At 47.2% G+C, this 277,036-nt stretch overlaps 16 protein-coding genes and 2 long non-coding RNA genes across 39 annotated transcripts in view; 10 read left to right on the forward strand and 8 right to left on the reverse strand.

Annotated features, from left to right (window-relative positions):
- The window catches only part of ZC3H6 (zinc finger CCCH-type containing 6), a 14,723-nt gene extending 14,544 nt beyond the window's left edge, over window positions 1-179 (reverse strand). For all 4 annotated transcript variants that reach the window (XM_064415478.1, XM_064415479.1, XM_064415482.1 and 1 more), the window contains exon 1: window positions 1-179. The gene's annotated coding sequence lies outside the window, so the exon portion shown is untranslated.
- A 2,808-nt stretch (window positions 180-2,987) lies between these two features.
- On the reverse strand, window positions 2,988-8,618 carry FBLN7 (fibulin 7). The gene is made up of 8 exons (XM_064415492.1): window positions 8,127-8,618; window positions 6,779-6,938; window positions 6,518-6,688; window positions 6,074-6,199; window positions 5,853-5,990; window positions 5,353-5,490; window positions 4,214-4,352; window positions 2,988-4,097 (listed from the first exon to the last, which is right to left on the reverse strand). The coding sequence occupies exons 1-8, from the start codon at window positions 8,451-8,453 to the stop codon at window positions 3,725-3,727; spliced, it is 1,572 nt and encodes a 523-aa protein (XP_064271562.1). The 5' UTR covers window positions 8,454-8,618; the 3' UTR covers window positions 2,988-3,724.
- Window positions 8,619-9,309: 691 nt separating this feature from the next.
- MERTK (MER proto-oncogene, tyrosine kinase) lies at window positions 9,310-26,468 on the reverse strand. Of its 3 annotated transcripts, none has more exons than XM_064415484.1 (19): window positions 26,250-26,468; window positions 22,248-22,596; window positions 22,035-22,135; window positions 21,766-21,939; window positions 20,532-20,618; window positions 19,842-19,957; window positions 17,521-17,704; window positions 16,889-17,040; window positions 14,475-14,625; window positions 14,058-14,211; window positions 12,862-12,947; window positions 12,674-12,769; window positions 12,410-12,490; window positions 12,204-12,296; window positions 11,992-12,110; window positions 11,663-11,772; window positions 11,342-11,501; window positions 10,937-11,073; window positions 9,310-9,840 (listed from the first exon to the last, which is right to left on the reverse strand). In XM_064415484.1, exons 1-19 carry the CDS (start codon window positions 26,317-26,319, stop codon window positions 9,366-9,368), a joined length of 2,895 nt encoding a protein of 964 aa, XP_064271554.1. In that variant the 5' UTR covers window positions 26,320-26,468; the 3' UTR covers window positions 9,310-9,365. The 3 variants fall into 3 exon arrangements, with proteins under 3 accessions (XP_064271554.1, XP_064271555.1, XP_064271553.1); XM_064415485.1 differs by having other exon boundaries at window positions 14,058-14,178; window positions 14,475-14,628; XM_064415483.1 differs by having other exon boundaries at window positions 14,475-14,628.
- A 5,093-nt stretch (window positions 26,469-31,561) lies between these two features.
- On the forward strand, window positions 31,562-56,512 carry ANAPC1 (anaphase promoting complex subunit 1). Its single transcript, XM_064415494.1, has 47 exons — window positions 31,562-31,899; window positions 32,656-32,817; window positions 32,945-32,996; window positions 33,541-33,650; window positions 33,811-33,893; window positions 34,707-34,780; window positions 35,008-35,153; window positions 35,794-36,014; window positions 36,589-36,798; window positions 37,082-37,177; window positions 37,426-37,516; window positions 37,606-37,671; window positions 37,824-37,961; window positions 38,293-38,433; window positions 38,658-38,718; window positions 39,007-39,194; window positions 39,629-39,703; window positions 39,828-40,093; window positions 40,304-40,395; window positions 40,691-40,839; window positions 41,774-41,852; window positions 41,931-41,967; window positions 42,061-42,131; window positions 42,242-42,420; window positions 44,326-44,552; window positions 45,631-45,749; window positions 46,162-46,433; window positions 46,941-47,175; window positions 47,937-48,028; window positions 48,168-48,302; window positions 48,421-48,503; window positions 48,616-48,694; window positions 48,969-49,043; window positions 49,567-49,643; window positions 49,833-49,923; window positions 50,017-50,070; window positions 50,334-50,527; window positions 50,745-50,831; window positions 51,222-51,339; window positions 52,094-52,171; window positions 52,495-52,562; window positions 53,500-53,638; window positions 54,177-54,263; window positions 54,687-54,782; window positions 54,936-55,134; window positions 55,600-55,734; window positions 56,231-56,512. Exons 1-47 carry the CDS (start codon window positions 31,687-31,689, stop codon window positions 56,344-56,346), a joined length of 5,856 nt encoding a protein of 1,951 aa, XP_064271564.1. The 5' UTR covers window positions 31,562-31,686; the 3' UTR covers window positions 56,347-56,512.
- A 1,306-nt stretch (window positions 56,513-57,818) lies between these two features.
- LOC135297705 (uncharacterized) lies at window positions 57,819-79,828 on the forward strand. 4 transcript variants are annotated; one of them, XR_010359622.1, is made up of 4 exons: window positions 57,819-58,060; window positions 62,083-62,290; window positions 74,411-75,488; window positions 78,190-79,828. It is a non-coding gene; the product is annotated as an uncharacterized LOC135297705 (long non-coding RNA). The 4 variants fall into 4 exon arrangements; XR_010359623.1 differs by lacking the exon at window positions 78,190-79,828 and having other exon boundaries at window positions 74,411-74,794; window positions 75,120-76,198; XR_010359620.1 differs by lacking the exon at window positions 78,190-79,828 and having other exon boundaries at window positions 74,411-76,198.
- Window positions 69,868-80,702, reverse strand: BCL2L11 (BCL2 like 11). 2 transcript variants are annotated; one of them, XM_064415495.1, is made up of 4 exons: window positions 80,359-80,702; window positions 79,857-80,223; window positions 75,297-75,409; window positions 69,868-73,003 (listed from the first exon to the last, which is right to left on the reverse strand). In XM_064415495.1, exons 2-4 carry the CDS (start codon window positions 80,212-80,214, stop codon window positions 72,914-72,916), a joined length of 561 nt encoding a protein of 186 aa, XP_064271565.1. In that variant the 5' UTR covers window positions 80,215-80,223; window positions 80,359-80,702; the 3' UTR covers window positions 69,868-72,913. The 2 variants fall into 2 exon arrangements, with proteins under 2 accessions (XP_064271565.1, XP_064271566.1); XM_064415496.1 differs by lacking the exon at window positions 80,359-80,702 and having other exon boundaries at window positions 79,857-80,275.
- Window positions 80,703-84,959: 4,257 nt separating this feature from the next.
- BUB1 (BUB1 mitotic checkpoint serine/threonine kinase) lies at window positions 84,960-108,583 on the reverse strand. Its single transcript, XM_064415511.1, has 41 exons — window positions 108,437-108,583; window positions 108,058-108,140; window positions 107,395-107,509; window positions 106,199-106,327; window positions 105,878-105,994; window positions 105,075-105,193; window positions 104,844-104,945; window positions 104,101-104,227; window positions 103,012-103,213; window positions 102,154-102,298; window positions 100,928-101,113; window positions 100,600-100,664; window positions 100,226-100,313; window positions 99,949-100,018; window positions 99,826-99,865; window positions 98,992-99,409; window positions 98,620-98,733; window positions 96,392-96,451; window positions 96,165-96,309; window positions 95,687-95,883; window positions 95,135-95,175; window positions 94,777-94,871; window positions 94,404-94,450; window positions 94,122-94,312; window positions 93,772-93,920; window positions 93,066-93,397; window positions 92,386-92,438; window positions 91,731-91,871; window positions 90,865-90,960; window positions 90,453-90,543; window positions 90,003-90,078; window positions 89,294-89,474; window positions 88,724-88,802; window positions 88,103-88,326; window positions 87,629-87,769; window positions 86,947-87,062; window positions 86,237-86,398; window positions 85,976-86,133; window positions 85,717-85,894; window positions 85,442-85,548; window positions 84,960-85,258 (listed from the first exon to the last, which is right to left on the reverse strand). The coding sequence occupies exons 1-41, from the start codon at window positions 108,455-108,457 to the stop codon at window positions 85,063-85,065; spliced, it is 5,397 nt and encodes a 1,798-aa protein (XP_064271581.1). The 5' UTR covers window positions 108,458-108,583; the 3' UTR covers window positions 84,960-85,062.
- On the forward strand, window positions 108,509-109,566 carry MTLN (mitoregulin). Its single transcript, XM_064415510.1, has one exon. The coding sequence runs from the start codon at window positions 108,579-108,581 to the stop codon at window positions 108,753-108,755; it is 177 nt and encodes a 58-aa protein (XP_064271580.1). The 5' UTR covers window positions 108,509-108,578; the 3' UTR covers window positions 108,756-109,566.
- On the forward strand, window positions 109,247-121,665 carry NPHP1 (nephrocystin 1). Of its 7 annotated transcripts, none has more exons than XM_064415497.1 (21): window positions 109,257-109,388; window positions 110,316-110,380; window positions 111,153-111,213; window positions 111,610-111,746; window positions 112,077-112,272; window positions 112,458-112,559; window positions 113,035-113,126; window positions 113,247-113,286; window positions 113,573-113,657; window positions 114,231-114,325; window positions 114,568-114,696; window positions 115,450-115,524; window positions 115,790-115,900; window positions 116,538-116,618; window positions 116,814-116,896; window positions 117,757-117,833; window positions 118,109-118,208; window positions 118,320-118,432; window positions 119,688-119,761; window positions 119,867-119,911; window positions 121,320-121,665. In XM_064415497.1, exons 1-21 carry the CDS (start codon window positions 109,275-109,277, stop codon window positions 121,596-121,598), a joined length of 2,154 nt encoding a protein of 717 aa, XP_064271567.1. In that variant the 5' UTR covers window positions 109,257-109,274; the 3' UTR covers window positions 121,599-121,665. The 7 variants fall into 7 exon arrangements, with proteins under 7 accessions (XP_064271571.1, XP_064271567.1, XP_064271568.1 ...); XM_064415498.1 differs by having other exon boundaries at window positions 116,541-116,618; XM_064415503.1 differs by lacking the exon at window positions 121,320-121,665 and adding an exon at window positions 120,132-120,263.
- A 149-nt stretch (window positions 121,666-121,814) lies between these two features.
- Window positions 121,815-125,991, forward strand: MALL (mal, T cell differentiation protein like). Of its 2 annotated transcripts, none has more exons than XM_064415508.1 (4): window positions 121,815-123,574; window positions 124,616-124,783; window positions 125,003-125,126; window positions 125,468-125,991. In XM_064415508.1, exons 1-3 carry the CDS (start codon window positions 123,077-123,079, stop codon window positions 125,075-125,077), a joined length of 741 nt encoding a protein of 246 aa, XP_064271578.1. In that variant the 5' UTR covers window positions 121,815-123,076; the 3' UTR covers window positions 125,078-125,126; window positions 125,468-125,991. The 2 variants fall into 2 exon arrangements, with proteins under 2 accessions (XP_064271578.1, XP_064271577.1); XM_064415507.1 differs by having other exon boundaries at window positions 122,314-123,574; window positions 124,998-125,126.
- A 23-nt stretch (window positions 125,992-126,014) lies between these two features.
- Window positions 126,015-136,429, reverse strand: ASB3 (ankyrin repeat and SOCS box containing 3). Of its 2 annotated transcripts, XM_064415505.1 has the most exons (12): window positions 136,289-136,418; window positions 134,940-134,999; window positions 133,938-134,019; window positions 132,637-132,847; window positions 132,176-132,337; window positions 131,337-131,449; window positions 130,846-130,981; window positions 130,470-130,647; window positions 128,963-129,160; window positions 127,956-128,207; window positions 127,095-127,228; window positions 126,015-126,525 (listed from the first exon to the last, which is right to left on the reverse strand). In XM_064415505.1, the coding sequence occupies exons 4-12, from the start codon at window positions 132,839-132,841 to the stop codon at window positions 126,284-126,286; spliced, it is 1,620 nt and encodes a 539-aa protein (XP_064271575.1). In that variant the 5' UTR covers window positions 132,842-132,847; window positions 133,938-134,019; window positions 134,940-134,999; window positions 136,289-136,418; the 3' UTR covers window positions 126,015-126,283. The 2 variants fall into 2 exon arrangements, with proteins under 2 accessions (XP_064271575.1, XP_064271574.1); XM_064415504.1 differs by lacking the exon at window positions 134,940-134,999 and having other exon boundaries at window positions 136,289-136,429.
- CHAC2 (ChaC glutathione specific gamma-glutamylcyclotransferase 2) lies at window positions 133,402-138,132 on the forward strand. The gene is made up of 3 exons (XM_064415509.1): window positions 133,402-133,582; window positions 135,401-135,436; window positions 136,226-138,132. The coding sequence occupies exons 1-3, from the start codon at window positions 133,448-133,450 to the stop codon at window positions 136,607-136,609; spliced, it is 555 nt and encodes a 184-aa protein (XP_064271579.1). The 5' UTR covers window positions 133,402-133,447; the 3' UTR covers window positions 136,610-138,132.
- A 1,176-nt stretch (window positions 138,133-139,308) lies between these two features.
- ERLEC1 (endoplasmic reticulum lectin 1) lies at window positions 139,309-147,798 on the forward strand. Its single transcript, XM_064415506.1, has 14 exons — window positions 139,309-139,623; window positions 140,020-140,124; window positions 140,216-140,296; window positions 140,723-140,800; window positions 141,328-141,391; window positions 142,425-142,465; window positions 144,155-144,378; window positions 145,459-145,588; window positions 145,899-146,060; window positions 146,361-146,420; window positions 146,515-146,639; window positions 147,077-147,154; window positions 147,336-147,411; window positions 147,548-147,798. Exons 1-14 carry the CDS (start codon window positions 139,324-139,326, stop codon window positions 147,617-147,619), a joined length of 1,596 nt encoding a protein of 531 aa, XP_064271576.1. The 5' UTR covers window positions 139,309-139,323; the 3' UTR covers window positions 147,620-147,798.
- A 3,164-nt stretch (window positions 147,799-150,962) lies between these two features.
- Window positions 150,963-156,794, forward strand: LOC135297713 (toll-like receptor 2). The gene is made up of 2 exons (XM_064415512.1): window positions 150,963-151,092; window positions 153,069-156,794. Exon 2 carries the CDS (start codon window positions 153,070-153,072, stop codon window positions 155,692-155,694), a length of 2,625 nt encoding a protein of 874 aa, XP_064271582.1. The 5' UTR covers window positions 150,963-151,092; window position 153,069; the 3' UTR covers window positions 155,695-156,794.
- A 762-nt stretch (window positions 156,795-157,556) lies between these two features.
- On the reverse strand, window positions 157,557-161,331 carry GPR75 (G protein-coupled receptor 75). Its single transcript, XM_064415513.1, has one exon. It carries the CDS (start codon window positions 161,054-161,056, stop codon window positions 159,566-159,568), a length of 1,491 nt encoding a protein of 496 aa, XP_064271583.1. The 5' UTR covers window positions 161,057-161,331; the 3' UTR covers window positions 157,557-159,565.
- A 63-nt stretch (window positions 161,332-161,394) lies between these two features.
- Window positions 161,395-167,817, forward strand: LOC135297716 (uncharacterized). Its single transcript, XR_010359629.1, has 2 exons — window positions 161,395-161,856; window positions 164,296-167,817. It is a non-coding gene; the product is annotated as an uncharacterized LOC135297716 (long non-coding RNA).
- On the reverse strand, window positions 165,914-209,729 carry PSME4 (proteasome activator subunit 4). The gene is made up of 47 exons (XM_064415514.1): window positions 209,477-209,729; window positions 203,562-203,702; window positions 202,954-203,070; window positions 198,560-198,604; window positions 197,736-197,885; window positions 197,020-197,083; window positions 194,757-194,831; window positions 194,517-194,639; window positions 194,015-194,107; window positions 192,808-193,073; window positions 191,151-191,337; window positions 190,428-190,517; window positions 189,417-189,481; window positions 189,166-189,316; window positions 187,946-188,044; window positions 187,528-187,597; window positions 187,046-187,113; window positions 186,342-186,557; window positions 185,052-185,209; window positions 184,348-184,443; window positions 183,722-183,777; window positions 183,305-183,361; window positions 183,061-183,116; window positions 182,880-182,978; window positions 182,731-182,793; window positions 182,481-182,576; window positions 181,993-182,124; window positions 181,240-181,449; window positions 180,972-181,108; window positions 180,689-180,742; window positions 180,037-180,166; window positions 179,354-179,435; window positions 178,892-179,045; window positions 178,248-178,317; window positions 177,680-177,805; window positions 177,190-177,342; window positions 176,675-176,779; window positions 176,120-176,211; window positions 175,609-175,740; window positions 174,812-175,020; window positions 174,601-174,686; window positions 173,760-173,888; window positions 173,030-173,185; window positions 169,890-170,052; window positions 168,957-169,090; window positions 168,035-168,169; window positions 165,914-167,419 (listed from the first exon to the last, which is right to left on the reverse strand). Exons 1-46 carry the CDS (start codon window positions 209,647-209,649, stop codon window positions 168,035-168,037), a joined length of 5,463 nt encoding a protein of 1,820 aa, XP_064271584.1. The 5' UTR covers window positions 209,650-209,729; the 3' UTR covers window positions 165,914-167,419.
- Window positions 209,730-222,077: 12,348 nt separating this feature from the next.
- Window positions 222,078-255,055, forward strand: ACYP2 (acylphosphatase 2). 5 transcript variants are annotated; one of them, XR_010359637.1, is made up of 5 exons: window positions 222,078-222,364; window positions 222,962-222,978; window positions 224,395-224,504; window positions 248,787-248,958; window positions 254,237-255,055. XR_010359637.1 is itself a non-coding variant. In XM_064415543.1 (4 exons), the coding sequence occupies exons 1-4, from the start codon at window positions 222,295-222,297 to the stop codon at window positions 254,349-254,351; spliced, it is 312 nt and encodes a 103-aa protein (XP_064271613.1). In that variant the 5' UTR covers window positions 222,117-222,294; the 3' UTR covers window positions 254,352-254,927. The 5 variants fall into 5 exon arrangements, 4 of the variants coding, with proteins under 4 accessions (XP_064271613.1, XP_064271616.1, XP_064271615.1 ...); XM_064415543.1 differs by lacking the exon at window positions 248,787-248,958 and having other exon boundaries at window positions 222,117-222,364; window positions 254,237-254,927; XM_064415546.1 differs by lacking the exons at window positions 222,078-222,364; window positions 248,787-248,958 and adding an exon at window positions 222,487-222,507 and having other exon boundaries at window positions 254,237-254,927.
- The last annotated feature ends 21,981 nt before the right edge of the window (window positions 255,056-277,036 follow it).

The following is a 277,036-nucleotide window of genomic DNA, read 5'->3' on the forward strand; positions in this document are numbered from 1 at the left end:
TGGTGAGGAGGAGGAGGAGGAGGGAGGTGGAGGAAGGCAGGGCCCCGCCGCTGCCCGCGGTGCGGAGCGGCGGGAGGAGGCGGCGGCGGCGGCGGCGCGCACGGCCGCGCTGGGGGCGGCTCGGTGAGGAGGAGGAGGAGGGCCGGGCCCCTCAGTGAGGAGAGATGATGAAGGTTTGCACTCACGGTTACTTAGTGAGACACTAACGGGCACTCAGCGCCCGGGCCCGGCCGCCCCGCGCGGGCGCTGCGGGGAGGCGGTGGCGGCGGCGGCGGCTCGAGCGGCAGCCCCGGGGCACAGGAGAGCGGGAGGACACACACACGGGGGGAGGGAGGTGCTGCTGGCCGGAGATGGCGGCCCTAATTCTTCCTTACAAACATGGCGCCCGCGCGAGGCACTCGCACAAAATGGCGGCGGCGGCTGAGGGAAGAGAAGGAGGAGGAGGAGAACGGCGGCAGCAGCAGCGGCGGCAGCGGCCCCCGGCGCTTTGCCCGCACACGCTCGCTCAGCGCCCGCGGCCCGCACGCGCCGCCGCCGCCGCCACAGCGTCTTCCGCGCCCGCCGGGGCCGCGATGTCGTCGCGTCCCCTCACGCCGCCGCCGCCGCCCGCCGTGCTCCTCCTCCTCCTCCGCCGCGGCCCTGGGCCCGCCCCCCCCCGCGCCGCCATTGGCCGCGGCTGCGGCGTCTCGCGCGCTCATTGGCTCTCCGCCACGCCCGTCAACCTCGCGGCGACGTCACGCGCGGGCCCCGCCCTCCTCCGCTTCCCCTCGGCCGCCGCCGCCGCCGTGCGCGCGCGAAGGGGGCGGGGCTTCTCCGCGCGCGGCGTCACGTGCCCCGCGCCCGTCACGTGATGGCGGCGTCCCCCCGGGAATGGTGGGGGAAAAAGGGGGGAAAAGGGAGGGAAAGGGGGAAAAGGGCGGCGGCTTCCGCCTGGCGAGAACCGGGACGGGCACCGGGAGCGGGAATGGGCCTCCCCTCCCGCCACTGCGTCATGGCCGCCGCCCCCCTCCCCTCACGCACTGTGGGCAGCGCCCCCTGGCGGCCGGTGTGTGTGAGGGGAAGCGGCCCGCGCGTCATTAATTAGTGACGCTCGTAATTAAACCGAGAGCGTGTGGCCCCGGGGCGGGACAGAAGCGGTCCCTGGAGTCGCCGTCGGGGTCAGGGCGTGACAAAGCCCGCGATAAAGCGGTTCCAAGACAGTCACTTAATAAAAATGTGGTGGGCGAAGGGAAGACGTGTTTGTCAGAGTCACTCCAATGACGTTTAATCAGAACGTTCCCGGGGAAAGTTACATTTTTATCCTGTCCAGGCTGTTTCCCTGCCTCTCGGGGCTTTTCAGGACGCGGAACTCGGCTTTTTCCAGTGCTAGCAACCGAATAAACTTTATAAAAACAAAGCGGAACGCTCGCATGGATTCCCATGGCATTCCGAGTGGGAGGAGCCTCAGCTCCTTAAGGGAAGATTGATCTCCCTTGGGCCTCGCACACCTGAGCAAGGCAAACAGCACTAAAGATCCAAACCATCAGGGAAATCAGGTAAATCCAAGGAAAAGGCTGGAAAACAGCATTCCTACAGGGAACGAGGTGGTGGCGGCTGGGGAGCCTCATTAGGGCTGCTTAGAACTAATTAGCCTAGGACTAATTAGCCCCATCAGCACAGGTGGAGCCCTGGAACTGATGCCCACAGGACTCAGCATCATCTCCTCAAGCCATAGGCAAGGGAAAAAAAAGGGATTTTAAATCTGCATTCGAAGGAAGAATCCTAAAGTTTTGGTTACATATTCTGGGGTGGGAAATAGTGGTTTTGGGACAGCACATCTGGGGCCAGCTGTGCCCACCAAAAAGAAGCAGAAGCATTCCTGCTATTATTTCAGCTCCCAGATATTATTTTCCCAAATGAAAGTTGTATTTCAAGACCAGAAGAGCCTCTCTCTGCGAATTCCAACCTCAGGAAGTCTGAAAGATGCCGGAGCGGCTGCTCTGGGAAGGGGAAAAAAAAAAAATCTCCTTTAGTCAAATGGAATGGCAGCCAGAGGTTGAGAAAGGCAAAGAGCCGAACTTAAACTTTTCCAGGGCTGGAAGGGAGAAACCAGCTCACCCTGGCCTCGGGAATTAGGAAAATGTTGTCAGCTTGGGATGGTGCCGCAAGGAAAAGCCTCCGGAGCGCGGTCCAGGCGCCCGTCTCCAGCTGTGCTATCCGGAGAAAGCAGCAGATGGAAACGATTCTGCCCTGTCAGGAGCTTGTCCTCTCCCAGATTCCTGGTTTTCAGCTCCCAGATTTTGTTATCATCCCACAACAGGGGCACTGCCTGTTGGAGGAGCATGTCCAGCCAGGCTGGGAAGGGGCAGGGAGAGGAGCAGCCGTGCTTCTAGAAAAGCATTTTCTCCTGATTTTTGGGGATATTTTTGAAGCACTCTGGAGTTTTCCCTTCCCTCCCCTAGCACAAGCCTAGGATACATTTTCCTGCCCAGCTCCACGTCCAGCCGGAGCTCCCGCCAATCCAAACATCCTCCATCCGCCGACAACAGCCCTGAATGTCCCTTTTTGTTCTGCTGGAGAGATCCAACCCCTTCCCAGGCTCCTATATCCCCCAAAAATCCAGGAGCTCAGTCCCCCAGAGGAGACAGATCCATCTTGGGAAGTCTCTTTCTCCGGGACAAGGAGTGGGAATGGTTTTAGTGGGTGCAGCTCAGCAGGATGTAAGGGAGTGAGGATTCCCAGGGGAAAGGATGCTCAGGGATGAGGATTCCCAGGGTGAGGATTCCTTGGGGGGAAGGATGCTCCAGGCTGAAAATGCTCAGGGATGAGGATGCTCCAGTGGGAATGAGCCCCCTGGTATCAGCCAGCCTCTCCCAAACAAAACAAAGAAGGAAAATAAAACCATGGATAACGGGTTCTTGCCCTCCCAGACCCCAATTCCCCTTGGACTGCTCCGGGTGAGCATTCCCCCCATCCACACATCCATCAGGTGCTTCACTCCAGTGACATCCTTTACATCATCCTTTAATTGTACTAAATCCAGTGGGATGAGGGAACATGCAGAACATGCACAAGCGGGAGGGTGAATCCCCCTGGGAAAAGCTGCATCCCAGCTCTTCCCAGCATTCCTACGTCAGGATGGAGGCTCTTACTGATGAAGCAGGGAATATTCCCACCTCCACATGCAGCTGAAGCTCTGCTGTGAGGAGAATCCATGGGGGATCCCCATTTGAGAGGTTTAAGGAGCAGGGATAGCCCTGGAATTCCTCCTTTGCCCCGCTTGCCAAGGAGGGCACCCGGGTGGATGTTCATGGAGTGCTCCAGCCCTGATCAATCCCAGGGGATTGAGGCACCAGACCTCGATCCCTACAGGCTGCCAGGGGCATTCTCAGCATCCAAATGGAAGTGTGTTTTTAGGGAGCAGGACTGGGTGCAACAAGGGAGGGGAGCAGGAAAGGCCACGAGCCTCCCTCTTCCCACACACTTGGCTTCACTGCTTCCTGAAGGAAAATATGGGAATTCGAAGGAAAAAAATGGGAATTCAAAGGAAATCAGGGCTGTGGAGCCGGGATGAGGATGGGGCTTCCCACTGCTTGTCCACCTCATTTGGTGGTGTAAATCCACCTAGATACACATAGAAGAAGAACTTTGGGACAGAGGGGAGGGACCGGACATCTACAGAGCAGCTCCAGCCTGGGCTTCCCCTGGGAGCCGTGGGATGCCGAGCAGGGAGCAGGAGCCACGCCTAGAACTCATAAGCCGAGACGAAGAGCGTGATTTTGGAGAGGTGCTTGGCCTGGAAGGCGCGATCCAGGTACTCGGCCATGTCCACGTCCACGTGGACGGTGCGGGGCCCCTGCAGGCTCTGCACCAGCAGCAGCTCCCCGGTGTGCCGGTCCGAGCGCTGCACCACGAAGTGCCCGCGGTTGTTCCCGCCCGCGATGCCGAAGCGGAGGCTGTCGGGGCCCGGCCGGCCGGGAGCCGCCGCCGTGGCCATGCGGAACAGCGGCGCCGGAGTCTGGAGCTTGGAGGGAAGGGGGAGGTAATGGAAGGAGATGGTTTTGGGGGCCTGGTGGCACGAGCGGCTCTCCATGGGGCACGGGTTGCGCTCGCACTGGCTGCAGAAAGGAAAAGCAACGGGAGATTTTTCGGGAACGCGGCCTCCGCGCCCCCCGCCCCGCCGGCATTGGATCCATGGGGATGCCGTGCCGTGGATTTTGTGCCCCGCACTTACAAGGGGGAGGTTTTGACGTAGGAGACGTTGCCGGCGGGCGGGGGACACTGCGGGGTGACGCACTGGAATCCCCCCCCGGTGTTGATGCAGGTGCTCCCGCTCGTGCAGTTGTCCTGGGATAGGGAGCACTCGTCAATATCTGGAAAACAGGGGCGGGAAGCGGGGTCAGGGCCTGGAAGCCTCCAACTGAGCTCACCTTTCCATCAGAAAATAGGCAAAACCGCCTTGAAACAGGTTAAACGCAACCCAAAAAATATGGGAGCATCCTGGAATTCTCTCCCCAAGCTCTGCCCCAGGCCAGCAGGGGTTAAGAGCAGCTCTCTGCCAGCAGGAAGGCAGCTGCTTTTCCAAACTTTCTGCTTGATTGTTTGGAAACACCGTCCCTTTTTATTTACTGAACGCCCATGGGATGCATGGCAGGAGCTGGAATGCAGAGGATTTGCTGGGAGCATTAGTGAGATGCCATGGAATACAGGAAAATCAGGAAGGAATGGGGAAATAGGGATTTTCTCACCCCGAACTGCAGCAATCAACACTTCAGGGCACAAAAAATTCCCTGTTTTACAGGAGGCTTTCAGCAGTTTTGGCCTCCTACCATTCCCACCCACTGCCTTCCACCTGCACCCCAGTTTCCTTGGATTGGGAGAGATGCTGCCACTCTCTGATCTGATAATGGAATTCTGGAAGTTTAACATTACTTTTGGTTCTTCCCAGGATTTCCCTGCTCCAGGAACATGCCCACAGCCACAGTGGGGTCATCTTCAGGGAGCTGCAGACCCAAAGTGTCGCTCCATCATCCAGAGAGGTAAAGGAGAGGGGAGAGGGAAAGGGATAGGAGGAGAGGGAGAGGTGCAGCCATGCCTCCAGAAAAGCATTTTATTTTCATTTTTAGGGATTCTTTTGAAGCCCTCTGGTGGAGTTTTCCCTTCCCCAGCACAACCCTGGGATTCATTTCCCTGCCCAGCTCCACATCCAGCTGGAGCTCCTGCCAATCCAAACATCCTCCATCCGCTGCCATCCTGCAAAGCATCACCCCATCATCCCCCTCCCCTCTACACCAGCCTTTCCCTTGGATATGGAGAAAAAAGTGGGGGAAAATGGCAGAGCACTTGGGACCAAGGGGATTCCAGCCTCCTCACCTTCGCAGCTCTTGCCGTCGCCCAGCAGGACGTATCCGGCGGGGCAGGAGCAGTGGAAGGAGCCGGGAATGTTGACACAGGCGTGGGCACAGAGCCGGGGTCCCCCTTGCTGCTGGTACACCTCGCACTCGTTGAGGTCTGCGGGGATTCACCAAGATCTCCCTCCAGCTTCCTGGGAAAACCCAGGGAGCGGGCCTGAGGTGGGCTGGGAAGGGGCTGACGGCAGATTCCAGGGAATGGGAGCAGCTGTGACCAGCGGTGTCCCGCAGAGGGCGACACTGGGCCCGGTTTGCACTCAGCCATCCATGGCTTGGATCAAGGGGCTGGAGCCTCCCGAGGGAGCTTGGAGCAGCCCCCACTGGAGATATTCCAGGACCAGCACATCCCGCGCTGTGTGCTCTGGGATGGTGGGGCTGAGCCGCTGTGGTCCCTCCCAGTGTGGCTCTGTGAGGGCACCGGGCACCGAGGCAGCCCCGCAGCCCGCCCGTATCCCGGCTCACCCTGGCAGATCCCGTTGGAAGCCGTGCCGCTCATGTGGAAGCCGGGATCGCAGCTGCACTGCTGGGTCTGGGCGATCTGGGCACAGCGGGGCTGCCGGCTGAAGGCCGGGTCGCCCGTCACGCTCCAGGTGGGAGGAGCTGCGGGAAAACGGCGGGATGGGGAGTTGGGATGAGGTCGGGGATGAAATACTCCCGTTTATCCCCCAGCAAGGGGCACCCACCAGTCTGAGCCTGGTACTGGCACGTGGTCCCGGTCCACTGCGGGGGACAGAGGCATCTGAAGTGGTTGAGACCCTCCAGGCACGTCCCGCCATTCTGGCAGGGGCTGCTTGAGCACTCTCTGATCTCTGCGGGAAAAGCAGGCACGCTCCATGTTATCTCCTTTTGGGAAGCAAGGCTCAGGAGTGCTGCACACACCGGGATGCTTTGGTACCCTATGGCACGTCATAGGCAGGATACCATTTCCCCTCATCTTTCCTGCTGAGCTGCTCCAGCTATAATTCCCAGTTTTCCTTAAGACAGAGAAATCCCAAAACCATGGGAGCTGCAGCATCCCTGGAACTTTTTGGAGTAGCTGCGATCCCGCCCCATTTGAGCACCCCGATATCCCCCCATGTTTATATAAATCCACTTTTCCAAAGGATGTTCCAGGGCAGACAGTGTACCTGCACAGCGGGCCTCCTGCCCTGTCCAGCTGCCGTTGGCCTGGCACATCCGTGTGCTGGAGCCCAGGAGCTGGAATCCTGGATCACAGGCGAAGTGAACCTCGTGATCCACCAAATATTTGGTGCCGAACTTCCTCCCATCCGCAGGGGCTTGGAGGGCAGGACAGGCGGCTGCGAGACCATGGAAAGGGGATGAGTTTGGAGGGGGCCCTATCCTTCCAAGCCACCCTATTTCCCTGGAATGCTGTCCCAGGGACTCACCGGGGGGCGGCTCCGGGGCGGCCTTGGCCAGGGAGGCGTGGATGGTGCTCAGGCGGCTCCTCACGGCGCGCAGCCCTTCGGAGAACCGCGTCTCCTGCCCCTTCAGCAGCTGCTGCATCTGCCGGATGGCAGCCAGGAGCTGCTGCCTGCTGAGGCAGCTCTGCGGGAACAGGGATAGGGACAGGGATGGGGACCTCCCTGTGCTGCCACTCCTCCCAGGAGCCAACCTGCTGCCCGTGGGAGGAGGCCAGCGCCGGAGTTCCGCAGCATCCGATGTTCCCTGAGCGCCCTGACTTTGTATTTTTCCCTGCATTTATCCAGATCCAGGAGTTTTTTCCACCTAGGCCTGCGCTCCAGTCAGGGCTGGGATCGCTTTGTGGGAGAGATGCTATAACTCATGTTTCATCCTGCAGGAGCTCCAGCCCTGTCCCACTTCCACATGACAAAAGAAGAGGAAAACAGCTGTCTTGTGAGCTCTGCCGTGGCCAGGAACGCTGGTGGGACTCCTGCCTGCAAACCGATCGCTCCCACGGGACTGACTCATGCCGGAGACGGGCACCGTTATTATGGGATTCCTGCGGAATTGACTTGAAACCGAGGAAAAAGAGCAAAGCCGTTCCCAGAGCTCAGAAATCTGGGGAGCGCAGTGAGCACACAGGGTCTGGGCTGGGGGCTATGGAATTCCGGGAAAGCGAGCGGAGGTGGTGGGCTCTGTCCCACCTGGTCGAAGGGATTTCTTCCCCCCTTTCCACAACTGCACTGTGGAATGATTCCCGTTTCCAAAGAGCTGCTGAGGGTGGAGAGAGGACAAACACAGCAGCCCAAGCAATGCGCTGGTGTCCTCTCCTTCCCCGGGAGCAGGTCCGGGGGTCCCGGGCTGCCGGGGGGATGAGCCGTGCTGTGCTGGCAGCTCTGGAATACCCGAGCCCAGAGGAAGGCAGGCAAAAGCAAATAGATGCTGGCGCGTCGCTGGCTTTAATAAACAGCTCTTTGTTAGGGCTGGGTTTAACTCCGTGAGCCAGCGCGAGCTCCGGCGGGATGCTGAGCCATCGCAAAGCTGGAAAATCCCCCCAAAAAAGCCTCAAAAGGGGCATCCTTTGCTGCCGGTGTGCTCGGGGGCAGCTTCAGGTGTGGGGTGAGGAGGGCGAAAAGAGCCCAAAAGAAGCCGGGCGCGCTTTAAGCGCGGCTCTTGTGCAGTTCGAGCGCGGGTTGGGGCTTTGCCCACCTGTTTGCCGGGGCAGCGGCGCTGCGGGGCTGTCGGGGCTCACGGCAGCGGGCAGCGAGCGGCAAGCGGAGAGGAGCCCCGCGCCCCCCCAAAGCCCCTCCCGGGGTCCCGGTGCCCCCTCACCTGGGCGGCCGGCGCGGCCGGGAGCGGCAGCAGCAGCGGCAGCAGCAGCAGCAGCAGCGGCGGGAGGCGGCCCCGCGCCCCCCGCGGCCCCGCCATGGTGCGGTGCGGCCCCGCCGCTCTCCGGGACCGGCTGCCCCGCGCTCTCCCCGCCCCGCCCGCGCCGCCCCCGCGCTGCCCCGTGCAGGGGACGCGGCGCTTCCCCGCCCCGGCGCCGGGCCGGCCCCGCGCATCCCCCGGGACACCGGCCGGGCTCTGCGGGCATCCATCCCCCGGGACACCGGCCGGGCTCTGCGGGCATCCATCCCCCGGGACACCGGCTGCGGGCATCCATCCCCGGCGGCTGGGCCGCGGGAGGGTGGCTTTTCCCCCCGCAAAGCTGTTTGTGGTGCTGCCGAGAGCGGGCACCGTGCAGGAGCCCCTATCAGCCCCCCCGCGCCGGGCAGGGAAACCTTTTCCCAGCCCTGCGCCCCCTCCCCAGCTCGGTTCCCCGTTTTCCAGCGACTGCACCCCACCTCAGTCACTGCATCCCTTTCCCCAGCCCCAAAATGCCTTCCCCCCACCTCAGTTCGGTCCCCCCATTTCCAGCCCGGTCTCCCCCAAGGAAAGGCAGGAGGTGCTGTGTCTGGTTCTACTTGCTGCTGAGCAGCCCAGCTATGGAAGCAGCAGAATTCCCCCCAAAAGGAGAAGGAGCAGAACGGGAGGGCCAGGCCATGTCTGGGGGGCTCCTGCCCTCCCGGGACCCCCTCAGGCTCCTGTCTCCCTGGTTGCAGCAGGAGCGATGGTTCCTTAGCATGCAGATGGGATGGAAGGAAACCCGTCAGGGAGAAGGGAATGTGGGAGCACCCACTGCTCCCACTGGGGCTCCCATTGCTGTTTTCCATGGGGATCTCTTGCAGTGGGAAATCCCCCAGCACGCTGTAGAGCTGGAGCACTCATCATCCAGGGGAATGCCCATCCCACAAACCTTAACACGTGATGGAAAAGGGGGAAAACACCAGGCCCTGCAAGGCCACCTGCCCCCTCAGCACCATCCACCCCACCCTGCTCTGCTCCTTCTGGAGAAGATGAATAACTACAGCAAAATAATTCCACTGTTAATTCCAAACCCCTGGGACCTCAGCCCAGGAAAAAGCTCCTGGGGAGAGCCAGCCTCCACCAGGAAAACCGTGCAGGAGATAATAAATAAAAGAGACGACTGTTTATTAAAATATTCCCTCTGTGTCCTTGCCGTGGTGCCCCTCACACCATTCCCGGCGGCACTTCCGAGTCCTCCCCGCGGCTCCCGGCACGCGGCCGCTCCGACGCCGGCAAAGTGCTGGCCTGGCTCCATCGGCTCCCCGGCTCCAGGGCCTGGCAGGGAAGCAGTGGCACGTAGGGCTCCTCCACGGGGCCAGCGAGCTGCTCCTCCACAATGTACCTGGCGTCCCACGGCTCGCTGGGATGCACATCCACAGCCACCAGCGCCGCCTCCGCGCCGGGGGAGCCGGGCTCCGACGCCTCCCCGGCGTCCAAATCCGAGTCCGCTTGCGGGAAGCCGGAATCCTGCGTGGAGTCCGGGCTCTGCTCGGGAAGGCCGGTGTTGATGTAGATGATGTCCCCGCATGCCTTGGCGCTGGGCAGGTTTTCCAGCAGCTTCTCCAGCTGGACTTTGAGCTGGGAGAAGGTGGGGCGAGTGGCAGGGTCGGCTCTCCAGCACTCGGACATTATTTCATACCTGGAAATTGGGAGAGGAGTGTGGTTAACAGAGGATTCCAGCATCCCAGAATGGTTTGGTTTGGAAGGGACCTTAAAGCTCATCCAGTCCCACCCTGCTAGCATGGGCAGGGGCACCTTCCACCATCCCAGTAGCTCCCAGCTGTCCTTGAACACTTCCAGGGATGGAGCAGCCACAGATTCTCTGGGCAGCCTGCACTCCTCTGGATTAGGGGAGGTATGAGGACCCAGTTTTCCTCCAAGCTGGGCAAGCCTTGAAATTCCCATTAAATCAAAGTGAAACCAACTCCCTCTGCTCAGGCTGTTTCCCAAGGGCATGGATTTATCAGCCCAAGCTGCTGTTAGAAGTGTGAGAAGTCTCTTCCAGTGCAGCCCTGGGATCTGTTCCCTGGGAACATCCCAGCTCTGTGTGTGGAATGCCCAGTCCTTCCCTTGGCAGGTGCCTGCTCCCAGGCTGGATGTCAGGGAGCCCTGGAAGCTCCCAGCATGTCCCTGCCAGCCTCTCTGCCCTCTAGCAGGCTGGATTCTTAGAAGTTCCTGCTTCCTTCAGGAACAGGCAGTGGAGAGGAGCCTTTTAGGAAATGTACAACTTTGTTTATCCAGTTGGGGTTCAAAGCTCTCAGCCATGGGGGGTTAAATATTTTCAGCTCTAACAGCACTGGAGAAAAACTCAGGAAAGAAGCCTGGGAAAAAAGGCCTTTGCTGAGCTGCTCAGAAATCCAAAGGTTTGTGTATTCTGCATTTTCCCTTTCCAGGGGAACACAGATTTATTGATTTGAGACAAGGAAGGGACCTAGAGGGAGTTTTGTGGAACAAAGAGGAGCATCACCAGCCAGGACCTTTTTGGCCAAAACAAATTTAAAAAAAAAGAAATAAAATATTAAAAAGTCCCATCACTGACTGTTCCTGGTGACCTTGCCAGCCCTACAAACCCATTGCTTCCCCTGAGGACAATTGATGGGATTTTTGCCTGGAGTTCAGCAGATGCTGACACATGCTCTGCTCCAGGATCCAGCTTTCCTTAGGCACGTTGTGCAAACATTAAGGGGTTTGTTCCTAGGAAAATCCATTTTCCCAGCTGGGATCCCAGGACTCACAGCTCATCCAGGCAATCCTCGGGCTTCTTCAGGCGCTGCCCGTGGAAGAGGTACTCGTAGATTTCGTGGTTCTGCACCCCTGGGTACGGCGTCATCCCGCGCGTGGCGATCTCCCACATGGTGACGCCAAATGCCCACTGCCGGCACAAAGGGAAAAGGCCAAGGCTGAAGGGACACTTCCAGGAAGAATGAATGGAATGAACCTTTTCATGGTGAAAGGTCACTGCCTGGCATCCAAGGGACGACAGGCAGAGCTGTGGTGCTCCCAAAACTGGGACGGATGCAAGGGTCCCACTCAAGGAACCGATTGCGCCTGACAGCCTCCTGCACTTCCAGGGAATGACTCCAACAGCAGCATGGAGTGGCTCAGCTCAGGGGACTGTCCCTCCAGGCATGGGGACCTACCACGTCACTCTTGGTGGTGTAGACACGGTCGGCCAGGGACTCGAGGGCGATCCACTTGACCGGCATCTTGGCGATGCGGCCCTGCCGATAGTAATCCCCGCTGTAGATCTTCTTGGAGAGCCCGAAGTCTGCCACGCACACCGTCATGTCATCCCGCAGCCTGGGGGCAGACAGGCATCAGGACAGCCCCAGGGCCACGCACACAAACCCCAGGCTGAGCTCTGGGTCTCAAAACCAAGGGAACTTTTATTGCAAGGAGCAGAGTTGTGCTGTAAATCCACAAGGTTCATCCCGTGGGACGGAGCAGAGGAAAACACTCACATGCAGTTTCGAGCTGCCAAGTCCCTGTGGAGGAAGTTCCGACTGCTCAGGTATTCCATGCCCAGGGCAATGTCCACCATGAACTTCACCAGGGTCTGCAGGGGCACAAACTGGGGAGGAAAGGTGGGAATTACACAGTGTTGATCCAAAAGGCTTCCCTATCCAGGCCTGCCATCTCAACGGATGAGCCCACGGTAGCAGATGAGCTCTCATCCCTCAGACCCTGCCATTCATTGACCCATGAGCCTGCAGGACCTGCAGAGCAAGATTCCCTTGATTCCCTTCCCACCTCAATCCCATGCCACTCCTCTGCTCCTGGAGCTCCCTACCTGGGGGGCCATTTCCAGCCGGGAGCGGAGCAGGAAGCTGTGCAGGTCTCCGTACTTCATGAACGGCAGGATCACCATGGGCTTGGGCACCTGCAGGGAGCTCAGCTCGATGCACACCCCTGGGAAACATGGATAACTCACACAGTGCCCTGGGAAAAGGGATCCAGGTGCACCCAAATCCCAGCTGGAGGGTGGGAAGGGACAGCCCATACCGAGGAGCTTGATGACATTGGGATGGTCAAAGTCCTTCATGCATGCTGCTTCACTGAGAAACTCTTCTATCTCCCTTTGGGAAAAGTTATCCACTGGGAAGCAAAGCGAAAGAAAGAGCTTTAGAACACCAAAATGGTGCCAGGATGCTGTTCCTGAGAGAGGTACTGGGAATGTTGGTATCCAGTGGGGCAGAGAGACAACTTACACTTCATGGTCTTCACAGCCACCTTCTGTGGGGGCCCTTCGGGCTGGCTGAGCCGTCCCTCCATCACGGATCCAAACTCCCCTGCACCACAGGAAAGAGGGAATCCCTTTATCCAAAGCACCAACTTTCAGGACATCACCAGACCCCTAAGATCTGGAATGCTCCAAGATGGCTTGTTCCTCATCAGTGACAGAAGGACAAGCTGGGCTCGTGGAAGGTTCCCTGCCCATGGCAGGAGGCTGGAATGAGAGGAGTTTTACTCACCCTCTCCCAGGACCTTTCCCAGGCTCAGGGCGTTTCTGTCCACGACAACATCCTGCAGCTTCTGCTGCAGCTCCCTGCTGACACCCAGGCTTCCCACTGCAAGAGAGGGGAACAGGAGCTCGGGCACCTCCCACCTGCTGCCATTTCCCCTTCCAGCTCCTTCCAGAGGGATAAAAACATATCCTTACGGGTCAGTTCCACGGCTCTCCGGCAGTAGGACTTCTTGGCTGTGTAGTTCACTGCCAGCTCAGAGTTGTTCCTGCTGAAAGCATTCCTAAGGGAACACAAACACATCTGCTGTGGCTGCTTCAGCTGGATGAAGGAATCAGCATGGCAGGGGCAGGAGCCCAGGGGATGCAGAGGAAAAGGGGAAATACATGTTCTATTTCCTTTTTCCTGGATCAGCACCATCGCCTGCAACGTCTGAGCAAAACAACAGCTCCACAAACACCACTGAACCATCAAGGAGTGAGTCACGGAGCTTTTGGGGAGGAAATAGGATACTCATTTCCTACTCAAGGAGCAGGAATGCTGTTGGAGCCCTGCAGAGTCCAGCTTTGGGACGCAAAACCAGGGCAGGATGCTCCAGAACTGGGAAAGCAGGGAAAGAGTGACAATAACCAGTTAGGAAAGGGATCCTTAGTCGGTACCAGTTTCCAAACTGGGAGCACGGGGCAGTAAAACACCACTTGGGAAGTCACAAGGATGAGTGAGGAGTGTTGGGTTGTTGCAGGAGAAAACAGCCCTTTGTCTGTGTTTTTAAACAATGCTGGGCCATTCAACCCGGGCGTGGGATGAGGCAGGAGGGTTTCTCCAGGACATGGGATATTATGGGATCATAGAATCATGGAGTTGAAAGGAACCCACAAGGATCATCCAGTCCAGCTCCCGGCCCTGCACAGAGACCCCAACAGCCCCACCCAGTGCATCCCTGGGAGCGTTGTCCAAATGCTCCTGGAGCTCTGGCAGCCTTGGAGCTGTGACCATTCCCTGGGGAGCCTGTTCAGTTCCCTCTGGGGGAAGGATCATTTCCTAAAATGCAGCCTAACCTCTCCTGATACAGCTCCAGCCGTTCCCTTGGGTCCAGGTCACCCTCTGGTGACCAGTGACACCCTCTGCTCTCTGATTTCCGTGCCAAAACACCTCCCCCACCAAGTTGCACAAGTTCACTTCCCTTTAAAAATAGGAATAGTGAGCAAAAGGTGAACTGCTGAGCTAAGGAAGGGAGGGGAAGGAAAAACCCACTTAGTCCCTCACCACAGGCATAAAAAATGTCATTTGTGGTAACAACATCAGTCCTGGAGACAGAATCCTTGTTCCCAAATCCAGCATGGGCTGCTGGCCCCCCACCCCTTGGGAGCCACCCTGTTTTCCACCCCCTTACCCATATTTTGTCTCCACGCATCGTTTCTGGATGACCATGGACAAGCAGAGGATGACTCCGACGGCAATTGTCCCGCAGATAAATCCCAGGGCTATGACAAAGGAGTCGGCATTCCCGGAGGCTGGAGTCGAAGAGGGGGCTGAGGTTATTAATCCTAAGAAAATATCCTGTTAATGGAGCCGGTGAAAGAGTCAGCCTGCAGCACCCGGGGCTTGGGGCAGGAATGCCCAGGGGTTTTCAGCAGAGCCCAAAGGATTAGGGAATGAGGAAAAAAGGGAATGAGGAGTGAGGTTTTCCTGCTCCCAAATCAGGATCCTTGGCTGACAGGGAAAGCATCTGAAGGAGTGATGCCAAACCATCAAACCATGGAAAGCACGCCCTGGGCTATTCCCAGCATCCAGCCCTGCACCTCCTTACCACTGGCAGGGATGAAGATCTCCACGGGAATGCTGAAAGGTCCCACTCCCCCCTTGGTGACAGCGGCCACACGGATGGAGCAGGTGGCACTGGTGGCCACCACGGGCAGCACGGCCACGCTGCCGTTCAGCCGGACCTCATTGGAGGCAATCTGCTGGAGAGAGGAAGGCAAGAAAATCCTGGGCTGGGGAAGGCAGGGAAACCTGGGGATTTACTGAGAACTGTCCCCTTGGCAACCTTTGGAGCTGCTTTGCTTTCCCAGCTCAGAGGAAGTGCAGCACCCGGCTATTTAGAGAGAAGAATGGCCCTGTGTGCAAGGGCCGGATGGGATCGGGAACGGAGCTGAGCAGCGCTTCCCGTTCAATCCCAGCATTCCTGGCCCTCTCTGCTTCACAACAGCAGCAGCCAGAGCCAGAAAAGAGGCAGGGAAGGATCTGGCAAGGAAGGGAAAAGCTCTGGTGACATGGATTGTGACCCTCAGCCTTTGTTGTGGCCAGTTTGGAGCCCTGTGAGCCTCAGCACCCACAGATCCATGTGCTCCTGGTGGAATTGTCCAAGTGCTCTGGAAGTAGATCCTAAGCTCAAAAACCACTCCTTCTGTGGCTTTTGGGTGCAGCTAATTATAGTCCCATGTATTTTATATCTATTTTTATGTATATTTTTATGTATTTCCTTGGCTGGTACCATGGCAGGAGGCAGCGTGGCTTGGTAAAAACATTGGAGCCTTTCCCTGCAAATTCCACCCTTTCCTGGTCGTTTCCAGCTGAGAAAGTGCTGCTGCTGCTCCCTGCCGATTTCCAACTGCAAAACAGCTGCCCAGCTGCAGCCAAAACATCTGGCAGGCTGCTGTGCCCAGCGGTGCCTGGCTCCTTCCTGAACATCCCACAAAAAAAGCAGGAGCTGAGAGGGATGAGGACAGAGAATGGAGCTGAGGGGGATCAGTGGGTGAGGAAATGGGGCTGAGGGGGATCAGTGGGAAAGGAGACAGATGAGGAGAGGGATTCAGAGCTTCTCAGAGGGAACCAGTTTCTGTTCCCTGCCCCAAAAAAGCCTCGGAAACAGATGTGAAACACCCAGGCCCTGGGAATGTGTGAGCACCTACTGGCAGTGACAGGAGCTGGGACCTGTTGTCACCTCTGCTCCCACATTCCTGCCTTCCTCCTCCTCCTTGTACCTTTCCCTACCATCAGCCTAAAATTGGGATCTGTCCCTGTCCTAAAGGATCTTCTGTATCATCTGAGGACAGACCCAGATCATGAGCACAAAGCAGGGATGACCTGCCAATTTTAATGGGATTTTATGAGCTTTGTGGTAGTTGAGGAATTTCTTCCTGTCCCAGCTCAGGCAGCCTTGGCTCCAACAAGGACTGCTGGTTAAGGAGGAAAATAAACCAACTTTTGGGAGTTTTCTGGTTGTTGAGAGGCCTGCAGGTGGCCCTGTGACACCAAAATCCAGCTTCTTCCTGACTTTATCCTGCAAAAACTGGTGGTTATTTTGGGGCAGTCCAGATTTAGCCAGTGCAGGGCCACAACACAGGGACTTTATTTCATGGATTCATTCACACAGAATCATTTTGCTTGGAAAAGACCTCTGAGATTATGGATTCCAACCTTAGAAGGAGCTTTTCGAGGAGTCAGAACTCCAGTCTCGTGTCTCAGACTAATGGAAAAATTGAGAACTGGAAAAAATTTCACTCCATAAGCTGGAAAAATGGACAAAAACTAACAAACAACAACAGCAACAATAAATCTCTCAGGGCTTAAAGGGCAAGGCCTGGGTTTGGCCTTTTGCTGGAGAGAGACAGCTCCTGTCAGCACTTTTTTTCCGAGTCACAAGACCATGATTTTGTTTCCCTGGCTTCATTCAGGCTGGATCTATACGGGGGAGCAAAAGGAGAACAGAAAGTGCAGCATCCAACAAAAAAAGGGGATGAGTCACTGTTTCCAGCTGGGGTCACTCTGCCAGCCTGGCACAGAGGAACCCAAACCACAGCTGGATCCATTCCTGCTGTTATCCACAGGCTCTGGATGGGATCTTTTGCCCAGAGCCCAGGCCAACCTTACCCTAGCAAATTCCTGCAGCTGCTTCCCAAATCCTAGAAAAAGCAAGCAGGGTGTGCCAGGTGATTTCATGCCTGAATCACACTCACAGAGAGGCCTTTGGGCCAAAGAGTTCCTCGAGCTCTGAAATTCCATGCTGTGGGTTAAGGAAGGGATAAATCCCATCTGAGTAAGGAACAGATCAAAATCCAAGGAATGCAAGGCCAGGAGTGGTTTGAAGCCCACATGAAAGCCCAAAACAGCAAAGAAACGAGCTCCAAAAGAATCCATGGAAACACCAAAACCCATCTGGACATGCCTGCTGGGAATTTTTCCAGGATTTTAGCCATTCTTCCCCATTTCCTGGTGACTCACCATGCCCTCGGAGTTGTGCCACCTGTACCAGACGTGGTAGCCCTGGAGCTCCCCATGGATCCTCTCCAGGGGTGGCTTCACCCAGTGGATCTCCAGCGAGGAGCTGGATTCATTGAAGGACACCGTGATGTTCAGCGGCGGCGTGGTCGGAGCTGTGGGAATCCATGGGAAAGGAGCTGAGGGAAGCTGGGAGAAGGGGTGCAGAGATGAGGGAATCCATGGGAAAGGAGCTGAGGGAAGCTGGGAGAAGGGGTGCAGAGATGAGGGAATCCATGGGAAAGGAGCTGAGGGAAGCTGGGAGAAGGGGTGCAGAGATGAGGGAATCCATGGGACAGGAGCTGAGGGAAGCTGGGAGAAGGGGTGCAGAGATGAGGGAATCCATGGGACAGGAGCTGAGAGAAGCTGGGAGAAGGGGTGCAGAGATGAGGGAATCCATGGGACAGGAGCTGAGAGAAGCTGGGAGAACGGGTGCAGAGATGAGGGAATCTGATGGAAAATGAGCTGGACTTTGTTGAAAGCCCATGAAAAAGGGTGAAGTTTCCTTTCCCACCCTGAGAGCAACCAGGCCTCTGGAGGCGCCTCTCTTCCAGAGGGATTGAGGCAGGGAAACCCTTCTCAGTGCTCACTCCTACCTCCCTCCGTGGTGCTGGCCGTTATCCAGGGGCTGAATGCCGACCAGCCGACCTCATTCCCGCAGGAAACACGGATGTTGTACTCTTCCATGGGCTCCAGCTGCTGGATGTGATACACGTGGGGAGGCACCGAGGTGTGGAAGGGCTGGAGGGAGACGTTGCCTCTTGGAACAACTTCCTTGGCCTTTAATTGGAAAATCAGTCCACAAACAGGGATTAGTCAGCAACAACCTGCAGGGTGAGATGTTGGAAAACAGGATCCAGAGCCCTGCCTTCCATTTGAACTCTGCAGGGAAAAGGTCCTGCAGGGAAAGCTCATGGCAGGACATTCACAGGGCACAGGGAGAGGGCTCCAGCACCTATGGAGCTGGGAACATTCCAGGGATGTTGGGAAGGAGGGAGGAATGATTTGCTGTTTCTTGTGGCATGGAGAAAAAGGAGCCCTGAATAAAACAACCAGGCAGCACATCCCAAATAAACAAAATAAAGCTCCTTTTTGTGTGGCACATCATTGGAAAACAGGATTTATCTCCATGGGATGTAATGGGACTAATCCCAATCCTTGTCACATGTAGCAGCATGGATGAATTCAACATCCCAAAAGTCCTGCTTTTCACAGAAAGACAAATTTATGGATGTGGAGTCCCCATGGAGCTGCCCACAGAGCCACTGCATCTTTCCAGGAAACATCTCATTTTGTGGGAAGTACAACCTGGATTGGGAAAGAGGGAGGAAAGAGGGAAGAGCGAGAACAAGGACAACCCAACCCACATGCCCAGGGCCATGCACTCCTCTGAAAAACCTCCATCCATGATTTTGGGATGGCAGGACACCTATCCTTGTGCTCAATCAAAAGAGCCCCTCCATGGTATCCCAGGATAGTCTCAGCATCTGTTTTTACAGCCAAAATATAAAGGAACAGCCTTCATCCTCAGGTTTTCATGGAGAAATTCCCAGAAATGCTCCAAGTAGTTCTCTGGAAGACTCTGCAAGCCTGGGGTTGCTGCGGCCATACACCTGTCCTGGTCACACACTTCCTGCCAAGCAGCATTCCCAAAGTCAGGATTTGGAGGGGCAGGTTTCCCTCAGCTCCCCATTCCTTACAAATAATGGGAAGGAGCTGAGGGGTTGCCTGTCTCCTGAAAAAGTCAGGGAATGCCACCTCCATCCCCAAGCTGTCACAAGATGCTCTGAGGGAGGTGAGCAGCAACCAGAGGAACACACACAATGCTTCCAGGACCAGCCTGATCCTCAACTGTCTCCTGAGAATAACCCATCAAATCCATGGATTTTGGAAGGAAATCAGGATGTTTGCCAACTGCAACAGTTGGAATTGGCAGGTGGGCCAGCTGCAGCCCTCGGGAATGAGTCACCGGCTCGATGGGCCCGGGGATTATCCAAGGGGACAGCAGCAAAAGGGCTGAGTCACTGCTGTGTTTTTGCCAGAAACCCTCTCCTGTTTTCCACTTTCAAAAGCTATTTCCTACAGACACACCATGAATGTTAAGTCATAGGAAATTCCTTGGCTCTCCACCCCTCTTCCCAAGCTCCGGCTGGAAGGCAGCAGCAGGACATGGTGCTAATATTAGCCCTGGTACCTTTCTTCCCTGAAATTCCTTTCACTTTTACCTGGCTTCAAAGGTCTCCTCTCCCCACGTGTTATCCTAGCTGGAGTGGAGATTTTCCAGGATGAAAGTCATATCCATGAGACAGCAAGATGGGCTGGGACTGGCAAAGCCAGCCACGTGCAGCAGGTGGAAAATGCCTGCAGGCATTTTCCCATGGAGGTGGCATTCCCGAATTCTCCAGGACACAGGCAATCCCTCAGCTCCTTCCCAGGAGTGGGGAGCTGAGGGAAACCTGCCCCTCTAAACCCTGACTTTGGGAATGCTGCTTGGTCGGGAAGGGTTTGACCAGGTCCATAAAACACATGACAACTTGACTGTGCTGCCCAATGGAAAGGGGTTCCAAGAGAGCCAGAGAGGAGTGACAGGACAAGGGAGAATGACTTTCCACTGCCAGAGGGCAGGGATAGATGGGATATTGGGAAGAAAATGTTCCCTGTGAGGCCGTGGCACAAGCTGCCCAGAGAGGCTGTTGCTGCCCCATTCCTGGAAGTGCCCAAGGCCGGGTTGGAGCAACCTGGGATAGTGGAAGGTGTTAGAAGGGAGCTGGAACTGGATGATCTTTAAGGTCCTTCCACCCCAAACCATTCCAGGATTCCATGAAATCTGTGCAGCTCATGCCAACCACCAACTTCCACCTGCCTCAGAGCATCCGTGTGGGGGAGTCGCAGGGATATGGGAATTCTGGATGCTTACCTGGACACTGCAGTTGTTCAAGGCAGAGAAGGCATCGAAGCCTGGCACCCAGGATATCCTGATTCCATGGGCTGTCCTGTTGAGGACCTGCACACTGACGGGAGCCGATGGAATTCCTGCAGGGAGAAGCCAAGGGCAGTCAGCTGGAAGCCTAAACACAAACCTGGCACGGTGGCTTTTCCCTGGAGCTCCCAGGGCTCAGTGTGTGACCCCACATCCGAATTCTGCGGATGCGCCGGACCACCGGATAGGGAAGCACAAAAATGTCACTTTCAGAACTATTTTGGCCATTTCTATATTTGTGACCACTCTGGGCAGCTCAAAGATCATGACTTATTTTGGGGAACACCTTCCTCACATTGCTGGAGTGGCTCCCATCAGGAATGTCAGCAATTTCCACTGTTTCCTATGGAAAATTCCTATGGAGCACCGCCCTGGTTATGAAGGAAGGAAAGGAGCGATGCAGCCCTTCCGAATCCTGCTTTGAAACTGACAGTTTTGCTTTCAAATTTAGATTTTGGTGCTCCCTCCCCCAACCCGGTGCTGGGATGACCAAACCGGGATGACAAGTTACAACCAGATCCCGCTGGATTTTAATTACAGGATTGAAGCTGGGATCTCCCTCAGCTCGTGCAGGATGAGTGCTGGGATGTGCTGGACACAGCGGGGTAGCAGGGAATGGGAGCTGACCTTTGATGTTGACCTGGCCCGGGCTGGATGCAGTCAGGCCTTTGCTGTTGTGGGCCTCGCAGCTGAACAGCGCCGGCTTGTTGAGTCCTGCCGGGAAAACACAGCTCCATTCCCTGGATATCCCAAAACCATCCCAATCCACCAGCTCCCCACCAGCAAACACTCCAGGTTTCCTTCTTAGCCCGTTTTCACTTCCCTCTGTGACACTTTCCTGCCAGTGCCCAGGGGTGACCCCAGGCTCCAGCTGCCCCACTCCCACACCGGGGACACACGTGTGCCATCCCTGCCGGATCCGGCACGGCGGGGACGGGATGTCCCTGCGGAGGCCTTGCACAAGCTCCTGAGGAAGGGGTTGTTTTCCCTCCAAAAGGGGAAAGGCAGAAAGCAGAAGAGCCCCTGCCACAGCCTGGTCAGATGATTTAGTGCTGGTCAAGGATTGCTCAAATCCCCCAGCTGATGGCAGAGAAGAACCACTGGAAATACCCGAGGGTGGATTCTCCCAGCCCGGGTGAGGTGACCGGGCTTGGGATGCCTGTCCCACACCAAGGTGGACGTGGGGAGTGTTGGCTCATCCCAGCAGTGCCTCAGGGTGCCAGGGCTCCTGGGCCAGGAGAAGCTCTGCTCCAATGACCCAGCCTAGCGGGTGCCAGGCGGATGCGAGGACATCCAAGAGGAATGAGTCACTTCTTCCGGCTTTCACTGCCTTTTAAAGGCTGCCTGCCACTGGATGCCAAGACCGGGCAATTATAGCCCAGCTCTTAATTAACCATCAGCCTCCTCCTCATGAGCAAAGCAAGAAATACCCCATCTTTTCCTCTGCAGCAAAACCAGAGTGGGGGTTTATGGGACACCAAGGGTTTTTCTCCCTGTGTCCCACCAGCTGTCATGGACACACAGTGCAGGGGGCATCCCAAACTCTTCCAGAGACACAAAGTGGTGACCAACACTCCAGCAGCCCAGGAGAGCAGCCAGGTTCCTGTTGGCACAGCCAGAGGCCGGCGGAAAAATCTGCTGCTTGCTCGGGAAAGAGTTGGTTGAGTATCCTGCCTCTTCCAGGGAAGGGATTTCTGGCAGCAGCCAGAGGGGATCAGATGGGGCTTCCTGCCCCAGGACTGTGCATGGCACAGGAACAGCCCCTCCCGGCAGGGAGCAGCTCTGGGACAGCACAAGGCACATTCCCAGCTGTGGTGTCCCACAGCAGGGACACTCCATGGCAGGGACACTCCCAGCTCACCTGGCACAGTCAGGACCGACGGGGAGATGTGGGGTTTCTGGTTGACCTGGATGTTGTTCTGGAACCAGTAGATCTCCACAGGCTCTGGAGGTCCCACAGCCTGGCACGTCAGGTTGAAGGGGCTGTTCCTGGTGACATTCAGCTGCTCGGGCTGACGGATGAAGTGCGGGAGACCTGCACGGACACAGGGAAGCAAAGGATTCCCCATTTCTGGCTCCCAGCTCCTGGTCACTCAGCCAGGACACAACTCCACAGCTGCTCCAGCTCACCTTCTATCTGCACCAGGATGGGGTCAGACACCACCTCCACGCCGGAGATGTTGAGTTTGCAGACGTAGGAGCCGTTATCCGAGCGCTGGGCGCCGAGGATGCTGCCGGACAGAACGGACACCACCTCAGGGCTTGTGGCTTCCCACCTTCCCTGGGAGCCAGCCCTCACGGCACCCCTCATTCCCACCTGCTCCAAAGGCCAGCAGCACTCACCTGAAGGTGGAGGTCATGGACACCTCCTGGTCATCGGGGAATTCAAAGTGGCTGCTGGCGATGCGATCCAGCACGTGCAGCTCCCTCCCGTCCTTCCAGAGGGAAATTCCCGGGGCATCGGCCTGGAGCAGCTCCTGAGGCACTCGGATGGAGCAGTTGAAGGTGACGTCCTTGTGCTCGTTGACGACCACTTGTCCCACCGTGCGGTTGAATCTGAGCTGTCCAACAGAGCTGCCTGGGGGCTCCTCCCTGGTGCTCCGCTGGGGCCACTGCCCGAGCAGGCTCCGCTGGGCACGCCGGGAATGTGCCAACAGGAATGGCCTCACACCTCCTTCCCCGTCAGCATCCTCTGCAAGGGAACACCTGTGGTTTGTCACCACCACCAGCGAGTTTGGGAGACCTCGCAGCAAAACAGCCCCACTGCTTCCAGGAATAATTAAAGGCGGCTCATTTCCATTTCCCAAAATGTTGTCCCAGGATTCTGTACAGGCAGCACCTCTAAAAAAGTCCTTTTTAAAACAAACAGGAGCAGCTCAAGCTAAAGAAAACACTCAGCCACGTTTCTTTGGGAAGGAAAGAGGCAGGAGCTATTCCTGCTGCATTACACCCCCGGGACTGGAATATAAAAGGATCCCTGGGCAGCAGGAATTTGGGACTTTACTCCAGCAAACCCCTTGCGGGGCCTCATCTGAAGCATTTTCAGCTGGGGCAGAGGAAGAGCTCCCGGCTGGAATTTTGCTGATTTTAAGCTCTGCCAGGAGCCTGTCCCTTCCCAGGACAGAGAGAGCGGGACATGCTCTGAGTCAACTTTTGCTAAGTGCCTCCACTCACTGCCTCTCCCAGGAAAAGGGCTGCAGACAGATGAAGAAATGCCTTTGGACAGTGTAGAGGAGCCAGCTGCTGTTCAGGGTTGCTCTCCCAGGGTCTTCTCCCACATTTTTTTCCCAAGGGAAAGCTCTTTTTGAGGACTTCATACCCCCACCTCCAAGTCACCAAATGGCATTTTCCCCCTCCCTGCCAGCACTTCCCACCCAGCCACAGCTGAGATGAAGAGCAGCTCCACTTAAAGCAATTAATTATCTTCCAAAAATGTGTCTATTTTTGAGATCAGATCGAGGGGTTCCACCACGTGGAGGTTGGTTTTCCTGGACCATTTCTGAGCTTCCTGAGGCTTTCCCAGCCATCAGCAATCCCGAGCTGAGTGGTAAATCTCCCTTTCAGCAAGCAAAGGCATTGTGCCAGACAGGAATTTCAACTAAATTAATTCCCTTTTCCAAGGAAGAAAAGCCAAACAACCACTCACAGTTCAAAAGATAAAGAAAGCACAGTTTTTATTGAACCTGTGCTCAGCTGAGTTTGTTTTTGGGCAGGTTTTAGCTCTCAAACATCAAACAACAAGTTTTTGAAGCTACGTCATCACTGTTGTGAGTAACGGGGCACGAGCCTGGTGTGTTTTTCACAGAGCCAAGAAACACAGCCCAATTCTGAGGTTGGATATATCCCTTTGCTAAATCTCTCCCTATTTTTAACCCTCAAGAAACGCTGCTTGAGGACAGAATGCCAGCAGGGTTTTTCAGTCCAGAGGGAAGGGGGAGGCTCTCCCTGCCTCTCCCGCAGCACAATGGGTTTCCCTTTCAGAAAAAAAAAAAAAATAAAAAAAATAAAAAGAGCTACATCTTTTCCAACCTGCGTCCCTGAGCCTCCCAAAGCAACACAAACAGAGCCCATGTGACTGCTGCAAAGCTGCAGGGACAGCCATGGATGTGCAGCCGCCTCTCCACAGCTCCCAAAGGATCTGCCAAATGCAAACAAGCGGCGACCCCAAATTCCCTTCCCTCCCCTGCTCCTCCCGGAGGTCACTCAGGCTGGAGCCGCTCCCTGCCTGGCACAATCCAGGCTCCAACTTCTATTTTCATGCTCCATTTGAAGGGTTCTGGCTCTGGCCAGAGCAGCTCCCCGGGCACAGACCCCTGGTTGGGGAGGACATGGATTTGTGCTGTGTCCTGGGATGGTTTCTGCTTCCCTGGGCTGCTTCAAGCTTAAAGGCAAAGAGCAAGGAGGATCTCAGCCTTGTTTTCACACTAATTAAGTGGGAAGAGGTGTTTGCTGGCCCGGGAATGAAATACTTTCCTCTCTGACTCATGAGAGTACAGGCATTCCTCATCTCCAACGCTGCCTTTGGGTACCCCAGAAGTTTGGGATGGGGATATCCTCACAGCAGTTCGGAAGGGACTCGCCCTGTGTGGCAGGACAGCTCTTGCTTGAGTCCAGAGCAGTTAGGCTGGCTCTAAAACCCCAGGCTAAAGCCAGGGAGTTGCAAGCCTGGCATGCCTGTGTGGGTGCCGGAGCAGCTCCCGTCCTAACCACAGCCAGGCCCGAGGCAAAATCTGGCGTGGAAATCAAACCACTTGCAAGGGCACTGCTGCTCTCCTGGAACACCTGGAACTGCAGCAAAACTCCAGGGCCAACAGAGGCAGATCCTGCTGCACAGGTCCTGTGTGCCCTTCTCCCTGGAGAGAGGAATTTTAGCAGGAAAATCGGGTGGAATACTTCATCAGGAGTGAAGAACAATAAGCACAACCACGAATGAAACAACAAGGTCTTTACTGCAGTCATGATGCATCCAGGTCTGCCAAAACACTGGCTGCATCCCTAGCCCTGGAATTCCCACTGCTGGGAGTAATTCACCTGCTGACAACAGCTTCTGCTCAGGCACTGTTGAGCAGGGGGAATGAGGAGCCCCTGCCTGAGGGGTTTCCAACCTCCCATCCCCTGGGAGCTGTGGTAGACCTGGAAGTGTTTGGTTAACTTTGGACTCAATCATCTTTTCCAAGCCAAACAATTCTATCATTGTAATAAATTCATTTTCCCTGGGGCTACACCTGAATCCAAAGAAACCTTCCTGATTCAAACACCTTTTGTACAAACCAGCCCAGGATTCCTAGTTACATCCACAGAGCTCCCCTCACTGCAGGCTCCTGCTGTGACAATCAGGACTTTAACTCCTCCCTGCCCAAAGTAAACAAACACATTCCTGCCTTCCCTGATAAATTCCATCTGCACAACGACTCCGAGACCCCCCAGCAGCCCTGAGGTCTCCCAGCAGCTCCCAAAGGTCGGACAGCCCCGATCACAGGATTTTTGAAAGTCCAAAAATTACTTTATGTCCTCATTTCTTTCTGCAAATGGAGCTGAAAAGCTACCAAACTGCCTGCACTACAAAGCACCACAAACCGTGGTGATCCCCGAGCATTTTTTCTCAGCATCACTACTTAGCTGGCTCATGATTAATGGCATAAATCCCAGACTGATCTGCCACAATTTGTGGTCCCTGCCTGTCGGGGTGTCCCCGGCAAGCAGAGGCACACCAGGCAGTGAAGCATCGGGGCAGGACCACGCTGCGGAGGCAGAGCTTTGTCCTGGGACAGCCAGACTGCGTCCCAGGAAATTCAAATCACGTCGCAGAAGAGCCAGACCCTGCGTTCCAGAGCAACAAAAACCTGTGTCAAGGGACAGCCAGACCGTGGGTCCGAGGGCAGACCAACCCTGTGTCCCGGGACAGCCAAACCCTGTGTCCCGGGACAGCCAGCTGCTGTGTCCTGGCACAGCCAAACCCTGTGTCCCGGGACAGCCAAACCCTGTGTCCCGGGACAGCCAGCTGCTGTGTCCTGGCACAGCCAAACCGCGTGTCCCGGGACAGCCAAGCCCTGTGTCGCAGGACAGCCAGACTGCGTGTCCCGGGACAGCCAAACGCCGTGTACCAGAGCCGCCAGACCCGCTCCGGGTTGCGATGCGGCCGGAATCCCCTCGGGAGATCCCCGCGCAGCTTTTCCCCGGGACGCACCGGGCGCGCAGTGCCCGCGCTGCCCCCGCCGCAGCCCGGCCCGGAGCAGCACCCCGGGAAACGCGGGGAAAGCGGGGAAAGCGCTCCCCGGAACAGCTCCGCTCGCCGCCCCCGTCCCGGGCCCGTCCCCGGTTCCCTCGGTGCCCCTGCGGACTCACCGGCCGCTCCGCGGGGCGGGCGCAGGGCCGCCAGCAGCGCCCAGAGCAGCGCCCAGCGCCCGCCGCCCATCGCCCGCCGGCACCGCCAGCGCCGCCGCCGCGCTCCGCACCGGCACCGGGACCGGCACCGGGACCGGCACCGGCTCCGCTCCGCACCGGCAGCAGCGCAGGACTGGCAGCGGTCCCGCAGCGGGACGCGCTCCGCTCCGCCGCGCTCGGGGCCGCCGCCGCTCCGCCCCGGCCCGGCCCGGCCCCGGCCCGCCTCCCGCGGGGGAGGGAGCGGGCAGCACCGGCGCTGCCGAGCCCAGAGCGCTCCCCCCGGGGTGCGGGGCCGCCGCTGAGCCCTGTCCCCAAGGCCACACGGGTTTCACACCCCGCCGCGGGGGGGATTCACCATTTCACCGGGCAGCTGTGCCACGGATGGACAGTCCTCTCTGTGAAGGGATTGTCCCAGTGTCCAACCTAAACGTGTCCTGCCACAGCTTGAGGCAGACTCCTCTTGTCCTGTCACTTGTTAGCTGAGGAGCAGAGACCGACTCTCACTTCACTTCCTCTGCCCCATCCCTGGCAAGATGGATGGAGCTTGGAGCAACTCGGGCCAGTGGAAGGTGCCCCTGCCCATGGCAGGGAATGGCATAAGTTTTAAAGTCCTTCCAACCCAAAGCATTCCATGATTCAGACACTTGTAGACAGTGAGAAGGTCCCCCCTGAACCTCCCTGTCTCCAGGCTGAGCCTCCACCCCCAGCTCCCTCAGCTGCTCCTGGTGCTCCAGACCCTTCCCCACCTCCGTTCCCATCTCTGGACACACTCCAGCGCCTCCAAATCTTTCTTTTCACACAGGGTCCAAAATTGCCTCCAGGATCTGAGGTGAGGCCTCAGCAGTGGTCACACAGGGAGGTCACTGCCCTGGTCCTGTGGCCACACCACTGCCATTGGCCTCCTTGGGCACATCTGGGCACATCTGGGCACACCTGGGCACACCTGGGCTTGTGTTCAGCCACTGCACACCTCGGACCTTTCCCACCCTGCAGCGCTCCATGGGGTTGTTGTGACCCAAGCACAGGACCAGTCACTTCACCCTGTGGAATGTCACCCCGTTGCCCTCTGGCCTGTCCAGCCTGGGAATGCTGTGCTGAAGGCACTGCTCCTTCTCCCCTGGCCCACACCAGCAGGACAAGAGGGGACAGGGACAAAACCAAGGAAAAGGGAGACCCAGGTGAAAGCAACATGAGCTGTTAACCCAAGGCAAACTGAACAGAACTCCTGTGGCACGGGAAGGAAACAAGGGAGTTTCTGGATATTCAGACCCTGCCCCAATGTTGGCCTTGCATGGGGACTTTGGGACCAAGAGGTATCAAGGCCATGAGTGTTCCCTCCTGAGTGGGAAGGGACTGGGATTTGGGGAACCAGCATCCTGATGATGTGGCTGAAAGGCACTGGTGTTTCTCTGCATCAGCCTTTCTGCTCCCTGAACCTGTGACACAAGTCACTGCCTGCTGCACTCTTCCCAAAGAATAGAACCATACCTAATCCACTTTGAAGCCTTTTCCATCTGGGAAGAAAAACCTCCTTAAGTTCAGTGAAAAAAACCTCCAACAAATCACTCCCAGACTTCTTTGACTTGCAAAGCTGCTTATTCACTGCGCATTCCCAGGCTTTGGTGACAGGGATTGAATTTTCCTCCCAGCTTCCCACATCTTGAAGCCATCAGCAGCCAAGGAAGGGCTCATGGAGTTGGAGGCCCCGAGGAAAGGGGAGAAGGAAAACTCACGAAAACTGCTGCAAGAAGTTGGAGCATCTTCCATGCAGATCCAGCAGCACTGCTTTTCCTGCAAATGTTGGGCACATTCCCTGTGGATCCAGCAGCAGGAAGCAGGACGAGACCAGGGACAGACATTTGTCCCATGCCTGTCATTTGTGGTCAGCCTTTGCCACACGAGTACACTTTGATCTGGCTGCATTCCTCGCTGCTCCTGCTGGCTTTGCGATTTTTGGGAACAAAGCAATGGAAAAGTCTTTGGACTTTGTGGGCTGCAGAGTGGGAATGGCCCTTTACAGTCGCCCCACTAACACGGGGTGAGGAAGAGAAGCAGTTTGTGCAAAAGAGGAATTAAAAAAATAAACAAGAGCATGCAGGACCATAAAGAGGATTTCAGCAGCTCCCAAAAATCCCCAGATTTGGGTCATTTCTTTGCAGCAGGTTGGGTTCTGCTCCAGTTCCAGAGGGTTTGTTGCACAACCTGACATGAGGAAGAGGCTGGTGCACGGAGAAGGAGGAAAAAATCAGAGGGGAGAAATCAGAGGAGGAGAAGCTCTCAGGTGAGGTTTGTGATAGGAAAGGCCTGGAAGCAGCTGCAGGAGTCGATCTGACCCCTTTGGCTCTTGGATACCTCGCTGCCATCCTCCTTCTCTCACAGCATATGGAATACTGGAGTGGCTTTTTTTTGGAGCAGGTGACAGATTTCCAACCTCAGAGCCCAAACTCAGCCGTTGCTGGGGAGTATTCATACAAACCACTCGTGGTTTTTGGCCCCTGATTTACCAGATCTCCCTGAGCAGCATCCCCTGTCCCACTGCCCAGGGTTGGGAATCAGGGGGCATTTGGCCCTAAGAATACCTCCTGGGGCAGCAGGAGAGGGAAAAAGGCAACTGATGTCAAAGGAAGGAGGGACAACCTTTCCTGGAAACAAAGTCTGCCTGCCTGAGCAGCTAAACCAGCTAAACCAGTTGCTATCCAAGGTTATCCAATCCATACCAGCATGGTGTCCATGTTTTCCTGCTGTGTCCTGCACCAGAGGGAGAGATCCTTATGCTCACACCTTCTCCTGCCTGGGTGGGGAGGTCCCAGAAGATGTCTCTCCACAGGGATCCTCAGCTCTCCCTTGGTGGGATCCCAGAGATGCAGGTGCCTGAGTCTGACCCTTTTTTTGCAGTTTCACTTCAGAGCATCAACTCTGTTTCCTCACCAGAATTTTGGGAGACCTCAGAGTCAACACAACCTTTGGGAAATCAGATTGTTTAGCAGAAGTGGCACTTGGCAATCATACTTGTGGGCTTTTGTCTGCTGAGGGTTTCCCCCCACCCCCTGGCTATTTCTGTGTTTTTATTTTCATTTTGCTAAATCATTCCTTCATTTCTGCTTCCTCTTTGGGCCTATTTTTATTTCGATTTGCAGGGGCTCCTGTTCTTTCAAATGCCAAACTCCTTTGGCAACACGTCCTTAGCTGAGGGCAGCTGGCCTGTTTGTGCTCCGTGCTAAACGCCAGGCACAGGATGCAGCTCCCAAACAATTTGCAGGGGAAAACTGAACATTTTGTGATGCCACTAAAATGCCTTTTTCTTGCAGTGCCTGCTCTGGGCACTGGGACACACTGCGGCTCTCACCGGGCACATCCTGTCCCTTGGCTCAGCTGGTTCTTCCCAGAACAATTTCTCCTGCTCTGCAAATCACTTTGCAAAAGCAAAGGTTGGACAATGGCTTTTCCCACCCTGCTTCTCCTTTCCGAGAAGAGCTTCTGTCCCAACTTAAACCAATGAACCCCAAAGCCCAGTTTCAACTATGTTTTCGATTCATCCACAGCTTCTCCCTTCTTTGATTATTGTGAAATTCACATCTTGAAAATAAATCATTTTCCCTTTCAGTTCCCATCAAGCTACTCCATACAAGTTTTAGAGGATGGTTAGATGGGATATTGGGAAGAAATTCTTCCTTGGGAGGGTGAGGAGGCCCTGGCACAGGCTGTCCAGAAAATCTTTGGCTGTCTCATCCCTGGAAGTGTCCAAGGCCAGGTTGGATGGGGCACAAATCCTATGAGAACAGAAAGGGTTGTAAAGCACTGCAAGAGGCTGCCCAGGGAGGTGGTGGAGTCATCATCCCTGGAATTGTTCAAAAAAACATGTGGATGCGGCACTTGAGGACGTGGTTTAGTGGTGACCATGGTGGTCATGGTTGGACTTGATGATCTGAAAGGTCTTTCCCAAGCTTAACTCCCACCCAGGAGGGAGAGGGGATGGCACAATCTCCCTCCACTCCAGACACAACAGCCCCTCCTGTGTGCCAGAAGCCAGGATTTTAGCTGGGATAAGTCAGCAGAGCCCAGACTCACAGAGATTTATGCTAATCCATGTCACGAGCACGTGGAATGTTGGGAACAGGGTTGTACCCATGCCCAGGGGTGGCTGCAGAAGCCCCATCAGTCCCACAAAGTAGTTTTTAAGCACCATATCAGAGAATTACAGAATCCCAGAATGTTTTGGGTCGTAAGGGACCTTAAAGATAATCCAGAGTCACCCCCTGCCACGGGCAGGGACACCTTCCACTATCCAAGTGTGCTCCAAGCCCTGTCAACTTGGCCTGGAACGCTCCCAGGCATGGGGCATTCTCTGGGCTAATGTCCCTGCCTCAAACGGAGGCAAACAGGGATTGTAGGGAATAAAGGAAAAGGATCCTCGGACCTAAATGCCAGGGAAATGAACAAGATGTGACTGGAGAAGGGGCCATGCAGAAGTAGGGCAGGGCTTTTCTGGAACAAACACCCTTGTTCCAGTTCACAGAGACACAACAACAACAACAAGAGAGTGTCAGCACAGAATTCTTTCTTCCTTTATTTCGGTGCCCCTTCAGACACTGGAAGGGGCTCTAAGATCTCCCTGGAGACTTTTCCAGGTGAACATTCCCAATTCTGATGGAGATTGAGCCTAAGATTGGATACATCTTCACCCCATCTCCTCTCTGAAAAGGAGTTTTGGAAACAAGATTCATTCTGAATCTCCCTTACCCTTTCCTCCCTTTTACATCCCTGACTTCCATCAAAATCACTCTACATGGATTGGGATTGTTCTTTATCCTGGGATGCCGGGATGATTTGGGTGGGAAGGAACCTTAAACATGACCCAGTTCCTTTCCATGGGCTGGAAAACTTTCCACTATCCCAAGTTGCTCCAACCCGGCCTGGAACACATCCAGAGATGGGGCAGCCCCATCTTTTGTGGGCAACTCTTCCAGTTCCTCACCACCCTCACAGGGAAGAATTACTTTCCAACATCCCATCTAAATGCACTCTCCGTCAGTTTAAAGGCAGTCTAGCACAAGCCCAGGCTGCGAGCTGGCCGATCCACGACGGGCCACGGGAGGACAGCAGTCACCAACAGCTGCTCGGCGGCACTGTGGCACCGAATCGGCATTTTGGGGGCACCGAATCGGCATTTTGGGGGCAGCCTCCCCTCAGGATTCCCGCCAGGACACGCCGGGAGCGGCCGCGCTCCCCGCGGGGCCCCGTGAGGGGCGGCCATGGCGGCGCGGGCGCGCGCGGGGCAGGGCGGGAGCGCCAAGATGGCCGCGCCCGCGTGAGGGGCCGCCGGTGCCGCTCCCCGCGCGTCCCGGTGCCCGCGGGAGCCGCCGGAGCGTCCCGGAAATAATGTGGATATCGGGGCCCCATGTCGGACCACTGTGACGAGAGGGCGACGATGATTGCGGCCGGCGACCTGCAGGAGTTCGCGCCGCGGGGCCGCGAGCAGAGCCGGCGGCACCCGAGCGCCCTGAGCCTGCAGCTGCGGCGGCTGCAGCCCGCGCCGGAGCTCTGCTCCTCCGACGGCGCCGCGGGGCTCGTGGGCTCCCTCCGAGAGGTCACCATCCACGACCGGCACCGGGTACGAGCCTCCCCGAGCTGGGGGTCGGGAGGGAAGGGAACTTCGAGCCGATCCAGTTCCCGCCCGCCGCCGTGGGCTGGGGCAGCTTCCAGCAGACCGGGTTGCTCCAAGGCTGGCCTTGACTTCCCGGGATGGGACAGGCTGTGCCAGGGCCTCACCACCCTCCCGGGGAAGAATTCCTTCCCAGTGTGCCATCTAACCCTGCCCTCGGGCTGTAGGAAGCCATTTCCCCGTGTCCTGTCCATCCAAGTCCCACTCCAGCTCTCTTGGAGCCCCTGTAGGCACTGGAAGAGGTTTTAAGGTTTCCTTGGAGGCTTCTCTTCTCCAGGTGAACACCCCCAGCTCTGATGGAGATCCAGCCTAAGACTGGGTCCATCCGTATCCCAGCTCTTCTCTCAGAAGGAGTTTAGGGAGCAGGGGGTTTACTAAATATCAGAACTCTACAAAGGCTCTCCCTTACCCGTTCCTTCCAGGCTTCCATCAAAATAAATCTAAATGGATCCTGGTTGTCCTTTAGTGTGGAATGCCAGGGTTTTTTGGGTTGGAAGGGATCTTATGGATCATCTCATTTCACCCCCTGCCGTGATCAGGAACACCTTCCACTATCCCAGAGTGTTCCAAGCCCCTTGCAACCTGGCCTGGACACTTCCAGGGATGGAGCAGCCACAACTCCTCTGTGCCAGCACCTTGTAACTGGCCAAACTCATCACACCCGTGGCTCTCGTGGCTTTTCCGTGACAAACCTCTGTTCTCCAGGAAAGCTGGCAGCTGAGGAAAGGCATCAGTGATGTTGGCGAGGAGGTGGATTATGATGAGGAGCTGTACGTGGCCAGCAACGTGGTCATCTGGAGCAAGGGCAGCAGAAGCCAAGCGTCCGCCGTGTACAAGGCATTCACCGTGGACAGCCCCGTCCTGCAGGTACAGGAATGTGGGAGAGGGGCACTCAGGGAATCCGCAGAGCCTTCCCAGGCAGGGAGCACGGGAAGGTGATGCTGTGTGGGAGCAGCTCGTTCTGGAGAATTAATGCTGCTGTGTTGGGTTTCAGGCCTTGTGGTGTGACTTCACTGTCCCCCAGGAAAAATCGGAAAAAGCTGATGGTGAGTGTCCTGCTTCTTGTGCTGCTCAGAGCTCAGCTCCCTTGGCTTGGAATCATGGAAATCATGGAATTGTTTAGGTTGGGAAAGCCCTCAGAGACCCCCAAATCCAGCTGTTGCCAAGGCCCCCACAGAACCACATCCCCAAGTGCCACATCCATGTGGCTTTTACAGCCCTGTGCCTGTGTCAGGGCTGGATACTCTTTTGGGGAAGAAATTTTCCCAATATCCACCCTGAATCTCCCCTGGTGCATCTTGGGGCTGTTTCCTCTCATCCTGTCCCTTGTTCCCTGGAAGCAGAGCCTGACCCCCACCTGGCTGCACCTTCCTGTCACAGAGTTGTGCAGAAGGTCTCCCCTGAGCCTGCTTTTCTCCAGGCTCAGCTTTCTCAGCCAGTCCTTGTTTTCCAGCCCCTTCCCTTCTCTGGACACACTCCAGGAGCTCATTAACCACGACTTGAAATGTCAGAATTTCCTTTTTGTGTGTAAGGGCTGTCTGAAACAGAGTGAAACTTCACTGTGTAATTGCTTTGTTCCTTCCTTTCCAGTGTCAGGCAGTGAGGAAATAGTGGAGAAATGTATCTGCATTTTGCAGAATTCCTGCATAAACGTGCACAGCATGGAGGGGAAGGATTACATCGCTGCTCTGCCTTTCCAGGTAACTTCTGCCATGCTTTTTGGACATTTTTATCCACAGTTATGTTCCCCTGCTCTGCATAAAAAGCCTGAGCATCTTATTTTCCTATAAGACCCTCAAACTTCATCAACACAGCACGTGGTTGATTTTTTATCCCACCATAAATCCATATTTTTTATAGGTTGCAAATGTCTGGCCAACCAAATATGGGTTGTTATTTGAGCGCAGCAGTTCTTCCCATGAGGTGCCTCCAAGTCCACCCAGGTATGGAATGAGGAATTTGAGGGGTTTCCTGTTGGATAATCTAATAAGGAATGGAGGAGTTGGAGGGCAGTGGTGAAAGATCCATGTGTTTTTGATAGGAAAAGGTAAAATTGGGTGGAAAAGGAGGAAGTTGTGTTTGGCCCCTCCCTGGAAGTGTTCAAGGCCAGCTTGGATGGGGCTTGGAGCATCCTGGGATAGTGGAAGTGTCCCTGCCCATGGCAGGGGGTGGAATGGGATCATTTTAAGGCCCCTTCATACCCAAACCATTCTGGGATTTTATTGATGTGCCACTTCCAGTCTTTTTATCCCATCCCAGTGACTCTGAGTGGGCACACTCAAAGCTGAGTATTAAAACTATTTGGGAGTGCTAGTCCTGGGAATAGGATCTGGGAAACACCAGTCTGATTCCATCAAGGTTTGTCCTGGGAATTGATTCCAGGCTGTTGTGGACAGCTGGGAGAGTCACTGAGGGATTGTCATCGAGGCGTTTTCTCTCAGCTGCAGGATCCCATTTCCTCTTTGGTGGGAATCCTGTTCCCTGCTGCATGGGGATCCCATTCCCTGTTTGCTGAGGCTCCCTGTGGAAGCCCTCTGTGGATGCCAAAGGAAGCAGCTGGACAATGCACTGATGAGCAGCTTTAATCCACTCTTTTGGGTTTTTCCCTGGGATTCTCTAGTCCTCGGAAGAGCTGGGATTAGGGATAGAGGTCCTGAAAAGTTGAGTCTACTCAGTCAATCCAACCAGCTTTTGGAGATGGAATCTGTGTCCCTGCTGTCACATTCCAGGCTCTGATTTGTCTGGCTTTTCCCTAGGGAGCCTTTGCCGACGATGTTCAGCATGCTGCACCCCTTGGATGAGATCACCCCTCTGGTCTGGAAGTCTGGAGGTACATTGGATGTCACTGGAGTCCCTCAGGGTGGCAGCAAATCCCACTGTGTCCCTGGAGTGTGCCCTGTGTCAAAAAATTCGGGAAGAGTCACTTCCAAGGATGCAGTGAGAGTGGCTGCATGAACAGGGAAGCTGCTCAGGGGAGAAACCCAGATTGTAGAAGGAAGAGAGAGTGGGAAATGCTCATATGAGGCTGATCCTTAGGAGTGCATCCCTGTTTTCCAGGAGTGTTTGGATCGTCCCGGGTGCAGTACGTGGCTGACCACACGCTGAGGATCGTGTTCCTCAGCGCTGAGCCTTCCATTGTGATGACCTACGACACTGTGCAGAGCTTACACACAGTCTGGGCCCTCAGGAGAGTCAAGCCAGAGGTGCACATTCCTGGGGAATAAGGATCCCTGGAAAATTGCTGTGTGCATTTCCGGGGCCTTGTGTGTGTCAGGAATGCCTGGGATTTGGGATTTGTTTCATTTATAAGAGTAAGATGTTTGGTGGGGCTGGTTCTTTTGGTTTTTAAGAATTTTTTTTCCATGGATTTACCTGGAGCAGGGGGATCATGGGGTGGTGGTGGTCATGGATTGTGTTATTAACATTTTATTCCATGCATTGGACCAGAAGCTTAAGAAAAGTGGAAAGTAACTTAGTGCCATGAAAACATTGACAGTGAGGGTTGTGAGGCCCTGGCAGAGTTTCCCAGAGAATCTGTGGCTGCTCCATTCCTGGAAATGTTCCAGGCTGGACAGTGCTTGGAGCAACCTGGGATAAGGGAGGGCGTTCCCATGGCAGAGGGTGGAACTGGCTGGGCATTAAGGTCTCTTCCAACCAAATCCTGTGATTTTCTGAAAACCATTGGAGCAGTTTTTGTGGGAGTAGAATAAGTAGAATAAGAGGGTTGATGGAATTAACTCCGTAGGCTGAGCATGAATTTCTGACATGTAACTGATGGGGAAAACTGTTGGAAAAGCCTCTCCCTGGCTGTCCTTGCCCACATGCCATTGTTTTTCCTCCCAGGAGCAGAGCCTGGTGCTGAAATTCCCAGAGCAGGGGGGCACCCCCCAGCACATGGCCACCAGCAGCTCCCTGACCGCTCATCTCCGGAGCTTCTCCAAAGGAGATTCCCCTGGGGGCTCCCCCTTCCAGAACTACTCATCCATCCACAGCCAGAGCAGATCCAGCTCCTCTCCCAACCTGCAGTCCCGCTCTCCCACCATCTCCAACATGGCTGCTTTGAGGTGAGCACCCACAGCAAATCCCAAAGGATGGGACCTATGGAATAGCATGGACACATTTTGCTCTCTGTCTTTGCATCCAAGGCTCAGGTGCCTCTTGTGTTCCTGAAATTTCCCTTGGAATGCCCTTCCTGTGCCATTATCCCAACTGTACAGGAGGGTGGTGCCTGTGCCAGAGCCAAGGAGGCTGCTCTGTCGTGGATCAAGGAATATCTGAAGGATGTTTGAGTCCCAGGAGTGTTTTGGGCTGGCTTCTGTAAAGAAATTAGAGGGAAGGGCTTGGGAGGGATTTTTGGTGGAAATGAACCATCTGAAATCCTTTTTAAATCTCATCTGTTGGATTTGGACAGAGATGCCTGGAAAATAATTAGAGAATGGTTTTCCTGTGCTAGAAAACAAAAGGAAATCAGCAGTGAGCTGGTTCCTGGTTTAGGGTTTGGTTGGGTTTTAAAGTGGGTGGATGCACTCCCTGAGATTCTCTCTGATTTTGAAGATCCACTTTTTGGCTGCATCAATATCTGATTTTTCCGTGATTTTGAAGATCCCCTTCTCATGCATATCCTGTCTCTGCCTGCAGCCGTTCCCATTCCCCAGCCCTGGGAGTCCATTCCTTCTCTGGAGTGCAGAGGTTCAACTTTTCCAGCAGTGCCCAGTCCCCAAGGAGACCCAGCGTTACCCATTCCCCAAATTCCATTTCCAACGACTCCTTCCTCGTGCCGGAGACGGAGCCGATCGTTCCTGAGCTCTGCATCGACCACCTGTGGACAGAAACAGTCCCAAGCATGAGGTCAGGTGGTTTTCTTGGGATCAGAGTTGGGAAGCAAGAATTTAAAGTGAAATCACAGCTTATTTGAGTGGTTTTTCTGCAATTGGAGCCATCTTGGAGTCTTCATGGACTTGCATTCCCTGTTTTTTTTTGGGAAATGATGCTCCCCAAGTGCCTGGCTCCCTTGAGAGAGCTGAGCACTTGGATCAGTTTTCCCTGGTGTGTTATTCCAGGCTTTCTGAATGGTTTCATGGAGTCTCCAAAGCAAAGCAAGTTCTAACCTGGTCCTTTGTCTCTTTTCCAGAGAGAAGAATTCCCAGGCATCCAAAGTGTTCATTTCCACTGACCTTTGTGGGCAGAAATTCCTGTGCTTTTTGGTGGAATCCCAGCTGCAGCTGAGGTGAGCATTCCTTGGGGACACGTGAACCAGGAGAAGCACTCCAGAAATTCCCAGCTGGAAGTACATCAGAAGCTTTAATTAACTAGAAAAGTAAAAATAAGTTGATTTATTTTGGACAAAGCAGGGAAAAGGAGGAAGGAACCACAAAACCCACAAAAAATTCACTGCACTGTTGGAAGTCTGTGTTTTCTTTCTGTAACAACACCAAGGACAAACCTTTTATGTTTCCTGTTCCCCCTAATCCCTAGGTGTGTGAAATTCCAGGAGAGCAATGATAAATCACAGCTGATCTTTGGATCTGTCACCAATATTCCAGCAAAGGATGCAGCTCCAGTGGAGGTATTGCTACCTGTGGAATGTCCTTGTCATGCAGCTGGTGCCTCCTTAATTAAACCCAAGGAGCTGAATGTGCTGCTTGATTATTCCAGGGAATTGACACACTGCTGGTTCTGGAAGGCAGTGGGAATCTGGTGCTTTATTCTGGAGTGGTTCGGGTAAGCGACACCTTTTCCATCCCTAATTTATGTGCAGTGCTGGAAAGGGAGTTCTGAAGCATCCATGGCATTAGTGGGACAATTAAATAATTTTTGTGGGGGTTGTTTTTAGAGAAAAACTTAACTTTTTGTTTCCCTTTTCCACCAAAAAGGTGGGAAAGGTTTTTATTCCTGGGCTTCCTGCTCCATCCCTGACAATGTCCAACCCAATGCCTCGGCCAAGCACTCCCTTGGATAGTGTCAGTACTCCATCCAAGCCTTTGAACAAGCACCTGGGGCCCCTGGAAGAGGTAACAAATAATGAAATATTCCCTTCTGTTGTAATGATCAGTAGTTTTTTATCTTCTAAGGTGACTTTTGGAGTTGAATCTTTCCTTCTTGATTTGTAAATCCGCTGAATAAACTGTTTAAAGAGGATTTCTGTGGTGCTGCCCTGTTTATTTATTTCTGTTTGCCATAAAACTTCCAAGGCAGGGAAAAGAAAGATTTATATTAATTTCCAAGATTCTTGTTACTACTTCAAACCCAACAATTATAGCTGTTCTTTGCTCAGATCCACTTTAATTCTGAATTCCACTTCAGTTTGAACTCTAAAACGGGCTCATTTTTCCCACTTTCCAGAGTGTGCTTTTGTCACCAGTTCCGGAATTAAGGGATTCTTCCAAGCTCCACGACTCCCCCTACGTTGAGGACTGCACTTTCCAGCAGCTTGGGACTTTCATCCAAGCCCTGAGAGATCCTGTCCACAACAGAGTAACTTTAGTAGGTATTTCCCTGTCGTTTGGAGCAACACTTTTGGTAACAAAGATTATTTCAAAATAATTCAAAGATTTCCAGTGTTTCACATGAATTCCACATCTTAATGTAGCAAAAACCAGGATTTGGGAATATCTTCACCCACTAAGGAGTTCTGAGTTGATAAAAAATTACTCTGCCTGCACTTGATGCATTTCCTGATTTATTTCCACTTTTGTTGAATTTTCCAGGAGCTCAGCAATAACACCATGGTTCGGATCAGTATTCCTGAAATCGCCACCTCGGAGTTAGGTAGGATTCCAAAGCTTTAGGTGGCTTTTGCTTTGCTTGGGGAAGGGCTGAGATGCCAGTTCAGACATGGCTGGTTTCAGTAATGAGCAAAAAAAAGGAGTATTTTTCCTTATTTTTGTTCCAAATTGGAGGATTTGTGCTCAACTCAAGGAAGAGCTGTTAGAGTTTTGTGGCTTGATTTAGAGCTAAAAGCAGGTCCAGCAAGAGGAACCTGTGGAGATTTCCACCACTGATGAAGCAAATCCCAGGAAACCAGAGCTGATGGATGATTTCCTTCTTCTCCAACAGTGAAAAGATGCCTGCAGGGGGTGAAAGCCATCCTGCCCAAGGAAACAGCTGTGCAGATGTTGGTGAAGTGGTACAACGCCTACAACGCCCCGGGAGGGCCCAGCTACCACTCAGAGTGGAATTTGTTTGTCACCTGTCTCATGAACATGATGGGTTACAACACTGAGAGGCTCTGCTGGACACGGAATGTGAGCAAATCCATTCTTCACTTCTGATTTTTAGGCGTGTTTTACTCTGTCTTTATCATGAGATAAATTTACAAAGTGCTTATTATAAAAATAAATGATGAAGATTTGATTCCAGCTCAACACCTAACAATGCTATATTAAATTTGGTTAGTCTCATCCATATTGAATCTATTCTGAGTTTAGACACAGGTCACAACTCAGATTGTTGTTCCCTAAAGAGGATTTTGTATTTCAGCAAATCCAGAAGTACCTCAAACCACATCATGTCCTACTTGGCTTGAGTTCAGATGTTGTGATTCACCTAGGAAACCTTGGTTTCAAAGAAATCACAAAAAACCTTGGCTCATAAGAAATCACAAAGAAATCTCTATTTAATTTTTCTTTTTCTATTTATTTCTTTTACATTTGTTTTCTTTTTCTTTAATTTGTTGCAGCTTGATTTTGAAGGGTCACTCTCTCCAGTCATTGCTCCAAAGAAGGCAAGGCCGTCAGAAACTGGGTCAGATGAGGTAAGAAGTGGTTCCCTCTGTTATATTTGGATTGGTTTTTAGGGAAAAAATTCCTCTGTAACAGTGCTTTGGAATTACCTTTCTGGAAATTATGTTCACCATGGATCCTCTGTCTTTGCTCCAGGACTGGGAATATCTCCTGAGCTCTGACTACCACAGGAATTTCGAGTCTCATCCCATTGCCAAAGCTCTGCGCCTGGACCCTCTGGAAGTTTCAGCTTCCAGGGATGACTTTTCCCAGAGCCTCAGTCTGGATTCCTCCACCCTCCTTTTCTCCCACATTCCTGCCATTTTCTTTGTTCTCCACCTCATCTATGAGGAGCTCAAACTGAACAGTCTGATGGGAGAAGGACTCCGCTCCCTCGTGGTTCTCCTGGTTCAGCTGGCCAGGTATTCCCACTGGAAAATCCTTTATTTTCATGGGATTGCCCAAATTGCAGCAAACTTGCCCTATATTTGAAGGAAAGGAATATTTAAAACCTTTCCTATTTGTTCCATGGCTCCAAATTCTTCCCCAGTTGCAGCAGCTGCCCAAAGGTGGCATCTAGGAGGCTGGGATGGCTTTTTCCCAGTCTGTGACTCCCCTCTCTCTCATTCCAGGGATTTGAAACTGGAAGCTTACATGGATTATTACTACAGGGACTACCCAGCCCTTGTCAAAACCTCCAGGCAGACCTGCATAATTGACCAGGGTGAGTTTAAGCCTTTGACTGTTCTGTGGTACTTGGATATTCCCTTTGTTTTTAACATTCCCCTCATTCTGGAGGATTATCCTCTGGTTATTGCTTTGTGATAACTCAAGGCATCTATTTAAGGGAGAAAATTTTTCATTCCTGTCGTAAAATCCCATCTGACAGGAGGGATCTGTAACATTTTGTGGGGAAATGCTGGATTTTTGTTGTTGAAGGAAATACTGGAGGAATTGGGAATGGTGAGGAATTCTTGTGCCTTTTCCCTGAGCTCACGGTCTTTGCTGTTCATCTTAAGTCCAAACAGGTTTCATGCTCCATCCCTCCTTTTTTTCTGCTGAGCCTCCAAGTATCTTCCAGTGGCTGAGTTCCTGCCTGAAGGGAGAGGGAGTGCAGCCTTACCCCTACTTACCAGGGATCTGTGAGAGGAGCAAACTGGTGGTACTGGTGAGTACTGGGGGACAGGGAATACAGGGAATGTGCCTTGTTCTGTCAGCACTGCCCTGTGGGCAGGCTTTGCTCCAGCTGCTGGATTTCCTGGGAGTGAAACATCCCTAAAGGAGGGTGAAATAACAGAGGGATTCATTTACTGGATGTATTGGAGCTGAGTAGCTTCACCACTTCTTTTTGCAAACTAATAATGGAACTTGGAATTATTTGTATTTTAGGAATGAGAATCCCCCTGTTTTCTCCTTGGGCATCAGTATTTAGTCCTGTGAGTGCTGATGGTATCTCCTGGTCACCATCACTTCCTTACTCATTGATGGGAAAACCATTCCAGCTGGGAGCAGAGGTGTCAAGCCTGAGGTGCCTAAGGAGAAAATCAGGGATTTCTCTGGATCTATTTTCCTCCTCTCTCTGCCTGATCTGCCCTTGCATGGCTCAGAGTTGAAAGATCTTTATAAAGCCCACAAAATCATTTTACCTGGATGTGATTTTTCCCAGAATTTTCAAAATATAGTGGCTGATCCCTTGGATTTTGCTGGCTGGACCCAACAGCTTTTCACTTGGAACCTTTACAAAATATCCAAGATGTGGAGGAGACCAAGTGGAAAATGTATGTGTCCTGCAGGAGAAATGGAATGTCCTGCAGGAGAAACACAAGAAGGATAACTGGGAACACATTTTTGTGTTGGGAAGATATTTATATTTTATCTCTGGAGCAATGAGGGAAAATTCAGTGCATTGTTTCAGGGTGGATTTTTCCCCCCAAAATTTAAAGCTTAAAAGTTTGTTATTGTTCAGTTGTTTCAGTCTCCTTTTCCCCACAATACAGCTGCCCACTTCTGAGGTTGTATTCCAGTTACTTCCTGCCTGTTTTTCTGGGAAGCAAAGGAATATCAGCCCCAAAATGACTTTTTTTGGTGTCTCTCCTCCCCAGAGTGTGGCCCTGTATATCCTCGGGGATGAGAACGCTGTGCTGAACGAAGCCTCCCATTATTTGTACAAGATCACATCAGGTAAGGATGCTTTGACTCCATCCTGGGAGTGCCTCGAGCTTGGAAAACAAGGAATTAACACAGCTTTGTCTTTCCTAGGCCAACGGAAGCAGCAGATGGAGCAGGATGACAATCGGTATGGAAATTTTTTTTTGTGTTGGTTTATTGAGTTTGTGACTTCCTGCTGACTTCTGGATGAGATTTTATTGGTTTCTTCTTAATTTTCCAGGTTCAGTTTCAAATCCAGCACTTCTGTTTCCAGCCTGGCTGAAAAGTTGGTCCTTTGGATGACCAGTGTTGGTAAGAGCAGAACAACATTCCCAAATAACCATGTGTTGGATAACAGGAAGCACTCTTTGTCTGGGTTTGATAACACTTATTTGGGGTTTTTTTCCCTCCTTAATTTTAAGGTTTCACCTTGAGGGATCTGGAATCTCTTCCCTTTGGTGTGGCCCTTCCCATCCGGGATGCCATCTACCAGTGCCGGGAGCAGCCGGCCTCGGACTGGCCGGAAGCCGTTTGCCTCCTCATCGGCCGCCAGGATTTGTCCAAGCAGGCCTGGGAAGGGAGCCTGCAGAAGGGAAAATCCGTGAGTACGGCCACAAAGGGATTTCCAAGTCCCAGTGTCTGGGCAGATCAAGCAGCTTAGGAATTGCCAGCTTAATTCCCAAACTGAGGGCGACAAAATGGAGGATTTATGTGTACAAGGGTTTTTGTGTGAAAAGCAACATCCAGCAGGGATGGATAATCATGGATAGCTGGGAAAACTCAGGAAAAATCACATTTTTAAATTTAGACAAAAGTCTTACCTCCAGAGCTGTTGGATTCCTCCTCCTCCCATTCTTTGGTGCTTTCTCCAGAGGCTCTGCCATCAAGCCATGGCACAAGGAGAAGGAAGTGGGTATTTGTCAGAGGCTCGTTGTGTTGGCATGGCTGGCATCCTCCTTTCCACTAGAAGAGCTGCTTTCCACTGTATTTGGAAATAACACTTGCCACATTTCTCTTTTTTTTTCCCAAAAAAGGTTTTAGTTATTTTATCCTGAGGTAAAATGATTTAAAAAACAGTGTGGTGTTTTTCTCTTCAACATTTTCTTCTGATGGTGGCTATCACCAGCATCCCAAGGAATTGCATCTCACTGAAATGTCCTTTGTTGAAAGCCAAAAATCTTCTTAAAGTTGACATAAAATCCCTTCATGGCTGAAGATTGGAGCCTTTTCCAAAGTCAGGAATTGGAGTTGAAATCTCAAGTCCATCTTGGTCAAGATCCTTTTTTTTGCTGTCTCAGCTTTAGAAGGGATATTAAAGTTATTCCAGTTTTCTGCAACAAAGGCTTTATGACTAATTGCATATCAAAACTGTAATTAATGTGGCAGAAAGGTTAATTAACTCCAGGTCAAACTCCACCTGCCACCACATGAAAAATCCTTTTTGTTGGCTGCTGGTAGAAGCTGTGCCCAACCGAAACCCTCACGAATCATCAAAAATGATGATAAATTTGATTTTATCACTGACTTTATAACAATGCCTCGAATTGATGTGACCTTAAAAGGCCAAAGTGAGCTTCAAACCCCAAATTGTTTGTCATTTCTCAGGAGGGCAGGGTGGAGTTTCCTGTTTCAGAACGGACGCTGCTGCTCTGGGTGGTGCAGTTGTGTGTTGAGATTGAGTGTGGATTTACCAGAAGAAATTGGGTTTCATTCATCAGCTCTTCATTTACTCGCCTTCCTGGGGCCACATGTTCCCAGAGAACCACAGGAAGATCTGTACCCTTTGGGTCCTCTCATCACTTGTGTGATGTGAGCAAACAGGAGAGCAGAGTTTTAGAAAAGCATTTCTTAAATCTTGTATGGGAAAAGGGTTTTCCAAGAGTGCTCCTAAGCTTTGGTGCTTTTCTGGTCATGTGTGGAAGTTCCAAAACCGTTCTGGTGCTGTGATGAATCCCAGGTTTTATGATAGTGAGGAAATTTGGGATTTTCTGCTGTTTGTTTTAATGGGTAATTTGCTTTTCCAAGGTGGCTGTGGAGGGAATCCAAATTGATGTGTGAAAACATCAACACTTTAAATATTAACACAGGTTTGGAGCATAATCTGCAGAACAGCAGCTCTGGTTGGGCTGATCACAAACTGGGATAATCACAAACTTGGCTGATGGAGTAGGCAGGGAAAGGAAAACTTTCCTACAACTGCTCCAAAACAAGGAAAGATTTTGAAATGACAAGAACTTCATCACACGTCACCTCCTCAATGCATTTGAGGTGTCATATCCTCTTGTCTTTAGTTATTTATCCCGTTTGGTTGTGCAAAAGTACTTGATTTCCATCTTTGGAAATCCTTTAGGCCTTTAAATTCCTGTAAGGAGCATAAGAATGCTGTGACCCTCCATCATTGTGTCTGTCCCTTCTGTGTACAGACCCATCATTGTGCGGGGTGAGTTCAGGTGGTGCCTTCCTGACAGTTCCCCCCTTGGAATTGTCTTCTCCCTTTCCCTTGCAGTCCATGGGCACGGTGCTGTCCTCGGATATTCCGTCGGCGGCCGAGTCGGAGGAGGATGAGGATGGCATGAACGACATGAACGAGGAGGTGATGTCCCTGATCTGGAGTGAGGACCTGAGGGTGCAGGAGGTGCGGAGGCTCCTCCAGAGCGCCCGGCCCGTCCGGGTCAACGTGGTGCAGATGCCAGAAGCCAGTGACCACGAGTACATCGAGGAGAAGGAAAACAGGTGAGGAGTCCTGGAAGCATGGAATAGCTTGGCTTGGGTTGGGTTTGGAAGGACCTTAAAGCTCATCTCATTCCAACCTCTGCCATGGCCATGGACACCTTCCACTATCCCAGGTTGCTCCAAACCCCATCCAGTGTGGCCTTGGAAATTTCTCCATTTCCAGCTGTTTCTATTTCCCAGTATTTCGTTCATCTGAAAGGTTGTGGGGATATTTTTGGAGGCTGAAAATCTAATTCTTAAAAAAATCTTAATCCAAGTCTTTGGAGTTCCATGGATCAAAGCTCTGTTGGAGTAGGGGGCTCTTGGGAAGGACAGACAGCACATTGAGGTCAGTTGGGGTTGAAGAGATTTTGTAGCACTTTCTTCTGCCCCAGAAATGTGAATTATAAGCAGGACCTACTCTGTAGAGACCAAACCATTCATGCTATGTCTAAAGCTGGAGAACCCTTTGTGATAGGCTGGTCTTGAGAGAGGGGACCTTGGAATTCCGCAGGAAACATTCACTGTCCCATCCCATTCCTTTGAAACCTGTGTCCAGTGGCCTTGATTATCCCTGCCATGCTTTATTCACTTTTTTGGGGGGTTAAAAACTAAATTAAAAAGCAAACCTGAGAACATCATTACCATGCAACATGTTCTGAGTCTGACCTAGGGAGCTGAGTAATCTAACGAGTTGAGAAAGTGTTTCCAGACTAAATCATAGAGAATTGTGGTCGGCATTCTTGGAAGCACCTTATCACCTCTGTACGTGGGTTATTACTCGGTGTTATCACCACTCATAGCAGGATCCCGCAGGGCAACCACCTTTGCTTGGCTTTCTCCTCTCACCTCACTTCCAGCACGGCTGGGAGTGTCCGTGGAATGGATTTATTGAACCAGCTTTCAGGGAAAAATAGTGCCAGGTTCCAACAGCTAAAAGGTATCTTGGAGGTGAACCTTGTAAAGACCAAAGATTTGGTTCAAAAGGAGAAGGAAGGAGGGAATGAGGGAAAAATGGTTCTGTTCAGTGCCTGTTGTTTGTAGGTTGTTTGTATTTGGGAAAATTTTCCATATGGTTTTGGATTCACCTCCCCACCAGGTTGCTGCAGCTGTGCCAGCGAACCATGGCGCTCCCGGTTGGACGGGGAATGTTCACCCTGTTCTCCTACCATCCTGTGCCAACGGAGCAGCTGCCCATCCCTAAGCTGAACCTCACTGGTACGTTGGAGCTCCTTCCCAGTCTATCCCAGAGTGGGATGGGCTTTCTTCCAGCTGTTACCCATTACAGTAATTTTTATAGCATCTTCTCCACCAAGAATTTCATGGCTCAAGTTTGGGTTTTGTGGGGAAGCAGCTCCTTTGGGCTTTGAATCTGCCACCTAGAATGGTGGAAGATCCTTCTGCAGTGGTCAGGGCCAGTGTTATCAAACACTGAAACCTTTTATTAGGTACAGAAGGAGAGAGAAGTGTAAAAATGGCCTAAACAGTGCTGGGGTCATAGAGGATGGAGATCCTGCAAAGGGCTGTCCTGATATTCCTGAATATTCTTGGATTGGAACTGTTCCCTCACTTGGCACTGGATGAAGAGCTTGGCTTTTCCTGAGTGCCGTTACCCCCTCTCCCCTGGCAGGCCGTGCTCCTCCGAGGAACACCACTGTGGATCTGAACAGTGGGAACATCGATGTGCCCCCCAACATGGCCTGCTGGGCCAGCTTCCACAACGGGGTGGCCGCCGGCCTGAAGATCGCTCCCGCTTCCCAGATCGACTCCGCCTGGATCGTCTACAACAAGCCCAAAATCGCTGAGCTGGCCAACGAGTACGCCGGGTTCCTCATGGCCCTGGGGCTCAACGGGCACCTCACCAAGCTGGCCACCCTCAACATCCACGACTACCTAACAAAGGTGAGGCCTTCCGGCACATCCAAGAGCCAGATCTTGGATAAGATTGGATTCTTTAGGCAAAACAAGGAAGAAGGTTTATTTGAAGTGCTGCTTTGGAAGTTTCCTGGTATGGGAGAATGTCTGAGTTGCTTCATTATGGTCGTGGTGCATGGTTTGGGTTGGAAGGATCCTTTCTCAGTGTGAGGAAGGACTTCTTTCCAAGGAAGTGGTGGAGAACTGGCTGCCCAGGGAGGGCGTGGAGCCTCTGAAGAAAATCCGTTCCAAACCCACTTGGATGCATTCCTGTGTCACCTGCTCTGACTGAGCAGGGGGGATGGACTCCAGAGGTCCCTTCCAATCCTAAATATTCTGGGGTTCTGCAGAACAAGGAACCTCCAATTCCATTCACAGATTTCCAGCAGATCCTTCCACCCTGCACACAGCTCACTGGGATAGGCCACTGGAACACTGGGACAGAGGTTTTCCCATTCCTGCATGTGCCTCACTGCTCCTTGTCCCTTTACCCAGGGCCACGAGATGACGAGTATCGGGCTCCTGCTCGGCGTCTCCGCTGCCAAGCTGGGCACCATGGACATGGCCATCACCCGCCTGCTCAGCATCCACATCCCCGCCCTGCTGCCGCCCACCTCCACGGAGCTGGATGTCCCCCACAACGTCCAGGTGGCTGCCGTGGTCGGGATCGGCCTGGTGTACCAGGGCACTGCCCACAGGCACACTGCCGAGGTGCTGCTGGCTGAGATAGGTGGGTGCCAACGCTGGAAAAACAGGGGGAGGGCTGGGATAGTCACCGTGTGCACCAGGGAGTTGGGAGTTGTAATGTTGGCACCTTCCCACCACGTTTTCTTCCCATTTTTTCTAACCTCATGGTCCCTCTTGGGAGCTTGTGCAGCATAAAAAGGAAAGTAACTGGGTTTAGGAAAATAAACATGGCAGCATCATTACTGTTCCTACTTCTTCCACCTGGAAATTTGGTGTCCTAAATTCCCTGGTTTGGAATTTGAAGGGTTTTTAACCACTAGGCCCTAAGAGCTGATGTGAACAGCAGATTTATGATCTCACTTGTGCTCTCATTGTGAATTCATTTGTAACAGCTTTTCTCCATGTTTACATGGGACTATACTTGGAGACTGTGTGGTTTATTAACAGGGGATAGGATAAATTTTAAGGGTAAAATTGTTGTGTTTCTGGAAATTTCATATGTGCAATCCTTTTTTAGCAGCAGCATTTGGATTGGTTCAGGATCTTAAAGTTATTAAAGTTATATAAAGTTATTCCCATCACATCCTCAGTTAAACTTGGCATTTTCACCATGGCTCTAAACTCCAACCATAACATTTAGGAGGGAGTTGCTGTTTGGGAGTGGATGGATGAACTGCCAGCTCCTTGTCATTCCATTGAGGACTTCCCTAAGGAGGGACAGATAATTTTTTTTCTCCTTTCAGTAGGAATTAAGCAATAAGCTGGAATTTTCAAAGGTGAAATTTGCTGGTTTGGTTTCTGCAGGGCGTCCCCCCGGCCCAGAAATGGAATATTGCACAGACAGAGAGTCCTATTCCCTGGCATCAGGGCTGGCCTTGGGAATGGTGTGCCTTGGGGTAAGTCAGCTGCAATAGGAAGACTCATTATCCATTGGGATGGCATTCCAAGAGCTGTTCCATGCTTGGCTCCCAACTGCCTGTGGGTTTTTCTCCTAGAGGAAGGCACTTCCATGTTTTCCTTCTTTCCATTCCTTAGCATGGCAGTAACCTGATTGGGATGTCAGACCTCAATGTTCCCGAGCAGCTCTACCAGTACATGGTGGGGGGACACAGGAGATTCCAGGCAGGAATGCACAGGGAGAAGCACAAATCTCCCAGTTACCAAATCAAGGTACGTGGTGCCAGTGCTGGCTCATTTAAGTTGGAAGTCTGGGAGGTGTCTCCATGACTTTGGGAGCATCATTCCCTTCCAAGTGAGCCTGTGGGAAGTGTTCTCTGTGTTTTCCCAGGAAGGAGACACCATCAACGTGGATGTGACGTGTCCAGGTGCCACCCTTGCACTTGCCATGATCTACCTGAAGACCAACAACAGGTATTGACCTGGGAATTCCTGCAGGGTTAAACTGCCCCAGTGTTGGCTCTGCTGAGGTTTGGAATTGCTGGAATGTGACCTGGAAACCCTTTCCTTCTGCCATGCCCTGCAGATCCATTGCTGACTGGCTCAAAGCACCAGACACCATGTATCTGCTGGACTTTGTCAAACCAGAATTCCTTTTGTTGAGGGTAAGATTTCCCTTGGGTTCATTGCTCAGTCTATTTAAATGATGTTTAGGAATTCCAGTCCAACATGCCCATCATTCAGAGTCCTTTGCTTCCCAGCCAAACTCACCCCTTCCAACAATTCCTCCTTGTAGTATACCAGCTTCCTTGTCATGGAGACATAATTTAGGGAGAAATAGATGAAAGACACAGTTTATGGGGAATGTTACATTAATTTTTTAGGTATATTTTTATAGCTTTTCGCAGTTCCTTAGATAAATTTTCTCCCTTTTTCCAGACCCTGGCTCGATGCCTGATTTTGTGGGATGACATCCTGCCCAATTCCAAGTGGGTCAACAGCAACGTGCCTCAGGTAGGTGTTTGTTTATGTGTGGTGTGTTTGTTTCTCAATTTTATACCTCCCTGCATTGTTTTCCATGTGGGTATTTCCATAGTCATGTCAGGAGCACAAGGAAATTAGCATTAACATGACAGAGGTGACTGTCCCCTAGGATCCCTGGATTTAGAAGCACTGGGGACTGGAAAGGAGATGTTTGAGGAGAGATGGGATTGTTCCAGACACAAAATTATGTCAGGGAAAGGAAGGGATTAACTTTTCCCTGCATTGCCAGATCCAAGACTGCTGCATGGAGTTGAGCATAAAGAAAAACTTCCCAACAGTGGAATCAGTGATCTTCCAAGATATTTTATGGAATTTTTAAGACCAAATGAGCTCAATACCTATGAGAACTACAAGTTGCATATGGTTTCTGTTGGGGAAAAAACAGCTTTTCCTTCCCTTAGTGTTTGGTGTCATTTATGAACTCTTGATGGCCAGAGTGTCAATTAGTCATCAGTTTTCTCTTGGATTTATTTTCCTTTCCTGCTTTTTACAGATCATAAGAGAGAACATTATCTCTCTTCATGCAACAGAGCTGCCTTCCTCTGAAGACCTGAGCTTGGAAACGCTGGCGTGAGTAACGTCCCAAAAATCTCCTCCTAGGGAATTTTACTGTCCTGTAAAGGAGAGTTTTCTTATATGGGATATCCTCTAAAGGATGAGTCTTCCCTTTTATTTTTAAGGCATGAAGGAGTTTGTGCTGTGTATTCAGATGAGGAGAAGAGGAACATTTAGTCATTTCCTGTTTATGTTGTTCCTTAGGCAAGCTCACGTCTACATCATCGCCGGAGCGTGTTTATCCCTGGGATTTCGCTTTGCTGGGTCAGAAAATCTGGCAGCATTTCAGTGCCTGGTAAGAGGAGGGTTATTTTATTCCATTCACTTCCCAGGGAGCTGTCACTCACCTTTTGGATCCATACTCACTGGGCATTCCTTTTCTTTCTAGTACAAATATGCCACGGATTTCCTGAAGTGCTTGTCGGCTCCGACAGCGTCCATAGTAAGTTTTTCCAAGTAAAAAGATGGTTTTGTGTGACCCTCAGCAAAACCTCAGTGGGAAAAAACCCAGCCCTTTTAATTTCCTGGATTACACATGATATATAGGATGTGGCAGAGCTGCACATCATTGAAGGACTTTGCTGTCTCTCCCTCCTTCTGGGGAATGTGGTTTTCAGGCTCCGGGGTAGAAAGTGGTGGGTCGTCCCACCTGGAATGTGCTGTTGACCATGGAATTGTGATGCAGCCTCTCTGTTGTGCTTGAAGACAGGTCACTATAACCTGGAAACGTGCCTGAGTGTCCTTCTCCTGGCCCTGGCCATGGTGATGGCTGGCTCTGGGAACCTCAAAGTGCTCCAGCTTTGCCGTTTCATGCACAAGAAGACGGGGGGAGAGATGAACTACGGCTTCCACCTGGCTCACCACATGGCTTTGGGGCTCCTCTTCCTGGGAGGAGGAAGGTAATGGGCCTTTTCCAAAGGCAGATCTCAGCCCTTACTTCCATTATCTCCATTTCCCTTTTTTAAATACATGGATGGATAAAGGTGTCTTCTGTTGGCAGAGAAAGGCTTGTCTTTGTGCGCTTTTGGAAATTCCTTTCCTCGTCCCACCAAAGTATTTTGGCCTCCTGTGTTTTTTAGAAGGAAAACTAAAGGACAGTGTTGGTTTTTTCTACAGATATTCCCTGAGCACTTCCAACTCCTCCATTGCTGCTCTTCTCTGTGCTCTGTACCCTCACTTCCCTGTTCACAGCACGGACAATCGGTAAGGCTTTAGTGGGGATCCCATTTCCTTCAGCTGAACCATCCTCTTACAAAGGACAAATGATGGATTTTTACCAAAAATCAATATTTGGAGGTTCTCCATTAAAAAAAAAAGTGGGAAATGGAAGAAGTGACAGATCACAGGTCAGTGAGGAAACACCATCTCTGCTGTACTCTTGTGATGTGGCTGCTCCAGTTTGCTCAGCTGGAATGATTTTTGTGGAAGATCTGTCCATTTATGACCTTTAATTACATTTGTTTCTGCTTCATTAAGCCCTGTTCTGTTAATTAACCAATACCATGGCTACACAAGCTGTATTGGGGTGTGGAGCTGGAACTGGGTGTCTGGGATCCTTCCTAGCCCATGCTGAGCTCCTGGTTCCCACCCCAGGTACCACCTGCAGGCTCTGCGTCACCTGTACGTGCTGGCAGCTGAGCCCAGGCTCCTCACCCCCGTGGACGTGGATACCAACACCCCCTGCTACGCCCTCATAGAGGTCACCTACAAGGTAACGTGGCTGGGAAGCCCTGAGGAGTTGTGGGATGACCAAACATTCGGATTTATCCCGGTTTTCATCGGAGTGGCCTCCAGTCTTGGGTTTGGTTTCAAGCTGTGGTGGAGACGAGGTGAATTCTGCACAAATAAGTGAAGGGTTGGGCTCAACCCAGGCACACCTCAGGTGTGCTTTGGTGGCACCTGGAGAGCAGAAGGGAGGACAGGGAGAGTCACCAGTCTTCAAACAGGCAAGGAAAGGTGTCCTGACTGACCCAGGTTCCTCTCCTTCTTCAGGAGGATTTCCAGAGGCTCAGAGGTGGCTGGAATAATTTGTGGTTTTCCAGGCCTTCTCCTAACTCTGAGATGAGCAACTTGGTGTTTCTCCTTGGTGCTTCCATCAGGGAAGAATCCTTTCTGTGGGATTTATTTTATATGGGAGAAGGGAGATGCTCAGAATTGAGATACTGGAATTTTTAGGGGGAAGAGGTACATCTCTGTGATTCTGGCAAAGAGTTCTCCATGTTCCCATTACAGCTTGCTTCCCAAACCTTCACATTTCAGCCTTGCCCAGCGTTAAGTGTTCATCCATCCATTCATGGAAAATACAGCTTGGGAATTCCATGTTTCCTGACATGACTCCTGTATTTACTTAGGAACAGGACCCCCTGCTTGCTGCCAAGGCAGTTGTTCCCCACGAGATGCCTTTTTCCTTCTTTTTCCCATGGAAATGAGCTTTTCTAACCTGTGGCTCCCGTGATGTTTTGCAGGGCACGCAGTGGTACGGGGAGGCCACCGAGGAGCTGATGGCCCCCACGCTTCTCCCAGAGCTCCACTTACTGAAGCAGGTAGATGAAATCTCTGTTTTAATGGAAAATCACCTGGATTTTATGTCACAAGTCTCAAGACCTGAGATCTGATGGGTTTTGATTCCTTATCCTGACTCTGGATGACATTGTCCCATTATGATTCCAAAGACAATTCTCTGTCTTCTGTCTTGATCAAGATCTTCCAAGATCTGATGCAGCAGGGAATTCCCTGTAGGAGACACAAACCTCCTGCTGAATTTTCTGTGTGGGCAACACTATAAAACAGCCTAGAAAAAAACACAGTAGAAACCTCTTAATTAAATGATTCTTGTTATTTAGTAATAAAATGTTTCTATTGACAGATCAGAGTGAAGGGCCCCCGGTACTGGGAATTATTAATAGATCTAAGCAAGGGACCGACTCATCTCCAGTAAGTGTTTTTTAATGCTCAACTGAATCATGACCTCGTAGTAATCGTATTTCATGGTTTTTATAAACCCTCCCACAGGTCTGGGCTGAAACCTGTGTTTCATCAAGTCACTGTTGTGCATCTGACAGCACTTTAGGGGGGAAGAGAGAAACTGCAGAGTTGGGTTTCACCCATTGAGGTGAATAATTCATGCAAAAAAACAGGGTCGGGGAAAACCTGATAGTAAAACCCACAGAGACTGGCAGTGGGATGGAGGCACCAGAGAGCAGCTACAACTCATGGTTTTGGTTTGGTTTTGAGTGGCGGTGATATCACATTTCCCAGACTGTTGGGGACTGTTACTGCCCTGTGAAATGCTTTTTCTCGTGTCACCCCATGTCACACAGTGCCACCCGCCCTCGTGACACACTCGAAACGTGGGGGGCAGCTGTGGGAACCAGAGATTTTACCGGAACACAGGATCTGGGGTGGGGGGGTGGAAATCATTCTCATCTTTGCACTCCCTGATGAGGGGTGGGAGAAACCAGCTCCATCTTTGCTCACTAATGTGGTGCTTTTAGGTCATTTACTTGCCATTGATCAATCCCAGAATCATTTAGGTTGGAAAAGACCTCCAAGATAATGAGTCAAATCATTGATTGCCCTCTTGTCAAGTGGAAGGATTAAATTAAGCTCAGTCCATTAGTACAGCCTGCTTTGGGTTGGAAGGGATTTAAGGATCACCCAGTGCCATGGGCATGGACACCTTCCACTACCCCAGGTTGCTCCGAGCCCCATCCAGCCTGGCCTTGGACACTTCCAGGGATGGGCCAGCCACAGCTTCTCTGGCAAACCTGTGCCAGGGCCTCCCCACCCTCACAGGGAAGAATTCCTTCCCAATATCCAGCCTGAATTTCCTCCCTTTGAACCGTAAATCAGCCCCGTTGTGCCATTGCAGGTCGATCCTTTCCAAGGGTGGCATCCTGTACGTGAAGCTCCGGGCTGGGCAGCTCTCCTACAAGGAGGATCCCATGGGCTGGCGCAGCCTCCTGGCACAGACCGTCACCCACCACAACTCCGAAGCGCGGGCGTTCAAGGTACTGCTCCCGGGGCGGCTCCTGCCAGGAATGCTGCTGAGGGAGGGAATTCTGGTGGCTCTCACAGGACAGCCACGTGTAGATGCATCTGCTGTGGGCAGACACAAGTGTTGGACACGTCCTGCCCATGAAGTGCTTGATCATGGAATCATTTGGGGTGGAAAAGTTCTCCAGGGTCATGGAGCCCAGCCTTTACATCATTGAATCCAAATTTTAGATCATGGACTCCAACCTTCGGATCATGGAATCGTACTTTTCGATCGAATCCAACCTTTAGATCATGGAGTCCAGCCTTTAGATCATTGAATCAAAATTTTAGATCACTGAGTCCAACCTTTAGAGCATCTAGCCTTTATATTGAGTCCAACTTTTAGATTGTTGAGTCCAACCTTTAGACATGGATTCCAACCTTTGGTGTGGGTTCCAGTTTTCTCCCTTGTGTTCTGGACACTTGGGAAATCAGTTGTTGCTATCTTTGTGCACAATTTCAAAAAGTTCATTTTAGGAATGTGTTTTAATTCCTTTTTTTTTTTTCCAGCCAGAGGCAATTTCCGCTTTCACTTCCGATCCCGCTCTCTTTTCCTTCGCTGATTATTTTTGCAAACCGACTGTGGACATGGGCCAGGTAGGAGGTGTTGGTCTGGGCCAACACTTATTCCATGGATAAAAAGTAGGGAAAACCTGCCTTAAACTGGAGCAGAATTTAGCCCTGCAGTCAACAGGAGCAGGGAATATCCTGCCGGATGTTGTGTAATACAAGGGTGATCCCCTGATTCCTGTTGGTTTGATATTGGAATTTTTTGTCCCATTCCTTGAGGAATGCATTTAACAAAACTAGAGAGCCATGAAGCATTTAGGGAAAGTCACAGAATGGAATTTCTTTTTAAATTATTTAAGGGAGGGCATGAAACCCAGTTTAATTATCACAAGGAAGAAGTCAAGTGGTATCATTAATTATCCCAAATTCTTGTGATTCCACTGCATGGATTAACTTCAGTTGGAGGCAGGAACCTGGAATAAATTTTGCCTGACACCTGTCTTTCCTCAGAAACAGGAAATCCTGGACCTTTTCTCCTCCATCCTTTACGAGTGCGTGACCCAGGAGAATCCGGAGATGCTGCCCACGTACATCGCCATCGACCAGGTAGGAAACTCCTGTTCCTGTTGGAAACAACACTTTTTCCCACATTTTGGGGAGCAATAGTGGCCATTCCCTGTGCTATTCCAGAGGAGTGAGGGCAGAGGTTGAGAAGTCATTTACTTCCTGTTTTATTCCTGCTCCAATTCCCGCTCCCAGGCTGTGAGGAGGCTGGAAAGGCGGGAAATGTCCGAGACCTTTGAGCTGTGGCAGATGAAGCTGGTGCTGGAATTCTTCAGCTCCCGGAGCCACCAGGAGAGGATGAGCAGGAATCCAACCCGAGGGCTCTTCATGAACTCGGAATTCCTGCCGGTGATGAAGTGCACCATAGATAACACCTTGGATCAGTGGCTTCAATGTAAGGAGGAATTTCAGTCCTACCAGTGTTGGAATCCTGAAATGGTTTGGGTTGGAAGGGACCTTAAAGACCATCTCATTCCATCCCCTGTTGCTCACCTGGTTCTTGTTTTGCTGATCCAGGTTGATTTTTGACTCAAAAGTATGGAAAACTGATGAGGGAAGGGAGGGCATTTTCAGTGTGGCGTGGAACATTCCCTGGAGAATTGTTTGCCTGGAGTGATGGGGAGTTTTTAGCAGGGAAGGTGATGTTTCCCAGAGAAAATTCCTTCCTCATGTTGCACAGGGAGGATTTTCCCAGAGCAAAAGCAAATGGTGACCACAGCAGGGTGACCATGGCAGAAGGAAGGAGGTTGGAAAGCAACCTCCCAGCCCACCTTCTGTGGGGAATGGAGGCTTCACCGGGATCCCTCTGTGGAAATCCTGCTTCCCAAATGTCACCAAAGGTATTCCTTGTGCCTTGCAGCTGGAGGGGACGTGTCCCTGCATTCCTACCTGAGCGGGCAGGCTCCAGAGGAATCCCAGCTGAGCATGCTGGCGTGCTTCCTGACTTACCACTCTGTGCCCACACCGGGGCAGCTGGCAGCTGGAGGCCTGGAAGGTGAGTCTGGAACTGGGATTTGGGGAAATCCTGCATCCTTTCACTGGGCAGCTTTTCCTTGCTCTCCAGCAGCCTGGGAATACACCAGTCCTGAGGTTACTAAGGGAAAAGAAAGGCAGCTGGACCTTAATTTTGGGAGCTCTATTCCTTGCTTAGGGCTGGGGCAGAAATGTCACCACATCCATGAGGGACTGGGGGCCTATCCCAGGAATCCTGTTCCAGCCACAAATTCCTGTGTCTGGGCATGGAAGGTTCCAGTTGTCTGTTACACACCTCTCTTCTGGGTGTTCTTTTCCTCTGTGTTCTCCCTCTTCCTGGATTTGGGATCTCTTTTCAAGGAGATTTGAGATCTCTTGTAGAACTTCACTTTCCAACCAGCGCAACACAAACGGATCGACGGGGTGACACCTCCAGAGCTCTCTGAAGCCTTCCCCTCCAATTTTGCACAAAACTTTGCTCGTTTTTACACCCTTTTCCTTTGCTTTGGGTGTTCTAGGGAGCAGGAACTTCTCGGAGCTGCTGCTGAAGCTGAGGAGGCTGCACGTGCCCGTGCGGGCGCTCCTGCGCCTGGCGCCGCTGCTCCTCGGGAACCCCCAGGCCATGGTGCTGTAATCCCACCAAGCTTCCCAAAATCTCCTTCTTTTTGTACCTTCCCAAACAGCAGACTCGCCCCCCAGCTGTGGCAACCACGACCAGGAGTTATTTATAAATTGTTATGAGGAATTTAAAAAAAAGAGCTATAAAAGTGAGGTCATAATAAATTTACTTTTGTAACGAAGGTTTGTTTGCAAATGTGTGGTTTCTGTGGGGAGCTTGGGAAAGACCTTGGCTGGGAATGGTGCTTTTCCTTGGCTGTATAATTCCTTTGCTTGTGGTGGATCTTATTTTCAGACAATGGAATTAATTCCTGGTTTAAACACTTTGTTTTCCCTTCCTCCTTGTGTATCCCCCTGGATGAACTTGGAGCAGGGCTCGTTTCTTGTTGGTTCCAAGCAGAGCAAATCCTTAACTCGTCACCAAACACATGGAATTACTCCATGAAAAGCAGCCAGAGGTTGAGGGATTACTCAGCCAGAGCCAAAGGCTTGGATTCTGATTATTGTGGTTCCAAATTTAATCCCGTTCTGTGGAATTTGTGTTGATTTCTCCCTGTTTTTTCCCAAATCCTCAAGGATTTTGCAAAGGGTGAAATGGAGGGAAGAGGACAACCAGGTGTGGTAAAAAAGAGAGCAAAAGCAGGAAAATTATACAAACCTGATTCTTATAAATGACAAATTTATTGTGTAGTAACAGTTTTTTCCAATTGCTTGGGGTGTCCTGAAGGACTCAGAGCCTGTGCCAAATTCCAACCCTCATCCCTTTTTTTTAAACTGTTCAGAAACTTCTCTAATTTAATAAAAACAGTTTAATTAGTTTAATTAAGCACCACAAGCACCTTCCTTTTGTGGATTCAATGAACCCATGATCCGATGGGAAATCAGAGGAGCCTGGAGGTCTCCTGGGGCAATCCTGGATATTCCTTCCCCTGGAAGGTGGGTGCAGCTCAGGGAAGTTCCTTCTAAACTGAGGAAATGGGAAGCATGAAGTGCTAATTTTCCAGAGGGAATGACAGTGGGCTTTCATGGCATCCTGGGATGGTTTGGGTTGGAAAGGACCTTAAAGACCATGGCCAGGGACACCTTCCTTAAATCCCCATCCAACACTGGCCTCAAACGCTTCCGGGGATGAAGAATTCAATTCCCCCTGACTTTTCCAAGGACAAATACTTTTTTTGCCTCCTCAAGCCTGTACCCCAGCCCCAGAATGAGCCTCTGGGTTTATCTTAGTTGGAAAAAGACCCGAAAATCCAAATGCTGGATTTGGGGTGGAAAGCTGAGGAACCTGGAGGTGTCCTAAATCCTCTTGCTGTCCCGATGGGGTTTGTCCCGCATTCCGAGGGTGACGCTGCCTTGTGGTCGGGCAGGCTGGAACCCGAGGATTCATTCCACCACGAATAAAAACGACGAGCAACACGAAACCGAGCATCTCCAGCAACTCCCTGCCGGGATGCTCCCGGTTTCCGCCGGATGCGGGAAAAGCGCCATTCCCAGCGTTTGGCCAGGGAGGCGACTCCGCGGGCGGGGGTGGGCGCGGGAGGCTCTGGCGAGGAGCTCTGGGGCTTCCTGTTTCCTTCCGCGGCTCGAGCAGAATTTGAAAGCAGCGGCTCCGTGAGCTGGACCAATGATCGGGGCACAGCGCGCCCGGGCCGCCCGCGCCCGTTACCGCGCCGGGCTGCGCCTCCGGCTCCTCCCGGGAACACCGGGAACACCGGGAACCACCGCCCACGGTAAGGCGCTGCTCCCTTCGGCTGCTGCCAGGAATTGCGGGGGAGGGGGGAAAAAAAAAATCCATGGAAACGCGGGCTGCTGCTCGGGGTGCGCGCTTTGCCTCGTCCCGGAGGCGGTGTGGAGCTGGGAGGGATTTAGGGATGCTCCGGGAGCCGCAGGGAGGGAGGCAGCGCTGCGGGGAGGGTGGATGTGGAGGTTCTCCCTGGTCCTGCACCCGGGTAATGCCATTCCCCATCCCTGGAAGCGTCGCAGGCCAGGTTGGACGGGGTTTGGAGCAACCTCGGCGAGGGGAAGGTGGCCCTGCCCATGGCAAGGGGTGGAACGGGATGGGCTGTGTGGAGCATTCCCACCCCAGTCATTCCCTGATAGCGTGACGATGGCACAGCTGGGAACGGGGGCCGGGCTCCGCTGGCGTCATGCCCACCCCCGCAGCGCTCAGTCACCTTTTTGGGGTGTTTTGTGCCGCCCTCTCCCGCTCGTGCTGTGCTCTCCTCTGGGATTTGGGCCGGGAAAGGTGGCAGCGAGTTCCCCTCCTGCCTCTCCCGCTCTCCACCTGCCATCCAGCGCATCCCAAACTGCGGCTCCCTGGGGTGCCTGTGTGTCCCGTGGGATGTCCCGGAGCTCTGCAGGGGCTCAGCAGCCCCGGGCTCCCTCCTTTTCCTGTTCTGGCTCGGCTTTCGCCCTCGGGATCATCCGGCGGCAGCACATTCCCTCTCCAGGGGGGAATTATCCTCATCCTCCTCCTGTAGTCCCGCTGGGCGGCCCCTGGGGTGTCCCGCGGTGGCTGCGGGCAGATCGCGGCTTCTCCATCCCATCCCATCCCATCCCATCCCATCCCATCCCATCCCATCCCATCCCATCCCATCCCATCCCATCCCATCCCATCCCATCCCAAGGATCGCGGTGCCGCCTGCGCTTCCCGGTGCATCATTCCCGGGAATGTCCCACGGCTGCCTGTTCCAGCCCGGCCCCATCGCCGCCCTCCCCACCGAGTTCCCTTTGGGGTTTTTGGCTGGGGCTCGCAACTTTTCGGCAACAGTGACCTCTGTCGGCATCGCCACCGGGCCCGCTGTCACCCGGCTGCATCCCACGCTTCCATGGCAATTCCCAGTCAGGCACAAACGGGACACGGCTGTTTGGGACCGATCCCGCCATTCCAGCTGCCGGGAATCCCACGGCAAAGCACGGCGCCGGGCGGCGGCTGAGAACCGGGCCCCGGTTACCGAAAGGTGTCCCCAGGACAACCCCAGAGCCGGGAACCCGAAAATCCCGGGTTTACTGGGCGGCCAAACCTCCGTGAGTCATGTCAGCCGCGCCGCTGCCGCCGGTGACTAATCCCGGGAGCGCTCGGTGCCCGGGGCTCGGCTCCAGCCCCGGCCCTGCCGCTCTTTGGCACCGCTCGATAACAACACAAAATCCAGGTGAGGATTTTTAAAAATCTCATCTCACAGGAGAGAAGGGATGAGTGGGGGCGGCCAGCTTGGTTTGGGCCTCACCTCGGCTCCTCCGTCCATCCTGTGCACTCTCAGAGAGGCTTTCCCTGCTGGGAAACGCTTCCCAGCGCCTCTGGAGCAGCCCCTTGGAGCAGGGATCAGCAGCTGCAGGTGGCGGCGAATTTTGGGAGGGCTGTGGGGCCGTGGCGGCGGCCGGGGAGTGACTCAGAGGCGCTCTGGGGCTCTGTGGTTTTGCTTTCATGGTTTTGCTGTGACTTAGCAACTTGTTTGTTCGCTCTGCGGGAAGGCAGGTGCCGGCATGCCCGGCAAAGCAGCCGGATCCCGTGGGATTCCAGCCATCCCGAGGGATCCTTCGGGGCGTTGCGCTGCCCAGGTGGATGTGGCTGAACCCCACAGGTGATGCAGGCAGTGGTGTGACATGATTCTTGGGGATCTGAGTCCTGCAGCAGCTCCATCCCACTGGGAATATCCAGCGGGAGCAGTCTCCACCCCTTTCTTTATAGAAGGAAAATGGGATTTTTGGCGATGATTCTGGCATTCCCTAAAGGTCACAGCCGCTCCAGGGGTTTCTGGAGAGTTGGATCTGGAAGCTGGGCTGGCAACTTGGCATTTCCCAGGGAGATGCTGATGACTGCCAGCACATTTTCCTGTTTTGTTGCAATATTGGGGGTGAAAATAAAGGTGGAAAGGGAGCAGGCTGAGTGTTTTCCCACCACAGTGGAAAATACTCCCAATCCTCATGTTCCTCCTTCCCATAGGATGCTCGTGGTGTGATTTCTTCCAGGAAGGGCATTTCCCACCAGCCTGTGCTGTGCTGGGAGGAGCTCCAGGGATGTCGGTGGGAAACATTGGACAAAGAGGAGCATCCATCTCCCAGTTTTTTAGGGAGTGTAGCCAGGCATTTGGTGCCACTGTAGCCAGTGTGGTGCTCTGACACCTCCAGAATTCCACAGTTCCTGGGTTCATTTGGAGGTTTGTGATCCCTGGAGTCTCAGCCAAGGGAGCTGGATGAGAAATGGGTGAAAGGCACAGATGAGGACAAAAAAAGGGATGGTTTTGGGTGGTTTTCCTCCTTCAGCTGAGCCAGGCCATCGCTCATCCCATGTCAGCTCCCTCAGGCTCTGCTGGGTTTTTTTCTGGTGCTGGAAGGGTTAAAGCCACCAGCAGATCCTGAAGACAGGGACTGAGGTTGGAATGCTCAGCTGGACCATGGCATGGCCATGGAGCACTCAGTGCCAAACCCTCTGCATCCGAGCTGCCTCTGTGGTGTCACAAATCCAAGTGTGATTAGCGTGGATTTGGAAAAGGCTCATTAAAGGTTCCCGGAGCTCCCCCTTCCCTCTGTCACCCCCGGGGCTCCCCCTCCCTGCTGTGTCACTGCTCCCAGGGCTGCTCGTGCCCCTGAGTCATCTCCAAACTCCAGCTGGATCCAGGAGCACGGCCCTGCCCTAAGCCGACCGTGGGGCGCGTTGTTTTCCCGAAATGGAACAGAAATGGGAAAACCCATGGAACAGAAGTGGGAAAAACCCAAAGTGGAGACAGCAGCAGGGTGACAGCCACCCCCGTGCTGCAGGAGAGAGGGAAGAGGTCCCTTAGCTGGGAGGGAAAGGGCTTGGAGTGGGGTGAGCATCTCCAGAGCTGTTCCCCGAGGATGGTTTCCATCCCTCACATGCAGCCAGAGCCTTTCCTTGGGAATTTACTGGGATGTCACAGCTTCTTTTATAGGGGAATGGGAGTAAAACATGGCTTTCCAGGCTGGAAGAATATCCAAGGTACCTGAGAGCTTAAGGATGCATTCCCTGGGTGACAGAGCCTCCCGCTCCCATTCTGGGATATCTCATTCCCTTCCCAAGCTCCTCAGCCAACAGTCCCCATGGATTTGGCTCCAGGCCCTGGGAAACGAGACCTTTCCCAGCAAAAGCTCTTTCTGATGAGAAAAAACTCCCTGATCCTTTCCCGATGGGGAAAGTGGGAGAGCCCCTGGGCCATGGGAAAATCTCCTTCCCCACATCCTGGCGGGACGGACGGAGCCTTATAAACCCTCGGCACATCCCGGGCTGGGAGCTGCAGCGAGGAGAGGCCAGGTAGGATGTGGGATGGATTTGGTCTGGTCTGGGATCCATGGAGGGATCCCATGGCAGGGCATCCACGGGAATTGGTGTGTGGGGAATTTGCTCCTGCGCCTGGGAAGCAGGGGGCTCTGAGCGGAGGGAAAGTGAGACTGAAATTAATGGAATTACAGTTTCCCTGGGTGATGGATTTTTATCTTGCTCTGCCTGGACAATTCCTGCAGCCCAGGGAAGGATGCTGGAGCAAAGGTTTCCACTCTCATCCCAACATCCCCTCTGTCATTCCCATTAATCCTCAAAATCTCCCACCCTGCAGCCCAAAGCCCACCGGCATAAACCTGGGAGCAAAAGGGCAGAAATCCCACTCTTCTCCTGCTTCCAGCATTCCCAGTGCTGCTTCCTCCGTAGGTGATTCCCTGCTTCTGGAACTGAAGAAGCAGAAGAGGTTTTTGAAGCAGCATAAACTAAAAAAACCCTTTTTTCCTTATTTTTCCCCAGGGAAACAGCAGAAGCATGGCTGTCCCGCTGGGATTAAGACTGGAAAGGCGGATCTTGTCACCTTCCCAATTATTTAATGGTGGGAAACAACTTCAGTCAGCACTTTGGGATTTTTCCACCCATTCCCATGAAAACATACCCACTCCTGGATGTTCCCTCTCCCCATCTCAGACGCTCTGGAGGATGTGGGGAAGGAGCCGTGGATCCGGTGAGTGCCTCATGGGATGGATAAATATCTCCGTGGGATGGATAAATATCTCTGTGGGAGGGATAAATATCTCCATGGGATGGATAAATGTCTCCATGGGAAGGGCAGGCAATGGCTTCAGGATGAGTTTCGTGGGGTGCAGGCTGCCGAGCTGAGGGGACCAGCCTGGCAATCCCGGGCGCCTGATCCGTGTCCCGCTGCCGGCGCGAGGCTGTGGGTGCCACCAGCACTCCCAGCAGCACCAGCTCGGCTCCTGGGCTGGAAACTGGAGTTTGGGGAGCTGAGCAGTTCCTGGAACTGCAGCCCCACGTCATGGGGGGCTGGGTAATTTGGTGGCAGAGGAGGAAGGGAAAACCCCACGGAGCAGCGCCCGGAGCTCCGGCCAAAAATGAGTCAGCAGTGACTGGGTGGCTGCTGGGGCTGGTTTTACTGGGGCTGCTGGGGCTCTTCTGTGGGTGCTGCTGGTTCTGGCTGTACTGGGCTTGCTGGTGCTGGTTCTGGTTGTACTGGGTTTGTTGGATCTGGCTGTACTGGGTTTGCTGGTTCTGGTTGTACTGGTTCTGCTGGTTCTGGCTGTACTGGGTTTTCTGGTGCTGGTTGTGCTGGTTCTGGCTGCACAGCTGGTACTGGTGGTGCTGGTGTTGATACTGGGATTCCTGGTGCTGCCTTGTTTGGCTGCAGCCTCTCCCAGCTGCTCCTCTCCCTCTCCCTGTGCCCACTCCCAGGGCTGTTGGGCAGCTGCTCTTTTCCCCTGCTGGGAATTCCCAGGAATCCCATACAGGGATTTGTCCATCCCAGCACCCAGGCCAGCCCGGGTCCCTCTGGAGCACATTCCTGTGGTGGTGTGATTCCAAGGGCACCCAGGCTGTGTTTTAGGGATTTGGGGCTTTCCAGATGTTTGGGATTTGTTTTCTTTTGGAAATATTTGCCAAATGTTTGGGACCAAATCCTGGAACGAAGGTGCCCTTCCCAGGCTCTCTGAGTTCTTGCACATTTTTCCATGGCATTAAAATCAGGGAGGGGAATTTAAGGCAGGAAAGGCAATTAAAATCCAGCAGGGCAATTAATTAAAATCCAGCAGCTCCCAACATTCCCCTGCTTTTTATATTAAAATAAATCCTCTATTTGTATATTCATATAAAAATTAAATTTATGTAAATACATTCCTATTTATATGTAAATGTATTTTTCTATATTTATATATTGCATTCAAAGACATTTATTTCTGTTCAAATAAAATTATTAAATATATTCTCACATGTAGACTGTTTGTATGTTTATTGAATAATATGGTGATTAATACATAAAAATATTTGTTTATTAAATAAAGTTGAAAAATATAAAAATATATTTACTAAATTAAATTTGATTACATAGTGTGATAGAATACATAGAATGGATGTAATGTAACAAATATAATGAAAATAATATAATATCATTCATATAATAGTAATGATGTCCTTAATGGTATAAATTAAGCCAAGTGGGGGGTTAATTAAAAAAAAGGTGAAAAAATGATTATTTTTATAATGGGAAAGGATTGGGGATAAATGGAAGCATTGGGAGTAAATGCAAGGATTGGGAATAAATGGAAGCACCCACAGATTTAATGGCTACTGCTGAGAGAATCATGGCAGGTGGGTTTCTTGGTATTGAATGTTCCAGAATAATTCCTAAAGGCAATTCCCAGTCTCTGGAAAAGGCCTGTCTGATTTTCCAGCTGGGTTTCTTGATATTGAATTTTTCAGCTTAAATCTCAGAGGCAAATTCCCAACCCCTGGGGAAACCCTGTACGATTTTCCGTGTGGGACATTTTTAAACCAACTGTTACCATTTTCCTGGGATGAAACCCATTCCCCCTCAAGCATCCACTGAAAAATTATGATGGAGCAAAATCAAATCAGCCACAAATTCCCTTTCTCCCCCCAGTTTTTCCATTCAGCTGCCCAAGGGATGCTCAGGGAGCAGTGTTGGCAGGAGGGCAGCCCAGAAGTGCTGGAAATTTGACTGATAGAATATCCCGAGTTGAAATGGACACACAGGGATTATCCAAGTCCAATTTCTGGTGCTGAACTTCCCAAAAATCTGGTGGTGAATGGAGTGGGAAAAGCCTGGGGATTTTGGGGACTCGCAGTGTTCCACTCTCCCCGCACGAGTCAGAGCAAACGGATTCGTCTCGGTTTTCCTTCTCTGCAAATATTCCCAGTCAGTTTGACCCCGGCAGAGGGAAGTGGATGAGCCAAACCCCAAATTGATCCCCTGTCCCCTCCTTTTGCCACCTTGGGCTCAGGTTTGAGATCAGTGACGTGGGGAAGGAGGGGGGGCGCGGGGGAGCGTTTGACTCGAGACGAAAATAGCGACGTGGAAATTCAGCCCAGCTCAGGGTTTGAAATGAAATCGTTTGAAATGAAAGATTTCGTGCCCCGCTGAGGCTGTCCCAGCCCCGCTCCGTCCTCTGCTCGCTGTGTGGATGGCTCGGGACAGGGAGCAGCATCCCAGGAGGGTTTTGAGGGTGCTTTTGGTCATCGCTTCTCGGCACTAAATAGAGGAAGAATAAGTTTCAAACGAAGCGTGTTTTGTTTTGTCACAGGAAGTGGAGAGAGCTTTGGGAGAGCCCTGAGACACTGACTCGAAATTCTGTATTTTTAAGCCTTTTCCCGGCCCAGCCGATGGCGTGGCTCGGTGTGCTGGAATCCGAGGGGGATTTCCGTGGGGGGAGCGGGGCGCTGGGACCCCCTCCGCCCCATTTCCCCTCAGGGACGAGCTCCGGGGCTGCAGGGCTCTGTGGGCTGGAGGCAGCCCTTCCCGGGGGAGCAGCCGGCCGCTGTTCCCTGCCCGGGGGAGCCCGAAATTGTGCGCGGCGAGCCCCGCGGGCCGGGCTGCGGGCGCCGCCGCCGCTCCGCGATTCCGTTGCCGCCGCTCCCCGGGCGCCGCCGGGCTCGGGCGCCGCCGACAGCCGCAGCCTCGGGAAAAGGAGCCGGGCTTCACCATGCCTCAGTCCTCCCCCGGCCGGGCGGCCCGAGCCGGGCCGCCTCTTGGGCTGAGAAACCCCGAAATTGGTTAACTCCGCGGCGGGAGGGCAGCGCGTCCGGGCGATTCCCGGGAGAGCCGCGGATGCTGCGGCATCGCCCAGCCCGGCCCGGCGGGGCCGCAGCTCCCGCCCTCCCGGGCGGCTGGACCCCCAAAACCCCCTCGGTTTAACCCCTCTGCTCCTCCCGAGCCGCCGCCGCCGCCGGCCGGGATCGCTGCCGCGCCGAGCGTGCCGTGCCCCGCGGTGACGCTGCTTGAATTTCAGCCAGATCGCCGAATTCCCGCTTGCTCCTGCGGTATTAATTTGCTTTTTTGGTTTCGCTATTAATGTTGAAGGGCTGCGAGGTCGGCGGCGTTGGCTTTCGGTGGTAATTCACAGCCCCACTGATTTAATCGACGCTCTGCTGCCAGCACCGGGGCTCAGCCGGGGTGTTTGGGGGTGTTTGGGGGTGTTTGGGATGGGGTGGTGCCCACTGGTGGGGAAAATGCTGGGAAATGCTGTTTGGGATCAGGAAAAATCCAGCGGGTCACGCAGGGCTGAGTTTGGGTTCTCCTGCGAGGGGGAGATGGAATTAATTCCAATTAAACCGAGGGGGTGGGCAGGGGCTGCTGCGGTGTCAGCCAGCACTGCCCCGGGGCTCGTCCCCGCCTCGGGGACACAGATTTGGGCAAAGGCTGGTTTTGGGGTTAAATCTGCCCTTTTTCTCGTTGTGCTGTGGTTCTGCTGTGCCTGTCCTCGCCACTGTACCCTCGTGAAAGGTTGCAAGCAGTTTTGGGAACACGTTGTCTGCCTGAAACATGTCAGAATCGGCCACAAATTGCAGATGAGACTGATAACAAAAGCCAACAACAGAAAATAGGTAGAAAAACAACACGGTGGAGGCTGAGAGACCACTGAAGGGCTTTTTTGTGTGTTTTTTTAACCAGCTCTCTCACGATGGAAGTGAAAACACATGAAAAGAGAAATGTCTTTTGTTCTCCCACTCGAGTTGAGATGCTTCAGCACCAAACCAGGGTTGAACCCCGTGGCTGGAGCTGCTGCCCAGCCCAGGGACTCACAAATCAGCATTTTGGCACCGGTGAGGGTGGTTGGATGTGTTTTGGGGGAGTTTTATGGTGTATTTTTAACCTTCAAAAATGTGCCCTGCAGCACATGGGTAACTCAGCTCATTTTCTCGACCCAGCCTGCTCTACCTGAACGTCTCTGCTCGAATAAATCAGGCTCCAGCTCAGAAATTAGGATGAGGTTTTTGTTTTCGTTCTACTTATTTCGTCTTTGTTTTTATAAATAAATACAAATCACTCAAACTGAAACTCGATGGCTTTGGTGATAATCAAAGAGCAGCCCTGGGGAAATTTTTCTTCATTACCATGTTCTTTCACAGCCCACACTCGGGGTTTCGGGAGGAAAACTTCTTAACCTTTGCAGCAGCAGCACCCGACACTTTTTGAAGTCCCGGCACGCTCAGAGTCGGGGCTCACATCGCGGAGCTGCCTTGCCATCACCTTTATTTCAGGGCCATGTGGAGAGCAGAAATTATCTCAGCCCCCAGCCCTTTCCTCCCCTCAGTTCACCCCTTTTTCCTCCTTCAAAAAACATATTAAAAATAAACCCCAAGGAAATGTTGGACTCCCCCCTTGCAGGGCTTGGGTTTTGTTGTTGTTTTTTCGGTTCTGTGGGGCAGCTCTGTTCTCTACCACCTTTGTACAGCATGTTTTAGTATTTGCAGCTCACTTCCTGTATGAGGTTACCTTGTTTATCATAAAACCCCTATTTTTAAACCCATTTCTGCCAATAAGTCATTTGAATGGTAATAGCAGGCGCGTGTGACTGTCCCCTCTGCCCCTGGCTGACAGGGGGACTCTGGAGGCTCCAGGAGGGACAGGCATTGGAACGTGGGCTGAGGGCATCCCGTGGCTCTTCCCTCAAATCCCAGGGGGATTATTTGTGTGAAAACCACCAGGATTTCTGAAAATCCTGACTTTTTCAGCGTGGGGTCACACGTGGTGCGAGGATGTGGACAGGCAGAGCTGCAGCGCTCACCATCCCTGCCATCCTTAGGGAATGGCCACCGTGCCGTCTTCCAACTTGATTTTCATTAATTACCAGCCAGGAGGACTGTGGGATTGTCAAACCACGGTTGGCTCGGCCCACTCTGCCCATAATTGCAGGGAGAGGAGGTGTGGGTTAATGAAGGGCCCGCGGGGCCGGGAAGCACCGGCTACCTGTGTGTCCTCCTGGGAGAAGGGATGGAGGAGCCTGTCACAAAGCCAGCCAGGAGAAATCCATCAAATCCAGGGAAGAGCAGGCCCTGTATCCCCACAAGGGCTGTGTGGAGCCCCCAGGGCTGCACAGGACCAGCTTTTGTTGGAACAGCAGTGTCTCCATCAGGGGTAACCTCATTGTCTGCCTTTCCTTGGGTTGCAGGATTTAATTTTTCAAAATTCCACAGAAAACAGGTTTGGGATGTCCAGGAAGGGTGGCAGGAAGGTCCCCTTGGGTCCAGCCATCCCTGAGCTTGTCTTACACCCCATAAAAACCCTGCTAGAGCACCTTTAACATCCCTTTACTGCTTTTGGATATCCAGCACTTCCCATCTCTGTCTGCGCCGGCTGTGACCCCAGGAGAGGTCAAGCATCCAAGGAGCTGCCAGAAAGGCAGAAAAGCCGCTGGAAAGAGTGAGCTTTGTTGCAATATGAAAATCAAATGCAAAGCTTGGGGGGTATTTTTAGCTGGTTTAGGCTGCACAGGTGTTTGAAAGGTCAGTGGCGAGTCATTGGAAAAAAAATAAATCTATTTATTTCTGTGTGTGGGGAGAGCCTGGTGTCACTCCCGTGGCTCTGGATGACTGGAATCTCATCCTCAGCTTGGGTTGCTCGGCATTCCTGAGGCCAGCAGGAGTGTGGGAGTGCAGGAATGTCCCAGATTTGTGTGTCCCCAACAGCATGAGCACATGGCAGCCACGAGTGTCCAGCTCTGAGGGACACAGGGAGCTGTGGCTTTTCCCATTAATAAAATCTGGGAGTTTGCTCCTTATCAAGGAATAAAGGCCATTTGTCATCCTTAAAACAATTGCGTGGGGGTTTTTATGAGCTCCTAGAATTTAAGAGCATGGAAAGGGCCTGGCTGGTGATGTGGCTTTGGTGGGCCTGGGCCATGGCCACCGTGGGCTGAATTTGCTGGACCGGTGACCACTCTGGGCTTGGCCGTGGCCACCAGGCCACGACCACCTTGTCTTGGCCTGGAACACCTTGGCCTTGGCCAACCTAAACCGTGACCACCCTGGATTTGGCCATGTCCAGCGTGGGCTGTGGCCAGCCTGAGCCAAGCTGGGCTGGGAACACCCCCAAGGTGGCCGTGAATCCTTTGGAGTTGCCATGGCCAGGCTGGGCTGGGAACACCCCCAAGGTGGCCACGAGTCCCTTGGAGCTGGCCATGGCCAGGCTGGGCTGGGAACACCCCCAAGGTGGCCACGAGTCCCTTGGAGTTGGCCATGGCCAAGCTGGCCCTGGCACGTGCCAAGGGCAGGTCCTGGAGAGGGCGGCGCTTCCCCTCCCGTTGTGTCACCGCGGTCACCGGGCTCAGGCAGGGCACCAGCAGGGTCGTGTCCCAGGTGTGACAACTCACCTGGACACATCCCAAATTCCAACAGGACCGCAGAGGCACCGGGAGAGCAGAGGCAGCAGCTGCCACAGGCTCGGCTGGGCAATTAAACCTTTTTTTTGTGAGCTGAAGAAGCCCCCAAAATAGCACCTGAAACCAATAAACTTCCCTTTCAGGAACTTCTGTAATTTGAAACACACTCAAGAACAAAACAAAAAAAAAAAAAAAAAAAAAAATCCAGAATTTTTTTAGGTTGTTTATCAAGTAGGACTTAGTGGGGTTGTTTTTAAATTCCTTCTCGTGGTGTCTGCTGAGGAATAAGTGGAGGGATAGGAAGGGCCAGAGGGACAAATGGGATGGAGGGTCCAGGCAGAAGGAAGGTGGGATGGAAATTTTTAGGAGCAGATTTTAAACTGCAAAATAAAAACTGCCATGTGAAATAATAAAAGGGAAAAAATAGCGATGTTCCACAACAAAAAATAATGTTAACAAATGCATTAAATAATAAAATAAAAATAAAACAAGACACAAAGCATAAAATAACCCCCTAAATTTCTTCAATGCCAGTGGAAACCAGCAGGGGACAAGAAGTCCATGCAAGGTGCCCATCAGCTGGGCTTAAGCTTTCCTCACAGAAATGTGAGGAAAGGCAAAAAAATTCCAAGGAATCCGCAGATAACTCCCAGCTGGAGCAGCTTTTGGGGTTGGGAATGCTCAAGGCAGCACCTGACAAAGCAAATTCTTACAAGAGCTGCATTTTGGGTGGCCTGAAGCATCTTGGAGCTCCAGGACACCAAAATGGAGAGGGAAACACCAAAAGGGTGAGAGGAACACCAGGTCTGGAGGGAGAATGGGTGAAAAATGGGGAAAACTGGTGATAAAGCAACAAATATCCTCTTCCCGGGAGAACCTCAATCCCCACAAAGAACCAGCACTCAGGACAAATAGTTGAAAGTTTTTATTCATATAAAACTCATATTAAGAACATAAAAGATTCTTAAAAACAAAACCAAAAAACAACCCCCAAAAAACAAGGCTCTTGCAATTATTTACAGCAGTATTGCACAAGTAAAGTGGCAATTACCCTGTCCAAAATTCATCAGTGCAAAACACAAGGAAGGCAGGGAAATTGCAGTCAAAAATGCTACATTAGCTGGGTCCTGCGACATGATTTAGTGATTCACGAGATCCCGTGGGATGGCTGCTCCAGGAAAACCTGGCTGGGGCAATCCCTGGGGGTGGAGGAACCAAATTCCAAATTCCCACTGAATTTCACTAATGCTGAAGTCTTTGATGTGCCTAAATCACTCCTGGGAAGCAGGGACTTAGGCACTTGGAGAAAAATAAGATTAAAATCTTGTTATCCACACCACGATGGCTTTGGAAGGGGATCCAACACTTCTGGCAGGGAGGAAACCGAATCTTCACAGGAACTTAAATAAGCAGGAAATAAATATACAACATTTCTACAAGTTACAGCATTAAACAGTAGAGTGCATTAATTACACAGGGGAAAAAAAAGAAAAAAAAAAAAAAGGACCTACAGTATTTACCAATTCCACTCTAAAAAAGTATAGGAAAAAAACAGGATTTTAAAAAATTTTTTTTAGGTTTTTTTTTTTTAAGTATTTCTAAGCTGTACAAAAGTTACAGGAGAGAAAGGAGAGGGAGTACATTGCACACAGATATTTGGCTCAGATGATGAAAATAATATGGTACTCTACTCTAATAAATATCTGAGTATTTACAGTTTGGTGCAAAAGAGGAAAAGCAAGAACAGGATCAATCTGGTTTCCAAGGAAAACTCTTCATCCTTTTGGTGCAACACAGAGCACAGGCTACACTTAAACACGACCCAGAGCAGGCAGCCAACATGGCTGAAAAGAGCATAAATCCCTATTTTATATCATTCTTCTGTTCTGAGGATTTTTTTGGGGGCTTTTTCTCACTAAACCTCACAACACCACAGGAATCCTATTTTTTGAGGGTTCCTTTTCCTATGATTTTTGGCTGGGAACTCCTCCTGTGGAGAAGGCCCTGGGAGACTTTGCCAATATTTTGAATTGAATTTTTTTCCTTAAAACGAATCTGGTTTTTTGTCTCCATGGGAGGACAGGGTAAAGTGCTCTTTGGTGATTCTTTGGTGTACTCCAAGGGACACATTCTGGGATGCCAAAGGTTGGGAGATCCCAAAGCACCATTTCATCCACCAGCAACGATGGAATTCAACTGGGAGAGAAAAAAAAAAACTCTCACTGGGTCTCCCCCCCTCTGCTGCCAAGTTTTATCCATTTAATTTTCTTTTTACCAGTGGAATTCCATGGAAAATCCCTGGTGGCAGCCTACAGTAGGGCTGGCTGGGGCAGCACAGCCACGGTGAGCCAAAGCCAGAGGTAAATCCCAAGGGATGAGGAGCAGGATCTGCCCTGGCCAAGCTCCCTCGTTATTTGAACCGCTCGCTCTCCACCAGTGCAAAGGTTCCCCCCAAGGGCTCCAAAATGCCCTTCCCAAAACACTCCCTGCTCCTGCAACCGCTGCTCACCTTGCACTTCCAAGGGAAAAAAGGGAATAAAATTGGCAATTGAGGTTAAAACTGCCTCTGTGGTCCCCCAGGAGCAGGAGGGGAGGCCCCGCTCCGACCCGCCAGGCACAGCCGTGCAGAGAGGTCCCACTGGGGTCTGTCCATCATTAATTAACACTAATTATCATCCATGGCACTCAGCAGCTTCTCCCTGTGTGGGAAGAACCGCTCCAAGGGGGGCTTGGGATGGGGTTTTCCTTCTTTTCTTTTCCTATGGTGCTGGTGAGACTGGAAACAACCCCGTAGCTTTTGGGGAGCACCTGCACCAGCCTGAGGGAAGGGGGATGTTTGTGCATAGATATGGGATGGCTGGAGCAGCCAATCCCCCAAAAACATCTGCTGGGAGGCAGCGGGAACACCCACGGATCCATGGCTCCAGAGGGAAGGGGAAAAGCCCTGGGACACAGAGCACCTGGGAATTCTCTCTCTGGGAGGACACAGAGCAGTCAGATCCCCTTGGAATGTCCTGGATAGATCCATGGCGGGCTGGCATCCTTCCATCTTCATCTGGGTGCTCATCCCCATCCAAACACGGAGAGGATCCCAGGAAAACACGATCTTGGAAACCTCTTTTGACAGCCACGACTCACAACAGGTCCTGCTGCCGTCGCCTCCGGCTGCGGTGTCCCGGGAGCTGCTCCCTGCCTCCGGAACGTTTATTGCTGGATTACTCAGTCCCCCACATCTGCTAGCAGACACTACAGAAGCGTTTGCACATGTTTTATAGAAAGAATTTCTTTAAAAAAAGGCAACCTGGTGGCTTGGGGTTTGGTTGGTTGGTTGTGATGGTTTGGACCCTGGAGTTCGACAGCAAAGTCTTGAAATTCAGAGTGGATCAAAAAAAAATAGAGATATCAAAACCCAAAAAATAATAAAAAAAATCAGTCAGCAGGAAATAGGCTGATTTGCATTATGCAAATGAAGTTGGATTTGGGGTAGCATTAGGTATTTACAGGTAAAAGAAGTGCTGATTAAATCCCTCAGCCCTTTTTCCAGCCTTTTTGGGGGCAAACGCCCTGGAGGCAAAGGGAGAGGGGAGGAATCCGAGCCTCTGCAAGGCAAACTCTGAGGGCTCTGCCCACCGGCTGGCTCAGGCTTCCCTCATTCCTGCCATGGGGCTCATGCCACAGAATTCCAGGAACGATGACAAAACATGATTCCACATTTTCGCTGAGACTCTTTTGAGAAAAAAAAAGGCAAAAAAATGAATAAAAAGAGTGGAGAGAAACACCGAGTAAACACCACTCTGCCATAAAACGCCGCGGTCGGAATGGGATGTCCACCCTCATCCTGCCACGTGTCCTGGGGGAGAGGCAGGGTGGGAGCCCCACATCCATCCATGAGTCCGTCCTTCCCGGCCTTTCCCAGAGAGGAGTTCAGTCCTGGTGGCCTGGGATGCGCCGGGCGCTCACTGGAGCCTCCAGATGAGGCGGACGATGTAACGCAGCAGGCGCAAGATCACGACCTGGGGGTTTCCCACCTGGTGATCCAAGAAACCCTGGAAGAGAGGGAGAGGAAAAAAAAAAAAAAAAACAAAAAAAAGAGAAAAACCAAACGAAGCGGTGACTTTCATTCCCAGCATGAAGCCCCCCCATGCCATATAAACACCTGGAAAATATTCCAGAGGCACAAAGCATTTAACATTTTGCAGCCAGCAGAGCTTGGGGCTCATGACAGCAGTCAAGGGATGCCCCCTCTTCCAGGAAAAGCCTGGGACCCATGAGCCTTGTTGGGAAAAGGAGTGGCTGGATGACGAATTGCCCAATTTCCCGGTGTCTGCTCCGAGAAACGGTCCCGGGGGGAGGCCACACCCCTGGGGAACGTGACGGGGAACGCGCCGGGACCGCGCCGGGACCCGTCCGACAGCCCCGACCTGCCCGGCGAGTGCGGCTCTGGCACTGCTGCAGTTCCCCATTTCTCACCTCAGGCTGAAAGGGCAAACCTCAGAGCCAGGCTGGGCCGGCGGGCACGAGCCCTTCCACCCTGCCCTCCGAGCCCAGACAGCTCTGGAGCAGCCAGAACGCTTCCAGAAGGAAAAGGGACCTTTCCGCAAAGTGCCTCCGGGATGATAATTAAACCGTGGCTTAAATGCTCTGAAACCTCCCCAGTTTTGGGCGCAGGGAGTGAGAATTTTTCACATGCTGACTGCACCAGGTACAAAGTGTTTTTAGGGTCACGCATGACGTCCCCTGCTCGTGTCACCTGAGAGGCAGGACGTGTTCTCTGCGTTCCACTCCTCGCCCCGGGCCAGCCCTGGGCTGGAATTGCAGCCACGGCACTGGGAACAACCTCGTGCAAACCTGGGGGATGCTCCCTGCACCTCACCCTGCTGCTGCCTGGAAAACACCCCCACTCCCATCAAATTCACCCCCTTATCCACCACAGGGCTGTAGGGAGCAGCATGATGTGCCCAGAGATTTCCAGCACCAAAGGAGCCAGGATAACTTTGGAAAGACTTTACTCCTCCTCACAAAGTGCTCCAAATTTAAGGCACTGCTCTGGGAGGCAGGGAGGAGATGAGCAGTCCAGCACTGAACAGGCTCTCCAGGGAATGGTCAAAGCCCCAAGGCTGCCAGAGCTCAAGGAATAAGTGGACATGGGGTGGGATTGCTGGAGCTGTGCAGGTCAAGGAGTTTGGATTATCCTTGTGGGTCCCTTCCAGCTCAGGATATTCCATGGCGCTCTGCATTTCTTCCAGATCCTCTGGATCTGCCTGCTGCTACCAGGTACCTCCAGTTTTTGGGACAGCCTGATCCCTCCCTTTCATTGAAAAGATGCCCCTTCATCCCAAAAAGCAGCTACTTTGCATCACAAAGGATCAGCCTGGGTAGGGGAGGTCTGAAGATGCGCATTTTGGATTTTGGATTCTGGATTGGGGTATCAGCTTATCACCATTTTGTTGCAGGTCAGGAATGCCAGGACATTTGGGAAGAGTAGAGCAGGTGGAGGTGATGTGGAAAAAGCAGGATCATAGCAGCCTGACCTCTGTTTTGTGGGAAAGCCAACCCTGGGAGCAGCAAGGAAGTGCTGCAGGAGCTATTTGGGAGCCAAAGAGGATGGATAAGGATCCAGCAGCCAGCATTCCATCACCAACACTGCTCCTGGCCCCTCTTCCCACAGCCAAACCCGAGTGGATGGAGCAGAATCCACAAGCAGGGACATGCTGAGTTGGGAACACTCAGCAGCTCATCCTGGCGAGCCCATCTTGCTTCACCCCCTGGGCTGGGCTGCCTTGGGATTGGGATTCTCTGCAGCATTACTGCATTGACTCGGGTTGCAACACCCCAAGGTGAGCAAGTTCATGGGCTTATAAAAACTCTTTCAAAACAGTCTTTGCAAGAGAAGTAAGTTTGAGGAGCAAATCTCTTCTTTGCAGCAGTTGGGATTTGGGAGCTGGGCTGGGAATCCCACTGAAAGCTTCCCTAAAAGTGAAGGTGCTGGGCAGTGCATCCCCCAAAACCCCCAAACTTTCCCTGCTTTTTTCTTTTTAAAAGTTTTCTCATCACCATCAGGTCCAGGCCCAACCCAACACCTCTACCCCAAAACCCTTGTGCAAACCTGGTGCCCTAAGGCTTCCAGCCCTGATTTCAAGGTTATTTTAAATTTATTTAAAGGTTATTTTTCATTGATTTGAGGCCGCCGCCGCTGCTGATTTGCCTGGTCCAGGCCACCCCCCGCCCGCGCAGCCTTTTCTCATCTGAGTGAGCAAAACGCTCACCGCAGAGAGAGTTTCCAGAAATGATTCAGCCTTTCCCTTTGAGAGAAATGGAAGGTGAAGAGGGGAAAGTTACCCTGCGTGGACAATAGGAGGCATTGAACTCGTCCCCGATGCGCCGCAGCTCTTGCGCGATCCAGATTTCCGGCTGCACCTCTTCGGCTGGAGAGTGGGATTGCCACCGGGAAGCTGCGTGGGATGGAACAGGAGAGTTGGAAACCCAGGAAGAAGAACAAATTGTACAGAATTTACTACATAAAACTCTCTAGTAAGCCATCAACTCCTGCCATCTTATTCCTATTTTTTATTACTATTGTATTTTAACTCTTGAATCCCAGGGGCGCATGTGGGGACTCGCTGTGTACAATGAACAGGTTTTTATTCCTTTATTATTATTACTACTATTAGGCTTTTATTTATTTATTGTAGGCTGTCCTTGGGAGCATCTCCAAGCTTTGGTCCCTCTTAAACAGGGATAAGTGCCAAGATGCCACACTCCAATTTCCTTCCCTTGCCAAACCTCCTCTTCTCCCTTTTTCTCCTTCAGCAGCAACTCCTTCCCTAACCTTAAAAACCCTCTGCCTGGATGTTTTCATCCAATTTTCACATTTCTTCCCCAAATCATCCCCAAGTGCCCAACAAGGAAAACCAATGGGTTTGTCATAGGGAGGAGAAAGCCACAGTTGGATTAATGTGTGGAGAAACCACACTTCCAGCAAATCCAAGTGCTGGCTTGAAAGAGAAAAGAAAGAGTTAATGTGTTTATTATACTGCAGGATACATAATTATTTAGGTCTCCATCTTAAAAAGTTATTAAACAAGCGATAAATCCTCCAAATAGCCAGGGGGAAAAAAAAGAAACAGGACCATGTGTGATACCAGCACCGCCTCATTCCCCTTCCTTAAAGTTCAGGATCCAAGCAGGAACTGCAGCCTTAGGGAATATTAAAAAAAAAAAAAAACAACAAAAAAACCAAACCAAAACAAAAAACTAAAAAAGCATAAATAAAACAACCCCATACAACCAAAAACCCAAAAAGTACCGCACAAAACAAAGCAGTGTTTTGGCACAACAGCTTCAGAGGAATCACAAGGGAATGGGAATAGCTTCCAATCTTCCAAACATTCAAAGGATTAGTAGGGCAGTTAGAAAAAAAAAAAAAAAAAAAGAAATTAAATAAAAGCCTGGCTCCAACCTGATTGGAAAATGCCTCTGCGAGCCAAGGCAGCGCTGCTTGGCCGGAGGATGTGTTTTGTTTTCACGCTGTAGTAGCAGCGCCCGTCTCCTCCCGCCGCTGAATGAACCACGCGCGGCGCTCGCGATCCCCCCGCAGCCAAACGGGATCGGCCGGGGCGGAGCCGCCTTCCCAAATCCCGCCGCCCGGGCGAACACAAACACGCGGCCAGCCGCGGCAGGAAGAGCCGAGCAGCGCCGGGCACGGGAGGAGAACCACGCCAGGGAGCCGCGCTGCTCCCGCTCCATCCTTTCCCCCCTGCTCCAGCCTTTCCCCCCCGGCTCCAGCCTTTCCCCCCCGGCTCCAGCCTTCCCTCCCGCCCCGGCACCGCGCCCACGGCGCTCCCCCGCCGCGGAGGCTCGGGCTGGGCTCGGTGGCTGAGAGCGAAATCGCGCTGAGGTTTTCAGAAAGGACTTTCTGCGGCGCTGCCGAGCGAAAGGGGCCAGTCATAACTGGTCCCCGAAGCAGTCACGGGCGCTTTCGGGGGCGGGGGGACACAGTCATAGCGCGAGCCAGCGAGGGTGACACGGCTGGCCCCGGCACGGCGACAGCGCGGGGGCACCGGCACCGCCGGGAGGCCACGCCCGGCTCCCGCCCGTGGGATGCTCCGGCATGGAACTGGTGCGGTTCCCTCTCGGAAGGGCAAAGAGGCCAAGCCCAAATTGCAACGTCAGCCCCTGGGTTAGGTATCCAACCCCACCCCCCCCCGCGAAGGAAATCTTGGAGAGCTGGGAGAAGACAGCAGCGATTCCAAAACAAGAGCATCAGGATATCAGCAGCAGATTCCCAGCTCAAAGTTTTCCCCTTAAATCTAAGTATCTGCATGTGGAGAAGCTCCTCTGAGAGCAACAGGTTTATACTGCTTCTCTCCTCATGGGAATACACACTGGGATCAAACCAGCACTGGGAAAACCCACATCCAGAGCACCTGCTCCAGCCACATTCCCAAAATCCACATGCAAACAAACACGTGCCTTCAGACCGAAAATCCAATGGAAGGAAGGGGAGACACGAAATACTATGCACAAAGTCACCCAGTGCCTCCAGACAGAGTGAGTTTGTCTTGGGTGACTTACACTCCCAGCTGGGAATTCCCCATCCCTGCCAACCTCCTTCCCCAAAAGCAGGATCAAGCCTCTTCCTCTGCCACAACCAAATCAAGTCACCCTTGCTCCTCTCCTTCCCATCCCCAAAAGCATTGTCCTGGATATGCCAGGCTGCCACTGCAACCCTTGTACCCTTCCATCCCAGAGCATCCCCTTGCTGTTTTTGTCCAATTTCCCAAAAGAAACAGCTCTGGAAGCAGTTGGACATGTCCCCTAAACGGTCAGAAAGGCAGCACAGCCCAAGCATCACTTCCCAAAACCTCCACAGCAACAGCTCCTCCTTACACAACCCAGGGCATTCCCAAGGGCTGCCTCCACCTCTATTTGCCCCTCATCAAAACCTTTGGGGAAGGTTTTGCAAGATTTAGAGAGGGACTTTTGAGGCACAGCATGAGCCTGCCGTGCTGGAGCAGCCTTGGAGCAGTTCCCCACTGCCCATGGGAGAGGCCGGGAGCATCCGTCGCTTTTGCTCGCAGGAAATGCCTGTTTATTGTAATAAAAATAATAATAATTATCATTATTGCTTATGCTTCCGAGAGAAACTCTCCACCTTGCAGCCTCTGCTCACAACAGATAAAATCAGTGGGTAAAAGCACAACAGAAATATCTCCTTTGCTTCCTTCCCCAGGGACTGACCCACTTCCATGTGGAAAACTTCACGGCACGCATCCAGCTGGACACTGCCAGGGCACAGGGATTGAGGAGGAGGTGTGCAGGGCAAAGCCAGGGATATTTCCCAAGGAGAGCTGCATGGGAAGTCACAGCCTGGGAGCTGCAGGCCTGGATGGGGATAAAACAGCTCTGTAGCTCCATGTTCCCAGCTTAATCCGTTCAGGAGTATCCAGGAGTCCCAGTTAAACAGTACTGAGGATTTTCCATTTGCTTATAGTTGTTTAGGATGATGCCCCTAGCAACACTCACAGAGCAAAGGCTCCAATAAAACAGCTGATGAGAGCACAGGAATTTGGGGGGGGGGGGGGGAAATCAGGGAAAACATCAATTTCTCCCCAGATAAAAGAAACCGAAGCCTTGGCTCTCCCGGCAAGGAATTCCGGGAGCATCCCTGCCTGGCCGTGCCAGGGCGAGGTTGTGAAACACGAATTAAGCTGTAATTACTGCAACAGTGTCACAAAATCTTTCCTAAGGGCACGTTACAGCCAGGCCTCCGCAGCCAGCGCCAGGAGGAAGCAAAAACACCACCAGCCAAAAAAGATGGTGTTTAGATGCCAGAAAGCTTGGAGCTGGTGTTTGTTATCCCCCGTGCCCTGGTGGAAGCTGAAAGGTGGGAGTTCAAAGGTTTCCTCCGATTAGAGGGAATTCATCAGGAGAGGGGAATGCTGGACATTCACGCAGCTCCCGCGGGCAGCTTTTCCCTGCTGGAGAGGCTTCACCTGGCAAAGCCACTGGTAAACACGCCCCCGCCCGCCTCCGGGCCGCTTCCCAGCGGGATTTTGGGATGCATGACCCCAGCACCTCTGCCGCTGATCGATGAGAGAGCCGGCAGCGACGCCACGAGCCAGGAGCCACTTGTTTGGCAAAACAGCCTGGGACGAGCGAGCCCGGAGTAGGAAACTGGACTCAACAACTCTGTCCCCTCCTCCCCTGGCAGCAACTGACCGAGCCCGGAAAAGAATAAACATCATAGTAATAAAAACCCCGGCGCTGGACGCGCGGGAGTTCCCCGGCGCTGTGTTTGCCCGCGGGCCCGGCCAGCTTCCACAGATCCCAGAGCGCCGGGAGAGCCTCCCGAAACCCGCGGGGTGGGATGCGGAGGTGCTGCTGCAGGTGCCTGGCATGGCTACCTGTGTTTTCCAACGTTCCAAGGGAATCCCCTCGAGGCAAAGAGCAGGACCCCTCATGCACCCCTCAACACCCCGCTGGCACTGTGCGCTCGCAGCTTCACACACCCCTCCTGTGCATCCACACCTGTGCACAAACCCCGGCCCTTCACACGCCCACGAGAGAGAATCCGTGTTTTCCGCCGTTCTGAGGAAAGCCAAGCCAGGTGAGGAGGGGAGGGCGAGGAAAGCCAAGCCAAGGTGAAGGGTCGGAAAAGCGCTCCTGCACTTTCGACCTGCCCCTGAACTGCGCATTCACCCTCTCACATCTCCCCCGGCACTTCACCCTCACACCTTCACACGCCCCCACAGGAACCGGGTTCTGAGGAAAGCCACGCCAGGTGAGGAGGGGGAGCGAGGGAAGCCACGCCAGGTGAGGAGGGGGAGCGAGGGCAGCCGAGCCCGGCGGGGAGGGAAGGAGGAGAAGGAGGATGGGGAGCCGCGCCCCAGAGCTTACCCATGGCGCTGAGGCAGTGGCTGAGCGCCTGGCAGGGCGGGCTGGGGGTCTGCGTGGCCTTGTCGCAGCCCAGGGGCGCGGGGCTGCGCTCGGCTTCGAACGAGAAGTACCCGCTGGAGGAGCGCGGCAGCAGCGGCGACCTCCGCACGAAGATGAAGAGCGGCGAGCGGGTGGCGAAGGGGCCGGGGCTGGCGGGCGGGCCCCGCGCCGCGGCGGCCGCGGACACCGCGCCGGCCCCGGGCAGGGCGGCGGGAGCGCCGGGGCGCAGCTGCGCGCCCGGGCCCGGCCCCTCCGCCGCCGGCAGCCGCCCGCCCTCGCCGTCGCGTCGCGCCTTCACCTCGGGGGGCTGCTTGGCCATCGGGGCTGCCTGCGGGGAGCGGAGCGCGGTGAGCGGCCGAGCGCGCCCAGGCCGGCCCGGCCCCCGCCCGCCCGCCCCATTGTTCTGCCGAGCGCGCCCCCGCCCCGGCCCGGGCCCCCGCCCCGCGCCCCCGGCCCCGCTCACGGTGCTGCCGCCGCTGGAGCGGCCCCGGCCGCGGCTGCGCTCGGGTGTGCGCGGGAGCGGCCCCGGCCCCGCTCCGCCCCGTGTTTACAGCCCCAGCACCGCCCCGGCCTCCCCCGGCCCGGCGCCGCCCCGGCCTCGGCACCGCCCCGCGCCCGCCCCGGCCCCGGCTCCCGCCCGCGGGGAGAGCCCGGGCTCGGGAACAGCCTTACACACGCTGAGGGACGTGGGCCGGGCTGATAAACACAGCCCGGGGCACGGCACAGCCTTGCACACGTGCACTGCCAGCCTTACACACACACAGACAGCTCCCACAAACACACACCGACACACAGAGCCCCCACAAACACACACACACACAGCCCTCACACACACACACACACACACACACAGCCCTCACAAACACACACACACACATCCCCCACAAACACACACACACAGCCCTCACACACACACAGAGCCCTCACAAACACACACACACACAGCCCTCACAAACACACATACATCCCCCACAAACACACACACACACAGCCCCCACAAACACACACACACACAGAGCCCTCACAAACACACACACACACACACAGCCCCCATAAACACACACACACACCCCCACAGCCCTCACAAACACACACAGCCCCCACAAACACACACACAAACACAGCCCAGAGCGCTGCTTTCTGGTACCTTCACCCTTCCCACCTGCGCCAGGCACTCACACCTCGCACACACAACGCACACCCCCCTACACGCACCCCCCGTGTGCTGTGGGTGCTCCCCTTGCCTGCACACCCCTTACACACCCCTTACACACACCCATGTGCACACACACCTCAGAGCCGGGTGCTTGCTGGTCACACACATTTTACATACACGCATCCCTGCTGCAGGGCACCCCCTGCACCCCACTTACCCACCTGCTGCACCCCTTGCACGCTCGTGTGCACACACACCCGGCACTGGTGCATCCCTCAGCAGCAGCAGCATCTCCAGCCTGTGGAGAGGAAGGGCCATGGAAAGGAAGGAAGGCCATGGAGAGGAAGAAGGACTGTGGGGTGGAAGAAGCCTTATGGAGAGGAAGGACCCGGCTCATCCATCACAGGGGCTGAGTGCTGGAGCAGATTCTGGGGTGGTCACAGATCCCCCATCCCACCCCAGTGTCCCTCACCTCAGCCAGGGATGGTCCCACACACTGCTGGAGCATCCCTGGCTGCTCTGGCTCTGTTCCCACCCCCTTCACTCCAATGGCAGGGGAAGGAAAAGTGTCTGCGGGTGTTCAAGTGGGCAAAAATCATTAGGAAAATTTGCTAGGAAGAAACATTAGGGAAAATTTTGAAGGCAGGACCAGCAGCAGAAGGAAAGGGCTTGAAAGGGCTCAGAAGGTCCGGCTATCACCTTTCCACACCAGAAAAGTGAGGGAGAAACAGCACTGAAGATCAGGCTTGTTTCTCTTTTCCCAGCCCTCCAGCAGTGGTACCCACAGCACAGTGCTGGTGGGGCTCCACAGGGCCCTGCTTCCCTCACACTTCCCTTGGATCCAGGAGCCACCCGAGGCTTTTCCCCTTGGCTGGGGCCTGCAGAGCACCCTGTGCTGGTGGGGCAGAGCGAGGGGGACACTCTGGAGGCACCTGGGCTGCCGGGACACGGGGCCAGCCTGCAGATGTTGAGTCTATTTTCTCCTCCCGGGTCGTTTTCGTTTCTGCGTGGGCGGCTCACGCGAGCAGAAAGGGGATGGGGAACAGCCTGGCCTTTCCAGCACCCAGCCTTGAGCTGGCCCTTCTCCTCCTGCCCTCGGGATTTTGGAGAGCCAGGACAGGCACCAAGTGCATTTTCCCACCGTGAATCACGGCTCCAGCCTCACGGAAGAAATCTGTTTCGACGTTATCCTCGTTCCTCTTGTCGTGAGCCATCTCGGAGGAATTTCCACCGAAGCCCATCCCAAAGGTCCTTCATTTTTGGCACTGTGGGCACAGATTGAGGGAGGGGGAGTAGAAACCTGCCCCTCAACACTGCCTCAGGCCCTGCAGCATCCATCCCCAGCTCCCTGAGAATGCTGTTTGGGAATGCCTCATCCCAGCCCTCCTATGCACCCACCGGCATCCATGTGCAGGCAGCTTTCCCATGTCCCACGTAGAAATGAGAAGGATGGAGGAGGATCCTTCAGCACTCCCACCCAGCCTTCCCTCTGTGCCATCACAGAATCACTTAGGTTGGAAACAACCTCCCAGATCTCAGAGTCCAGTCCAGCAGGCTGTCCCTGCCACTGGGAAGTGGGCAGGGAAGAGGTTGGAGCAAAGATGGGGCCTGGCTGGAGGGAGCAGACTCCTCACAGTGCCCTGAAAACCCCCAGGGAAAACCACCCCCAACCCCTCCTCCCCACCCAGCAGGTGCTCACCAAAGCCATTCTGACCTGAACAAAGCACCAACGGAAAAAAATGACACCTTGCTCTCCCTCTCCTGCAACCATCATGATAAATGTTACTTCACTCATGCTGCCAGATAAAATCAGGTTTGAGCCTCAAGCACGAGGTTTTTTCTGAGCCAGGCTTGGAGCCTGACCTTTACAGAGCTCCCAATTTCAAACACCAACCCAAAATCAAACCCTTTGTCATCAGCGTGGGGGTGCTTGAACAGCAAAGGTTGGATAGAGATAAGAACAGGTGGGTTTTGTTGAAAAAAATGTGTATTTTAATTCAAGAAACTCCCAAACCCTCTCTGGGGGATCTCCACACATCCACAGTGGTGACAGTGGTGTGGGTGTGAATCAAGTGACAAGAATAGTCCTGTTGTGACCTGAGTGGCCCCTGGGCTGGGCAAGGGGATGGCACTTGGATTCCCTGCTGCCACCAGTGAATTGGGACCTGTTAATTTATATTTAAAGTTATTTATTGTTCCTCATGGGGAAAGTGCTGTGGGTGACCCCAAGGAGGGGGACCAGGACTGCTGCTTTACTACTGTGCACCTCACTAATTACTGAGGTGGCTGCAGCTTTCAACAACCTCACACTTTATCCCTGTTAATGCCTTCAAAGCCAAAATTAAGAATTTTGGCCAGGAATTGCAGGGAGGTGGCAGCAGAAAGGGCTTGGCCAGGGCTGAGTGGTGATGGGCCACCACCAGCAAAGGGATGGAGGAGCTGGGACAGAGCCTCAGACCCCGGGGGGGGGTGGGCAGCTCGATGGCAGAGGGTGAAAGATGAGTAAACCTGGGTTTTCTGCAGAAGAAAAGGCAGAGCCACCCACCCACGCGCCAGGAAATCTCTCCTCTCCCGTGTGGGTGGTGGAGGCCCCGAGATGAGTTATCTCTAAAGGGCGACTCTGGGGATACCTCGAGATCTTCAGCGGGGCAGAGCCGGCGCGTGCCGGCGAGGAAATATCACCCTGCCAGCTGGGGCTGGGCTTCACTCCTGGCTCTTTCAGCAGCTTGGTTTAAATCAAGTACAACAGCAGAACCTCCACCCTGCCTCAGCACTGCACTGATCCATTTTTACCCCTCGTGGGATGGTTTTAACCTTTCTCCTCCCTGCTTCTCCTGGGACGGGGGCAGGAGCAGGTGGCTGGGACAGGGGGCTGTTTTTAAGGGTGTTTAATGTAAAATAACAGCATTTATTAAAAGCAAAGCTGCGGCTAAAAGCTCCATCGTGCTCATAATGCTCTGAAAAGTGCTCCTCCACATATCCCTCTGCATTATATGAGGCACTAAAAATATATAATTTACAATATAGATCTAAAAACTTAAGCCTGGCAGAGATTTTGGCCTGGCCAGAGAACAGCTGGCTCCGGCTCAGCTCGTAAAAAAAATGCAACTAAGGGGAGAAAGGGAACAAAAAAAAAAAGCCACCCCAGCATCCAATGTTTATGTTTCCACCAGCCCCGAGGTTACTCCAGCTGATCTGCCTCCTGGTGCAACTCACTCCAGCTGAGTCAGGAACCAGCTGCTTCGGATCAAAGCCCAAGGCTTCTCCACGTGCCACGGGAAGCAGGCTGCTTCCAAGGGGACTCCCAGAGGTTCTGCCATCAGGGCAGGGAGAGGAGCCCCACTGGAGGGAGAACAGTAACCCCTAGGAGATCCAGCACTTCCCAGCTCTTCCTGACCATCCCAGGCTGTACCAGGTGCCCAGGCTCACCATGGTTTTCCAGCTGAACAAGTTAAGCAGAGGAAAAACAGCCCCGAAACAGAAGCAGGAGGAGGGAGAATAGGAAAGGCTGTTGTCTCCCTCCTGTGGGGAGATGCAAAAATCAAATTAATGCCCTCTCCTCCCTGGTGGGGGTTGTGCTGCTGAAATATTCCTTTTAAAGGAACACTTTCTTCCCAAAATTCTGCCATTACAGGCAAACAAGAGACATTTGTCTTCTGAGTTTCCCCTGAGCTTGAATAATGATGTGGGGGGAGGTCAGAACTGGAGGTGCCAAGGGTGGGTTCAGTCCTGTCCAACTTACGTGTGACCTGCAAACCTCCATTTCCTTCATCTTAGAAATTCCTAAGGACAGGCAGAACAGGAAGACCCCAATCCAAGTACACCCATTGCCTCCCAAACCAATTAACAACTCAACTTAGCATATTTTTCCCCAAAAAAAAGCCAAGAAAGATGCAAGCTATCAAAGCTGAAGTCAACCCCAAACCCGTTTATTATTTGAAACCAAGTTATTACAAAAATATTCCACATCCATAAAACCCCAAGTCCTTGGAAACTGGGCAAACTCAGCCCTTATTTCCGTGAGCGTTTGTGCTCGAGCAGCAACACAACAAGTCTGTTCCGAAGGAACTTGATTTCCTTAGCGTAGGACCTGCAAAATAAATCCTTGAGCTTCTGGCGCAGGACTCTGAGGGAAGGCAGGTTGTGGCAGCTGGGAATGTTCAGCAGGCTCTCAAAGAACTCTTTCCACAGCTCAGCGTTGGCAAGCCTGCAAAAAGGGACAAAAAAGCATCAAAAAAAAAAAGCACTAAATTCAGCTGTTAAAATACTCATTTTCACTCTGCTCCCAGTTAGAAAAGTTGTGACAGGACATGACCTCGGAGCAATGTGGTACTAATATGGGTTTCTAGGAAATCTAGGCAAAGATTTGGGGAATATTTTGGACACCCACCTCCTGAAGGTCCCCTCAGGCTTCCAGACCCCGTTGTCATCCTTGAGGCGCATGTAGGTCCCGAAGAGCAGGCAGTACACGGTGGCTGCCACCCCAAAGTAGTCTGTCTAAACCAAAACCACACCAGCTTTGTGTCAAAAACACACCCAGAGCACTAAAAATGAGCTGAAAACACCCCATGGAGAGGGAGAGGCTCTGCAAGAGGCTCCAGCTCTGGTACCAGAGTCCAATTGTTCGGTGTGCGGTGAGCTCTGAGATTCCAGGCCATCCCTTACCTGGTAGTTCCATGGTTTGTTGGTCAGCATTTCCACGCACTGGAATCCAGATGTTTCACACCTGGCAGTGAAGGCTGTTCCCTCAGGGAAGAGCTTCATGTCGATGCTCTGGCCCAGGTCAATGAGGGTCAGGCCATGGCAGAGCCCATCGATGTCACACGTGCTGTTGTCCAGGAACCTTCAACCAGGACAAGAAACACCCCCTCAGTGTCTCCAGGCTCCCATGTGGTGACACCTGGTGACAACAGGAGACACTTGCCTTTCTCCCAGGATGAAATTGTCAGGTTTGATGTCCCCGTGGATGATTTTGCAGCTGTGCAACTCCTCCACCATGTGAAGGATTTTGACAGCGAAGTAGATGACAAGGGCTTGGGGCATCACCTTCTCTGGGAGCTTCTTGTACATGTTGACGGCATTCTGGAAGCCAGAGACACACAGCACGGATTAAGGCACAGCAGATTCCCAAAGGAGGTCAGTCAGGAGGAGGGAATGCTCTGGAGCAGAAGCTGGTGGCACTCACGAGCAGCGTTCCGTAGTTGTGGAGCTCCCCCACCAGAACGCTGCCGTTGGGGAAGAAATGGGCAGAGTAGAAGTGGATGTAGAGGTGGCGCACGCTGGGGCTCAGCCTCTCCACCAGCTGGGTTGCAATGTAGAACTCCCAGGGGTTGGCAGGTTTCTGGACCTGGAAGAAAGAAGGGGATTTTCCTGGAAAAATCTGGGAGCAGTAAAAGCTGGGGTTCCTCTCAGGTTGGGCTTTGTTGTTGGTTTTTAATGGCAGATCAGGCATCTTCCCTCTTGAGCTTATCCCAGAGTGGTTTAGTTTGGGAGGGAACTGAAAGATGATCCAAGTTCCATCTTCCATCCCCTGCCACAGGATACTTTCCACTATCCCAGGTTGCTCCAAGCCCTGTCCATCCTGGTCTTGGACATTTCCAGGGATCCAGGGGCAGCCACAGCTTCTGTGGGCAACCTGTGCCAGGGCCTGCCCACCCTCACAGTAATTAACCTCAGCTGATAAACTCCATGATTAATCCTCTCAAATCTAGGCTTCAATTCCATGCCACAATTCCACACACACCTTGTGAATCCCTGATGCTCCAAAGAAAGCATAAATCCCCTTTCTCTCCTGAAAAAGTTTCACTTCAGGAGTTAAAGAGGGGCTTTAGTTTTTCCTGAAGGACTAAATGTTGGAGAGAAGATCCACAAAAATTGTGGCCCAGCAGCACTGACCTTGAATATCACTTTCTGATTATTCTGAGGGTTACTGGCATCCAGGATGGAAGCTTGATAGACTTGGGCAAAAGCTCCTTCTCCAGCCAAGCAGTCCACGTGGAATGAGCTGGAACCTTTAAAAGATTAACATAAAATCCTGCTTGCCAACTCCACAGAGGAAAAACAGGAGAAAAAAAGAGAAAAGCACCAGCCCATATGAATTATTTAATCCTAGATCAAATCTTTCCCAACAAATCTCTTCCTGCTAGGAACAGGAGAGAGCAGGAGTGCTGGATGTGCCACACACTCGACCCCAGTGTTTCTATTTTTGCCTGACCCCCTGGAAGCAGTCAAATTCCAAAGGCCATGCCCTGAAAAGTAAACACTAATGTTTAAGTCCCACAGGGATGTTGCAATCCCTGTCCTACAGCTTTTGTTGACATGGGCCCGCTGCTGTTCCACACAAAGCTGGAGAGCTGTGGCCCAGTTTACAGGGAGAACTGGGAAAAATGCCTCATCCAAAAGGCTCGTGCTACAAAAGGCAAACAAACCAACCCCAGGCCTAATTCCCAACCTGAGGCTGAGATAATCTGGAGATACACACACACAAGGAAGCTGAATTCCCACGTACTTCCGAGAGGTTCTCCTAGAAAATGCTTCAAGAAATGCTTGGCAGTGATAAGTTTGAAGGAGCTCTTACCCAGTGAGAGCTGAGCCTTCACTTTGATGAATGGAAGGGGAGATTTCCACTCAAAGTAGTTGGCGTAGGTGTGGAGCGGCTTCGGAAGCTCCGACAAGAACTTGCCAATCAATTCCTTGTCCCAAGGGTTCTCAACAAGGACTTCATGGAAAAAAGGGAAGTGTTTAAGCTCTGGGTGTCATTCCAAGGAGGTAACACAAGCTTGGGCTTGAGAGAGCATCACTAATTTAAAGAAAATAATAAATCAAAACCCCCAGGAGGAATAAGGATATGTGAAGTATCTCTTGATTTTGACGCTCCAGCTTTTGCACCTGCCCAGAAATCCAGAGCTTCCCGAAGTGCACTCTGGAGTATCCATGGCAATGTGCAATCCAGGTACAACCCACACTCATCCCTCGCAGGAATCACGGAATTGCTCCCTCCAGTGCACATTCCCTTGGAATGCAGGGAGGAAAACCAGGGAATGCTGTGTACCTGCAGGTCTCCCGCTCCAGGCTGTCCTGTCCTGCCCTGCTCCACAGGGCATCTCCTGGGAAGGTCTATCCACCCCAAGGCAGGAGGAGTGTCCAGTTCTGCTTTGAGCTGTCTGCTCGTGCAGTGGTTGGGAAGCAGCTGCAGCAATTCCCTGGATCCCAGTCCCTTGTTTCAGGGCCTTACCATGAAGCCCTCTCTGTTCCGGGACGTGTTCGAGAGCAGGGCTATGGATTTAAACAAAATATTAGCAATTATTGATAATGTTATAATAGTGTTATATTATTAATCTTCTGCCTTGAGGGTTTGGCACCTTTAGGGAGCAAAAACATGTCAAATGCCACCGTGGCCAATATGGAGGTGAATAAAATGGAGTTTTCTTAAGAAAATTAGATTTGGTCTAGTCATTTTACCCATTCCCTAATAATTCTCAAGTTCACCAAGAGAAGAAAACAGTGGAGTTTTTGGCCAGTTAATTTTTAATTTCCATGGGGCAGAACTTAAATCTTGGAAGGATTTTTGGGGCATGGTCACCAAACCCAGGTCTATTTACCCCCAGAGTGCTGGGCAGAGCCAGGCTGATACAGTGGAAAACCTTGGGAAACTTACATTAGATCAGCATACCTTAACTTCTTGGGCTTTGGCTGCCTGTGCAGTTCTTCAGAGAATTCCAGATTCATTTGGGGCAAGTTTTCCTTACAGGCTGAACAAAGGGAGAGAGAACAAGAGCAAATCAATGTTTATTTCCCCAAAAGCAGGAATATTTGGAGTATTCTCATCCAGCAGCTCTGAAAGCTGCTGCCACGAAAACCAGAACTCAACAAAGCCTCATTTGAAATTTCCAAGTTAAAATAACAGCTGGATTTCTCCAGGGAGCAGATTCCAAGACTTAAAAGGGGCAGAGCAGCATAAAGGTGCTCCCAGATGGGATTCAGCCAATGTTTGGATATTCCCAACCCCTTGGAATGGTTCACAGCAGCAGCTGGACACACAAAGCCTCTCTTGTCTCTCACCACCTCCTCTAATCCCCATTAAAAATCCTTGGAGAGCTTATGAGCTGCTGTTCCACAGGGAATGTGGACTCAGGAGTGGCAGCAGTGGGAGCCACACCTGGGTGGGATTTGGATTTGGGCAGAAATGGAATCATGAGGCACCAAATTCAATGTTTTCCACACACAATATTCCTTATTTTACCTCTGTCCTGCAAAGGGGGGTGGGAAGGAGCTGCCAGGTAATTAAAGGGTGTGGACATGAGCTGGGCAGCTCGGGCAAAATCCCTGGTGTTGTCTGGACTGGGAGCCAGGGCTTTGTTGCTGCAGGGGCCATTCCACACCGTGTAATCATCCCGCAGGAATTCCGTGGTCCCTGTCTCTTCCTAGGCAGGAAAAAAAAATAAATCAAGATTTAAAATGAAAACATCAAAATGATCCTGGAATATAAACAAAATCCCATGTTTCCATAGTTTCAGACTAGATCTGAATGTTGGTAATAGTCAAAGCCACAGCAAAATGCCAGACCACCAGAAATTGCTGTGAGAGCCTGGAAAAGCCAATCCCATGGGATGGGATCTTTTCTATCCAAGTTTTATCCATCTCCTTGGCTATGGAAGCTGCAAGGTGGCTGCTGGAAGATGAAATGTCTCTTCCTCCCCATAACTGATGCCAGCTCCATACATTTGAGTGGTGGAGTTCTCCATCAATTTTATTTCAATCAACAATCAAAAACCAAAGAAATCCTTCATCCAAAAATCAAGAAATGGGAAGAAGTATCCAGCCTTCAGCAGGCATCATTCCTAGGAATATTATGGGACTGGGATAGAGCAGAGGTGAATCCACCCACTCTGGTAACCTTCCTAAGTGCATAACCCACTTCCAAGGCCAATCCCTGCAGGATCACCACTCACTTCTGCTGCACAGTCAGTCAAGGGATGTTCTCCAAAAGTTCTGGGCTCTTCTGGTTTGCTCTTGTGCTGTGGGATCCTGAAAAATGATCCAAAAACTTTAGAACAACTTTTCCCCAGGAGCTTTCCCAGGCACACAGGTCACAAAAAAGGTTGGTTTGTTTTAACTTGAACTTTAAATTTTATTTCAAGAGCCCCATTTGCAGCAACCTGGGGAAGCTGCAGCAGCTCAGAGCTAGACCCAAATTCTGCAGGGAATGAAGCCTCCCAAGCACTGTCCAAACAGGGAAGTTGTGCAATCCCAGAGCAGCAGCTCCTGCTTTTCTCGTGCCACTCCAGGCAGCTGCCACCAGTTGTATCCTGGCAGAGCCACAGCAAAGTCCCATGGAATGGGATCGATTTTTCCATGATTTTTAAGGAGCTGAGCTCAGCTGCTCCTTTTCCCCTCCTTACCTGCCATTCTCCTTCTCCTCCTCATCCTCAAAGATGGCAAATGCAGGAGTGGCAGGGACAACAATCGTGGTTTTCAAACATCCACCAGGCTCTGAGAAGAAAAGATAACCCCGGTTATCTTCACCCAATAAAGATTATTTACACAGCCACATTCTCCCCCCTCTCCAGGCACGTGATGCTCAGGGCTCCATCCAGCTGCACCTGCAGAATTCCCATTCCAATCACCTTTCCTACAAACTCTTGGCAAGAAGATTTTTCCAGCCCAACCCCAGAAGTGAAAGCTCTCTCTGCTCACTCCTGTAAAGCCTCTGGGTTTCAGAGTGGCTCAGCTCTTGCAGCAAGGGCTGGTGGGAGGTGTCAGTGGGAAATAAAGGATGGAATTCCAGGGACTGGGAAAATAAAGAGCACACACCACTTTTTCTGCAAAAGGCTTCAAATTGTTCCTCACTGTCTTCCAGGGGAGATGGCTCAGGCAAGAACGGTGTTTGGAACATATCCATGAGAACACCTAAGAAAGAAATAAAGGAATAACACTCCCATAAAAAGAAATTCTCAGAGGTTCTTCCTTGTGTAGTAGCCAAATCAAATGTTAATGCCAATTAACTCTAACAGCCTTAAATACCAATTAACAATATTCTTATAATTTATCAGCAGTCAATAATCAATTATTCCTCCCTCTTGCATTTAAACACCTCAGACAACCAATCAGACTCAGGAAGGGCCAATTTGGCCAACACACACTTGGTCATGGCCCTTTTTATTCCCTATCCAAGGGGAGATTCCAAGTTTCCTAAGAGAAAATTCTCCTTTAAGTCTCAGACTTTTTGAAAACTTAAATATTTGTAGGACTCATGAATGTCACAGGATCTTTTTGGTTGTTTTTTTTTTTTTTTTCTCTTCTGATTTTTATTCAGCTCAGCATCAGGCAGATCTGATTGTGAACTTCCAAATTAGTGTCTTTAGGTCTTCACATCCCAAACAGGATTCCCTGAAAAGGCAGCTTAGACAACACACTCCCAAAGAAGCCTGGCAGTGATTTATCCAGGAATTGATGGGATGTGGCTGCTGGGATGTTGTTAAAACATCAATTTCCGGTCAGAAGTTTTGGGTCACCCAGATAATCCCAACAGAAAATTAATGATTTAATGTCATTTTCCTCTTTGAATGGTGCACATGCCCACCCCTGAACAGCTCCCTTGGCTACAAAAGGCTCCACTAACATTCCCAGGGAAGATCCCAGGGACTCCAGGGGAAGGAAAACTTCATTCCAGACCTTACCCAAGGCTTCCTTGGTGTGGACTGTGGGTGAGGGCTGCACCTTGAAGGGCGTTGTCGCCCCCACTGCTCCTCCCAGAGAGGTGTTGGGGGTGGCTTGGGAAGCATTTCCATAGGCAAAGGAGGAATTCCCAACTCTGGAGGCTGGAAAACACAAGGGCAAGATCATTCCTGAAGGAGCCTGGGATTGTTTACGAGCATTCCAGCAAAATATTAGTGAGGGAAGTAAACAAAAGGAGCAGCAGCGACGTGGAATTTGGGGGGAGATTTTGGCTTGTTCAGAGATTTGTGTGGCAAGCTCCCAAGGGAGGCTACCCTGGAGGGCAAGAGGAACCTGGGACAGCTGGGTGGCTTCCAGGGAATCCATCTGCAATTCCCAGGAATGCTCTATCCTGACACAGAAAGTGAAGCAGGAGCCAGCGAGGACAAACAGCCATTTCCAGCCATGCTCCAAAAGGAACTGCTGAGAGCATGGGAACAGGGACTGGATCCATGCTCCATGGAAGGGATAGAGAGACCCTGCACAGACATGCAGGGATGGAGGCTGGGAAGGCAGGAAGCTTTGCCAGGGTTGGAACTGGTGTCCACATGCAGTTAATGATTCCCAGCTGGGAACAGCCACACCAATGGCATCAGTCTCCATCCAAGGGTTCCTTACCTTCCTTCACATCCACAGCAGGAGTTAATCCAGCGGATCCTTTGTTAGGGGACCTTCAGAAGAAAGAGTCACAACATTACCTTGGAATAAAGGCTATTTAAATCCCATTTAAATCTCTATTTCAACCAAGTGAGAGGTCCTTTAATAAAGATCACCCTGGAAAGTTTCTCCTACAGCTGCCAATAACCTGGGAGACAGCAGAGAATATTAAAATACATTAAAAGCTCTCCTAGGACACAGTTTGCTTCCAAGGAATTCCAGAATATGAGTGAACAAATGTTCCCACCTTGGCCAAGTCCTCTGAGCCACCCTTGCTTTGCCAGCCTGGGCTTCTCCCTCTGCCCCCCCCATTTTGTGGCCAAGTCCCACAGCAAAAGTGCAGGAGAGAAATACCAGCACTTTTTATCTTTCTCTGGAGAACTTGGAGTGGGATCTGCAGGAGCAAAGCACTTCCTGGTTTTTATTCCAGGCATTACACACCAAATTTCCTCTTACTGCAATTAAACCACAGGATAAAAGGAATTAAACGTGGCCATGAGGACCAAGTTTGATCTAAGTTTAATAAACAGTGGCTTCAGTCAGGTATTTTTTTCCAGAAGGGGAAGAGAGGCTTATTTTTAGCTAATTCTCAGTGTGGACCTGAGGACACAACTGCAGAGGGGGAGCCTGGTCACACTCACAGTTCTCCTGCGCTCCGAGGCAGAGCTGGGTTGGGATGAGCCCGTTCCTGGGCTGGAGCAGCACTGAAGGCAGGGTGCAGCAAACTCTTCTGGAGCTCCCCAAGCTCTGCCCGAGCTCCAGCTGGGTCCTTTGGTGCTTCCCAGGGGGAGGCAGCTGGGATGTGGTTGCCAAGGGGCTTCGCTGGCCGCAGGGTGGGAGCGGTCGCTGGCGGTGCCTGGAATTGGGGCTGCTCAGGCACCAGAGCTTGGCCCTTTGGCACATCCAGCCCTGGAGCAGGTGCCATCCAGCTCCCTGGGGTGTGAGATGTGCTGGGCCTCACAGGTGGGGGCACCTTTAGGGATGAGAAGTGTTCTGTGACACCCAAATTCCCCCCCCAGATGCAGCCATTCCCATTTTCTCTACCAGCTCCACGTGACCAGAATGTAACAGAACCTTTAGGTTCCCCCCCAAATACAGCCATTCCCATTTTTCCTGTTAGTTCCACATGCCCAGAACCCGAGAAAACTTCTAGCTGCATCTCAAACTAGACTGTGGAGAAGCAAAGCCACAGTTCAGGGTGAAACCTTTAAAATCTGGGTGTTGCAAGTTGTGCCAGGTTTCCACGCTGGTATTGCAGCCTCACCCTCCAGAGTGGGTTAAGAACCAACAGCATGGCTGGATTTTGTGGGATAAGCCCAGTTCCTGTCCATCCCAGAACCCACTCACCACCCTCTGGTTTGGCTCAGCTGCTGGTTCCAGTCTGGTTTCCTCCAGGCTCCTGGAGAGCTGGGTGAGCTGGTCCAGCTTCTGCTGCAGGGCTTGGAGCTCCAGCACTGCCGACTCCTTTTTCCTCATGGAGTCTTTCTTCTCCTCCTCTGAGGGTTAAACAGTGAGATTAAATGAGTATTTGTGGTCTGTATGACCACAAACAAGGAGATTAAATGGATGTATGTGGTGCTGATGGCTCACTGTGCCTCCTCAGGAGAGACACCACTAATGTGCCATCAACAAGAGAAGCCCAAGGCATGAGCTTAACCAGGGAACAGCCCTTTGGAGAGCTGGAAAAAGGAGGATACCCAGTGCCTGCTGCTTCCTGAGGAGCTCATATTTCCTGAAGTATCTCTTGGCCCTCAGCTCCTCGAAGGAGAGCTCGGAGCCCTGGCACAGGAGCAGGTTCTTGTCGTACATGGGCACCTGCTCACACCCGGCAGCGCCCGACGGCGGCTTCGGCGCGACCTCGGACTTGGAGATGTAGGTGACGTAGTTCCTGGGAGGGAAGGGCCAGGGTTGGGGGTTCATCCCAGGAGACAGCTGGCTTTCTCACAGTGGGACTTGGAAAGGACCACCCAACCACTTACACTTCTTTTCCAGCAGCACAGGATTGAGAACCAGCAGCTTCTGGAGCCTAAAGCAGGGAAATGAAACACAAAAAAATGAGATTAAGTTAAGATCAAGCAGCACAACTGGCACACAATCTGGCTAATTTGCTAATACTATTCCTGTGATTCTGGGAATGTGTCAGGCCACTGGGTGTGTCCCAGTGCTTCCCAGATGAGATATTCCTATGGAGATGTGATGCTTGCAGCAGGAAAACAGCAGCAATGCCATCTCCATATCAATTATGCATCTCATATCATGAGACACACCAGAACAGTCAGTCTGCCCCATTCAGCCAAGCTCACCAACCCAAACTCTACACAAAACATCTTTCCCAAATAATTCATCATTTACCTGAGTTTTGCAGGGATTAGGACTTGAAGCACCTTTTGGAGGAGCCATTTGATTTGCAGCGTGGGAAGTCTGAAGTGGTTTTACAATAGCAGCGTCTGGGACAGAAAATATAATGTCAGTATTTTCTACTCATTAATGAGTAAAAATTGTTTGCTTCTTTGTGAATTTTGATTAACCTGAAGCACTGGAAAATTAATAAGTTGTTTTGAACACATTGTCCTTAAGAATTTTTCACATAAAGAGGGAAAATAAACTGATTTCTATAGGGAATTTGGTTTTTTCAGTGACAAAACTCACTCATTGAGGTAAAAAATTCATTTAGAGGAGCTACAGATCAAACAGGACTCTTCATCCTCACCTTGCAAAGGAGGATTCCAAGGATCATAACTCTGCAGGGAGCTAAATTGCAAGAAAACCCTCAGTTATTACCATGAAATCACCCGTCCCTCACCCTTCCCCACCTCCCAGCAATCTTAGATTTCCTTGTACAATCATGCCACGAAATGCAACATTGAAAAGAAAGATTTTTACTGTGTATGGACATCTCCACAGCTGCAAAACTAAAAAAGCTTTCAAGAGGCAGCAGGAAAATAGAACTGGGTACTTGTTTTATATTATGTTTTACTTTTAGTTTTTTGCAATTAGCTTCCCAGAAGTAAATGCTTAACTGCAAGACTCAGCTCAAGGATGTGCTTCGCTCTGGGAAATTTTTTTTAATATACATCCCAAAACCCCCAATGAATATTCAACGGCAAAGAAACATGATTAAGTTTAAACCTCCCTTTACCAAAAATAACAACACTGGAAAAAAATTAAAAAAATTTTAAAAACCCCCAAAAATATGCCACCCATGGTTAATTACAAATAATTATGCTAACTGAGGAAGTGAGTAGGAGAGGTGCAGAGTTACCAGTGGAGCTGCTGCAGGTTCTCCCGGGGCTGTGCCTGGTTGAGGAGCCCTTTTTGGAGCACGGCTGCTGCTCCCTGCACGTTTCCCTCCTTGAGCAGCAGCTGAGCCCAGGCCAGGTAGAAATCCGAGCTCTTGGCCCCGATGCCCTGCCCGTGCAGGTACTCCAAGTACTGGCACGGGGAGGAGATGAACTCTGCCTGCGGGTGCACAAAGCCATCAGCACGCGCAGCAACATCGCAGGGAGTTGCAGACAAAATAAAATACATTAGGATTTCTTCATAGGGAAGTATCAGAGAAGTTAAGGCAAATCTCTCCGAGCTAAAAAACCCACACTTTTGCTTTTCTCTGCTCCCCCTGTCCTGCAGAGGACCGGAATTCCCGAGGCCCCCCACTCCTCCCAAAGCTCCCTGCAGTCCCAGAAGTGCGGCATGAGGAAATCGGGATCATTTCATTCCCAGAAAAGAGCAGCTGCACGCACCAGCTTGAGGCAGTAGCCCACGAAGCGCGGGTCCTGCTGGTAGCGCCTGTCGCTCACGAACAGCTCCACCAGCTCCTCCAGGAGCCCGGGCCAGCGGCTCTGCTTCTCTGGCAGCGGGAGGCATCCCTCTGCCCACCGCAGGTACCTGCAACCATTCCGGAGTCAGCTCCGGGACAGGGACGGGACAACCCCAAAGGGGTTTGGGGCAGGCCAGGCCCACGGCTCACCTGTCCCACGGCTCCAGCGGGTCGGGCCCGCGGTAATTCCGGATCTGAGCCTCGTAATTCCTGCAGGGAAAACGCCGGGGCAGGCCGGGATCAGGGAGGGTGGGAAGCGCCCGGGGCCGGCGGAGGCTCTGCCAGCCCCGCGGCGCCGCGTGGCCACGGCAGCCGCACAGCTCCGGGGGCCGGAGCACCCCCCGGTCCCGTTCCCATCCCGCTATCCCGCTCCCATCCCGCTATCCCGCTCCCATCCCGCTATCCCCTCACCGCCGGCACTCCTCCATGCCCAACCGCTCCCGCCGATTCAAACTGGCCGCGCGCGGCCCGCACCGCCTCCCCATTGGCCAGCGCTCGGCCCGCACTGCACCCCCATTGGTCAGCCCTCGGCCCGCACTGCACCCCCATTGGTCCTTGGTTCCATCAATCACGCAGGAAACACCGCCCTCCGTGCAGCTCCCGCCGCGGCCGCTGGGCGGCGCGCGAGGCCGAAGGGACATGAGGGAGAAAAGGAGGAATTGGGAAAGGGAAGGGCCGGGCACGGCCCCGAGGGCGGGGAGCAGCCCCCGGCCCTCTCCCCCTTCCTCATTTCCCACCTCCGAGCCCCGCACGGTATCACGGAGCGGCCGCAACCCTGTGCCATCATTAATTGCGAGATACTCCATGTTTTTTTTCCAAACTGCTGAATTTATTGTGCTGAAGAGCTGCTTCGTTCAGCGCACACCGCTCCAGAGCTGCGTATAAAAGTGCTGCGATACAATTCCAGTTACAAGGAGTAGTTATTCCATAACATACTGCCCACGGCACCGTCCCTGTCCGGGCGCAGCCGGAGACTCCGACTCCTGCCCACATCCCAGAGGTTTATATGAGACTTTACATGAAATAAAGCTCCTTTACAGGACAAAGCTGTTTGTTCCCACCGCGTAAGCCGGGTCCCACGCGTGGGAGCAGCCAGGGAGCACCTGGACAGCCGGGATCAGCCCCATTCCCTGATCCCCCCTCACGCCGCGCTCTCGGAACTCGGGCTCTTGGGAACAGCCGAGGCGGGAGACAAGTTCAGGATCTCCTCAAAGGAAGGGCCTTCGTCCTCCAGGGGTATCTCTGCCTCGAACATGCGCTGGAGCAGAGCGTCCACTGTCCTGTATCCTGGTGGGACAACAAAATGCCCTATAAGCACCAGATGTGCTCCTCTGGATACCCAAAAACAGGCAAGAAAATCCCCCAAAATACACTGCCTGCTGTTCCACCCCATCTACTTTAAGTACTCTGAGCCCTTCTTGAAGGTAAAGCCGTTATTTAGGATTTTAAGCCTTTCTATTCCCACACAAAGAAAAGCTGAAGTACAGCAAGAAAGCCAGGAAAAGGAGGGGAATAGTCACCGAGCCAGGGGACAGGAGGATATTGTCACCCCGTGATCCCAGGCAGCAGGAACGCAGAGCCCAGAGAGGGAGGAGAAAGGAAAACAGGTGTCTTGGCACAGCAGGACCTCGGCCACCAGGGCAGTGTCTCCAGAGGGAGGTCACTGGAGACAAGGAACACAGAAGGGCTGAGGTGGGAGAGGAGGAGATGCTACAGAAGTAAAAACAAACAACAAACATCACACGTCCACAGCTGTCCCAAAGCTTCCAGGTGGGGCTTAGCTGCTTTTACAGCCCCAAGGGAGCAGCAGGGATTGGGAGTTTCCCCAGGAACAGCTGGGAGCCTTGGGCCTGGACACCCTGGAGGCTCACACTTACGTTTGGAGGCAATTTTGAACACCAGCCCTTGGCTCTGTGGCTTGGTTCCACCCTCGAGCTCATGCTCCGCACTCTCCATGTTGTCAAGGAGCTGTTCATGCTGGAGCTCATCCCTGCAGGCAAGGGCCAGGAATCACCCTGGGAAGGGGTCACATCCCACCCTGGGGGCCCGGCAGTGATGGGTTCTCAGTGGGGCAGGACAAGCACCAGCCATGGGGTTGTTTTCCAGCATTTTTCCTGTCCTCTGGGCTGGAATTCCCAGCTGGAAGAGCCATGGGAGGCAGCAAAGCCAACACCAGTGGCCTTCTACTGGCACCTAAGCCAGCAGAGGAGGCAGAACTTCAAGGCAGGGGAAGAGGAATCTCCATTTTTCAGGAAGATGAGCAGAACTTTGTGACAAGGAAGGGGAATGTCAGCTCACAGCTCGACACAGAGGGTGGCTTTCCCTCACCAGGGGTGCCAAACTGGCCACATGCAGCTTGGCTACATTTGGGGGCTTACTCTTGAACTCCCATTCCCAGCTCCTGGATTTTCTGCTCAATGGCAGTTTCCACTTCACTCTTCTCCAGGGAGTACTCCACAAAGAAAGCTTCCAAGATGAAGGACACGAAGATACTGAAAGAAACAACGAGCAGAACTGAGGCAGCATTTCCTCCCTGGCACTGACTGTCCCAGCGTGCCCAGGCTCATTCCCCAGTGCTCCATCCCCTCCAGGCCAGAGCAGCACCCAGTGGGGACAAGAATGCAGCAGATCCCTCCAGACACATCCCACCCAACTCCAGTGGGTGACCCCAGGACCCACCAGCAGTGCCCTGACAGGAGCAGATCCCCTTTTCTGTCTAAAGCAGAGGAACTTAACCCCAAAAAACGTACTTGACAATGATTATCACCATCACAATGTGGAAGGCGATGAAGTAGAGCTTGGCAGGCTGAGCTGTCACGTTGGCAAATCCATTGGCAAAGAGTGGAGTGGGAGTTAAGGGAAAAGAGGAAAGGAGGAGCTGAGGGAGGAAACAGAAACCCAGCAGATTTCCCAAGGATCCAGCTGGGAACGTGCCCCACAAAGGATATCGTGCCACTGGTTGACCACAGTGAGCTCCATGAGGACGATGAAGGACGAGGCAAAGTTGTTGAAGTTGTTCTTGCAGTACTTCCCACGGGCAAATAGGGAATCCTTGAGAGCTGGATTCCCACATTCCAGGGCGTGAGGAGCATTCGAGTTGGCTGGGAAGTACTGGATTTTCCCATGGAATAACTCCATGCCAATGATAGCAAACACACAATACACAACCTGGGAAGAGAAACCCCATCACCTGCTTCTCCAGCAAGCTGCAAGCCCCAGGGCAAGCTCAGCACCCCAGCAGGGTTTCCAGTTTCCACAGGCACAGCAAAGGCCTGGAGGGCAGCACAGACTCCAAGAGCCCCAAGCCACCCAACAGCAATCACCAAGCAGGAATAATTAGCCAAGAACTACAAATACACAGATAGGAAATATTCCCAAATCATAACAGAAGCTCATTTTAGGAAATCATCTGAAATCCATGTTTCTCATTCAGCCTCTTGCCCAAACCATGATTTGATTCCTTATGATGCAAAGCCCAGGCTGCCAGAACACCCCATGGATCCAAGGAGGATGTCCTGATCCAGGAAAAAGCAGGAATGCAGCCCTTTGCTTGCACAATGGCCACGACTCAAACGGATACTTACAGTTCCAAGGGCCTGCCATCCAGGGAATTGCATTTATCCCCTTGGAAACAGCATGAGTGTGAGATTTTTGACACACTTCTGTGAAACTGCAGTGCTTTGAGCCAAGACACCAGGATTTCTTACCAGAGTGAGCCCACCAAAAGTCAGCATGGTCGGGACGATGTTTATCAGGGTGTTCATGATGACCTGGAACCTAGAGAACCCACGCTGGTTATTGTCACACCCCGGCCACCACGTGCTCCCCACGTCCCCAAAGAAAGCCTCCAGGGAGGCTGCAGCCACTGGGCTCATCCCAGGCAGGCTGGGACAGCCTTGGTCAGTGCTGGGCACACAGAGCACCTCCTCTGGCATAGACCAAGCCCTCCCCAAAAACCACCTCCCATCCCACTTTCCTCCTCACCTCTGAATGCTGTCAACAATCCGGATCAGCCTGAGGACTCTCAGGATGAACACAATGTCCAGGATCTGCTGGCTGTTGTACTTCATGGCTGAAAAAAGAACAAACATTTTTATTATGAAAATAAAGCCGGGAAGTGTTTAGATAAAGTTCTTTTATTTGTTATTATGGTGTCCTTGTTAAACACTATAACAGGGAGCTAAAAAAAAAACAACAAAAAAAAAAAAAGAAAAAAGAGGAAGACTGGGTTAGTTCTTAGAAACCCTCCAGAAATTCCTTGTCCTGGTCACAAAGCCTCTCCAGCCTGAGGTGCTGGCAGAAGGCTGGGGAGGACACCAAGATTCCCAAGGCATGCAGGCTGCTCAAGCTGCACTTACTGGACTTGAGGGTGGCATTGAGAATCGTTGCAGTCAGGGCAGCAAAGATGATGAGGGTATCAAACCTGGCACGAGGGAAGGCACTGCTGTTAGATTTTGGGGGACAGGGAGGACAGGAGTGGGGTTTAAACAAGGATGACCCCTGCTCCTCACATGAGGGCCAGGCAGCTCTGGGTCAGCTCAGACTATGGGCACACGGGAGAGCTTTGTCACAACATCCTCTGATTCACCTTAAACACACCCTGGCACAGGAGTTTGGAGCCTTTCAGTCCTTGAGGAGCTGAGCACAGCACTCACCACACTCCACACAAACTTCCAGCCCACTCACCAGTTCCAGAACTGGGTTTTGCCAAAGAACTCCCTGGGTTCATAAGTGTAGACCTTCAGGAGGATCTCGAGGATGTACAGAGCAAGGAACACCCACTCTGCATAGGAAATGTAGGGGCTTTCCTCATCCAGAGCAATGAAGACAGCATTTATCAGGATGATGGCATCATAAGTCCAGACAAAAGCCCTGCAACAACCAAGAGAGATCAGTCTGCAGCTCCCAAGAAGGTCAAAGTCACACAGTTATTTCAGAAGCTCTTTGCCTCCTCTCTCAACAATTCTTTACCCATCAGTTCTCCTCAAAGAATTCTTTACCCAAAGTTCTTCTGAGAATTTTGGGGAGCCACTGAAGAGTTTAGTTTTGCTCTTGAAGTCCAAGACAGAATATGGTTAACAGGTCCAGGGAAATTATTTTCTCCCACCTACTTGGTACTGGTGAGGCCACACTCGGAGGTGCTGGGGTCCCCAGTACCAGGAGGCCTGGACACAGAGCTGGTGCATCAAAGGGTCCCAAAACTGACAGAATGACAGGACAGTGGAATGTGATGTGTTGGGAGAGCTGGGGTCGTCCAGCCTGACAGGGAGAAGGGTCAGGAGCAGCTCCTGTGCATAAATACCTGATGGGAAGGTGCAGGGAAGATGGAGCCAGACTCTTCTCAGTGATATCCAGTGGAAGCACAAGAGGCAAAGGGGCACAAGTTGAAATTCAGGAACTTCCACTTAAAGAAGTTGCTTGGGTTTTTTTTTTTTTAAACCAGGGGCGATCAAGCACTGGAAGGGGTTGCAGAGAGGTTATGGAGCCTCCATCCTTTGGGGATACTCTGGACCCAGCTAGGATAGCCCTGAGTACCCTACTGTGGCTGACCTTGCCTGGAGCAGAGGGTTCCACTAGCCCATCCCTAGATGTTCCTTGCAACCTCAGCTATTTTGGGACCCTGGGAAGGCTCAGAGGCGAAAGAGAGCTCTAGAGAACTCCCAGGGCTGATGAGGCAGCAGGACACAGCTCTGCAGCAGAGTGCTGAGCTAGGAGCAGCTCCAAGTGCAGCACTTTGGTTCTGCATGGCACCACACAAAGCACAGCTTGATGTCAGCAAAACCCAGCTCAGGGAGCCTCACCCACAGCCACAGCTGGTTCCTCCATGCTGCCCAAGGCAGGCAGGAGCAGCAGCAGAGCCCTGAGGGTCTGTCCTCCCCAGCAGCACAGCCCAGGGCCGTGCCAGAGCCCACCTGTGCCTCACGACGCCGCGCAGGAGCCGGCTGGGCGCGGATCCGTACAGGGCGGGCGCCCAGCGCGCCAGGGGGTGCCTGCGGATCCTCAGCGTCACCACCTGAATGTTGAGCAGGTCTGCCAGCTGCACGAAGGACTTCTTGTCTGCAGCAGAGTGCCAGCGTCAGCCCGGTCTCATGGCAAACAAACTCACAAATCCGAGCCCACACGAGTGGCAGCCATCTGGACTCCTCGGTCTCTGCTCCCAGCAAAGCCAATCCCAGAGTGGTGTCCACCACAACAGGCTGAACTTGGAACTCAAGCAGCTTCTCCACCCTGTTCTTTGGGAATTGGCTTGAGCCACGGGCCAACAAGCACCACAAACAGATTCAGAACAACGAAACTGACCCATCTCTCCTGATATTCCTGCTCCCGAGGACTGTGTGAGAAGCCACATTGCATCTGATAACAAGGAAGGCTTTCTACATCCTCTGCTGAGAACAGGAGGTCCCACATCCCATGGAGAGCTTGGCTCGATGCCAAATGGCCATAAAGGGCCACTCAGTGTGTGGGACATGGGCTACAGCACAGGCAGCAAGAACAACCTTTTGGGACTCCAGGAATCTGGAGGGAAACTGGAAGAGGGGCCTGGAGACCCCATTCCTGGGGGTGCTCAAGGAATGACTGGAAATGGCACTCAGTGCTCTGGGCTGGGTGACAAGGTGGGGAACAGGCACAGGCTGGACTATCTTGGAGGTCTTTTTCAACCTCAGTGACTGTGATTCTGAGTCCCTCTGGGGCCATTACAGACCAAAAATCCCAATGCCAAAGCCCTGGAAGGATCAGGGTCCTGGCTCCTCCCCACTCCCAGTGCTCACCTACGAACCCTTTCTGCTCATCATCCGAGATGCGCAGCAGCAGCTCCCGGTGGGAATTGCTGGTGTCAGGAGCCACCAGCTTGACCAGCTGCTTCCACCGGGCTTCCCGAACCACGAACTGCTCTCCCTCCTCTTCCTTCAGGAGGTTGAAGGCCTCGATCATCTTGCGGCGCTTCATGTAGGCGAGTTTACGGATCTCGTTCTAGGGAGAGCGCCGGGAGTCAGGCGGCTCCAGGTGCCCTTCCCCCTTTCTTCAACACATAAACTCATTTTCACAGCACAGACATGCAAAAAGAGACCCAGGGGAATGGCACTGGACACAAAGCACAGCACAGTTAGTGTGTGTGTGGTGGGGTGAGAAATGGTGTCTAACAGGCAGCTGTGGGTTCTCCACACCGAGCTCTGGAAGGATCAACAGATTGCTGGATGCTGGGACAGCACTGAAAAACCGGAAGGAAAGACAAAGGGCAGTGTCAGACAGGAAGGAGGTGACAAAGATCACGGGATCTGCATGGCCACACAAGCAAAGAGGATGTGCCCACACATGCTTCCCATCCACAAGTGAATCCTGCTGAGAGCAGGGGTGGGGATCCTCTTCTGCACATGACTGAGCAGAAGGACATCCAGCACTCTGCTTACTGAGAAATCTCCAACCCCCTCATGGAGCACCCAGGAATTCCCAGCTCTCCTCCTTTGATCCCAAGTCTCCTACCCATTTTGAGTAGAACAAAAATTCTGATTTACTCAGCCCTCCCATTTCCAGTTCCCTTGCTCCCAGAGCACATGCAAAGATGCTGTGCAAAAAACAGTTCCCTGCATGGAGACAGCATTCCTGAGCTAGGACTAAGCCTCCAAGATAATGCAGAATGAGCTTCTTCTCTGTGGGAAACACCATAGAATATTTAATTCAATGCCAACAACAGAACTCCCAACAACCCCATGATATGAGAAGTGGGTCTGTGCTTGGTGTTTGCAGAACACCAAAGGCAAGAAGCTCTTTCCCCTTCTCAAAGCTTTCCAAGGGAAAGACAGAGGCTCCTGACAGAGAACAGCAGGAAGCCACTGGCCAGCAGCCCCTCCAGGCATTACCTTCAGGTGTTTTTTGTAGTTGTTGTAGACCACAGCCAGGAAGAGAGACATGAAGATGTAAGTGTTGACGATGACGAAGGCGATGAAGAACAGGGCGTACCAGGAGCTGAAGTCAAACGCTGGCATCCTAGAGAAGGGCAGAGGGATTGCTGCTTGCCAGACTGACAAAAGTGAATCCATGAGAAAAAAGACTACTATGTGGATTTCCAAGTGCTGTTTTGGACTGCCAGACAAAAGCCAAAAACTGCACTAGTTCAGTTAGAGAACACTTTTCTTCTGCTACGTTTTCATCCTGGCTTGTCAGGCCCCGACTGAAGGGGTGCAGAAGACAGCACAGAGATGAAATCTCCGCCAGTGCAGCCAAATTTAAGAGCAGACATGAGGCAATACCTCAGCCAGATGCTATTTTTTGGCCTCAGAGCCTTGCTGCAGTCACATCTGCTTTTCCACTTGCTCTAGGACGAGCAGCATTTTATTTCTCAGTTTAAATTCCCAGGGTCGCTGCACCATCGCAGTTGTGCTGAAGGTATTTCCAGCACATGGATGACTGAGCCCTTCCTCCCTGTCCTACTCCTGACAGCACCTTCCCAGCCCAAAACACAATGGGAACCCAGAAGAGACAGGGATGAAAAGCCCAACACCCACAGAACTTTAACTCTGCTGTACAAATTAGAGGCTGCACAGAGAGCCCTGAGAGCACTATGAGAGGAAGAGATCTGATCATCCACATGTGACATCCATACATGACATCCGGGCTGTTGGCTGTTGTCACCAGCACGTAGAGGTCAAACACAATCTCCAGGTAGTTTCTGAAGTAGGGCAAGCCTTCTGCTGTCTGGAGATTCCTAGGAGCAAGAGGACAGCCTGGAGTTAAGCACTGGGATCACGTCCCACAACAGGAGCAGTGCTTGCATTCCCTAGGAATTGCTTGGAGCCTGCCCAGAGTATCCCAGGAGCAAAGGAAGTACCCACACCTCTCTCCAAAGAGCTTCAAGGCCATGAGGGAGAACATGAGGAGGCTGAACATGAAGAGCAGGAAGACGTAGGTGATCTCGGGCAGCGTGTTGCGGATGCTGCGGAAGGCCCTCCGGATCTGCGGGGACAAGGGAAGCGTTCAGAGGCAACGTGGCACTCCTTCTTCCCCTCACCATCCCACCTGGATCCCACCTAAACTGGGGTGCAAGAATCCCAGGCCTTTCCTCCTTGTTCTGCAGGGGGGATCCTAGAAGGAAAGACCCCAGCTACAAATCACAGTGAACTCAGGAGCCAAGGGACAGCCCAGGGCACTGCTGAGATGTTCTTGCTGCAGGGAACCAGTCAGGGACAGAAATCCATCACTCCAGGCCACAAAACACAGGCTCTGAGCCCAAATGTTGAGCTGCTCCCTCCCCCAGGCCTCCACATTGCAGTTTATTCATTTGTAAGTCAGGATCAGACCAGTCTTGGGCAGCAGGACAAAGATCTCTCCATGCTGAGAGGAATCAGAGTCCAAGTCTGGACTACAGGATTGACACTTGTTTACTCAGAAGACTTCCAGAAATCAGTAACCTGGTCCCTGACTCAGGGAGAAACACAGTGGTTTTTTTCTGTGGTACTGTTTGAATCCACCCTTTTGCCCACCTCAAATTATTGCTTCAGGCCACTTCTAAAACAAACCTTCCCTCACAGGACCCTGAATTCTGCCATAAAACCTTTCTGCTAAATCCCCTGGATTGTGGAAAACAGCAGGCTGTCTGCACAAACAGGGCCCTGGACATGCCACCAGACCTTTCTTTACCTGGCGACTCTCTGCGAAGTTGATGAGGAAGATGGGCCTCACAATCCTTGACCACCGGATGCTCCTCACCTCATACAGCCTCAGCACCCCATAGATGGCCAGGTCTGTCAGGGACAGCTGTAGGAGAAAGGAGGAAAGCTCCCAGAAGTAATGCTGGGATGTGTCTAGACAGTGAAGAGTTTGTTGATACAGCAGAGGTGCACACATGACAGGTTTGTGAGAGCTGGCTGTTTTAGCCATGGCTTACGTATGCCAGGTCTGGGATCCCAGGAAAGCAACATGAGGGGAAAAAAAACCCCAGCTCCCCCGGGCCCAACTCACCAGGATTGCCACCATGATGCAGATGTTCTTGGTGTCCTTCCAGAACACGTTGTGCAGGGTGACCTTGGCAAAGTGTGTCAGCCGGCCGAGGAACACCAGAAGGCACAACACCTCCAGCACTGACGTGGCCTGCAGGGAGAGCAGGGCTCAGCCAGCACAACCAGGAGCAGCAAAATTCCTTTTTGCACAATAAAAAAACAGGCAGAGCAATATTTTCAGGCTTCCTTTTGCAGAACTCCCTGCCACAGGCAGGTTAAAGCCAGCAAGTCTGTTTGCTTAGGACTCAAGGAGTACATCTTTCACAATCACACTGGTGCAGGACAAATAAAGGCTGCAGAAAAGTCTGGCCTAAAGTAAAATTTGGCTTCTACTTTCATGCATGAGGACTGGACTTGAGTCCCAAAGAAGGCTGGAATTGGTCTCTGAGATGGAGAACAGCAACATGACTTTGTCCACAGTCTCATGGGCCATTGCTGGTGGCCACAATGGCTCCTACAGTCCCTGGCCAGCTCCTGTGCTTTTTGTCCCCATTTCAAACAGATCACAGAATTATAAAGTCACAGAATCATTTGGGTAGAAGTGGACTATACAGATGATCCCATTCCACACCGGCCATGGCATGGACACCTTCCACTATCCCAGGTTGCTCCAAGCCCTGGCCAACCCGGCCTGGAACACTTCCAGGGATGGGGCAGCCACAGCTTCTCTGGGAAACCTGTGCCAGGGTCTTACCACCCTCACAGGGGACAATTTCGTTCCAATATCCCATCTAATCCTGCCCTCTTCCAGTGGGAAGCCATTCCCCCTTGTCCTGGCACTCCAGGCCCTTGGAAACAGTCTTTATCTTTCTTGTCGGCCGTTTCAAGTACTGGAATAGCCAATTAGGTCACTCTGAAGCTTCTCCAGGCTGAACAACCCCAATTCTCTCAGCTTTTCCTCACAGCAGAGCTGTTCCACCCCTCTGATCAACTTGGTGACCTTCTCTGGACTCACTCCAACTTCCCATGTCCTTCCTGTGCTGGGGACCTAGAGCTGGATGCAGGACTCCAGGTGGGGTCTCACCAGAGCAGAGATGAAAGCTGTCCACAAAAACATCACCATCCACTGTCCCCTGACACCTGTGGCAACCACTCTGAAGCAAGAAGCCCTTGCTGGCTGCAGCAGCTGCATTTGCTGCTCCTACACCACAAACTCACCAGGAAGGGGAGCGGATACACAGCAGGATCCTCAAACAGGGCAAGGGACAGGTTGAGGAAGATGAAGAAGTAGGTGGCTGTCCGCATCATCCAGTGGTTATAGAGGTGATAAAGCCTGGGGGAAGAAGGCACAGGCACCATAAATAAAGGCAACAGGGCACATCCCCAGGGCATCACCAAATGTGTCCTGGAAGAACCGCACTTGCTGTCCCAAACAAACATTTTTGCCAGCAAGGAATTTGGCAATTTGCGTCCAAATCAGTCTCAGAGCTGATGGATGCTATACTGCCTTTCAGAGCAGGGTTAAATACCAGAATATTCGTTATAGTAAGCAAAAAATATTTAACTTGGTTCTGCCACTCCAGCACGTTCCACACAGCTGCGGGCTGACCAAGCCTCCCACACTCCTCATTGCCCCAGAGGCTTGGAAGACTTTGTGTTGGTTTTATTTTCTCCCCTCCAGCAAACCACAACTTTTTAAAGTCAATTTCCCATCCTCAGCATACAGATGTGCCGAGCCCCGTTACAAGCATTTCAGCTGAAGTCCAGTTTTTGGCACCCCATCCATCCACCCCTCTTAGCACCCCCGACTTTTCCTGTTGCTGTTTGGTCACGGGTGCTGCTGGCTCCCCACAGGTGTGGCTGGGGTGCATCCCTCCTTACCTGACGGCCTCCGGGGAGGTCTTGAAAGGAATATTCCTGTTGTACTGCGCATCGGAGACAAACGCCGCTGCCAGCAGCAGATCCTGGGGGAAACACAAGACGAAGAGGGAGAAGAGGGAGAAGAGGGAGAAGAGGGAGAAGAGGGAGAAGAGGGAGAAGAGGGAGAAGAGGGAGAAGAGGGAGAAGAGGGAGAAGAGGGAGAAGAGGGAGAAGAGGGAGAAGAGGGAGAAGAGGGAGAAGAGGGAGAAGAGGGAGAAGAGGGAGAAGAGGGAGAAGAGGGAGAAGAGGGAGAAGAGGGAGAAGAGGGAGAAGAGGGAGAAGAGGGAGAAGAGGGAGAAGAGGGAGAAGAGGACGAGGGTGCCGCGGGGCGAGCCGCTACCTGCGCTGCCGCCTCGGCCATGGCGCGGGCGGACGCGGCGCCTCCCCGGCCCCGCCGCCTTTAACGGGGCCGGTCCCGCCCCCGCGGCGGCGGAAGCGGGAGCGGGAGGCGGTGCCGGGCCGGGGCTGGGAGCGGGGCCGGGATGGTGCTGGAGGCGCTGCGGCCGCGGGTGGTGCGCTGGGCGCTGCTGGCCGCCTTCGCCGCCGGGGTGGCCGTGGGCTGGCAGGCGGGCCGGGCGCGCCGCCGCTTCCTGCGCTGGCGGCAGCGCTACCTCCAGCGCCGCCTCGCCGCCGCGCAGGAGAAGCTGGAAGCGGCCTGAGCTCCGGGCTGCCCCCGGGCTGCCCCCGGCTGCGGGCTCCCGGCGGCTCCTGCGGCGGATTCGGCTCCTCCGGACCTGCGGTGGGCGCTGCCTGAGCCGCTGGAAACGCGTGAAGCGCTGCTGGGGAAGGACAGCGTCCCTGGGATAGCGGGGCTGCCGGCTGGACAGCGTCCGTGGAATAGCGGGAAGGACGGCATCCGTGGAATAGCAGGGCTTCTGGAGAAGGACAGCATCCCTGGAATAGCGGGAAGGACAGCATCCGTGGAATAGCAGAGCTTCTGGAGAAGGACAGCATCCCTGGAATAGCAGAGTTTCTGGAGAAGGACAGCATCTATGGAATAGCAGGGCTTCTGGAGAAGAACAGCATCCCTGGAATTGCAGTGTTTCTGGAGGACAGCATGCCTTGAATAGCAGTGCTGCCAGAGAGGACAGCATCCACAGAATTATCAGGACTTCTCTTCTGCCCTTCGCAAAGCAAGATCCCAAGCTGTGTCAGACTAACCGAGCAAAGAGCTGAGGATGTGCAAGCAGCGATCCCCAGCCGGGAATGGACTGCTCAGGGAGGTCCCCGTCCCTGGAGCTGTCCAAGGAACAGCTGGACGTGGCACTCGGTGCTCTGGGCTGGGTGACAGGGTGGGGATCGGTCGTGGGTGGCACTCGGTGGTCTCGGAGGTGTTTTCTAAGCTCAGCGATTCCATGATTCTCGGATTTCCATATTCCAAAAAAGGGCTGTCTGCACTTGTCCAGCTCTAAGCCTGCTGCTCTGCCCTTGCCAGGCGGCGCTGCCAACACAATAAACTAGCAAAAGTCATCGCATGGTGCTCCTAGGTGTTTATTTCTGGAATAAATGTGAAAACGTGCCCTATGGGCACATGCAACAGGTCCCATTATGGGTGTGCATGGGGACAATTAAGTGGTGAAAGCTCTTGCGTTGGCTGGGTGAATGAACAAGTGAAAATAAAGGAGTAAGAATTCCTCCTGTCACTTTGGATGATGAATTGTGAAGGTAGCTGTAGCAAATTCCTTCTTCCCATTGCTAGAGAATGCCGGGAGGAGGAGTGCTGGGGGATTCATTGCAGGCTGCTGGTTTCCAGAGGTATTCTGGAACTCTCAAATCCATGGGGGAGAAAAAGCACTGCCCAGAGCCCCTTAAGGCTTGGTCTTGATCTTGGAGCCCTTTCCCAAAGTTAACAACCAGACTGGGTGGTCTCCAGGGGCTGGGATCACAAAGCGCAGATCGGCACCTCGGGGGTGCGGGGGAGCTTTCGGGCCCGGAGCGCTGCCGCCCCGCCCCGGCCCGTCATCGGGCGGCGCCGCGGCTCTCCCGTTGCCCGGTGACCATGGCGGGGCGGCGGGCGCGGGGGCCGCTGCAGCGGGTGCAGCGCCGGAGCCGGGAGCTGCGGGAGCAGGTACCGGGGAGGTGCCGGGCTTGTACCGGGGCCGGTCCTGGGGATGTACCGGGGAGGTGCCGGGGTTGTACCGGGGCCGGTGCAGGTTGTACCGGGGCTGTACCGGGGCGGGTGTCTCGCTCCGGCGCTGACCGCCCGCTCCCCGTTGCAGGTGGAGGCGCTGCGGGCGGAGAGCGCGGCCGCAGCCCCCGGGCAGCGGGAGCCCCTTCGGCTGAGGTGAGGGCGATCCCGGGCCCCATCCCGAGCCCCGACCCTCGATCCCGGCGCTGCCCTCGGCCTCCGCTCTGCTGCCCTCAGCAGTGGTCCTTCCCTCCATGCCTTTTCTCTCCCAATTGTTCAGCTTTCTCCCTGTTTCCTCCATGCCTTTTCTCTCCCAGTTGTTCAGCTTTCTCCCTGTTTCCTCCATGCCTTTTCTCTCCCAATTGTTCAGCTTTCTCCCTGTTTCCTCCATGCCTTTTCTCTCCCAGTTGTTCAGCTTTCTCCCTGCCCTTCCCTCTCCTGTTTTCCAGGCCGGCTCTTTCCCAGCCCTCTGGTCTGGAGAAGGGAGGACTGAGGGGGGCTCTCACCAATCCACATAAATATCTCCAAGGCAGTGCCAAGGGGATGGTGCCAGGCTCTTTCCGGTGTTCCCAGCAGCAGGATGAGGAGCAATGGCCATAAATTAAAACACAAGAGCCACTTCAACACGAGGGTGGCAGAGAATTGGAAGAGCTGCCAGGGAGGGTGTGGAGTTTCCCTCTCCGGAGACATCCCAAACCCAGCTGGATGCATTCCTGTGTCACCTGCTCTGGGTGATCCTGGGCTGGACTGGATGAGCTCCAGAGATCCATTCCAGTCCTGGCTGTTCTGGGATTCTGTCAAATGCTGCTGCTTGGGCTTGGAATTCTCAGCCTGAAGGGACACACAGCACCTAAAATGACACCTTTCAGGTGTGGTTTGGGTCAGAATTTTAAGAAAATACCATCTGCCTGTCTTGCTTTCAATGCAGATGTACACAGCTGAAGGAATTGGTGGAGGAGAACACAAAAGCTCTCCATGCTTTGAAAAAAGTAAGTATGGAGATTAATTTGTGGTTTTCTCCAAAATTCACCATGGAGAGTGTTTAAAGAAAATCAGCGTTCCATTTTAGATGCCTCAGGACAAGAGCAGTGCCCAGCACTGCACAATCTTTGTTTGTCATCTCTCCAATTTATATTTTTTTATATACTTTTATATCATTTAAAACTGATGCTTTATTTTGCCCAAGTCCCAGGTGAAAACTTAACAGAGAATTTCACCTTGGCAGAGTGAAAGGGTGAGAAAATTGTCACTAAAGAGGGAGTGACAGCAGCCCAGGAAGGGGAAAACTTGTAAGGCATGTCTGGAAAAGTTAATTTATAGAGGGACTTTGATTCTTTGAGCAATTTATTGGGGAACTTTGATTTTTTTGTTGGGTACTCTGTCAGGCTGATGAGCCTGCGCCGGTGGGGAATTACAGCCAGAGGAAGGAAGAAGAAGAAAAGCTGTTGCTAAGACTCTCCCAGCAGCTGCAGAAACTCCTTCTTGTCTTGGATCAGGATAATGTGACAAAGAATTACCCAGGGTGAGTAGCTTAAACATGCAAATGCAACTGTTTTTTTTTAAAGGATGGCTGGAATGGGCCTTGAAAAACCATTATCTCACCCTCTTAATTAGCTGAAAAATAACAGAAGGATAAAAATAGAAGTGCTCAGGAGAGAAGTCATTTATGACTTGCTGGGATTTTCTCAGGGTGCTGGATAATGGCTGGAATATAAGGTTTGGAGGAGTTTCTTCAGGACAGAGAGCAAAACAGAGGAATGAAAATGCTATATCTGAATAATGTCCTTGCAGAGGCATTTCAGAAAGTTTGGTGGGAATGATACTAAAAAATAGTTTGATTTGTTTTGGGTAGGGGTGAGGGACACCAGAAAAGCCCTCATGCAGAAGAGGGAAATGAAGAAGAGGAGGAGAGTGAAGATGAAGAAAGTGAGGAGGAAGACACTGAAGAAGAAGAAGATGAGGAGAAGCTGTTGGATGATCCAAATGTTAGAGAATGTGTTACTGTTGGGAACTTTGATGCCCAGCAGGAAGGAGATCTCACATTTGTGGTAAATATCTCTCTGTAAAGGGTTTTTACTGCAGATCACTCTGAGTTAAGCAGTAACTATAATGAAATCCTGTGCTTTTGGGATTCAGCCAGCAGTGGGATTTGGGGAGAAACTGGAGTTAGGTCCTTTTATCATTTAAATATTTGCTTGGTTTTTTGTCTCTGTCTCTTCCTCCAATGCCAAAGAAAGGTGAAATCCTGCTCATACACGACAAGAAGGAGGATGGCTGGTGGGTAGCTGAAAATTCCAAGGGGGAGAGAGGCCTCGTTCCCAGGACCTACCTTGCGGTGGGTGTGCTCCAACCTCTGTCCCAATCTCACCTCTGCTCTTTTAAATAGATTAATGATCTATAATTAATGATCTGGTCACAATGCCTTGTGTTTTTTGGAAATAAAGCCAGTTATTTGGAAGTAACTCCGTGTTTTTGTCCGTGGGGCTGGAGATATCCATCAAAAGCAGCATTTCTGTGCCTTGTGAAGTTGTGGCAGACAAGTTTCTTGAATATCAAAGTCAGAATCTTTGTCATTCAACTCTGAAGACTCCAAGCTGCTATGGATTGATTTGGGCTTTTAATAATTTATCTGAAATGGGAGTCTATGTAAACAATTTTCTGCATCACAGACAGAAAATCTCCTTTTCTAAACTTATTTAATTTAATTTATTCCAAACTTATATCAATATGGGCTGTGGTTGGAGAGGGCATTTTTAAGAACAGAACTGGGAAGAAATCAAGCCTTTTGCCATTTTAAATGTGAATTCCAGGTTCCTAAGGAAGAGGAAGAAAGCCAGGAGGAGTCAGAAGAACACTTAGAAGTGGTGGATGAAACAGCAGATGGAACTGAAATTAAAAAAAGGTAAATGGAATGTCTCAGATATGATTGTGAAGCTGCTGCTGTTTGGAAACAGAGCAATATTTAGTGGCTAAATTTTTGTTCACGTGAGGATTTGCTATAAATCTTTGTATTTTCTTCCAGAACAGATTCCCACTGGAATGCTGTCCGAGCCATTGCAGAGGTAGGTGCCCCTCTTACAGGGCAGCTTCATTATTTCTGCCATAATCTCCATTATTTTGGAGACAAGCTGTGCCTTTTGACACACACTGTGTCTCATATCAAAGACTATTTTTCTTAATTAACACCTGTGTTTTGGGAGTTTTTGGTAGCAAGAAATGCCACAGAAATGCTTCAGAAGAGGTGACTGATACCTCAAGTTTCTGGTTCTAAACAGAGCTGTAAATTAGGATGAAATTTGCTGTTAAATATCAGGAACAGTAACATCCTTTTCCTTTTTTTTTCACTAGAATGACACTGTGGAGGTGCTGACCACCTCAGGGGCAGTTCCTGCAGGATTCCGCCCATCCATGCTTTTCCAGCTCTTGGAGGAAGGTAGGGATTTCACCTGGCAGGATTCTCAGGTCTCTGTGGTGGCTTTCTCACCCTGGTCACCAGCCTGTTGGTCCCCAATCCATACTGCTTAATTTTAATTAATTGGCTAACTGGCTATATTTGACCCATCAAATAATGTATAAAATACTTTTTTTCCCTTAAATTTTAATTTAGCAATGTGAAATCCTGACAAATTTCCTCACAATTTCAAAGAGTTTCCTCTTTGGAAGTTCATTCCTGTTGATTTTGCAAGAAATGATGATTTTTAAAATTTTATTTAATCTTCCCTTTTTCTCAAAGGTCTTTTCTAGTCTCTTCACCAAATATATTAAGATATCTCATGTTTTGTTAGTATTTCTGTTTAAAGCTGTTCAGTCTCTTTTTAAAATTATTTTGCTTTTGAGATTAAATACTTCAGAACACTCACAAATAGTAAACACTTGTCATGGCAGATAATTCCATAGTTTTGTTTAGTCAAACATTCAACTGGACATGAATTTTGGGTGTTGTCCTTTTTGGCACAATAAAGATCAGTTGAAAAACCAAGAGTTTTTAAATTTACTCTTGTTGTAGGTGAAGAGTTTCGAGCAAGTTACTATTTGCAGCCCAAGCTTACTCCATCCCAGCTGGCTTTCAAAGACTTGGTGTGGAACTCTGAGAGAAATACTGTGAGTGTTGCTGCTAAGGGGGACACAAACTTTATTTGCCTAGTGATGATGTCTTAATTTGCACCATTTCTGGTACAAATATATATAACATCCCTGGGGCAGAGCTAAAGGCTTGTGAAGAAATCCTGCTGCTACCACTGCACTGGGTTTGTGGTTGGGAGAAAAACCTCGGTCCATAAACACAAAATGAGACCACGTGCAGAGGGCCCTGCAGGTTTAATCCTCCTTCTGCTGTATTTCAGATCCATGCTAGGCCCACCAGAGTGTCCCTGATTGTCACTTTGTGCAGCTGCAAGATGATCCCTCTCCCTGGAAGCGGCGTGCGGGTGCTCAGCCGGCACGTCCGGCTCTGCCTCTTCGATGGCAGCCGGGTAAGGAGTCTGTCTGCTTCCCAAAAAAGGATCCTTCAGGTTCTGCTTCTTCTCAGTGTCACTGAGAGACACACACACACCCCCTGCCTCCCAAGCTGCTAAATTTGTGCTCAGATGAGCCTGGTTTGAGCCCGCTCACCCAGAAGAACAGAACTGAACCATGAAACAGGCCAGGCTGCATTGATGGGCACTGGGCATGGCCAGGCAAGCACACTCAGCCCTGCTTCCCACCCTTGGTACTCCACAAGGCACTTGGACCCCTCCCTTTTTCTGCCTTTGGTTTCTGCCCCTCTGCTTTCCTCTGGTGGTGAATCGGGTGCAGCCCCAGAGCAGTGTGAGGTGAGCCAGGGAGCTGCTCCTGACTCAGGGTGACAGTCACACCCCGCCCCTGGGGCTCTGGGCTGTGCTGGGTGGCCCTGGGAGGGGCTGGGGCGGGAGCTCCATTTCTCTGAGTCCCTAATTTCGGGTTCCCCACCTGCCATTGTGCCTCGTGGCTCCTTTGTGTTCCTGGCAATGAGTGTTTCCTGGGATGGGCCTGGGAGCAGCTGGCTCAGGGGCAGATTGCTCCGCGTGCCCTTGATCCTCTGTTCCTTTGTGTGTGTGCAGAGCAGCTTTTTGTGATTATCCAGCAGTTTTCTTCCAGTTGTCTTTGTTGTGTGCAGTGTTGGATCCATCTGGGATAACCCTGCATTTTCTGAAAGGGCTTTCCCTTTCAGAAAGAAAAACTTACCTTAGTTTTTTTCCCCACTTTAGGTGTTGAGTAACATTCACACAGTGAGAGCCACGTGGCTGCCTAAAAATCCTCAAACTTGGACCTTTTCTCCAAGGGTAGGTGACACAGCCCCTGGCTGTTCACAGCTTTTTCCATCAATGTCACTAAAGTGTTCCTTGGTGGCACAGCTGTGCTCCATGGAAAGACAATAAGGGGAGCAAAATTTTGACTGGAATTGGTTCTCTCCTCATTTTTATATGCAGTAGGATTGGGTCTGAGATCTTGTGTTGAGTGAGGGATGTGCTTGATGGCCTTTAAAAGTTAAGATTTTTTGTTTTTTATAGGTACATTAATTTTTTTTCCTCCCTCTCTCTGCATCAGGTGATGGGCATCTTACCCAGCTTGCTTGATGGTGACTGTTTTGTCAGGTCCAGCTCCTTATCTCCAGACATTGGGATCTTGTTTGAGCTTGGCATCACATACAAGTGCAATGTGAGTGTGGGGAGGTGCAGTGGCAATTGCTCCAAGGGCAGGTTTGTAAAGGGAACCAGCTGTTCCCAGTTACAGAATATCCCTCATTAGAGAATGGGATTACCTGGAAGGAGCCTACAGGAAAGATGGAGAGAGACTTTTCACAAGCTCATGTAGTGATAGGACAAGGGGGAATGACTTCCCGCAATCAGAGAGCAGGGATAGGTGGGATATTGGGAAGGAATTCTTCTCTGTGAGGGTGGGAAGGCCCTGGCACAGGTTTCCCAGAGCAGCTGTGGCTGCCCCTGGATCCCTGGAAGTGTCCAAGGCCAGGTTGGATGGGGCTTGGAGCAGCCTGGGATAGTGGAAGATGCCCCATGGCAGGGGGTGGAATGAGATGGTCCTTAAAATCCCTTCCAACCCAAACCATTCTGGGATTCTCTGATGGGAGAATATCCCTAATTAGAGAGTAAAAATCCCTCTGACTCATGGACATGAGTGTCCCTGTACCAGCACTGCAATAACTTGTGCCAAAGATCCCATGCCACAGGATCACAATGGACTAGTTCTCCCTTCACTCCTGCAGTTTTCCATCTCTGTGATTTATTTCAGACTAATGTCCTGTACAGCTGGAAAACTAAAGTTCTAACTGTTTCAGCAGCATGGACAGTGGTTTCCAGCTCCAGTTTACACAGATAGAGCCTGTCCATCTGGGATGTGCTGCTGGAAAGCACAACAGGTAGTAAGACAGTAGGTGGTAAAAACAGAAAAACGACCCTCAGAGAAGGCAGATTGTGAATTTTGAACACACAAGGGTGAAAAAGGAAAAGGGGATAACTACAGCAATTTTCATGTGGTCACTGTTATTAATTGTGGTTCAGTCACTCATTCTGGGTCAGCTGCTGAAATAATTTACATTTCTCTTTTTTTCTAGTCAACAGGTGAAAGAGGAGAGCTGAGCTGTGGCTGGGCCTTTCTGAAGCTTTTCACTTCCAGTGGGATTCCTGTTCCTTCCAAGTGAGTTTGTTGCCTTTTCCTGCTCTCCCTGTATTTACACACAGATTTATGTACATCTGTTTGAGACTGAGGGTAAGGCTCACGTTTCATACTTACACACTGCTGGGGCAGGGAGGATCCAGACCAGTCCTTTGGGATTCTGGCTCTTCTTTGCTGCATTATCCCTTTCCCAGGTGAAAATTGGGAGACTGGTTCCCAAGACCTGGAGTCAGGCAGGAGTTGTTGTGAATGAATCTCTCACTGCTCTTGGAGTGTGAATTATGATTTATGATTAGTGAGTCCAGTCATCTGAAAGAATAATGAAGTGTGTATATTTTTATTTTATTAAATGTAGGAAAACTTTCTGTTTATTGACAGAAATAATTCACTGTAGCTCAGACTTTCAAGTCGTGGTTTTTGCCAAATATTGGTAGACATATATATATCATGTATAGGTATTCTGGATTTATCTGGATTACAGCTAAAAAAAATACCCACAGGACACCTCTACTGTTCTAGAATTCAAAATATCTTCTAAGTCTCATTTTTAAATATTGTTCTACTATTTCAATAAGTAAGCATGGTATTACAGATTAAATTCCATGCTTGTTTCAGCAGTGACTTACTCTTGGCAGAACTGGGGTTACATTATTCTGAAACCAATTTTAAATATGGAAGATTTTAATTGTTGAAGTGATGATTCCTCAAAACCATTGTATTGAAACAATTGCTAAATTCCATACAAGAAAAACATTTGAGCTGTGGAAAAGAAAGAATGTTGTTAATGGCTTTTAAAATTATTGACCTCCCAGTACAATTAAATTCCAAAAATAGTTGAATTTCCAGTATCATATGGGCTTCAAATTTATCTTTATTGGCAGGATGCATGAGCTGGTCCTGAGTGGTGGAACTCCCTATGAGAGAGGCGTTGAGGTTGACCCATCAATATCAAGGAGAGGTGTGGTTTCTTTTCAATCTAATATAAACATAATAATGTGATTAATGCTGCATCTCCTTCACAACAGTCCCCACAGCCTGGTTTGGGTTTGTGTGTTGTATTTTTGCATGTATTTCATTATTTATCTGCTTTTGCCTTGGCTGTGGGGAGCTGGGTGCTACCAGGCTAACTAAACTCGAAAGAGTTCTCAACTCACTGAAGTGCCCATTTTTGTAATATAATTATTACTGTTGTTTCAACCTGACTGTTTGAATCTGGGCTGTCTATTCCTGCAGCAGGCTCAGGGGTTTTTCAGCAGTTTATGAGCCTGAGGAAGCAGCCTGTGCTTCTGGTGAAAGTGAAGTCCCCGAGTGTGCACTCAAAAGACATCCTGAAGTGAGTCCTTGTGCCTTTCACAAAATGAAAAAGTATTCCAGATAGCCTAGGGAAATCTGCAGTGTTTGCAGTAAACACCTCACCTGCTTATGTCCCTTATTTTCCCAACAGTTTTCTCCCTGAAACATTAGTTGGGGGCATGTGCTACATCCACCTCCTGGTGTTTTATCGGCAGATCCTTGGAGATGCCCTCCTGAAGGACAGGATGAGCATGCAAAGCACAGGTGAGCACTGCAGGAAGATCAGGTTCATCCAGGGAATGACTCTTGCCAGGTCTCCCTTTGCTAAGAGATGTTTTTGGCACCCAGGCTAAGTTATCCTCTTTATTTTTAGTTTTTAATTATTATTATTTACTTAATTATTATTTACTGGCAGTAGGGAGAGACAGAAGTTGGAGAATTCTGGATTTAGAACTCAGTGTCTTGCCCTGATTAGTCAACAGAACTAATGATAGTTCATAGCCTTCTCCATTTTAAAACCAACTTGAAATAAGGAAAAGTTACACTTCTTAACTGTACTATGTATGAATTTCTATAGGTGAGAACTACCACACTTACCTGATTTGATCTGCATAATTTAGGACAGTAGATCAGGCTGACAACCTCTCCTGGAGTTAAATTGTATTCCTTTGGATTCAGACTTCAAGGCAAGGCTTTATCCCAGGAGTTGTTCTGGTAGCTGTGCAACTAAAGAAGATTTCTATTATTTCAAAATCCACCATCACTTTAGGAATAGACAACTGAAAATGTCTGTTCTCCTTCAAGAAGTCATCAGTCCTGGCTCTCTTCCCCGAAATGTTTGGGCATTAGTAAATGCTTTGTGTTTACCAAACTTACCATCAGCTTCAAGGTGAAGGGACAAGTGTACATTCAGTGTTTGAAATCACATTATAAAGAAAACACTTCAGCCAAAATCCTGCTCTCTGTCACTTGGAATCTTATCCACAGTCTCATTAGTTAAAATAATCACAGGAGCAGAGTGACTTCTCATGGAAGTGACCCAAAAAGCACTGGGACACCTGTGCAGTGGGATATGTGCTCCACTGGGAAAATTCACTGTGCACTTGGTCCCTGGTTCTCCTAAAATGCCACACCAGGCTGAGGTGGAACCCAAGTGTGTTTATCCATAACATCCAAACTAAGCAGCACAATTGCAGCTGTGTATAAAACAGGCAGGTGCAGAAATGAGGGAAAACACCTCTGGCAGGTAAATCAGGAAGGGCTCGTGTTTGCTGGTGTTCCCAATAAACAGCACTGGGGTTTTGTGTCTCCTCTCCTGGTTTCACTGTCTCTCAGCCACTGAGAACTGGCTGCAGTCAGAACAGGTTTCAGGGAGTTCTCCTACCTTCCCTGCTCTGGAGAACTGTCACAGCTCACTTTCCCTTTGGACTAATCTGACAGGACGGGATGTGCTGAATACCTGGATGTGCCAATACTTTGATTCTTCCTAAGCCTTGAATGTGTTTGTTTTCTGTTTCAGACTTAATCTGTAATCCTGTTCTAGCAACTTTCCCTCAACTCCTGGATCAGCCAGACCTGATGGATGCACTTCGGGTATGTTACCTTGCCAGGATTTCCAGGCAAAAATGGAACTTTTTTTTTTTCCTCTGAAGAAGACAAAGTTCTCCAGCCTTGCTCTGATTTTACATTTCATTTTAGAGTGCCTGGGCAGACAAAGAAAGAACGCTGAAGAGAATTGAGAAGGTAACAAACTACAGGTTTTTCTTTCCATATATTCAGGGTAATTAATTCCACCTAGCTGCTCCCTGCCAGTGCAATTGCTGCATAGCTTTCCCTCTCACCATACATCTGGTTAGAAAATAGAGATATGTAAATGCAGTTCTTAACATTTCTCACCCAGATTTATAACAGTGAACCAGGAACAGGAGGAAAATGAAATTAACTTGTAACTTTTTTATTTCAGTGTTGTTAGGGGGGAACCTGTTAATAAGTTGGTACCCAGAGTGGTTCTCTGACATGATGTGCTTCCACAAGTCAGCTGGTAAAAGCTTTCCATGGAGAGAAAAAGGGGCTGTGTATGCCCACAAAATCATCTTCCCTCCTCCGAACTCTGAGATTCAGTCCTCCCACAATCTGCCTGGGAAAAGGGCCCCTAAATTCCTCAGATCTCCCTACCTAGAGAGTTGTAATCCATGTTTTGGCACAAAGACAGCTGGAGAATTCGCCTGGTTGTCCCTGGGCTCACCCAGACCTTGTCCTCCATCCTGTCCCCTGGACAGAGAGCAGCTGCAGGAACTGAATGAGAAAGCCATTGGCTCTCAAAGCTGGATTTGCTGGAAGCAGCAGTGGGATGTCTCATTCCCTGAGCCTGCTCCTGAACTGATGCACAAGCACGGCTCCCTGTTTACGCAGAGCAAACACGCGCTGAGTCAGAACAGCTTTTTCAGGGCCATTCATCCAAAAGGAGAGCAGATCTGCTCACGGAACTGGCACCTCCCCGGGATCCCAGAACCATCCAGTTCTACCTGACTGGCATGTGCCACTCCCACGGGAGGATTGCTGCCTGCTGAATGCTCACCCCTCGCGTGGTTCCGTGAGGCTGAGCTGTGAAACGCTCCCCGCCAGGCACGGCGCTCCTGCCGCTGGGACTCTCTGGACTTGGATCTTTCCCATGTGTTTGATAATTGACCAGGCTGATCCTTTGTCTCTGGGTTTTCCAGACTGATATTCACAGGTCACACCATGCACCAAGAGTGGGACAGCAGTGCCCAGGGGCAGCATCACCTCTGGTTCCAGGGAGTGGGATTGGAGCCACGCTCCGCCGAGGACAGCAGGGAAATGAGAGGAGTTTGGGTTTCCAGGGCAGGGAGGATGTGGCACTGCTTTTAAGAAATATAAATACCCCACAGCAACGGGCTCTCAGTGCCTGTAGTTTGTGGGAAGGCTGGCAGAGTTCAGGTTTGTGGATAGGCTGGAGGCTTATCCAAGATAACGGATGTGTGTTGAGGAAGGTCAAATCTCTTCCCATTGTTTTTCTGGGAACTGGGAGTGAGTTTTTTGGTTTTTTTTTTCCCGTGTACCATACTTTGGAAAAGTGCTTGGCAACACCACGTGTTTGCGCTGAGGTATTTTCAAACACTCTTCACTGCAGAGAGATCAAGAATTCCTGAAGTCTGCGTTTGTCCTGGTGTACCACGACTCTGTGCTCCCTCTGCTCTGCTCCACATTCCTCCCCAGCTACAGATGGGCTGAGGAAGAGGTGGAATTGTCTCGCTGGAAGGTGATCCATGACTTCCTGAAAAGGAGCCAGGAGAAGGATGGTGCCCTGGAGTACCTGCTGTCATCAGAAAACACCCACAGAGCCTTTGACATCTCAGAGCTGGCCTATGATTTCTTAGGAGAGGTGAGGGAAAACAACCCTGGAGAATGAACAATTCAGGCTCTCTAAGGTTGTGGTAACAATAAAATTAAATTCTTACCAAAGAGATTGTATAGGAGCTGAATTGTAATGGATATTTTAGCACGATTAAGATTTTGAGAGAGATTAAAATTATTTTATTTACCTACTGGAAATTGTATTTTAAATTTTTTTTTTTCAGCATTAAATGAGGTTCTGGTTGCCTGTTACTACCTGCTGTAGCCATGTCAGGTGTCATATTTTGCCAAAGCTGAGGTAGCCCTTTTCTCCTCTCCTGCAGCTTCCAATTAATTTCCAGTGTTGTTTTTATCAGGGTGAACAAAAGACTCTTTGTCCCAGTCCCCCAGCAGCCTGGGAGCAGGGAAGGGAAAGAGCACTGATCTTTAAGAATGCTGCTGAGCAAGGACAGCCAGCTTAGGGGAAGAATCCTCTCTTGTCCAACCAGTGACCAGCAGGTTGCTCTGTTTTTAGACTGTTTGCTGTTCCTCTCCCCCACTCAGGAGAAGGCTGGGTTACTCCCAGGAATGTGCCTGACCCAACACAAATAGCAGCCGGTGGGAATCCTGGGAATGCTGTGTTTCCCCAGGATTATTTCCTCTGCTGACCCCTGAGTGCCTTATGACCACAGGCTCTGTGTGCTGCCCATTCCCAGGGGGAAGTGATTAATCCACTTTCTCTTTAGTGCTGGAGCATCTGGATGCTTCCTGCAGGGTGATGGGGACATTGCCACCGAGTCACACCTGGATTTAAGCCCAGGCCTGGCTCAGATTTGTCTGGCGAGATTTAAAACTAGATTTTTTAAAACCTCCACTGCACGGAGCCAAAAACCAGCTCCACTGGAGTATCTGTAAACTGGAGCCTCCAGAAATACCACAGAACACTTCCCCCAGCCTAGGAAGCGCTCAGAGACATGGATTTGATCTTTGCTCTGTGTTGTGCAAGAGCTTGGCATAGAAGCCGAGTTCCTGGGGCATCACCTGTCTGGCCTAGCAGAGCTGGATAACTCACTGGGACAGTGTCTTCCTCCTGCTGTAGCCCATTGCCCGGGTTAATGGGGTCATTCTGTCCTCTCTGGGCCACCAGGCAGAAGTGTCACCCCCAGCCTTTCAGCCCACCCCTTATCTGGGAGTTCTGGGGCCAGGCAGAGTGCCCTGGATGAGACAGCAAGTGCTGCCCGAATCCAAACTGCATTTGCCAGGAGGCAGAAATTCCTGTAGCTCCCCTGCAAACCTTACTGGGCTCTCGGGAGCACGTTGCCAATGTCTGTAAAATTTACCTGCTAGTTCCACAGAATCACAAGGTTGGAAGAGACCTTCAAGATCATTGACTCCAACCTGTTCCCTGACACCTCAGCTAAACCACGGCACCGAGTGCCACATCCAGTCTTTTTTTAACCACATCCAGGGTTAAAAAAACCATCACCTCCCCGGGCAGACCATTCCAGTACTTTATCACTCTTTCTGAAGGCTGGATGTGCCTGGAGGGTGTGGATGGGTCGGCGGAGCAGAAACCTGAACAGAAAGGGGAGGAGGCAACAACAGTGGAAGCAAAAATATTTCGGGAGTGGAAGCGTGCCAAGAGAACCGTTCGCAGGAAACCTTTCTGTTCGGGCAAGGTGTAGGAAGTTTTTTCCTTCCCCCTGCAGTCAATGGCCTTGCAGTGGCGCTCGGTGGGGCCGGGGTCGCGCTGTGTGCCCCGGCGGCGGGCAGGGGGATGCACAAAGCCCCGCAGCCGCTCTCGGGCGGTGCCAGGGCCGGCCGGGCCGGGGCAGCGGCGCGGTGCCAGCCCGGGCCGGTCCCTGCGCTGACGTCCCGCGGGCGTGTCCCTTAAATCCCGCACGGGAGCGGCGCGGGGCAGGCGAGCGGAGCGGTGCCGGAGCAGGAGAGATGGCCTCGGTGGGTCCCCCCGCAGCCTCCACGCAGCCCGCCCTGCCCTCCGGACCCGCCGTCTTCAAAACCATCCCCTACGCCTTCATCCTGCCCGAGATCGTGAGTATGCCGCGCTCTTCTGCCTCGTGGAACCCGCTCCTAAAATCCCCTGAAACCATCCTGAAGGCATCGTGGCTGGGAAGTGACATCTTGTCTTTGAGCTGAATGCACGAAGTATTCCCGATGGGGTTTTTAGGAGCAGCTTGAGGACAAGGTACACTCGGCTCCATCACAGCCTGTGTGAGGGTCTCGGGCTGCCCTGGGGCTGGGAGAGGCTGAAGAGCTGCTGGCTCATCCAGGGCAGACCAGCAGCTCTCGTTATCATGAAGCAGCTCTCGTTACCTTGCAGAAATGGCTTGAAAATCAAGGGAATTTTCCTCTCTGTATCAAGTCGTTCCAGGGGTTGAAGGCAATTGGGCGCCTGGTAATGTGTGATGACATTCCATGAGTCTTTCAATTGCTTCTGAGTCCAGAGGGCATCCAGTGGGACTGGCCAAGATTGCCCCAATGTACTTTGTCATGGTGCACGGGGCTGGCAACCCACACACCCTGTGCCCGTGGCAGCAGGCTCAGCTCCCTGCTGCAATTCCAGGGATTTTCACCCACCGATCTGGGATGGCACAGGGTGGCATGGGCTCATCCTCATAACCCCGTGGGCTTTTTGTGCTCAGTAAATATTTTGGGTGGATCCAGAGCGAGCAACTCGCTCCAGGCTGGTGCTTGGAGCTGAGAGGAGAATTCCTTGTGCTGTGATTCCAAGCCCCGGAGATTAACAAGCGGGCAGGGCTGGGTTGAGGCAACCGCTCACTTTTCCCAGATAAAAGCACATTTTCTGGCTTCTCCACCAAATCCCTCGGGGTGAGACATTTCCTTGTGTGCAAGGCGGCAGCAAACCCTTCCCTTTCGTGTGAACACTCATTTCCCATGAGTTTTCAGGGAAACCGGTGCCAACTTGCTTGCTTGTTTCCCAGAGCACCGGGATGCTCTGGGAAAGATGCAGGGGTTCCGCTGGCTGCTGCAGCTGGCCCAGGAGGGAACTGGGGAGGAAAAGAGCTTTTCCTCATCCCACACTCATCAGCGGCGCCTGTTTGTCCCCGGCAGGTCTGCGGGACCTGGGTGTGGATCCTCGTCGCTGCTACCTCCGTCTCCTTGCCGCTGCTGCAGGGATGGGTGATGTACGTGTCCCTCACCTCCTGCCTCATCTCACTGCTGCTCCTCTTAAGCTACCTCCTCGGCTTCCACAGGAACAGCGAGAACTGGAAAGTGCTGGTAAGGAGGGGATGGAAGGCGGGCAGATGTTGGCAGCAGCAATGTGGGCGCAGGACCACCACGGCTGGTGACCCACCAACCCTTTCTTCCTTTTACCTCGACTGGAAAGCCCAGGGGAGCTCTGCTGTGAAACCACTGCCTGGGAGGGTTCAGTCCCAGGCCTATCCAGGCACCTGTCCCCCTCTGGGGCACTCACAGGTGCCTTGTTTTGCAGGACAGTTTGTACCACGGCACCACGGCCATTCTGTACATGAGCGCCGCTGTGCTGCAGGCCAACGCCACCATCAACTCTGAGTCCGGCCCCAACGCGCCGCTCAACTACCAGCTCAACAGCGCTGCCTCGGTGAGTGCCGAGCACCCTGCCGGGCTGCAGGACACGCAGGCACCCTGCAAGGGCAGCAGCACGTGCTAAAGCCACAGCAGAGCCACCCCAAGCCGCACAATGCCAGCTGGGCAGAGCTTCAGCTCCTCAGCTCTGTGGGTCGTGCAGCTGGCGTTGGCTTCGCAGGGTCCACCAGCTCATGGACAGCCTGACGTGGCCGGGTGCTGGGAAAAGCTGAGGATTTGCCTCTCCTTTGAGGGTGGAGGGAGCTGTATGCTGGAGGCTTCCCCATGCTGGGAGCACTGGGAGGAGATGGGGTTTGACTCTGCCAGCTGACCCTTCCTCTTCTTCCTCTCGTGCAGTTCTTTGCCTTCCTCACGACCTTCCTGTACATCCTCCACGCCTTCAGCATCTACTACCAGTGATCCTGGCAGCAGCAGATTCACCTTTACAGGACAAGGGCTTTCCAGTGTGAGAGACCCTGCTGTCCTCCCAAGGTGTCTCTGCCCCAGCCCTGTCACTGGGCCTCAGGAACAGCAAGTCTTTTTGCACTTCATCACAGGAGGGATTTTGCTGGCACACGTTGGTGTGCCTGTGGACATTTCCTGCCTTGTCTGGGGGAGGGACTTGCAAGGGGAGGGACTGGGTGCAGGCCCCAAGCCTCCAATACCAACATTCTGCCAAATATTGACAACCATAGGAAGAGAGAAAAAAAAAATCACTGTTCCTTCAGCAAACAACTCCTTTCTTATATAATTTGCCTTTCTCTGGTTCAGCTCCATTCCTCCCCAACACAAGTTCGTAACAATACAAGATTGTGTTCCCTGACTTTCAGATGGTTTCATTTGGTAAATGCTGTAGTTGGAATAAAGTGTCAATGGACAGATTTTGACTACTCTGTAAGCTGTGTTCACTGAAAAAGCTCATTTTACTTCCCAAGAGTTAGAAAAGAAACAGAAAATGTTCACTTACGGAGCTACAACAGATTTCAAACAAGCAAATCATAGAGCCCATAGGAAATTTCTAGATGTAGTACAAAACTACAGTGTGAAAAGAATGATTACACGGGAGGAGAACAGACATTTACAGCAGTTCTCCTCCCGTGTCTCCTGATTCCCATTACAAAACCTGCAGCTGCAGAGTCCGGGCACTGGCACCGCTCTCACGGAGCACCGCTGTCACTGCTGTCCCTCTTCCCTATCCTGGGAAGGACTGGAAGGAGCTCCCTCCTCTCCCTGCTCCAGGCAATCCTGCAGCTCTGGGACACTGTTGGCTCGCAGCACATCCAGGTAGAGCAGGTAGTCCTGGAGGCAGGCTGGCAGTGGCAGCTCCCGGATCACGCGCTCCGAGCGCAGGCGCTCGCTGCCCAGCAGGGACCGGATCTCCAGGCGGCACAGGTGGGACAGGGAAGGAAGGAAGGCTGGAAAATGGAATCCCAAGTCAAACACAGAGCAGTTCTTACCACACCAATATTTCCTTTTTTATTAGTAAATATAAAGAGAGAATTTAATCTCCATTTCCCCAAATAACTCCTGTTTTTTTAAACTCCAAAAACATCCTCATTAACTTCAAACATTCTAAAGGAAGTATTACTAAATTACATTATCACTTGGACAACTTAAAAATTATTACAGACCCTTTTAAAGAAGAATTTTCTTTGAAAGGAATCATTAACAAAGACACCTAAGTGTAGTTTCTCAGTCACATAACACATGACCTGCTTTTCTCAAAGCTGAACTATGAAAAATTCCTGCACAACCAATTGAATCTTTTTGGCTGGTCACATTTTGATTGTGTTTGATTTTTATGGTTTGCATTTAATTACTGTCCAATGCTTACAAAACAGGACAGATGCTTCATTAGAAATACAAATCAAATTAGAAAAGCAAAATATAACTAAGTAATATTGTCATCTTCTCCTAAATCTCCCCATTGGCAGCCTGAAAGCTGGATACATGGAGATATTATTTTCCTGCCTGTATTCCTTACCAAAATGGCTCTTGGAAGTCCAAGTGAACTTCTCCTTGTATTGGGAAAGGTGTTGCTCCACAGTTGGAGGAAGTCTGCTCCAATTCATGAACTCCAGGACAAAATTAAGGACATCCTCACTCATGGAGAAAATCCTGTGTAACAAAGACTTCTCTAAAATACCTTTTAAAAGTATTTGTAGATTACAGAATAAAAGACCAAAAGCATCACATGTGATACACAAGGACAGTGAGATTCATTCAGTCACTGAGCTGCAAACTTGTAGTGTGTTTACTACAGCCTGCAGAAAGTACAAACATTTCATAACTCTAAGTTTAATCCTGCAGCGCCCAGTTACATATAAAACACCACCAAGCTGTTGTTCCTATATGGAAAAACTTCAATAATAACAATAATAATAAAAAACCTGACTGGAATTTTTGCCACATTGTGTTAAACAAAACAGTCTCAAACTGCATCCGTTTCCTCTCCTCCCAGCCTTGGCCCAGCTTCACTTCCCATTTGTTTCCCATCCCTCCTGACCTATTTCTCCCATTGGAATTTCTTCTTACCAGGGCTGTATTGAAATATTGCACGCACAATTTGCAGCTAAATTTGGGGGTTAAGTAGAGATGTTCGATATAAATTTGGGAAGTGATGCTTTATTGCTACCCCAGAGAAAGGCAATTTCCAGTCTGGCTTTCTTCCTAAAGAAAATTGTTTTACTACTTCCAGACATGACGTGTGAATGATTTATTTCAGACTTTCCACAACCCCTCCTGTTCCTGATGGTGGCAACAGATTATCAAGGGCCATCCTGTAGCAGCTTTGCACACTAGCATGAGATGTTTAAGTAAATAAAGACAAGGCTCCCTGCTTTACCAGAACTTGTGCATGAAATTCACGGGGTTGAAGCCAGCCAGCAGCAGGCAGGGCAGCCATTCCTTGTATTCCTTCTGCACCGTGCTGCTGGAGAGGATGAAGTCTGTTAATTCCTCCTCTGAGGGCAGGGAGCAGCCAGACCTCAGGAAGCGCCGGAACAGAGCAAACTTCTTATGGCACAGGCAGTGTGCCAAGTTGATCCCACGCAGGGTGATGCCATATTTCAGAAGGACATCAGTGAACTGATAATACCTGTGAGCAGGAGAAGGAACAGGGAATCCCGTGAGCTTTGCCTCAGAAAGCACCGACCACTTCTTACATGTCTGCAATAAAACATTTCAGAATGCTTTTATTAAAATCCTTTTATCATTACCCACTGCAACAAGGTAATAGGGTAAGGAGTGAGTTGTGACTGGTGTTGCCTTTTAGTGATCAGAGGGCACATTACTCCACAGAAGTGGTGACATGTGTTACCTGCCTCGTTCACAGAGCAGTCACCCGCTCTGCGTCCCTTCCTAAATTATTTTTTATAAAGCAACACCAGGACAAAAAGGGAAAAATGGTGTTCAAGGATTTTTAAAGGCAGCTTCCTAGGAGCAGGCTACAAACTAAATTCACTACTAACAAACCTCGTTAATTTAAATGGCAGCCATAAATAAATTATAAATACGCCATAAATAAATTTCAATCCATGTACAAAGAAATAATTTGTTAAAGTCTGAGAGGATTCAAAAGCTGTTTTTGAAGATGTTCTCCTTAGTGCAGCACATGCGTTACATTCCAGGACTTCACATTAATATTCCCAAGGAAATGGGAATAATGAGGAGTGTCTGCAAAGGGGGAACACACTGGAATTCTGGAAAAATATTAGATAATAGACAGCAGTTGAGGGAAGAAGGTGGGAAGAAACATTGGAAGACTAAGAGAAGAAGGTGGGAAACATTAAAAGTAGTTAATTAAAGCAAACAAGATTATGAATAATTCCAAAATAGAAGAGGTTTGCTTACTGCTTTTGGAAAATCATGCACATGGGGGACCTGCAGCTGAAGTCCAGGCACTCCTGAGCATCTGGGCTGAAGCCCTGCTTGAGCAGCATCTCCAGGCACTCCCCGTCCCCGCCGTAGAGCGCCGAGTACACGGGGCTCACTTTGCCCTCGCCCTTGTCACAGATGCGGTCAGTGACGGGAATCAGCAGCTCCAGAATCCTGCAGGTGTTTAAAACCTCTGTTTTCTGATCTTATTGCAGTGATTAATCTTTAACACACAGCTGTTTTTCCACAGGGTCATTGCAGCTTTGGAAGAAAATTGTGTGTTTTCACTTTTGAATTTGCAGCTTTATAGTTCCATACACAGACCCCTGGCAAATGTTGTGCTTTGGGATGGATTTGGGCTGGAAATAAGTATTTTAAACCAAACCAGGGTCAGCTACTTCCTATTACCCAGCAACTCTTTTTACAGCAACTTAACACCACTGCACATTAAATCCCAACTCCAAGGAAGTTTGGAAGCAAACTGTAAATGTGAGTTGAAAATGAAACTAATTCTTAGTTGTGTGAAACAGAAAAATCATTCTGTTTACAGCTCACACCCCAGGCCACATCACATTAGTGACAAACACCAGTTCCTTTGCTGCTGGAACTTACTGGTGCTGCATAAGAGTTGCCAGTGATGTATCACCATTTATATATTTAAGTGCTGTTCATGTGTGAATCATGGAGTTCCTGAGAGATCCTTCTCCCCAGTGGTCTACTCCCAAAACTTCCTTCCACTCTTGGCTCGCTGCTGTGGAGCTGACTTGTATATCTGAAATTGGGCAAAGCTACAAATGCATCTCTGGAAAGATTAAAGAAACTGTTTTTGTGGCTTTGATTTTTCTGGCTGGTCCAGCTAATTCAATATTTGCATATAATTACTTCTGCTACTTAATATAGAATTCTAATTAGCAGCTGCTCAAGTCATATATAATGTATAACATGGTTATTTGCATTTTTAAATGGAAAAGTAAAATGGCCATGGAGTGAATTGGTATCTGGTTCAGCACCATGGAAAACCCTCTAAATTCATTAGGTTATGGATCAAACCCAGGTTAGACACTGAATTAAAAATCACATATTCATAGAATTGGTGGGGTTGGAAGGGACCTTCAGGGTGATCCAGTTGTAGCCCCAATGGGCAGGGACACTTCCACTACCCCAGGTTGCTCCAAGCCCCTTGCAACCTGGCCTGGAACACTTCCAGGGATGGCACAGCCACAGCTTCTCTTGGCAACCTGTGCCAGGGCCTCCCCACCCTCACAGGGAAGCATTTTTCCCTAATATTTCATCTAAACCTACTCTCTGTCAGTGTGGAAGAAACTACTAAGAGACATTTAAAACACAAAAATAATCAGAACTTCTAAACTACAGACCAGTTTGAACACTCAATTTTCCTCCCTTTTAGTGCTGAACTTCCTCCTTTGGGGATCAGATTTGTGTGACCAGGACCTTCTGTCTGAATGCCTCTGCAACCACCTACTTTGCATGGCCCATCTCAGCTGCTGCATGGATGGGTAACTGCCAGTTATCCTCGTTGCAGTAGAGGTTTGGGTCTGCCCCTGCAGTCAGCAGCAGCTTCACACAATCCAGGTGTCCCTCCTGTGCAGCAATCAGCAGGGGAGTGGCCCTGTCCTTGGCCTGGCAGTTGACGTCTGCACCTGACACAAAACAAAACCAAAGTCGCCTCCATCAGTCATTATCTTTCACAGGATGGCTTCAAATTGAGTATTTTCTCCTCAGCAATAAGGAAATAAAACCCCTAACATTTGAAATTACAATGTGCAGGAGCAGAGCTCCAATTGCATTTAGTGGGAGTTGCTGGGAGTGTGGCCAGGGAAATGGAGGATGGTGGTTACCGTGGGACAGCAGCAGCCTCAGACTCTCCAGCTGGCCATACTGAGCAGCCACAAACAGAGGGGTGATCCCAAAGTCATCACGACAGTCCTTGCTGGCCCCTTTCTCTAGGAGCATCTGCATTATGTCAGTGGAACCCTGAAATCAATGGTTTTATTCTCACCCAGCAGGAAAGCGAGGAAATCACACAACCTGTTTTTCCCCACATGCTCCAGATAGAAACAATAAAGCCCACAATACATCCAATATTCTGAAGATGCACTTAGAAATTAATGGTAAAAGAAATTAGGCAAGTTCAAATTGATCACTCTTGCTCATTTACATGATAAAGTAATTTGTATGTGTTAGAACCATTTAGCCAACATATTTTTAAGTACAAGCTAGGGTAGGTTAGGAAAAATTACCTGACAAAAATGCAGTAATTATTAAATAAATAATTATCCCCCAGAATACACGAGTTACACCAAAAATACATGATGTGCTTGCAGGTTACCTGAAAGGAAGCTTGGTGCAAAGGATTCCATCCAGACCAAGAATGAGAACCTTCAATATTTGCTCCATGCTGGAGCAGGAACTTGACAACCTCTGCGTGTTTATTTTCAACAGCTTCCATACAAAAGTAATAAAAAGAAAAAAAGTCTTATTGAAGAATTTGAAAAAGAAATCATTTAAGTATTGGGGTTTAAAAGCTCAAAAGGTCTCACTGTCAACTTCCTGAAACAATAATCATAATTCCTTTAAACTTGCCCATTATATACTGACTTGCCTTTTATATTTAGATCCCCAAAAGAGTGCTGGGGAATGGAAATTATGCCAAAATTCCCCCAAACTTGGAAAAGACTTGGAATCAAAGGTAACATGGCATTTAATCAGATGATTTAGATTCTGGATTCACTGTAACAGAAGTTTTAAGCATTCAATTAAGTCAAACATAAGTAATAGAAAAAATGCTAAAATAATGGACCTTAATTGCCAAACTAAGAGTGTCAAAAATAAGGTTTTTTACATAAGAATTAGGGATGAATTATAAAAATCAAAAAGGCCTTGAAACAGCCTCATACAAATGTAATCCTGAACCTCTTAATGTTTTTCTGTGCTTGATGCAGAAAACCAGTTTGCTTTCATAATTTTGTTTTGAAACACTGTCAGAAGCAGATTTACCCATAAACAAAAGGTTATTTCCACACCTCTGAGTCTAAAGCCTGGTATTTAGGGCTACAAAAAGATGCAACATGGCAGGCAAGTAGGAAATTCTGGTGAGCTTAAACTCGAAAAAACTTGAGTTTTAACTGGTGAGTTCAAAGTCTGGGACTTGAGGAAAGCTCGTGTCACCTAGGAAGAGTGGGGTGGTGGCAGATTCGGTGGTGACGTTGTCGGGATCAGCCCCAGCTTCCAGGAGAAGCCGGAGACATTCCAGAGAGCCGTGACGGGCCGAGAGGTGCAGAGCACACATCCCTTCAAACGTCCTCGAGTGGATGTAGTCATCGCCTGGAGCTGCAGAGGAGCATAACGAGGGGGAAAAAGGGATATTTGGCAGTGAATTACAAAATACAATCATTTTAAGAAAATAATGGAGTTATTTGAGATACGTGGCCTATGGAACACCCATGAATATGCTGTTATCACCTCAAGGATAACCCATGAATTGCAACGTGTTGACTTCTCTTTACCGCAGTTGGGAAACCACACAGACAATCCCCAAACAAGAATAGGATAAATCTACGTAACTTGTATTTTCTATGACAGGGAAATTTAGCCCAAAACCACACTATTTCCCATTTGGTTTTCCTCACCTGTATCAATGAGCAGCTTCAGGCACTCACTGGAATTGTGCGCTGCCGCTTCGTGGATGGGCAGCCACCTCCTGTTATCCGGGACATCGACGCTGTATCCCCGACTGATCAATTCCCTCAGTATCTCAACGTTTCCTTCTCTGGCCGCAAGGCCCACGGCCGAGCACCGGTCGGAATAGGCTTCCGTGAAATCCATCCCTGGCATGGAACGCTGCATGAGGAAAGGAGTAGAGCAAGAGGGAAAAAAAAAAAAAAAAAAAGAGAGAGACGTGTGTTGGTACAATATAGATATGGGGGGGGGGTTGTTTTATAGATATGAGGATTTGGTTTGGTTTGTAGGGAGATGGTGGCTTGGGGGGCTTAGGGAGAGGTGGTTGAGTGGGGTGGGTTGGGGAAGGTGGTTTGTGGGTTTTGGGGGAGATGGTTGAGGTTTGAGGTGAGGTGGTTGTTTGGAAGGTGTTTTGGGAGGTGTTTGGGTATTTACGGGGAGGTTGAGTTGGAGGAGAGATAGTTGTTTATGGGGTTAAGGGGTGGTTCTTTGTGGGCTCTGAGGGCAGAGGTGGCTGGGGGCTTTGAGGCGAGGTGAGTGTTTGTGGGGACGTCGTTGTTTGCAGGACTGGGGGGCGAGGCAGCTGCTTGGGGGAGGTTCTTTGTGGATTTGGGGGAGGCTCTCCGGGCCGACGAACACCTCCCCGAGAGCCGTGACAGCGCCGGCCCCCCCCGGGCTCCGCGGCCGGAGCGGGGCCGCGGCCGCCGCCTCCGCCCGGGGCCGCCCCGCGGCTCTGCGCAGGCCCCGCCGGGCCGGGCCGCCATGTGGGTGTTCGGCTACGGCTCCCTCATCTGGAAGGTGGATTTCCCCTACCAGGAGAAGCTGGTGGGGCGCGTCCGCGGCTACAGCCGGCGCTTCTGGCAGGGCAGCACCGACCACCGCGGCGTGCCGGGCAAGGTGAGCCGGGGCCGGGGGGAGCGGCCGCGCCGGGCCCGGCTCAGGGCCCTGCCCCCGGCCGGAGCCGCCGCACGGAAACCCGGGGACAGCACAGCGCTTCGGGGAGGGCTCGGAAATGCCGCATTCGTCATTAAATACGGCATTAAATACCCTCGGTGAGGGGCGGGTGTCGGGCTGTGCGCAGGGAGTAGGAACAGACAGAATCACTGATCCAAGTAACGCCCGGCTGCGTTTTAACTTGTTTTACTCTCAGGTGAAAATTCATGGATTAGGAAGTACTTGAAGTTCTAAAATTCTTCACCGCTTGGAAAAGGAAAAAAAAAAAAAAACAGCGAGAAAAAGAAACGAAAATTACCAGTGAGGATTCCCAGTGTCATGTGTTTTTAAGGATAAGGTATAACCTGCACCCAGGTGACTCCACTGTAAACCTGGAGCGGCTTTAAGAGAGAAAAAGCGTCAGGATTATTTTAGAGAACGCATCTTGCTTCGTGGAAGGTTCCATCCAGATGTAAAAAACACTCATTAGAATCTCTAACATCATAAAATAATTTGCACAGAGCTCAAAGAACACAGCTTGAGCCACCACTGACACACAGTAAAGAACAGCAATGAGGAAAAACCAGTTCTTACAAATATACAACAAATCAGATGTTAGCTGTATTTTAAAAATATTTTCAGAGGATTATTCCCAGTAGTACAAACAATAAATAATTCCTCTGATCAATAAGTATTTAGTAATTTGTTTCTTAATGTTTGTTTTGGGTAGTTCCAGGCAAGACAAGGACTCTGCAAGCAATTAAGTAAATATCCTGCCCTTCCTTAGGCAAACAGATCCTTCTTCCACCACACAGCCCACCTGAAGTTCTCCTCAGTACTGCCCTTCATATTAAATCATATTAGATTTAAATTAAATTCTATGAATTTAGGCTACAGTTACAGGCATTCTTAGCAAAGACAAGAAAGTTGATTTCCATCCCCCACAGAATGTCTCCAAAAATCTTCGTGACCCATTGCAAGTGCACAAGTCAGAGAACTATCAGTGACCACGGAAAAAACATTACAAAAGGAACACCAAAGTTATCTTTGGTGTATCATGGGAACAGACTAATTTCTCCTCAGGAAATAGGAGTCATTTAGTGTTCATGTAGCTTTATTGCCTTCTTTTATCAGTCAGATCAGGAATAAATTGCTCATGCTGGGAGAGAACTAGTTTGCTGCCAAAAGCAGCAATTTTAAACTGCAGATGCAGTTCAGCATAGGGTTTTATGTTTTAAAGTTTTATACAACAAACTTCAACTATTTCATTTCCAGTATTTACAAACTGGCTTCTTAGTTTTTCCTACAAGAATTAACTTACTGGGGAAAACAAGCCATTTGGAAGGTATCCTCCCTTCCTCCAGTGAGGCTCCAAGGGCTCCTTGAGGACAGTTTTAAATTAATGAAACTCTTAATAATCACTGTTATTGTATTGTTAATTAATTGTCAGTGTTTTAAATTGCAGTGGAATTTAGTCTGGACAGCACATGTAAAACAAGGACCTCCCAGTTTCAATTCAAACCCTCCCAATTTGTGCCTTTCATTTTTGTGTCACAGGCACTGTCCACCCAGAATTTAACATGTTTATTTTATCTAATGCACATCCAAAGCTACTCCCCAAAAATACTTACACTGGATCTGCACCTTATTGGAATTGTGCTGGATTAGTTCTCTGAGTGTTTCATTCCTGTTCCTTGTTTTTTTCTCATTTTGGTTTGGTTTTGCTCATGATTTAGGGCAAAAGCCTCTGACTGAATGATGATTTTGTCTTTTAAATTTTAGCCTGGAAGAGTTGTGACCCTGGTTGAAGATGCTGAGGTACAGTACTGTTGCACAGCATGTCCTGTTGCATTTCCCCTCATTAATTTTGGCTTTTCTGCAAGCAGATAACTGTCTTATCTTTAGGGAAAAGTTCTCTCAGTGTTTCCCAGAGTTACACCAATGGCTCTTGACTGATTCAAATAATCAATATAAACTGGAAGTAGTTTGGGTCTGTTATTACCACAGGGATATTTTAAGGTATATTCTGGAATAGTCACTTTGGCTATCCTGTTGTGAGATGTAGAATTTGACAGAAAGGTACATCAAACGTACATGATTTGATATCAACAGTGAATGATAAATGTAATTGCTTTAATTCCAGCTTCACAAGGTTTGACCAGGTTGTGAAGGTGTCTCAGCACACCACACCAGTTCAGGTGTGTAACAGGCGTAGGTGACCCTCGGGTCCTTGCCAAACTGTCACTAAACAGAAGGGACCTGGTCAAAATTCCTTCAAATACATTGTTATTTAAATTTGTCATTTTCAGACATAATTTTTATGAGGTCAGGGATAAACTCTGTGTCCTTTTTGCCAGCTCCAGGCTATTTACTATTCCAAATATTAGCAAAACAAGAAATTGCTCTGTTAGGAGATCCTGAGCCTTAGCAGAAAGAGGATGATCAATCTGCGTGATCCGTGTTTTCACTGATAATTGCCTGAATAAAGCAGCCCTTTCACTCTGAGACTCTTACAAACACTGCCAAAAGCAGCAGAAGGGCAGAAAATCAGCTTTGCCTAAATACAATGATTTCTGAGTACCCTTCTGACCAACCCTCCCCGCCCAGGGCTGCGTGTGGGGCGTTGCCTACCGACTCCCAGCTGGGAAGGAAGGAGAAGTGAAGGCCTACCTGGATTTCCGGGAGAAGGGCGGCTACAGGACCACCACGGTGATCTTCTACCCGAAGGACGCGTCGGTGCAGCCCTTCGACGTGCTGCTCTACATCGGCACCCGCGACAACCCCAACTACCTGGGCCCCGCGCCGCTCGAGGACATCGCGCGCCAGATCCTGGGCGCCGCCGGGCCTAGCGGCAGGAACACCGAGTACCTGTTCGAGCTGGCCAACTCCATCAGGAGCCTCGTGCCCGAGGACGTGGACGAGCACCTCTTCTCCCTAGAGACGCTGGTCAAGGAGCTCTTGAGCAAGCACCAGAACCTCAACTGCCTGTGAAGGAACCTCTGAGCAGGCTGGTTCTGGATTCAGAGGAGGGGTTTTGACCGCACTGATGTGTGGCAGTGAGGAATGCTCCTCTGTATTGTGCTGTCCTAATTAGTCCTGCGTATCGTAATTAATGCTGCATTCAGAGTAGGAGTTGGTTACTTAAAACTGCCAAAAGAATTATTTCAGGAGTCGAGAAGGGAGAGCGACAAAAGTCTTCTGAGTTTGAATTTGGTATCTCAGCTTTTCACCCAAAGACTACACCTCAAGACAACCACTTAAACTTCTCTTTATGTTTTATTATTATTTCAGGTTTTAAATAAATCTTTAGAATATTTTTGAGGTCAAAATCAGCATGCAGAGATAAGTTCCCTAGATTTAAGTGATAGTTTGCTCTGATCCCAGACCACAGTGCAGGAATACTTTTAAGTGGTTGGCCTAAATTGTGTAGTAGAACATTTATATCAACATTCAACTCCTGTGAAGTAAAGGTATGCCACTGAATTAGTCATCTCACCCTTTATATGTTAATTTATCCTTAAATGCAGAGGATAAACCATTTTATTGCAAAAGAAATAATTCCTTCCCTTGGCTGCTGATGTCAAGCCCTGAAAACCAAAGCTCTGGGCACCCTGACTCAAACAAGCCATGACCTATCAGTGCCTCGTTTTAATTTTCAATCCTAATACAAACAAGAACCCCAAAATATTAAAATTAACTAAGAGCATGACTTGAAGTCACAACACAGTGAGAAGAGACACTCTCACCTCTGTTACTTCAGCTGCTGCTGTGGCCCCCATCTCTTTGAAAATCCCAGCTGCAAGGACAGATTTTAGTTTCAGGGATTCACCAACAGAAGGTAATTAAGGAAGGAACCCTCTCTGCAGTAACCTTAGGGGTGTGCATGGGCATCCCAAGAGGGTTGGGAAGCCCCCAGTTTAGGCTGGCAGGCTTCCTGATGCAATCCGTCCCAACATGGACTTGTCTTGCTCCTCAAAACTCTATTTTTATTAACTTTTAACCGAGTATATTTTTATATCTTAATATAAAAGGTTGTGTTTCAAACACCACATAACATCCTGTTTTCCCATCCAGGGGATGTGTGTTTAGTAGCAGCCTGCAAGCCTGGATTCTGCATCAGTAATTGCAAAAAAAGTGTGGTTTTCCCCCAAAAAGGTTGACCCTTCCTGTTCTTTACATTTTCCTGGTTTATATTTGTAAATGTAAAAGTGTGCAATGGCACTCTCTGCATTCTTGAACATTCTTTTTAGATTTAAAAATTCTTTCCTCAGAGACTTATCCTGTTCCTTAAAACAGGGCAGGGGATGCTTGTGCTCAGTAAGGATCCAGAACCATCAGGGTGATTTTCCCTTTAAAATGCTAATTATTTAAGTACTGTGATTCTGTGTAGCTGCACACTCTCTATCTTTGTCTCCAAGGCTTTGTTGGTTCATTTGCTTCCTAAATGCATAAAACATTGCAATAATACACGTTCCTGTGTACGACTTCAGTGCAATAAAAACGCATTACAATGACTGGAAATTTCCAGAAATGTTATGTTTAAAGTGTGTCTGTGTGAGGGTGGACATCAAGGTGTGTGTTCATTGCCCCTCGATATAAAATTGCTGTTGTGGCTGAGTGACAGCACACAGGGGCTACTATAAACTGTGGCACATTAGGAATTAATTTATGCATGGGAAATATAAATAGATAATTTGTTTTTGCTCTGTGGGATTAAAGCCACTGCTCTGCTCCCAGCTTTGGTCCCTACCAAAACCCTCCCAGATCTGTTACCTCAAAAATTTTAGACCATGTAGGCTTCATTTTTTTTTTCTGACTGGTTAAATTCAATCTCTATTTATGCAAATAACGATTTTAGATCCGTAGGCTTCACTACACAACCACGCACACAAAGAACTGCTAAACCTGCTCTCAAAAAGTGTCTGGGGAAACAACAGGGACATCCATGACTATTTAGAGAAGGTAATGCCGACAGGAGGGAGAGGGAAATCCACACTTAAGGGCTGGACTCCATCATCTCCAAGGTATTTGCCAACCAGAATAACTCCAAGGTTCTGTAACAAGGGGATTCTCTGTAGCATGGCCAATTAAATTCTCCTTCTTACATCCTTCAGTTTTTTATCTGCTCCATGTTTCCCAAGGATCAGATGGGACTGGCCTAACCTGCTTTGATGGGAAGATTGCTGGCCCCCTTGGGTTGTTCTCAGGTGTACAGATACACACACATATACACACAGGTGTATAGAGAAACACAGAGGAGCCCAGAGAAACACAGAGGAGCCCCTGACACGCTCTTTTACACTCACAACCTCATATCTGTTAGTTATGTTTAACTCTTAGCGTTGCCACTGGTGACCAAAGTTAATTACTCGCATCCCACTCCCCCCCTCCTCTTACTCGCCCCCATTTTACCCCTCGCTCCCTCATTCCCTCATTCACACTCCTCCCTCACACTCATTCCCTCGCTTACACTCCTCATTCAAATTCCTCACTCCCTCACACTTCTTCTCCTCACTTCACTCACTCCACTCACTCACTCCACTCACCTCACTCACCTCACTCACCTCACTCACTCACTCACTCACTCACTCACCTCACTCCCCTCACTCACTCACCTCACTCACCCACCCATCACCCCCACGCGGCCCCTTGGCTCGCTCCGTGCCCGCCCGGCCCCTCACCTGCGGCGGCGAGCGCTGCCCCGGATGCCGGAGCCGGGCGCTGCCCCGGTTGTTGATCGCGGCTGCCGGAAGCCGACGTGGCGGCGGCGCGGCGCGGCCTCGGCGGAGCCGCCGGCCGGCATGAGGGGCTGCGGGCTGCGGCCGCCGAGCCCGGCCCCGGCCCCGCGGAGGGGCTGCGGGCTGCGGCCGCGCTGCCCGGCCCCGGCGCTGCTCTGCGGGCTCCTGGCGGCCGTGGCCGCGGTGGCCGAGGGCGGCCGGGCGCTCCCGCAGCTCAGCGACGACATCCCGTTCAGGGTGAACTGGCCCGGCACGGAGCTCAGCCTGGTCGGTACCGCGCCGGCCGGAGGGGGCCCGGAGCTCCCGCCGCGCAGGGGGCTCGGTGGGGCTGCTCCGCCGGCGCAGGGAGCCCGGCGGCTGGAGAGAATCCCGGGGGATTCTGTGCCGAAAGCGGCGTGGGGTGGAGGGGGATGGCTGGGGCTGGGGGTCTGAAATGGGGGAGCGTGAGGGGGCATGGGGCGGATCGGGGACCTGGCTGGAAGCAGAAGGTCCAAAGCCCAGGCAGCAGCACAATCAGCTCCCAGCCAGCTGAACCTCCAACCCCCATTCTTGTGGTATAATTAAATGCCAGGGAACACTCTGGAGCACCGCTCAGGAATTCGGGGGTGTTCGTATTGAGTAGTGTCCCTGCCTGGCTGATCCGCGGGCTGGTTGTTTTCTCAGCCGACCACCGGTGTGTTGTACAAGGAGGACAATTATATCATCATGACCACTGTGGATAAGGAGAAGTACAAGTGTCTGCTGCCATTGATAGCCAGTGGCAACGAGGTGAGTTCAGGCGAGGTATTCTGTAAATATAAACTGTAGCTGGGTCTTTACTCGGTCAGTTTTAATATCCTGAGATATCCTTCTGTTGCAGGAAGAAGAAAAGGACTATAAAGGTCCTACTCCAGGGGAGCTGCTGGAGCCTCTCTTTAAGCAAAGCAGCTGTTCCTATAGAGTATGTTACTTTTGTCCTGTTCATTAAATGCCAATTAAAAGGTTACAGGCCAGTGCATGTCAAGGTTTTAGGGTAGTAAATGAGATACTGATACAGTCTGAAACAAGGTCTTTACAACCTTATGCCATAATATTGCTGACAAAATTCTGTGTGATTAAAGATGTCAGAATTCAGATAAATGGGTTGCTATGGTAGCAGTTAAAAATACAGATTTTTCTTTTGTTTTTTATTTTTTTTTCCTTTGTTTTATCTGTGTGAGTCAAGGAAATCTTCTCTGGTGTGTTTGTTTGGGCAACACTGAGACCACTCGCTGCTCTCTTGTTTTTGAGGGTGCTCCAGCATTTTTGCTGCAAAAGCCAAATTGGGTGGTTTTGTGGTGTGTAAATATATCTAAAGATAATTTTTGAATTGTATTTTATTTCTAAGATTGAATCTTACTGGACTTACGAGGTCTGCCACGGGAAACACATCCGTCAGTACCACGAGGAGAAGGAAACGGGGCAGGTAGGCTGCTCACAACCCCTTCCCAATGGCACAGTCCTGCAGCAGACTTGAATTGTTGTAATAATTGAGCACAATTCCGTTTTCTTCATGCAGAAAAGCTGCATCTTCATTGTACAGGACATGTTTTATAGCATTATCAGAAGGCACTGTGTCAGATCTTACTGGCTGACATTACACTTAGTTCATTGCTCAGTACATGGTATTTTGTATGTTTGTTAAACTAATGTATTTTTACTTAATTTACATACTTTTTTACTGATTCTTGTGAGACAGATCTCTTGTTATTACAGATTCCATTTATTCTTCACCCTAGAAGTAGATTGTTGTGTTAAAGAACTCTCATTCCCAAAATTATTTCATATTGGAACTTGCAAGCTTTTAGAAGTGACAAACTAGCTTTGGCACTCTAGCAGAGCAAGGCCTGATTTCATAAGGCCTTTCTTTTATAACTTCTTTTATCTGTTTGCAACATTGAATTCCCTGAAAAAAACTTGGAAAGTGGTAACTGATGTTTGTTCTGATTGTAGAAAATAAACATCCAGGAATACTACCTGGGAAATATGATAATGAAGAACTCGCTGTCAGAACCAGGTGTGTTTTAAATTATTTCATTCTGCTGATAATGAATTTTTTGGGTTTTAATTATTCCTGTCGGACCAGTTTGAGAGCCTTTTTTCAGGGAAGCTGGCACAGATCCTCAGAAATATCCAAGTGCCTAGAGTGAGACTTGGGTGGAAATGAGGTCGCTGAGGTCCAGACTCAAGGAGCAGTTTAGAATAGATTTTGGAGCATTTTTTGCCTGCAAATTAGTTCAAAGAAGTCTTCCAAATCCACAGACTAAGTGTTCACTCAGGGTTGATGGAAAGAACAGAAACAGAATGGAAAAACATCACCCAGGCTGGGGTGTTTGTTTCATTCTAGGCTAGTGTGTGAAAGGCAGACAGCTTTGTTTTCCTAGAAGTGATGAACTGGAATGCTGCAGTCTCTTGGGGGGGATTTAGTGCTGTTCATCCCACTTCTGGGTCTCTGGCTGCAGCCCTGAGTTAGGGATCTTGGTCCTGGGAAGAGCCAGGGCCTCAGGACGTGCCTTGTTTGGCCTTTCTGGGTGGGTGGGTGCAGGCTCTGTGCAGAGCACAGAATGTTTGAGTCACCCATTTTGTGGGGCTGGATGTTGAAGCTGGGACCTCAGGTGACCATAGCTGAGGCTGTCAGGCTGTTGTCCCTCTGCCCTTCCTGCTTAGGTGGCAGATTGTGTCCTTTCCCAGCTTCCTGTCTGGCAGCTCCTGCTCCTTCCAAAGCACCTGCCTGTTTCCTGTCCAATTCCCACCCTTCCCAAACAGCTGCAGTGACGTGTTCTGCAGCCCTGCCTTGGTGTCAGGGCTGGATTTGGCCTGTCCTGCCAGCTCCAGGTGGTTTTGTGATGAACTGACGTGTGTTTTGCTCTGTTTGCTGTGGGCCTCAGATCACTGGTTATTTCCTTTCTTTCCTCTTTTGCACCTGCAAGTGGCTCTTGGCAGTGTATAAAGCACCAGCAAATACACAAACCAGAAAAGCTTCTCTGTGAAATTCCTTTTTTTTTTTTTTTCAAGTGCACAAACTTACCTCGTTCTTAATTATTCCCTAGATCATGAAGAGAAGGAAAATTCCAAAGACGGTGCAAAAGAGGCAAGTGAAAACCATCTGTTTTAACTTCTGCCATTAATAGTGGAGGCAATTTATGTATGATCATAGAATCCCAGAATGGTTTGTGTTGGAGGGGACCTCAGAGATATCCAGTGCCACCTGCCATGGGCAGGGACACCTTCCACTATCCCTCATCCAGCCTGGCTTGGACACTTCCAGGGATGGGGCAGCCACAGCTTCTCTGGGAAACCTGTGCCAGGGCCTCCCCACCCTCACAGGGAGGAATTTCTTCCCAATATCCAATTTAATGATAAGGTGATGTAATTAGTCCCCTCCCAAAATGAATATCAAGAAATGGAACTGTTTCTGAGCTGCACTTCTCTTGCTTTTAATTATCAGTGCCAGCTCAGAAAATTTATTTAGTCTTGCTACTCAAATTCCTTACACTTATCAAAGCCCTGCAGCACAAAGTGCCTGAGAGATGGAGCTGACTTTCTGACCCATCCCACAGTACTCTGTGCTTCCCTTTCCCCTTAGAGGACTTCCCCACTGGTTTGGGCCCCAAAACTCAACTCTTGAGCTGCTGATTCTACAGCAGAGCAATGGGAGTACCTGAAGCACTCTGGAGTTTGGAATTAGTGAGAGCAGGTTTGACCTTCTTGCCAGTTCCCCTTGATTTTCATGCTGAAATGAAGTTTTTGTGTCTGTGGCCTTTGGAGTAGCCCAGGGTGGTGGTTGTGTAGTGTTCTCAGCAGTACCCAGGCCTGAGGAGCATTTTGAAAGTCATGTTGGGGCAGAACGGGGCCATTTGTGGTGGCAGTGGTGGCTGTGCCTCTTGGAAAGCCAAGAAAACAAAGTGTCTGCAGTGCAGCTTCTTTTCCTTCAGCTTCAGAGGAAATGAAGTCTTTTATTGCCTTTCTCTTGGGCAGTGTTTATGATGCACTTGCCATGTCAGGATTTCCTGGAATCTCTTATCAGGAAAGGGCATGTTGGTTTTTTAATCTCGTGAGTGTCTTCACTTGTGGTGGAGCAGTGTCTGGGAGGAGTCAGTGGCCTGGGACAGGGTGACGTGGCTGGAAAGCCAGAGCAGGTGAGGGGCAGAAAGGTCCTGCATCCCTGGAGTGTCCTGACCCCAGGAAACACCCCTGTCTTTTAGCACAGACCCCTGTCTGTGCAGCACTGAAAACCTTCAGCAGCTCAAGCAACATGGGTAGAAAAGAGTCAGATTGTGGGTTTGGGCACTTTGGGAAGCCAGGAACTCCATCTCTTCCAGGATAGAGATTTACCACTTTAGGGAATTAATGTCTTAGAGAGGGAGCTGGATGAAACATGAACGAACAAACCTGAAGGCACTAGACTGGAAGGTGTCATAAGTGGGATTTGCATTGTATACACCATTAACTTTGTTAGCCACAGCCACCAGTGCTGTGGGATCCTCTGGATAAGGAGCAGCCTTGGCTGAGAATGCTGAGAGGTGTAGTGCAGGTGCCAGGGTGACTTTGCAGGGTTTTTTGGATTCCTTAGGGCCTGGTGCTGCAGGTGATGAGCCTGGCAGACCCAGTTTGGGTGAGCACCAGGACAGGTCTGGATGTTGCAGGAACACTGAGGAGCCACACAGGGTCTGATGTTAACCTGGTAATGCTGGCTCTGCACACAGGAACAACGTTTTTTGTTTCAGAGCAGTCTCAGGAGCTCTGCTGTGGTTGTGACCTGTTCCTTTCCCTCCCCCAGATCCCCACAAAGAACATCGAAGGGCAGATGACGCCCTACTACCCCGTGGAGCTGGGCAATGGCACTCCCTGCAGCCTGAGGCAGAACCTGCCCAGGTCCAGCACAGTGATGTACATCTGCCACCCCGAGGCCAAGCACGAGATCCTCTCCGTGGCAGAAGTCACCACCTGTGAGTACGAGGTGGTGATCCTGACCCCGCTGCTCTGCAACCACCCCAAGTACAGGTACAGTGCCCAGACACACTAAACAGTGCCCTGAGCACTTCTGTCTCCTCTTCCTTTGTGATTGCTTCATCTCCATGGTATTTGAAGACTGCAGATACCATGTGTGTACACTTCAGAAGTCTATAAAACCAAAAAGTATCTTCTCCAACCATAACCTTGACTTTAGCTCCTCCCAACATGAGGAGCTCTCTAGAAGCCAGTTCCATATGGAGAATTCACAATTTCAGTGTTATTTTCCAAAAACAAAGTGTAGGCTTCTTGTTTCCTCCCCTTTCCTGAACTGTTCCACATATCTGAGGGACCCCCTGAGTCTTTGGACCTTCCAAGGGGTGTAAAGAGAACTGCAAAGGGAATGTGCCATGCAGACAAAGGGGGAGATAATGGACAGGATTCCTGAATTTACACAGATGTTGGAACATGTGAGTATTTAATCAGGGATCTGAAACAGGCCATAAGGCCTGAAGGTAAAATCCTGCATGTTGTAAACACATGGCAGTTGGAGTTACTAAGTGCTAAAAACATTTTCAATGTTTGGTATCCACTGTAAGTTTTCTCACGTGGATGGGTTTGGTCATACTCTGTTATCTGCTGCACTTATCTGTGGCACTGTTACCTGTTTAATGTGTGAGTCTTTTAAGCCTCTGTAGCAGTAGGAAAAAAACATAAAATGAAAGGGAAATTGTTCTGTTGCTTGATAAGGATATTATCTGGAGCTGCTGCCTGCTTCCAAAAGGTTCCTGGCCACCAGCAGGAAACACTGAAAATAAACACACAGGCTCATCATTCCCCCCTTACGTCACCTTGGTAAAAAAGGAAAGGTGGAGGTGGCAGCCTGGGAATGCTGCCCAGTGGCATCACAGGGATCACAACCCAAATTCCAAGTTCAGTGCCCTTTTCTCCTGTTGTGTGTTCCCAAAAGAGCCCTGAGCAGTGCCTCAGCCTCTGGGGCATTCCCTGTACACCTGGCATCTCATCCAGGGATGCACCTGCACCACCTGAGCAGCTGCAGAAGCTCAGAGCACTGAACTGATTCCTGTACTCCAAGGTGTAACAGTGACATGTTCTTACCTTGCTGGGCAGGTTCAGGGCTTCCCCTGTGAATGACATCTTCTGCCAGTCCCTGCCAGGATCCCCACTTAAACCCCACAACCTGGAACAGCTGGAGAAACAGCAGGAGATGCTGAAGATGCCTTTTAGGAGGGTTAAGGAGGTAGGATTTGTTTCATTTACTTTCCATCTTTAAGATACTTTGTAAGATGATGTCAGTCTTTCATTGGTCTTTAAGGTTGTTGAAACCATCTGTAACTCATCCTGTTTGGAAGGAAAACAAAGCAAGTGTGGGCTCCTGATTTAAATTTTTGTAGCCTTTGTAGCCTACAGTTCACAAATGTGTGAAGATTTTGAGTGGAATTTTCTTTCTTTCAGCTAAAATTGCCCAAAACAGCCAACCTGATTCACTGTTCAGTAACTTCATATAGCTTGTAAGACGTAGAGGACTTAATTGTATCCTTTAATTGCAGGAAGAAATGCCTTCAACGAAGGAAGAGAAATTCTCTTCCATCCACAAGCCTGTGGCTGTTGGGAGCCACCAGCTGTTAACGGTGGGGACAACCCACATCTCCAAACTGACCGATGAGCAGCTCATCAAGGAATTCCTCAGTGGGTCCTACTGCTTCCATGGGGTGAGCAGCAAAGCCACCTGGAATAAAGCTATGTGGAGTACATCCTAATTTGTGTACTTGTTTAGTTTTTATCTTTTCTGTTGAAATTCAGTTTATTTGAGCAGTGAAATGAAAGTTGGTAACAGAATTAGCCATGAAATATTTTCATTAACTAACAGATATGGAGTTTTACAGCTGAAACAGCTGGTTTAAGGTCATGGGGGAAAAGATGGGTTTGCTTTGGGGTGTTCTCTTTGTTTTAGGGGTTCTTTAGGGGTTCTGTTTGGTTCTTTTTCACACTGAGATTGTTTCTCTCCCCAGGGCGTTGGCTGGTGGAAATATGAATTCTGCTACGGCAAATACGTCCACCAGTACCACGAGGTGTGTTCAGAGAGTGCTGTTAGTTCCTTTAAGTTCCTGTTAAGAAAATACAATCCTCTGGACATGGTGTAGTGATCAGCTTTTCCTGGTTTAGGATAAGGAAAGTGGCAAGACCTCCGTGGTGGTGGGTACGTGGAGCAAGGAGGAGCACATCGAGTGGTCGAGGAAGAACGCGGCCAGGACCTTCTACCTGCGAGAGGATGGCACCCAGACAGTCAGGTACCAGCCAGGCTCTGCCCTGCTCTCACACCTGGGACACAGGGCCCAGCCCTGTGAAATTTGGGTTATCAGCAGATGAAATAAACTGCCAAGAGCAGCATGTTCACATTTACCCCCCAGTCAACATCACAAATAAGGAATTATCACAAATAAGGAATTCAGTGCTTCGGATGTGGCACAGAATAATCTTTCAATACTGAACAACTCTTTCCCTCTGCAGTAACTGCAATATGTTATATAATAGTATAATAGCTATATAGAACAGTAGTATAGTATAATAATATATACTATAGTATAATAGTATACTTGTTGCTGTTTGTTAGTATATTAAATACTTGATCAATGACAAGGTGCTGGATCGCACCGCTGAACTGACTGCTCTAAAATTGTGTTTGATACTTCCATACAAACTCTTCCATTCTGATCTTTTGTGGCAGGATGGTGTCTCATTTCTATGGAAATGGAGATGTTTGTGACTTGACAGACAAGCCAAGGCAGGTGACTGTGAAATTGAAGTAAGTGGACTTTTACAAAGGGATGTTTTCTGTCTGTTCCCTGGGTCAGAGGGGAAAGCTGCTGCTGTTGTCACAAGGCTCAGAGGCAATATCTGTTAATCAAATGCTGCAGTCAGCAGTGAAATATGTGTTACTGTGTGCTTATTGCCTACCAACCCCCCAATTTCTCCTCTGTTTTCAGATGTAAAGAATCAGACTCCCCTCATGCTGTGACCATTTACATGCTGGAGCCTCATTCTTGCCAATACATCCTTGGGGTATGTACACACGCCCTGAGGTCAGGGCTAGTAGTAGAGCACATCTCCAGGATTGTGTTTAACGTGGTCCCTTTCTCCCAGTGACTGTTCCCAGGTTTCCTGCAGGGCTGAGTTCATGGTTTGGTCTCTGTTGCAGGTGGAGTCTCCAGTCATCTGTAAAATCCTGGATACAGCAGATGAATACGGGCTCCTCTCGGTGCCCAGCTGAGGACAGCAAAGCCCCCAAGGCCAAATGCTGGCATTCCCATGGGAACAGTGTCTGTGAGCTGACAAAGGCCTCACCAGCACAGCTCTCCAAGCTGAGGGACTCGTGAACCACTTTGTGTATAACTATGTGTATATAAGAGCTTATTGATAAACTTTTAATGATTAAAACCTTGTCTTGCACTTCCTGCCTGGCTCGTGTGTGGCACGTTCCCCCCTCGTTGATGCCATTGCTGAGGTGTAAACTCAACTCAGAAAAGGCACAAAAACAACTGAAGCTTCAAGGGAGGAGTTCAGCTGCAAAAGAAGGAAAAGGTGAAGCCAACATTTCCTGCTCAGGAGCCACAGCACCACTCATGGTTTTCCTACTGTTCTGCTTTCTCCCAACACCAGTGCTACCTCACTGTAACTGCTGGGAATTGTATTCTCCTGTCACTGTACCTCACCCCTCTTCAGCTGCTATTTCTGGGCTGCTTCCCAAGACATTCAGTTTATTTGTTTACATTTAAGACTGTCATAGGTACAATTATTTTGCTGAACATCCTTCCTGCCACCAGGTCCAGTTTCCCTGTAGTGTGTCTACCTCACCAAGAACATTTGGGAAGTTTTTATCTGCTGGCACTAGACATTCCTAGAAGTAAATTGGGAGGGACCAGATAAGTTGAAATACTGCTGACAGGAGGATGTGAAGTAGATTTACATTATATTTTTGAAAAAGTTTGTAATGGCCAACACCCAGCAGAGCCTTGAACGTCTGGGGCTGTAGCAACAGTGTCCGGTCGGAGCGGGTTGGTCACTTCCCTGTGGCCACCCCACTTCTCCTTTCTGCAGCCCTTGTGCAAGGCACAGGAATTTCTGACGGCTGCAGGGCAGGAACCTGCCAGCCTCGTGGCAGATGAGTGGGCAAATAATGCCCAAAATATTGCCCTGAGCTGCTGGACTGTTGCAACAGAACCTGTTTTAGTCTCATCGAGCAGAAAACCCAAACAGCAGCAGCAGCAGTGTGATTTGGCATTTAAATTGATTCTCACTGCTTTTGCTCATATCCTGATTTCTCAGACTCAGCGAGGTGGCAGAGGGAGCTGGAAAGGGGGAAGAGTCTTTTACACAGATTATTTCCCCATGGAACACTCTTGTACCCAGATTCCCCCATTCCCAGCCTTCCTGCCTGCCAGAGGCATCAGCAGCCAGCACAGTGCAAGAAAAGATGGAAGCATTTCACTTTCTGCTGCCTGCACAAGGGGCTGGCTGGATCCCCTCGTTATGGCTCTGAGCTGCACAATCCCTTGGGATGGTTTTATATTGGATCAAGGCTGCCCTGATGAAAGGCTGGAGCCACCCAGCTCTGGGCAGCCTGAGGCTGTGCCAGGGAAGGGAACACAACGCAGTCACTCTTCCTGCATGTCCCTCCTTGTGGTGATTAGATCAGAGGGCAAGCCAAGAATAATTATTTCATGGAAGGTCAGAATTCCCCTCGTTGGGGGGAACTCCCTGGAGGAGGGGGAAGCACATCCCTGACTCAGAAGTCACAGCACCTGGTGCCCCCCAGCAGCAGCTTTTGCCATGATGTGACCAAACAGGCTCTCGGCAAATCCTCGACTCAAGGGTTTCCTCGAGGTGTTCCTCAGCCTCCACTTCCCCTTGCACAGGAAGCTCCATGCTCACAGCTATTCCTGCCTGGAATCTGGGCTGCTCCAGCACCCACATCCACATCCAAAAGAAACAAGCTTTGCTCCCCCTCCTCTCCCATCCCCTCCTGACCAACAGCTGGCTTAGATTTGCTCCTTGAGGAGGTAGAGCTGTTTCACACAGACAAGTGCATTTCCAGGTCATAAATACCTGTTATTTTTATCCAGCACCTAAATCCAAGCACACCTTAATGAGAAAAGCTCCTGTGAGGTCTGGCCTCCTAAAAGCTGGTGCTGATCCTCTTTGGATTTGAGCAGCTCCTGTGCAGGTTCAGTTCTCCTCCATTAATATTTCCAGTGCACAAAAAACCTTTCCCTGCAGAGAGAGACAGAACAAGTGGCACATGATCTGTTTTGGGAATTAATTCACTGGTCCTGCTCTTGGCCACATGGTGTGGACCTTCCTTGCTCACTCCAACCTTTCTTGTGTCCTGCTCGTCCCTCAATTCCCAAAATAAGGGGTTGCTTAAAAAAAAATAGACAGGGTGTTGGACAAAACAAATGACAGAATAATTCCAGCATAGAGAGTTGGTGAAATAACTGTGCTAGTACCAAAAAGCTGCCTTTTTAACTCTGTCCCTTCTAACATGATTGAGCCTCTGGGATTTTGGTGGCCCCTGTGCTAGGATGCAGCTGTCCCACCTTCCCAAAGCAAAGCACAGCCCAAGGCTCACGAGCAGCACCGCTGTGCTCAGGAGGAGAATTGTCCATCTACAGGGAGTCACCCCACACTGACAGCAGAAGCAGAATTTTCCCTGAATCCCAACTCATCAATTTCCTGTCCCTTTTATCAAAGCAGGTTGGGATCTGTCTGAAGAAGGGATGACTGTGGGGCAATTCCCAGAACCTGCCGCAGCAGGGAAGTGCCCGGTGAGACCAGACAGACAGCACAAACCACCTTGGGTTTTCCAGCCCCCAGGGCTGGACACAGGGACCTTGGGATGCTGTGAGAGTTTCCAGTCACTGCTGGTTGCAAAAGAGTGGAAAAAACCACAATTGGAAGCAATATAAAGGCAAGCTCTGACCCCAGTGAAAACTCCAGGTAATAATTTAGAGTAAGGTTCTCACCCAGGTGTCCCTGTGGGCATCACCTGACCCCAGGATGTGTGATGGCTTCTCCTCTGACCTCCCTCCCCACTCAAGCTGGTTTTACATTATTTTCCTTGAGGGAGAGGCAAAGGTGAAGTTACAGTTTATGTCATTTCATGGTTATGAGGAGTTTGACTGACTTGGTCATCAGCATGGGCTAACAGCACAAGTAACCTGAATTTCTGAGTTAATGAAGCCAGAGTCAGCTTTGCCTGGATCATTCCTCTGGCTCTGTTCCCCTTAGCAGTGTTGTTTTTGACAGAGCATGACCAGAGCACCAGGGTGTTGCTCCATTCTTTACTCTGCCCTCCCCTGGGAGCAGCACTCCAAGTTCCCTCAGAATTCCTGCTGGATTCTGTTCACCCCATGCCCTCCTCGCTGAACTCGGTTTCTCATTTTTCCCCCACCTGTAATGCTGAGGCAGAAGCAAACCCTCAGAATGACTCTGTGATGCATTAAACGAGCAACTTCCACCTTTTATTTCCGCCTTGGGCAAGGGTTGGGCAACGCCTGAGAGCGGCGAGAAGGGGAAAACTTGGCGGATTTCGCCGGGGAGCATCATCTCCGGCACCTCCTCCTCCTCCTCGCCGGGCAGGGGCAGGGGCCAGGCTGGGCGGTCCCGGGGTGCCCGCTCCGCTCCCAGCTCCACAAAAGGCACCCGGGGCAGCAGACAGGGAGGGAGGAGCGCCCAGGAGAGCAGGTACAGGGGTCACAGGGATGGGAGGGCGGCTGGAAGAGAGGAGAGAGCTCTGCGATAAATTGGCGATGCTTTTCAGACCCCGGGGGTTCCTGCGGGGTGTGGGGTGGGCTGGGGGAACTGCTGGCAGGGGGGGACAGAGCTGGGAAGTCACTGGTGTCCCTTTCCTTCAGTTAAACCTGGTGGGCTGTTGCCACATTTCTCTTCACAGAGAAAAGCAAGGCACAATTCTTCCCAAGAATATTTCTGAGATTCACATTCTCTGAACCTCAGAGAAAGAGAAAACACAGCTCTCATCATTTGCTGTGTTGTGCCAAAGTGGAATGCAATAAGGAGATTGTTTACCCAGAGTGAGGATGTTTTGTTTCCTTGGCCTGTTAGGGCCAAGAGTGTGTGTGTGTGTTGGACTGTCAGCTGCCAGTCACGAGAAGGTCAGGAGATGAGTGCAGTTACGTGCAGAGTGAGTGCTTGGCAGATTCAGTTTAGATGAAATATTTAGTATAATATAATAAAGTAATTAATTAGCCTTCTAATAAGATGGAGTCAGATGCACCATTCTCTCCCCTGCATCGAGGGATGCCCTTGCAGTAATAGTGGGCAGCAAAGGGGACAGTGGTGACACAGGTTACTCACCTGCCTTTGCGGGGAACACCTCGGAGCAGCGGGGTCAGGGACTCGTGACAGAGAGCTGGGACAGCGACATTCCCAGCACTGGGAATGCTGTGGGGCACTGGGGCAGTGACCTGGCCTGGCTGCCTCCCATATCCTGCTCCCAAGAAAATTTACTCCTACAGGTAAGGCCAAACAAATGGTCACTGGTAAATCCAGGGCAGAGCAAAGCTCCAGGGGCTGGGCTCAGATCCGTGGTCACACAATTATGTGGAGCTCCCTGGGGCGTCCTGGGGTGGCAGAGCAGGTTCTGGAGGGGGTCAGACTGACTTGGTTGTTGTGCACTGGGACAGGAGACATAAAACCTGAGTCCCATGGAGCCATGAAGGGCATTTCTAATTGTCTTGGTTTGAAAATACAGGTGTCTGCTAAGGAAGGCAGGAGCCTCTCTTAAAATGGAAAACGCAAACTCCCTTCCTCCAAATTATTCTAATTTTGAAATTAAGGGGCTCTCAGATGAAGATATGGGAGTGGGAATAACAGTTATTAGGAAAAATAAATAATGCAGTAATACAAAACAACACTGACAGAGTCAGAGTAGGATCTGACACCCTGTGGGTCAGGGTGTTGAGGAAGGCATTCCAATTGAAATGGTGGCTGCAGACCTCCTGCAGTGACAGCTGTGCTTCTGTTGGAGCAGGGATCCTGGAGAAGGGTGAAGTTTTCCTCTGAAGATCCAGGGGTGGTGTAGATGGGCCTGGTCTTCCTCTGGGAATGCAGTGGAGAAGAAAGCTGCTCCTCTAGGAATCCAGTGGGAAAGGGCTGCCTATGGTGTTCCAAAGCTCAGATTATATCCAGGTAGGAATGCTTGGCTCCTCCCTCTGGGTGGAGCATCTCCCAATGGGATGATGGAATTTTATCAGCCATGCAGTGACACTCAGTGCCCCATTAACAGAAGAGATCTTCCTGGAGGGAGGGTTGGTTGTGGAAGAGATAAAGAAAAGTGCCCAATGAACAGAGGATAACTGCCCCACCTCTGACAGATGGCAATAGAGCACACAGCCCTGGCCACATCTTGCATTTCCAACATAAGACACAAATTTTGCAGGGGGAGGATGGGAAAGAAAAGAAAGACAAACTCAGACTTTATCTAGCAGGACCTCCAATGAATAGTGCTCTCCTTCAAATCATTCTCTTACACTCTTTCTTTCTCTTTTACTCTGAAGTAAGATGTGTTTTATTTTGCTGGATAAAAGGGATTAATGGATACAACTAATTAAACAATTTCTGGACTTCAAGCAAATTTGGATTATTTTTAAGGGTATTCATTAACATATTATAATGATGGATTTAACATTTCTTTTGTCCAGGATGAGGATCCTTCCTGGCTGCCTTCATTTCTACTTCATTCCTTTCTTACTCAGCCAGGCCCATGGATTCCTAATGTGGAGAACACCTCCACCCTTCCTGGTTCATAATTATTCCTATTCAAATCTCTCCTCTGTCTCAGAAGCACGAGCTCCAAAAACAGCAAGAGCTCTCAATTTCTCACACAATGTCATTGAAAATATTACCAAGGGGGACATGGAAGGATTTGACTGGCTGGAAGTTCTAGACTTTTCCTACAATCGGATCAGGGCTGTTGAGCCTGGAGCATTCCAGAGTCTGCTCAGCCTGGTTTCTGTGGATTTATCATTTAATGATGAGAAGCTGCTTCTGTCAGATCTCCCACCCCACCTGAAGCTCTCACCTGCTGGCAAAACTCCGAGGTCTTTGCAGCTTTCCAGGAATTCTGGCAGATCCTCAGGGGCTGCTCTGGAGCCCTCTGCTCCTGCAGAGGAGCTGTCACGTTCTGGAGTTTTGTCTCTCCTGCAAATCCTCAGCTCCAGGCTCAGGAGAAGCCCAGGGAATCTTCTTCGGAAGGGAGAGAGGAACACAACAGCCCTTCCCACAGCCTCACCTGAGCCCACCCTCTGTGGAACTCCCATCAACGGGACACTCAACCTGTCCCACAGCAACCTCACCCAGGACGAGCTGATGTTAAAACTGGATGAGGATCTCTGCCAAGCCCAGCTGGACAGGATTTTGGAGCTTGACATCAGTCACAACAACGTGGAAATGGATCTTCTGTCACTGTTTGCCCTGTTCTTCCACATGGAAAACACGCTGTCCATCGATGCCAGCTCCAACAAGTTAACCATTAACATCCTGGATGCTCAGTCCTTCTGTGAGTTCCCATCCCACCAGCTTTTGTTCCTAAACATCAGCAACAACCCCATTAACAACCTGGATACGCTGTGCCTCCCTTCCAGCATCAAGGAAATTGATTTGTCCTTCACCAACATCAGCCAAATACCCCCGAATTTTGCTAAAAAATTGCTTAACTTGGAAAAAATGTATGTTCAAGGAAACCACTTCATCTACACAGCGTTCTCAGAAAGTGGGGATACACTTCCAATGTGTGTCCCTCCCCCTGGGACTGTGCACATCAACGCCATCTCCTTTGTCAGGAAACAGGTTGGGACACCCATTGAAAGCCTTCCAGAGAAAGTGAAACACCTGGGAATGTCCAACTGCTCCATTGTGGAGCTGCCGGAGTGGTTTGCTGACACAGTGGAAGAACTGTTATTTCTGGACCTCAGCAGCAACCACATTTCTGTACTTCCCAATTTCCCCCCGTCCCTGCAGCATTTAGACATCAGCAACAACGACATCAAAGTCATCTCCCCCAGTCTGAAATCCCTCTCCAACTTAACAGTATTTAGGATTCAAAATAACAAAATTATGGGTATACACACGGAGTTTTTTCCATCAGCCTTAAAAAAATGTGATCTTAGTAAAAACAAGGTGAAGGTGTTGTCCTTAAGTTCTGCCCTGGAGAAGCTGGAACACCTCAACGTTTCTGGGAACCTGATCACGCGTCTGGAGCCTGCCGGCCGCCTTCCTGCACTGACCAGCCTGGACAGCAGCCACAACCTCATCCCAGAACTGCCCGATGGCTTCGGGGCATCCCTCCCAGGGCTGAAGTACTTTAACCTGTCAGGGAATAAGATCTCCTTTCTGCAGCGTGGCTCTCTCCCAGCTTCTCTGGTCGAGCTGGACATCAGTGACAACGCCATCACCACCATCGTGGAGGCCACGTTCGGCCCGCTGACGAGCCTCAGGCTTCTGACTGCCCAAGGGGAGCATTTTTTCTGTACCTGTGACCTGTACTGGTTCGTGAACATCTACCTCCACGAGCCCCAGCTGGAGATCAGGGGCAGGGGGGCCATGAGGTGCAGCTTCCCCCCGGAGCGGCGGGGCTCCCCGGTGGGCGGCAGCCGCCTGACGCTGCTGCGCTGCTCCCTGGGTGTCCAGCTGGCCGTGACTGCTGCTGCTGCCAGCCTGGCCGTGCTGGCCCTCACCGTCCTCTGCTGGAGACTGGACGGGCCCTGGTACATCAGGATGGGCTGGTACTGGTGCATGGCCAAGAGGAAGCAGTATGAGAAGCGGCCAGAAGACAAACTCTTCGACGCCTTCATCTCATACAGCGAGCACGACGCCGAGTGGACCAAAGAGAACCTGCTGGAAAAGCTGGAAAATGATGGGTTCAGGATATGTTACCATGAGAGGGATTTCAAGCCAGGGCATCCTGTGCTTGGGAACATTTTTTACTGCATAGAGAACAGCCATAAAGTGCTTTTTGTTCTTTCTCCCAGCTTTGTGAACAGCTGCTGGTGCCAGTACGAGCTGTATTTTGCCGAACACCGGGTCCTGAATGAAAATCTGGATTCCCTCATCATGATTGTGCTGGAAGATCTCCCACCCCACAGCATCCCACAGAAATTCAGCAAACTCAGGAAACTGCTGAGAAGGAAAACTTACTTGAAGTGGAGCCTTGAGGAACACAAGCAGAAAATGTTCTGGCATCAGCTAAAAGCTGTCCTAAAAACAACCAACGAGCCGCTCGTGAGAGCGGAGAACGGATCTGCTCTGGAAATGCAGGAGCTGGAATGAGACCCAGGGAACTCTGAGGGCTGTGCCTGGAAAACCTGTGGTCAGATAAAAGCATTTACCTCTTGCAAAGGCTGCTGTGATGCCCAGGGGTTTGTCTGCATCAGTCCCAGGAGAGGCTCCTAGGGGGACTGCAGCACGCTCGTTATTCCCTCTGATAAAGCATCCTGAAGGGAAGAGACCCGAGCACTGATAAGAAGCCTTTTCCTCCTGGATGCTTCAATTTGTCCAGCTATTCCCAGCATTTCTTTAAATGCTGTGGGTGTCATCTGCAAGGAAGAACTGCTCAAGTCACGCTGCATGTCCTTGCTGCCTTCCTGAGGTGGTGGCAGTGAGAAGCAGTGTCTTAGGGCTGGACTACAGATTCCCAGTTCTGGGAGAGCTGAGGTGGGAACACGTCCTGTGTGCAGGTAAGAGAGCCCCAAACCATGCTGGTACACAGGGAGCAGCTGCTTTCTGTGCTTTGGCAAGGGAAGAGTAAAGATTGACTTAATTTAGCCCTCTGAGAGGGGCTAAGCCCACTCTGTTACAGACTTTGGGTTCAGTAACTGCTGGAAGAGATGAGACTTGAAAATCTTTTGTAAATTCAGAATAAAATATACAACCAGACAGTACAAAAAGGACCAGCTGAGTGTGGTGGTCTCTGCTGTTAAATGGCTGGGGTGAGCTTTGTTTAATCACAGATCTCTGGGGAATAAGCAAGTTCTGTACATTATTGTTTAAATTTAGGAAAGTTCCACCTCACACAGTCAGCCTGACCCATTTCCAATGGATTCAGCCCTACCTCTGCATGGTCCTTGTCCTCACCTAGTGCCACTTGATAATTTTATTTATTGTGCTTGGGAAAAAACAAAAGAAATTCAGCTGATCCAACTTTCACATTCAAGGGAAATCAACAGACTGTTGACAGAAAACAAACACCAGGTGAGGTCAAATTATTTGGTTTAGCACGATTTGGACTTGCTCCTATGATGAGCAACCACAAACAACTTCCCAGTAGAAAATCCTCAATCCAGGAGTGCAGAATGTTTGGAACACAGACTCTGAAAAGGAATTGGCTCTGCTGTGACAAAACAAGAGCAATACCAACCTATTTGCTGCCAAAAAGGGGGAACATGCAACAGACATCTCCATTGACAGAGATCCCGTGGAACTCAGTGCAAACCCACCTTTCCTCAGCAAAATGATTTGGCATCATCAGCTTTGAGGTTTTGTATGTTAGGATAAAACCCACAGTCCTGCAGGCCAGCAGCTGAAAAAACCAACTCTTCACGACAGAGATCTAGAGCTTAAAAAGACTGTGAATTATAAAAATATTACAAATATTTTTGTTCACTTAAGCAACCAGAAGTCATTTGTTAATTATATTAATGAGCCACAAGTAATTAATCACTGGTTTTTCTAATAACCTTTATGCTTTCCTCTTTCTAAACCACTCAGTGGTCACATTTCTCACTTCCTCTCTTCCCACATATTTCCCACCTCCACATTCTGCTGCTTCCCTCTCAATTCCACTGTTGCTTGTTAACCTTGCAGTGACTCTTTACTGGTGCTTTAGTGGAGCTTTACTGGTTCTGTGCTCAGCAGGCTTCTGATGGAAGAGACTAAGGGGAAAAAAAAAAAAAGAAGTTACACTCCAAAAAGAGTCTAAACCAATTACTTTATCAAAAATTTGATTATTTCAGTCAATGATTCACTGCAAAGTTGTACCTGCTTTCAAAATCCAATCTGGATTTCCTACACCCATGAACCTCCCACAAAACAGCTATTTAGTATACAGCTGCAACTGTAAATGCAAGTGTAAAAGCAACTTAAATGAGGTTTTGTTCCTCCTGCAGGTTAAAAGGTGGTGTGCTTTCCCACCTGGCACTGTGACACTGTGCAGATTAACACCAATATTAATTACACAGGTGGTGCTAAGGGCACAGCTGGCACCAGGAGTCAGAGAGCAAATTGCAAACAGCTTTGATGGGATTTCAGTTCTTTTGTCACACAAAGGCAATGAAACCTCCTGCTTGGCCCCTTCTTGCTTTACTCCCACATGAAAACTCAATGCAAATGTTTTATGAGGTGTGAGTGGTTTAATTTTCAAACATGTGATGAAGTTCATGTGATCTAATGGCACAGAAGTTGCACATACAGCAAACCTCCAAAACTGCCTCATGTACATTTTACCCTCCAGTACAATTTGTACTGAAGAGAAATTCAAACACAGAACAAGATCTTTCCATTATCTTTTATACTTAGTTTAAAAAGAACCACATTATTCATTTAGAGAAAAAAGAAAACTGGGCAGAGAGAAAAGATTTATGGAAATAATTTCCACTTCACATTTGTATTAGAAAGTTGTTCACACTGATTTTATTGCAAGAAAGCTGGTTTGAATTATTCAGAATTAATCAATATTCAGTGTTAAACAAAGAACAGCGTTCCAGGAGAATCTTGAGAACAGTTTAGTTAACAAAAAGCCTGAACCAACAACTCACAGCAATGATGTGGACATTTTTTGTTTCTGAAGTAACAAATCACATTCCCATCACTGTCATTTTTCCTGAAGATGTGGCACTTTGCTATAGCGAGGCATCAAAAGCCTGTGGCACAATTATTCTGGAGACACTGAGGCTCTGCTGAAATCCACAGAAGCTGAAAGGTGATTGTTTGGAAGAGATCTGGCCACTAAGAGCAAGAAGTGTCAGGACTTTGAATTTATTAAAAACTACTTAACTTCTGTTATTTGCTCTCTGTGTAGACCAACAGACAAAATTTCTGAGCAGACAGATGAACTCAAACTGATGTTAGACTTAACAAAACCTCAAAAACTTGTCATTCTGGTTTTGGAAATGTTAACAGCTGTCAGTTCTGACTGTCAGGAATAGCCAAAACCCAATTTATACAAAGTCATGGGCAAAAGAGCAAGCAGCAACATGACTCTGTGCCTGACAGCTGACCAGTCAGGGAATTCCAGAGGTGACTGTGCTCCTCCTGGTCTATCAGTCACATCATATTGCAAAATTCATCTTCATCCTCAAGTAATGCAAATAATTAGGTAGTGCATGGTAATTTCTATCAGATGTAAAACACTTCTCCAAATTATTTTGGGATACACAATGCCACCATCATTAAAATGAACGCCCAGCAGGTATGAATAGATATACTGCAGAGGTTTATCCCAGTGCCACACTTCCCAAATGTCCCTCCCCAGTGGAAATACAACACTGACTGAACAAAGCCTTGTCCCACTTGAAGAAGCCAAAACTGAAATCCTGAACTTCAGCTGAGTTCATAGAAATTTTGCCATTTAGCTCAACAGAAGCAGGGTTTCACCCTATGAAGAAGATAAAGGACTTTTGTTATTACTGAAAAACACTGATTCTTCCAACTGCTGCAACGGGAAGAGTTTAAACTCAAATGCTACCAAGCATCTCCCCAGTTCTTCCTTCCTGAAAATACAAGGTATTTATAAAACCTGGCCTTATCACAGGATGGTTTGGGTTGGAAGGGACCTTAAGGATGATCCAGTTCCATCCCATGCCACAGGCAGGGACACCTTTCCCTGTCCCAGGTTACTGAGCCCTGTCCAACCTGGCCTTATGACATAATGAACCACACAATCATGGCATCTAAGTTTTTTTTTTTTACTTGCCCAGCAGTAAAACTTAGTAACAAAACCACCCTCGTGCAGCAATTCCAGATCTCAAATATCCCCCTTGCTGGCTCTCCGCGGCAACTCCAGAGCGCGTCAGGGAGGCGCCAGCCCCGCGTTTGCTTCCACCGCAAACGGGAACGGTGTTTCTATCCGCCGGCAGCAGCATCAAGGAGTTTGCAGCAATTCCCCCCCACGGAGGCCCCTCTGGACCGGCTGGTGGTGCCGAGGCTACACGGAGGGCAGCGGGATGTGCCTGGCGGGAGCGGCGCCGCAGCCCTTGGCGAAGGCGAAGGCCGCGGGCTGCAGGCTGTGCGGGGTGCTGCCCTCCGCCGAGGGGCTGCTGTTGTACACGCTGTAGTAGGGCTCGACCCGCGTGTTCAGCGGGGTGGAGCTGCTCTGCCCGTAGTGCTGCTGCTGCTGCTGCTGTCCCGCCGACGCCTTGGGGCTCAGCACGCTGTCCTTGGAGTGGCTGGCACCGCACGCCTGCTCCAAGCCCTTCTTCTGAGCCTTCGGAGACAACATGTAGGCCGAGTTGGTCTCGTGGTGGGACGACTTGTTCCTGTTGACCTCCAGGCTGCCTTTGCCCATGGCTCGAAGCCTCGTCTTGTGCTTGCAGCAGAAAAAGACCAGGGCCGCGTACTGCAGGCACCAGAGCATGCGCCTCCGCAGCCCCGCGCTGTTGCGGGAATATATGAAGGGATTTAATCCCGACTTGAAAAAAATGAGCGTAAACCCGCACAGCTCGAACTGGTAGAGCACAAAGCCACCGCTGCCGGACAGCATGTCCTGCACCAAGGAGATGGCCAGCGGCAGGCAGCACACCAGGACGGAGAGCACGATGACCACGCACGTCACCACCGCCTTGGAGTCCTTGGCCGTGGCCAGGTTGACGGCCGAGGCCAGCGGGAGCCGGCCGACGAGCTTGGCGTGGCCGTGGGGCGGCTTGCTGCAGCTCTGGGTCCTGTACAGAGCGGGCACGGCGCCGGGCCCCGCGAAGGGCTGGGCCCCGGGCGTGCCCGCGGCCGCAGGGCCGCTCCTCGCCCGCGCGTTCCTGCGCAGCGCCCGGGCGATCATGGCGTAGGACACGGACACGACGGCCACGCAGCAGATGAAGTCGGTGAGGTAGAGGTAGAGGATGAGCCTGCCCTGCCCGCTGGGCAGGCTGGCCATGGGCAGGCAGAGGCGGGAGCCGCGGGTGCGCAGCGTGGCCAGCGTGGCCAGGGTGAAGCTGGCGGCCCAGAGCAGCAGCGTGAGCAGCAGCGAGCAGGGCGCGGAGGCGGCGCGGTGCGGGTGCTTGCCCAGCACCATGCGCAGCCGGTGCAGCGCGATCACCGCCACCGTCTTCAGCGACATGATGATGAAGCCGGAGCTGGTGAGGTGGAAGGTGAAGCAGAAGGTGCCGGGCACGCCGCGGGCCGGGCCGAAGAACAGCACGAAGGCGAACATGGGGGCGGCCACGCCGCAGATGAAGAGGTCGCAGAAGGAGAGGTTGAGGATCATGAAGTCGAAGTCGGTGCGGAATTTCCGGAGGGCCGGGTCGAAGAAGGAGAGCAGCACGATGAGGTTGCCGTAGGAGCCGAGGCAGAAGACGAGGGCCAGCAGGGAGGCGCAGGCGGCCAGCGTGGCGGCGTGGGTGCCCTCCCGCAGCTCCGCGGGGCCGCTGCCGTTCGCGCCCAGCTGCTCCGCGGGCCCGGCCGGCAGCCGCCCCGACCCGTTCATCGCCGCCGGGCCCCTTCACAGCCCGCTCATCGCCTCCCGGCCCCGCCACAGCCCGCTCATCGCCGCCGCGGGGCTCCCACCTTGCCTCCTCACCGCCCCCTCAGGGCTCCCGCCCGGCCCCCTCAGCGCCGCCTCAGCGCTGCCCGCCCCGCCATGGCGCCCGGCCCGGCCCCTCCCCGCTCCGCTCTCGCCGCCGCGGCGGGGCCGAGCCGGGGCGGGAGCGGGGGCAGCGCCGCAGCCTCCCCGCACCGCCGGGCACAGGCGGGCCCGCCGGAGGCGGCACCGAGCCGGCTGCCAAAAGCCGCGCTGGCGCTGCGGGCTCGGGGAGCGGCGGGGATGCGAGCGGGTGGAAGAGCACAGAGCGTGGTCTAGAGAGTCACAGAAGCGTTCGGGTGGGAAGGGGACTGCGAGACCATCTCGTTCCTCTCCCTTACACCAGCCCAGGTTTCTCCAAGCCTGATCATGGACACTCCCAGGGATGGGGTAGCCACAGCTTCCCTTGCCAGGGCCTCACAGGGAAGAATTTCCTCCTAATATCCAATATGAACCTACTGTCAACCCTTTCTCCCTTGTCCTGTCCCGTGCCCTTGTAAACAGTGTTGCCACATCTTTCCAGTAAGTTTTCTTCAGGCACTGGAAGGCTGCAATTAAGTCAGGCTGAAGCTTCTCTTTTCCAGGCTGAACAATCCCAATTCTCCCAGCAGAGCTGCTCCATCCCTCTGATCAACTTGGTGCCTCCTCTGGACTCGCTCCAACAGCTCCTTCCTTCCCAGGGCCCAGAGCTGGATGCAGTGTTCCAGGTAGGGTCCACCCAGAGCAGAGCATTTGTGCTGACTGTGCACCAAAAAATCACCTGCCTCAACCCAAAACCTGTTCAGCATCAACATCAAAGCTCTGCATGCTACTCCTGCCTTGCTTGCACTTCTGCATCCCTTTCCTGAGCCGGCTCAGTGGGGGCAGGGTGCCCTTTGTGTTTGCTCAAAAGCATGGGATCTAAGGCAAAGCACCTTCTCTGTTCCCATGGGGAGGGAAAACAATCAGCATCACTTCTTTATCTAAGTTATCTGCCAACTGCTGTCACAAATACAGTAGTGATGGAGAGTGTTGAATAGCTGAGCATTAAAGGGATGGGTTTGAAGTACTTACAGGGATGTGAGGGTGAGGAAACGCTCAGTGCACGTTCTCTGAGGCAGACACAGCTGAAGGTCCTCCATGGCACTGGAAATCCAGGTGGAAAAGGCCAAAATCCAGCCAGGCAAGGCACAAAAGCATTATAAAAATACAGCAGCGCCAGTATTTCTGACTTATGCATGCACTTGTCTTACATTCGTTATGTATACATGAATCTGTTTTAGTAACCATCCCCTACCCCAGGTGCTTTGTAGAACCATCCAGACAGCCACAAGTGTGCCAGTTTGACACCTGAAAGCTTCCCAGTGCCACCTGCCTGTTTATTTTTCAACACCTTCCTTTCTAAACCCCAGAGCAATGTTTTTGTAACCCTCTGGCTGGTGATGGCAGCCTGGCCTGTGAGCCTTGCCCTGCTAAACACGCTCCCAGTGGCAATGGGGGTGGATTTGTTCTTGGGGGAAATGCCAGCAGCTGGCTGCAGCAGTGCCTTGCAGCCTGAGCAGGTGCTTTTTGGCTTGATTTTGTCCTTAAACTGGCTGTGTACACGAGGGGGAAAGTTCAAAACCCAAAACATGGTTTTCTGTGGCTTCAAATTATGTCCTCTCTCAGCCTGGCTATTTTCCCTTACTTGTATTTTTGTTTGCCAGTCGTAGTTAGTTTGAAATCTGTGGGTGAATCTTGGCCCTCATGAGTAAGAGTTGCTTTTTCATTGACAAACTGGATCTCCTCCTTGAATTTTCTTATTTATAAACATTAGAGGACACTTAGTTATGGGATTAAACAAGAGTGGCAAAATGTTAGCCTAATGCAAGAGTGGGGTTTGGTTGTTTTACACCTCTACAGTTATTAACTGTGGCTTGAAATGGAGGGGAAATTGTAGCTGGTTCAAGGCTGCAAGCCTTAAACATCCCAGCAGAAAATGAGAAGGGATTGTTCCCAGGGAGCAAGGGAATGAGCTGAGGCAAAAAGGATCTCCGTGGGAGCACAAAGCCCTGCTCTGCCCCTGTGGCACAGCAAAGTGTCTCACCAGTCTGTCCCTTTTAAAAAGGACTTTTTAGCTTTTAAAAGAATTACCAAAGTTTGGGTGGGAGAGAAAAGTAGAAGAAGAAAATGTGTTTTGCAAGGTAGGAATCACAAGAGTAAAACTTGCCTTGCACAAGGTACAAGGATATTTACTCTTTGCAACAGTCAAGCCTTTCCTTAACCTTTAATTCCTTTAATTACTTTAAAAGCACTTAAAAATCCAGTGCTCTCCAGAACTATCAAGCTTCTCATTGTTCAGTCCTGGAGTTCCTACTGCATAAAGAGAAACAATGTTCCCAAGGCATTTTTGACAACAGTGTTCTTCTGCAGATATTTGCTGGAAATGACTTCTAATTGTTAAAATCTGTCCTCATCTCAGCTGAAGATTTGTATCTTATGATTTTTACAAAAGAGTTCTAGGGGAAAGCAGCTGGAATAATAAAAGGGGAAATTAACCCAGAAAAAACACAAATAGAAGGCAGGAGAGAATAAATAAGAGTAGCAGTGAAAAGCTTTTAACAGAATACTTTCAGGGTGAACTCTGCTGGGTTTCTACCTGGACTTATTGTAATATGACTGCACTTATTCCTAGAACAGATTTATTGGGTTTATTGCTGGCTTTCCTAAGAAGCCAGTCAGAAATGATAGCATCTCATATTCCCCAAGGGAAATGTGTGTCCATCTCCATCTGCAGCAGCAAAACCTGCTCACCAATATTCTACATCTTGCACAGAGTTTGTCTTTGACATTAAACTGTGCTGTAACTACCACTGCACCAGTGCCCTGAGGACCTTGCCTTGGATTAACCACCTGGAGCCCCTTCCTTGGAGTAGGGATTCCTCTGCCTGCTGGCAACAGGGAAGTCTAGAGCAGGCTGAGTTAAATCCCCCTCCTTTTATTAGAAATCCCCAGAAGTTGCCTTTCAGGTACTGCAGGATGCTATGAGGATGCCAAACACATCAGCTGGTAACTCACAGCAGCATTAGAGTTAAAATCTTCCCAGGACAGTGGCCAGCAAACCCTTCTGCTGCCACAGGGCTTTGTTTTCCCCCTTGCATCTTACCAGATTATTGTGTTTTCCACAGCCCTAGGGAAAAGGGAGCTGGAGGCTCTGCTGCAGGATTCCAGGAAGCCTGAAGCTGTGGAAGGAAGTGTGAGACTGAGCAGGGTGTGGGATGCTGGGGATGCCTAACTGTGAAAAACTGACAGGAGACATCATCACATCACCCAGTGTACCCAGCACAGCAGTCCCAGCAGCCTGGGAAAGGAGTGAGAAGGGGGAAAGGGAGATACCTGGACACAACAGGAATACAGTCATAATACACCAGAAATAAGGAACTTCATCCCTTTGCCTTTTTAATTAAAACCCAAATCCATTAATTCATGAACTTGTTACCAACACAATGCACCAATGCTGAGACTGTGGTACCACCCAAAAGCACAGGTTAAAAGTCTAATTTGCCTACTTGGAAATTTTCTTATATATCAAAATAAGCATGAAATATACCCACAGGGAGATCACACCACTTAATGGTCTAGCAAGTCACTGAGCAGTAAGTCACTGGCAACTTGAGTCCTTAAAAACCAAACCAAACCCCCAAAAATCCAACAAAAACCCCCCAAGCTCAACAAAACAAAACACATCCCAAATTCTGCCTTACATCTTTGCCTTTCTTTGGTGCTTCCCCATGATGGTCACAGGTTATCTGTGCAGTCTGACAGGGGGTCACCAGGGATGTCGAGGCTATCAAATTGTGCTCAAGATATTTTTCCATCTCCTTTCCTGTTTCAAGGGGAAAAATTCTCTCTTCTCATGCTAGAAGTCTCTCCCTCTCCAGACTCAGGTACTGCAGCTGGTTTATCTTGACAGCTTCAGGGAAGAGACAGTATAGGACATCAGTGATGAAAGTTTAGAATTCAGGATGTGGGTGTTGCTTGGGGAAAGTTAGGGAATAAATCCAATAATGCAGTTGTGGTATTTGGTGGTAAAAAAATTTGTTCCTGCATTTTCAGGACAAGAGACTAACAACCCTTCTCACACCAAAACTCAACCAGCACAAGTTTGCTCACACTACCAGAGGTGTATTTTATCCTATAGAAATGTATTTTGAGTATTTTGCTGTATTTACTGGGGGATCTCTTTGGATAAAGCAATTTACTGTTGATTTATAAGGTGTTGGGAATTAATACCACTCCTGACTAGAGCACGATTCCCAACAGTGCACTGAAACCTCAACCAATTCCAGCTACACCCTGACTAAAGAAAAGAGATTCCCAAGTACAGCACAAAGCAGCAGAGCTGCAGAACAGCACATGCAATATCTGCTCCAACACTTCATCAGCCAAGGATCCTTTCAAGATGATCCTCTGCAGCAGAGGCTTTCCATCACTTGCAAAGATTTAATTCCATCACTTGCAAAGATTTAATTCTATCAGCAAAACCCTCTCCAACAAAACTAGTTTCTCCAGTTCTCAGAAGTTAACAGGTGTTCTCCTGGCACAAGGTATTTTTCCTTAAATGTAAAATCTGATTTCCTAGACATTATAATGAGATCTTTAATTAATCCTTAATGATGCCTTAACTCATTACCAAATCCCAGGGCAAACATAGGCCTCATCCAAGCTCAAAATCAATGTAAAAACCTGAAGTTACAGTCTCAAACCAACACAATTCCTCTTTAGAAATACAGGAAGATGCAGTAGTTACAAACAGTCCATTTATTGGGTCTTAAACTACGTACACAATTGAAATCATAATTTTGGCACTACGCTATACAGTGGTTACATCCGTGTGCTGACACTCCTTAAATACTGCCCCAGGAGCACTGCTGTGCTTGGAAATTTGGGATGAGCCACACAAAGGTCTCAGTGCTCCTGGGGGATTTTGCATGAAAGATGAAACACACACCAGTTGATGAGTTATTTCCATGTACCTCACGTGCTGTGAATGGATCACACCAGAATATGTGATGTCAGCATTGAGAAATGGCCACACGTGTTGCAGTAAAATCTGAATGAGACACAGACATGAGATACAGGAGAAGCAAAACAAACCCTCTCAGACACAAAGAGATATTCTGTTAAAGAAAATAATTTAAAAAACTAAGAATGGCATTTGTTTTGATACAAAAGCCAGAACCACTACTGTATTAACATCTAAGTATGAATCTTTACAAATTAATCTCACAATGGTGTTATGTAAAAGGTTGCAAACTGTACAATGTTTTGTCAATGCAATGCCTCTACAATTTATACAGTCTTTTACAACTATGTAACACATATTAAACAGCTTGTTAAACAGCCAATTGATACCAGTCTCTTAACAAAGCTGCAGGCAAAAAAACACAGAGCTTCCACAATCTTCAAACAAGATATGCTTGCTCCATCTTTAGGAGAATACACTGTTAAAAACTGCCTTTCCACACTGTGCATACATTTCATTCCGTGAATTCAACCACCACTAACAGTCCATTTCCTATCTGTGGGTTCTAATTACATGGAAACACCCATTTCCCCCTTAAAAATATGCAGAGAATCATAGATTTTTTTTTTATTCCACACGTGGTCAAGACACCCCTGAAGGCCTGGCCAGGCAGCAGGAGCTGCCCATGCTGCATCCTGCCACCCTGCACTGCACAGAGCTCAGCTATTTACATTTGCACAAGGGAGAGAATACAAAAAGGCAATGCTGCCCTGAGGTGGACTGGATGGTATTCAAATCCCAGTAGTGAAAAATAAAACTCTGAGGAGGGAAAGCTTCAGGGTTGTGTATGGACTGGGGGAGGAGTTGCATCGGCAGAATTGGAGAGCTCCACTGGGAAAATTCCGGTTTGCAGCCGGAACCCTCTGGTTCTGCACATCCTTAATGTCAGGAACAGGGGGCAGAAGAAGGGGGTGAGGGATGTGCAGTGTAGGTCACTGTGTGCAAGGAAGCAGGAACAAGACTGATGTGGGATTCAGGCCAAGGAGAAGGGTCTTGCCATGGACTCACGATGAGGCCCTGCAGGCGCAGCCTCGGGGCTCCCCCGGCTGCTCCCTGGGGAGGTGAAATTCCTTTTGAGCAGAACCAGGTCTCTACGTTTGTATTTAACAGTAGTTTTGATTAGGCATCAGGATTTCCAGCACAAAGTTCTCTACATGATCAATTTCTTTTGAGTTTCCTTTATTTCGCAGAAAAATTCCTACATCCTCACTTTCCCCAGAAGAAGCCTGAAAAGAAAAAAGAAGGAGTTCAAAACACAAATATTGCCTCATGCTCTTGTTCATATGAAAAGATAAATTAAAGCTTCTCTTGGAATACTGTCACAAAACATCACAATACAATAGAGATGGGAATCTTGGAGTGTAACAAAGAGAAACCCCAGGAATGGATTCACTCTTTGGGGACATGCCTGTGTGAAGAGCCCTGGCAGCAAAGCCAGAGTGTGGAAGAGGAAACTGAGTGGTAGCAGCCATTCCCCATCCTGAGATGTAGGTGATAGCCTGGACTGGGTGGTGTAAAGTCCTCAGAGGCATCAGAAGTACAAAGCAGCACTTTAGGGGCACTGCCAGGCATTTAAAAGGCAGCCAACTGCCAGAAAACGGAGAAAAGGAACATCAGTATTCAAGGTAAGAAGTGTAAATGTCTTAGCAAAGCACAGGGATGCACAGAAAGATGGGCAATATTTAAAATATTTAACCAAAATAAATCTGACCAAAACCACTGAAAGATGCAAAGGGCCAGAATTTGGCTGCAGCATTTTCCCTGTGGTTAAGAATTCTTCCTGACCCTGGAGTAGAATTCCTAAGAGTGAAGCTCATGGCAAAACCCATCAGCTGACCTACCTATGCATAATAGCAGGGTGAAACCAGGAGGTCAGTGAGCACCAGGAGCTGGTCATCTGTGAACTGCTGCTTGTGCTCCTGCCAGTTGTCGTGGTGGGTCCTCCGGAAATTGGAGAGCGTTTTCTTCACCGTCATCTGCCAGCACAATTGGGGTGGAGCTCTGTCAGTCAGGGACCCCAGCTCCACACCAAAACCAGCAACAAACACAACTGCTCAGTACCACCAAGGCTTGGAGCACACCCAGAGGACAGGAGGGCTCTGGGGAATTCAGCCCATGATTTTAATTGTCACAGTTCTGGTTAGTCTTTTGAGCAGGGTCATGACTCTAACATTGTTATAAAAAGGATTCCTGGGCCTATAATTTCAAGCTAGGAAACATTTAGAGATTCTTATAAAATAAAAGCCAAGTGCTTTTCCCCCACTGCCTTTTTATTGTCTGTTTTGAGAAGGTGTTTTTGGTCTGAAAAAAAAAGCAATTCTTCATCTCACTCCTCTGGCTAAAACAGCCCCAACCAACAAAACCCAACAATAAGAGTTAAAGGCAATGATTTCTTTAAAAATTTATTTCTAGGGCAGCTCATAACACTTCATTAAAAAAATCCCAGACTGATGTTTTGGTTCAGATTGATGTTTCCTAGAATGGCAGGCACAAAAGGGACATCTTTAAGGAAAAAAACCCACTTCCTCATTATAAATATAGTTCTTGCAGCTCTCAGTTTAGTGCTTTAAATTTGAAAGCAAGGACAGATCTACAAAAATACTTAAAAGCAGGTCATGCTTTAAAACTATTAGGAGTCATTTAGTAAAAAGCAAAAATTAAATATCTTAATAGGTTCCTATGCTTTTCCAGGAAAAGAGAACTCAGAATGAATCACAGGTATTCAGCTGTGTTCTGTTGAATAGAGAGCTGCTGTATTTTTACCTCAATAGGCTGGGGATCATTGAGGTGGGCACTGAGATCCATGAGGAGCTGTGGCATCCAGGTGGGCACATCGTAGGGACTGGACAGGATGCAGGCACTGAGCCCCAGGACGCCGGCGTGGCGCTTCACCAGGTCTGCAAAAACAGGGCAGCAACCCACCTCAGCTAGGGAACATCAGCAACAACCCCCCTGGCACTGCAGAGACCTCCAGCTCTGCAGAGGTCCAGAGACTTCATGAACTTATGGACCTCCAGATTGGTCCTATTTCCTCACTCAGAATCCCAGATTCATTCTCGTATCTAATTTTTTACACCTCCTTCCAATACAAATCAATCTGCAACTGCTGGACACTTTATAAACATTTCAAATGAGCTTCCCTCTCCCAAGGAAATTCATTAATAACTCATGAATTACATCTCCCTGTTCCCTCTTTCTGCATTCAGAGTGTTTTCTCAAATCCCAGAACTACTGGACAATATGGAAAGCAAACTTCTGGGTCAAATGACTGTGACTCAGATGCATTTAATGCCCAGGCAGAAGCCAAAGTTCCAAATCATGGTTAACTAAGAGGGTTTTCGTTCTGGTTTATTTTTTGGTTGGTTGTTTTGAGTTTGTTGTTTGGTTTTTTTAGAATAAAAAACCCACACTGCTAACAAATAGAAGGTAAGGTGGGCAAGAAGTGAAACTATGTTGTGATTATTTATTGAGGAACTTGCTATCCCTCATCATGTGCATCCTTATCTCTGTGAACTAGAAACTGGAAAAACTTCTTTAATGTTAATTCTAAAAGAGTAAGAAATCAATTTAACATAGAAATACACAATCAAAATATTTGCCTTTGCTGTGTATTCTCCCCATTAACATTGCAAATCAAATTCTATGGCAGTCTATGTTACCCAAAACACCCATTTTCTTCCTGAGCTGCTTTCTTACCCCCTGAAGGAATTGTGTCCCCCACTGAGGCCAGGTCCCTCTTCCTTTTCTTGGGGAGCCTCATCTTGCAGAGCTGCTCGAAGTGAGTCTGCATGGGCCCATCCATGGTGAGGAAGTTGCACTGCAGGAGCCCGCTGAGCGTGGTGGCAGCCATCTCCCTCACCTGGGCACACGGGGGACACAACACCATTCATTTATTTATTTGTTTATTTATTTATTTATTACTGCCCTTTTAAGCACACCCCACTAACCCAAGTGAGCAAATCTTGCTCAGCAAAAGCCTTTCAAGTATTATCCTGCTATTAGTACTTTATTAGATGGCTATTTAAAATTAATCAACATGCTTTGCTGTAATACAGAACTACTGTCACAAAGTTTGCCATAAAGTGACCTGCTACTCAAGCAAATAATGTAATTTAACTCCACTGTCAACAGAATAGCTATAGAGAGTTTAAAAACAAACATTGACCAAGACCAAATAATCAACCTGCTTCACAACAAGCTCAGTATTGACATCAGTTTTAAAGAGGGCTTTATTCAAAAGCATTTCATTTTTCCCCTGACAAAAGCAGAAGAGCTTTTCCAAGAAAAGGCAGGAGGAATGTTCCAGAGACTCGGCTGATTCTGTTCTACCCATAGCACAAGAATTCTTTGAAAGACACAACAGATGCTGGATTAATAAGCAACAAAACAAACTTTATTATCAACAACTCAGTTCTGTAACGTTCCAACATGAGAGACCTCTTTGTCTCAAGTACCAGATCGCTGCACTACATGAACAAAACCAGAAATCCAGGTTGGAAAAATATTCTGAAGAGTAACATGGAACAAGACTAAACTAAGAACAAGTCTAAACGTAGCTTTCATCTAATTGCCAAGCCATTCAAAATACAGATCTCCTTTTCTATTCTTTTTAAACACAGCACCTTGTTAGTGAATTCCAAGTAGAGACAACTCATCCTTGCTTTTAAAAACAAGTGACTAACCCATCAGTATTACTAATTTCTCTCATCTCCTCAAATCTCCCAAAGCCAAGAAGTTATAGACATGTAAAACTGTATTTAAATTGGGAGTCCCTCCAAAATTCACTCCCACTTTCCATAATTACATTCTGACAGAAGCCTCCCAATATTTATAAACTTGCAAACCAAATCAACTGGTTGAGATGCTGCCACCAGATTTTTGGAAGGTACATTCTGTCACAGGTAACTGCAAACAGAACACTTGTCTCTGTGGAGCACAAACACCTGCTCTGAATCCAATGCAGCAGATTATAATAATAAATTACGTCCTTGAACATGATGTTCTGAGCCTCACAAAGCCATAAGTACAGCTGCAAGAGCTGCAATAATTACAGAGAGGAAGTTCAAATCAGCTCTTGAGACTCTGACCCATTCCATTTAAATTTCTACAAGGTACTATTCTAACGTGATCTACTTTGCTGACAGTGAAGGAGGAAGGATGAGGTGAGAGGCTGGCAGTGTTGTTTATCAGCAGCTTGTGAGTCCCTGAAGAGCTGAGCTATTAAATGAGACATGATGTGCTAATACAAGAGGCAGACACAAAGCAGCTCGGCTGGGAAGTGAGCGAGCTCTCAGGAGAGCTGGGCTCATTTACATCCCTACTCCCTGTATTACAACCACTTCAATTTCTAAATTAATCACCCAGCTAGAAGGAACACTTTGCTGTGAGAAGCACCTGGAAGAAAAGCCTTAAAAATAATTCAGGAAGCAGCTGATCGCTCACTACCTCTGGCAGTAAATAATTTATAAATGATCACACTCATGATGAAACACAAAATATAAAAACTAGAGGAATCTCCCCATCACCTGTGGAGTTTGAGTTTTTTGGTCAGAAGGGATTGATCACTGTCTATAAAAGTGCAGCCATAGCACAACAAAACCACTCAACAGCACAAGCCAAACCCAACTCTAGAAGTTGCAAGGAGCTACTTAAACAGAGAGAAAATACTCATTCCTGTAAAACTGCAGTGCAATACGAAAAATGCTTATCAAGACATTGAGTGCTGTGCATAGTAAAACAATCACCATCAGGTCTGGCCCTTGGTATCAAAATAAGCAAAAAAATAAAAGTATCTTAAAATCCAAGAACCAAAACCTCAATTCTATAGAGCAAAACCACCAAATCCTAGTCAAAGCTAACAATTCTCATCTTAAAAATCCAGCATCCAAAAACCACACAGGAATTACTCAGCAGGATACTGCATCTTGTCAGTTATTACCAAGAAAGAACAAGATTACTTTTCAGAGAAAAGTGAAAGCTTCCATGGCAACAGCATGATCCAGAGTGGTTATGAACACAGGTAGGCTTTTTGGATTTGCACCTCTGCTGTGCAGAGAGATAATTTGGTACATTTAAAATAACTCAATAAATTGCATTCAAGTGAATAAAAGGTATTTTTCAAAATGGTGTGAGATTATGAGGTAAGTGTTCTGACAAACAACTTCTGTAGGATTGAAAGGTGATGCAGAATCTTTCTTCTAGAAGGAAAAAAGCACCCAAAAGTAGGATTTCATTGATATTTGGCAACTGCACAAACACCAGGGAAAATGATGGTGCAGGGGAGATAGGCCAGGCAGGAGGTTAACACTAAAGATTCTTCACTTTGCTTAAACATGACTTAAATTGACATAATTTAATGCGAGCCCCTCAGTTCCAGGTAGTTCTTGATGGAAATATAAAGAGTATTTTTTGTCATTAATATGGTATGATTAGATGTGAGGCAGACCTGCAGAGGAATAAACAGTGGTTTTACACACTTTTCACACAGGAAGGGGTTTGACCTTGGATGCTAAATTTTCTACCAACAGACATTTATAGTGGAATTAATAAAATCCCTATTTCATGAACTGAAGCCAAGCTCCAAGCAATGCACCATTCTGTGAAAAAGTGGAAGCAGTGGAACTTTTTAAAAAGTCACTAATAGAGTATTTTATTACCAACTGTTTTCCTGGAATATGAATATGAAAGAAACAAATCCTATAAAGCTCATTTTCAAAGCAGGAAGAATGCTGTGCTAGAAATACCTCCTGAATTAATTTACAGGTCAGCTTTTCCATAAAACCTGACAAAGGCAAGAAACAGTGGTGTGAAAGCAGAGCAGAGAAGGGATCACTTGCCTCGAGCTGTTCATCTTCCAGGAGTTTGATCACCAGCCACCTGATGTCATTGACTGCCTCGCTGTTGTTGAGGAAGATGAAGAGATTGTAGAACACCATGGTCTGGAGGTAGGTTAAGATGGTGTATCGGGCATGCCAAGAATTGCTTTTTGCTGTCTGCAGTGAATAAATCAGGGTGAGAAGGCAAAAATGTCAAAGAAAGCAGGCCCCTGATGGGAAGTGAACAATATTTAAGAAAAAAGCTTCTGGGAACAGTTGCAAAGAACTTCCTTTATTCAGGAAGTTTATTATTTTGTTTCATTAACCTTTTATCTCTAAAGCAGGCAGTTATTATTTAGGGAATAATTTACACAGGCTTCACTCCCAAAGCAGATTGTTAAACAGAAATAGATTGTAAAACCCTAAAAAAAAAATCAGATTCAAGGGCAGCTCTTTAGCTGAAGACTCATTCTGAAACTGGATTTTGAATTGTTATGCTCATGAGAAGACTTAAAGTGATCCACTACTGAACCAAATGTTAATATATCAAAATGCTGTTCCCTTTGTTATCAAAAGTAAGTGGCTTAAATGTTCAACAAGATACACTTACTGTTTTAAAACACTTGAAATAAAATCTTTCAGATCTAAATCAGTATTTGATTTGCTTAGAATTGTAAGTATTGTATATTGTTAAATAAAAAGCAGAGGATGCACAAGATGAGAAGCTTTAAGCTGTTTAGACCACACTCACTTGTTTTAGCACCTGAAGTACCAAAGGCACTTGCTGAGGATACAGCAAACCCTGAGACATCAAGGACAAACACATCTTAGCATCTCTTTTGAGCTCATCGTAGCTGTTGTCGTTCTCCACAGGTGCAATCTAAATCAGAGCATGGAGGGAACAAAGTTAGGAAATAGGCACTGGTGACAGCAAAATCTCAAAACAAGGGTAATCTCATGAAAAGACAGCTGTCTAGGAAAAATACATTCAATATAATGCTGAAAGATTAGCTGGGAAAAACAATCAATATGATGTTAAATATTCTCAGTCAATGATCAAGACTTCCTGGTGAGATGTTGGTGCCCCACTGCTATTCTCTTGGTATCAAATACAATTAATTTAATATTTTACATCCAGGTCCAAAATTGAGACAAAGCTTTACCAAGGTCACTTTCACTTCAACAGACCTTTATTTGATGGTCATATAGATTACTGTGGGGTAATTTATTGATGTTTGTGCACTTTGGGCACACAAGTATGGATCAGAGAGGTAAGACTGGATGACACAGATTCAAAGAATACAAGAATCAGAGGAACAACAGGAGCTGCTTAGAAAGAATTTTGTAGTCAGGAAACAAAAGAAAATAACTCAAGGTCCCTTAGAGAATGATGGAATGGATTGGGTTGGAAGGGTGATCCAGTTCCACCCCTCTGCCATGGGCAGGGGCACCTCCCACTAGAGCTGGTTGTTCAATGCCACATGTAACCTGGCCTTGGAATATTATAAATAAATATAAATACAATAACTTCAGTTTATTTTTACAATCCTTCTTGAATCAAACATAACTAAAGGAGAAAATAAAGGATGTACCTTGAAAAACAAAGGTAACAGCTGGAGTTGCTCTGTGACAGCTGTAGAGAAAGAACGTCCTGCACTCGCCATCAACCACTTCAGAACTGTTTGAATAAAGAGAAACTCTCGCTGATTAAGAAGAAAAATATTAACAACTCTGCTACACAATCTGCAGACCTCAATCACCATGTGCTAAAACACCCCCCATTCCTTGAGCTCCTTAACTCACTGGTTTTCAAGAGTTTAATGCCCTGAGTTCGCTCGTCTTGTTCGCCGACTCCATTCTCTTCCATAACATGATTCTGGATTTCTTCATCTGCTTCCATGAGGGGTTTGAGGTTTTCAAGTATCCGGGTAGTAAATTCATGGACACGAGGAGATTTAGTTGCAGCAGTGTTTGGCAAGGAAACATCTATCATGAATATGTAGGTCAACACACTAAAAAAACAAACAAAGCCAGCAGGAACACACAGTGAGCACGACTCTTGTCCAGAGAACAGTGACCTGTGAACTCCAAATGATCCAAGATCAATTGGGTGACCTTTGAGGCTTAATACTTAGAGAAAATTTCCTCTCATCTTCAATTCAAAGTTATTTACAACCAAATGTCTCTTCTAAGAGCTTTAGAGATATCAAACATAAATATAGACAAGAAATTGGTGAAGCCCTGACTCAGGTTCCCCAGAGAAGGATCCCTGGAAGTGTCCAAGACCAGGCTGGACAGGGCTTGGAGCAACCTGGGATGGTGGAAAATGTCCCTGCCCATGGCAAGGGGTGGGACTGGAGGAGCTTTAAGGTCCCTCCCAATCCAAAACATTCTCTGAATAGACAAATGAAAAGATGAACATTCTATGCAAAGACAAATACAGAGAAGTCATCTGGAATTTCTGAATCAAGTCTCTTAAATTATATATCTGATTTTTGTTACAAGCATTAATGCTTTTCAGGTTAATTATTTAGCTACCTAACTATCCAAATAAAATGAAGATTTAAAACCCAACAAGAACTGCAGCAGACAACACTGACCTTCCTATTCTCTCTCGGACGTTCTTGTAGACCTGGGTGAGTTTGGGCTCCAGGTACTTGAGCAGCCTGTGCAGCAGCTCTGGCACTCTCCACTCCTGCTGGGCAAGGCCCCCTTGCAGCACATAAAGGCGGCTGGGAACCAGAACAGCTCATTTTTAATCATACAGAACATTCCTCCTTCCCCAGTCCCCTCCAGACTTTGTTTGGGAATGTGCACAAGAGTGTCAGTGCACCACAGTATCCTTTAATGAGCAAAGATGGGTAAAAATTGCCCAGTGAAACAACAGTACTGCTGCTCTGCCAGCCCCAAACCCTCCCATCCTGTTAAGTGAGTTGTATTAAAAATATTATCATGAAGAACCTGCCATGGTGTGGGGAAAGTTAATTGGAAAGCATTGCCTTTGTCCTCCTCCCCTACAAGACAGCTGGCACAGCATCCTCTCAATACAGCATATCCAGGCTGTAATTCCTACTCTATTCTGCACAATAAAACAGTTCAAATTAATTTTACCAGGCATCTACAAATGATCCTCCTTCACCACTCAGTGGAGATTCCAACAGCAATTCAAACAACCAGTGCAGTTTCCTAGGATCTCTGCTCTCCTGGAAAAGAACAGGGAACAGAGATGTAAATAAATGAGGGGGGGTTTAAAATGTAAATAATGTATAAAATAAGGTATAAACAAGGAAAGTTTTGACAGAGATTTTTTTTTGCATCCCCTGGATTTATTTATTGAATAAGGGCAACATTCAGGATGTTTTCACAATGAACCACAATAGAAGAAAAACCCAATAAAACTATACACAGATTTAATTAATTGGTAAATATAATCAGAATAGAAGGATTTTTAGCTTCATTTTTGAGATATCTAATAACCATACCTGAATTTTGCTAATTAGGGTTCTGGCTGATAAGCTACACTAAGTTCTGCTGTGTGATGTGAAAGAATTATTGCCCCAAGATATTTGTGACCTATCACTGACCCTGCTGCCCAGCACCACATGCCCTGCAGGAATGTTAATCCACAGTGGACCCAGCTTTAGAAGACAAAAATGGAATGCTTACACAGGAGGTGGCAATGCAGGTGCCCCAGTCATTGTATGTTTCCACTGTGATGTTGGATAAAGCTGTTCGAAGCAATGGACACAGAAGGTTCCAAAGTTTTTCCACCTGCCCAGCAAAAACACAAGAGACAAGATTTTACTATTTTACTTTTACAAGATTTTACCCAGCCCAGATATTAAAATGCCTTCTTTATTTTTGTACTGATTCTCCCAGGATTATTTTTTGGCATAGACAGCTAGGCCTGAATTAAATAAATATTTAGCAGTCCGAGGAGGACATAATCACTTATTCCTATTGGAAATTACAAACCACATCAGCTTTGCCATCTCCTTAACATCAAACTGTTTCTAGGTTTAAAACTGAAGCATTTTCCAAACACCTGGCAAGAACAGGCACCAACCTAAGCAATGAATTGTGTTCCAAGTTTGGCAATCAAGACCTCAACTTCTAATTGAGTTAATAATGCAAAATTACTCTTTAACTTCCAAGAATGCTCAAAAATACTGCTTCAGCACCTTCTCAAAGGTCCAGTGCTTAGAACCTCTTATGAGGCCAGCTATGATTTCAGCTAGACATCTCTGGGTGCTTTCGTGGGAGTCTGCGACCAGTTGCTCCAAGTGGGGCTGAAAAACTGGCAAAAAGGCATCATCAAAGTTTCTGAAAAGGCCCTGGAAAACAAGAGGGGAAAGGGTCTTCAGCAACTATCTAAAACACTGTCTTCCCAAGAACATCATAGAATTGTCAAACATTTGAGTTTGAATATGCAGAAAGTGAAAGTACTTTGCTTTTTTAAAGAGCATTATACAGCAGTGTCCTTCAGACCATTACAATACTCTAAATATGTTTCCCTAAGTAGTTAATCAGAAGAGAGGATTAATGGAATTACCCAGAGCAGCTTTAAAAATCAATGTTTTGCAACAGCATGAGACCAGAAGTCTGTGGCTTTTCCATGCTCTGGGAATTGTCTACAAAATGAGAGCAATTTAGTGATTGAGCTCTCCTTACCTTGAAGAGGCAAAATCTGCGAGGATTAAATTTGTCCTTTCCCTTTCTGTCTTCTAAAGACAAAAATTTGATTAACTGCTCAACAAACTTGGGATCAGAAAAGTGATCATATATAATTTGTTCCTCCTGTAACAGGAAAAAAAGAATGATTAGCTTTGAGGTGTTTGCTTGTCACAGTAATATCCCAGTCTTTACAAGCCCCATGTTTCATTTGCATTCTCAAGGAAAGAAATGTCTTGGTTATCCATTTCCCCTTTCATTTTATAGGGAATTACCAAAACCCCTAAAAATTAGTCCTTCCCACTGTCATTAATGACCCTGTTCTCAAGTCTGATCATGATTTGAAAGGGAACAAGAAAGAGCTCATTAATACAATTATTCCATGATCCCTGAGAGAAAAGCAGCAATACATTAAAATAACAACTCCTTCTGGTATGCTGACACAATAAGAATTAGAAAAGTACAATTAAAATCATCTTGTGGCCATCTCCACAGTAATCTGTCAATAATATTAAGAGAAGAAAGGAGAAGTACTATTAAAAAAACCCCACAAACTTGCAACTTTTACCTCTGTCAGCTCATCTCTCCTTCGCCCAAGCTTTGGCTGCTGCTCAGCTGGAGCATAAACTGTCATAGTTCTGAATATTAAAAACAAAAGATAAGTAATAAAAAGCTAAAATAATAAATAAAAATACACTAGCACATTGTTGCTTTCTGTGGTGTTGTTTTCTATGTTCTCAATAATAAACAGAACTTATTCTCAAGTCCAAAAGATTGACATTTAAAGAAGAAAATTTACAACAGAATAAAGTTTGTTATTAAAGGGTTTGCTATACAAGCAGCCCAGAATTATTAGGGATAGAATACTCTACATGTATCTAATTTGCAATATGAATATTTCATTTTAACATTTCATGTTAAGCAGCAGTTTAACAGCCATGTGGAATTTGTGCCAATATCCCATATAGAGAGAAATGGGTAGAAAAGAAATAATAAACAAAAAACCCAACCCAACCAACACAAAACCCACTGAGAAATGGTAAAACAAGCAAGGAGCACAAAGAAAAAAAAAATTACTTTTTTTTGGTGGTTCAATCAATTTAAATACATATCGATAAGAAAAATTAAAATCATAATAAACCAGGATTTTATTTCCCACAGAATTTCTCCTGCTGACTCTCCCAGCTCCACCTCAATGCTAATGCTACTCACTGGGGCCAGGTGTAATATCCCCAGTGTGTTTTCTCCACAAAACAGCAGGATTCCCAGGCTTCCTTGGTCTTTGGTAGGCTCTGGCTGTTGTAGTGCAGCCACTGGTTGTCAGCTCTGTCACCAGCTTGGATGCTGGAAGGCTTCAGGGTCCCACCTGATCCAAGAGGAAAATCAAAATTAACATGCATAAAAATGATAACAGTACATAAAAATTAAGGAGACATACAAATTGTTCTCAGAAATTACAAGGTTTTCAGAGAGGAAATCACCCCCCGAAGCAAAAAAAAAACCCAAACTGAAAAATTACCCATTATGCTACTTGTGCATTATATTTACCTATTTGCTTAGTACATTAACAACAAGGGAGAAAAGATCCTGATTCTATGTTTAATTTAACCAGAAAAGCTTTTAAAAACATTTTAGGATAAATGTAAGATATGTGTTAGATTAAATAAAACGTACTTATTTCATAAGGGCAGATGGGCACTTTCTTGTGTGTTCTCTTAAGCTGCTTAAGAACCCCAGCCACAGCTGAGATGGCCACCTAAAGAAAAGAAAAAAATGAGCATTAATATGTTCATTCCATACACTTCCTCCAGAAGGATGAGGCTCATCATCCCTAAAAAGCCATTGAACAGTGGAGTGAACCCATAAGGAAATAACCCTGGCTATTTCAGGGGACAAAGAACATGAATTACTTTACAGGCCAGAGAATTCTCAGTAATACTTTTGTTTTAATAATTTGCATTTAATATTGTTTTAATAATTTTTGGGGGGAAAAGAAGGTTTGTTCTGAGCCTCACTGAGGCAGCAACAGAACAAACGAAACACATTAATGGCTCCCTTCAAATAACAAACTGCAGGTGGGAAAAGCAGCCATCTGCAAAAGAAATTCTGCAAAAGAACTCTGAAATAAATAAGAACTCAGCCCATCCCACATCTTCACAGTTTACAGATTTACACATGTCACACTACAGCACTGCCAAGATTGCCATTTCTTGGACTGTGAATTTTGTACACGTGCAGAAGGGGAAGGAGGGAGTTCCACCTCAGTTTTTGTGCTTTATCCCAGCAAAACCCCCTGAGCTCTTGCTGTAAAGCCCAAAGAGCTGCAGAGCCAAAGGAAATCCTTCTCCTGGGCTCACCTTGCGCACCACGATCGCGTCGTGGTTGAGACACTGCACAAAGAATTTTATGGCACGAGGGGGCAGGATCCTGTCATCCCTCAGGAGCAGGGACAGGAAGCCAATGCTTATGTGCTCGAACTTCCAGGGCCTGAAAAAACCCCAAATATTCAAAACAGAGTGTAAATAGCAAAGTTTATGTACTGGTTTTATTCAGAAATTATTACATGTATCAAGATTAAGGAAATACATAAATTAATGGCACTGCTGTAATCAATGAGCTTAACTTATTTTGGGAAACTTCCAGTGTTCTGGGAACACACAGGTGGAAAAATATAAAATACATGGTGTAAAATACCTATAGGGATATTATTTTACAAGTTTTTTAATACAAATACTATGGGAACAATTAGAATCTATTCTGATGTCAGTGTTACAGACAGAAACAGAGCTTTTTTAATTAAAAAAAGATTAAAAACCTCAGTAACAGGCCAGACTAATTAAGGAAAAAGCTGAACTCCAAGATGCAATGATGCCTTCTATTAACAAATCAAGCTCTCAGTGCAAATAAGTCCAAGACCATGGTAACTGTCCTCCTGGATATTGATCCATGCAACCACCTCCAATCCACCCCAAAAAAAATTGCTTTCATGTACAAAAAAGGAGGACTTACAGATTTCTCTGTTCCACACAGTCCAGCAGCATGTTGACCAAATTTTCATAGTTCCTGAGAGAAAGAGAGGGAGTTATCAACCACATGGTACTGAGAGATCCACTGAAAAATAGAGGAAAAGTTCCTCGACAAAAGATGTGTGAAGGTGAAAAGGAAGATGCAAAGAGGAGATAGAAGTGAAGAGAGAAGATGCAGCCCAACAATCTTTGGACATTCTGGATTTTTCAGTTCAGCCACTTTGGATGATGACATTTAATGTGCAGTTGAAGGAAGCTGAACTCACCTCAGAGCTTCAGCATTCTTCTCCTTCTGTCGCTGAATTCCCAACTGAATTTCCTCTGATCCCAGAGCTGGGAACTCTGAACCTGGCTGTCCTGATTTCTGCAGCAGAACAGCCACCTCCATGCACTTCTCTGGAACCTGTTGATGGACAGTGCAAAGATTTAGGACTTGAACTTCCAAGTTTTTAATGTCTCTGCTTTGGAACCAGCAGAGTAGAGAATTTCCTTGTCCATACAGACAAGCCTGAACACAAGGAATTGGTCACTCACTGCAAAATCCAGCCCAATGGTTTCATACTGCCGATGGATTTTCTCTGCCAGGTCATCAAAGAGTCTGACTATGGAGGGCTTTTCCAAGGACATGGCTTTGCTAAGCCCAGAAGAGACAATTGCTGGCCACGTCTGTGCTATACAATCCCAGTCGTGCAGGTTGGCCAAGCACACCCCGCTGTGGTTCCCAAGCAGACAATATAAGGCACCCTGTGGGATGGAGGATGGGGTTGGGGAAGGTTAAACTCGGCTCATCCGCGATACCGACACACGCACGCACCCACACAGGATAAAAACCCAGCTGCAGCTACCAAATCATTAAAATGCCCATAAACATGCAGCCTCACAGGGCAAAATCTTCAGTAATTTGACAGAGTTCTCTTCATTTAATGAGACTGGAAGCCCTGCCAATTAATTTATCCACAGATTGGCTGCCTGATTTCTCAATTATGTTAGAAGAGATGATTCACAACTGCTTCACCTTGACTACAGCTTCTCAATTTCCATTCCATAACTTAAAAATAGCTGCTAACTCTCATTTTGGTAATACCTGAGCACACAGGGAACATATTTAAACACAGTATTTCTCTTGAAAATAGATCTAATACAAATAATTCCTTCCGCCAGTCATGCCTACTAGCCATGAAAATATCAGTCATGTTGATAAACAAGCAAATTCCACTTTCTCCATTAAAAATTCTTATCTAAACACTTTCAAAAGACAGCCACAGAACCAAGTTAATGAGGCAGTACTTTAAATTGCTTCTGAGTGACATCTTGCCGGTCAGGACGCAGGAATTCCAGAACTAGGGGAATGATATCTCTGCAACAGAAATTGTAGGTTCCCAGAGCTGTGAAGAATGCTTGCTGAGCTTTACTTCTGACCTGAAACAAAAAAAATTTATTAAATAAAAGTGACACCCTCATCCATTTGGGTTATTTATGCATAAAGTTTTTATCATGTATTTGTGCACAGAAACAAAATTATTTGTTGAAGGTTGTAAACACCCCACCCTGTTTATAAAATCCTACTTCTTGTTTCTGGCATTTACATGAGAACAGCTACAAAGTTATAGAAGATTCTTTATGTTGCCAGAAATGAGGTGTTTTGAAGTACATTTGAAAAGCAAACAGCCAGAACAAAAGATTTAGGATGTAGAATCACTTGAAGAGACCAACAAAATACTCCATAAATTTAAAGGGGGCTCAGTTTACTCAGTTTAAAAGGGGCTGCTCCTCACCTGCCCATAGGAACTTGTGGACAAACACAGAAGATCCCTGATCATCTCCTGGTGGGAAGTTTTGTATTCGCAGCCTTCCATCGTCAGAGTTCTCAGCTGAATTCATGGGAAGCACAAAGAAAGGACAGATTGTTTCTACATTTCACACATACAAGAACACCACTGCAGGAATATTGTTATGATGACATTTAGCTAACTGTGCAAAGCAGCTTTTCAAGCAAATTAGTGGGGATTGAAGGGGAAGAATTACCTCATGCTGCAGCATAACCCTGTCGATCAGCAAGGCTCTGATGTGCTGTTTCTTTCCTTGAAGCTGTAAAAAAAGGCATCCTTTGGGTTAGATATCAGTATCAGATCTGCAAACCAGGAACCAAAGCTTCACAAAGCCAAGTCACTGACCCTGTTCTCCATTGATTTTTTCACTAGATTGAAGCTTTTCCATCGTGAATCAAACTCATGCTTGTGAGACCCTTGGAACTGCAAAACGTCACTGATAATCTGTGGAAAGAAAGAGAGGATAAGAGTGATTGTTTTGCAAAACAAGTCCTCTGGCCTTAAGTCTTACACATGTAAAGCATACCTTTATTATTAGAAACAAAGACTTGGTATCATCTTCTGAATTATCAAGAATGTAACCTACAATTGGGAGAAATGAAATGTATAATCAGACAGGAAAAGAGCTTTAAAAATCAGCAATGATTTTGTTTCTGCAAAGCTTAACTTTCAGAATTACAGGCAAAGTAAACAAATACAATTTCCTCATCTATAAAATCATACTGAAGTATGACACAGTTGGTTTTAGTTACAGGAGTGGCCAAACTTACGCAGCAATTTCCTTGTAACCCTTGCAATTGTTTCTCTGTAATTCTCCCTGGATAAATCTAAAAGAAAACAAAACATTTTCTGTTAATCATACAACAGCATAAAAAGCAATTTATTATAGAAAGCCAGAGCAGACTATTCAGAACTGGCAGTATGAACTATTATAAGAATAACGATTTGTTACATCTAAGGACATGGCAGAGTTGGTCATAAAAAATCCATTTCTATGAAGAGAAGAATCAAAATTATGGTCTCCAAAAGAACCCACTGTTTTTACAAAACAACAACAACAACAAACAAAAAACCAAACCAAACTAAACCAAACAAAGAAAACCCCCCCAAAAAACTCCAAACAAACAAAAAACAACAAAAAAAAAGCAACACTTAGAGCCTATCTGAACAGACAGGGATCTACTCACCATATTCAACACCAGTGTACAGCTTTGTCTCTTCTAAAGACACCAGACTTGGGACCCTGCAGGAAAATTAATTATTACTACACATTACACAAATAATGAGGTATGTGCACTGCACTGGCATTTAATTGATTTTAACAAGTTAAATGTCATGGCTGTAGCACACTGACTTCTAGATTTAGTAATAGTGTGTCTTAGTTCTCACATTTATAAATTAACCATTTAATGGCTAATTTAATGGGATAATTTAATTAAATGAACCATTTAATGGTCTGACCCTTTGGGTCAGACTTTGTCAGAGGCAGGGACACCATAAAGACACCTTGAACTCAGAATTTTGATGTCCCAGTTAACAGAACTTCATCAGTTCTATTAAACAGGCAGGAATTTGGTCTCTGTCAAGTGAACACACTCACTGAAACACACTCCCTGTTGTAGGGAAGGACAGGAGAGTTGGAGTCCTTTTCTGGCAAGTGAATTTTTTCTATCTTGGTATTTACTATGAGTGTTCCCTAAAAGCAAACTTCTAGCAGCAGTTGTGTGATAACAGCAATAAGAAAGCACTAAAACCCAGCATGAAGGAACATAATCACTGAGAATGTTTGGGATACAAAATAAATGTTACTTACAGATGAGCCACCTTTTCTCCTTTGAGAGGAGGCAGAATGTTCCCAGAGCCAATCAGGCAGTTGTGCACAATGGCAAGACACTGCTGCACATCATCTCTTAAACAATGAGGAAAACCTGGTTACTTATCTGTTAATTGCTTGAAAATACACAAATGACAAATCACATATTTTTTGTGAAGTTATATGGAAGGTTTTTCTTTAGTTGCATCAGCTCTAAACACAGGAGGAAGCACTGAAGAAATCAAACCAGGCTTTTTTGAGACAACCTAATTTGTTTACAAACCCCAATATTTAATTTCATTTTCTGGAAAACATGAGAGGTTTTATATTTCAAAACTGTGCAGGTAAGATAAACTAATGTGAAAATTGCTTTGAAGAATTTTATCTAAATCTCAGATAAAACCTATGAAATAATCCTTACCCCAAAGGCCAAGACAATTCCTTCTGTCTATGGGGAGGATGAGGGAATACTTTGGAGTGAATATTTTACAGTCTGAAGATAAATTAAAATGCAAAATATGAACAACTTCTTTCCTGTGTTACTTTAAGGAAATCTTGATGCTATCTCAGCTGAAGTAGGAGCTTTGGGAATCTTAAAATAACATCAAAGTGCAACATTATAGTATTTTCCTCTTAATTTCGTACTGCCTGTGTGACTGGCAAGAACTACTAGGAAGGGATACATGCACCTTTCTCCATCCTACCTGGACATTTCCAGCTCTCCAAGTGCATAGAGCTCCAGCCTGGTGAGCTCAGGCTGCAGGAATGTATCCAGCAAATAAAAAGCAAAGCTTATTTCCTCAGCTGAAGGAACATGCCACTGGATGTCCAAGTTCCACAGGTCACCTGGCTTACCCCAGTCCTGCAGCAAATAAAGATGTTTCTTATTAATCAAGCTACTTGAATTGTGTTTTTATAAAAACAGCATTTAATATTATTAAAAAAAACCCCAACATATGGGAACTAGCTACTGCTATAAAGTAAAGTAGTTATCCTGACAAGTCTAGGAAAAACACCATTACCATAAAATCAAACAGAAATCCCAATCCATGTATGTCTAGACATACCTAGAAAATAACACATCTCTGAAAGCACTAAAAGGAAAAGGACTGCACTGGTCTAATTGAAATATAACTTGATCATTCCTTTGACTGGATATAAATTCAGACACATTCTTAAGTACAACTCAGACTTTTCATACTCCTATAGAGAACAGCAAAATCATTGTGAACTTTTTCAGTTTCAGAGGAGGAATTTAAAATTGTGTGCTTGTCATTTTTTCTGGGGTTTGTTGATTTGTTTGTTTTGTTGGGGGTTTTTGGTGCTTGGCATTTAGGATATTTTTGCTTGTTTTTAAATTATTAACTGGCCCAAATGGATGTCCCCATCACTTACAAAACTGGACTAGCTTTCAGTAACAAGAGATTATCTGCAATTGGGAATTATGTAAAAACACTTTTCAGCAAAATGCAGTTGTATATTGAAACAGGCCAGCTGAAAATTGCTGCCTTTAAACTGGAATATTGATAAATTGACCTCAAAGTCTTAACAGCAGACCAGCACATGACTTCTGACAGTTTCAGTAACTTTTAATATTGCCACTTCTGCTTTCAATTTATCTCAAGCTCATGGTAGAATCATTATGTGTCATTCTGCTGACCTGTAAAACACCACATCTCCTTGCTGTGTATTAACTTATTGTAGTCATGCAATCATGGTAAAAAACACACATCACAAACCACTAGAGTAAGTCATAAAAACTACTCAAAACTATAAAACTACTCAAACAACAGTCAGCATTCATTTTTTGCTACTAATATACTTTAAATCAATTGTCATTGCTCTCTGTGTCAAAGCCCAAAGCATCACTTCCCATTGCTGCTACCATCATCCAGAAATCTCCAAATAAAACCATAGAGCATATCACTGCTTTTAAATAAAACAAACCAACAAAAAGTCAAATCCTCTAATCCTAAATAAATGAAAATCCTTGCCTTGATAGGAAAGTATTCAGAAAGAGGCTTGTCAAAGCCACCTGGCACACTGCAGTACTCTGTGGGGTAGATAAGTGTAGCAGAACGAAGAAGATGGTGCAGTAGGTTACAAGACAGAATGTAACCCTGCTTACAGGTTAAGTGTAGGGTGCGCTGCAGTATCTTCCCAAACTGCTCCCTGTACTGTAGCAGCTTCTTGCCATCCACTCGAGTGATCTGGGGGCACAGAGAGACATTGCAAACATCAGTCTGCTCCTGCAGGGCTGGACAGGGTCATCCTGCAGAGCCCAGCTGGGCCAGGCTCCATTCTGCAGCTCCCACAGCTGCTGGGAAGGTTTCAGTGATGCCATCTGCTTGACCCCATGCTGAATTTTCTAGCAATACTTCTGTATTTTCTTAAATTCATTTTAAAATGTTTCTATTTACCAAAAAGCTTCTTATGTTTCTGCCTGCATTGATCCCTGTTCTTTCACTCCCCCTCAATAATTGCTTTAATTTCATCCCACATGCAACACTGTGTTTATTTGCTTCAAACAACAGCCACTCATGTTGCACTCAAAGTTAGATAAAAACCAGAAGCTCTCCAGTGCCAACTACACAACATTTACATTGCTTTAATAGAAGTTTATTTTTTTTCCTTTCAGGGTCAGGATTAAGCAGGATGCAGTGACACACAACCATGGGAAGAACATTTTTGGGAATACCTCTGATAAAAGCTGAAGATTCCAGAGCAGCTCCTTATCTAGTTCTTCATCATGTAACACATCATCATCTAGAGGAACAAGGGATAAGCACTGCTGTCACCACACTGCAGCCAAGTTTTCCAAACAAGCTGCACCAGAATCCAGATGCTTCCATCCCAAAACCTGACTCCCAACCCTCCAACTCACACTGCACCCATGTCCAGCTGGAAGTCACTTTAGCTGATGTACCATCCTGAAATTGAGGAATGTCTGGAGACATTTCAAACTGCCATATTTTTAAGGAATCATGGTCTTGCAGCAGGACAGATTTTGGCCTTGAAATTACACAATTTTCACTTTGGGTTTTTTAGAGAGAATAATGGATTTGACCATTGCTGAAATGAACTTGTGGAAAACATCCAGAAGTTTTAGATATTCTTTTCATGCTTAATAAAAATCAACCCAAAAGCAAGCCATTAACACTGGAAATGTTAGAAACTTACTGCCTGTGAGGTGAGTTATGACGTTGCAGCAATGTGGTACAAAAAGCTTCAAGGACTCCTCGGGGCGGCACTGCAAACAGCATCACAAAAAGTCCATTTTAAAACAAAACATTTGAGGCAATTCAGCACACACACTGATAAACATCTAAGACTAGATTGCATCCCAACTCCAATTCAACCAACAGTCAGCCTGACTTCATGATTCCCAGTCAATAAAACCTAAATTTAACATAAATGCAAGATAAATACCTTAAGAATTAACCTCCTGAAATACTGCTATATGCAACAAGCCAATTTTAGTAATATTAAGAGCCATCTGTACTGACATGAAAAAAATACAGGTATTACACAGGAAAAATCAGCAGCATTAGCTATTTTTTCTTAAAGAGGGAGTGAAGTTAAGAGGATTTTCTCTCACTTTTACTGCAGCTCGGCACATATCGGCAACCATTCGACCAGCAACTCTTGTCTCAAATATATTTGAAACAGCAAAGTTGAAAACCTTCTCCAAGGCAACCTGAGGACAAAAAGATGGAGGTTGCTTTTTAAAAAAACCAAACAAATTAGGTATTCCAAAATGTTTGATGTTACAAAGAAGGCACTATCTCTACACAACCCTGCGCTCTTTTAAACCAAAACCCCAAAATTCACACAGAAAAAAAACATCAGAATAGAGAGCCAGAGAAAGCAGCTCTGTGGAAAGCCTGAAATGTTCCCTTTGGGAAGAGAGGAGGTGGATAACTCTTGATGACTAATACAAATTTAGGGTAATTCTGAAAAACTACACAGAAAATGTTTTCCAGGAATAAGTCACAGGCTGATGACAGGAAAACTTATTTCACATGTCACAATGAAGGAAAGCCAAGGCATCCCTTAGTTAACAAATAAATAGGGAATTAAGGACCAACTATTTAACTATTTTTAAAGCAGATTATTTCCATCCAACACCTTGCAAGGCAAGCTCAACTATACACAATGTAGATTCCATGAATACTTTAATAATGGATAAATAAGAAAATACAAATTAAATACTTAATAACAATGAAGAATTAATGCAAGACTTGCATTTACCAAAAGATTCCAAACAAAAATCATACCCAATGTTCAAAATGTACAAAACCTGCATCTCCAAATATACATTCATTTAAATAGAAATATGGTAACCCAAACTACAGGGAAAGAAGCTGTCCATGTAATAACCCGGATTCTCCACCCTCTCCCTCTGAGTTATTTTAATCCATGTAATTTTTCTGATCCCATTAACCACACAGCTCCTTGAACAGCCTCTTTGGCCCAGCTGAAGAAGTGGCAGGGAGGGGGAAGAGAAAAGGAAAGCAGGGGCTTGGGTGGGTCAGCATTATCAAGACATGAAAATCCACAACCTAAACTGTTACAGGGATAAAATAAACTGTTGGAATGATTTCTTTTTGTGTTTATCATTGGTTTGCAGGAGAGCTGTGTAGGGATGTAGATAAAATAATAACCAAACTGACATGAATTCAAGCTGCCCCCTCAGCCCTTTTCTTGGTTAAATGTGGAAGTTCACATTCACAAAGGAAGGAAGGATTTGAATGCACCAGTTGCTGTCAACCAAAATTAAGTTTCCTAAAAGAGATTAAAAGCTCGTGTTCTACATACCTTAAAGATATCCTTTGAACACTGGGTAAGGATTGTACTGAAAGTAGAAGAGAGACCCAGTTCCACCAGACTCTCCAAATGAGTCATTTTCTCTGTTTCAGTCTCCTCTCTGGTTTGTTCTAATGTGCTGCTCTCTATAAGTCCAAAACATCTACAGAAATAAACCCAGTAAGGGCAGGGTTAGTAAGTGAAACTGGAAAGTTTTATAGAGTTTTTCATGCAAAGCTTTCCCATATCCTTAGCTCACTCACCTATCCATAAACTGCAGCACAAAATCCTCAAATTCAGCAGATGCAGAGCACAATTCTCTCTCCACCTACAGTTTTCCAACACAAAGGAAACACACGAGGTTGGCTTTTATTAAGGAAACAAAGTTTATTTCCTATATTAACTACTAATGTCCAAGTGAGAACATCCTCCAGTGCATTTCCCACCACACAGACTCAAGTGCTCCATGAAACAGTTATTACAGGTTCCTGACACTGTCCTGTCCCAATTTCCTGGCCTGGATGTGTATCCAAATAACCTCTCTGGAGAAATCAGGTCTGCCTCCATGGATACAACCTTTGGCCTCACCACTGATCCTCCTTTGCAGCAGGAGGTCAGTGAGTGCCAGGGTGCTGCCAGACCTGCTCTCCTGGCAGAGATTTACATTAAATATTCACTGAACAAACTCCTCTTTGTTTTTAAGTGCTGCAGCTCTGGAGCAATGAAATTCAGCTTTTAATCTGGGCAGCCTGCAGCTCTCTGAGCTACAAAGTGTTCCAGCAGCAAACAGGTGGGTGATAAGGGGGATAAAACTCACTGTCTAATGCTGTTACTATCTCCTGACTGGAAGAGATTAACAAATATCTGGAGGGAGAGCAATAGGACCTCAATCAGGGAAGGGAAACAGGACTGTAAAGAGGAGCAGGGGTTTCTTTAGGAAGAAAACAGCCCTGAAAAATGAAGGAAAAAACCCACTTAATACACTATTTAAATTAACTACAGAGTCAAACATCCTCCTCAAGCTCCAGGTTAAATGACACCACACAGGGATATGAGCAATTTTAGTTTTGACATAGAAACATTAAATTGCTTGAATTTACCATTCTCTACAACAAGCTGTGACTAAGAACCATTGCTAAAGCCTATCTGCACACTGGTATCACCTCCACTGATAGAAACAAACAGCATTCATATCTTTGCATATACTTTGCATACAAAAATTAAATTGAAAGCTAAGCTACAGCTTTGTTTTTATACCAACACAGCACTCTTACCTCTGAAAGATCATCTCTTTCTTGCAATACAGATGAACAATCTACTAAAGGCACCAGAGTAGAAAATGTTGCAATGAACTGGAATGTAATCTGTTGAGAGGTACAAACAGTTCTTTAATGAGTGTTATTGTATCTACAATCTACAATTAAGGTATAGGATCATTCTTTAGGATCCAAATTATACTAAAAAAAGCAAATGAATCCAGAACTCAATTCTTCCACCCTAAAATTTCAACAGCTATTTCAGATTTCACATTTTTTACAGGCAGCACTGTAAAAAGTCTCAGTTTTTTAAAGAACACAGCCATTATTCTTTCCCGAACTTGAAAGGTACGAAACCCCAATATTTATACTGTTTTAAGCCAATTAATACGAATTTCTGAAAACATGGACTTTTATAGCTTAATATAATGAATACCTAGTGATAAAGGACTTCCTTTTGTTATTTTAAGAGTAGGAATATTTGCTAGGAGCTGTGGAGCAGCTATTTAATCCTGTTGTTCAGAACAGCTCAAAAAGTCAGTACAATGCTTATCACAACTATTTTGCCCTGTTAAATAAGCCAAAGATGCCTGTAATATTAAATTTTTAGGAATAAAATTGTGCAGGAAAGAAAAAGGCTGATACATTCTGGACATGAGAATTACCTGCTTTCAGAGAAATATCAAAATATTTCTATTGGCTGGTTACCTTCTAAAAAAAAGGCAGTATCTGTACACTCACCATGCACTTGCTGAAGTCATTTGGGTCCACCCCAGGCAAGGCTCTCATCAGCAGAGGTAGCATGTGTGTGGGACCCTCAGGGAACCACCTCCCCCCGGACACCAGGCTGCGAGCCACGCCAATGACACAGCTCAGGGTGGCTGTGAGCTGATGAGGCTCCGTCAGGGTCTCAAGTGCAGGATATGTTCTGTAATAAAATGAGAGGCAGGCAGATTAGCAACAGTAATGTTTCTAAAGCCTTCAAAGAAAAGAGAAGTGGGCTGCACATGGCATTTTCTGCATTAAAGACAAAAAAATTTAATGTTTCTAAAATTCTTTTCTTATAATTTTCCGAAAGATTTCATATTGTTTTGTTACAATGCTCCTTCCACTGGATCAGTGCTATCCACCACTGGTTCAGGATTAAAGACCATCTGAGCAGCTGCAGCACAGGAATTAAGAATTGCATCCAAAGCTACCATGATTTCCCTGTTTGGACTTGGCAGCAATGCCAGCTCTAAGGTTCTTGTGACAAACATGAAAACGTGCCTTGGCTGCCTCCAAACAGAGAGGAGACCTCTTACTTCATGTTATATTAAAGTCCAGACCTCTTTATCAAAACCTGGGAAGTTACTGTGATTTTAAACCCTTTTTTTTTTTTCCAACACTTAAAACTTTTTAAGCAAACTGCATAACAACACTTCCTGCTGTTACCAACAGCCTCCAGTTCAGACAGGAGTTGCAGTGCTCTGTCCTACGTCACCCAGAGCACAGCTCACCCAAATCATCTGGAACTGCAGCCAAGGCAAACATTCCAGGGATGGTTTGAACTACAGAGAAGAAGCTGGGTCTGCTCTCAAAACAGAAAGGGCAGCCCTACCCAGCACTGCTGCTCTGCTGCTGGGCTTGGGATGTTTTGCAGAAGAGTGGATTTACCAAGTTTTTGCAAACAGCTGAGTCAGGAAGGCGTGGAACACGGGAAGGGCTCTTCAATCAAACTCATTCCTCTGCTGTTTGGTTAAAGTACAAAAGGCTGCACAGGGATCACAGACAGGGAGTAGGAGGAAAGCTTTCAGTGGAGTAGGAAGGAGCACCATTTTTCTTTGGAAATTTCAGGCCTCAAGGCATTAGAAATAGTACACGCCAAGTATTTCACCAGGGCACACGGTCTGGCAATTACAAAGTCAGCAACGCCAGTGATTTTAAACAACTTGTAACATGCTCTGAACCAAACAGAAATATAAAATATATCCTTATTGCTACACAACCATCCCATCTAGCTGGAACCCAGCAGGTGGCTATGAAACAAGGCTGCAAAGTTGCTTTTTCAACTGATCCACCCACTATGTGATACAAAATGCTCCCAGAAATGCAAGCCACCTGAGGACTGCCTATGGTAAAGCACACGAGCTGTCAACAGCTCCCAGAACTATGCCACTAGCCAGGTGTTTAAAAAAAGAAACCAAACAAACAACAAAACAAATGAAATTAATTTAAAAAATTGAGTTGTCCCTTGCTCCAATTCTGAGGTGATTGCTCAGGAGGGTGTATCAGCAGCTTCTCTCACTGCAGGCATTCATTCACAGCAAGCAGTTCATTTATTATTTACTGTGACTGCTTTTCCTATTCACATCCTGGGAAGGGCACACGGATGCTGCAATGCTCCTCCAAAACTTACTTCTCAAGTACAGGTGGAATTACTAATTCAGGACGCATCAGTGCAAGGTTCTGCAGGGCTTGGGCAGCCTCCAGGCTTCCAGTTTTGCTGAACATTGCCAGGAGAACAGGCTGGATGATGCACTGCACGAAGTCTGTCACGTCCTGGTCCGTGAGTTTGTGGCTCTCAGGGACAGGAGTTAACCAGGTCACCTTCTTGTAGCGCTCGCGGTGCAGCCTCCTCACCACCCCGCTGGGCAGCCTCTGCAGCAGCTTCATCAGTTTGTTCTGGGAACAGAGCAGAAGTGCTGGGCAGTGCCTTGGCAGCAGCACAGCCTGAGCTGCTCAGGGCACAACAAAAAATGAGCCAGGCAAAGTCTTGGAATTACACAACCACAATAAGGGAGCACTCAGAAGGGCTCTGAAATACGGTGTTCATAATTTGGCGCTAAACTTCATTTCCCAGAATATCAGTAATTGTGCTGCCAGCACTGTGCCTTATGATTTAAAAAGTAATGGAAATCACATAATTATACAGTCAAGAATCAAGACTATTTACGTAATTAGGACATCTTTGGGAGCATTCTCTGCACATTCACATGTAAGCAAATACCCTGTTCAAGAACAAGCCAGCTCCCTTGGCACTGCTGTGACCAGCCTTGTGGTTTTAACCTCTATTTTCCACCAGCTACCACAGGGAGATTCTTGCACTCTTTAACAGAAGATTCCTCTAGTTACACCACCAAAAACTGTGTTTCAAACTAGACAATGCATTAAAAATCCTTTTTGCTTTGTATAATAGAATCACAGAATGGTTTGGGTTGGAAGGGACCTCAAAGCTCATCCAGTTCCAACCCCCTGCCATGGGCAGGGACACCTCCCACCAGACCAAGTTGTCCCAAGGCCCATCCCAGATTTTCATAACTTGAAGACAGTAGGTCAGTAAGAAAAAGCAACATCACACAGGTAATACTGATGGTGTGTGTGAGCCTCATTTCAAGTGCCAAAAAAAATTATTTTTCCTGGCTATATTCAAATTAGATGTCTTGTTTTGGATCCCTGCACTGGCATGAGAATAGGAGTATGGTTTGAATGACAGTGCAATCATGGATCTTGATAATCCAAAGCTCCAAGCACCACACATCAACAGAGAATCTGGAGCACAGAGGGCTGGCAGGTTGAAATCCCAGCCAAAGTTCTTGTCTTGCCACCCAAACCCCTTGACTCACCAGCCAGCGCCCGTTATTTGAGGGATGGTAAAAAGAGGCAATGCTATTGAACAAGCCAGACAAGTGCTTCTGCACCAGCTTACTTGGTCCACCCTGAAACAAATAAACCACAGAATTTTATCACACAGACCAAGGTAAAATTAACAGGTAACAGCAGCATGAGGCACAGGAGTGCTCTCCCCACCGCAAGACTTCAAAGCAGCAAATCACATCCCACCCTCGGCTCAGCAGTAAGAGCAAATTCTCTCCATCCCATCTGCTGAGGTTCACACTAAAACAGGTGCCTGTTCCTTTCCCAAATGCCACAGGCAGCAGCTGTGACACAAACCTTTCCAGCCCCACTCCACACTGACAGTGGAACAATGGACTTGACAATATAATTTGGGAAAAAAAGCCCAAAACCACACTTCTGCAGTGAGCTCAGCAGAACAAATACTCATCTTAAATATGTATTTAAAGCTTTGCATTAATTTTTGTTTCATTTTATGAAGTAGTTACTCACCATCATGGCTGTGATCCACATGACTGCATGTCCTACATCGTAAGCATTTGTTAAGAATCTTGGAACAACAACCTGATTGCTTCCCACTGGCAGATTTAAACTCCTTAAAATCCTTGTAAAAATCTGACAGGAAGAAAAACACACATTGGCATAAATTAATTTTCAAATCTAAAGGTGTTTTAAAAAACCAAACCCACCAAGCAAGAAAAGCAAGGCATATCATGAAAAGAGCACTGTTACCTTTGGTACATATGGATCCCAGTCTATGTACCCAATGTTGTCAGTGGCCAAGCGAGCAAAAAGATTGACTAGATGCTGAAAATAACCAGAAAAAAGGGAATATTCATTAGAATATATTGAGAACAGAAGATGCACAGCCCTCCAGCTACATCACATACACAAGATAAAAGTTACCAATGGCACTGAAAGCTCTTGGGAAGGGAGATTTCACTCCATCAGAAACACCAAGACATGTTTCACTGGCCTGAAATAGCATTTATACAGAGACATGGAAGAAAATTCCACCAACTCATCCATCTAGCTTTTCCCAATATTTAGCTGTTTAGGACAATTAGTTCCTGCAGGATCCATCCTACTCAGTGTGTGCTGCTGGCTGCCACATTTGTGTGCTTTGGTTTAAACCCATCAGTGGCTTGTAAAGGTCACAGGCATCAGCTGTCAGCTGGGAGAGCAGCCTGTGACTGCCCATGAAGAATTAGACACTCCATCACCAGAAGACAGCCCCAGGAGTCAAAAAGGGAACTGGAAGATGTCCTCAGGAAAGACAGTTATCAGGACTGAACCAAAAAAATAGGAGATGAAGTCTCTCTTGTATCCTGATGATAAAAAGCACATCACCCACCAACTTGGCTTTTAAGAGCTTCTCCAAATCAGGAAAGACCCACCAGGCCCTCAATACATTTATCAGTATTTTGAAGCAATGACAAAGCCAAAAAGAAGGGCCTTAAATAATCCTGCCTAATTCTGAGACAGATAGCCCAGAGGAACAGGTCACCTCTCAGGCTGAAGGACATGACAGCTTTGGAAAACCCCCAAGTTCAATCCAGGACATCAGACACAGCCTGAAGACAAGGGTTACATTTTCTTTAATGATCTGCCTTTTTCATTTGGTATGAGGAAATACACATGGAAAAAAAATTCCTTACACACAAGGAATTGATTCCACAGCTCCCCTTCAAACAGCAAGTCTAACTCCTGCCAAAGCAAGCTGAGGAAAAGCTTGCAGCATACAGAGGCTTAAACTGGATTGCAGAGTCAGAACCCATGTGTCTAATTATCTGCATCCCAGCCTGATGGAATGAACTTGACTTTAGGACATAGACATGACAGAAAAGCAAACAAAAAGTTAAAGCTTTGGGGGAAAAAAGCAAGCAAACTGTCAGAATACAGTGGAAGAGGAAAAAAATATCAGAGATAACTTGTGAAAGGGTGCTGATGATTATTTATTACACAGTTTGACAGAAACAAACTAAATCATGATGTCCAAGTGCAGTCTGCCACAGTTCTGTCAGAAGGAATAGACAGAATTATGGTTTTTTGGGAGGGAGAAAGCCATCAGAAAAGTGCAAAAGTGAACACAGAATCTCAAAAGCAGCTTTGGCATCAGCAGTGTTTGAATCTGGAGAACTGCCAAGGGCTGGGCCCAGGGCTGCCTCTCTGGATTTGTGATGGAAGGCAGGAAGACCCATGGAATGCGTGACCACAGTGGTTTGGAAATCAGCTTTCTCCTCAGACAGGGAGAAGCTCTCCCTGTGTATCCAGGCAGGAGATTAGTAAAAGGAGACAGATGGCCAATGAGCTTATGCTCATACTGAGCAGGGAAGGAAACTGGGGACAGGCCAAGTTTCACTGCAGCAAAGCCAAGGCACAGCTCAGCTGACACCAACAGCACCTGAGCTGCTGCTGGGGCTGCCTCCAGACAGAGTTTTTCATTTCCCAGCTTTGGAGCTCCTCACATGAGGCACACAGCAGGGGCACACAGATACATGGCACCCTCCCTGCCTTGAAAGATACAGCCCAAGGGAATTTTTGGCCAAGGGGAGTGCAGGTTCTTTACTGTATCTCAAAGATGGCAGCAGCTCATTGCAGTGAAGGCAAAATATCACCACTCAAAATTAGGGACCACCCAAGATGTATTGAAAGACAGAACAGAAGTGTAATTTCTAGAAATCACAACTGCACTTTGCATAATTCTAAGTATTAGCAGGCAGTCTGGAAAATGCCAGCATTCCCAAGGCTGGAATGAAAAGCTGCCTGAGCTGGTCATTAGACAATGCTCACCAAGCACAACTGCAGTCTCATTTATTTATACAGTAATTGCTTGCTAACAATAATGAAATTATTGTCTCTGCTTTCTTGTACTAGTTAAAGCAGAAGGGAGAAAATCCATTAAATCACTGTTTGGCTTCAATTCCTTGCAAGCACATTGTAGGAATATTTAAATGAGGATTTCTTCCAGTGTAGATGAAAAGCAAATACTTACCCCTTCCCACTGGGGAAGATTTTGAACCGACACCCAAAGGCCTATAAATTCATCAAACCAAAGCCTGAAAGAAAACAGAAGCAAAATAATTTTAACACTGAGAAAGACTGAATATTTATCCCTCACTTTGCCAGGTGGTTGCAGGAATTCACCTGTCCCTCAATTCATTCTGCAAGAACAGGGATCAACATGGACATGCTTTCATCAATTTGCTGCTCAGTGTATTTCCAAATCTGACTATTAGTCCTTGCTTTTTTTCTTTATTTCTCCTCTGACTCTTTTTTGATCCCCCTTTCACACAACTGTCTCTCCAGGAGTTTCCTTATCTACCTCAGCTCTACCACCCCAACAGATAAAAACAAATGACACTTCATCTCCCTCTGCCTTGCAGAGTGAAATTTGTCCCTTTTGATCACAAGTGTCATTAGCTCCTTCTCTGAATTCACCTGAGGCAAACCCTCCACACCAGTCTCTGACTTAAATTCACCTTTACAAACTCCACTTAATTCAATTTAGATTGATTTGCTGTGTGCTTTATTCAGTAGGGAAGAGGGACTAAGCTTCCTGCAGGTTACTTTTACCAAAGAAGCAGGCTGACAGTATTCCTGTCTTGAACTCCTGCCAAAAATGCTGCTGAAAGCCACCAGTGACTCCAAATCATCCTGTAAAAGATGATTCCTTGCATTTGGAGCAGAGCACTGTTCAGTGACACTTACTTGAAGCCCTTGTGGTGAAGTTCAGGGGGAAGGGTGGTGGGCAGGAAGAGCTCAAAGTAGGTGATGGCCTTCTGCATGGTGACATCAAAGGGACACATCAAAGGCCTCCACTCATCCAGCATTTCTGCAGTGGCATCTTCTGGGAAATACCTGAGAACAAGGATACCATTGAAAATACACAGACTTGGCTTTAAACTTTGGCTCTTTTCAACCATACTGAAAACCAGCTATTAATTTGTCATCAGTGCTCACTTTAGAGTAAAACCATGTGCCCAAGGGCAGGCAGCCCTCACCTCCAAAAACCTTCACAAAACACAGGTAAATCAAGGACATTGTGGTGCATCATTTTAAGACCACCAACTAAAAAGATTCTTGTCTTGTTGAACCAGAGAAGAATCTGTACAATGCAAAACCATTTCACTGTGAAGGCTGGTCCAAATCAAACAGCTATTAGTCACTTTTGATGCAGCATAAAAAAAAATATCACTTCAGGCAGAAGGATCATTTATAGAAACATTACAGGAACGCTGGTGATTTAATTTCTTTTAAAACATACTAAGTATGCATGCAATGCAGTATTTAAAATGCATATTAGATAGATTTTTTTTATACAACAAAATTATTGCTACATCAAGGCTGTTAAAAAGGAAAAATAAACCCTAGAAAAGTCTCTACCCTCCATCCTAAATTTTCAAACAGAAGTCTAGCAATGACAGGTAGGGTGGGGTCTTTCAAACACTTTTCCCCTCCTCACATTAATAAAAAAGATACCAAAAAAAAAAAAAAGAAAAAAAAAGAAAGAAAATCAAGAAAGAAACACTTACGGTCTGCAGCTCTTCACGAGTGTTTTCAGAACACTTTCTACAGAACTGAAATGAGAAGAGGAAATGTTAGGAATAATACACTACTAAATTTCAGAGACAGCATAAAATAAACAACCATTTGGTGACCTTTCCCTCCAGAGCTTAAGATAATGTTGATGCAATTAGATGTCTTCTTTGAACATGCATTAGCTACCTGCCTTCTCCACAGACCTAACTATAACAATTAAAATTGCTCTGCTCAACTCCTGGTCCTATTTTTTATATACCACTCTGGTATTTCCTGCATTTAAGTGAAGAATTACTGTCACTTCATGGAAGTGGCATCCTGCATTTTGTCCACGAACAACCAGCAAAGTGACTTCTGGGGAGATGAAAACATAGAAAAATGGGTTTGTGGAATTCATGAATATTTGTAAGATAAATAAAGGCAACTTTGTTGTTTTTAGGCTCCAAACACCATATTTGTCCTTTTCAATGTGGTTTTGGGCTTTGTCCAGTGGTTGTAAGGAGAAAGGAATTATCTGCAAATCAAGGGTTATTTCATTGGAGTCCCTCCCAAGTAAGAGCTGATTTTAAAAGTGCTTTTATTCACAGCAAGAACACTTATTTGAGAAATCATTTCAACTCCTATTGTCACCTATTGTCACAGGATGCCATCAAATTTTTACAAAGACTGAATCTCAGAATAAACTCAAAGAATAAAAGGGAGGGGGAGCAGAGAGTGATCAACCAACGCAAGCACAAAGGTAGTAAATTGTCATGTTCTTCAAACCTTCCATTTATTACACAACCACCTCAAGACTAACTTGCACTTTTGCCCAAAAACATTCCCTGAATGAAAAAAAAAAATTCTGGCAGAACAGATTCTTACATTTTTTAGATATTCCTTCTCTAGAAATGGAAATACTGCACTCTCTCATTCACCATCCCAAAGGAACGTTAAAAAATGCTTTTCTGCTCAGAAAAAGATGATGCAAATGTATCATCTTTAGAATTTCACCAAGAGCAATTAATTGTGACACACACAAATACTACTCAACATGTACTATTGTCTCTCCAGTCCTACATGAAGTAAATTGATCCCATACAGCCAAGAGAACTAAAAAATGAATAAATCACCAATTCCCTTCAACACTCAGTACAAGCCAGCAAAAGCCCACCCAGCCCTCAGAGCACTGCTTCAGTCAAACAGTGCCCTGGAAGATGCAAAATTATGTATATTTTATGCAACAGTGCCAAAGGCAACTCAGGACCTCTCCCAGAAAGAAAATTTTTAGTTAACTCCCTCTCAAATGTGGAGAAGAAAGGCCAACAAGTCATTAAACAAAAAATAAAACCAAACTCTGCAGGAAGCTCAGGAAGATCCTGGGTTCAAGTGAATATTGTCCTTGAAGGAGTTAGAAAAAAGATAACAGTTGTTCCAAGAGCAGATAAATAAAGCATGAACCAGCACATTCCTTAAGAGCATTAAAAATTCACATGATAAATGTTTGGGTGACAAAAACAAACAAGCTCTCCCCAGACTATCATTCCACTCAAGTCAGCTCTCACTAAGGAAAACCTGAAGGACGGGAATTTTAACAAACACTGAGGCCAGAGATCAACAAATTTTTAAAATTAACGAGTTTTAAGTCAGATCTCAGCATTTGTTAGTGTGAGGGAGCAAAGGAGAAAGATTGGGATGTTCTCTCCTCTCTTCTGTTTACAAATTTAGGAAGGCAGAAAACAAAAAGCAAAAGCAAGACAATTTTTACCCAAGGGACTTCCATCCAAGAGTGTCCAAGTACAGCCCAGCTACAGGAGACATCCTGGAATATTCCCATGAGGGGACTGTTAGCCAAGGACAGGACAATGCAGCTGGGGAGGTACATTAAGGAACACCCAACACCACTTTCAACACCTATCACTCTTATCTTTTTTGGCACTAAAGGATTATTTTCTTCTTTTGGAAAGGGTATGATGATACCGATTTGCAAATTGGTTTTATTTTTCCTCCCTGCATTTACACAGAGAAACGTTTCAGTTAAAATGATTAACATGTAAACAGAGAGGTGACAATTACATTATCAAAAAGCAGTAAGACAAATTTCAGTTTTTCAGGAGAAGGTCAAGTCTAGTCCTGAAGTGGACACTCCACCACAGAGCTTAAATTAAGACAATGGAAAGAGCAACCAGCTACAGTTTCACAAATTATTTTAGTGATCTCCTAACTAGAGAGAGCCATCTCTCACTGGATTAGTACAACTAAGCCTTGTTTCTATAAAAAACCCAAACAAAGCACACCCCACTGCAATCCCACTGCCACTTGCACCAGTTTTCTGCATTTTTCATGCACCAAAACTCCCAATTACTGTTTCCCTACAAAAATTCCCAGTGAACTCTTGACACAGCAGCTCTTCACAGCCCCAAGGTTGTTGCTGGGTGGATTTTCCAGAAGCCATTACCTCACTGCTAAAGCACTTTCCGTGATTTCATTGGATTTAAGAGGAAGGTGCCTTCACTCCATAACGTGCTCCTGCACCAGTGGTGATTTTATCCATAACCACACACAACAATTGCTCCAATGGAAAACTAAGCTCTCATTTAAACCCCTGAAATACATTTGCTGGTTAAATTAGTTAGAACAGAGCCCTGGAGAGCCACTCCACACACACTGCCTGGGTCCCCAATTAGCAAGGTTGACATCCAGTGCGACATTCTCATAACCAGTGGTGTCAGGTTAACATTGGCCTTCCAAATACAATTATTTATGCAGAGACTTCCACCTGTGTGACAGTGTTACAGTCCAACAGAACATGCAGAAGGGACATTGGCCAGAGCTCAACAGAAAAAAAAAAAAAAGAATCATTCTTACCACCTATGTAATACATTAAGCACAAATGTTTTAGGTGAAGACCAGCCTGGTCGATATGAACTGAATGTAAACAAAAATAAAATTCAATTAAAACAGGAGATAAATTAAACAGCTACAAATCAGCTTTTAAAACCTTGACTTCCACCAAAAAGGTACCCCTTGAAAAAGGATGAGCACTGCATGAGAAAGAATCGCACTGCATGGAGTGTCTGACATGGAATAAAGTTAATAAAATGGAATGCTTCAGCCAGATCATCACAACAGAAATCTTCCTTCCTGCTTTAACTCCTTTATCCTCCTGGAAAAGTTCCCTCCCCCCTACACAGTGAGCAGTTACTCAACACCATCTCCCCAGAGCAAGGTGTGCAGGTAGAAAAATAAAAAAATAAAATAAACCAAGGAAGGCTCTGCTCTTTCACATTTTACCTACAATTACCAAAATAATTCAATTTAGCAAACTGATTTTTTTCAGCTACACAGCCACAAGAGAAATTCAGCCTGAAATGCTCCGTATATTTCCTGTTCATGTTCCTTATCAGAAATAGGATCTTACCCTCAGGAATCAGTGGCAGTGCTTCAGTATAATTCAGAAATTCTTTTTTTTTAAAGCAAATTAAGCACTTTCACCTGCATTTCTTGACATAAAGTTTCAATTCAACCAAAGATAATGCATTATCCATGTGCTATCTTTTATAATTTGTAATTTATAGAGCAGGACCTTCTCTGACTGGGATAATTATGAAAATTTTAAGTCTGAAAATCTGACAGATGGAGAGGGATTGACAGTGCAAAGAAAGAAAAGAAAACAAGTCTTCATTTTTAAAATCAGCAGAACATGTCTAAAATTCCTAACTGGAGAAAAGAAATTATTTCTCCCTATCATGGCATCACTTTGAGTAAATATCTGTATTTCCTACAGAAAATATTTCGCTTTTCTTGGAGAGCAGACTGATTTATACCTGGATTACAGGACAAATACTGAAGGGCAGTACCATTTTTATATTTTTCCCCACAACTTTACTGTGTTATAGAAGAGAACAGCATACCTTTAACTTAGTATCTGTGCTGGTTTTGGCTGGGGTAAGTTAATTTCCTTCACATTATTACCCATCTTTAGCTCAACCCACAAGTCTTCTCACTTTTTACCCTTCCAGTTCTCTCCCCAGTCCCACCAGGAAGGGCAGCATGCGAGGCTTAGTTGCCAGCTGAGGTTAAACCACAACAATACTGTTAAATATTTCATACTAAATTTATTAAGCTGTGGGTTATCACCCTAAAATAAGTTGAGCGAGACCTCTGTTGCAGTGTATTTAAAAATTAATCACATTCATACAGAAAGAAACAGCATGACAAACACAAGCCACAGGCAGAAGGAGATACATGATTCAGTGCAGCCCTGCATACAATTATTGAAAGGTGCCTCATGAAAATAGAAACAGAATATTTCCCATGTATCGAATTCCAGATATTAAAAGCACATTACAAAGTACTTTAAAGCAGGTACTAATGGCCTATCAAATGTTTTAAAATGTGAACTTACTTGGGAAACCAATTTAATCCCAGATGTTCTGTTTTGGAGTACAATATCCTTTCCAACATTTCATAGAGTGGTCGCCATGGTAACTCTAAATCATCCCTGGAAAGCAGTTCCTTTTTCCTAATAGGAAACAAAACACCAAGCACTTCAGGATTCAACACTGCCATGGACATGCTGCACATGGGAATACCCCCATCCCTGCTCCCAATTTGGCACAAACTGCAGGAAGGCCAGGCAAGGCCAGGCTGGCCACTGGCAGCCTTCAGCACAAGTGACACCGTCAAGATTTTTCCTGACTAAGTGAAATAAACATTATGGAGTCGTGAGCCAGTTTTCATCTTCTCCCTAGATGAGATTCAGCCTTAATTCTTGGCTCTTTGAGGTGTTTGGCTTTCCTGATTTAGGGAAAACTGGCATTCTTCCACTTTCAGTCCCACTCCTAAAGCTTTGAAAGGTGCTTGCACAAGAGGACCCTTTAACCAGCAGCACTGTGCAGGGCAGATAAGTGAAGTAACCCGTAAGAACTCTGCTACATGAAAGGTACAACATTGAGCAAGAGATCAACTGTTCTGAGACAGAAGTTTCCACAGTCAGCAGAAATCTCTACTCACTTCAACAGGTTGATCAGCAGGCGTGAAAATCCTTGCATCATGCTGATCTCCAGCTTTGGGATTGTCACCAACTCGTACAATAGTTTGATAAACAGCACGTGATCCTCCTTGCTGAATTTTCTGCCATACAGTCGGATGTATCTGCAAACCAAACACAAGGGGAGTCAGCAATAGTTTAAAACATCCCATTTATCCAAAACTTGAGCCAGAATCCCTCTGGTTTGCTGTTTAGTGAAACTAAACTAAAACCTGGTTCTCAAGGCCAACAAGTAAGAACCTGAAGTTACACACCAAAGGAAGATTTACAAGTGCAATTACAGGAAGAAAAAGAATGACCAAATAAAGTTTACAGCCCTCTAAGAGTCTACAAATACTGTAACCTCATGGACAGGACACAATCCAGAAGCTAAAAAAAAACCCACAAAAAGTATCAAGACAAGCCCAATTCCAATTTGATTCCAGCAAGGATGAACACTTGATTTAGACACTGAGCTTTGCTGTGCTGTGTCCCACTGTCTCCAGCAAGGGTAGATAATCAGATTCACTCCAGAAGTGTTTGCTCATTTTAAGTTGAGATTGAAAAAAAGAAACATGTTTCAAGTCTTGAAAGATATTTTGCACCAGAAAAACCTACACAAGGTGCTATCAGAGCATTTTAGGTGTGGCACAACTGCAAATTACTGTTCACTGGGAGGCAACTTCCCTTTTCATTACTGCTCTGACTATTAAAGATGCATAAGAAAGCTGCTTTCCACTTCCCTTTTCCTGTCAAATTCAAGGGGGGGATGTTTACATTTGATGGGCAGTGTTTTCACTAATGTTCATTTCAACATGTGGTACTTACTTTAAACACAGAAGGAAACAAACAAGATAGAGGATAACCCACTTTTCCACCACAGGAACCTAAATAATCTGGATTGGCCAGAGACACTACCTACCTACAGAATTACACCACCAAGAGCTGAACACCTACACTTTTCACATGCCTAAAAAAGACACGAAAAAGACTCCTCAGGGAAAGAAAAATGGGTGAAACATGTATGATTTAAAAAAAAAATTTAAAAAAAAGAAGAAGAAGAAACTGCAGAAGCCTGGAAAAGTTTTAACTACAAAGAAACACAAAGATCCAATTTATCTGCCAGTATTGCTATATATAACTGAAAATAAAATGTTTGGCTGGTTCTCCTTCGTGACATTTGCTAACAACAGCTCTGCTACACAAAATGCTGTTTAATTAAGAAAGGAGTAAAGTACACAGAAACATGCTGAACACAAAGATGTCACTATGCCCAAGCAGCAGGACTTGATGCCAAATTGCTCCCATATTTTACAGCTTCTTTATGTAGGAGGGAGGCAGAGCTGAAAGGGGTCAATTATTTGTATTAATCCAGCTGAGCATTAAGGCAGTGTCAGAAAATAACTCCTTCTAGAAAGGGGTGTTCAGCCTTCTCCTCAAGATTAAACAAGAAAAATCTGTCAGAGGAGAACTGCAATATTTTCAGAATATCCCTTCAGAAGGGATGAAATATCACCATTACTAAATAAAAGAATATAGGCAGAACTTCATGAACCCTGAAGGGTGTCCAGGGGCTAATCAGACAGATCATTTTCATCACAGAAATGGTGCCTCTTCAGGATAATTGGGTTACTGGGGAAAAAAATTGCAGAACTAAATTATTGTAAAATAAAAGACTTCTGAAAGCAGATAATACTACATTGAGATGACATCTGAAATCTTAAATCCACTGCCTTTTTTATTCCTTTGAGGTTTTCTGAGTTCTTACCCTGCAAAAAGGACAAAATCATTGCCCTTCATTGTTCAGCTACATGGAAAAAAACCTCCAAAACCCAACAAATAAAACACACCCACACAACATGAAAAACACGATTAAGACATGAAAATTCTGTTTCCAACTCCAGCCTTTCTGTACAGAGCACAGGGTCTCTGGAGATTACAAAAAAAAAAAAAGAAAACCATAAGGCCAATTCCCCAGTCTCAGAGTGCTGGGTATCCAATCTCTCCCTCCAAAAGTACAATAGGCCTATTTTTAGGAAGTGTACTATCATATCATGTGGCCACCCTAAACTGCCCTAGAAAGTTGGCTGCTCTGCTACAGTTAAAAATTACCTCTCCTCCAGAAGCTGAACAGCACACTCCCCTAAATTCCTGGCTCTCCATCTGCATTTCCTAACACACAGAACAGGATCACGACTGGTTTAAAGCTCAGTTTTTGACAAATGATGTGAAAAGCAATGAATCACGCTCAGCAGGACTGCTTAAATCACATGTACATGTACACAGCACACACATCCCTCACACAGCCAAAGAAAGCTTCTGTTTCCCTGATAAAGATGAGAGAAAGATGTCAAACAAGACTTTTAGGCAATAGTGATTAAAATACTTGGCAAAGTCCCACGGAGACATTTCCATCCTCACTGTAACTTTGTGTCCTGTCATTCCCCTTCCAAACAGTTGAGCTGCGTTTTTTCCACACCTTACAGGCAAGACAGTTGAATGTCATTTTATAAGTCTATACCTGACAAGCACATAAAATAACATTGTCAGGGACAGCAACTGAGTCCTTCATCTTCCCACACCCCTGACTGCTGGAGCAGAAAGCACAGAAAGGCATTTGTGTGTCTGCCTGCCTGCAGAGTTAACTCCATGTACAGTAACCATGAAACATCCATATCATATTAATACGTTCATTTATTGACTATATTTAGGTTTTTTTCATTTTTAGAACAATTTATGAATCGTGAAAGAGGGGGAAGTTGAGACAATGTATACTGCTGATCTAAAGACCATAAAAACTTATGGAGCAAGACCAGTTAAGCAAATTATTTTGATGTAACCTGCTTTTCCCACACAGGCTGTGGCAAGCCAAGATTCACTCTACTGCTTTCACAAGTGGTTAGTATTTTACAAGCTTTTACCAGACAAAGCTGGAGGAATCTAGGAGCAATTATTACAGATTTAACTGCCAGTCTCTGGGGCAAGTTTTACTTGCTTCAGAAACCTCATCCAATCATAAGTTACTCTCCTCACAGGAGAGAAAGTTCTCTCACCACAGTCCACACACACATCCCAAAAAAACCAGGTGTCACCACTGAAAATGACCCATGGAAGAATTATTCAAATCAGCTTACAGACATTGTGTCTGATAAACTATTCTGCCTCTTTTCTGTCCCCCCTCCCTACTCAGTTCGTGACATCAGACAGCTGAAACAGCTGGCCTGAAGATAAATATGTGCAAGTCATGGTTCCAGCTGTGGGGGGAATAAAAACTACACAGTTCAGCTGTCACCATGAAAGAGTACTCAAATTTTTAATTCAAAAAAATATCTGAGTTTCACTTTCATTCTCTCCTGTGGCACAGAGTTGTAAAAAGCTGAGGAGGTGTAACTCTGCAGGTATATCATCTGCATGCCACTGTTTGCTTTGCTCAGTCACACGTACACATATCTGTATTAACATTCGTATCTCCACAATAAATAAAGATGTAAATTATTTCACAAAATAGTGCAAGAATTCTGGTCTTTGCAATTCAGACATTGGCAACAAATCTAAGCAGCCATAATGAAGATTCTGAGCATTTTCTTTTTATTAATTATAGCTTTTTTTTATGAGGGAATAAAGGGAGCAGTAAATTTGGAGATGAGTCCCTGAGTATTGAGAGACAGTAGAAATTGGATTCTATTGTCATGAGCACCTCAGGGCTGGAAGTGTTTGAGCACCACAGGGCTGGAAGTGTTTTATCTACACCTGAACTTCTGCTACTGTATTTCACAGAATGACAGAGTGGTTTGGGTGGGAAGGGACCTTAAAGCCCATCCAGTGCCACGCCCTGCCATGGGTAAGGACAACTTCCACTATCCCAAGGTGCTCCAAGCCCCATCCAGCCTGGCCTTGGACATTTCAAGAGATCCAGGGGCAGCCACAGCTTCTCTGCACAGCCTGTGCCAAGGCCTCCCCACCCTCACAGGGAAGAATTCCTTGCCAATATCCTATCTAACCCTGCCCTTTGGCTGTTTGTAGCCATTCCCCCTCGTCCTGGCACTCCAAGCACTCCAGCTATTTGTATTTTGTTAATACAAATAGTCCCTCTCCGTTTTTTTGTCTGCTCCCTTCAGGTACTGGAAGGCCACAATTAGATTGCCCCAGGCCTTCTCTTTTCCAGGCTGAACAATCTCGATTCTCTCAGCCTTTTGTCCCCAGAAGTACTTTGTCAAGTCAAACAGAGCAGCAGCACATCTCTCACATTAGCTACACCAGCTTATTTTTTTTTACACCAAGCCCACTGTTTCCTTCCCTGCCCACACCAAACGCACTCAGAGCCTCCCTCTGTATCTAAAATGCCACAAAGAAAATCTTGGTACCGACAGGCATCAGACAAGCTGCAAACACTCACAATGAATCCAAACTTCAAAGTGTAGGTGGAAAACCACAAATTGGAGCCTGCTGACCTTTCTGTGATTCATAAAGCAGCACAGCAGTGGTTCCCAACAGGCCAAATTCACTGCCCTGGAGCCTGAAGTGGTAACAGCAATTGCCATTTACAGAGTGAGTAACAGGGTGTTTCTAAGGCACACTAAGAATGAATTTCTGTGCCTACTGAGCCTGTTTAGCTAAAGCTCGTCTCTCTCACAGTAGGGACTCCTAAGTTTATTTCAACTCGAGGGGAAAAGGAAGTTCCACCACAGGTACAGGCAACAGGTACCACCGAAACCAGTATGAGTTGGCAGATGGCCGGGGGTGGGAAGGGAAGCAGTGCTGAACTGGCTCCAAGCAGGTTCAAACTGTCACATAACACAAACACGTGAGTCATTTTGCAACCACCACTGTAATTCTATCTAAGACTGCCTCTTGGGAAACAGAGAGACACTTACATTCCAATACAGTCGAATCTAACAGGCTTTGACTGACAAATGTACATTAAATTCTCAGTTGATATTATAAAAAAAGGACTTATGTAAGGAGAGAAGTTGTAAGTGACTGTTTCAAAACGGTTCAAACACACATACTTTGTTGTTTCTGGCACACAGGAAACACTGTTTGTGATGGCACACACAGCGTTCAGCAACAAACAAGATAAACATCCCCAGAATTTACTGATTGCAGCTACAGGACTCACTGTCATATGATGCCATACCCAGTGCCAGAGTGCCCCGAATAAAACAGGGTCAAGTGTACTTCGTAAAATTCACGAGAAGGAACTATGCCGTACTCGGTGCTATCTACGAAACCATCGCGGGTTCATCGGTACAAAAACCACCTTGCCAGCACACACAGCACGGCCAACATCAGCACAATCTACCCCACGCCAGAGTTCAGCCAAGATATCAAGGGCACCAGCGGTGTTTACACAGCATTAAGCCAGAGTCTAATCCTGCCAGCACCGACCCAACAAATGGCCTGTCTTGAGAAAGACTTCGTGTCCCTACAGCAGAAGTTACACCGAGATTGTATCAACCACAGCTTGCTTAAGAAGGGGAGAGGTGAAACAGGTGCCTAAAAAGGCATTAAAAAACACACACGCATTAAAAACAAAAGCACGAGTTAATCGCACAAGCGCTTAAGTCGTAGAATTCGGAAGTTTCAGAGGCGGCAGGCGAGCCGTGGCGGCCGGAGCCACCTTTGTCCCCGTTTCCGATGTGGAAGTGCTGGCCTTGCGCGGGGCCGGGACGGGACGGCGGCCGGGAGCGGGGCCCGGCCGGGCGCCAGCGGTTCCGTTATGCGGGAGGCGCTCCCGGCGGGCTCGGCTCGGCTCGGCTCGGCTCGCCTGGGCTCGGCTCGGCTCGGCTTGCCTGGGCTCGGCTCGGCAAGGTAAGGCAAGGCAAGGCAAGGCAAGGGACGGGACTGACGCGCCGCTCGCAGCCCGAGGTCCCGCTCCCCGTCCCGCCCCGGCACTCACGTCGAGAGCTTCCTGGTCCAGAAGAGCCCGCCGGGCCAGAGCTCCTGCAGCTGCACGGCGCGGGCCAGGTTGCCCTTGATGTGCTCCAGGAAGCGGGCGGCCTCTGCCTCCAGGCGCTCGCCGTAGGGCAGCAGCTTGTTGTAGACGATCTCCTTCTGCGGCGGCCGGGCCATGTCGGCGCTGCCCGGGAGGGCCGGTGACCGCGGCCGCCGCGCCCCGCCCGCCCCGCTCGGCTCCGCGCCGCTCACTTCCGGCGGAAGGCGGGCCCGGGGCGGCTCCGGGCGCTCCGCGGGCGCGGGGCCGGGCCGGGGGCGCGGGGCCGGGGCGGCGCTTCGGGCGGGGACGGGCGGAAAGGCCGCCCGAGCCCGGGGCTGGCGCTGTGCGGCGGTGCGGTTGGGTGGAAAGCCTTTCCGCTAAAGGTGCCGCCGCCGGGACGCGTGCCTGGGAGCGGAAACATCCACCCGCCGGCCGCTGTCGGCGGGAGGGAATCGGGCATGGGTCTCGCTCAGACACACCCGGGGAGAGGTGGGGATGGGGCGGGCGCTGGGCAGTGCCCGTCCCGTCCCTGGAGAGGGGCAGGACAGACGGACACTGAGACGGACACAGCCCGGGCCACAGGCTGGACTCGGTGATCATCTCCGAGGTCTCTGCCAAACTAATTGATTCGGTGGGGCTGTAATTAGCCCCGGAGTTTGATAGCAGCTTGCGCGGCTGCCTAAGAGGCTTATTTGAAATAATAGCGCTAGTCAGGAGCGCGGAGCTCGCCCGCGGGCCGTGGGTGTGGGATAAACTGCTGAGGGATACGTGATAACAGCGCTGATAGCTGTTATCTCCAGCTGTCCTAATATAATTGAATTTCCCCTCAAGAGTTGCATCGTGGCCACACAACAGCTGCAAACTGATTAGATTTAGAGCTACTGACAAGGGCAAATCCTGTTTTCTGATCTTTATGCTCAAACTAGCTCTGCTTAAAATTAAAAAAAAAATATATATGGCTAACTAAATTCTGGAACATGAGAGGGAGAGGAGAAACGCCACAGAAAACCCAAGTATGACAGGCAAAGGCATGATGGCATCTTCCTGAGGAGTGCATCATCTATTTTCTTCACCCTCCTAGACCTGTATTTTTAATACAGGAAGGAATACTTTTAAAGGAAGCACCAGGATTTTGTGTAGTGTCCCATCCTTGTGAAATGCCCTTCCATTCCTAGAAGATTTTGTATCACATGATCTCGTGGATCGCATCTCTCAACTTTTACATGATTACGAAATAGCTGGACTTCACTAAAATTGTTGCCATCTTTCACAGGGACTTTACACTTGTGTTGCCTCATAAACTGCACGAGGCAAAAAAAATTAATAGATGAATCTCTGCCCTTTCTGGCTTGAATTAAAAATGAAAACTTGATCATGGTTGATTTAATGCTTGGTTTAGCATTTTTCTGGTGAAAACAGAAAAAAACAATATGAAATGCATAGTTTTGTCACCAATTCAGTCAAGGATAAATTGCCCCAAACACTGTAATAAAAACCCAATATCTTTAGTTAGTGAAAAGAGTAAGTGAAAATATATGTGCATTGAAATTGAAAAGTCTAAAATTACTTATTTTCTGTCACTTAGAGGCAATTCTTGATAATCACAATGGTGATTTGTTCAGACATTTCCAATGTGGGAAAGTGTTTGTCTCAAATTTGAAGCATGCAGTTTGTTTGGACTTGGAGAGGGAAAAAAATCAAAATTCTAGCCCAATTTTCAGAAATTGAAGTTGGCAGATACATCAGGAGCTTCCCAGCTGCGTTCTGTTGCTTTGTAGCCATGTTATAAAAAATTACTCCTGCCCTTTCTAACCCAAGTTAAAACTGAGCCTTGATTTTTCAGGCATTTTGGAATATTTGGCACGTGAATGAACACCTCTGACCTCAGGGAGCCTGTTCTGTCTGAGCCAACAAGCTGCCTTCTCAGCTGTGGCCTTCCACCAGGACTGAACACACACTTTTTGGGGAAATACATGCCAGGTTACACCATCAGCACCTCTGACAGCCATCCTACTAACTCATCTGATCTCCTCCATTCCTGTTTTCAGAGGCTGAAACAAGAGGAGAGGAGATTCCTGCTCCATTCATAATTACAGTAGTAAGCATACCTGTAGTACTTGCTTTTTGAATGTATTTTCTGCATGTTGATTCATTTACTAATTACCTTTGATAGTTATTAAGAAAACCTAATCCTTTCCTCTCCCTGCTATGCCGCCATTCTGCTCTTTAAAAAGAGATTAAAAAAAAAGAGATACATTTTGCCAAGTGAGTCAAAAATAAATGTGTTGTTCAAGTTTGCAATATGTTTTGGCTGCAGCAGTGTGTGAGAGCACATTTGGTTCCCGAGTCAGATGATGAGGGACGGGGCTTTCATAACACAGGACCCGTCTGTGCCACTTCACATCAACAGCTTCTTCCTCTCCCATTAAGTAGGAGGAATATGAATTGCCAGCAACCCAAATATGGCAGCCACCTGTTGGTTTTGGCATTGCCTCCTGAGAGCTGATGGATCTGAGTGGAGTAGTTGTGAGGAAAACACAATCTTCCCATTCATGAGGAACGTTGAGTGCTGATGGTGGCGTGGGTCACGCTGCGGGTTGTCCACGTGTTCCCTCGTTGGGCCATGCCTGAGGGCAGCCAGGACCAGCACTGGCACTGGGATTTGGGAATCTTGTCACTCAGCCTTGCTTCCTACTGCCTCAGCTCTCCAGGGACTACTTAGCACAGATGTTTTCCTCAGTGACCCATCTGTCCTTTTCCACCCAAGTTAGATGATTTTTGAGTGACAGATTTCCATCCGTTTTTCAGCACCTGAGGACCTTCCAGTACCTGAAGGGAGCCTACAAGAAAAATGGAGAGGGACATTTCACAAGGACCTGGAGTGACAGGACAAGAGGGGATGGCTTCAAACTGAAAGAAAATAGCTTTAGATTAGATATACACAAGAAATTCTTCCTTGTGACTAGGGAAGCTGTGGCTGCACCATCCCTGGAAGTGTTCATGTTCAGGCTGGACAGGGCTTGGAGCAACCTGGGATGGTGGAAGGTGTCCCAACCCATGGCAGGGGGTGGAACTGGATGGGCTTTAAGCTCCTTTCCAACCTAAACCACTCTATGACTTTACAGTTTGGAAAAGAATAGGCAATCCAACAGGAGCTTCATATCACCTGTATCATACCTGTCCTAGTCTATGACCCCCATATCTCACAAAGCACCACCTCAGGAATAAAGAGGAAGAGCTGCTTTCTGATGAGGATCCTCAGACTTTCCCTCAGCCTCGTGTTTCTAAACTGGTCAGTCATCCAAAGCTGGTGCTGAAAGGTGCCAAAGAGGCAACTCAGAAACATCCCTGTTGCATAAACCTCTGTTTTACAGAGAATTTGTCTATTTGGGGGATGAGGGCAAGAGTAATTACAGCATCTGAATGAGGAACTTAAAGTTTCCTGTGTAGTATGGGACAAAAATAGGCTCTTCTAAAGTGTGATTCAGAGGAACTAATTTTAGGTCCCTAAAATAAGGCTGTCTAAATACTCCATGACATGTTTCAAGTTGGATGGGGAGGCGGGTTCAGTGTCACCTACAGCACATACGCTGAATGTTGTTCTTTTTCTGCAATGCCTGTTCGGATCTGCGTGTTCTAATGGAAGTGGAACATTTCTGTTGAGCAGAAATAAGAGCCCCTTGTGAAGAGATTAAAGAGGCCACCTGTATAATTTTTAAAACTCTATTACATAGACAAGCCTGACCAAATAAGTGCAGTATTGTTGTCCTTCACTTTGCATTCCCAGTGGTTCTGTTTATGAGAGTTAAATCCATCCTCAGTTATATCCATTCACAAAATATTTTTTGGCCTCTGCTCTTTTCCAGCTGAACTTAGTGGGTTACTGTGCTTATAGTGGACAGTCTTTGTACAAGAACAGGACCTCGATACTCCTTGGTGAAATAAATTAATTTATAGCAAAAGTGTTTTTTCCTCTTCACTCCCTGGATTTGTTATCTTTTGGTGCCTTATTGCCTAAGATTTGGAAACTGTAATTGCCCCAAATCCACAGCAGAGATTCTGCCTGTGACAGGCTGTTTCCTCTACATGTCTGAAACTCCCAAAGATATCCCTGGAAACTATTATGCCTGCGGGAAGAAAAAGCAATAGACTTGAGCCTCTTTGTAAGAGGTTCTTTCCAAATTACTCACAGCTATTTGAAATAAATAATAATTCCTTGGACATGACAGAAATGCAGCCAACTTTGGGGAAAGAGATATTAGGGTTATTTTTCTGTTGCTCTTGAGCCATTGAAATGGATTTTTCTGTCTCACTCTCTTGCCAAACAGAAACCAGCCCCAGAGGAGCATGTGATGACATTGAACTCACAAAGGTCATTCCTAGGGATTCTGCTGTTCTAGGAAATCAAGGAAACACAGTCCCTTGGCAGCCTGCAGTCACTCACACAGAAACTGCTCATTATGGACTTGGGAGTCTCATGCAGCTGCCCTGTGTTTGCCAGAGAGGATTGTGACACACCTTATCCCAAGTGCCTGGGTGGATGATCATATTTATTGTTTTTAAGTGGCAGATGCATGTGTTGCAGCTTCATCTGCAGCTCTCTGGTTTGTCTATTCCTTGTCAAGGTGAAAAATTGGCAATGTATATTTAAAAAAAAATAAAAAGGTCTGCTTTCCCAACACAGGATAAATCAAATAACACCAGAAATCTTTGCTCAGGTTTTCAGTCTTGTTTCAAGCAGCATTCAGCACAAATAATTCTGTTTATCATGGCCATAGCTCAAGTAGTTGTTCAGGCTTTAATTCTGTGGGTGGATTGTGTGTTCACTGTTTGGACATGTGGATCAGAAAGTACTTAAATATTTATGAATTCTGGAGGAGAAGCAATCTCGCTTAAATATTCCCTTAAGCAACCAATCCTTTCTCTCCTGCTAAAGAATTATCTATCCTTTGCTTCTGGCTGAGTGGTTTTGTGCATGGAATCTGCACGACAGACTTTTTGGCACGTTTCTAAAGCAGCAGCTTCTCTCATGGAGTGTTAGGGAGACACCCAGCAGATTAACAAACCTTTGGGAGGATCACACAGCACAAACTCCGAGCTCTCTGGTGTTCATTTGGTCTAACCTGGCATGTTGTTTATGTCTATGCCTTGGTAATGTGGGGATAATAAATGTAAATATGTCAGGGGCATGATTATGGTAGTGCTGGGTCTACTGACTAACACCAGGATTCAAGGAATTGTAAATTGGTTTATTATTGTCCCAGGTATCCTGTTAAGAAGAGTTCAAGGTGAAACAATGACTGTAAATTAACATTTCCTTACAACCTTGGAAATATAACTGTCAGAAAGGTCATTTAGGATAGAAGAAATGTTCCAATTAAAGAGCACAGGAGGCCTGTAAATTGAGGGATATCCCAGGGAGAGGAAGAAAGTTGCTTTTGCCACGTTTGTGTGTTGTTACCTCGAGGCCAAGCCCAGTGGAAAACTGAGTCTTGCTTAGTACAAAGGCAGCAGCTGCCCTTCTGCTGGGCAGAGCACTGAGAACTGGGGGAAAGAACTCAGGGGCTTTAGAAAATTCAAGTGAGAAACAGAATCTGCCTTGAACAAAAAGAGCAGGAAAAAGACAGCTTGTAATCTGCAGAGAGGGCTCTGCAGGACAATCCGGTGGGCGTTCACTGTGGCTGTGATACCACTATCTACAACCCCCATGTGTTTTCTTTTTCAGTAGCCTTGCAATGGATGGATACAGAACCTGATTCATGCTTTCTTGGCTGTGCCAAATGCCTGCTCAAATCCTGTAGCCATGCTCTGAATTAATCTGCTTCCCCAAAGGCATTGCTGGAAAAATGGTTGTCCTTGGAGATTCCAGCCCCCTTTGCCTGGGAAAGATAGAGCCATCAGCAGCTGGAGTGGTATTAAGCAGGAGGCTCTGAAATTAGAAGAAACTGGGTCAGAATAACTCTGCTTACCCCTAAATATCCCCAGCAAATTAGCACCTCTGAAAAGCAGGGAGTTTTGAGATGGGAAGTCAGGAGCAAAGCGAATTTGGGGCGGTGTCAGGGGTGGGAGAGGTGTTACCAAGTTCAGAGCACCCAGGAGCTGGATGTGCACAGCACCTCTGCATCAGAGCAGAGGAGTGCAGCCAGAGCCAGCCCTGGCAGCCAGGGCCAGCAGCCCAGGGCACCTGACCCGATCCTGCACTGCACAGAGCGAGGGATGGCATCCACCAGCTCTGCAGGGGCTTTCCAGGGGGCAGCTGGTACCATCAGAGTTACTTTGTAGAGCACCTCCTTCAGGTGCCCCCACTGTGGTTTTTTTGAAGTTAGATAACCACTTATCTAGTGGTAGTTTTATCTTCTCACTAGATTCCCAGACTCCATGCCTTTTTCTCTCTGCAAAGCTTTCAGTTTCTTTCAGCTGGCCTCAGTCTTTGCTGCGGAAATGTGCAAGAACATTTTCCTGTGACAAGACTAAAACTCAGAACTAAAGATTAAGAACTGGGCGTGCATACAATCTTACTTCCCCCCTGCACACTCTCCATTTTCTTAGTTCAGACAGACATCCTGAGTCACAAGCTATTTAGTTCTGTTTAATAGTGCTAAATGGGTTTTTCATCCCCTCATTCATCTGCTTTTTAAGCTCATTATGTTCTGGCCTCATGTTCTGCAGCAGTAATTTCTGATTCATGCACAGTGAAAAGTTGTTCCCTTTTGATTGTTGTTAACTTTTTATCTGGGAATTCTTTTAGTGCCCTGAGATTTTCTGTGTGAGAAATAACAAGGCCTCTTCACCATCTATGATTATACAGACCTGTGTGGTCTACAAAAATCATGCTCATTCTTCCTTTTTTATCAGAACCACTGAAGTTTCTGCTAGGTTGGATGGGGAAGCTGCCATTAAGTTTAAACATGGATGGAAAGTTTGGGACTGACAGCATCCCTCATTTCAAATGCAAAAGAGCATCTTTCATCACCCAGGTGCTGACTTTCACCAAATTTGTCACAAGTAAATATCTTCAAATCATAATTTTGATGAGAGCTGGCCACATGTTCAAACTTGGAGAATAAAATCCAGAAGTTATCTAATTCCAAACAGTGAAGCAGTAATCAATTTGGTGAAACTTCCTCTGATGGCACAGGTTGCACTAATACAGGGCAAGATTCTGAAATACTCACTATTTTCTCTTTGCTGTTTTGAGAAGAAATAAAGGTCTAATGCAATTAAGGAGAATGAATCAAATAGTTTCACAGAGCTGCAAAATGTAGTGCTGTCAACCCACCTCCCTGAGAAACCATTCCTTTAGCAACCCACGCTCTTTTGTGTGTTCTTAGATCTCCTGTAGAGCCCTGAATCCTCCCTAAATTTGACAGCATTGTTCTGGCAGCTGTGGGAAGGGTGATGCTTAAAATTTCCTGTGTTTCAATGGGAATAAAAACTTACTGCCTTAAATGACCACATCTCCTCCTCAGCATGTGCAAGAGGAGAAAACATAAGAGTAGAATCTCAATGTTTTCCTCGAATGTTAATGAGTTTGCTGTGAATGGATATTTCATAAAGCAAAGGTTGGATCAATCTGCTTTCCTATCAAAACAATTTAAATGTAGGCGTTATAGTGGGTGGGTTTGTGTTTGGATTTAGTCATCAAGCCAAGCCTGACTTGACCTTTCATACCAGCAGACAACTGACAGACTTAACCCCAAATTCCACCTGATTCCTGTGCTTTGCTACTGAATAGTTTAACTTTATCCATCACATTTTTGTTTGAGATGGGTTTTTCTTCTGCCATAGGACACATCAGTTCATATACTCATGTTTTAATTCCCAACATTTTGTAGTTTAAAAGAACTTTGCAGTGGTGATGCAAGTTTCTAAGGCTGATTTCCTCATAGCCAGTATTTATATTTGCCCAGTGGTTTAGTTTCTTATTGTAATTTCAGATTAAAACTTCACAACTACCAACTAGGAATGATTTACCTGAAAATTCTTTCTTTTTTTTTTTAAATATATAATTTATATTTTTTAAAAATATTCTTTTAAAATATTTTAAAAGCTTAATTTAGACAAAAACACTTTGAACTTTGTTCTCATTTGGTTTCATTGGTGGAGGTTTAGAGGTTTATTGCCCAACTTAAAAAATAAAAGCTCTTTTCAGAGAAACAGTTGATTGGTCTTCATGCCCTACAGAATCAGGCTATGACACAAAAATAAAACAAAAAATAACACGACTTCTAAACAATGCAGTCTAGCCAGAGGAAAATAGCAGGCTCACAATTTTGTATGTGTCACTCGTGTTACTTTGTTACTTTATGTAAGCAGTCCGGGTTTTTGGAGCACGAGGGACAAATTTAGCTCCTGTCCACACAAAGTTCGGCTGCGCTCCTGAAATCCGAGCTGTGTGGGTGTGACTCAAACCCTGCAAGACTCTCCCCTTGCTCAGGGGCTGCTGCACAGGTGGGGGGTTCTTCCCACACGGATCATGTCCCTGGATTTGGATCCTGGAGTATGAATTGATCAGGAGACAAGTGCTGTAGCCAGGTCACCTCCCTGTGCGATGGGCACGCTGGGGATTCAGCTATAAAGTCATTAATCACTCAACCACCAGAATAAAGCTCTCGAAGAATCCCTCTTTGTGCCCCTCTTGCCCTTTAGACTTCCAAATATAACCTGTAGTGCTAAAAGGAAGAAAGTTCCTGATAGCCAGTAAAGAGGAAAAACTGGGAGATTGAGCCCTCCAAAAGGTTTCAGTATATTAAGATATTATGTAAATAAGGACTGCAAAAAAAGACCCTGAAGAAGCTTGTACAGCTTTGAAGAAGAGACAGCAATCCCCTTAATTTTCATTCGGAAATGAGGAGTAAATGCAATTTAGGAAAAGAAAACATTCTATGGGAATGAGGACAAGAGGAAGACTAGTGACAATTTATAATTTTGCCTGAAGAAGAAAACATAAAGGAACAGCAGTGCATTACCTTAAAGGACAGAAAAATAAAATCTGACGTACATTACCATTTACAAAAAATAAGGGAAAAATGCTGGAAAGGTCAAACTAAGCTTACATAGCTTCCAACTTCTTCCCTGATATTCCATGCTCCCTAGGTAACAGCAATAACCTGGCAACAGAAGCAGTATCTTTATTATTTATTTATCCCGAGGCTTTGGTGTCCTTTGGGGAACACTCATCAGAATCATCTGGGGACAGTTTGCAAGTGAATCAGGTCTAGAGTTTGGCTCAGATAAACAGAGCTGCACAGCTAAAGATACATCAAGAAACTTTTATGATTAGAAGTAGCAGGGGAGAGACATGCAATCACAGCAGGTTTGAGGAGGAGCCAGGTTACCTAAAAATGGTGCAGAAAAACAGTGTAGTTACAAGGTGAAGGATGAATCAAGACAGCAAGGTGGGAGGTTCAGTGCCTGATGGGGTATCCATGGGAATGCCAAAGGCAAACGTTTTGGGAGTGGGAAACATCAGGTGTGTGGGGTGGTGTGAGGTGACAGCCACACACAGAGGTAGCAGCAGTAGTGGCCAATGAAAGAACCAGCTGGTTTCCCACCTATTCTGTGCTAGAGATGAACAAACAGCATAAATAAGGAAGCTAAAACTTTGAAGTGACCAATCCAAAAGCTTAATAATTTAGAGATGCTTTAATCAAATTGCTTTTTACTGGAACTGACCAGAGCCAAGGGCACCAACAACTCTGCCCTTCCCAACCAGCCTCGCCTGGGACCCACCCAGGCCCCTCTGCTCTTTGGTGCAGGAGCTCTACTTGAGCTGAGGAGAGCTTTTGCTTTAAATCATGGTGTGTTCAGGTTTTATCTCTGTGTTGTAGCTGTGTCTTCCTGCGTCCAGCCCAGTTTTCTGCCCCTGGAGGGACTCTGCTGCCCAGGTAGTGTGGGGCTGTTGTCACTGACGTGCCAAGGTTGCTCCTTGCAAATCCTTCTTTGTGCAGGTCCCTGGTGTTCAGCTGCAAGAACGTTGCTGTTGGGTTTTGGTGTTTTCCAGTAATAATAATTATACTGTACCCTTTTTCATGCCATGGCTAAAACCCAGTGTGGTTGGAGAGTTTTACTGTGCTTGGAGTGAATACTGGGAAGGTTTTAAAGGCTCTATGCCCAGAGGAGGGGCAGAGGGCCTGGTGGTGAAATGTGTTATTGTTAGTTTTACAACTGGCTGTAGCTTTGGGAAGTGCAGCCAACTGGCTCCCCTTAGGCCAATGCCACCACCCTGGAATAAACAGCTGGAAGTGGGAGGGAAATTCAGAACTCCATGCAGGCTGCCTGCATTTTTTTGGTAGTGTGTGCTAAAATTCTCTTGCTAATTCGTGTTTTAGTAACATTTGGTTTTTAATGTTGATACTTAGGCAGCAAAATATTAACTGTTTCACAGTACCACCTTCAGGAGTTTTCTGCTACTTGTCAGGAAATAAGGAGAAAGTTGGACTTGCCTAAGGAAAGAGGGACAAGATGTTATAACAAATGAAATGTCAAAGACTGTAGTGATAAAAATGTTGCTGCCAGTGCTGGAATCTGCAGGTAGCCAAGTGTCATCAGCACCAGGATAAGCTCTGCTTTCAAGGCTTGTGTGGCTTTGAGTGCAATAAACTCTGCTATAACTCTGCTTTGTTACTGGTCTTGTTCTTCACTGCTGCCAGATGGCAGCAAATTACAAAAGGTTTTCTGTGTTCTGCTCCTCCTTCTGTGGAATCCTCCTCCTTCAAAACAAAATGGTGCTGATTCCACATTAGAAAAATGTATGGTCTCTGTGAAAGGCAAAGATTTGATTTAATGTGCTATATAGGTAAAGCAAATGAAGTTTTGTCCATTATGTGCCTATTCTCTGTCATATTGGAAGCTTTTTGTTTCTATGTGAATGTTTGTGTTCTGTGCTGAATTGAGTGGTTGTTTCTCTAGTTAACTTGTGTGTCTGGGAAAATTGATTTTGTTACTTTTCTAGGACTTTATTTTGAACCTCCCTGTAGTCTTAAGATCCAAACCTGTGAACAACTCAGGCTATGCTGTATTACTGTAGAACACAAGGCACAAGTGCCAAGAAATTGTTTAATAGAGAGAGCAAATGAAATTACTTTCATTTTTATTGTACAGTTGCTGTTAACTTATCTTTATCTGTTAGTGAATGAGAGCAGAGCTCATCTTCTACAGTTGGATAAATGTTGTTTCTAATGTGGAATTTTGCCTGAAAAGTTTTGTTGGTTTAAAGAAAAAAAAAAGTGGGGGGAAAAGTTAAACTTCAAGCAGACATAGAACACACCAGAGAAAAACTTTTGTGGTATGTTGCTGAAGACTCAACCTACTCAATAATAAATTGTTGACTTTTTTTATCTGTAGCATATAGACAAAAAAGAAATGTCATGATGACAGTTTTGGAAAGGTTCTAATGAGAACATAAGCATTACTAGAAAGGTTTCTACTACTAGAAGCTATTCACCCACTGAAGGCTGGGTGAATAGCTTGCATGGAATGAGCTTTTTTCGCTGGGGTCTGCTGCTCCAGCTGAGAGTCTGGCATTTGCCCCAGCACAGAGGGGGAGAGAAATGGGCTGTTCAAACTCTGGGTGAAGATTTTTAAGCCATGTGGAGATCGGAGATGTAAATTCGTCACTCAGCCTCATTCAGGTAGGGGCGCCCAAGACAAATTTGAGGTTTTTTTTCTTATGTTTTAGTTTCCAACTATCCATACTTTCCACCTTATCAGGCAAAATTACCTCACTTCAGCAACGTATGGAACACAATTTGTTTTCAATGATTCCTGTAAATGCCCAGGAAAGACTTAATGCTGCTCGCCTGTGCTGCGGAGGCTGGAGACTCCAGCAGCACCAGTGTTTGTGTCAGCACCAGTCCTGGAGGAGGAGATGGTGCCCTTCGGTAACTGCTCTCTGAACATATTTCTAATCTGAAACAGAGACGGCAATGACCCTTTGTGAGGGTTCTGTAGGAGCCGCCTCTGAGGGGCGTGGGGCCGCGTCCCTCACGGCGGGAGCGCCTTCCCGCCCTCGGGATCATGGAGCGCTCTCCCCTCACAGGAGCAGCGATGTTTCCCCTCACAGGGAGAGCTGTGCCACCCCTCGCCGTCAGGGGCTTCCCCTCAAACGAGGAGCGATGCTTTCCCTTGCAGGGAGAGCTGTGTCACCTCTCACTGTCAGGTGTTTCCCCTCACAGGAAGAGCTGTGCCACCCCTCGCCGTCAGGGGTTTCCCCTCACAGACGGAGCGATGTTTTCCCTCACAGGGACAGCTGTGTCACCCTTCGCTGTCAGGGGTTTCCCCTCACAAGGAGAGAGCTGTGTTAGCCCTCGCTGTCAGGTGTTTCCCCTCACAGACGGAGCGATGTTTTCCCTTACAGGGACAGCTGTGTCACCCCTCACTGTCAGGTGTTTTCCCTCACAGGAGCAGCGATGTTTCCCCTCACAGGGACAGCTGTGTCAGCCCTCGCCGTCAGGGGTTTCCCCTCACAGACGGAGCGACGTTTCCCCTCACAGGGACAGCTGTGTCACCCTTCACTGTCAGGTGTTTTCCCTCACAGGAAGAGCTGTGCCACCCCTCGCTGTCAGGTGTTTCCCCTCACAGCAGGAGCGATGTTTCCGCCCGCCGTTGTCGGCCGCTCGCTCCTCACACTCGGGGCTCTCTTCGGGGTGCCGTGGCCCGCCCCGTTTGCACGTGAGGCGGCCGCTTGCGCGGTAAGCTTGAGCCTCTCGCGCTCCCGTCCGGGCGCCGCTGGTTCGCGGAGCACCGGCGGCCGCCACAGCTGCCCTTCCTTGGCTGCTGCCATGTCCGCCGCGGCCAAAGCCTCCAGCGCACTCAAATCCGTGGATTACGAAGTGTTCGGGCGGGTGCAAGGTAATGGCGGGCTGAGGGGGCTGCCGGGCGAGGGGCGCCGCGCTGAGGCAGCGGCGGCGGCACCGCGCGTGCGCGGGGTGGGAGCGGCCTGAGGGGAGGCGGGAGCCGGCGCCGCGTTCCCGGCGGGACGGGGAAGTTTTTTGGTTGTGTGCTTCGTCTGTTTGCTTGTTTTTAAATTTTAAGTCGTTGTAAACATTCCCCCGCCCTAAGGCTCGGCTCCCCCTGGGGCACAGGCTGCTCTGTGCAGAGTAGCTCCCATTCCGCGCACTTGCGCTCGTGGCTTCTGTCAGCGCGGGTGTGTGGAAATGTCCCGCCCGTCCTTCCCGTTCACACACCGCGGCGTTTTCACTTAAATACACTTATTATTTCACTTAAGTACATGAATATGTGAATATAATAATCGTGTGGCAAAGGGAAGGCTCAGACACAAGTCCTGTTCGGTTTCCCTAATACTAACGTGGCTGAAATTTCCGTAGTAAAACACCACGGGTGACTTGTATGTGGGTCATTTCTCCTTTATATTAACTGAAATTCCTACAAGTGCAATGCTTTCACAGGACTTTAATTTTTCTTTTTTTTTTTCTTTCTTTTTTTTAGGTGTTTGTTTCAGGATGGTAAGGCAATGCTGGATTTGCTAGCTGCTTTATGGTATAATGTTTCCAGTGCTAAAAATAAGGCAGCGGGTTTGTGGAGTGTAAATATACCCAGGCTGAACTTTGGTTGGATGGTTAAGTACTCTGAGTAGACTTGAAATGGTTTTATATTAAAATAGATTTTTAGAAGCTTAATTAATGTGTTGCTTGTGTAGATTGTGGTTTGGATTACTTGTGATGTAACAACCACAAGAATGTTGTAACCCCTTAATCTTTAGGATGGTTAAATATGAAACAAGGTGTTTCAGTTTAATTTTTCGAGTGGCAACTCAGTGCCTGTATTTAAGGAAGGTTACTGTGGAAAAAAGTGGGAAAAAATGTGCTGCAAAAAAGCACTTTGTGGCTCATACCCTGAGCAAGTGATTCCAGCAGCTCTGAAGTGCAGCAGGTGGTTTTGCATTTCACAGAAACCCACGAAACAAGAGGACACAATTAAAGTAAGAATAGTGGTTTTGTCTCAAAACACTGCCCCATGCTTAATATTAAACCTGATAGATTTTATGTATAATTTATATGTGTTGTGAAATGGTGCCAAGTGGAAAGGAACAGAGGACTGCAGTGGAGTTTGCCTTGAATTTAGTTATTCTATTAAGATGAAAGGGTAAGTCCAAGCTTGCTGTGCCTTATTTTGATTTGACCTGACTGTGAACACACAGCTCAGTCCTGAGCTGCTCTGCAGTACTGAGGAAGAGGTTTGCTGCTACATTCCTGTGCTTTTGGGTAAATTAGTTGGGAGAAGCTGCTCATAATCCCCTTGGAAAACACTCTTCACAGTTAGCACCATTTTTTCATTGGCTACATCACCCCAAGGCACCTTTTATCTTTTAGAATGGGCCATACAGATCTGGAGTTTGGCTCTTGCTATTTGTGAATTTCATCACAACTGGGTGGCTGGGAAACCATAATTTTTAGGTGTTGCAGAAATATGCTTGTTTTTTTCTAGCTGTTAAATTATGGCCTTTGCTGTTGTCAGTAGAAATGCAGCAGCTGGGGGTGGGATTTAAAGGGTGAAAGTTGGGTGGAAAGGATTTGAAAGGGAGCTGGGAAGTTTGCACATGTAGCAGATTTAATGAGTTTTAAAACTGTGCTGATTGAAGGGTCAAATGAGCAGTGATAGGAGCTGTGGAAAGGCATGAAGTAGGTACAAGGGAATGGTATGGGATTAGTGGAGTCCTCTGTGATGGAAATCTTGTTCTTTTTGGAAAATGAGCTGTGCCTGCTGCAACTCCAGAGCTGCCAGGAATATCTGAGGATGAGCATCACTCATGGATTTTATTTTTTAAGTGTAGCTCTTACAGCTGGGCAAATGCAAGTGGGGGGTTAAGAGTTCTGTCTGTGCTGGCACTGACTGTCCTCTTTCATTATTTCCCAAATCAGTACACAGAACAGGAAGCCAAGAAATTAGGAGTGGTTGGCTGGGTTAAAAATACCAGCCAAGGAACCGTGACAGGCCAAGTTCAGGGCCCAGAAGAGAAAGTGAATGAAATGTAAGTATTTCTGTGTTAGTTTTTTTTCTTACTCTCATTAATTTACAAAAGTGTCTTTAATGCAAAGTGACAAGTGGATCTGTGTGTCAGTAATGTAACAGTGTTGTCATTCAGCTTTGGAGGTAAGGAGGTGCATTCTTTGAGCTGTGAACAAGTCTTTAACTTGAAAATTACTGTGTTTTCTAGTGTAACACAGTTTGTTAATGTATTTCCTTAACATCCTCATTTCTTGTGAAATGAAAAGAAAGTCTTTATTCGTGTGACTAAGGATCTGTTTTTTAATTGATCAAAACTTCTCTTGTTAAAAAAAAATTGAAGAACTTCTCAATACTTTCTCAGTCTGTGCTTTAAAAACAGTTTAAAGGATACTGGGTTTACATATAATTTTTTTTTCTGATTTAAAAAAACCCTAATACATAAATGCACATTTTGGCCAAGGCCTGACGTCTCTGCCATTTGAAAATGAGTTTTGAAGTATTTTGGTGTCTTTTAAAGAATGGGTAATAATTTTCATTATGATTTAGTTTTAAGCTCCGGGAAACTGGCAATCACTGAGGAAATGATGCCTGGAAAAACACAAAGCCTGATTGAGTTACTTCCAGCTATCATTTTTTGCATGTGTGTACAGGGAGATTGTTGGGAACTTTAAAAAATCCTTCAGGGGTTTGTTCTCTCAGCAAAGAAGGAGTGAGGGCAGAGCTTTCCTTTTCTAGATGGGAAATGAGCAGTGCACATTCTGCCAACACTTTCCCATTCAGGAATTGCTTCAAAACTGAACTTGGATGAAGAGAAGTTGGTTTTGTGCATACAAAAGTGATGCACATTCTAGTCAGGAGATTTAAATGATTTCCAGTCATTTTCCTTGGTTTTGTGCTCAACATGAGGTTCTTATCTTGGGCTGCAAAACATTTACAAAGCCAGAGAAATAACAGGTTTTTTCTTATATAAAGTTTGCACTTACTTTTTCAAAGAGTTTGTTAATATCCAGATTTCTTCGTGTTTGGTAAATTTCAATGTTGGTGCCACATTTTATTTAACTTGGAACATGAAACGGACCGCGTAAGAAACCAGGGTTTGTTTACTGTTTTTGTCCTACTTTTTCATTTAAAAACACAGATCCAGAAGAAATAAAAAGTTGTTTTCAGTTGCTTCTCCTTTATTTCATGTTGGAAATCAATGTGTTCCTCTGACGTGGGGAATAATGTGGCAATGTGAAGTCCAAGTGTGGGTTTTGGTGCATGATTTATTGAATTTGGTGTCCTGGAGTAAAATTCTGAAATAGGAAGTGTTTTCTTTGTGCCCTCCGTGCTCTTCAATATATGGAAAAGGCAGTGAGTTTATTTTTGTCATTAACTTAGTGAAGTTGCATGTGAAAAGGGAACTCTTATGTACAAACTGCTCCTTTGAAAGACCTTTATTTCTCTCTGCTGGTACTAGTGAATAATGGATCAAAATGGTCTTGAGGTTCTGAAAGGTTTTTTTTTTCAGCATTTTTTAATAATGCTATGAATTCATAATACTGTTCTCAGATTTAAGTGTTATTTAAAAACCAAAACAACAAAAGGAGGATTGCTTCTGCTGTGGGAAATGGATACAAACCAATAAGCTTAGACATATATTTGTATTCCAAATGTGATAAATCACCAGGAAAAAAAATCCATTACCAGCTGTCTATGCATGTTCTAGTTTGTATTTTAGCTTTCAGGACTTAAAGACAGTTTGATGACACTTGTTAAAAATTTGTAGCTGGTCAAAGAAGCCAAACATTCTGTAGAGGAAAAGGTGCATGTGTCAATAGTCAAATATTTCAAGAAAGCTTCCTGGTGATGTTTGTTACCCTGTGGGAATCTTTCCAGAGCAGTTTGTGCAGTGTCATTTAGACCAGTATTTTCACACTTGCCCCAGCTTTGCAATTTAACATGAAGCACAGAACAGATTAAAAATCACATGGTGATGGTGATAAAATTTGTCAGTTGTTTTGCTGGTTCTGGGTGTCTATTGTTAATGTACTTCAGGGGGAAGTAGTGAAGGTGTTTTGGTCTGTCCTAAGCAATATTTATCTTTTTATGATGATAAATAGAGTCAAGAACATGGACTAAAAGGAGTAGGGATGCCATTGGAAAGTACAGGTGTCCTACAGGTAACTAGGCAAAGCAATATAGGAGGGAGAAAGAGAGGAATAAGGGATTGAGAGGATGATAAAGAGAGGGAAAGTGTAAAAAAGGGAAAAGCCCATGAGGTTCTCCAGTGTTGCCAGAAGCATGGAGAGACTGAAAAAGCCTGCCTGTGTTCTGGAGCAGGAATGCAGCAGACCTCGAACCCAATGGTTTTCCAGCAGCTCCCCATTTTCTGTCCCTTTTAATTCTGTTTTTGTGTCAGTAATTATATTGGGGGGCACAGCCACAATGTATCCATTGCATCCTCAACCTCAAGAGGCACTGGCTTTATGTGATTTATTTTTTTTGTGCAGGCTGCAAGGTAAGATGTAACTTAGGAGGAACAAGAGAACAAGCAGACATAAAATGTCGTCATGCTGAGTTACTTTGGGAGGTGCAATGCAAAATAGTTTGCTGTGGAGCAAACAGCTGAGCAGGGGCCTCCTGCCTCTGCAGAGAGCAGTGTTACATTTTAAATCAGTGTGAACAGCTGGGGCCTGGGAAGTGCTGCTGTGCAGGAAGTTGTATCCCTGATTGGGCCGTTCACGTAGTGTTGAACATGGGAATGAATTTCTTTGGAAGTGCTGGGATGCTGATTCCACTAAAAACTGGCAAAATGTACCAACCTCCCCAAATTGCAGTGGGAATGTCACTGAGCTGCAGGAAGCCTAAAGGATAGATGAGCACTTTGAGATATTTTCCTTTCAATTTTGCATTCAGTTTGGCTTTAATGAAAGCCACCTAGATTCTCAGGGATTAGGTGACTTTATATAAAGTATTTTAAAGCAAATTTTTAAACTGAGAGATCTTGGAGAATGTTTTAAAGGGTGTTTTTAAGAAGTCTTGAGAACCTTTTACCTGTCAGCTTGTTTTGGTATCCCTTGGTTTTTAACTCTAGATGGAGCTGTTAGTTCTGAAGATCCTCAACCATTCATGCTGTTTGCAGGGAATCTATTTTTAGACTGTTGTGGTAGAATCCATCTTTTTCCTCGCTGTATTTTATAGTCCTATTCCCTTTACTGCTTCTGCTCCACTCAGATCACACCCCTTATCCTGAGATAATAAAAGCTCATTTTCAGAGAGTTTCACCTGTTAAGTCCCAAGAGAAGCAGAGCTGCACCATCTCTGTAACATAATAAGATTTTATGAAAAAGTGGCTTGCCAGCCAAGGTATGAACTGGCATAAAAAATATGATTAAAAATGGGGTAGAGGAGTGTAGTCCTCTGTTTAATTTTTTGCCCCAGGAATACTCATACCACAGGATTTTTCATTATATTATCTTGTGCTATTTCTTCCACTTTACCCCTTAAATAAGGTTGGGCTCTGCGTAGTCATGGTGGTTGTTGCCACAGCAACCTGCACTGACAGGCTGGAAGTTGCTTTCCTGGGAGAATTTTTTAGACTGCGATGACAAATTGCTAAGTTATCCATTAAAAAGGCAAGATAAGAGTCTGTGTAGAGTGTCAAATTCAGAATTTACTCCAAAAATCCAAGGTCAAATCAGGCTGACACTTGAAAATGTGAAATCTTAGGGTATTTTTTAAGCACAAGCATGTAACAGCACAGTGAGTGTTCTTCCTGTCTCTAGAGAAAGGCAGAGTTCTAAATATAGATGGCTTGTCTTGGAAATGGGTTTTAATTAGGAAACTAATGCTAATTTCATTTGAATGTTGTAATTTTTATTACTAATGTCAGTTAAAAAGAATTAAGATTTAACTGACACAAGATTTAAATTACTGTGGTGTATAAATGCATAGAAAAATCTAGTTTTTTACCATGTAGAAGAATGATACTGTGTTGTTATTATCATATTTGTTGTATCATATTTCAGTAATCAGGTGTAGGCCAAGGTTCTGGTCTGTACTCAGTGACATTGAATAAATGCCTTTTTCCCCAATGTAATTTTTTAATTGGTTGCAGAGAATAGCCCTTAAATGGAGCTAAATGCTACTGAAGATATCTGTGGGGAAAACATTCTAGCTCTTAATACCCAATTGATGTTTAGTTATAAAATGAGCAGATTTTAGTCACTGTTTTGAGTTTTTTCTCCTTTTTAAAAGGATATATTTTTAAAAGTGTTTTGCTCAAACTAGAGGTGTTGTTTAGGAGAATCCTTAACATGGATTTGCACGTGGACTTGTCAGTGAGGCAGAGAGGTGCCTGCAGGATGGCTGCAATATTCCTGGGATGTGCTGTTCTCAGGAAGCTGACAGTGACAGATTTTGGAGAAAGGGCAGAAGGAAATGAAAACCACATTTTAAAATATTTTTTTTTAACTTTGTTAAAATGCAAACCAGTGAGGGGTGTTAAATTTGTTCCCATTTATGATGGTAATGAAGAACAGTTTTTACATTAATCACTGTTGAAGGTGATTTACGGTGTTTCAGTGAATCAATAGCAAATGACAGGAAAATATGATGGGAAATTTATAATTCAGTGTGTCTCCAAATATAATATTAGGTTTTTAATATTTGATTCTATTTTTTGTTTAAAGGTAAGACTAATATATGCTGGAAAACTAAATTAGGCTATAACTTTTGTGGGTAATGAAATGGTAGATGTGATTCTTTCTCTTTTCATGTTGAATGTTTGAGGTATTAATTTCTTCTCTATAGTTATTTATTGCTTAAAATTGACAGTCTAAATTGTGAATTATTGTAGTTATTGGTCCTGTAAATTAAATTTACTGAACTGTTACTGATGATGGCCTGGGAGAAACAGCCATAAACCTTGTTCTTTGGGGTTTTTTAGTCATATGAAATTAGGTGAATGAACTCATTTGTTGTAGCAGCTGGACTGTTAAAAGCCAAGGAATGGGTCAGGTAAGTCAGAACATGGAGCTTTTGGTTCCTGAGAATCAAGTGAGCGAGCTGTTTAGCTGGAGGAGAGCTGCATGTGCTTCCAGCACAAACCCAGCAGTGGCTCATCTTGTGCAGTGTCCTAAGGGAATTCCCCCATCCTCTGTCCCTCTGGGAAAGGCTGTTTTCCCTGTGTGCCCCAGAGGTGTCCCTGTGTCCTGAAGGTCACCCAGCCCACCAGTGACAGCCAGAAATAGCAGTGGCCTCCTGGCACGGCTCCTCTGCTTTCCACGGCACTGGATGTGCCTGTTCCCTGCAATGCCTGAAACCACAAAAGCTTTTAGCCATGCTTGGGTCTTTCTGGATATAGAATAGTACCAAAAAAAAGTTTTCCACACCCCTGTTTCTTCTGCTGGAGTACAAAAATAGCTGCCTTGCATGACTTTGTAAATTCTTTTTTACAGTAGCTCTGTGGAATTGGAATGCTTTATCAAGTGTCTGCTTCCAGTTCTTCTTATCACTGAAGTGTTTTTGTTTATAGAGCATTTACCAGATATTTCTGCATGTAAACAGGTCTGAATTTCTAGGATTTTGGCTCTGGAATAAGCAGTGTTAGTGTTTGCATTGTCTTGGAAAGCTGAGAATGGCATATTGGGCAAGAGAGTTCACTTTTCTCCTGTCTCTGGTGGATGCTGCATTAATGCTCCCAAGACCTTTAGCAGTGTTAGGAGCCAAGGCTGAGTTTCCTATGGAATTCCAGATTTTTATTGGCTTTGGTGATGGGTATCTCTGGGAGCACTCAATTCCAACATCCTGGCTGCACAGTTAGAGGCAGGGGGGATTTCAAGGCTGTATTGGATTGTACTGTAAACACAGGCAAGTTGACCTGTTTGAGCACTCAATTTAGGCATTTTACTGCATAATTAGGAATCATGTGCCTCTCTTCCACACTGGGAAGTCAGGCTTCTTTCTGCTCAAAATTAATGTTTACTAAACCATAGTAACTCTTCTATGAAGGATTGGTTGAGCTTTGTGGGAGACTGATTTTAAAATAAAATTTACAATATAATGCATGATTTCTACTGGGAGCTTTTATTCTTTATTTATGCTTTCTTTAATGCTGCTAATTTTTATGGTTTAGCCATATGTAATGCTTTTTTATTTCCAAAGTGAAGGTGTTCTGTTACTGCTGATGCAGTAGGATGTGGTACAGTTCAGTGCCATTCATTTGGCTTTTTGTGCTGAATAAAGTGTTTAATGTATCTTTAGTGCTCCACCACAACACTTAGAGAGACATTAATGAGTAAAAGTCAGCTTAAACTAGGATTTTTAATTGCTTTTGTTATTTAGTTTAGCAGGGTGGCTAACTGTGCACACAGTCAAAAATAGATCTTTGGCAACAAACTGGTAATTATCAATAAAAACATGTACTTAGTGTTGGTTTCCTGGAAACCTATTCTGGATGGGATGCTTCAAACAAGTTCCGAAAATACAAACCAACTCATGTGACTCTTAAAGAACAAGTTCAGAACTGCAATTTTTTTGCTTTCCTTTTGGTGTGCTGATATTTGAGAATTACTGAGCAGGGAACAAGCCTGTTATGACCATTTTTCTATCTGAAGGGTGTTATTCTGGGTCTGGAGGTTTGTGTTAGTAATCCACAGGAGAAAGCAACATTAAACTAACATTGGAGTTGCATAATGTGAGGATGAGAAGACCTCTGTGGGGATGCTGCTGCTGTCCCCAGAAGGGGTGCCACAAGTGGGCTGACATTCAGGTGAAGCTGCTCCTGGTGGGAAATCAGGAGGGAATGTTCTCCAGGTGTATTAAATCTTGTGTGTAGTACAGCAGGAGCTCTCCCACAGGAATGCCAAGGTGGATCCCAAATGGAAAACATTGGCCACACTTGACCAGGAGCCCTGTGCTGAGGAGGTGGATTCATTTCTGAATTTGCTGGTGTAATTATGCACAAATCATCATTGTTGCTGCTGATCATCTCAACGTTGTGGTGGTGAAAAGTATTTTCTGTGAGACTTCAGCACTTTCTTAGCCAGGTGAATGTAAGACTGGAAGCAAAATCTCTATTCCTTATGCCATGTTAGCCAGAAAGGGAGAGGAAGCTACTTCCAGCTTTTATAGGGAAAGAGCTCTGAAGCCTGTTGATGTTTTGTTTTATTCCTTAATTACCGTCGTCGTGCTTTAGTTCATTGGCAAGCTGTGTTCAGTTTATTTACCATGTTTTTGTCAAAAATGAGTATATTTCACACTTATGTACTTGAGATACACCATTTGCCAACAGCAGAAAAATCAAAATTGCTTCTGGTGCTGCTCTTCCCTCAGCCACTATTGGAGCATTGCAGAAAAAAAAAAAAAAAAAAACAAAACCCAAAAAAAAAGTCTCTGGGTATCTTGATTATATAACTCAATTTTACCTTGTTCTTTTTCCTCAGTTCCTCCCTCCCTCTACTCCCTGGTCTGACTCCACAGAAATATGATGTTTATTTGTTTAAGATGGTGCCCTGAGATGTTTCCCTTGAACTGTGCTGGATGTCACCAGCTATCCTGCAGAGTTAATATTGGTTTTGGTGTCTTTGTCTTTATGTGGCCCCTCTGAAGGGGGATCCTGAAGTCTCTCTAGAGAGAATCATTTAGAGAAGTCCTTGGGTTTGGTCTGTCAGCCTTTTGCTCTCCAGCTGATTTACTGTAGTCACTCTGTGAGTGGATGAGAAGCTTTCTTTTCAAAGCTGGTTTTCTTGGAGATGTTTTTTCCCTAGCTGGGGTGAAGCAGCTGGCTGGGCTCATCTATAATGAATGCTCTGCTTGTGTACCTTCAGTGCTTTCCACTGGTGTTCACTTTTGTGCTCTGCTCTTGTGAATGCTCTGGGCTCTTCCTGCTGCTGAAGGAACAAAGGAAATCAGTCTGCCAAGTGTTCAGAACTTCATGGGGGGGTGGGGGGGAAGGCAGAGTTTTTAACTTAGGAAAAATAAGTCAGGCATTAAATTTAATTAATGCCCAATTTAGAACTGGGCAGCTGATGCTCAGTTTGAGAAGTTTCCTTGAACTCCCAATGGATGTTCTGGTAGGAGAGGATCCTGGGCAAGGAGTTTTCCTTCCCTTTTTTACCCTCTAGAGCTGTAGAATTTTAATATGTGCCAAAAAAGAAACCCATTTGGAACAAAATCCCAATCCATTCCTGTTTACAGATCTCCCAGCAATTGTTTAATGATGTTTTGTTCATCATACTTCTAGATCTGAGTACCATAGAGGAGCTCACCTGAAACCATCACACTCCATAAATGCTGATCCTGAGCATCTGTCCCTGCTCACTGTATAATAAAAACCCTTCCTTGAAATTAGATTTTAATGTCAGTGCTAGGCAGCACAATTCTACCCCCCTGTTGGTCTGGATATGGTTAAAATTATCTTTAATTTTAGATGGTGATTTGCAGGGTAAATTTCAAGAGTTTAGGGAAATGTTTGGCTTCTAGGAGGGATGGAGAAAAGCAGCTGCCTGCTGCCAGTCTCAGATCTCCCTGACCTGCCCTGCTTTTCCAGGCTGTGGATCCAGGAGCTGGAGCCTAGAAACTGAGATGTTCCTTGGCAGTCAGAGGGCTGCAGAGCTCCTTTTGTTGGAGTGAAGGCTCCCAGCAAACTGCAAATTGAGTTCCTTTTGGAGGTGAATCTGTTCACCCTACAGCAAATCAGTGTTCCAGGGAATAACATCTGTAACCTGATTCTGGTTGGGAATGCACAAAGAGATGGAATTTTGCTGCTGCTCCCTGCTTTGCTGGAAAAGTGCTTGAGCAGTGTCACTCCACCTCAGGGATGGGAAAACCCCTTTGCTGTTCATCACACACATCACTCCTTGTGGCTACCTGTGTTTTAAAAAGCCTTGGTTGGGATGTGATCAAGATCTGATGGATTTCTGTGTTTTCCAGATTTCTGTCCTGTCCAGCTCACACAACCCTTGGGTGGTTTTGTGTCCAGTTCAGCTGCCAGGACCTGCTGTTACCCAGCCTGGGGGGGTTGATGCTCTTACTGCAGTCTGTGATGTCCTAAATGCCAAATCAGCAGCAATGCAGTGCAACTTCAAAAACCAGAGTTCATATTTGCTTTTTGGCATTGTATTGAGCTGAAATTGAGAGCCATGAAGGAACTACCTAAATTTGGAATGGGGGTTTAGACAAAATTTGGTAAATACTTGTTTTTAAAATTCCTAGTGCAAGTGTGAATGAAAATTGAAGATTATTTTGGTGAGTAGTTACACATGGATTACTCCAATGCTGTATGTGGAGGAACTAGGGCACAGAGCAGCATCAGTACAGTCTTTCATGGCAGATTTGTGGTGGAGCTGAGAGGCAATGTGGGAGTGTTGATATCCAGTCCTGTGCTAATCCTTGGAACAGAATTTCTTCCTGTAAATTGTTGGGGCTCTGTGCATCGGTTAACTAATGTCAGTGAAGCACTGCCCAGAATTTCAGGGTGTATTATGTGCTTATTTAATTTCCAGTAACTGCTTTTGGACTGCTGCAAGCCCCACAGCTGCATTATTGTATCAGCTGATTCCTCCTGCCCAGATGGAGCTGTTGCTTTCTGCCAGATCCAGAAGAAATCCATCTTTCTAATCTCAAAATGTTCAAGAGTACAATGAAAAAAAACCTGATAGGCTGGAGTCAGTCAGTGTCTCATTCTGCTTTATCAACATGAAATTCCTACTACCAAGAAACAGATAGTAAAATTAAGGAATAGAGCCAGAGAATGAGAATGTGCTATAGGATTCCATTTGTTAATTAGTACTGAGGGTAGCTGGTTGGCTCAGTTGCACAGAAATTCTGGTGCTGACTGGATTCAAGTTGTTCTCTGTTCCCTTCACCACTCTGCTCTTTGCTCTTCTGGTCCTGTAGTTTAAAACAAAACAAAACTGTTCAACTTTCCTTGTTAGTAGCTATAAAATACAAACATGCCCTTTGCAGTTCTCACACCAGAAGTGAAGCAATTGTTATATGCCAGCTGGCTTTTTTTTTGTTGCTGTTAAATGCTAGCATTAATAATAATTAACTTGATAATTACATAGAAATTTTTGTTCTGGCTCATGTCCATGTGGATAGTATGGGCAGAAAATGCAGTGTGGAGTGGAACATACAAGCAATTAATCGTTTCAGTGAGTACTTGTAAACAAGGTCAGCTCAGCAGGCCTCCAGGAAATCTCTTCTGAAATGTGATGCTCTCTTCATTATCCTTTTAGAGGGTGTTGGTGTAGGACCAGAGGAGCAGCAGGATTTCTCTGCCATGGGCTCTGACTACACACAGCAAGTTTTGGAGGGCTGGTAGACCCAGAGGTGGACGTTAAAAAACCCCAGACCTGCAGTATTTTATTAGAACTGTGTATTATTCTCATTTGAAAATTGCTGTTTTGCCTGAGTTTAGTCACAGTTATGCAGGCTAACAAAAATTATTTAAATTGATGTCTGGTTTAATATTTTACTAATATCAAATGGGACGTGTCTGGTTTGGAATAATAGGAGTGTGTGGAAGGCTGACAACCTTGGTATTTATTGAGTCACATGTTCTGAGAAATGCTAAATATTTTGCTTGGTGTTGTTAAATAGAATTAAAAATCATCTTGAGTTTTGTAGTTGTCAGACATGCAAGCCATGCCTGCTGGAGACCTGGGAATTGCCAAGTCTGGAGCACGTGGGGCTCAGGCATGAAGCAGTGTGGTGGTGGCAGAGGTGCCTGGGACTTAAAATGTCCCCTGGCCATCTGGGAGAGGAAGCTGGAGCTCTGGTTTGGTGCTGGGACCTGTGCTGAAAATCCTTCCTGCTGGAGACCTGCCCAATGCCTTTGCCCTGAGGAAACCACTCTGTGTTATTAGCTCTCCTCTTCCTAATTATCCTCCCAAATGGAGATAAAAAATGAACTTAATGGCTTTAGCTGGAGTTCTGCATGGAAATTTGTCTTCTCCCAAGGGGATCAAGTCGCTGGGAATGTGACTCCTATAGAAAGGCCTAAAAGAGGTCTGTGTTACCATGGGGTTTGAAAATAGAACTTCCTGAGATTCTCTAAGTGTTTTTCCAGCTGATGTGGCTTTCCAGAAGGGTGACCTTCACCTTGAGATGCATGTCTGAGTGCAGAGTCCAGGTGCCTGCAGTGGGATTGTGCCTGTGCATATCTCCTTGGCTTGTTATGGGAAACACTTCCCTCACTCCTTTGGCCTGTTTAAATCACAGCGTGTGCTTTGAGACGTGGGGGACTGGACAGAAATAGAATATTCTTTGTTCTGGGCCAGGTGATCTGTGCTGCCTATCCCAGTGCTTCCAGTGAATAGCAGGAATGGATGTGCCAGAGCACTGAAGGCAGGGGCTGTGCAGCCTCTTGGGTTATGTGGGGTACTGTCCAGGGCAGCCAAGTGTTTGTTTGCAGGGTGGTTTTCCTGGCAGGCACCTGTTTATTGTGGCTGTTGTTAGAGAGGCCCTCAGAGGACAAAGAGGGAAAGGACAGAGTTTGTAGTCAATGATGTGTTGATGCCAATGAAGTTATACCTGGTATGCAGCAAGTGTTAACTTTGAACAGCTGTCTTTAGGTAGGAATAAGTTCTCTGATCCACACTCTCAAAATACAGAATGGGCATGTTGTGCTGGTCACAAGATTGGGCAAATCCTCCCGTGGAAGCTGGTGTAGAAAGGGACACAGGTGCCTTGGGCTGCCCGAGGGTGGAACACACAGTCCATTTCCAGGGAGTGTTGATGCCACTTGTTTGGAGCTCTGTGGTTGGTAACCCTGTTCTCAGCCTGCCTCCCTGCTCTTAGTGGATCAGCAGGGAACGTGCGAGTGGCTTTTGGAATTCATCTCAAGGTCACATCTAAACACAGGAGAACAAAAGGGAAGGACTGTCATACATTTCCCCTAGTCTAGGCAAGAGCACAGTATCCTCTGTATGGCTTTTATACAGCACTCCTGGGATTTGCTGAAGAGCAAGGAATAAGGTGAAGTCCTCTAAATGCTGGATAAAAGAAAATATTAGTTCTGGTTCTGTAACCAGCTCAAAAAGCAGAGAATAAGATAGGCAGGACAACCAGGTACTTCTATTTTTGTTGGTGATTCTGTCCCTCTGCAGGAGAGGGAAGAGCAGCTGTTTTGACACCAGCAGACACTGAAATACAGGAACACTTTTGTGTCCTGGCTCCATTCCAGCTTGACAGGAAGCAAGATCCTCTGGTGGCAACTTGAGTTGAAGTTTTGGTTATTTTATATCACTGTAATGTGGCAGAGTGACTGGATGACAAAGAAATTCTGTGTTGACATTTAAGCTGTCCAGTGATGAATAAAAAAGAAAAGCCTCAGGAAGGAGGTTTTCAAGTCATATGGGTCTTGATGAAAAGATTTTTAAAGAAAGTTTAACAATTAAATTCCCCTAGGAGAAAGGTTTGTAACTTAAAAAATTATGCCAAGAGGGCTGTTGTTCTACCAAATAACTTCTGATGTGTTTTAGTTGCTGAATAAAAAATGTGTCTAGAAAAGGAGTTTAGTTTTAGCTAATTATGGGGAACGTGGTTTTTTAATCTGTTTTCAGGCACTGATAATGTTTAATTCACTAATGACTCAGTGATAGCATCCTGATTCACTGCATTGCTAATTGAACATTTGTGACAATACTTTTTTTCTTTTTGATCAAGGCCCAAGGCCTCAGTACAAAACTATTCTATAGGAGTTGAAATTCTGTTTTAAATAAAGGTTTGTAGCCTTCCATATTGCATTGTTGAGATAATGCCAAAACCCAAAGGCAGGCAAACATCTGAATTTTGGTTTAATTATCTCAGATTTCAGCTGGTCTCATGATTTTTTGGCAGTTGATTAATAAATCTGAACATGAGGGATTATTACTAATCCTTAGTGAAAAGGAGATAGTAAGAGTATTATGAATAATTTCCAGGTATTTCCTACTCTGTTCAGGTTCATTGCACACTTTGCTGCTTTGGTGTCTAGCTCTCCTAATTAAAAAATGCTAAAGATAAGACAATTATATTCAAGTACGGCCATGATATATTTAAGTCTTACCTTTTTTTTTTATCCAACACAGTGTGATACTGATGACAAATGAGAAAAAGCAGATCCTGAATCAGTGATGGATCATTTCCTGCAGTCTGTCTTTGGACTGTGGAGGTTTTTTGTCTTAGCAGGTAGGGATGTAAAATGTAATTCAGACACTCAGGGAAGACAGAACAAAGGTTTTGTTCCAAAACCATGTAACTTGGCCTTGTTTTCAGTGTATTCCTGCAGTAGTTACTTGGGGGTAGTCACAGAGCTGTGTTGGGCATTTCTCCAGTTAATTTTGTCTTGTTTAGTTTCAAACACAAAGCAAAAAATGGACAACGTTTGGATTTTTTTCCTTGGGTTCTGCCTGTTTGCAGTTTCTGACAATCCCTAGTTTGAAGAACAAAACTGGATGCATTTGAAATTGGCCTTGAAAAGGGTCTTTGGGACTGAGCACGTTCTCCTTGGCTTTCCCTTCAGAACTCTGTAGGGTTTAAGAGGTGCCAAGGAGCCATTTTCCAGCTGACCTGGCATGTACAGTGTTGTTACTGTCAGGAAAGTTTGGTTCAGAGTGGAGCTCCCTCCTGTGCCCTTGCAAAAATGGCCCTGGGAGCAGCCCTGGTTTCATTTTTCCAGCTGCATTTGCCATTTCCAGAGCTTATCCTGAAGTCATGGCTCACCTCTGACTCATCGTGCAGAGGTTCCCTGGAGTCCTGAATTTTCCTGAGTCAAAACAACCCTTGGGTCCTATCTACAACAGCAGAGACTGTCAGTTGTGTAATGATTAACACATTGGGTCAGTGGCAAGCTGAGGAATTGTACTTACTTTAAAAAAAAAAATCACCTTCATCATCACTCAGGGCAATAGGGTATCAGGACACAAAGAATCATTGGGTTTGAGACAGGAAATGTCCTAATATTATTATGGAAAATGTGTTGTGAATGAGTCAGGAATTGTTTGGATGCTTGTCTCTCAGCTTCTAAGGTACTATTTTTTAGAGATTTCTTTTGTGAAATTATTACAGGCAGGAACCTGAAAAGAGGGCTGAAACAGCCAGGAAAATGTGGTGATGTCCAAAATTTCTGCCAATGCCACTAATACTGGACAGAGTGAAAAGCTGAGAAACTCTTGATGTCTTTGAAATGTTTTCATTCCTTTGAAAGGAATGAAAACATCTTTGCCCAAAATTTAATATGTGAAATTCCAGGACCATGATGCTGATACAAGGGGTCAATCTTCAGTGGAAGGACTTTGAAAATTCTCTTTTCTACAGCATATAAACTTTCTTTTCTACAGCATATAAACTTTCTTTTCTACAGCATATAAACTTTCTTTCCCTATTCATTGTGTTAAAGAATACAGTTGATTAGAGGCTACTTACACATCTCCTCATCAGACTCTGGGCCTGCAATGCAGAAATGGGAGTATCCAAGATCTCTTTCAGTCATAAATTCTAAAATTAAACCATGCAGTCATTCTGCCTTTGTCTCTAACTCTTCACCTTATCCAGAGGTGGGAAAAGCTTCTCCTTGACCAGCTGGCCTGTGTTCCTCTTCCTTGCTCTCCCTGACACACTTCATTTCTGATTTTTCTCATTTGCTGTTCTGAGTCACAGCTGACATCTCACTTCTCCTCTGCTGGAAGCTGCATTTCCTCTGTCACTGGTACAATGTTTTTGGCTCTGTGTAGCTATTAATAAAAAGAAAAAATTAAGTGCTTGTATTTGGAGGATTTGATTCTTTTGTCATAAAAAAATAATTAAATCCTTGTTGATGTGGCTTTGTAGTTCAGTGTTTTTACACTAGATGTCAATCTACTTGCATATGTGGAAGTTACTATTTTGTGCCTTCTAGATATTTCTCTCAGCAACTCCCCTACAAAAATGCTGCTTTCCATCTGCTTTGCAGGAAAATCAATGCCAGGAGAAAAGGGATGAGTTGAAATATTGATTTTCTTTTGGTGGCTGATGTTGGACAGGACTTTTGCAAATAAGACAGCAGTTTTGGGGTTGTCAAGTGTAATTAAAATCACTTATTTCAGAAAAGCTGGTTGACAGCTTTAATGGAAAATGAAATTTCAGCCAGTGTAGAGAAACTTGATCCAGGTCTTATTTCTTAATCTTTCCCCCTCTTTTCAAACACCATTCAGGGTTTGATTGAAATAAGATCTCTGAGTTTAAAAAAGCATTTCCCACTTTGCCATTGCAGACCCAGTGTTCCAATGACTTGTTTAGGAATAAATGGAACTAATTCCTGCTAGGAATGCAGAATTCAGTGAGTGATGTGGAAGTTTCTTGTCACAGAGCAACTAATAATTATTAACTGCTTTTTAATATATAACTCCTCATTAAATTAACCTCTTCCCTTGTGTTACAGCTTCATTTCTGTGATATCTTCTGCCTCTTCTGAGAGGCCCCAGAGTATAAAAGCTTTTTTTTCCTAGTCAAGAAGTGTTTAAAACTTGCTTTGATTTGTATTTGTGGAAGATGAACCAAGATGATGTTTTATGTTATGCTACGATCCTATATGTCATTATTTTTTAATTTTTGGAGTGCACATCAGTGCCTTATTAATACAGTTTTCTAGGATTTTCTTGAATATATTAAAAATTCCAAACCTCATTGAAGAACCAAGCTGGCTGGAATTTCTAGTCATTTGAAGCACTATATGATTTAGAAATCAGTTCAGAAAGGGAAAGAATATATTCAACATGGCAGTAAAACAGAGAAGCCAGACAGAGCATCATGCCTTGTTAAAGTTACATAAGAATTTTAAATATGCAGAGACTTCAAGAGTTTGTGCTTCTTCATTATGAACTTGGTTTCTGATGAAGAGTGAGACAGGCCTGAATTTCTTTAACTCATGAACTTTAACTTTTTAATTTTTGTGAGGTTTTTTGGTTTGAAAATATTAAAAGGCTCTTTGCTGCCCAGTCCCACTTGTTAGCTCAAAATGCTTTGAGCTCCTGGAAAATGTAAATTTCTAATTTAGGATTTTTGAAGGGTTTACTGAAGTCCTGGGTTTTTGACTGGAGGTTCCTGAAAAGTGTATGGGAGAAGGTGACCTTTACAGTTATGCATAATTTATTTGGTGTTATTTCATAGGGCTTAAGAGACTTAAATTTGTGTGAAACAGCTGCAAAAAGTGGTGAATGTATATAAAGTAATAATTAATGAAGAATCATTTGCTTTACAAAAAAATCCTTTTGATGAGCTGGGATGATTTGTATTCTCTAGCAACAGTTTCCTTGTCTGAAAGAATTTTGCCATAAGGGAAGTGTTTTGCATTCCTTAGCAAACACAATCTCTCCCAGGATTCACTGAAGTGCCCTGAAGAACTGTAAGTAATAAGTAATTGCTTGGTACCTGGAATTTTCTTTGAAACTGGATTTATTTTAAAAACATATCAGGAAAGGGTGCAGTTTGAATGTTGCATAGTAACATTATGGAACAGATTTAGGTCCTCTTTATCACATTTTACATCAAAATCCCCAGCTTTGAGCTCTGTTGCTTTGGTGCAGCCTACAAAGTGATTTTTATAGAAGCACAGGAGTGGAAAGTGTACCCAGTTCTTTGATTCTCTTCCATGTGTGAGGATGGGGATTGAAAGGAATTGGGGATTGTCACCTGTCACTTGGTGCCCCTCACACACTGGAGCTGTTCTGCCTCTCCCTCCTACAGACTCCTCAGCAGCCAAGGAACCTCCTCAGGAGGTTTGGGGTGGTGCCCTCATTCTGCATGGACTTCTGCCAACCTGCTGGATATCAGCTCTGCAGAGAAGGACCTGGGGATCCCAGTGGGCACCAAGGTGTCCCTGACCCGCAGTGCTGTGGGGGCCAGGAAGCCTGAAGGGACTTGGGATGCACTGGAAGAGCACTCCCAAAAAGTCAGGGAGGGAATCCTGCCCCTCTGGCCAGCCATGGGAGGCACATCTGGAGTGCTGTGTCCAGTTCTGGGATCATCAGGACAGGAGGCACAGGGAGCTCCTGGAGCAGGGCCAGTCATGGCTGTGAAGATGAGGAAGGGCCTGGAGCATCTCTGTGCCCAGGAGAGGCTGAGGGAGCTGGGAAGGGCCCTCAGCCCTGGGTGTCCCTGTCTGCAGGGACCAGGCTCTGATCCAGGGGGCCCAGCCCTGGCACAAGATGAACAGGAAGGAAATGATTCCACCTGGGCAGGAGGAAGAACTTCTTGGAATAGTTTGTCCAGAGAGGCTGCAGAGTTTTTATCTCTGGAGATGTTCCAGAGCCAGCTGGATTTAATCCTTTGTTGTGTGCTCTGGGATGATGGACTGAGGCACTGTGGTCCTTTTTCACGTCACCCATCCTGGGATTCCAATTCTGCCAATGTTGATGCACATGGTGGCTGTATGGAGCATAAAACCAGTGGATGTGGAGCTCAGGTGTTGTGGGGAGCTGTTGCTCTGCCTTGATCTGTGCAGATTTAGGCACACTGGTCTTGTTCATACTCTGCCACATTTGACTCTGCTCTAAACCTGTTTTTTAGGTTTCATCTGTCTTTTTTGCTGAGTTCCTAAGTCAGCATTGTGCCACCAAGCAGCAGAGTGCTGGGAGCATACAGCTGCCATTTAAGGTGTGCAATGGACTGGAGATATGGCAAGGTAGCCTTGATTTCTAAGGGTGGTGAAGAGAGACAAAAAGGCTCATCCACATAGAACTGAATAGGAAAGCTACTCCTTACTCTGAATTAAGTGCTCCCTGCACCCTCTTTAGGTCTGGTGTTCAGCCAGGTTTCCATCAGAGTTCTGTGGCTGCTCTGTTTAAATGTGGCAGCTTTGAGCTGCTTATGGTTCATGTTAAAGCTGCAGCCATGCAACCATTTTTGTCCCATGTGCTCGTGGTAAATGTAATTGTGTTAAAATTATACATGCAGATAAAGGCCTGAATTGTTTATGCACAGTTTTCTGTTCTGGTAATTGGTTCTCCTTAGGGTTCTCCCTGTTTGTTTTCTAATTAGTCTTGTAAGGCTTGTGAATGTGTTTAGGTGGAATAAAGAGGTTTTATCTTCTGCCCTGTTGCTTTAGGGTTTGGTCAGTTGCTGTTTTCTGGTCTCCCCAGTCATTTATCAGTTGTGTACCTGGGAACAAAGTGTGTCGTTTCCTAATAAATCAGTGGTTTGTGTTTTGTGAAAGATGGGGAATTGTCATCCTGCTACCAGTTCTTGGGAGCCATCCAACACTTTGCATCTGTGAGTGCTGTGGGGTTTGGAGAGAATCTCCTCCAGCAATTCAGAGTGCTTGTTCTTGATCTCCAAATTTAGGGAGAGGAGTCCAAGTTTGATTTCACTAAAACTTGATTAGCTGGGCAGGTTTTTCTGCCTGTGTTTTTATCCTTTTGCTGCTGCAGGAGTGAGGCAAAGCAGAACATATTAATATTTAATGAAATTTTCTGGATCTCAACTGTAATCGTGTTGCTTTTTATCTGGAGGTGTCACTCCTTGAAGTTCCTGCTGGATTTCTTTGTCTGAGAAGCTCAGCCCAGATTTCTCAAACTGGTAGATTTAATCCTTGAGTTAGTTAGATTACCAGTTGTTTGGGTGTATTTGTAGTGGATCAGACTCTTGGCTTTAAAATATTTATAAATTAATATACAGAGTAGAAAATTACTGTAGTGGTTAGGTATCCTGGATGGTCACTGAGCTACTTCTTAACATACACCTTGAAGATCAAGGACCCTTAAGAACTGGACCCATCAATACTTAGGAATTTTGGGGCTTTGTCTTCCAGCATTGGGAAAGGTAAGTAATTAGCAATGTCCAACAGTTAAAGCTGGGGTGAAAATAATGATTTAAAGCTAAAATTTAGAGCTAAATTTAAAGCTAAAATCTTTAATTGGAGTTTTATATGAGAGGGTTAAAAATTAAAGAAACGTCATACTATTTTTCTGCATACTGCATCAATATATGGATAAATGAGCAAAATTGCATAAAGAAGGTTGTTTCTATTGTGAAGTCAAAGGAGAATGAAGGAACAGAAGCATTTACAAGACAATAGTAGATCATCTGTCAATAATTGAATCATGAACTTGTTTCCATTGTTTCAGTAAACAAATAAATATGTAGGCAAGCCTGTATTGTCCTACTAAGTTTAAAGCCAAAATGGATGTTTTAATTAAATAAAAATCCTTCTTGCTGCTTTATATTATGGGGGAAAGTTGTTCTCTGGTAGAGATGCATTTCTTTACTTGCAGTCACCTTCCTAATAACTTCTCTGCTTTTTTTCTTGTAGCAAAGGAGCTGGAGAGCCATGTGGGAATTTTGAACTTGTAATGCAAGGTTCTGGCTTTATTTGGTCCCCACAGTCCACACACAGAATTTTAGACAAGGGCAGGAAAGTGGTTGATGTAATTTGAGTTATTTAATAATTTGCAAGTTCTGTGGCCAAATGCCCTTGATTGCAAAGAAAAGTGATGCAGCAGCTCTGAGTTAGGTTTGTTATGGCATTGTGTGTTTAATGCTTGGTACCAGCATTACAGGTGTTCACTGGCTAATGAGTTCCTAGAAGCCCTTGTTGACTGGGTTCTGACCAGATCTGACATCTGTTGGCTTCTCAGTGCCAGGATTTCCAGTCTCCTGGAGGAGTTTGGTTTGTCTAAATAATTGAGTGTGTCTGTCCAAGAGGAAATGTGCTCTGGTGATTGGTATCCAGGAGTTTGAGGGATGTCTTGTTTTAAAACTCAATGTCTTTGGAATTGGAAACCTATATGTGGTTGAGAACATATTCTATGTGGAGTTGTCACAGTTAAGATTAGCTTTTTATATATTTTTACTCTAGGTATAAATGCAAATTTGCCCTCAGCAGGATCTATTCACACAGTAGCAGCAGTTGTGCTGCTTCAGATGTCTTTGCGTGTGTGTTTGCTGGTGAAAATTCCAGCAGAATAAGCAACCACTCATTTCTCCAAACACAGGGGAAGGATTCAGCATGATGTAAGAAATGGGACTGCCTTTGCACTCCTGTCTTAGTGCTGTGCTGAAGGAAATGGCAATTATTCCTGCTTGTTGATATTATCAAGGATGAAATGATGTTTCTGTGCCTTTGGAAAGACTTCCAGTGATTCCTCCTTTTACTGGTACCCAGTCTGAGAGCCTGGAATGTGACTCACAGAGGTGATGTGCTCTTGAGCTCCTTCCTGATCTCAGTTTGGTGGTAAAATCTGTCATATCATCATAAATATTCATAAAACTCCATCCTTATCTCAGAGTGGGAATTCCTGGAGGCTTTTAGTGCCTTTATCTGGAGGCAGATCTATGGTCAAGCCACTCTCTTCATCCCACACATGCTCTGTCCTGAATTTCAGTGCAGCTGCTGTGAAGTTCATATTTAACTGATATGATTTATATAGTGTTTGGACTGTTTTTTCAGGACAGTCAGGCAGCTTGTTTTTATAAAAGCATGATGACATTAATTGTTCTGACATGAATTTTGTGAAATTACTTTTTCACAGCAGCTCCCCCAGTCATACACTGCTAATGTTTGGAAGTTTGCATAATTCCTCCTATAAATTATTACTTTTGTTGTTTTGCTTCAAAGGTCTTGGTGTTGCCAAAAACTGAAAACATCTTTTATTCTCTGTGCACTTAGAAATGGTCAAATAAACCCTGAGCAAAAGCAAAGAGCCTGAGCTTGCCTTTTGGGAGGTTTTATTCTAGGAATGCCTCTGTGTCTTCTGTGCAAGAGCTTCAGCTCCCTGCCTTTGGAAATCTGTCAGTGAAAGCACTAAGGAGCTTCAAGTTGACTGTGAAATGAGTTGAGGGCTTTTCTGAAATACTTGTACATAAATTTCAGTAAAATGAGCCACTAGTTAGATTTGTGTCTTTCAAGGATTTTTTTGTAGTTCTCAATTCACATCCCAATCCATGTAGCTCCTGGAGCCAGACTCCATGGGAAAGCCATAAGAAGAATTTCAAAAAGGGGGAAGGGAAAAAAAGAATATGGCATAAATTACAGAAAACAAATGAGATGTTTGATACTTCTTGACAGACCCTGAAGCTTGGAGGAAAAATGGAAAAAAAAAAAACCCAGGAAGATGGAGTTTAGGAACATATTTATGCTTTGCCAATAATTCTCTTGTTACCAAGCATCTCACAAAATATCAAAACCTGCTGTATATTAAGGAATTATGAAGCATAAAAAACAAAATTTAAAATTTCTGCAGGACAAGGTACTTACAAATAGTTACTAACAAGTTCTATTTGGGAATACTTACACAGTACAAAATAGACTTCCAAATATGGCTTCTTTTGATTTTGATATTTCTTCTGTAGTTGTGGTTCTTTAGGTTTTGTAAAAGCAGACATCAGGTCTATGTCCCTGTCCCTAGTAAGTGTTGACTTTAGTAGACACAAGATGCTGTTGACTTCAGTAGAAAAAAGTTACTGTCTTTAGTAGAATACCACTTTTATTCTGATTTTTTTGGAGTCTGAAGCTCTCACTGCCAAAATCTTGTACTGTTAATGGGCAGATTTGGAATGAGCAGGAAAATGTCTACACCCATGGGAAATGTAGGTGGAAAGATGAAGCCAGTTACACTTAATTGTAATAAAATCAATCTGGTTTGTTTTCAGTATGTGGTAATTCCAAGTAGGAAGTTCCAGAGCTGCCTTGAGAAGCCAAGATTTTGGTATTTCCAGTGTGGCTTCATTTTGTAGGAAAAAAGATTCAAAGAAATCTATTTCTTGATTCATTCATTTTATCACTGTTGCAGATAAACAGGAGAATGTTTTTAGGTAAATACTCTGGAAATGAGGTTTAATAAAAGCATGATGTAGTACAACACTGAACAGCAAGAACACGTATCAGATCTCATTTCAGTATGTATTAAAAGCCTTGTTGAGCAATTTTTTTACACAAAGAAACATTGAACCAGGATACTTCTTCATGCTCTGATGGCTTCCTTAAATAGCTGGGAGCTTTAAGTGTGTTTATTTTACCTCAGTGAGTATATCCATAGTGACAGATCATGGACCCCAGGATGGGCTTTGCCCTTGGCATGCTGTGGTGGAAAAGTATTTTTTTATCTATTTTTTTAATATTAATAGAAAATATAAAGCCTAACAATTAGAGGTGCTGCAAGGTAGACTTTGAGGAAATCAAGTAGCCTTGGCTGAGTTATATTTGGTTTTTATTTGATATCTCAGCTGATCTCTTGTTGGAGCATCCCTCTTGTTGGAGCATCCCTCTTGTTGGAGCATCCCTCTTGTTGGAGCATCCCTCTTGTTGGAGCATCCCTCTTGTTGGAGCATCCCTCTTGTTGGAGTGGTTTGGGATCAGGGCTTGAATGGCTTCATTAGGGTGATGTGTTTAATACCTGCCTGCAGAGAGTGAAAGGATAACTTGAGGGAACTTGGAAAGCCAGGAGAAATGTGGTTGAGATTAGATCTGCCAGAAATGGTATTTTGAATACAGGTGAAGTCGTAAGAAAAACTTGATAAAGAAGCTATGTGTTGAAGAATGAAAGTTATTTTCTTACTATAAGTGGAACACAATTCCTTGGGATGTGACTCTGGAAAGGGATGCTTGCTTCTGTAAGGTCCTGAGGGACAGCCTGGCACATCCCGTCCTGGAGCCCCTCCTGCCTCAGGCTGTTGTGTCTGGAGCTTTACCTCAAGGCAGAGCAGACAGAGGGTCTTGGGATATATGATGGAAACAATAAATAATACATATCCTAGTCCTTCCTCTGCTTTCCAGGGAATCTTGTGTGTGCATCCTGTGGATGACAGGTGCAGTGTTCCCTGCCTTGTAAACACACCCTGCTGGCTGTACCTCCATGCTCTGGTGTGCTGGAAAGCACAAGGAGTACTTGTCAAATCAAGAACAGAATCCCTGCAACATCCTCATGTTAATTTTTTGCTTTCTGCTTGTTAGAGCTATATCTGTAATACCAAAAAAAAATAGAGCATTATGAAAGAAAGCTTGATAAAGCTCAGATTTTCTCAGCTTATAAATGATATTAGCTAGTGGAATCCACTTGGTGTTTTCCTGAACACTTGTGCTCTCTAATATTATGTATTTAAAACATTTTCTTGTTGCTCTGATGTTCTGAAATGTCTACTATGTTATATCACAGTTGCTTTAAGAAAAGCAGTTGGAGATGGGAGGTTAAAAGGTGGGGGTGTAACTGCTTCCTTGGAAAGCATGCAATTTAAATTAACAAATTAGATCACATAGTGTAAAATCGAAGAAAAAATAGAGCCGAGCTGGCTGAATGCTTGACAAAAAATTCAAAACTCTCTTGCAAACGAAGGATAAAAAGAGACCCAAAGTTCTTAGTTGTAGGCCAACCTTGTTAGCTTGTGAAATATTCCAACAGAGGCATTCTAGGAAAAGATAAATTTATGTGCAGTCACTGCAACACTGAAAATGTTAAATATTGGCCCTCAGACTTGCTCAGAGCTCGACAGGAGGATGCTTTCAAAGTGTTGATGCTTTCCTTTAAGACCTTTATGATTGGAAATGGCAACTTCTCAGTGAGCCTTCTAACTTTTATTTTTTCAATCCTTTAACTATGCAACGAGATTTGTAAAATAAGGGGGACATTTGGGGAAAATAGAATCTCAGTGGTGCTTGAAGGAATTCACTCCAGTTTGACCTGGCATTATTTTTAGTTCTTGCATAATAATAAATTATTCTTCAGTGTAAGTGTCTCCTGTGAGGAGATGCAGCAAGTGTGGAACTGTGGGTGTTGTTCCTCGTGGCTTTTGTGTCCGGCTGAGCCCTGGGACTGCACAACAGGGAAGTGTTGTCTTTCAAATTCCTGACTGTGTTGGTCAGCTGGATTCATGGATTTCTGCCAGGCTGTGTAAGGACATGGGTTTGAAGTAAAGCTGAGCTGGTCAAGTGTGGTGATTCATTATGGCTCTGAAATGGCCAGTGTAAGGATTTAATTAACATTTTGATGGGTAAAATTGGTCAGAGGCTGGAGTCCTTTAGTCCTTGTTCAGTCTTATGTGGGTGATGGGTGCTGAGCATTAGAAGTGCTTTTCCTTTGTTGGTGCCCTAACAGCAACAGTTCCTCCTCATTTAAGCTTCCTGTGGCCTTGGCTTTAATGGATGTGGAATGGCAGAGAACCTTGAGTGGCATTCTGTGCAGTGGGTGGGGTTAGCCAAAATTCCCAGTCAGCCTGGGGAGCCAAGGTCCCTGTAGGGGCAGACAGATTCCAGAGAGAAAATACAATGGGCCTTTTGGCTGCTGCTGGCTTCCTGGGATGTTTACTGCTCTGGGAGACAGGACACAAACTTAACTGGAAATTCCCTTTGTCTCCTGCTTTTCTGTAGGTCAGTGTGGACATAAAAGCTTTGTTTGAGTTACTGGAATGGCTGAATTTGGGGTTACTTTTCACTTACTTCTTTACTTTGGAACAAATGACTGCAGTGTTGCTGAGATTTTTCTGATAAGATCTCTGAAAGAAGCCAAAAGTGACTTGCCTAACATGGCCTAAACAAAGAGGTATGCTGATAAGTTTTAATAAAAATATACTTATGATCTCATGTTGAAATGATTAAATCCTCCTTGAAGGTTACCAAGATGATTAGCAGGAAAATGCACAACAGATCTTGGCATTGCATATGACAACCAAAACAACTCCAGGCTTGGTTTCTATCATTGTGGGATAATTCCTCCTCTTTAAAGTAGTAGGTGAGGACATTTAGCATAGATCAGATACCAGTGTCAGAGTGGATGTGAGGTACATAGAGCCAAATTCTCCCCTGATGCGAACTGGCCGTGATCACTTCTTCATTAAAAAAGCCTTGCCAATACCATACAGAATGTGATGATTAACACATAAGTCACTTTTCTCAAGTTTATAAATAGAAATCACCACTAAAATGTGTATTTGAGGCTTACTCAGGGCTGTGTCCCACAATATCTGTAGAATCTCAGATCCTGCTAATCTGCCCTTGCTGTTGACATCCTTTCCAATATTCCTCGAGGAAGAGCTCATTGTGCATTCCCAAGGGAAATACTGCCCCTGAGTGCAGCAAGGAAGGAAGAAATATAAACAAATTAACAGCATTCATCTGACAGCTGTGTTTAAAAACAGAGTCAAACACCAGTTTTGATTAACTACCTTTCTCTCTTTCCTCAAACTCTTGCAGACCTTGTGTTAAGTCCCTGATGGGCAGAGGCATTCCTGCTGTTGGGATGCACGGAGCAGCCCAGCTCCCCCACACCTCCAGGCTGCAGCTCTATTCTGGGCCACCATGCCCATGCCTCAGCAGGTCCCCTCATTTCCAGCCACCCACTGCTTGGTCTGTATCCTTCAACCCTGCTGCTTCTGCTTCCTTTAATCCTCTGGAGCAGCCCCTGCCTCGGCTTGGATGTGGTGGGCTCTGGTGGGCCCATCCTAATAGTGGTGTTAAGACTCCCCTCCCTTGCACTTTGCCTGGTTCTCAAATCCCAGTATTCCCAACAAACTTCTTTGCCAGGGCTTTTATTCTTCCTGCTACTTTTTCACAGCAAGAAACCCTATAAATTTTCTTTATGATTACCTATTTTCCTGGCAGGAGGAGCCGAGGTGTAGGGACAATAGGAATGGCTCTGCAGTAAGCTGAGGAGAGAAAGGTGGGAGGTGTCTTTACGCAGAGGAATTTTGGGTTTATAAAAGCAAAGGTTTTTGAGTAAATGTTCCTGGCCTTAAAGATTGCAGAGCAAAGCTTGAAAACCATGGCTGAAGTTCTTTACAAAATCTCAGAAGCCAGATAGCCATGAGAGAGAGTTCCACACTTCTTCTGCAAATATTGAAATATCAGGATTTATGAAAATTGGACAGTGCTGTTGCAGAAGGCAAAAATATTTTTGGAGGGATTTTATAAATATTTGCAATGCTGGTCTATATGCTGTCACAGATGTAAATATGGTCTTCAAAAAGTAACATTCTCTGCAGTATTTATCCTAACAAAGGGAAATAAAGTGTAAACAAGCCAGTGCCATTATTTTCTCTTGCTCTAAATAAAAACACAGGTTTCTCCGTTCCACTTAAGTGACACTGTGCTTGAGGTGAAGAGAGAGGAGCATATTCTTAACCTGTGCCTAGGTCCTTATGTATTAATGCTGGAGGGCATTTCCAGGTCCTTTCCTAGTACCACAGACTGTAAATTTCTCCAGTATCAGGATAAAAGTTTCTCTTTTTGCACACAAATAAAGGAACTATTGCAGGAGTAATTTTCATATTGTAAAGAAATACTTCAGAGAATAATGCCAAGCAAGCTGTTTGTTTTAGAGATTGGAGTTAAAAAATAAATATTGTTCAGGAAATCAGAAAGTTACTCTGTTATTGTAGTATTTCAAGCACAGTGGATTTTAGGACTGTGCCAGTGTAATTAATTATTATTAATGATGATGGCACTTAGTGCTCTGCTTTAGTTGACAAGATGGTGTTTGGTCAAAGTTTGGAATTTATCTGAGAAGTCTTTTCCAACATTGGGTTCTGTGATTATCCTGTGTTACAGAGATGTAGCTCCTTAAATAACTTTTCCAGGGAGCTCTCCAGATACCTGGCCAGGCTCCATTTTGCCAAGTTGACAGGTAGGAGTGTTTTCCTGCTTGGAATACTGTGCACAGCTGGGCTGTTTCCACAAGGATATAAAGTGGGCTGGTGAAAACCCAGCTCTTTGGATGTTGTTTTCCAAGAACATGTAGAGTGGGGAGGGCTCTGTTTGCCTGGGTGTCAGGGCAGGTTCTCTTAGCAAGGTTTGTTTTAGTTAATGAAAGGAGAGAAGGGAAAGAGTGACAGATCAAATTGTTTTAAGCTCCTAGGAGTATTCCCCATGAACATGGGGATAGGGAAGCTGTGTGGTTTGGTTGGGAAGCTGTTTCAGGAGCACTGGCTTCTCCCCTGGACAGGGAGGTTGTGTAACTCAGAAATCCATGGTTATCCATGGTTAACTCAATGGGATCAGAGCATGGCCAAGAGTGACTTCATGGACAGGCAGTGCTTGGGTTGGGGAGGAGCTGTTTACAAGGGAATGGAGTAATAGGACAAGGGGGAATGGCTTCAGACTGACAGAGGGCAGGGTTGGGTGGGATATTGAAGTGGAATTTTTCCCTGTGAGGGTGGGGAGGCCCTGGCACAGGTTTTCCAGAGAAGCTGTAGCTGCCCCATCCCTGGCAGTGTCCAAGGCCAGGTTGGATGGGGCTTGGAGCAACCTGGGATAGTAGAAGGTGTCCCTACCCATGGCAGGGGGTGGCACTGGATGGGTTTTAAGGTCTCTTCCAACCCAAACCATTCCATGAAGTTAAACATGGTCAGAAATGGCTATTTAGAGGTTAGCTCTTGTTCTGGATTCAGTGGAGCAGTCACTTTGGGAATAAATCCTTTAAAACAAGAGTAACCTGTGTGGTGTCTTCTCAGCAATGTCCTCGTTTGCTTCAGATGAGTGAGGGGGAGGGAGTCTTTGCACTCCTGAGGAGAAGTGGGAAGGAGCAGTGAATTTTAACATGGATGCTATAAATGACAAGCTAAGACTCCAAATGCAAGTAATTGAAGCTCATCTCTACACACATGAAGAGATCTGAGGTGAATGGGAATTGAGAAGGCTGAGGAGGAGAGTGCAGAACCTTTTCTTCGCTGTTGAAGGAAATAAATACCCGTGGTAGTGATGAGATTGGAGATGACATTTAACTTCTAGGAAATACTGATTTTCTGCTTTCTTAGTTTGTAAAAAATGTGCTTCTTCATAGTGCTGGTGACTGGGTTGTCACTTGAGCAGAGAGAGGGAGATGGCTGAGGAAAGTCCTCTCTATGCAGAGCTGAGCCCCAAAATCATGCATTTCCCAGGTATTGCCTCCTCCCCTCCCTGCTGCATTAAATAAGAAATAACACACACATCCTGTAAAGAGTTTCCATGGAGCTGGGTTGCTCTAACTGGATTTTCATAATTTGTGCTTCATCCTTATTCATGTGAAGGAGCTGAGAGTGGATTGTTTGCTCTGGTCAGAATTTGTAGGTACTTTTTCACCCAGCAGAACTTGGGAGTTGGAAGTATCCAGGGATGAATTTTGATTGTGAAGGCTGGACAAGGAATATGTTCTTTTTGGTTTTTTTCCAGGATAAGATCACCTTCAAAATGGGAAAAGGAAATAGTGAACAAACTATCACATTACTTAAAAAGCAATTTCTACTATTTTCAGGAGATTAATTCAGTATTTCAAATTCATGTTCTTTTTTCTCACTCAAGGACTGTCCAACTGTTACAGACTTTATTGGTAAATAAGCAATAACCATTTTCAAGTTTTTTTCTGAATATGAAACAAAAGGGACTGGTCTGTCCTTAGGCTTGTTTCCCTCTGTTGAAATATCCCCTCTTTCTTGAGGCTTCCAGCAGAACTGGGAAGTTGTGTTCTCCTGTTTTATTCCTGGACTCTTATTCCCATGTTATGTTCCTTACTGGAAAGGCTTCATCTAAGACAGGAAGGGAGGTTGTTCATAACATGCAGCAAAAAACAAGAGGTGTGAAGAAGTGGAAGCATCTGACAGATATTTTAATTTCTCTATGCTAAGATAAAGCAAGTCACACTTGGAACATGAGATACCTGGGTGTGGTTGCTGTTTTGTAGGAAGTTTTCCATACAGAGGCTGCATTTTATTGTTCAAGTCACATTGAATGCAAATTTAGAACTGTCTGTGCCAGTGATGAGACCCATCTGTGAGAGACTAACATGATTCATGGGGAAATTATTTGTGTCTGGTAACTGCTGAAGCCCCTTGAGATGTTTTGCAGTGTGTTCTGGTGTCAAGAGCTGCCTTTTAAAAAATCTTGTATGTAGGGTCTCTAGCAAGGTGTGTTTCTGTATCTTGGATGTGATACATTGATTTACTGGCTCAAGGTAAGTAATTTCTGTGCATGATTCTCATTATAAAGACATCAAAATTAGGTCTCACTGCTAGAATATTGCAGTTTACAATGCTCAGTGGGATTCTGCAAAGGGTTAATTAGCATAACTCTTAATAAGGCAACTATTGTTTTCAAATCAGAATAAGGTGAATATTTATTTCTTTTTAATAGTAATCAGTTAAATGTCTATACTAACTTCTAAAAATTGTGTGGAAATATATTTCTCCTTCAATAAGATCCAATAAGATGCTTTCTCTCTTCTACTTCTGGGAGTCTAGTACAACCAAAAATACTGACCAAATGTGTTTGGTAAATAAACCTCTCACCTGCTGCATTTCCAGTGTTTGAGTATCCAGTTATCCAGTATAACATTCAATATTTATTACAAACCAGTATTGCTCTGACATAGTTGATGTCTTTTTGCTGGTTTTGAACTCATTCCTTTCCAGTTCCCATTCTTTTGGTTGCCAGCAAGGAGCAAATTGGCTGTTGGGATTCTGTTTTCCTGTATCTTTTCAGTTGTCAGTGGTTTGTAGGTCCTTGCTAAAAGCACAGTATTGACTCTGCAAAGGTAATTATACCTATTGGAATACTATTAGTAGTGTTTAGAAGGGATCACTGCAGTAAATCTGTTTTAGCCTTTTTGTCAGCTGTGTTTTTATGTAATATTCTGTAAATCCCCTGGAAACACTGATACCTTTAAAGCGTTTGGTTTGCTTTTAAAGTGGAAAGGGAGGGAAAACAGAAAAGAACAGATTTGGGGTAATTTCCTTATTGAAAGATGCTTTTTATGTCTCTTAAAAAAAGTAAAAGTGAGTGAAGGCATGACAGAGAATAACACCCACATGTGCAGTTCCTTATCTGCCAACCCTCTCTTATTTTTCCTGCAGGAAATCCTGGCTGAGCAAAATTGGAAGCCCAAGTTCCCGCATCGATAAAACAAATTTTTCCAATGAAAAGGAGATCTCCAAGCTTGACTTCTCGGATTTCAACACTAGATACTAACAGGAGGGCACCTCACTAAGCACAAAACTGACATTTCTGCTGCATGATATTTTCTGTGCTTCCATCAAATGTCACAAGAGCATTGGAATGCTTTTCTGTACTAGGGATAAGTGTAAATGCTCCCTGTTCCCACCAAGTAAGAATTCCTGGTTGCTGTGTTAGACATCTTACACCATGAATGTCAACATTTAGTGTTCAAAATGCCAATGTCTAATTTATTGCAGCTTTGAAAGACAGATAAAAGCTTAGAAGTGCTGGTGATTATTTGTGCACAATGAGACTTGTTACATACAACCAGATGGTACCTAATCTTTACACTGTGAGTCATATTTAGATGAAAAATAATGAATTTATGTTCTACTGTTTGTGATCTCACCAAAAATACATAACTGCAGAACTGAACACTTGAGAGTTCTCTGTAACAAGCCTGTTATAAATCAGGCTCTTTGTGACAATTAATGAGGTTATAGTGGTAATTTAAAATAAATATGTTGTTTCAAACTAGGATTATCTAACCAGCTTTGGTTTAAAATTCTTCATAATAATTCAGATAAATCATATCCCAAGGTGATGAAATGTGTCTCTCGCCCTGTTTTTTCCTCATCTACCTGTAGCTTGCATCCGTGCTGACTATAAAGGATGTTTTAATCTCTTTGCTTTTTTAATGTTCTTACTAAAATTGAAGATTTAAGTGATTTTCTTTATGGGTGTGTATTTGCTCCTGAGTTAAGACTGTGTGATGAAACCTGCACCCACATCCATCATCTGAAGTCCATGGAAGTTCTAATAAATCCTGGATAAGTCTGATCCATTGTGAATCCAGTTCCTGTAGCCAGCACTGTCTCCACAGGCACCCTGGTGTTAGTCGGGACTGGGTCAGACCTGGATCCTCACTCCTGCAGTGCTTGTGGGTCAGGATTAGAACATTCAGGGGGACTCCATGAGGATACTGAAGCTGGTGTTCCCACTGGCTGTCCTGTCCCTCTTCCTGGGGTAGGTGGTGTCAGTTTGGGCAGCTGCACCAAATCTGCAGCTCATGGTTTGAATTTCAGGAAGGACATTTCCTAACTCAAGCACTGCACTTCTCCATCAGGGCAAGGTGTGCCTAGAAAGGTATTTCTGCTCACCACTAGGCTGGTTTTTCTTCAGACCTTTGTGTTAAGCAGTAAAAGCTCAAGCTTTTACTTACATAAGCATCTCCTTTCTAGAATTTGCAGGAGCTGCTTATGAATTGTTCTGTGGTTATACACAAGCCCCCATTGTTGAAGTCATGGTAAATGGCTCTTGTTCAGCTGATGGTAAATGGCAAAGTTCAAGTGTAGCAGGAGCTCAATAACTGTTCCATCCTCATGGAAAACTATATCCTGCCTAACAAAGGAGTTTACATTTTCCTTGGAGCTACCTGGCAGAAAATACCCCCTTAGTCAAAGATGTTCCAGCCAAGTGCTTTCCTCATATTTTGAGGAACAAGGAGAGAGGAAGGCAAAAAACAAAGGGCGCATTGGATACAGAGGAAGAGCAGACAAAAGTTGTTTTAATGTGTTCCAGGGATGGAGCTGGGTGCTCACAAGGACCTGGGCATTTTACCCCAACTCCCCTAGAAAGGCAAGGCTTGAGGAGAGGGAAGCAGCCATTTCAAGTGCTCACTTTTCTGGGGAGGAATTGTGTAGAGAGAGCATTTATCTGTGCTGCAAGTTGTGTGTTGCTGTGTTCCTGAAACTAATGGAGCCTTGGCTGGCACTGTGGGCATTAATCCTCTCATTTTATTTAATCCTCAGATTCTGGTAAAGTATCCTGAGTCCAAAGCCATCCCATTTGTGGAAGTACAGTGTGTGCAGAGCAGCAGAGCAGTGTCTCTAGATTTAATGAGAACATTGGTTTTGAGGAGCCAAAGAATCCCAATGGTAAGATAGAAAAAAAGCAAGAACAGTTGGATAGCTAGACATCAAAACTGAGTTGAGACATACTTCCTTTTCTACTCCATACTAATATCACTCAGTTATGATCATAGATACCCCTGAATTTTACTTTTTCAAAATGCAATGCAGCAAGAATCTATGATGTGTAGGCCAGCTTCATTCTTGCTGTAAGTGGAAGAATTACTTTCTTCCTTTCCACTAAATAGTTTCTATTTAAATAGAAGTAGTTTCTGTCTATAGTTTCTATTCTGTTCTCCTAATAGTTTCTATCTAAAAAGGGTTGAGACTTGGCAGTAAGTCTGGGAACAGACTTCCATGAGTTGTTTGGGCACTTTGGACATTGCTGACTTTCTTGAGGGGAAAATGTTGTGCCTGACTTGTGTTCTACTAGAATTCAGGAAAATTCACCTCATTAAGCCTATAGGCTAGACATGTTAATTAAAATCAGAGTTTAACTCCTAAATGACAGGCATTTCAGAAACATATGGGTTTGTTGTATGTGATAAAAGAATAAAAAAATAGCACCTTTCAAGGCCATGAGCAGAAGGAGAGGTTTGTGCCTCATCAGGAATGATGCAACCTTGCAGAACAGGGATGTTCTGCTGGACCTGCTCATTCTTGGTTTCTGTGTGGAGAAAAGCATGGTGGCATCTCCTGCCATACTTTCTCTTAGGTGACACCAATCTGTCACTTCTTATTTTCTTGATGTCCTCTGGACCTGCCTTGCTTGGCTTGTTTTCTTCTTAGAAAACTGGGCATGTTTGCTGCTGGAATCCTCTTACTAGACAGAGTGAACTGGATTAGTCACTCGAGCTTCCTGATTAATGCATGGCTCCGTGCTGCTGCAAGCACTCTGCTGTGAAGGGAATGCTGCAGTGAGGGATGAGGGCAAGCACTGCTCTCTGCTATCATTTATTTTTTAGAGTCTGTTTATACAAAAGTGATCCTGTAAATTGAGATTTCTGTCGTATTGTTCTTTCTTAAAGACTCCTCACAGTCCGTTGTGTAGTGAGTAGAAGTATTAGGAATAAAGAGAGGTTATTTTTGCCTCAAAAACACTGCAGGTACTCAAAATTACTAAACTTGCCCTAACTCATCTGATATTAATACTGGCATAATTGAATAAAAAATCCTGACATGGAAGATCAAAGGAGGAACAACCTCTCTTTTGGTTAAAAGGGCTGCAGGAGTGGGTTGGAGGGTTTTACCAATCAAAATTCCAGAATGGTTTGAGTAATCAGGAGGAGACCAGTTGTCTTCCATAATTAGATGATGTTACTATAAAGCTTAATATACATAAGTGCAAATCTAAATATTTAAAAGTAGTTTCTGATGAATAACACTGTAAATCAGTTGTGAAGTTGTCTTTACCCCCGAAGTGAAGAATTTCTCCCTGAACAGCATTAATGGGGGAGTAGGAGAAGTTTTTGGCTCAAAATCCAACTAGCATCTCTGTCTCTGGTGAAAAGCACTGTGGGCTCTACCATAGCTGTACTAATAATAGTAATAATAATTCCTTGATGTTAGAATTAACACCTGTGATTCCTGCAGTTTGGAAATGGGAAAGTTTTCTAACACTTCTTCCTCTTTCTGCATTTGTGTTGTTCTAAAAGTGAGCAGTAAGCTCTAAGCCATGTTTTTGTTTCATAGACAATTGATCAGCACCAAAAAGCAAATTTTGTCAGTCATAACCATGGTGTGTGTTCCAGAAAAAATGGGGCAATGCCCTTGTGGATTTTTGGGAGCAATTCTTTTCTGGGTCTGACAGGCTGAATTGGAGGAATACCCAGCATGCCAGGGTTTCTCCACTAGCTGGAAGGTGACCTGGCATTCCCTTGGATTTGGCAGGGAGGTAACAGTTCTGTGCTGCAGGCTCTGACTTAGGTTCTACTGGAATGCTGCCATGGACTTTAGTGGGAACAGGAATTGGTCATGCAACCAAGGAAATGCATTATTAATGGGACAGTGTTTGAGCAGGGGGCCATAAGATAAAGACTAAGCCACTTTCTTGGTGCTGGTTTTATTTTTTCCTAATTATAGAGGAATCACTGTGGCCTCAGGAACATCAGAAAAGACAGAACTTTCTTGCATGGAAGTTTTCAGCACTTAAAGCCATGCCAGATACTCCCAAGCAGGCCAGTAATTCCCAGTTTGTAGTTACAGAGTTGTTCTGCAAAGGGTGGGAGCAGTGAGTGGATACATGCAACTCTTCAAAGCCTTATATAATAATAAAATTAAAAATAAAATTCTAGTGCAAGCATAGAAATGGTAAACAGAACAGGAAGGGAGCAGGGACAGGAGTTTTAAGAAGATCAATGTAGAGAAACTGACCTGCAGTTGTTTATTGGGAACTGCAGTCAGTGGCACCACTGAAAATGAGTTCTGTGTCAGCAGCATAGAGAAAAGGGGTGGATGGGGAAGAGGGGCTTGGTAGAAGAGGGTGTGAAAAGGTTTAAAAGCAAAAGCTCAGGAGATGTTTGGAGCATGAGAAGAGAAGCCAATGTTTCATCAACTGGTAAGGGAATGCTCAGTTTAGATGGCACCACCTGGGTGCTCTGGGCAGGTCACAGCAGGGATTTGAGACTCACTGTGAGTCTTGTTCAGCTGTTGGTGATGCTTTGTATTTTCCCCCCATTTAAAACCAACCAGCCTCAAACTTTCCTTAAACATCCACTCCTGGACTCTAGAGCTGTTGTACTGCTGTGAGTAGTTCAGCTCACTTGGGAAAGAAATCTCAGTACCAGGTAGGAAAACAACCCTGAATTGAGTGATGGGCTCTAACAGTAACATCTCTTCCCAGAGAGATGTTACTGCCTGCTGTCAGGAAACAGGCAGACAAAAAAGATGCAGACCAAGTTAAAACTCATTAATGACCCACAGTATAACTCGGGGAGAAAAAAAAAAAAAAACCAAACTGTGTAGTTATCTAAGTTTGCTGACACTTTGGAAACAAAATGATGACTAAATAGTAATGTGTGCTCCAAAGAATCAGTGCTATACCCAATGAATAGGATTTAGGCACTATTTATCACAGTTAAGCCATAGCCTGAATACCATGATGCTGATTCCTTAAATTCATTATGCAGCCAGTATAATCTAGCAGGTTGCAATGTGCCTGTCTGAAGGAAGAAACTATTTCCATTGTTTTAAACTGAACTGCAGGCACAGAGTCATTGACAAGATTGTGGTCTGTCTTATTTCTAAGATACCACACCAATGTTTGCAACAATACTGGTGTGAAGCAAAGTGTTAAACCCACTGAATCCTTACATGTTGCTGTTTAAAGTAGTAATCATTGTGCATTTATCTGATAGATACAGGGGGATGTCATTCCAGACATGTAAGAAGTGTTGGTTGGACATCATCCCTGTTTAGAGCTGGCAGTGTGTGGGTGCTTCCAGCTTCTATTTATGTGACTGGGATTTGTCCTGTGGAATAAATAATAATTAATTTTTCTGGTGTTAATACCCCTGAGGGTCTTGAGAGCAGCCTCACAGCTCTGCACACATTTATTTGTAGAAATTATCATGTGTGAAATAACAGCTTTGTTCTGACCCAGCCATACAATTTACTCTTTGGGTGGTAGGAAATGTGGCACTCCTGAGCTACCCTCCAGTGGGAATTCTGCAATATTTTGGGAAGAAAGGAAGAGGAAGGGACAGAAATAGCCACAACTTCTGAAATTTTTGGCTTAGTCAAGGTATGTTTAAAACTCCCCCAATGTTCTGAATGAAATAAGTGAATTGTTCTGGAGGTACTGAGATAACAGTTGCTGGTTGCCTTTTTTTTGAATTTTCAGATAGCATTCAGGAAGTGTAAGGAATGAAAGCACACAGGAAAGCTGAGAGATTTATTTTGTTTAATGTCTTTTTTCTTTTTTTTTTTCCCCTTTTTTAAAAGCCACAGCCAAGACTTATTTGCATTTTTCAAAACCTGTCTGTGGGGGAATGGAGCCACTTAAAGCTGGAGTGGCTATGATGAGGCTGTGTAATTAACATGGTTTGATGTGCTTGATGCCTTGAAGCACATCACTACAGAATTCCTGGTGCTGGGTCCTGGGGGAAAGGCTGGGATACATTAAATTGCTTTATAGGAAAGCCCCTTGGGTTTTTCAAATGGTGTAAAGAAGAGAGTTTGCAGCCATCCAGCTAAAAATGCCACAGAATTATCAATTCTGAAGAACCTTAGCAACAACGTGGCAGCTTTGCTGCCCTCACTACAAAGCAAAAGAAAAAAAATGGATTCTCCTCTGTGCTGCTGCAAGCCAGGAGGAATTAATTTCTGGAGAGGAGTAGGAGGAGGCAGGTTTCACCTTAGATGCTTGTATTCCCTGAAATAAAAGATGAGATGGCAGCTCTACATTATTTAGTATCAAACAACTGATGCATCTAATAAGAGATGCAAGGGAAGATATCCTCTGAATTTTAAATATCTAATCGAGGTAGCAAACCAAATAACCACAAATCAAAGGCTTGGAGGCATGAGAAAAATACTTGAGAGGACAACCTATCCACAGTGACCCAAAGCAACCACTAAACTAATGCACTTGAAACAAGGATTCAGGAAAGAAAAGAAATATGCTACCTAGAAAATTAGGGGGAAATGAGGATCTGTACCTCTTTGGTCCTGTGCTTTTTTGGCTGGATTAGTACCTGTAATACCTGCTGCTCAGTAGGTGAGGACTGTTTGGTTCTGCTTCTGTATATCACAATTGGTACAGAAAATATTCTTTTTGGTGAAATAAATCCTACCAATTCCCTGCTTTACACTTCCCCACTAATTTATTTTTCCTCAAACATCTTTTCTCATGTTTTGCACAGCTGAGCTGCTATCCATCTGTCTGTGACAGAGATGTTTATTCTTAGTCCAAGATGGAATCACAGACTCTTGTTTCCTGGTTACCATTTTCCTTTACCCAAGATCTGCAGATTTGGATGTAGGATATTGACAACCTAAAATTTCAAGTGGAGCAGCCTGAAAAATTGAAGCACTTTAAAGAGCTCTCGATGTCCTCTGAAAGCTGTAGCATGGATTGTAGGGACCATCCACAGGCTTTTCCACACTGAGCTGCTTCCATTTTATTTTCCAGTCCTTTGCTTCAGATTAGAGTTGTCATATCCCACTGGCCAATTCCAAGGCACCTCCTTCTTTCCAGTCTTTTTTAGTCCCCTTGAGTCTGAGGTCAGCTGGAGTTTTATAGCCTGTGAACTCCCAGAAACCTCTGTTGCTCTGCTCTGTCCCTTTGGGATTTTGCCTTCCCATTTTATTTCAGGCTTTTGCCACTGATCCATCTCCCTGCACAAAGCTAAGCTGGGAACAACCTTATATTCCCCCTGCTCATTGCTCTCTTCCAGCTATTCCATTTCAGCTGATAGTGATCACTAATGGCTCCTCTTTGTGCTGGACTCGGTCTCCCTCAGCAGTCTGGCCTCACCAGCCACACTCCATTGGATCTTTGGGGGTGATCCTTCCTGACAGCATAGCCCCACTGGGGATTGCATTAGCCAGGCATGCAGAAAAGAGAAAGTGCCTGTCTAGTGTAATAAAATAAACACACAAGGGGAAAAATTGCCAGCCAGGGGAAGAACTGGGGTTTCCAGTGTTCTTCAAAAACTCTCCCCTGCATAGGTGTGGTAATACACCCTCTGACTCCCTCAAATCTTTAAGCTTTTCCATGAATTTGTGGGGATTTTTTACAGTAGGTATCCAGTGAGTTTTCTTTCATCTGTTCAAATTTCATCTGCTCTTCTTTCATTACGGAGAAAATGTTAATATTAAAAAAAATGAAGTCATGCATGTGTAGGCTTTGGGAAGTTCAATCACTGAGCCATCAGTTTAGCCCTGAGTCAAGTAAGTTTAATCCAAGAAAACAAAATTACATGAACCAATCTTATTTCTTCTTCATCCTGCTTTACAGTAAACACTGTTATTATGATCCTGAAACTTAGTTTATCCTTCCCTCACCACCTCTAGCTCCTTCCTTGGAGCCCCCACTAAATCCCTCTGACTGCATCCCACAATCCTTTCAGAGGCAATTGGCTTATGGCAAATAAGTGGAAGCCCAGTTTGGCACCTTGTTGGTCTCCTCAGGCATCCAGGGTGCCTAAATCCTTCTGCAAGGAGCCAAACCTTGCAAGTTCCTTTATTTTTAATGCTTGCTATAGGTACAGGAGGCAGTTTTCTCTGTGCCTTCCTCAATTTCTACAGTGCACCCACTTACATTTGCAGACATATTTCACTTGAGATTCTGCATGGGGGGAACAAATCTGTCATTAAGAGAACTTAACCTGATCACAGGTGGATTTAAGTGGCTTCAGTGACACATTGAGGGTCATTTCCTTCAGGTGCTGGCTGTAAATGTAAACCCCAAACCCTCCTCCTTTCCAGGTAAGTTATTTCTTAGGACTAAATGAGGTTTCTGAAAGAAGTAGGGACTAAAGAGTCCAGTCCCTAGAGAAGGAGGCTCTAAAAGGGTAATTTAAACTGGATGTGGTGGCTGTCGTGGTTCCTGCCACAATGAAGTGTCTTCCCAGGCTCTGGAAGCTGGGTCTGGCTGCAGAAACATCACCCTGGAGCTTGTGTTCTTCCTTTGCAGCTCATTTCTCTTTGGAGCTGAAACAGTAGCAAAGATTTTTGGTGGGCCTTCCTTTATCAAACTGCCTCTTTGGTACTTCTTTTTCTCTCTTTTCTCCCTTATTTTTTATCAACTTAGCCACTCACATGCTGGATAAACAAAGTCTCAAAGAGCTTTCCAAATCCAAAAGAGGGGGATGTTATACAAATTAATCTTATGAAGCAAGGTATTTTCTGGGAAAGCCTTCTGTAGGAATTTTTTCATTAGTGAGTCCCTCATTACAGGATTAAAAGCTAAGCTCCTTCTTCTCTCATTTCTTCCACAAATTAGGTTTTCATAAGACCTTTTATGTATTTTTCTAAGTATTTCAGGTCTTGCCTCTTCTGGCAGAAGTATAAATGTTAATAACATTAATTACTTCATGCTAATAAACCACTTTTGGGAACCTTGGCTAGGAAAAATGTAGGATCCCTTTTTTTTGCATTTTTTTCTGCAGTATTTTAAGTGTATATGGAAATATCCAGGGCCACATAATAGATGGATGTCATTGCCTTTAATGCAGTCTAGATTTTGCACAATAGCACTGCTTTGGCTCTCTGAAGTCATGCCTACTTCTAATTCTGGTATTTTAGAGGGGATTTAGCTTTGTCAGGGAAACTCAGGCCTGTGAAATCCCCAAATGTGGCAAGTGGTGTCCACAGGTGAACCCTGGATCCTCTGGAGATGCTTTATGGGCTTTCTGTGTGGGGCCAAGGAAGGATCCTGGGAAGCATCAAGCATCCAGTAACTCCATACAGGGAAAAGCTTCCCTTTCCTGAGCTCTCAAAGTTGTGGCCACCATTATGGAAGTGGTTGTTCTTCTGTGCACATCCAGAATTTATGGGGAAGTGCAAAACAATGGACAACAATTATCTGCCAGCCAAAGGAAAGGTGTATAAAATATGGAATACATAAGGTTTAGCAGCCTGAGAAAGGTGCAGGAATTAGCATTTGGATTCAAAGGCTCACCCTCAGCAGTGATAAAACATGCACAGGAAAAGAAAAAAGGCTTGTGCCTCAACTGGAAGTGTAAAATTTCTGATATAAAAATGTCTGAATTCCAGTGGGAAAAGGTTGTTTGTCTTGCAGTCCCTACCTTAAAAAATGCAGGGCAGTGACTAATGTTCCTAGAAGTGTCTCATTGAATGAGATTTGACCCAGTGACAAGATTTCATTATGACTTCATTTAGAACCTTTGGACAAATGGAAAGGAGAGTAACAGTTAACCTGAACTCTCTAAAGATTTTGTTAATGTACCTGATTTCCTGGACAGGAAAAACATCTTTGCCAAGTCTAAGAAAAACCTCTTAATAAAAGGCATTTATTTGTAAGTGGAATTGGAATATAGAATAAAAATAACTGGAAATTTTCAGAGATGTGATTCCTCCTCAGAGGCAATGGGAGAAGTCTTCACCTCGAGAAAATTATCAGAAAATGGCCTTTGACCCTGATGGAGAGCATTTCTTTTTTAAACATTAACTGTAGATCACTGTATCAGTCTGGTTTACCACTGATAAAAGTTCAGTTCACCGTTGTCTTAAAATGACTGAACTGGTTGGTGAATGTTTTGTAACTGAGAACCATTTCCTTTTGTAACTTAAGCTCTTAATTGCTTCTAATTGGTTTCTGTTGCAAAGGAGACGGGGATCTAAATGACACAGAGAGAGGAGAGGATGGGGAGCCCGTGGTAACTGCACATTATTAAGGTGTCAGTGGTGTGAGCAGAGGTGTCATTGTGGAACAGGACAAAGGAAAAGGAGGAGGAGACTACAGAGCATCTGGGAATGCTCACAGAGAGGCGACAGGGGATTCTGGGAGAGATCACTGAAGATTAGTCCTGGCAAGCAAATCAGGAAAACAGGATTTGATGAGGCATAGAGTCCTCAGCTAATCAGGGTCCAAAGCAGCTGATAACAGCAGTCAAAACCATTGAAATCAGCGAGGCAGTGGCACTTGGGAAAGCTGGCATCATGGTCTGATCAGGGAGAGAAATCACAGAACTAAATTATGAATTGAACACCAAACAAACACTCAAAATAGGCAGCCCAGTCCAGGAATCTGTTTTGTGCCTTCAGGATCCAGTGGTAGATGTGAGTGAGCCAGAATCTTGGTTTAGGAGAGCCAAGGAGGCATTTTCACTGCAGCTTTCTGTACAACCTGACCTCATTGCCCTCATATGAACCACGAGTAAGTAGAAGAAAATTAATGTGAATGAGAACAAAATGTAATTTTTGGCATTTGCAGAAACTTAAAGCCAGATTATACCTTGTTCTGGTTTTAGAGAAATCAATAATATCATCTGGGGCATGCTGACTTCTGAACCAGCACACAGTGGTATAAACATATTTAAATATTATCAGTGAGTAGAGTTCATGTATTGGTGTAAAAATTCCTTCCTTGTCTTCTTTTGTCTTTTAGCCTGAATAATGATGGAATGTTTAATATTGGCACAAGAATTGCCAACAGAGACTTTATATCTCTCCCAAATAAATGCTCCTCATGTTCGCCAGTGGCACGATAATCCCAATTACATTGTGCAGGATTAATTAGCTCCAGTGTAAGGCTGCTAAATGAGCAGTTATACTATTGGGGAGCAAAAAACACCAAAACAAACTAGGTATGAACAATTTCCACTTACTCTTTCAGTATTACAAGAGGGAATGACTTCAACTGACAAAAGAAAAACAAAACAGAGCAAAATTGTTCCCTGTGAGGGTGAGGAGGCCCTGGCACAGGTTGCCCAGAGAAGCTGTGGCTGCCCCATCCCATCCAAGGCCAGGTTGGATAGGGGGAAGTGTCCCTGCCCATGGCAGGGGGTGGGACTGGATGGGTTTTAGGGTGCCATGTGTGTCATTAAACTCCACTGAAGTGTAGAGCCCCAAAGAGCTGATCAGGCACCAGCCTGAGTTGGCTTTGCTGGCTGAGTTCATTCAGCAGCAGCTGAAAACCCTCAAACTGTTCTCCAGTACTGGATGTCACCTGACTGGATTGCACTGTGGACACTGTCAAGCAGTTGCTTTCTGCCAACAGGTTTAACAGTTGTCTTGTTAATTTTTGCCTAGATTCAGAAATGGAAAAATGGTACATTTTTCAAACATAGTTTTATGGGGAGCATCTGTGTGCAGAGGTGATTTTTGTTTCCATACAGCAATACATGTTAAAAATTACCCTGCTGATGTCACTCGAGCTGTTTCTTCCTGGCACTCTTCCCCATCCTGAATAAGCAGCTATAAAAACTGAGAGTTCACCTGCTGAATAACCCTGTATCAGTAACAACCCTTCCACTGGCATGGATAAAGCAGACCTTTGGGAGTTACCATATGAGGAAGTTCTTCTATTTAAAAGCTCCACATCTGGAGGCTGTGAGGTTGGAAGAGGCTCCCTTCAGCTCTTTGAAGGTAGAGTTACTGGTTTTGAGAGAGTTTGAGTTGGGAGGCCAAGTGTTTGCAGTGTCCCCTGGCTGAGCAGCATAGGTAGCACAGAGCCACAGGGACTGTCTCAGGGCAGATAAATTCAGTCTCCTGTCCTTTTTCCCAGCTGTCTCTGAAGCAAATTAATGAGAGCAAGTCTAGACCAATTTTTAACCAACTGCTCAGACAGGCTCTCTCCCTCTTGCTGGTGTTTTGTCAGCATAATGGCTGACTGGTCCTTTATTCCCTGCAAGCAGGGCATTTGGGGAGCTAAATGCTCCATACAACCAGACTTAGGTGAGCAGGAAAGCCTCATCTAAAAGCATGTCAGCAGCAGGTGAGCTGCCAGGCTGGCAGAGCAGGTGTCCCTTGGGGCCTGGGAGCACTGTCTGAGCAGCCACTCACCCTCAGCTGCTGCTGCTGTGACTTTCATCACAGCTTGTTTCTGCAAGAAGAAGTTGCTAGAGAGAGCTGCAATCTTGCATTTCTTCACTCCATGTGTATTTATTCTGGGGCAACTGGTTTGGGAGCCAACACCCTTGCTGACTATGCCAAGAGGATCAGCTGAGCCTGCTGCTGTCACCAAAGGGTGTTCCAGGAGAGCAGCGTGGCAGCAGCAGCCTTGGAGACCAGAGTGTTATGGCTGAACTGCATTCTCTTCAACTAAAAAACCTTGTCCTATGGATCCCTTGTTTAATGCCAAAAACCACTTGGAAACACAGCAGATTACACTCTAGCAACTCAATGTGTTTTCCCAAGTACCAGAGCCTGATACATTTTAAATAAGCATAATTCTCTCATGCTCTGAGCTGCTCTGTTTCTGTGGGCTAATTGGAACAGATTTTCAAGTTGGTAAAGAGGGGCTCCCTGCTTGGCAACTTCTGAGCAATCTGAGATGTGGAGGGAAAAGCTTTTGACAAATATAGTAATTAAGAGAGAGAGGAGGAAGAAGGGGAGATATTTCCTTGAACAGAGGGACAGTTTCTTGTCTGCCCTGGTTTAAGGAGGGGAAGGGCTGCTTGCTCAGGGCTCTTTCTCTTGAGTAATTGATGAAGCAGATCTATTCTGCAAGACACAGAAGCCAAGGTGATGCTGACTGGGCAGATCTTGGTGCTCTCCAGGTCTCTGGCAGCAAAGGGAGGAAACAGCATCAGAAGAAAATCATTTATGTTGCAGCAAGAGCTATCATGTGCTGGCTTTCTTTCCTCCAGGGTGGGAGGGGGAAGAGAATAGCAGTTGTTGGCTCTTTTTCCCTGCTAGTGAAGGAGAGGAGCATGGACAGGAATGTCATGATACAGGCAGGCACAAATCTCTAAATCAGTGCTCTTGGCTCATCAGGGGATCCCTGCCAAGTGTTAGCAGAAAGGAGTGACAATCAGAGGCAATCTTAACTCATAGGTGTGTGTTCTATCCAGTGTCACTGGTGCTCAGGGGTCAGGTGGCTGCTGTTACAGCCCAACTGCTGCAAGGTTTCTAATTGTGCAGACCCTCTTGCAGTGAATTCACAGCCAAATGGGAGTTATGAAACCATGTTTTAAGATTCAGTCTGTATAGTCAGGCTTGTGTAGTAGAAAATAAAAGGCCACATTTAGAACCATGACAGATTTTGCCAAATACTGAGAAGGGTGAGAGAAATAATCAGGGAATTATTTTCATTTTTCTCATTCTTTCTGCAGCAGAAGTCATTGCAGAGGCAATAGTGAAATTTGGAGTGTGGGGATTGTATTTACCTTTACCTGGAGAATCCTGAAGCCTGTGACTTCCATGGGTGCTGTTGCCAGACTTGGTGACCTAAACATGTGCTGAGCACAAAATCTGTTTTCTCTTGTGACAAATCTCTTGTTTGCTTGCGGGAAATCTTTTGGGCTCTTCTAGGAAAGATCTTGGCTCTGTTCTCCTGGCTGTTTGGTGCTGGCTTTGTGTCAAGGCAGATGGAAGTGGCCTGTAACAGAATGCTGGATCATCTGTCCATGTCCAAGGAAGGAGAATGCTCTGAAGGGCCAACCCTTCCCCTTGGCAATACCAATTTACTGCTCCTAATATGGCTGTGGTTATTGCCCTGGGCTTTGATCGGTGATTTTTGGCCCTGTGGAATTTTGTATCCCTGGAGACTGCAGCACTGCCAGTTTGGTCCAGTCTGGAGCCCCAAATGGGAGACTTGGGAAAACTTCTGTGTAGGTACACATGGGGAATACTGGGGGAACCTGTTCCAGTGATGTCAGCCAAGCTGTGGAGCAAGGATCAGCATCAGAGTGGCTTATCCAAGGCTGATTTCCTGTTTAGAAAGTTAAGATAAGCAACTTTTATTATTGAAAAATCAGAATGATTAGCTGAAAGCACCAGCATTTAGGGAGTTAATGGCTGCCTCCTGGTCTGTGCTGCTGTGAAGCATCTGGAGCAGTCCCATCCCTACTTAGGTTCAGTAGGTGCTCCCTTGTGACTCCATCCCCCAGCAGTCACGGTGGGGGAGAGGGGCTGTGATTGATTGGTGATTCACAGCCACCGTGACAGCAAAAGACTGGCTCAGTGTTCCCTAAATTGCTGCTGGAGTGCCAGGACTGGGAGCAAGCACAGGGCACCCCTGTGCCCTTCACCCCTCAGCTCCAGTTGAGCAATGCCCCCCTGAGCCGAGCGTCTGGTCCTCCCAGACAGACACAGTAACTCCTCTATGGGAACGTTCATACCAATTAAATCTTATCATCAAATCATTCTGTTCCATCACTCCACTTAATTAGCCATGGTCTTTGGTATTTCAGCAATGCTGCACCGTGCCAGAAAATGAAAGTATTCTTTGTGTGGTACACACCCAACAACTGCCTGTCTGCCAGCCAGGGGCAGACCAACAAATATTTCTCCTGCACCAGAGCAGTATCTGCTGGGAAATGTAATTGCCCACTTCTGTTTCTTCAAACTGGAATGAGTTAGAGGCTGTGGTCTTTTTGTCTGGGCACTCTGCTTTCCTTGCAGCAAAACCAAGCTGATTTCTCCTCAGCTGTTTAGTGAACATAAACTGAGATGAGTCACACAGAACCCACAACTGAAGGGGTTCCTCGAGTGTTAGTTGTTAATATGGTCTTTCTGTTTACAAATGATAAACACAAGAAAGGAACACCAATTAACTGCTCGTTAGCAGCAGATCACAGTTATTACCTAAATCCTTCTCTGCAGCAGGGTCCTTGACTTCAGGAATGTGCATCAGGTCTGACCTGATTTTATTTTATGTTTGGAAACATCCAAACCCAAGCAGATCATCACATCCCACTTTCAGCAAGAAAGTGCCTGATTTGGCAGCCTCTGTTGTAAATGGCTGCAATTTTTTTTCCTAAAATTTGAGCAACTCCTGTGAGTAAGTGAGGATAAAAAGCTCTGTGATCTGCAGAATCCAGCCTAGAATTGCTCATCAACAAATGACAGTGAGGGAAGCGTTTAGGGATGAGGAAATAATTGTGTTAGTTCCCTGCTGATGCTGAGACCCATTGCCATCGAGAAGGGGGCCACCAACTTACCTGTGACAAGGAGTCAGTTGATCCATGGAAACAGAAACTCTTTTAATAGCCCCCCAAAGCTGTTCCCTGCCATCTGAGGCATTTGTCAGATGTGACAAGGCACTTGGCCTATTTTTGTCACACAGCAAATCCTTTTTCCTACTCTACTTGGGGCTCAGTCCCACCCTTGGATATGAGCTCACTGTGCTCTTTCACTTGCATGGAAATGTTGTGTGCCTGAAGGCAGAATTTGGCTGGATCTGAATAATGACATCTGTAATGTTCCCTCAGACAGGACCCAAAGGACATCAACAGGTGCTGATAAGCATCCAGTTTGTAAATCCTCCACAGTGCTTGTCTGCATCTTCACGGTGCTTTTGGAAAATCTGCCTTGGGGAGGCTTGGAGAAAACCTGGAATTGCTGCAGGAACAGATGTGGGGGTTCAGTCTGTTTGTCTCGGTGGCCCAGACAAGACCTTAACCATCATAACAGCCCTCCTCCTGCCAAAAGCCCAGGTGATGGTTTATTCCTGTGCTGTACAGCCAGGTATGCTTCTGCCTCTTGTCTTCCATGGGAAAACGTTGCTTTTCCTATAATCCACAGAAGAGCTAATTCCAGAGGTTCCATTAGCATGAGATAATCAATCACATCACCCATAGAACTCCAACATTGCTGTGAACCCCTGGCTCTGGTGAAAGCAAGAGAAAAATATATGTTCACCTCTACTGAGCCACAATTTCAGTTTCCTGGGGTGCCTAAGGAGTGGCTCCAAAAGTGCCACCATCACTGGTGTTTACTGATTTAAAACACAGACCCCTCCTGGCTTTTCACTCATCCCAGCAGTTCTTTAGGAAGTTGCCTGTTTCCTTCAACCATCCTTTGCTGTATGAGCCCAGAAAACTTGAACGAAGGCTTTCCTTGCCTTCTCAGAAGGAATTTGCCTTTCTGATCTCCAGATCATTAAAAGAAAACAAAAACCCTCTTGATTTTTCCCTTGTGTTGCAGGCCCATGGCAGCTTCATTGACAGAGAGGTTGTCACTGGTGTCAAAGCCTGTAACCCATGGACAGATATTCACCTTTAAACCTCTCCCCTCACTTCTCTTGCTGAGGTGTGGGGGTTTTCTGGAGTGCTGAGAGTGGTTTTTGGCTTCTGTAGGCTTTTCTTATTTAGAGTAGCTGAGATTTTGTTCCAAAGATTTTTTCTTTCCCATTGACTTTTTGTTTCACAGGTACCTTTAAATGACAAGTGTGCTCTATTTCAAGGTAAGGGAAAAATAAAAGTCGAGAAGAGGTCTAACTTCAAGATTTATCTGCTTTTATACAAAGCTGGAGCAAGATCTGTGCTGGTGTGTGAAATGCAGCCTTGTCCAGAGAGGCTCAGACTGGGGCAGAGCTCTTTTGCTTTCTGCTCTGTGTAAATACCTTTGCTGCCCTTCACACCAGGCTCTGGGGATCTCCACTGGATAAAAAGTTAAAGCCCAAATAGTGAACCATTTGGGGTGATTGATGGGGGGTGTTGTGCACACACCCAGGGCATGTCATTTCCAATCTGAAGGGAAGCAATTGTTTCCATATGTTGGCACGTTGGGGCTCTTGGTGCCGGGCCAGTTGTCTGGCTGCGATCAGGCAGCAGCATCTCTCACTGATGGAAGATTATACCTTGGAAGAGGGGTGCTGACTTTGTGCTGTATTCCTTAAAAGGATACAAACTCTGAACACTTCTGCAGGATGTAATTTATGGTTCCAGTATGTTTTGACTTTACACAGATGAAAAAACAGGCCTTTTCTGTATGCATATATGCATAAAAATTCCTTCCTGCTCCGTGGCCCCCTCTCCCCCCAAAGGAATCCAATAAAACAATAGCTGGAGCTGGGTTATGTTGCTAACTTGGCTGCATGGGCTGCTGCCTGCTGAGGCTCAGAAGGATTCTCCCTCTTATTAATCCAATTCCTTACAGGTAGTTTAACAGCTACCTCTAGTTTTGTTAACTAAATCTAGCTTTTGTTCCTCAGCTGGAATTCAGGCTCTTGAAACAGATTTTAAAGATGCCCTGCCCCTACCAAGCCCATCGTGTTGGGATTTTGGGGTGGTTTGTTTTTGTTTTTGGGTTTTTTTTTTTTTTTTTTGGTAAAGTGTCAAACTGGTTGCATGTTGCTGCACAAATAAGTCAATATAATTTTCAAACTTCATCAGTAAGATTCCTCCATGCCAAGGCCCTGCATCAAGCAGGAAGGGGGAAAGTTAAAGGCTGCTGGAAGAGGGTGTTAAAACATAGTGAGAAGCCACCAATTTAAAATATTCTGTGAGTTCCCGAGCTGTCCATAATTCCCTGAATCACCATCACTGCAGCAAAGCTGCCTGATGGTGATGCAGCCAGTGAGGGATCAGCACATCCTTCCTGAAGTGCCTGTACTGCCAACAAAACCTGCAGTAGATGTTGTGTGTGTGTGACCCCATTTGAAAAACACAGGCAGATCATCAGAGACTTCATTCTGTGTCATATCCAAGCCAGTTCTTTTGGATAAAGTCAGTCCGAAATTCTAAAAAATGCATTTTTTCCTCCCTAAATGGTGAGCAATCATCAGGCTTTTAATTCTGCAGCCAAAAGCCTTTGTAACTGTGAGACACAGTGGGCAGAACCACTCAAATCACTGCAGCAATGCTCCTTCCTCCAGCTGGGAATAAAGAACACATCAAATCACTCTGCCACACACACATTTCATTTAGGGAAATAGGCTAGATTGGTGTTTTAACTCTGGAAATGTTTGCAGTGATATTGTTTGAGCATTTTGGGGTTGTGTATTGACCACAGGATGATCTTCTCTGTGCAAGACTTGGACAGATATGGAGAGAGATGTTGGAATGCTAAAAGCCAAGGATGCAAGCTTCTTCCCAGGAAGACTTGCAATGTTGTGAGAAGAAAGCAGAGACACAAATTTGGGGGTTTTTTTCAGTCATGTGCATGGGTTTTTTAAATTTATTGTAAATATTAAGACCCTCTGCTGGAATATTTTCATGTTATATATAACATGATCTGAAGAGATTTTTGATGCCTAAAATTCCACTCAGAGGAATGAACTAATGTCTTTTAATAGAAGATTTATTTGCAAAACTGAAACGTATGAGGATGCATACAGTATTCAACTTTTAAAGTAATTTATTAAGAAAAGAGTTTTGATCTTCTGAGCAGGTGTTTGGATATTGAGGAAAAAATGTTCAGTGCTTTTATGGGAGCTACATGCACACTCAAAATGTCAACAATGACATTATTCACGTGGTTTTGAACAATGTGGATTCTATCTTGTCTCTAAATCATGCTCTTGGTGCCTGAAAAATGTCAGAGTCTGGAATTGATAACAATACTCTTCATGCAGCTCCTGCTTGGTTGGTGTGAATATATATAAATGTATAGCCCTGGATTCCAGCATGAAATCTGGGAGCTAGATTTTCCATCTAAATTTGTTTTTCACTTTTGAGGTCTCCTACAATTGCATGTGTAGATTTGGTTATTAGACATCAGGAGTCAGGCAATTTATAGTTCTACCAAACCAAACAATTCTCTGTATAAAAGAAAAGTACTCATTTTAAACATGCCTCATTCCTGCTCAGAAAGTTGTAGCTCCAGGGATGCCTCAAGCTTGTAGGGCTTCCTGAACAGCTACAATTCCATGTGTAGGCACTTTTGTAGGAACTCCAGAGCTGTGTTTGCATTCCTGAGCTGCAGGGTTTGCCATTCCCCTCCTGCAATGGGTGAAAGCCAGGGGTAAGCCCAGGATTGCTCTGCAGTGGTTGACCCAAAACTGCTGCATTCTACAAAACTGCTTCGTCCCACCCTGCTGGAATGGAGCTCTGCCCTATCTTCAGAGCCAATTAGCACTAATTAACCACTTCCAGCATATTAACAGCCTTGGCCATATGTGTCAATACTAGATGGACGCTGATCTAACGAACTGCTCCGTGTTAATTACGACCTCATTGAGCCAACCAGTTTGGGAAGAGTGGGAGATCCATTGGTGCTCTGCGGGCTCCTTCCCTGCTGGCCACGGTGACCTTGAGGAGCTGCTGGCCTCGGGTCCCCAATCCCATAGATCCCATAGCCCATTTCCCTGGCTACTGCTCTAACAAAGGACTCCAGGTTATCACACGCAGACTCCTCTACCTGATCTGGCCTTTGCTGCTATTTGGGGCCCATGGGCCACTATTTCTGTGTGATGGTGCATGTTCCCAAAATAAATGTCCTTAAATTAGCAGGTTCAGTTGCAGGGAGCAGTCTGGCTGTAGCAGCAGAGAGCTTGATTTAGGGCCAATTTGATTTTTTTTTTGAGAAAATGTGCTCTTTTGAGGTTAATAATTATCTAATTACTTAGTTAATAATAGATGCCTCTCAACATATTAATGGGATATCATATATTTTTCAAAAGGACTGGATCCTTTAGCAGATGCAAGCCTTGGTCCAGCAATGTTGTAGCAATAAATCAGCATCTGTTCAAGGGCTGCTGGTTATATCACAGGGATGCCAACTACAGATTTACTTTATTTCAGCTCTGCTTCCACATTCAGGGTTTATTTGAGGGGTTTGTGTCCCAGTGACTCTGACAACTCTGCTGAGTTGCTGCTGTGCAAATGGAAGTGCAGTGGCCTACATTTCCCTGGTGATCAGTGAGACAGCCTGACCCACTTGAAACATGTTAACCAGCCCTGCTTCCAGACAGCTGGGAGCACTTGTCCACCACTGGGCCTGGGCTGATGCCATGCCTCAAGCTGAAAATTCAGAATTTATGGCCGTTTTGGAGAATTTGATACAGATAATTTAAGTTGTGCTTGGCGCTTGTTTTCTTCCCCTTGTGCCTGTATGTGTCACGGTTCAGTGTAATGGGTCAGTCTGTGTTTCATTAAATATTAACAGGGAAAATGATTTGTGCTCGTTTAGAGGGTAATACTGCTGTGCTAATGGATGGAAAATTGCCTGGAAGGCTGCTGGTAAAGGTGTAGTGGCAACTGGTGCTGAACCCTTGTTCTGAACTGCCCTGCCAGGGGGATGGGAAACATTAAGAGGCAAAAAAATCTAGAGGAAAAAAAGAAGGAGGATACTGTAAGGCACGTGCTGAGTGATCTGACTGTCCTTTTCTGCTCTACACTGTAAAAATGATCCCTCTGACGTGGTTTTCACCCAGAGCCCAGCCAAAGCCCTGCCCCTGAAGCCACCTCAGAGCACTGTCCCTCAGCAAACCCTTGTGCTGCTGTGACACGTGTGAGCCCAGCCCCCTATCCCACTCCTGGCACCCACTTTCCCTTGTGGGAAGCGTTGTGGTCTCCCTGTCTGCCAAAGGCTCTTGAGCAGCTCAAGAGAAGCAGCTGCCACTTGTGTTTGTGCCCCGTGGGCTTCCTTGGCCATGTCCCACGAGTGCTCCCTGACAATATTATAACAATATATCCTTCAGTTCCACTTGTGCCTCCCAGCGCATCCAAAGGTCTCCTGGAGCTGTTCCAAGAACAGACCTCCTTTAGCCACTGGTGCAACGCCAGGGAGCCTGGTACTGAGCCCATCTGAGGCAAGGTGGGACAATGTGCATCCGCTGTGATTAATGGCATCCAGGAAGGTGGAGCAGAACGTTTATCCCGGAGCTTCCGACTGTCTGGGCAGGGGGAAGATTTGTTGTCAGATGCTTTAGATTGGCTAACAATTAATATTAACGACGCGCTCTTTTGTGCTGCTGGGACATGCTTCCTTTTGTATTTGTGTGTGCTGTAGCACCCAGGCTTCCTGTGGGCTTGATAAACAATAACCTAATCATAAATCACATGATTTGGATTTCTAAAGAGGGTGTTTATGCTGTGACTTCACCGAATCCCACTGTCTCTGCCTGCAAAAAAGCTGGAATGAGTAAGATAAGAACAAGGCTAGCGCAGAAGGGTCTGTTTTGATACAGGCACTTAACTCATGCCAGGCCTTGGCTCTCAGGAGCTTGTACATGTGATTATACATTCCTAATAAATCAGTAACTTAGCATAAATATGCTGTAATATATATAAACAGACTCCGATAGGCTTCAAAAAATCCAAAATACAGGGTTTGACTGTGAAAAATATTTTGAGAAATGCAGGGCCTTCTTCTTTCCCCTTCTGTTTATGTCAAAAACATAATACTGAAGAGAATCCTGTGTGGCTCTGATGAGCAGACTGGTTGGGGATGCAGCCATAAATCTCCTGGCCTACAAAAGCAGCGGTTCAGCATCGTCTCCATGGCAACCCATGGAGCAAGAAATGAAATCTGATATGAAGAGTCTCACCGAGGAGAGCCGTATGCGAGTCACACACTCGCCGAGGCAGAGTGCTGGTGAAGCAGAGAAAATAAGATGCATTTTCTTTTACTTGTTGCTTCGTTCTGAGTATTCCTGCCTTGGATAAAAGGGGCTGACAAACCAGCCATTATTCCATGGCCTTCAACTACTCGGAGCCAGGCCAGGGGCTGGCGGAGCGGCCGAGCAACAAGCACAGGCTCTGCCAGCACTTGAGCTCATAAATGAACTCAGCTCACAGCTGCATCTCTGAGCTGCTTGTGTTCCCCTGCTTAATGTCAACCTTGTTTCCCCTTCCAGCGACATGGAACTTTTGTGTGTGCACAGATAAAACCAACGAGTGGTCGATGCTCCTAAGGGCACAGAAATATTCCTGAGTGCTGGAGGGTCATGTTCACCAGAATGGCCAAAAACAGAGAAAGGAAACTCAGTGAAAAGCTGAATGACCTCACCCACTTTCTTCCTGCAGAATTCCTAGGAGACACTAGGCTCTGAAAATCACTTATCAAAACCAGACGTCAGAGAAATAGCCAAGGCATACCCCAGAATTCCTGCGGGAGGACTCAAAAGTTCAGGCATTTCTCAGCTGAGGTGGATGTTGGCTGCCCTGCTGGGGAGGAGCCCTTCATGTCCTGCAGTGAAACACCTTCCATCAGAACAGGAGGGGGCTTTTACCTCCTGCACAGGAAAACATGGAGACACTGATCCTGCCAGCAGCAAGTGACAGAAAAAAAGAGCCTGGAGTCGCTGTCTTTGCTGATTCCAATGTGTCGGTGACGCCAACCACGAGCTGACACCAGGGAGTTGTTGGAGGCAGCACAATCCTCCTTTGACGTACCAGCAGCTGCACCATGCTTTGATGTCTCCACAGAAGTCTGTGTTTATCAGAACCTTCTCTAATGGTGACATTTCATTGCCTCCCTGGTGCCATCAGCCCCTTGATTCCTTCCCTGCAC

The sequence above is a fragment of the Passer domesticus genome, chromosome 3, assembly GCF_036417665.1.
Source record: "Passer domesticus isolate bPasDom1 chromosome 3, bPasDom1.hap1, whole genome shotgun sequence".
NCBI classification, from domain to species: Eukaryota; Metazoa; Chordata; class Aves; order Passeriformes; family Passeridae; genus Passer; species Passer domesticus.

Bases quoted from the DNA above. Each gene is read 5' to 3' on its own strand.
- FBLN7 (XM_064415492.1), bottom strand. From the start codon at position 8,453: ATGCCCGCAGCCGGTGTCCCGGGGGATGGATGCCCGCAGAGCCCGGCC. The intron at 6,939-8,126 runs GTGAGGGGGCAC...CTGTTCCCGCAG, and splicing joins CGGCCGCGCCGGCCGCCCAG to AGCTGCCTCAGCAGGCAGCA. The intron at 4,353-5,352 runs GTGAGGAGGCTG...CCTGTTTTCCAG, and splicing joins CGACGGCAAGAGCTGCGAAG to ATATTGACGAGTGCTCCCTA.
- MERTK (XM_064415483.1), bottom strand. From the start codon at position 26,319: ATGGGCGGCGGGCGCTGGGCGCTGCTCTGGGCGCTGCTGGCGGCCCTG. The intron at 22,136-22,247 runs GTGAGTGCTGCT...TCTGTCCGGCAG, and splicing joins TCCATGACCTCCACCTTCAG to CATCCTCGGCGCCCAGCGCT. The intron at 9,841-10,936 runs GTGAGTCCTGGG...CCCAATTTCCAG, and splicing joins GAGGATTGCCTGGATGAGCT to GTATGAAATAATGTCCGAGT.
- ANAPC1 (XM_064415494.1), top strand. From the start codon at position 31,687: ATGTCGGACCACTGTGACGAGAGGGCGACGATGATTGCGGCCGGCGAC. The intron at 42,421-44,325 runs GTGAGTACGGCC...TTTCCCTTGCAG, and splicing joins GCCTGCAGAAGGGAAAATCC to TCCATGGGCACGGTGCTGTC. The intron at 44,553-45,630 runs GTGAGGAGTCCT...CCTCCCCACCAG, and splicing joins ATCGAGGAGAAGGAAAACAG to GTTGCTGCAGCTGTGCCAGC.
- BCL2L11 (XM_064415495.1), bottom strand. From the start codon at position 80,214: ATGGCCAAGCAGCCCCCCGAGGTGAAGGCGCGACGCGACGGCGAGGGC. The intron at 75,410-79,856 runs GTAAGCTCTGGG...CATCCCACGCAG, and splicing joins CCACTGCCTCAGCGCCATGG to CTTCCCGGTGGCAATCCCAC. The intron at 73,004-75,296 runs GTAACTTTCCCC...CCTCTCTTCCAG, and splicing joins CCTCCTATTGTCCACGCAGG to GGTTTCTTGGATCACCAGGT.
- BUB1 (XM_064415511.1), bottom strand. From the start codon at position 108,457: ATGGCCGAGGCGGCAGCGCAG. The intron at 104,228-104,843 runs GTATGGATGTCA...GCCCTTCTCTAG, and splicing joins GCCAACAGCCCGGATGTCAT to GATGCCAGCGTTTGACTTCA. The intron at 85,259-85,441 runs GTGGGTGTCCAA...CCCTTTTTGCAG, and splicing joins CCTGAGGGGACCTTCAGGAG to GCTTGCCAACGCTGAGCTGT.
- MTLN (XM_064415510.1), top strand. From the start codon at position 108,579: ATGGTGCTGGAGGCGCTGCGGCCGCGGGTGGTGCGCTGGGCGCTGCTG.
- NPHP1 (XM_064415497.1), top strand. From the start codon at position 109,275: ATGTGCAAGCAGCGATCCCCAGCCGGGAATGGACTGCTCAGGGAGGTC. The intron at 112,273-112,457 runs GTAAATATCTCT...CCAATGCCAAAG, and splicing joins AAGGAGATCTCACATTTGTG to AAAGGTGAAATCCTGCTCAT. The intron at 114,326-114,567 runs GTGAGTGTTGCT...GCTGTATTTCAG, and splicing joins GGAACTCTGAGAGAAATACT to ATCCATGCTAGGCCCACCAG.
- MALL (XM_064415507.1), top strand. From the start codon at position 123,077: ATGGGTCGGCGGAGCAGAAACCTGAACAGAAAGGGGAGGAGGCAACAA. The intron at 124,784-124,997 runs GTAAGGAGGGGA...CTTGTTTTGCAG, and splicing joins GCGAGAACTGGAAAGTGCTG to GACAGTTTGTACCACGGCAC. The intron at 125,127-125,467 runs GTGAGTGCCGAG...CCTCTCGTGCAG, and splicing joins AGCTCAACAGCGCTGCCTCG to TTCTTTGCCTTCCTCACGAC.
- ASB3 (XM_064415504.1), bottom strand. From the start codon at position 132,841: ATGCCAGGGATGGATTTCACGGAAGCCTATTCCGACCGGTGCTCGGCC. The intron at 131,450-132,175 runs GTGACACGAGCT...TTTGTATGGAAG, and splicing joins CACCACCCCACTCTTCCTAG to CTGTTGAAAATAAACACGCA. The intron at 130,648-130,845 runs GTAACCACCATC...GTTTTGTGTCAG, and splicing joins GAGGCTGCTGCTGTCCCACG to GTGCAGACGTCAACTGCCAG.
- CHAC2 (XM_064415509.1), top strand. From the start codon at position 133,448: ATGTGGGTGTTCGGCTACGGCTCCCTCATCTGGAAGGTGGATTTCCCC. The intron at 133,583-135,400 runs GTGAGCCGGGGC...TTTAAATTTTAG, and splicing joins ACCGCGGCGTGCCGGGCAAG to CCTGGAAGAGTTGTGACCCT. The intron at 135,437-136,225 runs GTACAGTACTGT...CTCCCCGCCCAG, and splicing joins CCCTGGTTGAAGATGCTGAG to GGCTGCGTGTGGGGCGTTGC.
- ERLEC1 (XM_064415506.1), top strand. From the start codon at position 139,324: ATGCCGGAGCCGGGCGCTGCCCCGGTTGTTGATCGCGGCTGCCGGAAG. The intron at 145,589-145,898 runs GTAGGATTTGTT...CTTTAATTGCAG, and splicing joins CTTTTAGGAGGGTTAAGGAG to GAAGAAATGCCTTCAACGAA. The intron at 147,412-147,547 runs GTATGTACACAC...TCTCTGTTGCAG, and splicing joins CTTGCCAATACATCCTTGGG to GTGGAGTCTCCAGTCATCTG.
- LOC135297713 (XM_064415512.1), top strand. From the start codon at position 153,070: ATGAGGATCCTTCCTGGCTGCCTTCATTTCTACTTCATTCCTTTCTTA.
- GPR75 (XM_064415513.1), bottom strand. From the start codon at position 161,056: ATGAACGGGTCGGGGCGGCTGCCGGCCGGGCCCGCGGAGCAGCTGGGC.
- PSME4 (XM_064415514.1), bottom strand. From the start codon at position 209,649: ATGGCCCGGCCGCCGCAGAAGGAGATCGTCTACAACAAGCTGCTGCCC. The intron at 203,071-203,561 runs GTGAGTAGAGAT...GTTTCCTATTAG, and splicing joins CTGCTGATCAACCTGTTGAA to GAAAAAGGAACTGCTTTCCA. The intron at 174,687-174,811 runs GTGAGTTAAGGA...TTATTCAAACAG, and splicing joins CATTAAACTCTTGAAAACCA to TTCTGAAGTGGTTGATGGCG.
- ACYP2 (XM_064415544.1), top strand. From the start codon at position 223,335: ATGTGCTGCAAAAAAGCACTTTGTGGCTCATACCCTGAGCAAGTGATT. The intron at 223,455-224,394 runs GTAAGAATAGTG...TTCCCAAATCAG, and splicing joins AACAAGAGGACACAATTAAA to TACACAGAACAGGAAGCCAA. The intron at 224,505-254,236 runs GTAAGTATTTCT...TTTTTCCTGCAG, and splicing joins GAAGAGAAAGTGAATGAAAT to GAAATCCTGGCTGAGCAAAA.